Source organism: Micropterus salmoides, unplaced genomic scaffold (genome assembly GCF_014851395.1).
Source record: "Micropterus salmoides isolate LMB-PRFRI ecotype aquatic unplaced genomic scaffold, ASM1485139v1 Ms_hic_scaffold_16, whole genome shotgun sequence".
NCBI classification, from domain to species: domain Eukaryota; kingdom Metazoa; phylum Chordata; class Actinopteri; order Centrarchiformes; family Centrarchidae; genus Micropterus; species Micropterus salmoides.
In genome coordinates this window covers 23,138,200-23,426,557 of record NW_024040707.1, presented here as the reverse complement: position 1 = coordinate 23,426,557, position 288,358 = coordinate 23,138,200, and the positions used below count along the sequence as shown (strand labels likewise).

General features: G+C 39.5%; 7 protein-coding genes and 2 long non-coding RNA genes across 11 annotated transcripts in view; 5 read left to right on the top strand and 4 right to left on the bottom strand.

Annotated features, from left to right (window-relative positions):
• sema3bl (sema domain, immunoglobulin domain (Ig), short basic domain, secreted, (semaphorin) 3bl) overlaps window positions 1-64,111 on the bottom strand; it is a 71,903-nt gene extending 7,792 nt beyond the window's left edge. Inside the window, exons 1-14 of the mRNA XM_038723005.1 lie at window positions 63,707-64,111; window positions 45,810-45,970; window positions 33,053-33,115; window positions 22,045-22,164; window positions 14,341-14,431; window positions 12,124-12,240; window positions 11,793-11,935; window positions 9,921-10,035; window positions 7,576-7,645; window positions 6,763-6,907; window positions 1,485-1,716; window positions 1,177-1,268; window positions 1,004-1,045; window positions 158-383 (exon numbers count right to left, since the gene is read on the bottom strand). Of these exons, the coding sequence (XP_038578933.1) occupies window positions 158-383; window positions 1,004-1,045; window positions 1,177-1,268; window positions 1,485-1,716; window positions 6,763-6,907; window positions 7,576-7,645; window positions 9,921-10,035; window positions 11,793-11,935; window positions 12,124-12,240; window positions 14,341-14,431; window positions 22,045-22,164; window positions 33,053-33,115; window positions 45,810-45,970; window positions 63,707-63,812 (1,723 nt within the window). The 5' untranslated portion in view covers window positions 63,813-64,111. The remainder of the gene's footprint in view (window positions 1-157; window positions 384-1,003; window positions 1,046-1,176; window positions 1,269-1,484; window positions 1,717-6,762; window positions 6,908-7,575; window positions 7,646-9,920; window positions 10,036-11,792; window positions 11,936-12,123; window positions 12,241-14,340; window positions 14,432-22,044; window positions 22,165-33,052; window positions 33,116-45,809; window positions 45,971-63,706) is intronic.
• An 80,698-nt stretch (window positions 64,112-144,809) lies between these two features.
• On the top strand, window positions 144,810-147,124 carry LOC119906116. Its single transcript, XR_005444931.1, has 3 exons — window positions 144,810-144,946; window positions 145,197-145,225; window positions 145,389-147,124. It is a non-coding gene; the product is annotated as an uncharacterized LOC119906116 (long non-coding RNA).
• A 3,884-nt stretch (window positions 147,125-151,008) lies between these two features.
• Window positions 151,009-152,679, top strand: selenok (selenoprotein K). The gene is made up of 4 exons (XM_038723206.1): window positions 151,009-151,118; window positions 151,581-151,671; window positions 152,159-152,233; window positions 152,580-152,679. Exons 1-4 carry the CDS (start codon window positions 151,100-151,102, stop codon window positions 152,677-152,679), a joined length of 285 nt encoding a protein of 94 aa, XP_038579134.1. The 5' UTR covers window positions 151,009-151,099.
• Window positions 152,680-153,499: 820 nt separating this feature from the next.
• On the bottom strand, window positions 153,500-161,068 carry actr8 (actin related protein 8). Its single transcript, XM_038723205.1, has 13 exons — window positions 160,934-161,068; window positions 159,569-159,739; window positions 159,361-159,471; window positions 158,850-158,954; window positions 158,541-158,714; window positions 157,921-158,014; window positions 157,613-157,745; window positions 157,036-157,189; window positions 156,739-156,834; window positions 156,418-156,558; window positions 156,005-156,314; window positions 154,383-154,546; window positions 153,500-154,197 (listed from the first exon to the last, which is right to left on the bottom strand). Exons 1-13 carry the CDS (start codon window positions 161,066-161,068, stop codon window positions 154,054-154,056), a joined length of 1,932 nt encoding a protein of 643 aa, XP_038579133.1. The 3' UTR covers window positions 153,500-154,053.
• Window positions 161,069-163,411: 2,343 nt separating this feature from the next.
• Window positions 163,412-168,870, bottom strand: LOC119905705. 2 transcript variants are annotated; one of them, XM_038722980.1, is made up of 11 exons: window positions 168,748-168,870; window positions 168,557-168,637; window positions 168,440-168,464; window positions 167,793-167,906; window positions 166,793-166,902; window positions 166,522-166,660; window positions 166,128-166,166; window positions 166,001-166,036; window positions 165,790-165,885; window positions 164,980-165,254; window positions 163,412-164,621 (listed from the first exon to the last, which is right to left on the bottom strand). In XM_038722980.1, the coding sequence occupies exons 2-11, from the start codon at window positions 168,626-168,628 to the stop codon at window positions 164,190-164,192; spliced, it is 1,338 nt and encodes a 445-aa protein (XP_038578908.1). In that variant the 5' UTR covers window positions 168,629-168,637; window positions 168,748-168,870; the 3' UTR covers window positions 163,412-164,189. The 2 variants fall into 2 exon arrangements, with proteins under 2 accessions (XP_038578908.1, XP_038578909.1); XM_038722981.1 differs by lacking the exon at window positions 166,001-166,036.
• Window positions 168,871-169,243: 373 nt separating this feature from the next.
• On the top strand, window positions 169,244-180,961 carry chdh (choline dehydrogenase). Of its 2 annotated transcripts, none has more exons than XM_038722977.1 (10): window positions 169,244-169,330; window positions 170,394-170,838; window positions 171,331-171,561; window positions 172,824-172,990; window positions 173,149-173,300; window positions 173,917-174,046; window positions 174,259-174,393; window positions 175,616-175,758; window positions 177,047-177,149; window positions 177,249-180,961. In XM_038722977.1, the coding sequence occupies exons 2-10, from the start codon at window positions 170,423-170,425 to the stop codon at window positions 177,665-177,667; spliced, it is 1,896 nt and encodes a 631-aa protein (XP_038578905.1). In that variant the 5' UTR covers window positions 169,244-169,330; window positions 170,394-170,422; the 3' UTR covers window positions 177,668-180,961. The 2 variants fall into 2 exon arrangements, with proteins under 2 accessions (XP_038578905.1, XP_038578906.1); XM_038722978.1 differs by lacking the exon at window positions 169,244-169,330 and adding an exon at window positions 169,418-169,804.
• Window positions 180,639-283,706, bottom strand: cacna1db (calcium channel, voltage-dependent, L type, alpha 1D subunit, b). The gene is made up of 47 exons (XM_038722976.1): window positions 283,358-283,706; window positions 279,392-279,860; window positions 278,639-278,744; window positions 236,869-237,008; window positions 236,029-236,171; window positions 229,443-229,595; window positions 226,729-226,925; window positions 223,184-223,287; window positions 222,715-222,884; window positions 216,409-216,496; window positions 215,479-215,639; window positions 215,166-215,391; window positions 214,093-214,300; window positions 213,165-213,285; window positions 212,786-212,900; window positions 212,576-212,636; window positions 211,245-211,305; window positions 210,777-210,921; window positions 210,409-210,538; window positions 209,093-209,152; window positions 207,603-207,709; window positions 207,374-207,461; window positions 207,090-207,197; window positions 206,906-206,958; window positions 206,651-206,797; window positions 206,178-206,379; window positions 205,722-205,880; window positions 204,977-205,087; window positions 203,792-203,875; window positions 200,661-200,789; window positions 200,368-200,433; window positions 200,116-200,207; window positions 199,822-199,981; window positions 199,584-199,711; window positions 199,305-199,401; window positions 199,020-199,122; window positions 197,989-198,090; window positions 193,550-193,686; window positions 193,201-193,317; window positions 192,008-192,453; window positions 188,344-188,370; window positions 187,319-187,459; window positions 186,900-187,057; window positions 186,371-186,483; window positions 185,887-186,021; window positions 184,856-185,041; window positions 180,639-184,615 (listed from the first exon to the last, which is right to left on the bottom strand). Exons 1-47 carry the CDS (start codon window positions 283,389-283,391, stop codon window positions 184,310-184,312), a joined length of 6,594 nt encoding a protein of 2,197 aa, XP_038578904.1. The 5' UTR covers window positions 283,392-283,706; the 3' UTR covers window positions 180,639-184,309.
• LOC119905706 lies at window positions 274,913-277,461 on the top strand. The gene is made up of 2 exons (XR_005444869.1): window positions 274,913-275,391; window positions 277,264-277,461. It is a non-coding gene; the product is annotated as an uncharacterized LOC119905706 (long non-coding RNA).
• A 761-nt stretch (window positions 283,707-284,467) lies between the features above and the next one.
• dcp1a (decapping mRNA 1A) overlaps window positions 284,468-288,358 on the top strand; it is a gene marked incomplete at its 3' end in the record, with an annotated part of 4,613 nt that continues 722 nt past the window's right edge. The window contains 3 exon segments of the mRNA XM_038723813.1: window positions 284,468-284,643; window positions 284,996-285,036; window positions 285,518-285,645. Coding sequence (XP_038579741.1) covers window positions 284,512-284,643; window positions 284,996-285,036; window positions 285,518-285,645 — 301 coding nt within the window.

Sequence of the window (288,358 nt, the reverse complement as noted above, 5' to 3'; positions counted from 1 at the left end):
TTTTCTGGATTTTTGTTTTAGATTCCGTCACAGTTGAAGTGTACTTATGATAAAAATTACAGACCTCTACATGCTTTGTAAGCAGGAAAAACCTGCAAAATCAGCAGTGCATCAAATACTTGTTCTCCCCACTGTAGGTACCACTCGTATCACTTACCACTCAGATTCTGATCCACACACTGCAGCATAGGATTTGCATGCCTGATGTCCTGTCTGCGGAAGCGGCGTTTGCTGTTGGGCACGTATCGTGCGCACAGTGATCCATCCCATGCGCAGTAAGGGTCTCTGGCCAGGCAGCACTCAGCACAGGCTTTCCCATAAGTCTCACAGCGATGCAGCTTCACCTGCGCCACACCTGCTGGAGAGCCCACATACAGGGCTTGCTGTAGGAAGTGATGACAGGAGAAACAATTAAGCATGGTATGATGAAGATAATAGTTGGTTTAAGTTAGTAAATTATATGGTACAACAGTACTTTCAAATGTAGTCTATTTATCTAAATATAAATGTAAGTAAGTATTCAATAGTAAACTATATACACTTGTACAGAAAAATTTAGACTGAGTAGAGTCCAGTGGTCCAGCAAAAGCAGAAGTTGTTGTCTTCTATAGATGACCCTGGGTACTGCAATGGATTTTCTTACAACTCATGAGAGGCAATGTCGCTACTGCTACCTATTGGTGTAGCTAATAAACTGCTCTCACATTTACAGATCCCTGTTTACAGATCTCTGTGGTACAGAGTGGACAAAATTCCACAAATGCGTAAAAAGGAAGTTACAAATGTAACATGACCCACAAATTGACAGAAAGCAATCTGTAAATGTGCAAATACGGTTTTGTGTGTAGAAGTCACTCTGTATTTTATTTACACATCACAAATGTAAAAATACATATCTGTAGATAGTGAAATATTTGCGCATCATAGTACACATTTGTGGATTGTTTTCTGTGGGTTACAAATATTAAAGTCCAATAAAATAAAATACAGTGTATCAACTTACCCGTTTCACAGATATGTCCAGTGATGTAATTGGAGTTGGCACCTGCAATTAATAAAAAAATTGATCTCAGGAATTTCACAATGTGTTCACAATGCTAAAAAAAAAACGATTGAGGATAAACCAGAGAGAAACATAGAAAGAATTATTGACACTCATGATGGAGTAAAACTTACTTTAAAGACTTGTAGCTCTTCCAGTGTGACTTCTTCTGTTTCCAGGCTGTTTCCACTGTGCAGGGCAATGACCTTCAATACTGTACCAACATCTGACAGACAAGCAAACACAAACTGTAAGTGACAAGGGGACAGGACAATAACAGAATTTCTATATCCTATCCCAAATACTTCTTTGCTCCTACGATCCAATTTTTCCACAGGGCTCAATAAAATGTCATCCTGAAGACCACAAGCACAATTACCTTTTTACCATAAGCAAGTCTGGATTTAAAATCAAATTTGAAAATGTAGACAATCACACACACCTGTGCCGATGAACATGACGTCATACGGCCCGTCCTCTGCCTCCACCCGGTCCACCACTATTTGTTTCAGTTTGTAAGGAATGTTTGCCTTCACAAGTACGGGTTGGCGCAGGGCGGGATACACCGGCCGCCACATTAACGGGTGATTGCGGGCAAACTGCAGCACCGAATCAGGGAAGTCCTTTGTGCTGCCAAACTCTCTGCCTGGTTGGTTGGTGATTTTACTTGGGCACTGGAGAGACAGAGGCAAGGAACAAGAAAGAACAAAGATAAAACAATGATTGAAAACAATGAAGCCATTTTCCACCATGACTCTACATTCCCACCATTTTCCACTACTGGGGGTATGCTTTCCAAAATAATTGTGGCCTAATTATGGTTTTACAGTCTTCTCAAAGAACCTTCATTAGCAGTTTTATTGTGCCTGAAAACTTCAGATGAAAGGTCACAACCACCAGCACTGATAAAGTTAAATGCTTGCAAACAGCTCTATAGAAGCAGTTTGCTGTTAGTTAAAAATCTTCCCATCTGTGACTGTAGTAATGAGAAAATTAATGTGCTGGTACTTGGCTGAGATACTGTATAACTGAAATAATTAAGAGGGTTGAACACTGACCAAGTAAAGGCATTTACATTCAAGTTCAGATCAGAAATTCTTTCCAAAGAATCCAAATCCTTTGTCACGCAACTCTTTTACACTTTTACGCAACTATGGGTAAATAAATGTCTCTGCTGGTGGCATCATGAGATATGTCTTGTTTGTCGGTTCCTCCACTGAAAGCAGATTTACCCTCTTCAGAAAACTGCTGCTTCATTCATTGTTCTCGTTAACTCTGGGATCTTCTTCCTGTCACAATTAAAGGATGATTTAACCTTAAGTTTTCTCAAATCGTTAAATGACTACAGCAATGGAGAGAGAAGGCTGGACTTCACAAGAGTTGAATCTAGTCGTACTTATACAAAGGACACAATATACAATATAACCTGAGATCCTGCGGGGGGGGGGGGAATTGAGTCTCTTAAGAAGACAACTTGACAGAGCAGTTGGTATTTGTGTAAATCTCCTCGCCTGATATTTCTATTCCAGCATGTACTTCCATATGGTAGAAATATTTTTACTCGTGCTTATCACAACAGTAACTGAGCCACACAATAGCCCTGTAATGGGCTGGATTCAATTTCAGAGGGGAGATCTGAACTGTGTAGGAACGTCAGACTCCAAATGCACTATTGATGTACAATAGTACATTCCTCTCAGTGTGGTTTACTAAATGGAATTCATTGAAGATGATGTGGAATGTGTAAGAAAATCCATGTTCACTTTCCCAACCAAAAAAATGTAATTTGTTCACAGTATGATTATTTATAATAAGTAGCACATACAGTATGTTCATGTATAATTCAAAATGGGGTCCAAGCATGCCTTTCCAGTAATGTTTCCCAATCTGAAGGTAGGCTGTATTTATTACTATTACACAGAGAAACAAACCAACATAATGCCTTTCCTTTTGGAACTGAAGGGAGTATTTTTTTCACAATTTATTTACACACTTGTACAGGTCCCAATTCACATTCTCGATATGTCAGTCTGTTTTAAACTGTTCACTGAACTACTCCTCATCTGTTTGCAATGCACTTAAAACCTGAACTGGAGTAGCTCCAAAATATATTGTCAACTCAAACTTTGCTGCCGCACGTCGACTGCTTTTAATCTCCAGAGCCGAAGGAGAATTAATGAGAGAGGGGTGAGCATATTTGGCATCTATTCACATCCATTATTACTATGTATGTGAGTGTGTTTGCATGAATGTGTGTTAAGCACAATATGCATTGTGTAGGCTAACACAATGTTGTACCGCAAATGTATCCATTATAACAAACAGACCCAGCAGAGGAGAATGAAATTAGCTGAGGTTCAAATCCTGAGAAACGCCTTTCCTCATTTCCATTTCAGCCTCTCTGGTTGTAGTTTAACTCATTTGCAATCCAACAAGAAGATGCTGAAGATCCTCAAATATAGGTTATATGTCAAACACAAACACAAATAATCAGTTTTTGGTAACACTTTATGATATAGCCTGTGATTGACGGTGTAATTTCATTGTATTGCTTAAATATAGGTACAGTGAGTGAGTGAGGGCCATTTTAGAGTAAAGGAAAAATAACTTCTATGTAATTTTGTAAATACTGTGTACCAATGGGGAACTGCAATGTAACTTTCATGAAGCTGCAGAAAACAGACCATATGTCAAATCTGTGAGGAGGAGATCTGACACTTTTTCAGACCCTCGTCTTTTGTTGATGATGTCAAACTATCAATCCAGATATCCTTTATGATGACAAAAAGTCCACAGTCTTACCTGCATGTATTTTTTTATAAATACAGATGTAACAACCAACATCAACAAACTGGCATATAAGTTAGCAGAATCCTCTGTTTGAATTAAAAACACTACTCACATCTGTAATATCGTATCTCAAACCAAAGTAAGCGGGTGAAAATCCCTGAACAGATCTGGGTCTGAAAAGATGAGTTCACCGAATCAGGTGAATAAAGAACAGCTAAAGAATAATTAAATTCAATATCTCATCACTTTATTATAAAAGTTGGCACTTGAAAGTATGACACTTTGAATCCAGTCTAAACTGTCAGTGCAGGCAGAAAAATATGCAGATTTTCTCAGTGACAGCATGATTAAAGTATAGCATTGATTAAAACTGGCCAAGAGATTTTCATGTCAGAAATCAATCCATGAGAAACACCCAGGTACATTAAAGGCTGTATATCTCATCAAGGAAAAGCTCAAAATTTAAATATCAAACATGATGATATGATCGAAACAGAATGACAAGGTCCAGGTAGAGTTACAACTAAAGCTCTGGAAAATCTGCAATAAAGAGAAAATCCCATCCTCCCTCTGTTACAAGGTGAGGTCAGACACAAATCCAAAACAATCCAAGATAAATGTCTAGGGAGTATAAATCCACCTAATTTCTTTTAAATGAACATTGTATTTTCTATTACTGGGGAAGTTTTGGCAGGTGATTATGAGATATGATGGATATTAACCTGTATAAAGCTTAAATCTGTTACAATGAAAAATCCAGGAAAATAAAAAGGACACCCAGGTAGGATAGCAATTTGAATATATTAATGAAGATTTCAAGGGGAGAAAACTTGCCCCTATCTTCTCAATATCTCTCCTTCTCCTCTTGCCATCTCCGCCTCTCCATCAGCCTACAATGAGTCATCATCTTTTTCCCTGTTTCCTCTCTTCCTCTATTTCCTCCTTCCCTCTCTCTCTTATACTATGAGTTTCGGGGCCAAAACATTCCTGTTAATCAGAGAGTCAGCGGAGTGAAACCACAGAGGTGTCTGTTCTGTTTTCACGTTATTCATATTCCTTCTGCCTCCATACGCTCTCTTTCACTCTAGTAATGAGGTGGAATCTACACACGTGTGTTTGTGTGTATAATAAGTCTGAATTACAGTGATGTGGTTGGGGGAACATGACAGGGCTCCACTGAGAGTCAAGATGTTAACCAGAAGGCTCTGTACTGTATACAGTCACCACAGCTGCACTTCCAGATACGTATAGTAGTTTACTGATATGGAAACCTTCTATGCCTCACTTATAATGTTTTTGCCACCTTTGTATTTGCAATTTCATATTCAATTTTCTCTTTCTGTTTTAGTATACACAGTAGGCCTAAGCAACCTCTTCTCCCTCAGAACTACATTTGTACTAGGACTGCCCCCTAATAGTTGACTACACCGTTAGTCGGTGATAAGAGTCTTAGTCGACAAACTTTTCATTAGTTGGGTAGTCGCAGAAAAAAAAACCCCTAAAACCTCAAACTCCATTTGGGAGCTGCACCTTGTCAATGAAAGTATCAGCAGATTGTTGCAACATGGATCTTTCCTCTTCTAACACAAAAGTCACTGACTGGTGCGCACTGCTCTGCTGCTAACTCTAGCTGCCCTTAGCTAGTTAGCGGCCCTGTTAGCTGACTCTGCCCTGACTCAGCTCGGAGTACCAGGGGAGTCTTGGTGTTTATTTACATCACTAGCATAGGAGCTTTGGACCCAGAAGAGGAAGTGGTTTTCAGGCCCTGGGTGAGGGAACCAGCGGGGGAATGCTGCTGGGGAGCTGCACCATAATGAGCACCAAAACCGGAGCTGGGCGAGGGAGCAATGGAACGGGTCTCAGCAGACTCCCAGTAAACATGGACCAGGAGCAAACACACTAGTGGAGGCCTGTTTCATGGAATTACAGTATCGAGTTAATTTGTAAGTAACATTATTCATTCCAGTGTTTTGAACAACGAGACCTGTGTGATGTTATACTGTTAACAAAATGTTCATTCCCCTTGCTTGTTTTCTGACTCATTCATAATCATTACATTTATTCATTTAGCTGACGCTTTTATCCAAAGCGACTTACAATTGCCAAGTAGGTCAGATGTTGCACGCCTCTGGAGCAACTAGGGGTTACGTGTCTTGCTCAGGGACGCAGTGGTGGATGTGTCACAGTGGGGAATTGAACCCCTCTCTCACACCAAAGGTGTCTTACCACTGCTCCATCACCACCCCAGTGACCACTTGTCATTAACAGGCATCTTGCTTCGTGCCCCTTGTAAAATGTAAATTCTAGGCTCATTATCACGGTTTGTAGTTCTCTGTAATGTAGCACACTGTTAATACTGTTACATATAACAATCTTTCTTAGCCCTGGAACTCAAACCATTTTCTTATGCCCAAAATATATTATATATATATATAGATTATACTGAAATGACCATGCTAAGTTGCAGAACTAAATTATCTCAAGTACACTGCTGTAATGTAAAATGTAATGCTGGAATACCACATTGCACATTTAATGAAAACTGTTTTAGAGAGGTGTTGATTCAACTGTATGATAATTCTGGGGCTGCAGTTTGTGGTGCTGTTCAGTTATCCAACAAAACAGCATTGTATTGTATTTTAAATAGCATTTAACATTGAAATTACTGCATTAACCACTGTCTTAGTCAGTTAGAGATATAACTCCTCTAGCGTTTGATATGTTTTTCAACTTTGATATTTATTTCAAGTACAGAGCCCTTGGCCAAATCTGACACATTTACATGATGCAAATTAATATTTGTTGTCCCTGATGAATGACTGATGAATGAATATTGTGGTCTATCACATTATGGTAAAAGTACAGTTAAGGTTGGACATCTAAAATATTTGAGTTAGGGCTAGCGGTGATATGCTTGAACAATCACTCACCACGCCTGGTCTTGGATAAGGGACCCTGCCTTCGTAGGCCCCCCACTGGTAGTCAGGGCCCTCTTTATGAGCGAAGGGACCATTAAAGGCTTCTCTGATGTCAGCCATACGGTAAACACACACAGCAAAACCCTGGAACACATTACTGTGAAGGAGAAAGGGGAAATTTACAGTTGAACACAAGAATTATGACATTGTAAGAAATTGTTCAAAATTAAGGCAACTTGGATTTGTGATGGTTTTAAAGTAAACAGTATTATTAAATGAAAGGCAAGTGAGGTCATAAGGTTTTAACAACATCACTTTGAGTAACTTAATACCCAGCGAAAACCTTTTTTTAACTGGTTGAGTGTGTCTACAGGTGCACTCAACAGTAATGCCACCGTATATTGTCACCCTGGACAACGCAACCTCACGACCTCCTCACCTTGATGCATCGTGGCAGAAAGGTGAGGAGATAAACCACTGGATGTCAGCAAACACACTATTTTTAGCTGCCGTTATGTTGCACTTTAATTATGTGAGAGTGGAGAAGCCTCTAATGTGACATTTGACCAAATAGAACATTACAACTTTCCAAATCGCAAATATTGAATTACTTTAGGCTAGAAGCTCTAGCATTGAAGATGGCACATGTAAACCTTCAAGTTGTAGGAAGCCTTTTGACATACACTGCCTTTGAATCAAGGAAAATCACAAATGAATAATTAAATTATTAGAGGAACTGCAAGGTAGATAGGTTTAAGGTAGAGTAAGGTAGAGTAGTTTATGTATAGATACACTAAACACTTATGAAGTTTTATGGTTATTCACCTGATGGTGCTGAAGATCCCAAAGACATCTGGGTTCCTCTCATCCTTGGTCCTCAGCAGGAAAACATCCTCTGTTTTGTATAAAAAGACAAAGCCATTTGTTTGTTACTTACAATGCAGTATAATGTGTGAATGCGTGCTAACCTGTACTGATCAAAACCAAAGTCACATTGGCAAAACTCTTCACACAGTCAGTGAAACAGAAGTGCATGTAGACCAAACTGTGAATCATTTTTCATTGCTTTCACACAAAATGCATTCAATGACCACTTTCTCCAAAATCCATGAACTCTTTTCCCATTACAACATCAACACCTGCAAAACACTGTTTATCTGCAGCACATTTTTCAAATGCTAACACACTGTTCAAAACTGTTCAAAACACGTCCAAAACAAAATGTTTGCAAATTTCCTGCATATTTTGATATATATAGAAAATCTTTGCAGAACATTTACATACATTTTTAGAAAAATATGTGCAATGTTTTGAATGTGGTTTTACTGTAAAACTGCAAGCTGAGTGTAAAGCAGGAAATGTGCTTATATTTTAGCAGAATTGGTTCAAGGGGATGGTGCATCAATTACAGACTGTGGTCATTGGGTCTCACGTACCAGTGTTAACTATGTAAACAACTGAAAAAAGTGTATTGCAGCACTGAAATGTCAGGAACTTCTTTTTTTCACAAGTAAATTACTGAATGCATTTCTGATTCTTGTAACACATACTATAGTACAGTCAATAAAGTGAAAATATGTTACAGGTTTCTTCCATTTTTTTCTCAGTCGCATTGGTACATTTGCAAAACTATTTGTATTGGTAAACTATGGCTAAACTTTTGATGACAAAGATTGAAAATGCACAAGGCTGTACTTTTTCTGTATGGCATAGATCAATTTCAACAGTACAGAGTTACAGTAAATATTGTGTGGTGTCCGAACAATAATTCTGCGATGATGTGTTGAGAAGAAATCCGCTTGACACTCTTCTTGATCATAAAAGTTTATTACATCAAGGAGTTCAGCATCAATTACAAGCTCTGCAGCAGCTTGGAGAGTGACCCAGCCCGATGGCCACTCTGTCTCTCTGTACATCAAACATCGCTTATATAGGGTGTGTGTAGGTATATGTTAGATACCATAGAAGGGTTCAGTACTATTCTGAGGTAAAAAAACAAGGGTTAGAAGTCAAATTCTATAGATGGTTCCAGTCCCTACATGACCATCAATCACTGCTCTCCCCTTAGGTCACTGACCCTCTGTCCAGCTGCTACAGTGCTATTTTAAACTGTTATGCGTCAAATGCACATATATTATACACTACAATTGCAAGAGATTGGACAGGATTCACAGTTACACTTTACTGTATGCACTGTAATTTGTTGACATCATGTCACTGTGATGCAGAAAATGAAAAAACAAGACTATTTTACAGCACTGCATAGCACAACGGAAACAATTACAAAATAAGAGATGGAAACATGAAAACACCCCCTCAGGTTGATGTTCCTGTCTATTGGGCCACAGATTCTTATTCACAGCACAACAGATCAGAACTTCATCAGTTTACTGTAGGGTACGTTTACAAAACAAGTCTAATAGACATATGTAAGAAAATGCAGATTATGACGTGTTCAACCATTTTGCATGTAGTGACTTACAATGAACTTATGTCTAGATGTTTTGGGGGGTAAGACTTCTCAACAAAAAACCAGTATACTGTAATATATTGTGATTAACAGGACATACAGTAAGTATTTGATAATGTAGGAAACAGCAGACAAATACATAATAATTTGTATAAATGTGTCAAAGCATGTGCAATTTGCAATATCTCAAAAGACTGAGAAATTGCTTTTACATATGATGTGCACAAGCGACTAGATGATGTGGAGGTAGAACAAGTAGAATTTCAATTCTGATCTGAGAAATGTATCAAACTGACTGAAAACAATTGTATTCTATAATGAAATACTGATTTATATGAAAATATCAGTCACATTTCAAGGATAAAAGTTCAACAAATGTAAGTAATGCTTCCTGTTGTTAGTGTTTTGTAGGTCAGTGAGTTATGAGTGACAATGTATGCTTTCTGAGTGGGTATTGTTGCCAGTATTTTGGCTGAACAAGTTTATTTTGAGGCTTATATGAAGTGTTTTGGTGGTTTGAGTGACTTTTGGAGGTAAATTTAACTGTTTGGCCAGGATGCATGTGACTGTGTGAAGAGTTTTGAAAATGTGGCTTCAGTTTTGACCATTGCATCTTAGCAACTGAAAAAAACTGTAAATATGACAATTGTGTGCAGATAGTGTGTGTGCAAAAGCATCAAAATGTTTTTGTGTATCTCACCCAGTTGGTTGAAGTGTGTGTCAATGCCATGAGGTCCCGGCACAGAGCAGACCAGTCTGGCTTTGATGAAGGTGCTCCATTTGTTTACCAGCACTCTCTGGCCTCCTACATCATTCTGGCAAAAAAGACAGAAGTACAAGAAGATGAAGATGGACCCTACATTTGGGGGACTGTGTGTACAAAAATGGCTACATAATTTGGACACATAATTTGAATATTTTGTGAGCACAGTCCCTCGTCTTTTGCAAGAATAAATGTGTTGGGACTCATAACACAGATACCAAGGGAGTGTGTGCATGTGTGTGTGTGTCCTTCGCTGTCCCTTATTCATCAAATCTGAGGTAATCATGTTCTGTGTGTGTGTATGTGTGTGTGTGTGTGTGTGTGTGCGTTGAGGATCAGTGGTGATAATTGGCTTCTTGGCAAGAAGCACCACAGGGGAAGTGATGACAACAATTCAGAGTCGCCTGAGGGAGAAAAAGAGGGCTGAAGAGGAAATACTATAATACGTGTATGTAGAGAGAGAAAGAGACAGATGGAGAGAAAGAAGAGAAGCAGAGATGGAGACGAGGATGACAAAGAAAGTTATAATTTGAAGGTTTAGGTGGGATTATTGTCTGAGAAGTTCGTACAAACTTTTCCGGCACAGTCGACAGTCTCTAAGGAAATGCTGCAGCTGTGTATTGTGTGAGTATTGTGAGTGTAGGTATTTGTGTATTTCTGTATATTGTGTGAGAGTTTGAAAGTGAGAGTGTGCAGAGCAGATGGGGATCACAATCGGGCAATTTGACTGCTGTGTGTGTGTGTGTGTGTGTGTGTGTGTGTGTGTTTGGAAGGAGAAAGGATTCGTGTGATTCTGTATATCAAGATGCCTTCACAGTCCTTTGGGTAAATTTAAATATTTGTTTGCTGTAAAAGACATTTGTCTTTTCCATAAGAGGGTTTTTAAACCGTCAAAATAGGAGGATAAATCGAAACCATTACCTCCTGGCCTGGGAAGTTAATCCTGAAAGTGATCATGTAGAAAACAGCCCCTAAATCAAATTACTCTTTGTACCTCATTTTTTCTCTGTTTGGGTTCTCATATAACATTTTTTCCAGTGGGAGTGTGAATCTACACATCAGACTGAAAAGCCTGGCAGATACTCAAAATTTGAGACCCATAACGGATCCTCCAGAAATCAAGATAACCAAAAAACGACTCCCAGACTCTCCAAACTCCACAACCTCAAATAGCCCCTGCAGATGTCTCATTCCCTGGATACTTGTATGACCATATGCAAGTGAACTGACAACCCACCTGACCATCTGGCTTCACTTATCCTCACCTGCCAACAGATGATCTCTAAATCTTTCTGTGTGTTTCTGTATCTAACGTCTTTGGATGACCCTAAGTAAGTGGGATATCATTTCTAGACAGACAACTTGTGAGTTGTTGAGTTTTTCATTGTCATTGTTCAATGCTTTGAGCACAGCTAACAAAATTAACTTCTACTAGAATGGAGGGAGAGCACAAGACTTAGTCACATACATCTCAAACATCGGCAAGCAAAAGTTCTTAAAGGTTCAGTGTGTAAGAATTAGTGGCATCTAGCGGTGAGGCTGCGAAGTGCAACCAACTGTCCAGTCTTTCACTGCCCCCTGCACTTTCAAAGAGTGTAGGACAGCTACGGTGGCCCGATACTGAGAATATAGTTATGGATCTTATATTGCATTTCTGTCAATAGATCCACAGAAATATTACACACTGAACCTTTACATAACTGCTATGCGAGGTTGTTGAGTTGCCTCCTGTAACCCTATTTACAGTATCTTCATGTCCTGTATCACAAAATAAATGTCTACACATAAACAGTTTCTTAAGTATCTCACCGCACACACTCGTCCGACACGTGTGTGTATGGCCCCCTCCCTGTCCCCTGCCTCTGTGGCCTTCTCAGTGAAGAAGAAATACACTTTATCGTTGTCTCTGTCGCTGTTGTCTGGGATGAGGTGGGCAGCGATGAACTTAGGGTCTGCAGAGGAAGATGCAAGGCACGGAGAGATGTGGATGTAAGTATGAAAGAAAATTTTGCTTGTGATAGAATGTTATAATAATGATAAAACACTCCAAGGTGTCCTGATATGGAAAATAATATTGTTTACTTTACATTGTTTATTTTTCTATTGAATGCAAAAAGTTCTAAAAACAGTGACACATTACCATGGAGAAGCTTCTGGTCAGTCTCTGTCCTCATGGTGGAGCGACCTCCCATATTCCTGAAGATCACAGAGTCTCTACCCAGGAAATCTGCCGTCAGTCCTGTATACAACTCCCCACCTACAGAGAGGCAGGGACAGAGATGGTGGGTGAGGGAAAAAGTTTAAAAGGGAAGTAAGAATGGAAAATAATGGATAAGTACAACAGGAAAACCAGTGGATAGAGAGGATGAAAAAAGTGGAAGGGATTGGAGGAAAAGGTTGTACAGTAAGAATGTAAATTGACAGCAGTAATAAAGACAAAGACATTAGGGAAAATGCAAAAGGAAAAGGAAAAAGTTTGGTACATGACAAAAATAAGGAAATCATTGGTGACAGAAACAAATGAGCTTCAGGCAAATGAGGAAGGGAAGGGAATAGGAAATTGAACAATCCAATAAAGAACACACTGGGAAAGTAATCTTAAACCAAAACTCAAAAACACTTCATACATTACATCCTCCACTGAGACTAAGACCATAGTTGCGGACTCACTTTAAATTTCAACAACTCCAAAAATGGATTTTCCTGAAAATGAAATCTTTCCTGTGACACCTCCAGTACATGAACCTTGAAAAAAACCCGTTAACAGTCTGTCATAAGACAAGACAGCAACCTTAGTTTGCTTAGAAAATGAAGACTTATAAAAGACAGTTTTTTCAGAACAATCCACTATAGGTTTTGAAGATGCAACTGTTTTAAATTTTCCCCAGCATAGTGACCAATGCAGTAATAGCATCTGGTCACATGGGTGTAAAGTAATTATTCTTATCTTATTTGTCCATTGCAACACATCCTTTAACATAAAGACAGATGCAAACACACATACAGTCAAATCAAACTCATGTTAGCACACGCAAACATAAACAGACACAGACACATATAGATACAGTAATTGGTGATGACAGGACCTGTAGAGCTTTATGGATTTTGGGGGGCAATCCTGAAATTGAGGAGAGGATTAATATCTAAAAAACAGGACTTTCATCATATTTTACTGTTTCACTCTTGACATCCCTGTCTCTATTTCTTTATTTTATCATCATGTGCTGTACTATGTTGGTCAAACTATTTGTTTCTTACTTTAAAGATTATTTACAAGAGACAAATCAGAAAAACTGAATATGGTAGTTAGTCAGACTCTGAAGTTAATAAATTAATGGAACACATGTGAGGCTGTGTGTATATAAGTAGTTTAATACGTAACAGGAGCTTAAACTCACACTGTCTGGTTATCTTACACAACCCTGCTGACCGTGAGGAGCAATGTTGAAAGTGACATTTCAACTGTTGTAGGTGAACAACCCAAATTACTATCCTCTCCTAGCATGTACAATTCCAAATCTCTGTCACTCATTTTACAGTTACCTTCTGCAGGCCTACCTCAACAGTTTTGTGCGTATTGATCTGTGTCCACTGTATATCTCTGCTGAGGTCCAAACTAATGAGTATTTGGCTCTAATTTAACATTCTTCTGCCAAATATGATGTATTGTGGGATAAATTCTAATGCTGAAAGCACCCAGATGCACAGAGAGGAAGGTGGGATAGAGGGTTGCATATACACACATACACATACATACTTCCACGCTCAGTGGCTTCCAGGATTGTCTGTCACTGGTATAAATCAGTGTAATTTCACAAACTAGATACCTAATGACAGTCAGAGAGAAACGCCCAGAACTATTTAATCTAGTCAGCACAACTCGTGTGTGTGTGTGTGTGTGTGTGTGTGCAAGTGTATAGGTGTCAGAGGCAAAGAAGCTTTCCCTGATGGCTGTTCTTGGGGTTAATATCATTTTAAAACATAGCAGAGATCTGTGCAGAGAGGTGAAATGTGTAGAAACAGACAGATCTGTCTTCAGCATTTTAAATGTTAGATATGGCAGATAAAGAAAACCAAGCTACAAAATGTCCATTATCAATTTTACAAATTTGTCGCAGCAGGTCAACTTGTGAAACTGATATTCTGTTAGTATATTAAAGACTTTATACAATACACACTTTTTTGGATCGGATATCTTCAGTGGGTTATAGCGAGGGCATTTTTGTAACCATTCGGCTGGTTTTTCAATAAAACTTTAAAGACGTAAGCCACATTATGTGGTGAAACTGGTTACCTATAGCATTTTAGTCCATAAAAAACTTGAGAAATTGTTAAATACAGACAACATGGGACATACCACTGAAGGTGCTAGCGAAGGGGAGGCTGGGATCATGTGGAACCTTTCCTCGTCCGTTCTCCACATTCGTAGGGTCCATTGTGAACACATGCTAGGGGAGGAGAAGACACATGAACAGTTATTTATTCTCCAGAAACATCTGATATATGAACTTGCTTCATGGGCTTCTGATTATGGACTTTAAAATGAATAACTGTATTATAATCTCTTCGTCAATCCTTCCATCAGGAATTCTTTTTCACCTTCTACTTTAGAAACAAGGTTAGCCAATTGGAGCACATTCGATTTACTCACTTTTAAGTTCAATAGATATGGCCGCATAGTGGACCAACCCAGACCTTTAATAAGGGGTTAATTTCACAAACCAAAAGGGCATTCTTCTGCTTTTCTGTCCCATTGTGCACTCAAAGAAGTGGGACAAGAGCTAGTTTTCAGTTTAAGCCTATGTTTCAGATTTATTTGTCCTTCCACTGAACTCTGAGTCTGTCTGAGAACTAAGACAGTGTCTGAGAAACAAGGAAATGCAGGATCAGTGCAGTTGCCAGAGTTGAGACAAGTTTCCCACCCAGCTCCCACTGCAGATCAACCCTTACAGCTGAACTGTATATTGAGGACTCAACAGGGTAACAAAGAAAAAGAAAGCACACAACACTGTTATCAAATAAAAACTACACTTAAAATAAAACAGAAAATAGTTTTTTTTACAGTTCATATGGGAACAGGGTCCAAGAACATTAAGGTCATAAAACTCACTCAACCCTGACCAAGAAAATATATAAAGTCATAATCCATGACATCTACATTTTTTTGTCTATTTTTTCTAGGCTGTGCCCTTTGTACACGTGTTAACATGTAATGTAGACACACAAACAAATTAATATATAAAAATTAACATGTGAAAGGTTTCCACTCTGTCTCACTCTGATGTGGTAGACAGAACTAATACCCTAGTCATGAAAACTTTTTTCATTTGCTTGAGAATCAACAAGACTGTTTGGAAAAACAGAAGAACTGCGTTGTTAGCGTGATCAATCAAGGAGGGAAAAGAGGCAAATTTTATGGGTCTCCATTTTACATCAAACTGCATCAAAGTCTTTTTTCTGACTCCAACAGTGAAGGAAGCCATTAAAATAACTGAATAGTTCTTTCTTCGTCATTCACTGGTTAGTCAAGTTCACCTGACGAACACTGGCCACATCCTTGGATTGTGTGATTTGTCAGGTCAAAACAGGGTCACTGTGGACAGCAGGCCTTTTGTTTTTAGCCTTTCTACTCCCACTTCAACAGCATTAGTGTACCAGGCTGTCTCTGCCAGAGCAGCCTGGGTGTGATCAATGTGTGACCAAATGTAGTTGACTTTCCAGGATAAAAAGGGAATAGAAGGGGACTGGACCTACAGTTAAACCTCCTCTTTGATTCCTTATTACTGATTTAAGTGTCCTTACAATGAACTCTGTGTGCATGAGTCTCTGTTCCTCTAATAGACAATGGAGTATTGTTACTGGGAGGGGGAGTCTTCGACTGAACGGAGATCATAGGGGAGATGATGACATTGAAGTCGGAGGGATAAAAATACTGTACAAAACACAGTGGACAATACGCACGCACATGCAGTTTTGTACGTGCACCAACACATACTCACACGTGCAATAATACGTGCTGAGTGACAGACAGCCAATTGCTACTGTCAGAAACACGCCAAAAGATTATATATACACTGGCATATCCAACAAGTCTCAGGAAATAAGGAGAGACAGTTTATTTCTTATTTGATCCATATGTTGCGTTTAGAATGTTCATAAAGAGGTCTGAATGAGTTTTACAGGTGTCAAAGTGAACACGTACAGTTTACCAGCATGCACAGTGCTTAAACACATGCTCACACTTGATCACATTTGAGATGATGAGGGACATTTAAGGAATACTCTTCTTGTCTTGCTCCACAGTCTTCCCGTCCTGTGCATCAACATGATTTAGGAAGATCATTTTCACTTGAGTCCATGCACGGTATTTATTCACTCCTTTAAAGTTGTTCCACATGTACTTCTTCCGTTCCAAAAGTGGAAATCCAAGCAGAAGATGACAGCTTTTGTGCAGACACAATTATTTATATCATAAACTTACAATAAAAAATGTCTTTGTTAGCTTGAAAATACATAATTTTGTAGATGTTTTGTTTGTTTATTTTGTCGCCCAGTGAACCTTTTCCCTCCTTCCTTCCATTTATCTACTTGCTTTCATTCTCTATCTTGAATTTCTTCTCTTATTTCCATCTGTTTTCTGCTCTCCATCTTTATTTCTGCTGAGCACTTTTAGCTCCCTCGTTAGTCATCCTTATTCTTTCAGCACCTCTTTCCTCTCCTGTTACTGAATGTCACTGCATCTCTGTATTCCCTGTCTAGGTGTGTGTGTGCATGTGTGTGTGTGTGTGTGTGTGATCTGGGTGCACTGACACACTTTTCACTGCACACTTCTGCAGTTTTGGGGGTGTCTATATGTGTGCATGTTTGTGTCTGTGTTATCTCATTATGATCCGGAGGAATGGTGCAGCTGCCTTCACAGCTGATTAGACTGTCAGAGTCACTTTGGCCAAACTCTGCCAAGACAAATACACACAAGTGCTGCAATACAGGGAGAGAGAGAGAGATCCAGGCCACTCTGTACACAGCTGTGCCAAGCAAAATACATCAGGACCCCCACTACAAAACTAGTGAGACAAGTGACCACTGACACGCATACATTTCCGTTTACATTATCCATGATATAACCTTACACCTTTCCAGAATCAAAACCTAACGCTGGCAATCTTGACCCTAAATCAACTGCCTTAAAGTGAGTCTTAAAGTGAGACTGTACATTTTAAAAGACACAATAGCACACGTTTCCTCTTACAAGTGAAAAGTTGTAATTCATAGCAATAAAACGCACTAATGCAAAGATATAAATTGCAAAGTAAAAGGACTAGAAATGGAGCAAATATTACAGAAAATGAAGAAGCAGTAAAATAGCAGGCTTCATTAATCTCCAGTGAGGAGGGCTTTGATCCAGAAGCAACATACATGGGAAAAATAAAAGGGTGATTTATAAGCAATTAATTTTTTAGTAGGCTTTCAATCTTTTAAGTCCACTTTATCCAAGCTGATGCTGTTCTCTTGGCCCTGTGGAAGAGCTTTTTCCCCCCAGTGGATTTATGTAGTGTCCCGTGTGCAGCACTTACAGTGGTTGTCATGGAAGTGTGCCATCGTGGAGAGAGGAAGTGAGTTACTCAGCAAGTTACTTTCTAAGTGCCAAAAAGCAGAACTGTGAATAAAAAGTTAAAAGGCTTTCAGTGAAAACTTGAGCATCTGAACTGCATCAGTCTACAATATGGCTCTGCTGAGGAAGTCAGTCAGAAATTTGTGTGTTGTAATGTGTTTGATATGTCCGTTGTTGTTAGGTGCATATAAATGTCTGCTTTCCTATGTGTGTGTGTGTCTGTCTGTATCAATCTGTTTCTTTCTACACATTTGTTTCTGTATATTTACATTTGAATGTGCATGTCTTTCATCATGTTTGTGTGTGTTTCTGTCTGTGTTTCTGCATATTTATGTGTTCAAGTTTGTGTCATTTGTTTTATTTGACTGTGTGTGTGTGTGTGTGTGTGTGTGGTCGGGTCCGGTGTATGTCGTCACTGTAATATGGTGGTTTATTTTCACATCTATGACACTGCTCAGGCAGCTGTGTCACTCACCATGGGGACTTTATGTGGGTGAGAAAGAAGGAGTGAGGCAGAAACACAGATTCAAGAAACAGATTATTATTATTATTATTATTATTTATAATTTTTATGTTTTAGGATTCAAGATTCATACTCGAAGAAAGAAACAGTTTTTGCCAATAAAGAATAGAGACACATTTGTTCAATAAACCTAGAGGAAATTAAATCTTATTGCAAAACAACTTCAAAATAGTTGTGGTGGTTCTGAAATGTTGTCTGCTCTCGACGACCTCTCAGAAAAATACTACAAACTAACTACTACAATGTTTTCCATCATGATTTTACGTCATCTTTTATTTTTGGATGACAGAAGTTCTGCATAAAAATTGTCTGACAGACGACAACACAACACCGAGACAGAGAGGGAAAGGTGGCGTGAGAGAGACAGAAAGAGTATGTGTATTTCTGCCCCTATCTGAGATGAAACGCCTACAGGGTCAAAGGTCATCCCACCCAGAATCCAGTCCGAGGGCTCGCTGCCTCGGTTCCCTCAAGAGGCCAGACAAACAAATGGGTGTGTGTTCTCCACCAGTTAACGATTGGTTAAATAAATGGACAGGCTTCCCGTGGTGTCGTCCAGTCAGGCAGACACTCTGACTAGCTGACACAACCTGGGGGTCAATTCATATACACCTCGACATGAAAAAGCACATACTCACACTCCCTGGAATAAATAAAACAAATGCAGCAATGTTTGTGAAGAGAGCTGCACTACCTTCACCACCATCATCACAATCATCATCTCCTGGTCTAGTCAACAACAGAAGCTTTTACACACTTTACCTCTTGGCTAAACCGAATTATTTATGATGATCATGTGTTGCTTCAAACTGTGTATGTCATTCAAGTCTTACCCTGTTGTGCCTGCAGACATTTACGAGTGAAATGCACCGCAAACCTCAAGTTAAAGCATAAATTTCTACAAATCTCTCGAATATCTAAAACTCAGTGTTGTTCTTGGCTAGCTGAATCACTGCAACGCATTCAAACAGGTGTCTTACTTTAATAGCGTGACCGTTCTGTTCTTTATAGCCCAGTACCATCCTTCGGACCTATTTTTGTATCTCCAGTTATTGTTTTTCTTGTTCTCAACCATGCAGACCAGTGTATACAGGAAAACACTTAATTCCATAAGTAAAAAAAGGAAAATTCTGCATGCACCTTCTGTACTTTATATGCACACACAAGCCACACAATCCTCCACACACACACTCTTCCCACTAAAAGACTGGCACTCTTCCACCCTCCTGTCTCATTTCCCTTCCTTAGCTCTTTGCCAACATCCAGCTTTCTTCTCTCCTCATGCCCAGTTTGACTCCCTCCTGCTGGGCCAGGCATGGCGGCACACGGGGCAACTGGAGGACCGCCGTGAAACTACGAGTTTTTCTTAATAGCTCCATTCATTGATTCTTGTCTTCCAAATGGCCAACAGTGCGAGACTCTGCCGAGAGAGTCCAACAGAGCTAAGTGGCTGTGTAGAGAGCCAGCCATTGCGGTTGAAAAGATGTATAGAGGGCCCACGTTGCGGCTGAGTAGCCTTACAGAAACAGTCTTAGCAAAGCTGCCTGCTGAGGCTTAACCTTGAACCCCGGGGATCTGAGCACAGAGCAGGGCCAGTCTGAACAGTGTTTTTCTGAAAACAACTTGGCACCAACCATATTATATATTTGTTCCATTAGCTAGGGTTTCCTCCATAGGACTGCTTAAAGGCCATCCATTGATTCTGTATCATCTCATACGTACAATACTTCATTATGTATAATGATGCAGAAGAAATGTTTGTACCTGCTTCCGTCGAGGTTCCAAGCGAGCTGAGGGAAACTAAAATGTAACATGAAAACACGACAGACTGCTGATTGGTCAGAGAGAATCGTCACTATTCACTGCATCATCACTGCTGCACCAGACAGAGGCCAGCAACAGAAAGTTTTATATTTTACAGTTTTCATATGGAATTTCATCACTAAATCCACTTCTGAGAGGTTTTGAGTGACAGTTTTACGAGAAGTGATGGCGGAACAAAAATGTGCTTGAATATTTTCGGAGTTGGCACAGGCTGCTTTCCCCGCAGCCACTGTGCGGGAGGAGCGTGTGAGGCCGGCCAGCCGTCCGCTCACAGAGCCCTCTGCTCCCGCCGTCACACAGACCGCTGCAGCAACAACGGCAGAGGAAAACACAGCTGGAAGGTTTTCAAACCGCTTATCTGTCTTTACATTCTGAGGAATGTTGAAACGTTTAACTCAAAAAAGAGAAAGCTGTGTGGATCGCTGGTGTGTGTGTCGCAACTAACATTACGTCATGGCAGTTGTGTGTCGCTATGACGACAAGCTACATACTATCTCTGGGTACTATCTGCAATGGAAAACGGAGCAGGGCCGAGTAGAGTCGAGTCTATCGATTTGCACTATGGTAGCATTTTTCAGCAAGGCAGCATAGATCGTCAGAACACCAGCAACAGTTCTCAACAGACTCTGTTTGGGCCTGGAAATTCACAATCACAACCTGTAAGTATGCTTTATTGGTTGTGAATTATATTTAAAATAAACACAGCAATGTAACTTTACAGACTGTTCAAGTGCGGAGTTGTTGTAAACGTTGGCTAACATAAAGTTATAGCTATAATGCTAATGTTACACCTGATGTGAAAGCTACTGAGCAAACGTTCAAATAGTTTGGCCAATTTTTATGTAAAATTGAGTTGAAATATGGTGATTTTTGTAGTGGCTTATGGTAAGATGTGGAACAATGATGTTGTGGACTTGAGAGTAACTTATACCATCTGCTAGGTTACGGTTGCAGTCAGAAGTGGCTTAGATTTGGATCACACTACCTTGTTTCTTACGACCCGCCCTTCTCTGCTTCTGATTGGCTAGTAGTCCTTACCTGGGAACTGCGCATGTGCAATGTGCAACAACACAGGGTGAAAAGAGGAGCTGCAGCAATGTGCAGTATGAGAAAAATATGATGTTTTTTGAAAATTAAACCAGTAAACCTGTTCTGGTACAACCCCTAAAAAAGATTGTGAACCTGAAAATGAGCAAATACCACCTCTTTAATGCCACTTTACAAGGGTGGACTGTTCATCTCACTCTTGGTGGGGACAATAAAAACATCTCCCAGCGAGGGGGTGGAAGGGTGGGGGAAAATCTCATCACTACAAAGTCTGCAGCTTATCTTCAACCCCATCTTGTTTTTCTTCTGTATTGTCTGCCTGTTCTCCTCCTTCTGTGCTCAGATCAACAGAGACACAAAGCGTCCCTATAACCATAGTAACTCTCACTCCTGCCAGCGAGAGGGAGAGACGCTGTGCTGCTGCCAGAAGAGCCCCTGACAGAGATTACTCTGAGCAGAATGCAGGGCAATAAATCAGACTACAATATAATAGACTTTTGTATATTTGTCACTTGCCCCCTGATGGTCTGAATAACTCACTAAATTTGTTCCTAGTCGCATTTTAGAAATAAAGTCAATGAGGGTGCTGAAAAAGGTAAGCAGTGGCCCAAACCACTGTGACGCAGAGTAGGGGCGAGGACATTATCTTTCAAAACTTTGGACTCGAACGAGATCTGTTTGTGCACCAAATACATTGACTAGATACTGGTGGAAAACAGTGGGTATATTGTATTTTGTGGAAATTATTTCTAGGGACAATTCAGTAGTCACTGGATATTGGTAGGGACATGTCCCTAGCATCCCTACCAAATTCTATGCCTTGCAACTTCAGCAAGAACAGTCACTACAGTGTCTGCATCAACTTGCATTTGTTCACAAATTGTCCAGTGTTACTTCTCAAGTTCTTCTGTGAGTTTTATCGTTTCCAAAGGCAGTTCATGACTGATAATGTAGAGTCATAACACAGGAAAAGTTCATGCTAATGACAAAACTCAATATATAGTCTTTTTTTTACAATTTCAAAACATTTCCTTTAGGATTTCCCCCCAGCTTACCTCTCCTCTGTGCCCCACGTTGATGAAGGCGCACATGGGCTGGAAGGCACCGGTGCCACAGGCCAGGAGGTGGGTCCGGTTGTAGGGTTGCAGGAGGCGAACAAAGTTGGCACACTCCGTCTGAAAAACACATATTCATACGCATAGATCAAAAACGTGTATCTGGGTATAGTATAATCTATGTTGGATCAAATATTTTGCTATGTCCATTTGAACACAAAGTTTACTTAAAGATTGCCAGGCTTATGGACATGCTTATGGTGTCCCTGCACTATTTTGTGAAGAAGACGTTCTCAATTTGTGTACGGATTCAATTCAATTAGATCTATGGATTTTTGGAACTCAGTTATTATTTTACATCACTGTAAAGTTCTTTTGTTAAATTGTCATGGTACAACAGCATAATTCTGTCTCAGTACAGGATGTGACCATTTGCTCCTACACACACACACACACACACACACTGTAGTGTACACACATGCCATGGAAGGGCCCTTAATAAATCAAATCACACAGTGCAAAACTAACTGTCATCCAAATACAGATAAGTTGATTTTCAAGGTATTGAAGAGAACCAAAATAATTTCTTAACAAGGCTTATTGATCCCACATGTTCGCAATGAGGGCCAAGAAAATAGCTTTATTGGATGAAATGTGATAGCCTCCGTGTCGCAACTCGGGATCTCTGGTCTTTGGATTTCAGCCAAAGTGACATGCTGATGTTGTAGAACAAGTTTCATCACATTCAGGTCAGTGGAACTTTGTCAAGATATGTAAAACATCACAAATGCCTATGTGCTAAAATGACAATGTGATGATAATGTGAAATGTGAGTTTTGAGATGTAGGTGATATGAAGACACCAACAATAACTCTGAATTTAACTTTGAGGGTTTAAAAGAAAAAAAAGACAGAAATAAACTACTACTACTGCATTAGGCAACTAATGCTCCTAAAACTGGAGGCAGATCGAAACAAAGACTGGAAAAGAAATTCAAGCAGACTGTGTTAGAACGCCAGGCGCAGACATTCAAACACACACAAGAGTGAGAACAAAAGAAGCAGTGACTGAGGAAACAAGCACCAAGACGTTTTTGTTCTACACAGAGGTCCAGAGGAAGCAGAGGGCACGAATACTTCCTTCTTCCTGTCTGTAACAGCAGCTGATAAAACGGCTGTCAGCTGGGAAGGAAGAGATCAGGCGGGTGTCATTCTCTCAAGTTAAAAAGGTCGAACTCATGTCTGCACAGCGAGCATCTGGTGTCTCTGTCCAAAATGCACATGTGGAAGGCGTGTATTCGTGTCCAAATATCGAATGAGATGAGTTATCCTGATTTCGCGTGGTAGTCTTTTTGTGTTAATACAAGTGTGTGTGTTGTTTCTGAATGAGTCTAGTAAATCTGTCATGTTGTGTTTGTGTGTGGCTTCCCTTTCAAAGTCACAGTCAGACGCTCAAACATTGTTGATCATTTCCTCAAGTGCTTTGCTGCGCGGCAGAGCTGATGTAAACCATGTCACTGCAGTACAAGAAATTGTTTACATCATCATATTGCCCTTCCCCACTGGATCATGTGTCTACCCAAACACATTGTGACCAGCAGTAAACTAAATAGAAACACATTTGTTTTAAGAATGCCTTCAATAAATCAGAATTTCCTGTTAATTGTTCAAAGGACACAAAAAGGGATCATCTGGGTATCACATATATTTCTGTTGAGGACGAGGGGACATCATAAAGGAAATTCATGTCATGTCTTTTCCCTTATTTATCCCAAATTAGCCTTGAATAGCTTACCTCATGATAAACCAGTGTAACGTTTATATTTGTCTGCTGGAATCATCTGGTGAAGGGAAAAAAGTTGATTGGCTGGACGTTATATAATGACTCTATTCATTAAAGAAGATGTACATGGTTTAGGAGAGCCTACCAAGCGGACTGAAAATGAATAGAAATCTGTTTCTCCTATGGCTCTGCTCTACTACTCAGGGAGTCGTCTTAGAGTTCCGTGTGGCCCAAAGAGTGGAATGAAATGTTGAAAAGAGGAAATATGTCTCTGGTCTCCCAGCCCGGGATTTAGGGTTTTACACATACAGTATGTGTGGTCTTACTGAGATTAAGTGGCACTAAAGGGAGTGGTGTTAAACAGAAAATGAAGTGGGTTGATTACTAAATCAGGTTCCTCTCACTGGGAGATTTCAGGGAGCAGTCTTAACATCTTGCCAGGATTGAAAATAATAAGGATTTAATCACTGCATAAATAGCCAAGGTCATGGCTGTTTGGTAGAAACAAAAGCTCACAATTGTTCATTTATCAACCCTCGATTATCAAGGGGAGGTTGGCGGACCACATGTACTCTTTCCCAGCAATACCAAGCTGCCCATTCACACAGCTCAAATTTTGAAACTGCCCACAGAAACCACATTTTTGTGCACTGGGTTCAAAAAAAGTATGTATAGCATTTTAAACTTCAAATTATTACTTATTATTGCAAATTATTACTACATTTTCTTTGAGACATATGTACCATTAACATAAACAAACATTGACATTGCCAAGCGCTCTGACAGCCTCTCCTGGCCTTTATAATTTGCAATACTAATTCCCCATCGAGAATGGTGAGATGGAGGGCTCTGTGCTTCCAAACAAAGCTAAAGATTTCAAAGTTCAATAACAGCTAAAGGTGTGAAACAACAACGGTCAAACAACAGATTCTCCCAACATATATTTCAGTCAGTTGAAAGAGACAAACTGAAGAGGCAGAGACGGTGACTCCAAAGCAAGAGAGTGTTATCTCCATGACAGCAAGAAACTTTATCATGTTTATGGAAAAATCAGGTCTTTAATTTAGAGAAATATGAGCAACAGTAACACATGCTATAAATCATTTTATTCATGGTCTGATTTGTTTATGGTAAGTGTAACACAATTTGGCAATGATTGACATTAATGTTTGAATATGGCACACATAGATGCAGTCAAGAAATTTGTTCAGAGACCAGGAAAATGTTAATCATGCTTTTTCCTCTCCAAGTTTGTCCTGGCTGAACTTTCAACCTCTTTGGCACATTATCGAATACACAATGCAAATTTTTTTATGGAACTTAAAGGGGTTTCGTCAAGATAGTGCAGAAGAATTGCTGTGAGCCATTCACAGTCAAAGTTTGTAACTAGCCAAAAGGGACTGAAAGGAAAAGATTGCATTATTATTCTATAAAAACAATTATCTAACTAACTGGCAAAGTATTATCAACTCTTACATTTTGCTTGCTCTTACATGTTTTGGGAGAACATAGCTTGTTTCACTTACTACAGAGGAACAGAGGACGTTTTGGTCAGCAGTGAGCTGCTGCTAGAATTTTACTTGATAGGAATTTGCCAGCATTGTCCATGGTGCACTTTGGTAGAGCTAACATGGAGCTGACAGCAAACAGAGTCCCAGCAGCCAAACATGTTCTGTGATGGCTGACCCGGGCAGGGAGAGGCACGTTTGGACATTGAGAGCAGTTTCCAGTATAAACAGCCAATGTTCAGTGGATGGGAGTCTGAGAAGTCTCTAATACTAACAAGATATGAGGACCAACACATTCACATACACACACAAATATCCACATGTACAAGACTCCAGTGAAAAGGACCTCATACACAAATACAATCACAGACGCACACAAACATTATAAAAGCAATTCAAAGCCAAACAGCTGGATGAACTGGCCTCTCCCAGTCTTTGGTCTCAGCAGCTGTTTGATCCTCAAAGAAGCCAGTTTTCCAAGTACTATTGATTGATTTCCAGACAGCCTTGAAAACATTCAGTCATGGCAAGAAAAAGTGCATGAGATAATTTTTCCAAAATACCGTATTCTATCAACGTCTCCTACCATGTAACCAAATATTCGTAGAAATAGAAAGAGAATAGATCGAAAACCACAGTCACCTACTCAGCTTCCTCGTTTCTGCCTAAGTCACAGATCTGTAGCACACATGTATCACTAGTCAGTCCTGTATCACACAACAGTGTAAACAGTGTATACTTTCAGACTTAAGAGATTTAAAGAAATTTGGTTGAAACATAAATGTGATTTACTAATGCACAAGTCAATATGGAGAATGGGACTGCTTAAAGTAATTCTACTGATTCTGCTTCAGTCCATTCAAGGACTCAATTATTCAAGGAATTAAAACATTCTCATGCAGAAAGTGTAGGTTTTCAAATTGTTGTGCCACTGTGTTGTTTACTGATGCTGGAGAGATGTACTGATTAGACTTCTAGATGTGTGACCTGTAGACAACAAGTTTATATATCTAAATTACAAAACAGTTTTTCAGTCCTTTATTTCAAAATGTTTCCAAAAAGTATTGCAATTCCAAAAATCACTCAAAAGAGTGTTTTGTTTTTTTTAAAATCTCAGCCCTTTCCAGCTGAGTTGTGGATAAGGTATACGGAACTACAACTACTCTGTGAAGGATAGTGAACATTAACGTCATGGTTAAAATAAACCAACATTTACAGTTGGCAGGACAGAGGACACAAACCCCGACCTTCTGAAGACTTTGCTGCCGTATAACGGTAAGCTAAATCCTGACCATTTTTCTAGACTGTCTTACTTTCCTGCACACATACACAAAATGCCTGGATTCAAACAAAGTAAAACTGATCTCTGATAAAGCCAAACCATCTGGGAGGCCAGGTTACTGACACTATCAAGCTTGTCGTGAAATAACAAAGCCAGGAACTGAGCACATAAATACATTCTGAAATGTACAGAACTCTGACTTGCATACACAATGCCTCACTTGTTTTCTCAAAGGTGAATTATCCGCAGACTCAAAATGCCTCACTTGCTATCTCTGATCTCTGCTCTGCACTCTGAAAGTTTTGTCTGTGTTCAACATGCACAGCATTATGTGTCACAAATGCATCGTATTAGAGGTGGGTTAGGGTTAGGTAACCAGCTGATTAGATTATCAATCCCATTGTAAACAGAAGATGCAGATAGTTGAAGCAGACAAATATGTTAACAGCCACAGCAAGACACTGCATGCTTGGCTGAAGCCACTGAGTGCCTCCTCTCAGCCTATTATTTATTTGTCTGAGCTGTAATTAATGATGGTGAAGGTCATGAGGTTGTGACTCTGGGAGGAAACGCTATCAGTAAAAACATGTTTAGGCTGGTAGACACTTGCCAGTAGAACGCTGTGGAGACAGAGGCTTTCATTAAAGAGATTAAAAAGGATATCCCCCTTCTCTATTCATCTTTTTCACACTTTACTGTCAAGATGTGTGCATACTGAGAACTCTCATACAGCTACAGTGTTTAGAGAACAATTGTAGATGTTTCTGTTTTACCTCATGTGGGGGGAGGGGGGTCTTCTGCTTTCTAGATGCCACAGGATACAACTTTAAAACATAGAGAGACGTGAAGGAATGCAGGAAGATGTCTGTGTAGTTATATCTGTTAGTGACATAATTTCACACAAGCTCTTTATGACTCCTTTGGCAGAAGTAAGGTAGGGTTACACACATCTTGTCTTAATACCTCTATTATAACCACTACGGACAGTACAATAGCGTACACGCACCACTAGCGTTGCATGAGCCCTGTGAGCAAAGCGCAGAGGAAACGCCTAATAAAACTGATATAAGACACTGAAGACACACCTGCCACTTCAAACACAGAGAACATGTACTTATAGACACACACCTTCTAAAACTGTTCCAGATGGTGGTGGCTGTAAGACATCTTGCAATGAGATCTCAAGAGAACAAGAAGGCACAACATTCTCTCATATAACAGTGTCTTCATTTTGTGTGCGTGTGATGTTTGTGTGTAAACATGTAATTTGCTCCAGTTTATGTATTCTAAGCACCACTAGAGCAGTGAGTGTTTCTTTTCCAACTAGGACCAAATTTAACATCTCAATACATCAAAGAAAAGAGACCAAATCTCTTTCTTTCCTCCTTAATTAATTCCTTTTTTTCTTCAACATTTTCCACCTTTCTTTCTGTGATTTCTGTTCTAGATTTCCTATTTTCTATAACTTTATTGCCTTCTTTGTGTGTTGGTGCGCATTGTTTTGTCCTTTTTTTGATTTTAGATTCATTTGTTCATTGTCTTCTTAAACTGAACCTGTATTTTGAAACTTTGGCCAGTATGTTTACTGTCGCACGTCTTCTCTAGTCACTTCCTGTCAGTCCTGTCCTGGTTTCCCCAGGACTATCCCACGACCAGGTAAGAAAAACTCACCTTGCGTTCTCTCTCTTCACTCTCACCAGCTCACCGCTCAGATTTGGAACAAGGGTCTCCACTGCCGTGTAGTCTGCTCAGAGGAAACTTTGCGTGCCAAACTCTTTTTCTTATGGTAGCAACTCGAGAGCCTGACTAAGGTTCCTGCGACCAAGCTTGGCAGCTAACTTTTCAAGCAACAGGAACACCCAAGCCAGTTAGCGTCAAGCTACTAACTCTGTAAGGAAAACAAAGGATGGATTGATTTCCTTCGACCTGCACAGTTGAACACTGCATTGCAAAGACTGCTCTGGAACCACAATTCTTCGCTGCCTGGCTCATCAACAACCGATTCAATCGCCAGCTAACCCGTATCCTACACAGATCGCGTACATGTAACTTGAACTGGTCTTAACCATAGCCACACATGTGGAGAGGAAATTCAGAGCTCCCACTTCACATACTCTCATTCCTTCTGACTACACGTGTTTTCACGCCATGCATGCAGAACATACTACAGCTGCATAATTGGAAAAATTATTCATTTTGCGATTATTGTGGACAATATTGCGATATCGACTTAATGGAACAAATCGTATCATGACTCTACTTTCTTGAGTATTCAGTAAAAATGCAAAAAACACAGACATTTTGAAATGTGTATTTGTCAACATGAACCAAGTTCTTGTCTTATCTGTGATTGTTGCAATGTGGCACGTGGGACTTTTTGTACCATATGATACACCAGCAGCACCCACACAACCCACGCTACACTGTAAACAAGATTACTGAACAAAAACAAAATAGAACAAGGGGAGCATGTTGCTATCAGGAGGAGGCGGATGGAAGGACCACATATTGGCATCCTGGCTTTGGCTAAATCTACATCTGTCCACTGCAGATCATCATCCACAACCTGGAGGAGTAACTAGAAATGGTTTGTTTCTTCACAGTATTTGATGTGGTTGCTTCAGAATCTCCCTCTCCTCTTTTCTCTTGTAAACATGGCCATAATGAGATAAACACTGTCCTCCCTTTGTGTTTTTTGTGTCTCTCACATTCCCTTGTCCTCCTGCACGTAATAATTTATACTTTCCTTCCTATATCCTTCTAGTTTCCTTAATTCCTCCTCCCCCCTCTGTATTTTGGGCACTCATTAAGAGATACAGTTCTGCCTCCCTTCTCTATAACTACAATGCATTTCTGAAAGCATCCTCTTTCCCTGCTCCTCTCTGTGCTTGGCATTTCTTTTCATTAGGACAGATCATTCATTGATTATTAAACTGTCTTGACAGTGAGGTTGTGGACTGCATTAAGGTCATTAATAATATATAGATTACTGTACATGTCCAGAGTTGTGTGGGAGCAGAGACTACAGTACCAGTTAGGGTTAGGGTTAGGGGTGCTGTAGGGTAGAAATAAAGTGTCAGCAAAATACAACATGGGAGTAAACTGTAGTATGCTATTTACTGTACACCAGCCCAAATCAATTGGCGGCCAGTGGGTCACATCCGGCCCAGAAGCAACCTCCATGTGGCACAGCATAATCTGATGTATGACAACATCAGTAAACTAGTGGAAGTAGCTAATGGGAGAGCTATTTCGTTTCCATGCGGTGAACCGATAACAGCCAATCCGGGGCTCAACAATAAGGGCTGCATGACCTGCAACCTCCTCTGTGTCTCCACACACACAAACACGGAGCGAAGTCAGCCAGCAGATCAGCTGACGCTACCGAAGCTGAAGACAACTACGCTCATTAGGGTAAGTATGTGGTGCAATAAAACCTTTGTGAGTAAAAATGCAATACTTTATCAACACACCTGTTTAATAAGCATAAACATGTAGAACACAATATTTTGATCTGCTCAGTCTCTCATCCACCGCAGTTTTACACAAGCACAGCTCTGATTTATTTTTGTGGCATTTTAAATGTTGATCGCTATCGATAAAGAACTGTACCACTAAGTTGGAATTAATAAGAGTGTATCAAAAAAATCATCTCCGTGTCCTGGTTTTAAGATCTTGCCCGATAGAATCTTTAACTCAATAGTCCAGTTGTGCACTTTTTGTTTTACTGCTAGAGGCATAGTCTGCACTTCCCACCACAACATGTGCCATTTGGGGACTGCTGTTAAAAAAGGGGCCTTGTAGTGCCACAAGTTCATAAATATTTTGTATCCTGGGTCTCAAACCCATTAAAATGACTTAGAACTAGGAAAGGGTTCAAGCAGGAACTGGAAGATACACGAGAACCACTCTGAGCAGAGTAGAGACTGACATGGGTACTAACAGGTATAGGTCTTGAGGGCTAAGCACCATACAAAATCTTGGATCTTGCAGAAAACTGGCCTCTACTGTATGTGCTATTTAGGCTGGTGTTTGGGTCTCTGGAGAATGGAAACATGAGGACAACTAGAGGGCAGGTGATGTAGGACAGGAAATTTCAGAACAAACAATGAGTAGGGAGTAGGAAGAGAAAAAGAGTCTATGGGTGTGTTCGGACTGGATGCAAAGCCAATTTTACAAGCAGCAAGAGTGCACACATAGAATAGCAGGGTTGGGGAGTAACGGATTAAGTAACTGTATTCTGTAACAGTACAGAAAATAAAGACGTAATCAGATTACAGGTACCTTTTGTAAAAATGGGGATTACACATAGGGATTACTTTAAGAACAAAGTTTCCATTAAACAGAAAGCGGACTGCTATTTGCTATTTACGTGTTTCCTGTAAAAACACACAGTTAGTGAGGGATTTGTCGCAGATATTGACTACCAGTATAGTCAGTAGTTGAATGTGGTTACACCCCATCCCATTCATGCAGACTCTGTGTGGACCGTGCGGACTGATTCCAGCTCCCAGTGAATGAACACGGCACGGACCCGAGCGCAGACTCTGAGACTGACGGAGGCCAGTTTGACCACTGGGAATGCAGTACAAAGTTGGTGTTCTTACCGGTTTGGCTCAACTAATGAGGCTGTGTTCGGTCCAGTTTCGTTGCCTGCAGCAGACTTGCTACAGCAACAAGCAAAGCTATATGTCCAAACTCATAAATCACTGAGTTGAGGCAGAGCAGCAGGAACATCAGAGAGAAAACCATTAAATATTTTCCATCAAATATGATCCAGTTTCAGTAAAATGAATGAAGGTGTGCTTTTGTTCAGTAATCAGTGGGGCCCGTCTCAGAAACACTATTTTTCGCACCGTCATAAAAATTAAGAAAGCTTTTCACTGGACACTAAATGAATGCAGGCCCCCAGTGCAGGATGATTCATCAACATTTTAAAATTGTTTTCCAGGAAATCACACACTCTAAAATGCCTTCAATAATACCTACAAAACAACATTTTTGTCATTGATGGGCCAGATCCTGCAAGATGACTTATAGGCCTAGAGCAAGGCATCGTATAAAAACATTCAGGCATTACATCGATTTTGATTTCATGGGAATGGGATATTTTACAATTGTATGTTTCTCTAAAAATACACTGAGCAGACAACGCATTTTATCTTTATTTGCGTATTTGGTATTGAAGTAATCCAAAAGTAAGTAAAAGTAATCAGGTTACATTACTATTATTTATTTACATTACTGATTAAATTTTTTTTAAAGTAATTAGCAGTGCTGTAAAACGATAAACATTTAATCGCGATTAAACGCATGTTTTATCACATGATTAAAATTCTATTATTATAGATTATTATTATTATGATGATTATTATTATTATTACTATTATTATTATTATTATTATTATCATCATATATCTGTGGTGCAGTGGTTAACACTGTTGCCTCACAGCAAGAAGGTCGTGTGTTCAAACCCCAGTTGCCCCGGCCTTTCTGTGTGGAGTTTGCATGTGTCTCCAAAATTGTCCTTAGGTGTGGATGTGAGTGTGAGTGGTTGTCTGTCTATGTGTGGCCCTGTGATGGACTGGCGACCTGTCCAGGGTGTACCCCGCCTTTCGCCCGATGTAAGCTGGGATTGGCTCCAACCCCCCGCAGCTCTGTATGCAGGATAAGCAGTTGACGATGGGTGGATGGATCTTAACTGTTTTAAGTCTGTATTAACGATAACAATTCTTGCCAGTGTATCTTCATTGGAAATCAAATTAATGCAAAGAAAGTTAGTTTTTGAACTTGACTTTAAGATTTATTTGATTATTTCAAATCAAAAGATTTGCAATGAGACTGAGGTAAAATCAATGTAAATGAAATATAGTGTTCCTTAAGCTTGCTTTCGAAAATGTACAAAATGTACACACATTATTATAAAGTGCATAACAAATAAAATACTCCATTGCTACATTATTTTTTAATTCAGTTGAAACCAATGAGAAAGCACTTGCTTTATGTAGGAGTTTCAGTTTGACTGCTTTCTCAGTTTCATACAGGCTATGTATGCATGCAACAGTAACAGGTAACAGCACCAGTGACAGTGTAAAATAAGAATATTTGACACACGCAATTAACGCGATTAACACAATTAAAACACTTTATGATCAGTCCTTAATCTCATCGCGATTAACGCGTTAATGCTGACAGCCCTAGTAATTAGTAATTGTACATTTTTTAAGTAACCCTCCCAACCCTGTAGAATGGATATAAATTTCGATATAATGCAAATTAGTCAGGCATTATCAGTGTTTGCGTTCCTAGGTTCCTAGGATATGCACAAACTGGCACTGGGGGAATGCATACGCTATCTCGGCTGCAGTCTAAATGAAAGCGGTGTGATGCGAATTTGCAACAATCGATGTTAAGGGGTTAACTGTCTCTCGCTCACCTGTGGTTCCTTCCCTGTTTGAATGCAGTCCTCTCTGTTACCAGGTAATGGGGGCCAGTAGATCTACCAAAGAAGAAAAAAGAGAGATTGAGGAACTGAACAACAATAAAAAAAGAGCATGATGATTAATTACTTTGAAGTAATGCAAACAACCACCTTTGACTCTGTTAATCGAATCAAAACATACTAATAAGCCCCTGTGTCATTAAATTTGAATATCCTGCAAATGTAACTTTATAGCTGTTAGGGCCAAATTGAGCAGAACAGATCCTCTACATATGATGAAACAAAGACTTTGGAATGAAGAGCCAAGGAGTTTGGGAGTTAATGTTTGGCTTGTAAAGCTGAAACCATGATTGAGACATGACAGACACATTTATCACTCCAGTTCTCTAGAGATTCGTTTCAGTTCAAATTACGCAAATTACGCAAATTACAAAAAAATATATTTTCAAACTTACCTCTAGCGGTACCTATAAAATAAGTCTAGAAACAATGTCCAGGTTACTCTGGATAACCCACTGACTTTGTAGTTACCAATTTTCATTGGAACAACTATCTGCTTAATAAATACTCCCTATGAAATATATTCAATGCATTTTCCAGAGTAGAGGATCAATGTTTTTTGGGGGGAAAGTCAGATATCTCAAAGACGCATGCGTATCTCAAAACCTTTTAGTAATTTTTGCCACACACAATCTTGCACTACTGAGATTAGTGGTATGGAAATTTTCTGGAAGGCAATTTTAATTTAATCACCATGTTATTAAAAGTGATATAAATGTAAAAGACTCCAGATTCACTGCTCAATCATCTTCAATCTTCTGTTTTGTGTCTAGAACTTAAATTAGACATTTTGCTTTAAACAAGCAGGAACACTGTTCTCAGCAAAACCCCCACAGTATCTCAATAACAGCATCTAAAATTAAATATATATATATATATATATATATATAAACAATTCTTCAATTTACAACTCAAGTTCTCACAGTATCGATCCAAGATTGCCTAATAAGAGAAGTCCTCTCATTCTGAAAATTCAATAAGGAGAAGAGGTGAATCTCAGCTAAGCATAAAATAAAATTTGGAGCTGACACAATGGGACCAGTTTTCACACTGTTTTCAGCTAACAGAAAATGAAATCAAATTGCTACTGAAGAAGAAAGCTGAAATCTGTCTCAGTTTAGAGGCAATGACGTGTGTAATACTGTAGTTTCGTGCAGACTACCAGAGGGTTTCAGTGAGACAATAGGTCTTTGTCTGGTCCAGTAGGAAACAAGCCTTGTTTTCACAAACAGGGAGAATAGAAACCAGAAAGGAAAACAAACGGTCCTGACTTGCATTACTGTGTCTGATTATGTTCAGTGAGTACCTGTGAGTGTGTGTGTGTGTGTGTGTGTGTGTGTGTGTGTGTGTGTGTGTGTGTGTGTGTGTGTCAAGGGACCTCTGTGCAGGATTGGGGAGTAACAGATTACATGTAACGGCGTTACGTAATCATGATGCAAAATAAGTAACTGTCTTCCGTCCAGTACAGTAATCATGTTACAGTTTTGTAAAATTGGGGATTACTCATAGGGATTACTTTAAGCAGAAAGTTCCCATGAAACACAAAACGCAGTGCTATTTGCCTCCATATGTTTTTTATATATGTCTTATATGTGTTTCTGTAAAAACACAAAGCTAGGGAGGGACGTGTTGCTGACATTGATTGGCGTTTACAGTCGCCAGTAGCGCCGACTGTGTGTTTACACCCCCACCCCGTCATGCACACTCTATGCTGCCTGGTTCCAGCTCCCAGTGAGTGAACACAGCAGCTGGACCGGGAGCGAGCACAGCCTCCAAGACCGACAAAGGCCAGTTTGACCACTGGGAATACAGTAATGTTACCGAGGTGATTTTCTTGCTGGGTTTGGCTCTTGGCACCCCGGGGTGGGGAGTAAGCTAATTGAACCGCTAGCAGCATGGCTAATCGACCGAGGTAACCAGCCATAGGCTACAGTTAGTCGTTTAGCAAAAAGTAAAGCTATCCATCAAGAAGCTCTGTGTAAATCATCTCAGTGAGTTACTGGACTCCCTGTTGGTCTCTGAGGCTGTGTTCGGTCCTGTGTTCGGTCATGTCGTGTTCACTGGGAGGCTGCTGTGCAAGGTTTTGTTGACCGCTCGCCCGGCTCCAGTTCTTACACAAGCGCTGCACCCCGCCATCACTTCCTGCTGGGTCCCACCATAGACTTTATAGAAAAATGGCTGTAGTGTCTGTGACGTCACCCGTTAGTTTCTGAAGCAAGTATAACCAGCTGCAGCCTGCAGACCGTGATGGAAGTTGACGGAAGTTGAACTTCCAAATATGGTTTGTCCCAGAAGACACTGCGCACAAAACGTGATGACGTTCATCTCGGCTTACGTACATGATAGATCCTAATGCAAACCGTTCTATTCTTTAGAAGCCAACAACAGAACTTTAAATACACTTCTGAGAAGTTTTTAGGCAAGAAATCAACTGTGTAGATTTTGAAGATCAGCGGTTTTACGAAGATCAGCGGTTTTACAAAAATTGGCAGCGAATCGAAAATATGTGTTCAAACGTTTTCGGAGTTGAGAAGCTCCGCAAGTGCCGACCATAGTGCCGACGGGTGTTATATAGCTGCAGTAACGTTACCGGAGGCTGCAGATCAACACAATGGAGGTTAACGGATAGGGTTAACCGGTCGACATGCATACCCTGTGTGCCTAAAATTATTGATTATATGCACCAGGGTGGTTGGGGTAAGAGGAATATACTTCGGGGGGCTGTCAGGAATAGCTAGCTAGCTGCGGTTAGCTCCCCCAGGCCCAGTCACACAGACCACTGCAGCCAACACAGCAGACGTGTCCAGCAACAGCTGATAATGTTCGTACCGCTGTTATTCTGTCAATAAATTCTCAGTAATGTTCGAGACACATCTGGGTCGTGATGTAACATTACAGAATATTCTTGGTTTGTGAAACTTAAAATCACTTTGGAAGAAATAAAATATACAACAGTGGTATGAATTGAAACATTGCCTTATTATTATCATTAGTAATAATAATTTATAGTAGAATTATAGTATAAATATACTTTATTAATAGTATATAAATATAGTATAGTAAATATTAACACATAACGTACACTGATTACTACGCTGACACTTGACACCTCTTTTTTTAATGGCTTTTTTTCATTTAACAACTATGCGTGGACCGAGCGGTCAAGATAAACGTCATCACGTTTTGTGCGCTGTGGCTTCTGGGACAACCCATATATGGAAGTTCAACTTCCGTCACGTTTGTCTAGTTTTTATATGGTATGTCTGCGGGCTGCAGCTGGACCCTTCTCGCTGGACCCTTCTCTTCTGAAGAGCAGTTTTGAAGCCCAAATTGGGCGGAGCTGGCCGACGCCATCTTGGCAGCGCGTCGCCGCGTGTCACTCCAGGATAACCAAAAATGACATTACATGACATTATACTTCACAGGTGTTGTTTATCTCAGTCAGAGTCATGGTGAAGGCAAATTATATTTATTGACATGAATGTGTGTAGCCAACAAGAGGATGCCGTGAGTACCATCAGGTTACCCACCAGAGACACACCCCTATCCCATTCTCCCGAGACCCAAGCCAAATACGGCAACACTCTAGGGTCCAAACACATAAACAGTAACTGTGTGTGGTTTTAGTGGTTCCTTTTGTTGGTGGGGCTTCAGACTGTTGCAGATGCCGCATGTCGTGATATCATGGGTGTCCCTGGTGGAGTGCGTTCAAGTAGTCAGGGTGCAAAGCTGTGGGAATAACCGCCCCGCTGCCTTTCATGATGATGTGATCTTCCACAGTGAGTTCGTCACGGAAACTGAAGAATGGTCTCACTTCTGCCGGTACGCTGGATATACGTCGTGGCCAGCCATTTTGGATGAAGCGGGTGAGAGTCTGAAGGGCATCGTCCACAGCTGTGTGCTTGCGTCATTACCTCAAATTCGGGCTGTTCCTCTTTTTGAGGAGGGGCACTATGTCTTGGTGCACGTGAGAGGGTATCGGCTAGATAGAGTTGTTTCCCTTTTTTGTAGGTGAGAGTCAGGTTGAATTTTCTCAACATCATACGCTGCATCCGTGCTGGGACAGTGTGAAAATCCTTGTTGTGGATTGTGACCAACGGTTGGTGATCAGTCTCGATCACAACCGGCTTGCCGTAGATGTAGTCATAGAACTTGTAGCAGGCGAACACCACTGCGAGCAGTTCCTTCTCTATCTGCGCATATCTTATCTCTGTTTCAGTCAGTGTGCGTGATGCGTAAGCCAGGCAGGCTGCTCCAACGCCATGCTGGGATGCGTCGCAGGTGAGGGTCACTGGTTTTTCCACGTTGTAATATTAGAGCACAGGTGGGCTGGTGACGCATGTTTTGAGCTCATCAAAAGTCGCTTGGTGGTGCTGTGTCCAGCTCCAGACCACATCCCTGTGCAGAAGTCGGCGTAGTGGTGTTGATAGTTCATTCAAGATTGGGATGAATTTTCCTAAGTAGTTAGCCATTCCAAGGAAGTGTTGGAGAGCTGTTTTGTCCTCTGGTGGTGGCATTTCCCGTATTGCTGTGGTTTTTGCTGGGTCAGCTCAGAGTCCGTCCTCCGTAAACACATGTCCGACATAGCTCACCTCCTTGAGCCCAAACTTTTTTGGGTTGAGTCTTAGTTTTACATGTCTGGCTCGATCCAACACTTTCTTAAGATTTTTGTCGTGTTCCTCGACTCCCTTGCCGCCAATGATGATGTCATCCTCGATTATGGCACATGGGCATCACGCAAAGATTTGTTCCATGGCTCTTTGGAAGACCTCAGGGACTGTGTTGATGCCAAAGGGCATCCTCAGGAACTTGAATCTGCCAAAAGACGTAGTGAATGTTGTGCGGAGAGATGAGTCCAGTTTGATTTGCCAGAAAGAGCTTTGTGCATCGAGTACAGAGAATATGGTAGCGCCTGACATCTGTGCTGCCACCTCCTCTACTGTGCGCATGGGATGGTGGGGGCGCATTAACGCCTTGTTTGGGTTTTTTGGATCTATACATATGCGAACGTCGTCGGCCTCTTTTTTATATGTGGCCACCATGTTGGAGACCCATTCTGTGGCTTCATCTACAGGTTCAATGACTCCCAGAGCTTGCATTCTCTGGAGCTCTTGTTTCACCTTTTTTGAAGGAGCGCTCCCACTCTATAGCATCGGGTCCTGCCAGGTTAAGGAGTATGTAGGCTATTGTTTTGGCAGGTTTATCGCTGTGTGAAGTGGCTATGAATATTTCATATTCCCGTTCGAACTTACGCCAGTTCTCTGCCACATTTCCATCGAAGACGAGTGGGTCTGGACGTCTCAATCCATCCGCCATGTTGATGTTTTGCCTTCCTCGTGCAGGCCTGACACAACATTGACATAGATTTCTGCCGTTCCTACCGGTTCGGGAGAGTTGTTCCAGAAACGTGGTCGCGTCGAGGGAAATCCCACTCCTGACACCATATTGTTTATCTCACTCAGAGTCGTGGTGAAGGCCAATTACCTTTATTGACATGAATGTGTGTAGCCAACAAGAGGATGCCGTAAGTACCATCAGGTTACCCACCAGGGGCACACCCTGAGACACACCCCGTTCTCCTGAGACCCAAGCCAAATACGGCAACACTCTAGGTTCCAAACACATAAACAGTAAAGCTGTCTACAACAGGGTTGTGCTTGCTTTTTAATATATAAATGTGCTAATGTTATTTTGCAACACTAAAGTTAGATTTTGTTGAGACCAATGTTAACAGTTAACTATGAATCAGTTATTACTTACGTTAACATTTACATCTCAAACCAAATATTTGAAGCAAATCAATTAACCCTTTATCTGTCCACCAGTTTCACCAAAATCTGTGAATAAAGTTGTGTTTTGGACTGTTATCACTGGGGCCTGGCTCCAGAAACACTGTGCTCCAGCAGCTTCACAGAATGATTAGAAATCTTTTCATCGGACGCTAAATTAATACAAGTACAGAATGAGTCATCAACATTTTTAAATAGTTTTCCAAATGACAAACTCTTAAAAATGATCAAGAATACCTACAAAACACATTTTTTTTGTCGTTGATGGGACAGATACTGCTGTAGGGATGACATGCAATGCATATCAGAAAAACATTCAAACATGGATTTTAATTTCAAGGGAAAGGGATATTTTGTACATGTTTCTTTAAAAATACAGAGCAGAAAACGCATCATTGATACTCTCTTGTCTTCAATTGCCTATTGAAGCATTTCCCTGTCTGTAAAATAAATGCATATTGTTTAGAAATTCATTGTGTAAGATGACATATCAGAAATGATACCACCAGCAATAAAAGAACTGCCCATCCCTCCTTTGTTAACACGTGTGTGAACACATCCCAGCTCCACAAGGAGCTTCGGGCTCATTATGTCCAGTGCCATGGTGCTTGTTTCTATGAGTAACATGATGATAAACAGTGGGGAATAACTTAGGGACAGTGGTTTACTAGCCTCTCATCCTGCTGTTAAACATTGTCGCAGCTGCCTCTGAAGCCTGTGCTGCTCCACCCTGCACATGGCACTTTCAACAAGAAAGAGAATAAATCTATTTTCCAAAAACAATTCATTTAAGGGCATATGTATACAAAATCGAAGTATGTTTCTGGATTTAAGAATTTTATTAGTGAAAACGCTCCACCTTCACACTATCTGACTGGAGGGTCTGTCTGACACCCTGCTTTTGCCTAAAAGCTGGCTTGCAATTGTGGGAACCCACAAGAATCAATCATTTGTTTCATGCCTGAATGAAATTAATAAATATATTAGTCTAAAACTTGGCTTGAAATGGTCTAGATATCTGGGCCAGTTTTTTTGTATGATGCTGGACTGATATAAATGTGTGCCTGTTGAAAGGCCTGGCTCAAACACACTGTCTGACCTAAAGCAGCCTGACAGCATGCCTGACTGATAGTGATGTACTGTGAAATCAGGCCCTGCCTAAAACCTGGCTGACAAAGGCTTAAGTCTGTGTACTGCAATATTCCATTCATTGTCCAAGTTTTCTGTTCCGCTCACTTTAGGAACTATGGCCGACCTGCGCCGGCCCTCTGTGTTCCTTTCTATGTTTAACTGTTGCTCGACACCTTATTAATGTGACCTTTTCTCTTCAAAGTGCAATTTCATTTTTAATCCACCCTTAATTCATGTGTTATGTCTTTGATCTTTGAACTTGGATTTATATTAACTGCGAAAAAAATCTCTCCAGAGCTGGAAACAAGCGAGCCAAGCAGGATGGTGTGAGGCCAGCCTGTGCTTTAAACTTCAAGCTGGAATTGGTCATAACCTTTAACAACCCCTGTGAATAAACAAGTCCTTCAAAAACATCAGTAGCTCCAGACACAATACTTTAGAAGTCAGCCAAAGCCATGAAAAGATAAAAATCATCAAATGGTATCTTTGTTCATGTGCCAGCTGCTAAACAACCCAAACAGATCAAAACCCTCCACTACACTTCACACTTTTTAGTTCAGATTACAACAGCTGGAAACAGGGTTAACCCAGCTTGGCTTGTAGGTACATAACATTTATGTGGCTTGGCTTGTAGGTACATAACATTTATCAAATAAGTATTACGTTCATCATATTTTTCATATTTCACAATAAAAATACAATCCCCTTTCAATTCAATTTTTGTGTATATTATTTATTTGCACTGAACTTGTATCTCTGGTACATAAAAGCAGTAAAATAGCTGGGACACAAGCTAACGTGTTGATGTAAGCATACTTTTCCATTCTGATGAACTCAGTTGTAATTTATGCACAAAACCATCAGTCTTTTTGTCAATTCAGTGTTGCTGAGCCAAAGCAAAATTTGGCAGAAGCAGAGAGATGGAATCATGATGTGATGAGTTTATTTTTGACTGCATCAGAATGCAACAAAGCTGGAATTGCCTGATTAAAATATTGGACTGAAACACTGTCAGAACCTTTGAACTCTTAAATCATAAAACAAACTCAGAAAAGAAATGTCGTCCCTTTCAACACAACCTCTGATTTTATCAACACATCATTTTTTACATTGTATTCTTTTGAGGCCAAATGGATTAGTCTAGAATTAAGCTACACTAAGCACGCTGAGCCAAAAACCATCTCCAAAATCAACAAGGAAGCAGCAACACAAGATATGTTACTAGACAATAAGCAAAATAAATCAGTTATCTGAACATACTAAAACCTGACAGGTGTTAACCATAATCCCAGGCCAAACCCCCCCCACCCCCCAAAAAATAAGATCCAACATTTTATAAACAATAAACTAAGATGGTCTATCAAATACCATTCATACCTATATATGTATCAGCAAGGAGAAAGTAGAATATTTACTCTGTCCAAAGAAACATTTACACAAACTAAATCGGCCTTTGCTTTAGTTTTTCCAGTTGTTAATTTTAATTGTTCCACTTCCCAGATTTGATTCAGTAGGAACTGGATCCAATTTGGAAACACATTGGGTGCAGTGATTCAATGCCATCTGGCTAGTCTTCAACCGAAGCCTTGTGTTTAGAATTACACCATAGTGCCATTTCCAATTGTATTACACTGTTAGTCAGAGTTATAGCGGAACGGGTGGCAAACTAGGTCTTTATGCCAGATATATTGTTAGCTCTGGTGGGCAGAGTTTGAGCTGGAAAACTACAAGCTAGTGTGATAGATTTCACAGTGGTTTACAACTTCACTCTGGTTATGAAAATCTCAAATGTTTTTCACAGAGTGGAGGGCAGAAAAGTGTAAAGCATAGAAAAACTGCTGTTTGCTTGGCAATGATTTACTTTCTGATGTGAACGGAAAAATTCTGATCCCATAGCAGTATTAGTCAGACTTCACTCCTGTTCATTATGTTTTCAAAAATCTTTCATCATTTTTTTTAATACAGAATGATTAGGTGAGTTTGTGTTGCTACAGCTGCAGCAAACATTTGAGAGATGGCGAAATGAGCAAGGAGCAAGGATGCCATTCAACCCAACAGGTAACAGGGGGATACACCTAGCTCTCATCTGAGTTCAAACATCAAACATGCCTCCAAGCACCTTTAAAGCTCGTATTTAACATATTCTATCTATTGTTTCATTCTGTACACAAACAGAAATGTCATTACTAAAATAATTTGTATGTCGTGTGTTTTAGGTGTTGATAGGAATAGTTTTTACTTGGGAGAGAGACGGGCTTGATGTTTCATACTGCTTCCAGTCGTTCCACTAAGCTAAACTCACCAACTCCTGGCCCGAGTTCCGTACAAACATGAGATGGGTGTTGGTCTTCTAAATTCACACTGGGAAAGAAAGTGAATGAGCAAATTTCCCATGCTGAACTATTCCTTTAAAACATCTTTGAACTCATGTCAGAAAGATCTTTAGGCTCTAATTCTACGAAATGATGTGGACATCAGCTGTGGGTTTCATCATCAATGTCACATAAACGCTGGTTGTCACAGCAACATTTAACATCAACATGTTTTCTTGGATTGATCATTACCTTTGTGATGGCAAACACTCCTCCTCCGTTCAGCACTGGTTTACGTTTGCCATCTTGTAAAACTTTGTTTCATTGAACTGGCATCACTGATGTTGATTTCACAACGCTGGCTCTGATAGAAACACAGACATTAAGCCTCACGGCTTGCAGCAAACTAGAGTATCAACAAGCTGCGTTTGTGATCACCAGCCAAGACAGAGAGCAGTAGGAGGATGAGAGAAGTATTAAAAGGTGAGCGACATCTGGCTTTCTGTGATGACACAAACTGACTGGGTGAACAGGGAATTTATGTACACAGTCTTTTTGACGTTTGTATGAGCACAGATACACACATTCACATGTGTACACACACACTGCTGTTCTAAGCTAAAGTGCTGAGGCACAATGGGGTTTTCTGTTTTATAGTTATTTTTGTTCTGTGCTTAGTAGAAACCAGTTTAATGACACAAAGATTATACTGGGCACTCCACTGAACATGACTATATTGTATATGCTGCACATTTTCCCAGAACTTATTGTTGTAGAGATGCATGTACACATTGAGATGAAATTAAATCCTGTTTATTTTAAATCTGCTCATTTCCCTGGTGTTGATACCTTCCATAAAAACTCTCAGAAAACTCACAAGATATAACTGAAAGGTATACTCCCTAACTCCACAAATCACATCAAAACATGTGTCCATGTTTTGTCCATGTTTTGGTTTGCAGTTCTGTGTCTGCCTCTTGTGTCTTGCTTTACCTTACTTCCTGTTTGTGTATTCCTTGTGATTGCATAATGTGTTTTACCTGTGTGTAATCATCCTGCCAGCTTGTGTGTGTGTGTGTGTGTGTGTGTGTGTGTGTGTGTGTGTGTGTAGTCTGTGTGCTTCCCTGGTCTATCTTCATTTAGTGTCCAGTGTCCCTGCTTGTTACCCTTGTCTGCGTGTTTGCCTGCCGTGTGTTTTGCCTAGCCTCCACCATGCTAGCTGCCAGCCTGACTCCCAGTCTGCTAGCTCCCATGTCGCAAGCCACATCCTTCACTCTAGTCAATTAGATTGGGATGCATGAGCCTACACCCTGAAAATCCAGATTCTGTCCTGCCAGAAACCTGCCTTCTAGCCACTAGCCTTTGCTCCGGCCCACTTGCAGTCTGCCTGGATCCATGTCTGCTAGCAACCAGCAGTTACGGAGTCTGCTAGCATCCAGGCCACTAGCCACTAGCCATCGCCCCACCCTGCTAGTAATCTGCCTGCATCCATGCCTGCTAGCAACCAGCCAGCTAGGATCTGCCTGCCTGACTCCTGGCCTGCTCGCATCCGCCAGGCCGACAGCTTCCCCACTCACCTGCTAGTTTGCAACCCTGTCTATTTGCACCTCACCTGCTAGTCATCTGCCTTTATCCCTGTCTGCCTGCACGCCTGCCTGCCTTCTAGCCAACAGCCTGACGACCAGTTTGCTAGCTTGGGTCCAACCAGTTTACTGCCTGTTCCAGCCCCAGAGCCACCCTGAGGCCCTCCAGAAGAAGCGTGGCTATCGCCGTAGTTGTGCCTCTCTCTCTGCCCAGCTCCTCATCCACACTGCTGCCAAGAACCTCATCCTCACTGCTCCAGCACCAGCACATGGACTCCTCGGTAACCTATGCAAGGATCCTGTATGCGGATTTTAGATCTGCTTTTAACACCTTCATCCCGGCTCTGGACACAGACTTCCTATCTGACAGGAGGCAGCATGTGAAGCTCGGAAAACATGCCTCTGACTCCCAGACCATCAGCATCAGTTCCTGTTCAGGATGCGTTCTTTCCCCTCTGCTATACCAATAGCTGCCCCTTTAATCACCAGTCCATCAAGCTCCTGATGTTTGCGGATGACACCCCCCTCAGTGGGCTCATCTCTGGTGGGGATGATTCTCCTTACAGGGGAGAGACTGACCATTCGTTGACCTGGTGCAGCCAGAACAACCTGGAGCTCAATGCTATTAAGATTGTGGGGAACATCACCTCCTACTTAAAGCTGTGTGCTTCCTTGGTCCTTTGTCACATGTGACAATATGTGAGCTGTTGCACTGAATAACTATAATAAATAATATACAAAACTAAAATTAAATTCATTCATTCTAATATGAGATACATATAACATACATACCCGGTGTTCTTGACTTAAAGAAGATGCCAAAGCACTACATCGGTTACAAAAACTCAGAGATTCTTCTCAAAATGAGTGCACTTTATTGACTTTATTTAAACACTTAACTTTCTAAATCAAATATCCAATATTTGTAGATCTGAAATCATGATAGAAGCATGGTAGCATTCTTTCTGCTACTCTCTGTTAGTGTTTGATGACAGTGGATTTCCAGTAACAGATCTGACTTCTGGATCGTAATTCATCTGATGTCATGTCTTTTTGGAGAGCCAAAGAAATTGCAGCTCTCACAGCTTAATCACTGTGTTTGACAAGCCTTAATGACAAATTAATGTACACAAAAGTGTACAGGGTTACATAGATGGAAAAACAAGGTTTAATTTACAACAAGCTGCACTTTTACAGGTATTCCTGCACCGCTAAGGGAACAAGATTGTAGAAATGTCTTGGCAAAGAAAGCAAGCTATTAAATGTGTCTAGAATACAACAACTCTGTATATAGAACAAGAGGTGCAAACAAACCCAACAATAGTACTGCAGTAAATGTAAAATGAAATTTCAAATACATTTCACAATATTCTCCATGCAGTGCATGTTTACAGTAGTTCAGAATTGATTGGTCAGAAATCACATATTTAACCCTGGAAACAGGTTTGTGATCCATTCTTCTTTTATTTTGAAAACTGAACTTTGTTTAAACAAGCTTTAAGCTTTTAATATTTCCATCAATGTTTTCTGTTACCGCTTCAGTGATGCAGTTATATAAAATTAAATGGCTGTTTGGGTTTGAGTCTTTATCGTTGATTTATGACAGAAACTGCTTTAGCAGATGTTCTGCAAAGGGGGAATTCTGGAAAAACACAAAATCCTACGCCTATCCATTCAAGTCATATATTATCCTACAGATTGAAACCCCTTGCAAAGTAACTACAACATAAATCAAAATGGAATGATGAATAAAGACTGTACAGAAACTAACCTTTTACAAAACATCCATCATCAGAGCAGAGCAGAATTAAGCATGTTAAAACACTTAGATAATACACCTTAAACTCATATTATTTAGTGTCACGAAAAACCTCACCTCTTTGGATTCACTGCTGGCAGGTCCCAGCAGGAGAGAGTACAGCACGTCTTTCCCTCCCAGGAAGAGGCGGTCACGATACTCATCCAGGAAGACAGCGGTAACAGAGAGCTGGCCATGATGACCGCTGAAAACAGAAGACCTGTTGGTGGACAGCAGATCTACAGAGAGAGGAGAGAAAAGGATGAGCAATGGCTTTCAAAAGAAACACACAGGAGAGATGGTGGAAGAAAATGTGATATTAGTTAAGCAGAATGAAGTAGAGAGGAAAGTACCAGAGATAATGATGCAGGGAGGAAGGAAAGATCAATGCAACTTAATTACCATGAACAGATATCTGCGTATGAATGCAGAATCTGTAGGCAAGGGACAAGATTTTGGTATCGGAGTTCTGGTTTCCATTTGTAGACTGTATGTAATCCGAGTCATATTGACCAATCATGTTTGAGTGGGCTTTTGTTGCATACAGGTAAATGGTCCATGTGTAGAGCAAAAGAGGTGGAAAGCATCAGCCAAAAGGCAGTCTTGGAACCAATCAGCTATCATCTGACAACGATTTAACTTTTTATCTATCTCAGAACCACAGAGCTTTTTATTGGCTTTTTAAAACTGTATTTGCATTCAAGTCATTGTCAGACAATAGCGGCTGGGTTATGAGATTGCTAATCAGACTGTGAACAATGACCGGTGCACGAAAGAGGTGGTGTTGGCCAAGATATGCGTTATCCAGATATTCGCTGGCTACACTGAACGTTGCTCCCAGAGGCTATTGTTGTCAGACGACTGCCGATAGGTTCCGAGTTCGAATGAAACTGATGAAAAGTTTTATTTTCAGCAAAGCATAGTCCCAGCAGGAGAACATACAAATCAAAAAGAGAACATAGAACAAACGTAGAAATTGAATAACAAAGAAAAATAAACTGCACATGGCAAAAAAAAGAAAATGTATGAAAGGGAAAAAAACAACACATATCAATAAAAAGCCATATCATTAGTTAGAATTATCCTGATTTGCTGAGTGTTCACAAAGAGGGCTTATGCAATTTACAGTCCTTTGAAGTTAAGTGTTTTGTGAGAACATTTTTGCAACTCATAGCAAAAGAGCAGAGCGCTAATCAGCCTTGCATGTGGCAGCTGCACCTGCTGGTTGTCCCCCCTCCACACCCAACCACCTAATGCTGTTTCAGATTGGAAAGAATCAGATCAGATTCAGAATTGGCCAAGCAAAATTGAAGCCCTTTCCAGAAGTGGAATACTTAACATTGCTGGCTTCATCTCTCTGTTAAAGTGATGGCATTTTGCCATTCAGACAGACGTTCATGTTCCTTACGCTCGTAGTGCACAAGAGGTAGCAGGGAGCTAAGAGAGAGAGTGAGCGAGAGATGTTAGTAGCATTCTTTCTCTCAAACTGGTATGATATTGGTTAAAGCTGGGGTGGGCCCTCATTGCACATGAAAATGTAGTTTGGGAGAGTTGCTTTGGAGGGACGCCTGAAGGGAGGGGATGAGATTTTTTTGGTTGTACACTTTGAAAATCTAGCTGCCTGTTGCCAGTTCTCTGTGGTGCTTACCCCAGCTTTGAACTTACTATTTGACAAGTCAAAGTTTTCATATCAGACAAAGTGGTGTATATATATGAAACACAAAATAATTATGCATAATAATTTTAAATTTCTTAAATGCTTAAATTAATTAGTAGCTGGTGTTGTAACTGTGATAGAATGTAGCAAAAACAGACAACATTTCATACTACTCCAAGTCAATCCATCTGATCATGACAACTGTATTTCAATCCAGTGATGCTAAATAGGTCAAACTACTACTGTTAAGTTTCTGAATTGCATGACTTTATGAGAGCACACACGATACACACTCCCATTTAAGTAAATATGTATCAATGGGAGAGCAGGAGTCCATTTGTGCACACCAGCCTACCCCTGGCTTACTTCTCTGATATGGCAGCAGCATCAAAGTCAAAAGGCTGATGCAAGGACTCTGCAGGAGAGGTAGAGACCGGGTTGAATTCAAGTTCAGCTAGACGTAGGGCGTCCCACACACACACACACACACACGTATATACACATTTATATGCCAGTACAAGCTCGCTCCTTTTCAGCCTCTTAGCCTCCCACAGTTTCTTCCACTTTCTCACACAAACACTTCTTTTATCTTCCTCTACTACTTTTCCTTTTCTGTCCTGACTCTTCTTCTTCTTCTCTATCTCTTTCTCTCTCTATCTTTGGATAATGAGATGAGGAGAGAAATATGTGTGTGAGAATACATCTTAGGAATGCCAAACTTTCAGTGGAGGATCTTTTGGCTCAATCGGTTTTCTGTCTACCTCTCATCACTCGTCTGTCACACTCGTTATTCCTCCTCCAACACACGCTAACCTGCACACACATGCACACGGTGAGAAAGTAGGCTCAGTCTCTCACCACTTAGTAAGGGTATTGAGTGAGTGAAGCACAGGGGCCCCGTGTACCAGTGACACCTTGTCCATCACTGGAGCCTTGCATACACACAGATGGTGTGTTTTTATTAGGAATCTCAATTTCTTAAACTCATAAGCTTCCACACAGACACACATCTGCATACTGTCAAATATAAAATGTTGTTTATTAATTAATCCAAAACCCAGAGAGAGACAATTCAATATGATGGAGAACATAGAAAAGCAGATATGAAAAGTTAAAACCAGAGAATGTTTTGCAGTTTCACTTGATAAATTATTTCACTGATTAATCAATGATTAACTGTCGGTCAATTGACTAAATTTTCTCTGTACCAGTGGGTGTGTTACACACTTTGGGATGATACGGGGCTGAATAGATGCCTCCGGCGTTTTACTCTTTTTTCAGTCTTGCTTTGCCTGCAGGCACAAACACATACACACACATACAGATTTTTACAAACACAACTGTGTCTTATCTGACTTACCATGTTTTCCTTTTCATATTTACTCCCTAATATGGTCTTTACAGCTGCCAAATCAAAACCATGGTGAACCAGCAACTGTGCTGAAACACTCTCCTCCGCTGAGATCAACCAGCATTGAAACCTGTTAAATGTTGTTACAAAAAAAAAATCCTCTGAAGACAGTGATGAAGGTTTGGATATAAAACTTTAAAGCAGCTGGCAAGAGAATAACAAGGAGGCACACAAGCAAGAAGACATGAGTGATATACTGCCGGGAGGGAGGAAGAGAGATAGAGAAAGAAAGATTTAGCAGCAAGTCTGAAAATAATGAGGAGGGAAAGAAATAGGCAGAGAAAACCACATGACATACAGAGACAGAGTGTCGTGGTATATGATGGATTGATTGGACCTGACAACATAAGCAGAAGAAAAGTGAGACAGAGATACATTTTAGAACTGTTTTACATTAGATACTGTGTCATTGCATAATGTGCTTTTTCAGTCTAAAGGTTTTTTTCTATGTAATTTGATGTTTTCATTTCATTGTGACTTTTTTAACAGATGTTTTCGATGTTTTAACTCTTGTTTGATGAAAAGCCGATAAAGTCACAATAGTTCACCACCTAGCGCAGATTCAACATTAGCACTCATGCACTGAAACCAGTAGACATGTAGAGGCCAGACAGTTCAGCTGGATGGTCTAATATGGGTTTTCATGACCCAGTTTATCAGCAGAACATGTAGACAGCCTGACACATCGTCCGCTGATGACTGTCTGTCTCCACAGGTTCAACTTTTTCCATGTAGCTCTGAGCCCTGAGATGACCTTTGGCTGCGGAGAGTGAGTGATGACGAATGACAAGATATTGTTTGAGGGAAGAACATGTGGATATACATGTGTGTGCTAAGACATTTAACAGATAGAGTATGTATTAGGCGGAGGTCTAATTTTCACGGCACAACTTGCTGTTTTGACAGGAAAGACTGCGAAGATGGATACTGCCACGTTACTACAGCATAGTTATCAAGCCATGTGTAAAATATAAATACAATTTGAGAGTGCGCTAACACTATCTGACCCCCACCAACAAGGCTCAGTAGATCTGCCATATTTATCAAAATTATTAACAATTAAGTAAATAGAGATTTAAAGTAAAAAAAAATCTAATCAAACTCTAAAACTTTGCGGTGTCCCATGGTATAAGGTTTACGACACATTTCATGTAACGATGTATTCTGACCAGGGACCTTTGTTGCATGTCATACTCCTTCTCTATCCCTGCATTTCATGCCTGTATGTGGCTTATACATACTTTCTATTTGACGGCTCTGTGAAGTTGTACTTAGGCACAGCGGTGCTTTGAGCTAACTGCTAACGCCAGCATGCCAACATGAACCTTAGATTGCCAATAAACACAAATTACTGCTGAGGCTAACTGGAATGTCATCAGTTTTGCAAGTATTTAGTCATAAACAAAAATACTGGACATACTGTTGACCTGATGGTGGCGCTAGACAAAGTCAGAGGTTATCAAATTCATCCTGTCGGAGTGCTCACCAAAGACTAAGTTGATTCATCCGCTCAGGACCATGAATGTCTGGGAAAGACTGAAATCTCTCAACATCTATTTGATGGATTGCCATGACATTTTGTTCAAAGGAGCACCTCTTTCTTCCAGAACAGGAACAGTGTGGTGTTACTCTTCGCCCCAAAGTTACACCAAAGGGGTGCTTGGTGTAACTTTAGAGCACATACCTTTCCATAAAAAAAACTTTGGCACTCACAGCAAACAAAGCAAGAGCGCTTCCAACTGCAATTTAAGATGACGTTGTGTGTCTCTGAACGATGATTAGCTGCTTAACATGCACAATAACATTGTCACAAATCTTTCAGTATTTACTTAATCGTTGTTTGATCACTATGGACAATATTTTCAAAGATCCAGATACTGACATTTCACCCATAAATGGTAATTATCTGATTCCCTCAAGCTTTCTTGCACACTGTACCTTGTTTCATTTAGTCCTTCATGCTGTAAACACACACTCATTAAAACACCCAGGCCTGGAAGCAGATTCCTGTCTCTCTTCTTTCTTTCTACCTTTGTATCTTATAAATCATTCAGAAATATACACAAATCTCCCTCAAACAACAACACTGTAAGGACATAAATACCACAGTAGCACACACACTGACACACACACAAACAGAGGGGAAAGGTGAACTAACAGCTTCCATCTGTAGCTTGTTATCACTCTAGCAGCTCATCACCTCAATGTGGAAACCACACCGCTGTCTCACCTCTCACCAACCTCTCTCCTGCTGTCTATCCATCTTCACATCACTTCCATCTATCCGTTTAACCTCTCTCCACTCTCCATCGTGCTCTGTCTTGTCTGTCTATCCATCTTTAACTTCCTCTCTGGTGTTATTTTTCCTCTCTTGAAGTCACTTCTAAATATGTGTTCAATTTCCTCTCTCATGTCTGTCCATTTGTCTTCCTGGCTCTCTCTCTCCTTTGCTGCAAGGTATGTCTCTCTCTTGTCTCTCTTTTTATCCATCTTGTGTCTTAAGAACCTATAGAGCCACAAAATCCCTCACAGCATCCATAGGGAAACTTCAACATCTGTCTCCAATGCGTCTTATTTCCCTAAGGGCAGCCAGCCGACGCTGCATTGACAAACAGCATCCGTGCCAAACCAAAGCGACACACGAAAGAGCATCTGGTTTCACTGTACGTGTCAAACCTCAGCTATTGCATCATGCAGTCTGCCACTTCAAAGATGCGTATGTATGCAATAATCTATTCTGAGATTTGTTTGCATTGTAAGTGTTCAGCTTAGCCAGCTAGGCTGAGGCATGTCCCTGTGTCAGTCAAATCTGGGAGTCAAACGTGGACTGTGCAATCTACTTCACACTGCTGTTGAAAGACCATTTGCTTATTTGCATATTTTTGTTTTATCTGGGTGCTTACATGGTCCTTTCATCACCCAAGGACCAATGAAATGTAATCAAACTTCTGATTAGAGATAAAAAGGATCCGTGTGATGAAATGGAGGGCAGCATTACTGCATGAATGCGTTTGGTGATAAAAGGCAAATGTACAACAAGTGGTTAAAAGTAAGATTTGCACTGACAGGTCTGGAAACAAGAGTGAATGTGGGTTCAAGAGGAGAAACAGAAGAAATGCATTTACAATGAATAAGGCAGAGAATGAAAAAAACTCACTTCCAAATATCATGCTGCCATCTCTAATGTACAAATTGGGCACTGGCAGAGTGTAAGCTATGTTAAGCTGCAGACACACACATGCACGTATATGTATGTAGGCGCACACACACACACAGCATCAGTATTACTGTTGGCTCAGTGGGAGTGGAGGACACATCTGAAGCTTATTAGACCCCCTGTGCTACAAAATTCATGCCAGACACACACCATCATGCCCCTGGTTCAATCACACCTCTTCCCATCTCAGCTGACAAAAACTGTCAGTCTCTAAATATTGCTCTTTGACATTTTGTTTTCACGAGCTCTGACACACAAACACACACACTCGCAAACAAATACACACCCATTAGACTCATTACGCCACTGACAGGCTTCCCAGGGTATCATTAGATCTCAGCTGTATATTGTTGCAGTGTGTCAAGTATTTCTGGAATCTGCCGCATGTACAAAAAGTCATCTCATAGTGCTTCTCCTCCTCTCACTACTCCCTCTCCACCTCCTCCTCACCCTCCTCTCCCGGGTCTCATATTCCCACTCATCCTCTTCATTCTTTCTCCTCACATGCTTCTTTGTGAGATATGTATTAGGGCGGGACAAGTTACCTACATTATAGATCTCTCTGTGACCTAAATGTTACATGTTGTTTTTTTCATTTTTTTCATACATTCTGTACATACTAGAAAAGACTCGTGCAAAAGTTACTTTTGTTTATTTGCATTTATAGTTATCAATTGTCAATGTGACAATCTATCCTTATGAAGAATTTAGCTCATATCATTTATATCAGAATAGTAAGTGTGCAGAAAGTTAAAATACAGAGTGTGTTTTATATCTATGCCAGCAACGCTGCAATGTTGTCTGAGGTTGACATGTTCGGTTTTGAGTGAAATGGTTTGACAACTATGGGATCATTGCTGCATCATCCCCATGGGTTGATCCCCTGACCTTTTCTCTAGAACCATCGTCCATTCAAACATGTTACTTGTCAAATTGTTTATACAGCAGCAGCTGTACTTTATGATTACAGGTCAATAGCAAATGTTCCCATGCTAACACACTAATCTGACACGGTGAAGATGATAAACATTACCTACTAAACATCAGCATGTCAGCAATGTTGTTGTCAACATGTTAGAATCCACTAACATGGCTCTAGACTCTTTGTTTTCTTATACTTGAAATCCATGATCAGGACTGCAAACTTTTCTAAATGGAAACCTTTATTCTCTCTCTCTCAGGTGTAAAAGACAAAACAGCCCCAGATGAAGGAAAGCTCAACTGTAGAAGAACTATCACACATATTTTTTTATGAATTGATGAATTTTGTGTTTCTTTCTGATGTCTGGTACATTAGAGATACAGTATGTTGCAAGGGCATCTTATAGTTTTTCTTATCATATTTCTGTATTCAGGTTTCTGTTTGCAAATACGTCTTGAAACAAGCTCAGAGAACAGTGTTGATTTTAATAGTCATGTGTTGCATATCAATGCAGTTACACACAGGCATATATTACTACTGTATCTATTATTATAGAGTTGCAAAGTTTGTATTTAAAGTTTTTATTTCAAGTAAGTTTGCAGTCACTCACATCTTGTCACATTACATTTATTATGTATAAAGATATAAAACCTACAGATATCTGTGTATTCATTGTTTAAATACACAGGGATTTGTCCTGGCAGAGATGCAAAATGCCAGATATCTCATGACAGAGTAAATCCTGGGATTTCCTGGCAACCTGTTACTGCTCCTCACTGGAGATGTCAGTTTACCCGCACAGCTCACATTTTTAACAACCTCGGTCATGTGATAAAACCATGAGAAGTGAGACAAGTGCCAAAGAAGGAACACACACAAAAACTTTAGTGACCTTATAGTCTTATTTTGAGTTCTTAGCTTGTCTTTTCTCTCTTCTTTCTCACTCTTTCCATTCGCTCTTCCCTTTCTTCTCTCTCTCTCTCCCTCTCTCTCTCTCTCACACACACACACACACACACACATTCAAAGCTTCTTCTCTCTCCGCTGTCTCAGGATGCCTATCAGAGTTCCTGTTATCCGATCTTCCCTGCTGGGCCAATCAAAACACAGAGCAGGGTGTTACCTCATCACCTTCGATTCTCATCAACCCTCACCCTCCTCTGCCTCTCCTTCCTCCCTCATTTCATCATATATCTTCCTCCCCTCTCTCTCTCTCTCTCATTATCTTCCTCCCTCCCTGATGGCCCGTTGCTTTCTGTCTATCCATCTTTCTCTTTCGTCCACTTTCATCTTTTTTCCTTCCATCCACTCTTACTCTATAACTCACCCGTACCACACACCTCTCTCTCACTTTATCTCTCTCAGCCAAAATGATCCATGACAAACCACACTTCTCTTAACCCAAGCTTTCCTTCCTATTTTCTTCATCCCTGCCTCTTTCCATTCTTAATCTCAGCATTCCTCCCTTTGCCTCAGAAATATGTCATCCTCCCTCCTTGCTTCCTCCTCATCATGTTTCACTTCATCTGTCGTGCCCATACTATATACTATTTTTCATCCCTCCATCCATCATTCCTTCAATGCCTCATCCAAAGCATCCAACTCTATAAAACTGGGTTGGCTGTTATGTGTTTAAGCACAAATAGTACAGCCAACTCTCTGCTGGCCTCATGCCTTGTTAACTGAATGCAGCAAAGTGAACGCATGAACTAATTTCTGTTTAGTACATTTCAGTCCTTCTTTGAGGTAGTCAAGACTATTTTATTTTTAGTTTAAATTTTCATTTTGGGAAGTGTTTTTTTTTAGGGCAAATCAATTGTTAGCTAGGTTATTTTGTGAAATTATGTTGAACAAGTGTTAGTTTCAGTGATTGAAGTGGGGTGGTACGCGCCTGTACGCAGTACCGGCACCTCGACATTTAACTCTTTGTCGTACTGGGACTTCTCCCAAACGAAACTCTGTCGGCGGATAGAGAGAAGGGAGAGGAGAGTGCCTACTGGCACCTATTTTTGTCCACTTCAAGCACTGATTCATTTTAAACCGAGAATGACAATGATGAAGATTCTCTATGTATGCAGATTAGGAAAAAGGGCTAATATAAACAACTGCAGTGCCAAAAAAAATCTTCCATCTTCTCATTTTGTATGTTAGTGAGGAAAGAGGAGGGAGGCTATGACTGAATCATAGACTTAATGAAGCATGAATGTATAGCTGATGCTACAGTATGTTCTCTAGCTGATTAAGTGAATACGCTGAACAGAGCTTTCCCTGTGGTATCAGTTAACTGTGATGTTTGTGTTTGGCAGCTGTCCCTTTTACTCTGCTCTTTTTGTCAGCTGCTCCAGTGGAACTAATTAATTGCTGCAAGAGTGGGAGAGTTTGTATCAATGGCAGGGGGCGCAGCACCTCAGTGTGTGTGACATGTAATGTCTCCCATCCTGCATTAAAGAGGGTTCCCATCACCTCTGGCCTGTTTCTCTATCACTTTGCATTGATTCTGAGCCAAGTACAAAATGGTAGGACATTGAATTGACATGAGAAGACAAGAAGAACCCTCTTTGGACTGGTTTGTGTGAGTGCATGTGTGTGTGTGTGTGTGTGTGTGTGTGTGTAATTGTCCTAGTAGTTTTTTTCTTTCTGTTTTGCTTTCTTTGTGTGCTTGCTGCTCTCTGCAGGAAGATCCAGTAGAAGAAGAAGAGGAAGAAGAAGAAGAAAAGCTTACTAATCCTTTAATGCCTTCAGTGAATAAATACACAAGCAGAGCTGAGGATGTTTATCTATCTCATACAGAGAGAGAGAGGGATGTTCAAGCTGTAACAATAAGATTTTATATACAACACTGGCAAGGCATATGTCATTTCAACACCAAGACCCAGCATGCACTTGGCTGACAGCGATGTACAGGAGGAGGCCAAGTACAACATTAGTCCAAGTGAGCACAAAGTTTTCACAAGGTGCTGTTATGAGACTGTAATTTGTTGAAAGCATTAAAAACTTTGGGTGGACAGCCCTGGACGTTATATCAACTTTGATTTTAATACTCCATTTGAGAAATTCCAGATTGGTTCCGTCATATCATCCAAATGTTTGTGGGCAAGTTAGAGACAGTCAAGCAAACACAGACAAATATTTTTCAAACAAGGGGCTCTACTCACAATAGCAGTCAGCGAGCACTGCTTGCACACTCATGTGTCGCAAATGTGTTTTTTGTTCTGATGAGTGAAACATATCAAAATGAACAAAAATAAAATTGCAGTTAGCACGTTTGGTGAAAATTTGGTGAAACGGGCCCCAGTCTCACATTATTTTGGCTTTCATTTTGCAGGAACCGAAATGGCAACCTGCCCACCTGAAAGATCTATACCAAACATATTTGCTAAACAGTGTTCATGTCAGTGTCTAATTTTAAAGATCCCATAATCAAATAAAAATCCCACAAACAGGGGCTTTTATGTAGTACTTGGAGCTGAAATACAATGAAACAGAGTAGATATCAATACATCAGATCAGTACCAGAGAAGAGGGTGGGTCAGGCCTCTTGAGGACATCGGGGGGGTAGTTGCTCTGTGTGATCAGTCTTGAGGGTGTGGCAGAGTGTAGAAAGTTTAGATAAATAGTTTTTCAGGACTTGAACCCCCCTTGGTGAACTTCAACTGCTGTGATTTGTAACACTCCTGTCAAAACAATGGCCATCGCTGTGGATTCTGGGGTTGGTGTTGGCTGGCCTGAGGCACACACACACACACACACACGCGCACGCACACACACAAACATCTAGTCTTTAACTTGACCATGAACAAGAGTGAGTAGACATAAAGAGACACAGGACACTCCCGCTATGTGCCCAAGACACACACACACACACACACACACACCGACATTCACATCCCCCATAACTCCTGAGTGTAAGAGGAGTACTTAGTAATCTACATGACAGATGGTCAATGCCACATTGTTGGGACTTGAACCCTCAACCATTGCTTCTCAATGGGACCAGTGTCCTTCAGCCTTCAGGTTAGCCTCTCTTCTTTTATCCATCGATCTGTCATTCTTTCGTCTCCCTCATTTTTCTCTCAACGCATTCAACCTCCTGTCTTTTCCTGACCTTTTCATTTTCTTAGCCCCTCTCTGTCTCTTTTTCATCTATTTATCTCCCTCCACCACGGTTCCATGACCTCTTTTTATCTGCCCTATTCTGGTATTTCCATCTCCATCTGATGCTCGCTTTTTCCTCTCTTTCACCTACATTCACTCTTTTATGGATCCATCATTTGTTTTCTCTCCACATACACAGATATTTCATTCATTACTTCCCTCTCTTTACACTATGTCCTCTTCTCACTGTGTTCTTTGAAATTCATTGATGTTTCCTCCCTTTCATGGTAATTCTCCTTTTCCATTCATCTTTCAGCTCATTGACTCATGCCAGAATTAGGGGCACATGTTCAGGCAATCGAGCCATGTAGGGGCCTTCTTTGACCGTTGAGGGGTATCAATGCAGTATTTATCTTTACATGTTTTGCAGCAAAACTAAGGCATTTGAATCCAGCAGGGGTTTACCGGTCTATCTTTGGGCTTTAGGGGATGTGATTTATCTCCCGGGGGTAGCTAATAGGCGTTTTACCCAAAGGTAGTCAAGCTGTATACTTTGTATAATTGACTTTTTCAAAAAGTAAACAACTTTTATTAGGTCCTGACTCTATCCAGAGACACCCTGACTCACTAGTGACAGCTGAACATTGTAAGTGCTAGGGCTGGCCTTACATATTTCTCACTGTCAACAAATTGTGTCCTTGTTAGACTCAATACTTAACAACTTCCCAACTTTATGGCACTTTGTTAAAGACTAATTAATTTTCTCAAACAGCTGGGCACTGTAGTTTTTAGCAAACAATAATTTATAACATATAATTTACATTTCTTGGACATGTTTTTCATTTATTAAAAAATAGTTCAGGTGTAATGTATTCAAACTCTCCCTGAGGATTATAATAAGAAAACTGCGTTCACTAGCCTCAAAGAAACCTGTTTCTATTTTATATAATTGTAGATAAAACCACCTAAACTACCATCCTGTTCCAGGTACATTTCAAATCTGCTCTGCCAAGAAATGAGCTTCAACCTCACCTAACAGAAACCATCAGGGACAGATATTTTTACCCGCTCTTTATAACAGATTTCGCACTTAAAATGTTTTCTTATCTTTGACCTCTTCGTGGCTTTCTGATGTGTGAATTCTCTCTTTTGTGTTTCTTTTCCTCTGTCACTCACTCTGTCCTTTTTCTTTTCCCTCAAACATCCCAGGCACATTTTCTCTTCCCACCCCAGCTTCCTCTCCATCTGTGCTCTCTGATCTGGCCCTGTGTTAATCTCAATCGTTTTTTCCAGCTCCCCATCTCTCACACATTGCCAATTCTTCCTCTCACTCCCAGTCTCTAATTCCTCCATCTGTGTGTTGTCTATGATCTAGCTAGGCCACCATCACCACAGAGATGCACTAGTGACACTTTGAGACACGCAGATGTCTGTTTTTTAGTTCGCTTCAAACACTGGTTCAATGGTTCAGTACACACACACATAGAAGCATCGTGTCTCTTTTCTTTCACAGTCACACACATGCATATTTTGCACTTCATACACACCTACACAGACATCCACACGGTAAAGCCTTTATTACAGATTGAAAAACTGACAGATAAAAAAACGCCTACACTTACACCTACACCTCAGCACATACAGAAATCTATAGCCAACATACTCACTGTGGCTTTCTCTTTTCTCTCTCTCTCTCACCTCACACACATACACACACACACACACACACACACTTTTCATTCTATATGGTGTCAGAAACATGTAGTGTGTTTCCTCTGTCAGCAGGTCTACATACCAGACAGAAAACCTCTAAATATGGGTAATTTCATGGACACAATTTCATGAACACTTTTATGCAGCTTTGATCACAGTATGTAGGCTATTATTCATAAAAATATATTTTCTGGATACGGCCAGTCTTTTACAATAATGATATATCATCAAAAATACCAATGGTCATTCTAAGAATTGAATTAAGTTATTAAATTAAATAAATCATCTGGATTTCTTAGTCCTATCACTGAATTAACTAAAAAAACTAATAATAACCGTTAAGAGTTGGTCATCCCTCTTATACAATCCTTAGCAATTTAAAAAACTTTGTTTAATAATATTGTGTCGCTTTATGCTCTAGAAACTTGTGTTTCTAGATTTCATAAGATTAGATGAAATATTTCTCAATCTTAAAATAAACGTTACTACTTCAACAAGAAAGAGAAGCTGTTACTTAGTAACAACTGTCCTAAGGTGACTGTCCATTAAGAGGATGTTACCTCAGAGCTGAACAGTTGTGTAAAATTCTATTTATACCATAGGCAAAATTCTTGATTCTGACTGGCTGGAAGGTGTGGATTAACTTTTAGACAGGACACCCCTGATCCAGGTGTTTCTGTGGAGTTTGCATGTTCCTCCTCTGCCTGCATGGATTTTCTCCAGTGCTCTGGTTCCCGACTTCACAAAGATATAGGTTTATTGCCAGCTCTAAGTTGCCCTGTATGTGTGAATGTGAGTGGTTTTCCGTCTATATGTGTCAGCCCTGGGATCGCCTGGCGAGCTGTCCAGACCTATCCTGCCTGTTGCCTGATGTCAGCTGTACGCAGGATAAGCAGACGGATGGATTGTTATAGAACAATGGTTCCTAACCTCAGTGTTATCCCTTATATTCATGGGACGTAAACTTGTCGGGTATATTGCTTACATAATACACACTAAAGACTTCAAAGACATAAAAATTAAATTCCATTATAAGGGTGTTCCGGTGGATAGTTTAGGACACAAACTTGCATACAAAACTTCAGATCTGCATCTATGTAACATTAAGATGCCCTCCCATCTACACTTGAAACCTTAAAGATCTTGTCAAACTGTTTTAATTTCTTTAAAGGCATCTCTTTATAAATACAGTTGACTCCCTTGACTATATGTTAAGAATTTACATAAGCATTTGAAATTTAATATTTAATTTTCCAATATTTTTTTAGAGCTTAAGCGTATATACATCCTACTAAAAAACCATGTGTCCAACAAGCCAGTCGGCTTGGTTACCAAACCTAAACCTCTTTTGTTTGCTCGTTTTCCTCTCCTTTGCTGGATTTTAGATCAGTCCAGAGGCTTGGGAGCAATTCAACTGAACTCAGGAAAAGCAAGAGAGAGGAAGAAAAGAAAAGCGATTACATATATATATATATATATATGGAGAAACAAAGTAAAAGAGCTAAAAGATGAAAGGATGGGAGACGCCCTACATTCCAGCAGCTCTGGAACTGACTCCCGGTGACAGATTACCCCGCTCCGCCTAAGAACAACGAACACCCGTCTGTATGTATGCATCTGGGCAAAGCAGACTGAGAAAACAAACTCATTAATTCACACGCTGTAAGTGAAAACAAACAGAACCCTTCACTATGAGAACTAATGCAATCTGATGAAAATAGGACACTGGTGTGTGCATTGGTCCTTTCAAGTGGCCCCCCGCCTTTGGCGAGACAAAGTGAATATTGTATTAGACAGAGCGTGTGTGTCTCAAGTCAGTGTGTGTTGCACACAAACAGACAAAGGAAATTCAAATGAACAAATGAAGCAGGCAGAGGGAAGGGAGAAAAAGACAAATAAAAGACATACAGAGACAGAGATGCATGATGGGAGCTAGTATAGATGCTTGGCAGAAGGCTGGGAGTCCAGCCAACCACACGCACATCACATACCTCGATGCCTCAATGTCACCTCGTCATGAACACACACACACGTTCGCACTTTTGTTGTCAAGAGTTTGAATTGCAAATTAGGCTTTTAAACAATAATGAATTAGAATTTTCTCATAACATATTTGATAAACACTGTGTCATATGACAGTGAAAGAAAAAAAAGAAAAGAAAAGAAATTCCAAGAAAGGACTGGTTTGTGTTATTTGCAAGTTTAAAAAAAAGCTGAAGTTGGTGGAAATGTGTTTTTTTTTTATACACGTCAAGGTACAAATGACATTTGTTTCATTTGCCTAAGTGTACCCAATAATGCTTTTAGGAGTACTTTACATCAAAAGTCATTTAAATGCTCATGAAAGGATGGGTATATGTTAAATGTGTGTCTAAAAAAGACAAGGACAGACACTCAACAAAATTTAGCCCAGTTTTAGACGTATTTTTACCTACAAATCTCTACATCAGTGTTGACTGGCATGCCTGAAGCAAACATAACGAGAGGATACGAGAGGAGTACAAATACTTTAATCGCTCGGAGGTAAAAATAGCTTTCTTCCTGCTTTAACGTCTACCCACTAATTGATTGAAATGAGATAATGACAGCTTTTCCTGTCACTAAATTACCTCTTCATCCTCTTGGGAATACAAACACCCTCTGGGCTTTTCTGGGCTATAATGGGGTTGATAGAGGAAAAGACACACAAACAGAGGGGGGGAAAGGACAGAGGAGTGAGAAATTAAACAAAAGAGTGAGCAGACGATACATACAGAGAAGTAATGTGTAATGACTTAAAGAAAGAGTAGTGTCTTGGGGGAAATTATGTAAAGCACAGGGCAAACTGTGGGGTCAGAGTCGAGGTCATCTAGACAGGAAGCGAGAAACTGGTTGTTCACTAATGAAAATCTTATATGCAAGGTTTATTCCCACGCTCCTCATAATGCATAATGTTTTTGTAATGAAGAAGAAAACTGGTTTAATATGGTGCTGTTTATTGCTAGATCAAAGTGAAAATGGATCTGTGGAATACTTTGAAAAGAGAGCTCGAACATGAGTAAAAAGCAGTGACTCACAATCTTGGGCACTGCTTTTTCCACTACTAGTGTTTGCCCAGGGCATGTCTTTGTTTGTTAGAAAATTGCACCCATTCCTCAGTTGCGTTGCAGGATCCTCCTATCCTAAAACTGATTTCTTAAAGACCAAAAATATCGTTCTGTGATGTCAGTTAATGTGATGTTTATTTTCTTACATCCCACAACACAAAAGTATCACAGAAATGTTACAAGCTACTAACAATTTTCATGGCAAACTACTCATTATGGGGCCTAAAGGGCCTAAAGGGCCCCCTTAGGCCAAAATATAAACTTTGCACAAGAGGAAAGCTCACATTGTGTATACTGTTAAAAAAGGAAATGGTTCATTCTGTGGGGAACATGAATATGCTCATAAAATGTCATGGTGATTTCTCCATTCGATTTGGATATTTCATGTGCACATGTGGACATTTTGCCGTGGAAGTGTCTCTAGAGGAGAGATCAGGGGTCATCTAAAGCTTCAGGGTCCATGAATATGACTAGCAGTTTTTTAAGATATCATGTCAGACCAACAGATCTAATAACCCACAAACATTTCCATCCTAAGGCCCTGCTGCTAACATGGCAATAACAAATAAGTTGAGTATAAAGCAGTTGTATTTCTGTTGCTGCAATATGTATTCAGAAAGCTTTTGCAGTTGTTCTCTCTTACTTTATCAGTATGTCTCCCCCCCCTGAGCGGTAATTCCAGTCCAGCCAACAGGAAGACCAGTAAACTCACATGGTGACTTTTCTCCTGAAAACATGGAGTTGAACTGAGGAAATCCTGTGTGATATCTATCAGTGATGATGATTGCGGACCCACTCTGGCCTGAGTGAAATGAAACAATGAGCATGGTTTGGCAACAACACACACACACACACACACACACACACACACACACACACACACAGATATGCATACACTGGGTCCTTTAATGCCTTATTATCATTAAACCAGAGTGAGTCATGGCCAACAACAGAGCTTAGATTAGAGAGGAGGAGATAGGGCATGGTATGTTAAGGCCAACAATATACTATATATGGTAATGTTGGTGAGATTTTAAAGTATTTTAGTATTAGTATTAGTATTTTATTCAGCAGCACATACACACCAAGCCTGCAACCAATAAAGTCAGTTTAATCACACTTCTATTCAGGATGTAACAGCAGAAACTACTTTTTTGAGTGTTTAAAAGGTGAAAGGTCATTAGAAGGTTTGGATGGTCTGAACTTTGTGTGACAGACTAAATCCACCTCCATGAGGCAATTAAGCATTGCAATATGTATACATTTGTGAGTTAATGACATAATGCTAATAACCATACCGCGGTATAAAAGATAATTATATAACATTCTTCCTAGATATTTAGTTGCGGTTGCCACTCTTAATAAACTTTTATAATGAGACAATCTCACGCGCTGTCTCCCACCACAGAACGATGAACCTCAGCCAAATGTCCTCTGGCTGGACACCCCGCCTGCACTGCAGAGCGGTTTCAACTTGGAAACCAACAAATTAATGTATGTGTGCTTCCTAAAACATATAAACCCCCAAAACAGTAGCCAAAATATCGACCCGGATTTAACTCTTCCAGTTCGCACCACCGCAAAGAGAATAAGTGTTAGAGAGCTATGTGGAGATAAAAGTAGCCTACAAATAAATAAAAGTAAGTATTTAAGCATGAACAGGAGGATGTTCATTTGAAATAATCACAGAATAAATGGTATTATTACAAGTAAGGAAGACTCCGAATACTTCGCACGAGACGCTCAAGATCACCAATTAATGTCACCTGTAAGGCACGCGTGCACAGAAAAGGGTGATGGAGACAATTTAAAAAAAGATAGATAGATAGATAGATAGATAGATAGATAGATAGATAGATAGACCACTTAATTACCTTTGTATGACAGTCTCAGCCGTGGTACATTTAACTTGGTAGCGGAGACGCTGGCGGCAAGTAGCGCAATAAGAAACATTTTGAAGAAAGGTGTAAATCCCTTCATTCTGCAGAGGAGATGTCTTCCGGCTTTTAGCTGATAATTTCAAAATGTGCTGCCAACAATCAATCTGAATATTCCAGGAGAATTTACGGGGGGAAACTACTGGATCCCTCTTCTCACGACGTCAACATCTGCGTTTTCAGGTGGCTCCCTCAGTGCGTAAAAGGGTCTGACCGAGCAGCTGGGTGACCTCGCCGCAGAGTGAGTGCCGCTCCGCCCGGATTGATGAGGGGATTCACTGACTCCGCTCTAAAGGCTGACGCTCCTTCAGTTAGCTTCCAACAGCTGCCCAACAGAAGTCTGTTACACACCACGCCTTTAGAGCAGAGAGGGAGCGGGAGAGAGAGAGAGAGAGAGAGAGAGAGAGGGAGAGATGGAGAGAGCAGTGGTGCTCTTCCTTGGGCACACCAGACTCTGGAGGTTCAAAGTAAACTCAAGGCTGTAGAAAGTCCCTTACTCAAAAATAAATACTGTGTAAGATTTCTAGATGTGTCTAAATACTCAGTTCCCCTAAGTTACAAAAGAGCACAAGAGGAAGATTTGCCACCAGCTGACTTTCCCATCAAGTAGTTCTATGATTTATGTGCTATTAATGATTGAAACAGCACAGACAAAATAAACAAAAAGACCATGCATCCCAATCTCTACATTTCTCTCTGTTGTGAGCCCAGTGCATACTTGGCCTTTCTTAACCCCTTCAGTGCCAATGGGACGTGTTCAGTAGTTTAATTAAATTGAGGGGTACATTCTCATCACCCCCTCCTGTGGGCATCTATTCACAAGCAAGTCTAAATGCGAACATGGGGGTCATGGCAGGGTGAGGGAGAGCCATTCAAGTTGTCAGTGTTACTGCAACCCCAAGCCTTTTGGGAACACTTGTTTGTACCAGGAAAGAGGGCTTACATGTATGTTTCACGCAGACTGAGAGCAGAAAGTGGAGAAAGAGAGGAGTCCTAAAGTGTTAGGAGGAATGCTGAGTGCTCGAGATGACAGGGAGTCTCATAGCTGTGCTGAGGGCTTGTTTGTGCCAGGATAGGGGCGCCCACGTGCACTTCAAGTTCTGGTTTTATCGATAAACTCGTCATGTCGTGGCAGATCAGTGAAGCGACACAAAGAGTCAGTTGTGTAATACTGGTTTGATTCCAACGTGTTGTTGATTCCCCCTCTTAGCTTATGTCACATCATCACAAGGCCCACAGTTAGTGGATATGCTTGCATGACTATTTTGCAACAGGTTTTGTGAAATTGTTCTTTGGTACATATTTAGTATCTTGGAGACTCCTGACCTAGTAAATAAGAACAAGATATCAAATATTTTATTTATGGACATATAAAACTGCATATTTCGTCTGTATTTTAGATAAGGCACATGCCAACAAAACCTCAAATATGCAATTGGATATGTTTTCTATCAAGAAAAACGATATCTAATCATACCATGACTGAAATGTTTTTGTACACTGGTCTCTCCCAATTTTTATCAGCCTCCACTATATAGTACACAGTACCTACAAAATGCATCATTAATACATCACTGAGAAAATGATCCAAATACCTTTGACAAACGAGACCACAGCACTGACAACGGGTAGCCTCCAACTCATTCCAGTGGTATTGTGCTTCTTGAAATTAAGATCAAGTTTCAAGTAAACACTGATGCTTACTGATGAAATAAAGATGTTGCTACGTGTCCTTGTCTACAGGCACATGTTTTTTGGTATCTGTTAGAGGGTAAATGTGTTTGCAAGGATTTTTCCATCTGCCATTCTCTGTTTTCATTATGTGCCATTGCCAGAAACTCCGAAATATGATCTGTGTTTGCTCTTGTTTTGTGCCTCAAAGCACCATAACACAATACTTAAAAAGCTAGACTCAGTGCTACATGGTGTTGTGTGGAGGCCAGTAGAGGCTGCTAGTGATGTTGTGATTGTTTGTGGTATTTCTTGTGGTTTGTCAGCATTAATTGTATTAATGCAATGCTACACACAGTGTTTTAAATTATTAAAAGATAGATATTTATGAATCCAGATTGCTTTGAATAATTATTATAATGCTTGAACATGAAGTTTCAAACCATTTCAAACCAAATAACTGATTATCACCACAGCCCCAGGCTTAAATGAATGATATTGGATAACAAATGTGTTGCATTAAGTCTGTTTACATGTTTATTATACATGCATAAAGCAAACCAAATGTGGCTTTTTTGCTGAGTCTCGCATGAATCAAAAGTATGTTGTGACAGTAAAATCATAATTGGCTATTTATTTTAATTTGAACCATGGGATCATTTCCAAAAACTTTGCAACAACAAGAATGCACTGAAACTTACATGGGTAATTACAATTTATGCAAGTAATAACATTGTTTATGCTAATACATTCCAAAGACAAAGATAATTAAGTAATTTTTTAAAGCAAACAACAGCACCAAATCATTTAACAAATGAGTGAATAGCTGTTATTGAAGTTGTTCTGATCGTGTTTTTGTAGGAGTGAAGTGCTCTCAGCTCTCAGTGGCTCATGATTGGACAGCACTTGTCCAAATGCAGACTCTTTTTGAAGGACAAACAGACGTGGGAAAGCAGCAGAAGAGGCCACGGGCAGCGTGAGTGTTCACGAGCTGAATTCATTAATTTGTAAAAATGCCAGTCACCTTGCCATCCTTGCGAAGGAGTGTTCCCTCTATTATACTGGGAACTGGAAATGACCTGGGAGAAATGCCTCTTTAACCACATGATTGTAAGAGGAACATGAGGAGCTAGGCTGATTAAACAAAATAAATTTCCTTTGCTCTGTTTTACTCTTCATTTTTCTAACTAAATACCTCAATGTCATTACCAATCACAGACAACAGTCATATAGGTTTCAAATATGGTGCTTGCTCCTAAAAATCCCATGAAGGATCTCTTTGTGTCTCAGTCTTGCCATCCAAACTCATGAACAATGTAACTCACTCTGAAAGGAGCGCCATACTTCTCAGAATTCCCCCTTTCGGTCAATTGTCTGATTGAATTGTCCGGTTTGAGTGGAGGACCTTCTTTGCGGCTCACAAGATCCTCCCGAGGCTAAATTATGCTCTTCAAGCTGTCAGTGGAGATGAAACGTAAGAACACTTACCAGTATCTTGACATTGCGTCACTTTGACAAATCAGACTAGCTCCTTGAGCGGTGATTGGGAATGGCAGGGTAGAAGTTCATGAATTCACAATGTGGGAGGTAGGGCAGAAATAGCGGATGGAGAACAGTTTTGTGGCACAGCAAGGCAAGGAGACAGCTGGTGTGTTTGGGTATGTGCCTGAGGGTTCATAAATGTTTCATCTTTCTCGGCATTCAGAGTAGAAACCCAGATAATGGCATTGACACACAAGTGAATGAGGAAAGTCAGAATTAGGGACAGAGAGAATCCTATAATGAGACTGCAGTACAATAAAGGTTACATTGCTACCATCGCAATCAATGATAAGTATTAACAAGGTCATTTTCAGAAGCCATAAGTAGTCAGGGGGAGACAAAAACCGTTGTCCACACTGATTGGGTGGTTGTGGCTATTTACTGGTAGCTGTCTCCCCTGTGCTCCTCCAGGTGCTTCCCTCTCTGCAGCAGGTGGATGTATGCGGCTGTCTCCAGTCTCCAGTCAGTGTGGAGAGTATAAAGACAAGCTGATGCAGTGCCAGTGGGTAAAACATGCAACAACATGGAGCTGTGTTCACGTAGCTGTGTGTAGCATTGCAGAGCTGTGTGCTCATTCATGCTCTGTGCAGGGAGGGTAGTGGATAACGCTTTGTTGGTTTAAGTAGCCAGTCTTGTGGTCATAGCTTAGCAAATTAACCATGTGCTTTCACGTTTTCTGGTGTAGATTTTGAGTACCTGTGCGTATTTTTCTTTAATTGTGAATAAATATCCTCTTTTTGGTCGCACATAATCTGTTTTCCTGTTTCTTTTGACTTGGTTTCAATCTTAATTGTTACTCCCCTCTTACCTCTGGACTAACCTGTACCTGAGGTCATAACACACTGAATACCTAGTGTGTATTTAGCTAAAAGAAAATCCACAATGCAAATTAGTCATTTGTTCATCATTCATTCATCAATCATAGGTGACTGTGGAGAAAAGTTTTTGCACTTTTCAGTGGACCTTAGTATAACAGAGACTACGTTTACATGCACACATTACTCCGGTTTTTGTCCTTATTCCAAAAAAGAAAAAATTCCTCCAAAGTAGTTGGCTAATGGCTAATGGAAATTAATATTCCACAAATGTTCCCGTTCACATGCAGTTATGTATACGACTGAAGCTGCTCGAGCTATTTGGCTTCTTTGCATTGAAATAGGATTTTCCACTGGTGACAGACTTGTTCAACCGCACAAACACAGCACCAGTCTTTCATTCGCCCAACCACCTTCTTAAAAGGCCGGTGTTGATATCCAAGTCTTTCATAATGTTCCCAGCCAACGCAGGTGGTGGCTTCTGAAGGGTGGTGATGGCGCAATGAATAAGACACATAACTTTGGTGTGAAAGACCCAGGTTCGATTCCTACTGTGACACATCTACCAGTGTGTCCCTGAGCAAGACACTTAACACCTATTTGCTCCAGAGGCGTGCGACCTCTGACATGTATTGCAATTGTAAGTCGCTTTGGACAAAAGCATCAGCTCAATTAATAATGTAAAGTTTTAAAAGTAGATGTGTTTCTCCTTCCGACCTTGTAAACTGTTAGCTAGTTGGCTTCTTTAAAACACACACAGCTGATCTTAAAAATACAAGACTCCTAAACCCCGAATAATATCGGCGTATCCCTTATGTCCCTTCGGAATAAGGCCTCGGAATACTGTCACATTCTGAATAATAGTGGAAAATTAGTGTGGATGAAAAAGTAGTCAGTATCTGTTTCCTTGCAAAACTCTCAAACCAGAATTTAAAACAAGCATACATAACGTTTACTGAACAGCAGCCGCTGTGGCTAAAAGTGGTGGGCTATGAGAAATTGTCACTTTGAATTTCTTTACATTTGCCAGAAATAATCTCGAGCTAGTTGTGGTAATAGACCTTTTTCACAAAACATTTTGATTTGTAACAGGAGGAACAGCACAAGTGTTGCTAATAATTAAGTGCATCAGTAATAATAATTTCTTTGTTAAATGGGGAGGAGGCTTTACTACATGTCACAAACTCAATTCTGAAAAACATAAGAAAAACTTATAATACGTATAATATAAACGTGTAATTGTATAACCACGGCCTCACATTTCTGGACCTTCTTCAGGTTCCAGTCAAATGTTCTTAAAAAATCAGCTGACTTGGAACAAGTTGCATGAAAGCTTTTTATAAACGCACATACACAGAGCACTTTCCATCAATTGAAAAAAAAATTTAGAAAAATACTTTTGCAACAGCTGCTGCCTCTGTGAGCACGGGAATGCACTGACCCAGTTTCCACATAACCTTACATGTTTGGCCGCTTACACAGAGAGACAACTGTCTGTCTTTGACTGTGTGTTGTTTATTTTAAGTTTTTGTTTGTTTGTTTGTTTTGTCAGTGATATTATTTCCACTCTAATACCACATGCTTACCGTCAACAACTGGGCCAAGCACCTGTGATGATAATGATCATTACATTATTTTCTTGTGTTCTGCTTTATTATTTTCAGTTGTCCCAAATCATAGGCTTTCCTTGACAGAGCCAGCTAGCTGGGTGGACAACTATTTGGATGGGATGGAATAAGGAGGCAAACGAGCCAACAATGACTGAGAAGTGCACATATGTGTAAAGAAGGACCAACAACCTCCATCACTTTCCTCCATGGATTATTTGGCTTTTCAAAATCTTTATATGCTGTTACGGATGGGTCATAAAATTTAAGAAATCCCACCGCAAACACAGCTGTAATAATTCTCTCATCCATCTTCCAAGTTTGGGAAATGGACAAGAGGTCAAAACTTAATACCAGGAAGAACGGGAACTGTCTAAATGCACCATGTGCTGCAGTTATTCCCATCACCATAATTTCACAACAGTAAACTTAAACTCTTCAGCCACACTACTGCAGTGGGGCTATAGGGTGGCAATGTCAGATGGCCAGTTGATTGGTCCATTAATCTGGTCCAGAGTGAAATATCTTTATAAATACTGACTGGATTTCCATGAAAGTAAGTACAGACATGCATGGTCCACAGGGGATGAATCCTGAATACTTTGAGGATCCCCTGGATTTTTTTCTTGTGTTATCATTCAGTCAAAATCTTTGAGTTTGTTCAATGTTTGTATTGGTCTATGATTAAAACACCTGCAAAATAAAGACATTGTGTAATGGCATCCTATCCCCAGCTGTGCCTTTTGTTTAAAGCAAATTAGCAAAGGTTAGCATGCCAACACACTAAAGTAAGTTATAAATGTAAATGCTCCGTATTGTATAGCGTATTATATTAAATAACTTATGTATGTAAAGTAAACAATAAGTAATGAAAAAGGGACATACAAAGGAAAAAAGACAAGGAATGAGACTGAGGTAGTAATAGAAGATAGTAAAGTCAGAGAGGAAATGTAAAAAGAGGGGAAAACTACAAGGAGAGAAGGATTAAAGGTACACACACACACACACACAGATACACAGACATTTGGTTTTTAACACATGTGGCCTTTGCAGTAAATGGGTGACGGGGGGGCATTTTAATTTGGTTTCAGGCCCCCTTTAGGACCTTTACTACCAAGACTCAATTTAGACTGATTAGAGCCTGACCTTCGCAGTGAACTCACAGACACACACACTCACACACAGGACTCCTGCGTGTCCTGATTAAGCTGTGACCCTGCCACTGACCACTGGACACTAAACACTCCCAGACCAGGGTAAAGCACAGCTGACATACTGGAGAGACCTCATGGGGACTTCCATTATGCAGAAAAAAACTAAGCTCTGGAACTGCATGAGGAAGTCATTTAAAGCTCCTTGTTCTGCTCAAACTGGGCGTAATTTCACTACTGCAGGGAGGATCCACAAATTCCCCACTATAATGACATTTTGACCTTTGGTCCTCTGGCAAACAAAACCTAAAATGAAATGTTCTCTGAATTACTGTCATGACTGTCATCAGTAGTTTCATCTTCAGAACCATTTTTGTTATAACATAGTTAAATTTAAATTGAAATAATTACACACTATTGCTGTTATTCTAACTTTACTCTCTTTAATGTGTTTTTTCACTTGTTCTATGTTTTGCTCTGTTAGATCTAAAGCTACGTTCAGACTGCAGGCCAATGTGAGCCAAATCCGATTTTGTTGCCCAAATGTGACTCAGATCTGATCTTTCTGTAACAGTGTGAACAGGCCAAGTCACATGGAATCTGATCTTTTCCAGTTCGGAATTGGGCCACTTCCATATGTGGTCCAAATCCAATACAGATCGGATCTTTTTAAATGTGACCTCCGTCTGGATACTCAGGTCAGAATTGATGCGACTTTGACGTCACTCTAGTGCAGCTCCTGAGCCCACAAAAGCCATTATTAAACACGTGGCTCTCTTCCTCCTCTACCTAGCCATCATCTGTTCACAAATTGCCTTTCTTACACCTGAAATCCACGACCGTGAGTGGAGTCTAATATGGGCCACATTTAAACAGTAATGTGAACTGTCAAACAACTGTCAAAGAGCATTAAGGCCTGCAGTCTGAACATAGCCTATATCTATTAAACAATAAAATGAAACACAAATCATAAAAAGTATAAAATACTTTCATATACAATACTTTTTTTTTCTGGAAAAGCCAGTATGTTGTCATTTTCACACAGATGTCGCCACCAGAGAATTTCCCCATGTGTGCATTATGTGATTGCTGCAGTTCTGCTGTTGCTCAACATCTGAGATTATATTTTTGAAAAAATCCTCAGCAGCTGTAAATGAAATTATTTCTATAGCAAAGTCAATTTAAACTGCAATATATCACGCGATATTGTTGTTCTAAAATATTTTTTGTATATAAATTGACTATTGTAGCTTTATTCTGCTATGCTCTTCAATGTCTGCATATTGGCCAGTTATTGGCTATTTATTATTTTTCACAATTGTAAATATTCCTAATCATTCCATTCTCACTCCCAAGTAGTCACATATGGATGCTTGGGCAAGACCCCTTGGTGTCACTTTTTAACACACCAGGTACCTTTAGCATACAACATATATAATACTGACATATAATGCTTTCCCGTTTCCGGGTGAAACTGATCAACCAGCCTCTTTTTCACTTACAGTAAGTTAAGCTATGTAACTTACGTAACTAATAAGCCACTTATTTTGATTATTGCATGATCTTTTTCTAAACAGCATATGCTAAATTTGTGTTTGTGTTTTTGGCACTCCACAACGCAAAACTAAAAGAAATTATAGCTTCCTCTCCCTTTGTTCTCAGAGATAATTATCACTACAATTTATTATTTACTTCAGGTTTTCCCAGAATCCAACTGGTTTGTGTCTTGTAATGGGAGGAACAAAGTCAGGTTAAGAAACACATACAACATCTTTATTCTGCTGCCAAACACACACTTACAAAAAAACAGAAACACACAAAAATGTTTGTTGAGTTTCCTGCGCCTAATATATACCCAATTTATTTTATCTTAATTTTGAGTCCCACCATTAAACAGTCCCTTAAAGTGCAAACCAAGAAAAATATTCTCACTTTATATCCACGTCTCCATGAGGACACGTGGTTCTTGTAAGGATTCGAATCCAAGAACACACACACACACACACAGATAGCTTCATCCGAGGTTAATGAATCCCATTTGAGCAGCCTCTCCTGTCTTCACCCTCCTCTCCCTCATCTAAATCATCCACCTCTCTCTCTCCCCCGCAGTGAACTCAGCTGGTTTCCAGTCGAATGTATAAAAGCCTGTGAGGAGAAATCAGTGACTTCTTTATCAACAAAAAAGCCAAATAAATTGTTTAAATAGCTTATTGGGATAAGTTTTCCTGTACCTGGCATTCCTTACAGTATCATTCAAGTATTTAAAGCTCTGTTCCCAGAGTGCTTTGCGAGACAGTAACGGATGACAGAATTAATGCCAGAAAGTGATCAATGTAGTCCCTTATTAGAGAGAAAAATGTAGTATATAAATGTGGTATTTAACTTTGCAATGGCTTGAATTCTTGGATTAATACTCTTGCAGTGTGAAAAGTACCAGTGGCTGCAGGAATGGAGGAATATGTTACATATGTATAACAAGTCGTGGTGGAAATCAAAAAGTGCTGTACTTAAGTACAATTTTGAGGTACCTGTACTTGAGTAATTCCACGTTATGCTACTTCTTAGTAATACTGTACTTTCTACTTCACTACATCCAGTATATATAACTTTTAGTTACTAGGGACATTGCAGATTCAGAGTATAAATACAAAATGTAATCAAAAATGAAAATATTATGTATTTGCTAAAATGCATACCTGGCAAGTAATAAGTAGTTAGAATTAGTCCCACTTTAACCAGCTGCAAAATGCAAACACACGCAAACGCATAATAAATCCTTTTAATACTTTAAGTATATTTTGGTGCTAATACTTAGTATTACAGTGCATGTAGCATTTCAGTGCTCATGTGCATTGTGTCCTTTTCCCTGTATCCTTATAGGCTTAGTACACAGATACAATCACACACATAAAATTACTTTTATATGTAAGTTTACAAATTTGAGATTTTCATGGTTTAAAATTCATAAAACATAATGAGAATTGATCTTGTTTTCAGTTTGAGGTGTTCATCAACAGTTTAACAGTCTCTTATAATGGAGCAAAAGCTTTTAGGGCTACAGGGGATTTCTTACAACCGCATTGGTTTATTGCTCGTGCTAGTTATTCCTTTTTTTGAAATTCAGACTACAGCTGCTGCTGTTGCATAAAGTGTGAAATGCATTGCTTGCCGTATATTTGTTCTACCTCATACGCTCTCCTCTGACGGGTTCCAGTCTTTCCTGTTACTCATCACTGTTTATCATCTACTGAAGCAGAAAAGATCTAAACAATAATCATTAAATTAAAACAAACAGCCTGGTCGTGTGCATCCACTCTGTGAGGACAATGTGATGACTGTTGTGTGGTTCCTACAGCACGCCGAGGTCATGGCCTGCACAAAAGGTTATGATCCCTTAATGGGGTTGATCAGTATGATGGTGTCATTAACGCTTACACACATACACAGACATTGGCCATGGTCTATAACCCCTTGACCCATAGATCATGGTGCCAGATGTTTATTTGTTGATTCCTTAAAGACATCTATCATCACCGTCAGAGTGGAGGAGGAGAGTGGGTGTTTGTGTGTGTGAGAGTGTGACGGTAGCATTATGGGTGCTGAGTGATATGTTGTGTGTCAATATTTAGCTCTAATAAAATTTAAGAGATGACATGGGTGGTCGTGTGTGCATGCACTCTTGTATTTGAGTAATTTGAGTTTTAGACCTTGAGGACATTTCTGGAAACGTCAAGACTGTTGGAGGGTTAACATTTTTGATTAAAGTTAGAATTTAATCAAAAATGTTAAGGTTTGTGTAAGGGCACATAAGTGTGATGGTCAAGATTAGGGGTTAGATAATGCATTATGGCAATGGAGGTCCTCACAAGCATAGAAGTACAAATGTGTGTTTAGATATATACAGTAAGACTGATAGGTAAGAAATATATAGCAGTGTCACCTTTACTACTCCCCTGCAGACACACACACACACACGTCTACACACTCCCAAAAGCCTAAACACACACTCCTCACAAAATTTTACCACTCCCTAAAGATGAATGAAAAACACAAGCTAGACAAGCAACAAAAAATAAAGAAGCACAATGTCATGTGTGAAAACAGTCCTTTCGACCACTCATGTTATGTACTTTTGGTTTGTACTTGGCATTTTGTAATTACAAAGGATGTTTCTGCTGCTACTGTACCTACAGGTATATTTCATCAATTAGTCTCATCGACTTCAATAAGTGATTTCCTACATTTCCCAAAATAACTTTCAACAACCTCCAGCATTCAGCTGATGGTTTAAACTGTAGATTTCCTACATGATTGATTGCGATGAATGCAAAAGTCCTGAAATAGGCCTTCAGCTCTGAACTTGATACTTTGTAGGTTATAGACCTACAAATTCAGATTCAGACCAGTTTAGGCAGAAACATAGACTGTATAAAAGAAGTGACGTAATCATGAGACATCACCGATTGGTTTGTGGACTACTGTTTTAAAGCCTCAAGTTTGGCATTTTGGTCGTAGTCATTGATCTTTTGGAACCGGACGTGACAATATTTGGATGAGATGGTGGAGCTTCATATTAGCTTTGATATTATCGACAAAGAACAGGCTGAACACAAAATGTACTTACCAGAAAATGAAAAGCCATTGTTAATGCGTACCAGTTGCTAACCAAGGTTAGCAACTGGTACTGGTGTGGTATTAAGTGTATAATAAAAAAATTTATAAATTAAATTGATATGTGTGTAGTATTTGTTTATGGAATGGATTGTATACATTCTGGTACCTTTTTGGTAAAATATGTGTTCTGACCCAAACTGACATATGTCACATTTTCGAACATGCTTGTCATACATGCATTTTTTTTTAGCTTACTAGTGACACTGTTTTCATTGGCAGATCCAGTATTTAGTACAAAAAAGGTGGTTTCAAAACAACTCGTATTTTAGAGGTTTACTCAAAACTATTATTTGATCAAAACAATTTAGCACAGGAAACAGAGGTTTTACACACATAATTCAGCATGGTTTTGAAAAAATATAAAACATATCACGAATATTGGCCCCACTGACCAGTCTATAATGCAGTCTTGTCAATTGAGCTACTGTGCTGTAATTGCATGTGAGCATCATCATCATCTTCTAAGACCAGCTTAACCATCAAGCTACTGGTATACCAGCAAAAGTGTACTCAAGACCATACCAGTCTGACCAGCTAAAAGATGATGGTGACCAGCAATCCTGCCCAGTTAAAGTGTCCAAAACCCCTCTAAACCAACAAACCAGCCCAGCCCAAGGTATCAAGGCTGGTCAGGCTGGCAGACCAGCTTAGACCAACAAAGCTGGTCTAAGCTGGTTTTTTCAGCAGGGGCTTTCTTTGCAAAATACTGTAACTTAGTTGTATGGCTTGCCACATGACTTCCCCAGCTAACACGACCCATATTATAATTCTGTGTACCACCAGCATTATGTCAAAGTGTTGATTTTAGCCTGCAAGAAATTATGTAATGATACAAGGCAAATGTGGAATGGTTGACTAGCCTACAGTGATGCACGGGAGGGACACATAGCCAATTTAATTACTTGTGCGTTAATGTGATTTATCTGCTACCAACACTGGCTCTGTTATTAATGAGCTGTGATGTCACCTGCTAGCCTATTGGTGTATTTCCAAAACTAACAGCTAAAGTGGATTGACTAAAATAATATTTTTCTGGGTTGCATATATTCCATCTTTCAAAACCTAACTTGTGAACACTCACTCTAGACGCAACGCACCACCAGAGGTTGCTGGCCAACTAAATCAAACTCACTGAGTGTATTGACAAACGAAAACATTTAATTAAAAAAACCTTTCACTTTTGATTAAATGAAAATCGCAAGCCAAATTTTTAACATTTCTTTTCAAATATATTTTTTTGCCTGGAGATGGTAAACATCAGCCCTGCTCCTGCTGCAGTCCCACTCCAGGCTGTAAAGGTGGGCTGTTTAATGTCCCGTAACCCTTGCCATGATGGTTTTCAAACCTCTGAAAGAAGGAAAAACAATGTGCCACCTTAAAATTTATGAGACATCAAATTTCTTTCCATTAAATCTCAGTCAATCCATCATCATTAAGGCTTATCAAAATAATCACCAAGCCTGTAAAACAACTATACTAGTGTTTCAGCTGAGGCGCAAGGAAGAGGTGTATGTGTGAGAGAGCATGTGTGTGTGAGTTTCCATGTGTGTTACCCTCTTTTTCTTTCAGTGTGGCAAGGAATAAATGATTTATCTTCATAATTAACTTTTTCTGTGTGTGGGCTAGCTGTCTTTCAACCCATCATCTCCAGGTATTTCTATTTAAATAAAAATATGAGGACATTTTCTACACCTATTTTCATCATCACAGGCTTTAAAGGATAATTTCCGTATTTTTAAGCCTGGGCCCTCTTTCATAAATTTTCAACATATTCCTTTGGCCCAATTGTGCCTGCAAAATAACGTCCACATTAAATGCTTCTTTTTTGCGTTCCCCTTATCCATTTTGAATTAATAAATTCCTCTACATAATTAGATACATGCATATCCTCCTCAATCCAGAATTATAAAAGGAGTCACCCTTTTAAATAGCATATTAATGAGATAAAATCAGAACAGATAAAATGTTACACGTTGCATTAACCAAACCTTTACAAACTTGTTTGTTTCAGTTAGGGTGCCATCTCTAGTGTTCAAGAAGAGGTGCGCAGTCGTGAGATGTGTTTATTGAACAAAAATTATTGTAAAAAAAAACAAACAAACAAGAAACTTCAAGCCATTGTTGAAGATGAACAGATAAAAATATATCATGTCCCAAACAAATACAGCTGCTAACAGCATGTCATCAGAGCACTGCCATACCATCACAGAAATAAAGAAGGAATTGTTTGTTATGAAGTTAGAAGCAAAGCGGTCAAGTGGGCTATCTTTACATGACTTGACAGGTCTGGTGAATTTTATTAATACATTAGTAAATTCTAAATTCAATAAAATCTGTGAAAGACAAAAATTCTCTTAAATCACTTATATGTGCCATGAGAATGAATTTGTTTTGTAGGAGCGGTTCTTGCAGGACTATTGTGTTTAACAGCAGATTACAAGAAAGATCCACAAAGTAGAAAGTGGTCATACAGGACATCCCCGGGATGAAACACATTCAATACAAAGACAGATTTGGCTGAGATCATCACTACATTTTGTCAATGCTGTATTTTACAATTTATCAAACCTTAACTTTATATACACTATATAACTATGTTAATCCCTCTGAATTATCTCCTTTACTTTTCACCTCTTGATCTGATGTGAAGGATCTTTGTTCAGTGGTTGGCACAACATGAATTACAGGACAAAGTGGAATTTACATTAAATACATAATTACTGATGGTGATCTAATGAAGAAATATAATTCCATGTCTTCATGTTTCACTTTCCCACCCTACTCTGACTCTCCTCTTTTCTCAGTTTGTCAGTTCTTAAATAAAAGTCTCTATATGCTTCGCTAACACTCAGTCGAGCGCCCCCGCCTTTCCTCTCCTCTTAAAAGTCACCACCGGCTTTACCTATCGACAGACCAAGCCAGCAATGCTTCAGAGCGTGCCCAGTGAAGCCCGATTACAGCCCCCAATGGTTTTGCCTGGCAGATCACAGCTTCACTAAAAGGTAAAATTGAGAACAGTTTCCAACCTAGCTCATTGAGGATTGGCTCAGTCGTCATCTCTGCCTTTTCTTGCCAAAACACTTTTGCTGCATTTTATGACAGTCGAATCAGCTCCTCTGCTGCCAAAATCCCGCAACAGTCAAAGAAACAGCACCCCGATCAAAGGCATGTTAATGTTAATAATGTGTAAATGCTCATAGTGTGACATGTTTTTAACCTTCTCTGACAAGAAAATGTTTCTTGATACTAAAAAAATCTCTTCAAATCTCATGGAAAAGGCTTGCATTATTCTCCGCAGAAAACTGAATTTGACAGATTTCTGACCAAAAAGAAGAAATTTAATTTTAATCACAGTTGCTTATTCATGCACAGTACATTTAACAGTGACGTATGGGAGAGGCCAGGTTCATCAGAGGCCAAAGTGAACATTGATTTTACGGGCTTTTATTTGCTAAAATCACTGAATTGACCCTGACTGTTTGCTACAGGTGTCCATGTGGGACAGGCCTTTTTTCCTCTTGCACAAAACCGAAATAGGCTACTGTGAAACCGTTTATTTATTTCAAAGTGAATATTACCTGTATATAAATTATCCAATTAAGGAAGAACTTAAGGAGTGCTTCAAAGGTAACATGAGTCGGCACTTTGTTCCCCCTTTTCTTCTCTTGTACCATGCCGGTTACACTGGTTAATCTATAAGAATTAGACTTTGGGGCTCCTTGTTTCCGTTAAATTAACTGAACGATTGAACTGTGGAGAATCTAACCGATCTAACGATGTATAGCATGTCCATACTGACATATTGATCATATGTTTAAACATTGATATTTGTATTAACAATATAAGCAGCTTAGAAGCAGCTAAAGCGGGCAAGAGGTTTTATACATCCAAAGAACTCGTGTAAAAATCAGACCAGGTGTTTAATGAACCTGCTTTTATTTGTCAAAATGTGTTCCCACACCAGGCCAGTAAACGGGGTAGGCGGCTAATTGGGACTCGGCTATTAATTGAAGTTTAACTCTGTGTACATCTTATTGAGAAACATGTGTCTGCTCCTACCACAGCTGGCAGCTTCCTCATCTGATCTGGAACCAGACTCCCAGTGGGTGTTGTGTGGGTCATTTACATGCAGAGCTTAATTCTTCAGTTTGGAATTTGTCAATGTGAGCCATGTCAAAACTCAATCTTAACTTTTGCAAGTTAGCATACCACTTCCATCAATACAATGATCTTGTTTGTATACAACAATTATACCAATTAAAATCATCTCAATTATAACATCTGCTTTGAGATGTGCCCCATGCTGTATGAACAGTATAACTTTGTCTTACATGATGTTGCAATGAATCTCAGGTGAATTTTAATCAAATAATGTAAAAGAAGAGTTAGATATCTTTTTGACAGATATTTGTGATTTCACATCCCTTCGCCAAATTGGACTAAAGAACTGATGAAAAAAAATCACTTCTACTGTCCTCGTCAGAAGAGTCAAATATAGGTATGGTGAAGTTCATGTTAACAGCTTTTAGGGAAATACGGTCTATTTTTATTTTGATAAACTCTGTGTTATACCATTGTTTTGACACAAAAGCTGAAAAATGTTGGTTCAGTATGTTGGCTTTTAGATTCACATTCATTCATTCTTTAATGTTGCATGTTGCGTTTTTAACTTTTGGCTTTTTCCAGTAAGTTTTTATACTCAATTGACTCCCTTTTTTATGTCAGTCTTTCTGTAATTTGTTCTTTTGGGGGCACAACATTTATCTTCTTTATCTCCTGTTATCTTCTTTCAGTTTTTGAAAGCTGTATTTCTTTCTCTCTGTCACTGCCAGCTTCTCTATGACCCCATTCATCCCTCGCTTCCCTCTTTCCTTTCATCCCAAGCTCGCTGTCTCACTGATGTCTTCAGTATTTCCTTCCTTCCTCTGTCTGTCCCCATTTTCCTCCCCTTGTTCTTTAATCTCCCACTTTCCTTTTTTCTACTCTTATTAGTCTGTCTGAATGTATTCCTCTACCCCATATTACATCCACCAGCTCCGTCTGCCTGTCTGGATACACACACACACACACACACACACACACACGCAGTCGTGCAAAAACACACACATTTGTGAAAGCACTTCTGTCCATCATACACATAAAATTCATTTATGGTGCACATAAACCTGCACTTGTCCATCTCAAGGTGTTTATCACTGCTGCTACACCCACAGGAATTAATCAAGAGAGTGTATGTGATAAAAGTCTATTGTGTGTTTGCACATTAAGAAAACATGCAATGCAGTTAAAATATAGAAGAAACAAATGTGCATTGTCCAAGCTATAAAAAAACAGGCTACTGATTATAAAATGACCCAAAAACGTGCAAGCAAGTCAGTAACTTCTTGACACAGTTTGATTTTGTTTTCTGTTCTCTCCCTTTGAACATGACTAAAGAGTAGGGAAGACTAAATCATGCCTGCATGTGTTGCCTCAGCAGGGATGATGTTACATGAGAAAAGTTGATCTACAGGAGAAACAGATCTGAAAGTAACACAGAATGACTGAGAGCTGCACTGATTTATAGTATATTATATTTTAACATAAATAAAAACATTTCCACCATAACTTGGTGCAGAAACGTTCACCAGAATGCAGGAAATGAAGTGTTTAATTATCAAAATTTCCTGGGGGAGGTCCCCACAGACCCCCTACTCATATATCTCGCCATTGAGGATATCTTTAAAACACTGTTTAAGGACCTTTCTGTCTCATTCTCATGAACCTTACCGCCTATTGTGATGTCTCGCAAGTCTCTTCACACCCCTAATCTGAGCGCCTATGTCTCCACCACTTTTCAACACAAAGTGACGTTCATGCTAGTTCATAATTTTCAGGATTTTTTATAATGTTTACCTTAAAGTTCCTCCGTTTCTGTGAACATTTTTCTTTTCTTTCTCTCTGATCTTTCCCGCTGTCACTCCTCACCACCTGAACTAATCATTTGCTCCACATGGTACCAATCCATTTAAACATTCAGATACATTACGCCACTGTGCATGTTTGTGTGTGTGTGTGTTCTTTCAGACTCTGAAAGTGAGATGGTAAAAAAGAAATATACTCCCATTATGAGAACCTAAACCCTCAGTGATTTACAATACGTGTCCAGTTCAATTACCTTTTCCACATCCTCACTTCACTCTCTCTCGCTCTCTCTCTCTCTCTCTCTCTGACACACACAACACACACACAGAATCCTCAAACTTTACTGCACCTCTCACTACACCTGAGAGACTTAGTTCACAAGGTTTATAGCTCGAGGTAAAGAGGTGGCCAGAGGAATGGCTGAGCAGAGGAACAGAGAAAAAAAGGTGAATGGAGGTAAAAAACTGAAAATTGAGACAGAAGACAGCAGACATCTCTGGAGCAACAGAGAAAGGAAACCAGAGAGGAGGTGTGAAAATGGAAAAGGGGAGCGAGATGTTGGAAGAGGTAAGTAACTGAGTAAAATTAGGGGAAATGTTGAAAAAGAGATGAAGGCAAAGATAAAAACAAGTGTTTTTTCTTCTGCTTTTAAAGACACATAAATTTGGTTGAATATATAAATATAAACTTTAGGCCTTTAATCCCCGTAGAGCAGAACACTTCTGTTTCTGGGCAGAACTAATAACACAGCGGGCTGAATACTAAAAATAATTAAAAGAATTCTGACTTCTATCCTGTGCGTGCATGCGTGTGCCTTCTTTCCATGCTCGTTCTTCCAGTAACTTCAGACTTGCTGGGGACGTGCTCAGGGGCACTACAAAGGTTGGTTGTCGAGAAATAGCGTTTCCCGACCTACAGCTTTCTCCAGCTGCTTTAGACGTTTACATTTTAATATGTATCTCTGAGGACTCCAGCAGCTAAAGTCTAAGAGGAACAAAGTCTGTAGCAACGCAGTAAAGTGATGGAGAGTAGCAGATCTTTGATTCTTGATCAGAAAATGAATACATTGGTCAATAAATATTTCAAAATTAATTTCACTAATCCTACCTTTAAAAAGGTTTGAACACTTTTAAAGGGGATACAGCTTCTGTACCTGATGAGACAATCGTGGTTTTGTAATCATTCACTTTCAGTTTAATTTCTAGAGGGATTGATTCATTGATAAAATTAAGTCATTTCTGAAAGGTAACTTCCACAACTGCAATAGTATACTGAAATTAAAACTGTAGTCTATTACATCAGTCTTTACTGGAATATAAACTATGTGCACAAAAACCAGTTAGGACAAAAATCTGTACCCATCCTTTTGATAGCAGGCTCTGATACAGAGTGGCTTTTAAACCTTAATTTGTGGTGTTAAACCAAATAAATACAGATGAATGTGTTCTAATGGCTGCTTTCGAACAAAATAAGCTCCGCTGTTATATTTAATGTTTATCGTTTTACCCATTTAAACTTCTAAACAGTGTGTGATTTAATGAGCAGTTACCCACATAAACCCACATGTGTTTTTAATGCAGGTTTTGACTGTATAATATGGGTTTGTTTTTTCTGCAGTTCCGACACTTCTTCTGATCCTGCCACTTCTGATGAAGCACAGACCGCCCTTTTAATCCCTCTCAAACCCCCCACCTCATCTCTAAGTCTGGCCTCTGAGTATGGCAAACATAACTCACAGCCTGGACACTTAAAGTTCTCTTTCTGTGAATGAAGCCCATTTAATTCCTGTTAGAAGGTTATGTGATGAAGCAAATGTTGGACTGAATTATATCTGCATGCACTCACACAAACAAACACAACATATATGCAGACCCAAACCACTCTGTTTATATGCAGCTATTTTGTGTGATGCTGACATCTTCTTCTTGAACCTCGCTTAAGTATGTTTTTGTCATTATTACATTAGCACAGTACAGATTGCAGATAGCTGCATGGTTTGCAGAATTGTTAGCTGTGAAGTGTATGTACTTTGTAGTAAATGGGCTAAAATATGCAAAGGTTAAAGGACCCTTCCACTTAAATTTGAAGCTCTATGAGGTAATTCGGCGCAACAGTGGACAGAACGTCAGAATGAGCAACTGCAGTTTCTCGCACTTCAGATGGCATTCACAGTGGAATGAAAAATAAAGCATCACTTCCTTGCTGCAGTACAGTTTTGCTTGAGTGTCCTATGTGGTTCACTGTCAATCAGAAAAGGTCATACTGAAGGGTCTAAAACCTACAATAACTACTATAATAATTTTTCTTTGGTCATTTGAGGGCAACGGAAGCAGTTTATGAACACATAATTGACAGATCATCACCTTTAATATGTATAACTTGTTAGCAACCAGTTTCATAGTTACACATCCAGAACGAAGTAACCATTCATTTAGAGTTGTGTTTCTCGCCACCTGATGAAGGTAAGTCCCATATTTTACTCTTTACTCTTTACTCTTTACTCTTTACTTTTAGCTCTGTTTTTGGTCTCTACCAACTCTCAAGGAAATATCTGGCCGTTTAGCAGCTAAATGCTCTATTGTGTTTAACGGCTAGTCACTAACTGTGTCTGTCTGCAGTGGCACAATAGTGGTGAACCAAAATAGTAAATCTGTGGGCTGGACATCTAAACAATTAGCGCAAACTCACTTGAAAGCTTTGTGACACCAAGGAGAGCAGAAGAAATGGGTGAGACATGTCTGTAGGTCCATCACTACAAGTGACCCCTTTCATTTGACATATTGTAATTATAGAAATAATGATTTTAGCTGATTTAAATTTAACTAGATGCTTTGTTACATCATGCAACTACTATCTTGATTGAATTTAAATTCAGTCACTGATGTGGGGAAGTGATCATGTTGGAGGTTTGTTCTGTATGCATGAATGACTGGTTTAAAATGTAATCCTGGTGGTTTGTATGTATGTTGATAATGCTAAATAACTGCATTTCTCCTCATTGTCTAGGCATAGCAGGCTTCCACAGCTCAGCATCCTTGTGGGTCTTATTCGTCTAATTCTTAATCACAACTCTGGATCCATTGTTAATGTACTGAATGATTAAACAATATCTGTGGAGTAAGACCTCCACACTATAAGGCACTCAGTTGAAAACATGCTGCTTCACATTTAAGAAAGAGCAAGCAGCAGTGGTGACTGAAGATAAATTTTACACTACAGCTGTAAAACTGGCTCCAGGTCTGTTTTGTGATGCAGAACGAACAGTAACTCTGGACACTTAAAAACATCAGCAGTCACAGAGGTCTGGAGCCACTAATGAAACCTGTATGAGTTAATTTACATACACTATCTTCAAGTGCAGTAGAGTAATGGCAAGAACACGGTTGGGATTTTTTAAGAGGCAACATTTTGGCTTCTGTTCACGCACATGCACTCACACATATACTACATTTCAGCCCACACACCAGTTTTCATGAATGTGCACACACACACACTCAAACACAGGCAAACACACGCAAACCCCTCTTCAGCCCTCAGGCTAATTTCTTATTTCCACACGGCGCCTTGTCCTAATCCTTGGTTTAACTCTGCTGAAATGACTCCTGAAGCTAAACCATGCACACATAAACACAATCTTACACACACAAACACACACACACAAAGCCTGCAACCTTCCCACCAGCAGCCCTGAGGAAGCCCTGAAGGCCTGTTCGACCTCCGCTCACATGCAGATGTGTTCAGGATGTGTGAGGTCATTCTAGGTGCTTTGAAAGTTATTGATTAATAATCACTTACTTTTTTAACTGTGTGATGTTTAAATACATTTTTATATCATTTTGAAGAGACATATATCCACATAATTTTCATACAGCTGTTTTGTTTTATTGCACAGTGATATCAAACAACAGTAATTCAGCCATGTTTGTGAAGTTGCTGTACCAAACACCTGCAGCAAGACACATGAAAGTACACAATATATTGCATCAAGTTTAAACCCTTATATATTCTATATAAGACATCTCAGTCATCATGCATTGCGCACACGTCTGATGCCGTTTTGAAACATTTTTACCAATGAAAAAATAGCCTGCAATAGCCATCATGACTGAATCATTCACATCATTAATATAAATCCAGAGTGCTTGATTGGCAGGTTAACACTTTCCCCCCTTTTCCCTTTGACAGTAACTCTAAAGAAATGAGATGCATTTAGCAGCAGTAGGGTGAGCAGCTCCTCAGTGTGACATTGCCCACTCTGCATGTTCAACAGTGTGAGAGAGAGAAAAATTCATAATTTTTGGAACAAATTTGAATGCCTAAACGCCGTCTGTTGTGTCTGTTGCCAAGCACAGATGATTGATTGATGATGATGATTCTGAAATAGACAGAAACTCACACATACTGTAAACACACACCCCACACACATACATAGAGTTGGTATTTCACTTCCTGTGAAGTCTTAATCACAGCTCAATGGAGCAGTCAGGGTGAGAGAGAAAGCTTGGTGTGCACAGTGGTAGGTTTGACGAGAGCACACACACATAATTCCTACAATTAATTCCACAAACTCAGTCCAGTGGTGGGCCTTGCAGACTCCCTGGGGACTCGCAGATTAGCCTTGGCCAAAGCCACTAATCCCCTCACATACCTATACACACACACACACACACACACACACACACACACACACACACAAAGTGAACCAAGCCAACACATTACCTCTGCCATGTGCTGGCTGCATGCAGTTTCATTCAAACAAGTCACTGAAAGGTGCTCTTCTACACACACACACATATACAGAAGAAATGAGGGATGGAAAGAAAGGGGGGTGAGGGGGTTTGTCTCCAGAGGTTTCACTGAAACCACCCTGATCTACCTTTAACCTTTATGTTCCTTCTGCATGAACCCATGGGAGAAAAATGAGAGAACCTTTAAATGCTTTCTGAATTTTATTAGGGTCTTACGCATCGGCAAAATCAATTATCCATATTTCAATTTCCTCTCAAGGCTCTGCTCGAATGCATGAGAGAGAAAACTGTAAAATTTTTAGTCTGAAGTCACGTCCTGTTCGCAAGAGTAGAATGCATGCGGGAGTCGTTTGTTTGCAAGTGCACAGATATGTTGAAACAAATCCCAAGCCTTGGTTAACACCTGATTTGTCTGTGTTTTTCTGCTCATCCAAGACATAAATGCCTCCTAGTCAAACAGTGAGAAAGAATTTTGTTTTAAAAAATGTCCAGCAAAAGTTTGAAAAGCTTCATCCAACAAAATAGATGTCTTACAAAAGAGTCTGTGGAACATAAACTACAGAGTCAACGTTACTTCATTCAGGTAGGTGGTTAAACAACATATAATCACTCCCTGGCTACAACTTTACCACAAGTATCTGATGGTTTCACAGCGGCTAAAGTAACTGCGCCGTAACTAAGACGGGGTCACAAGCTCAAAGGTTAAAACCACACTGGCTCCTACTGGGAGATTTAGTTTCCTAAGGTGTGTGAGTGTGTGTTTGTGTGTCTTAGTGTGTGCGCGCATGTGAGTGCATGCCTTTTTTAGCCATTTCAACACAATGTAACAATCAATCTCCTGCTGACCACCAACTCAATATCCTGTGTAGTTCAATATGTTAGTTCAGAGATGTTTGCTTCTTTTCTTCTGCTTCTTTTTACTCATAAACTATTTGTCTTATTTGGCTACTTTCTTTCATTCATCTCTTATTACTGTCCCACGTTATTCTTTTTGTCCTTAGTTTTTTGAGAGTTGTTTCATTAAAATCATCCGGTCTCTCTCTATTCTGTTTCACTTGTATTGTGTTTGTTTCTTACTTGCTCTCTCTCTTCTCCTTCTGTCGCTTTCTTTTCTTTACAATAGGCTTTTCAATTCGCCTACTTATGCACTCAGTCTATCAGAGCCCTGCTCTCCGATCCCCAGATGTCTGATGGTGGACAAATCCAGCACCAAACTAAAAGCAGATTACACTTTCTTCTTAAAACGGGAAGATGAAGAGAGCGAGAACAAGACCCTGTCCACTTTTAAAGGATTATTGGTTTTAGCCCCTGAAGAATGAAAGGGATACTCTTCCAGTTTTAAAGGATTACCTCTGCCTTGAAAAATGGACAATGTCCAAGAAGAAAACACAATCTGTTTGGTGGGTTACGGTTTACTAACAAGAATTGGTGCATTTTGTATCACAGATTTGCAACCCACTTCTTTGGTGGTCTGTTGGTGGTCTGTCATAAAACCTGAGGCCAACACAATCACCCTCACCATGTAAATAGTTTCATGAACCTGACAAAGCACTCTTGACAAATTACAAGAACGGCTTGTTTTAAGTGAAAATATAGTTAAAATTCAACCATACTGATTTTTGTATGTAAATTAAAAATATAAACAAACAGCAAATCATATTATTGAGTAACTTTACTGTAAAAATATTTCACCACACATAAAGAACAACCCTTCACAGATTCTGTAGACCTTTCTGAACTGTTCATGTTTAGGATGTATTATTTTGGATACTTTAAACCTGTATTCTTCTTGAGAATGTAATTCTTCTTGAGACTTCTTGAGATTTTTCTTTGCAACAATAAAATGAAAAGGTCTAACACAATCTGCTGGTCATATCATTCACAGAAAGAATTTCTATGGCTTGGAGAACTGAACATTTTCAAAGTACAAAGTTACAAGAGATTACAAGCATACAGCAGGGAAACACAAAATTAAAAAATAAGAACTGTCTTGTGTAACGTTAATGCAAAATCCATACCTGTGTGATTTATCTTTTATTATAACATGGCCACTGAAGATTCTCAATTCTGATTGGCTGGAAGGTGTGAATGAATCTATAGTAAACAGACAGTATAATTGGACACCTATGATGTTGTGAGCTAAATATGAAGGTATATCTAGCAACCATTATCTGATTCCACCATAAAGATTGGAAACTGGGTAAAGAGCCAATGTGGCTCTGTCCAGATGTTATATATTTAACAAGTGCTTATCAGCACTGTTATGTAAAGCAATGACTTCCAGGAAGTCAAAGCCAAGCTATCTGTTTCCCTCTTTTTCTGGGTTAAGCTAAGCTAACTCTTTTCTGAATTTAGCTTAATATTTGCTGCACACACGTGATAAGCTAATGGATGGATGGATGGATCAAACCAGCATTTCATATACATTTTGTAGAATGTGTGAGCTTTCATTTTATTAGCCATACAGCACAACCTCAAAACCCTGAAGCAAGGACAGTACCACTGTAAAAGCAACATCACATACTGGAAAGAGCAATTGCCTCCCAACTTCATCAACACATGTCCCACTACGAAATCTATGAACCCCTTCAATCTGGCTTCAGCGCACACCGCAGCACTGAGACCACCCTCATTAAAACAACCTCCTAATGGCTGCTAATTCTGGCCATATCTGCATCCCCATTCTTCTAGATCTCTCAGCAGCCATTGACACAGTTTCCCATTATACCATCCTTTTCATCTGAATACATCAGCCTCACCTGTTCAGCACTCTCCTGGCTCTAGTCACCCTCTCTAATAGGAAACATCGCTCATCGCCTTTAGAGACTCTAGTTCCCTCCTGGCCCCAGTCAAACAAGGTGTGCCTCAAGGCTCTGTGCTTGGACTCCTCCTTTTCACAATTTACATGCTCCCCCCTTGGCAAGATAATCCGCCACCATGGTCTCAGTTTCCACTGTTATGCTGATGATACAAAGCTGTATCTTAGCATCACCCACTTAGCTTCCCCCTTGGTCACTAGTTTACTGCTTGAATGAAATAAAAACTTGTATAACATCTAACCTTCTCAAATTAAACAGTAGCAAAACAGAGCTAATGGTAGTGGCTCCCAAGCCAATACTCAAGAGGGTCAGAGATCTCCTCCTCAATGTAGATGGTTGCTCCATCTCCCCACCCCCAGAAGTCCGCGACTTTGGTGTCATTTTGGACTCCAGCCTCTCCGTTCCATGTCAAACTCATCACCAAGTCTGCCTTCTAGCACTTCAAGAACATCTCAAGACTTCGGCCTTAACTCTCTTTGTGGCAGAGTCACTCATACATGCCTTTATCACCTCCCACTTGGACTACTGCAAGGGTGTCCTGTATGGGGCACCCAACAAAGGCTTCAGTATGTACGGAAATCAGCTGCCAGGGTTCTCTGCTAAAAAAACACCTCTTTACCAAGGCATAACATCTTTAATATGACCTCCTTTGTTGTTTTGTTGTTGTTGTTTATTGTGTGGTTATGTGTAAAGTGTAAAGTGTCCTCATTAAAGGCGCTATAAAATTATTTGAAAAAACAAACACATACATATATAAGGAAAATAAAAACCAACAGGAAGGAGAGAAAAGCTGAGCAGAAAAAGTAAACAAGAAACAAGAGAAAAATTGTAAAAGCGTAGACAGAAGGTTTGGGATCCGACTGTGGCAGAAAAGGTGAAGGAAGAAGAATAATGGCAGAGGAGAAAAGAGGATGAGAAAGGAGAATATAAATTCAGCGGAAAGGCTCTTGCTATCTATAGAGGTAAATAATACGAATCTCATGAAATGGGGCCTCCAGAAAAGCGTCCTCCTCCCTTTCTCTTCATGCTTTTCTCTCATTTCACCCCTCCTCTTCTTCTCCTCTCCCTGTTGTATTCTTGCCCCTCTTAGCCGACTCCCTTTTCTTATCCAAAATCCTTCCTGCCTTTCTCTCAACCAGCGCCACACACGACTGAATTAATCTCTGCTTCATTTACATAAGAGAAAATACTTTTATTCTTCCTGGAGCACATCAGAGACGGCCATTAATTATTCTGCACTGTTTACTGACATGTCTACCGTTTGACTCCCCTGTCTGGAATTGCATGAATAAAAAGCTAATCTGTGCCACAAATTAGCTTTACTGAGTAATGTAAATGCTGTTTTCCCGCCTGTGTGACCTTTATATCTGTTGTTTCATATGCTAAATTTTCCTCAGGTTCACAGTAGTTTCAACTTCCACTGCGACCTGTGTCAAATTTACTATAGAACACCAATGAAATCAGGGTATGCACCATTTAAATAGAGTGAAAAAGGAGAGGAGGAAGAAGAAGGCGATGAAGAAGAGGAGGAAGAGAGGAAGAGAAAGAATAAGAAGAATTTAACTATTTGATTCGAAGCAGCATTGAATAGTTTTGATCACCAAGTGGCAGGAAATTAATTAATGAACAGGTATAGCTTAACAAGGTTTTATCCTTAAACCAACACCTGCTTAACACAAATCAAAAATTAATCAATCAGGACATTCTTGTGGACTTCTCTTTGTGGCTCTCTGTTAAATATAATTCCAGTAACCACTTGCCTTATAGCTTTATAGTTTTGGAGCTCTGGTTTCTTATATCAAGTGTTTAGTTAAAATAGTTGGCAGGTAGATTATTGTTTTCTCTTTTGCTGGGAGTTGCTGCCCAGTTTTAGTATTGCTTTGGTTTTGTCGGTTCAGACAACAAAACAATGAGATGAAAGCAGTTGCAAAGTAGGCTATGAAATCTCTGCATCTGTGAGGCTATTGTGAAAAGACACTGTCTCTTTCATCCTGTTGGACATTTGGTAAAGCTTTGAAGAAGAAGTTACTTGCTTGCTCTCACAAAGGTCTTGTATATTCCCCGGTACAATTCAGACTCAGAACTGGTGCACCCCTTTTCCTGATTTCCTTTGATGTACTTTGAATTCAGGTCATAAATAGGAACATTCGCCTAAAGGTAAATAGATAAAGCTGAGTTTAGTGAGTCTTTGTTCTTGTTCTTCAATTTGGAGAACCCAAACCAGCTCCCAATCCCCCTCTGTCCATCCCCCAAGCTTAATTTCCTTCTCTCCTCTCCCCACATATGTTGCCTGAACCCTCTCTCCTCTTCTTGGACCCCTACTTTCTCAACCTCCTCACCCCCTCACCTCCTTCTCTCCCAGATCCCTCTGTTATAAAATTCCTTTGCGCTGCTTAGGTGATGATGATCTCTTTCTCTCACTCCTTCCTGTTTGTATTCCCATCTCTGTGGTTGTGTGCAATTCTTCATGTGTGTGTGTGTCCATATGTGCTGATGAGATCATGTGATGATTTAAGCGTGTTTATACCATTGGATTGACTTCAGAGTCAAACCACAAGTTGACTCTTCATAAAATTCCTGTGAACACCCAGAGACCTATATATGTGTGCAAATATGTGTGTGTGTGTGTGTGTGTGTGTGTGTGTGTGTGTGTGAATTGTCCATAATGGATGTGTCTTCACTTTAGGGTCAGCAGGGCTAATCCCCACTTTTAGAGCAAGGATAATCAGACCAATCACTACAAGTGCAATCTTAAACAAACACACACAGACACACAATTTCATACACACATATATTGTTAAAGAATTTCTGCAATATTGGTGACTATTAACCTTATTTTCCACACTGGCCTGTTTTTATTTAAATTTGTATAATTTACACTCGTTTATTATTAATGTAAGTTACATTATAGATGCCAATTAACCCCTTTTTCGAATCTGATCATGATTTATAAAATTCAATCCAAACATGTGCATGACTCAATCCATGAAGGACATAGTTTGTAAATTCCTCACTCCAATATTTAAAACCGGAAAAATTGCATGTACGTTACAAGTTATAGCAAAAAATAGCAGTGACAAATACAATACTTTACCTGTAGTTATACTTAAATTTCCATGTAATTTTCCAGAAGTCCAGATACGGCTCTAGGAGAGCATTCTGAATTGTGAAAATAAAAAGCCTGGGGATCAACTTCAAAGTCTACAAAGATCAACAAGATGACTATGAAGACTATGTTTAGGGTTTAGGTAAGCTTAGGTCTTTTTGTAGTTGAGAAGCTGCAGAGTTGCAGTCTCTATTCATTCAACTTACACTGTAAATTTCCAGCTAAACTGAGGCAGTCTCTCTCTCTCTCGCCTGTCATTCACCGGTCTTGTGCAGAGTTTTGCTTGCATTCCCTGCTGCCGAGCCGACAACTCCATGCACGTCGCGGTTCCTCGCGGATCTAGTTCAAGTAGCTGGCTATAAATAAATATTCTTTGTGTGGTTCATCAATGGTGATAAATTATTATTATAAAGTCAGCACAACACCAGTGAAGCTGGGGCTCCGTCTCTTCAGCTAGCGTTCCCCCACTGCCACTGCACACATACACGCTACGCCTACACATGCACACTGACGACCCAAGGTTAGGGTTAAAATTTTGGATGTATTAAGGCACTCTAAAAATATTTATTGAAAGTTTTGTTCTTTTTACATGTTTATTTACAACATTAAACGTTGAAATGTGTATATGCATATATAAAAGATACATGTACATGGGACCCTCAAATTACCACAACCTGGTCCAGGACCTGGATGATGGTCGGTTCAAGGTTTATTTTAGGGTGAGTCGGCAGTCTGCTGTCAATTGTTTTAACGTCAACGCTATATTTCGGGCTTAGCCAGTTGTTTGTCTGACAGATGAAGTTTTTTCACAGCTATAAACAGATGTCTCTTCCTGCATAAACCTTGTGGTGTCTGATGGGACTGGAAATTAAGTCTCCAAGAAATGGATGTACGTCAATGTAATGTCCTCTGAAGTGATGGTAAAAAGACTGCATGTACGTGATTGCGTGTGCATGCATCTGTCCATCAGCAGCTTTGCCCATGAAGAGGATTCCTTACACGTCCAACAGTGTGACATCTAGCCCCCCCATCCCTCTACCATGTCACTACACATTACAAGCTACATATACACATGAACATGCATAATATATATATATATATATATATACATATATAAACACATATTATACTCATATGCAAAAACAAGCACACCTTTGCTGATTATATTCACAGACACTAAACATTTATTGTCATGTTAAAGACACATGCACAAATCCTTAGAGAGAGTCCCATCATAACCTGCAGGACACACACTCTTCATTCCCCTCTCTCTTTCTCATCACCTTCAGACTGAACCCAACATTGTTCAGTGTGTGTGTGTGTGTGTTTTAACCATGCTCTCCCCTGCTGAGTGACAAATCTCTCTGCCAAAGAAGCAATCCATCAAGCCTACACACACACACACACACACACATATACACACAAACACACAGTGTGTTATGAAGATTGAATATCACAGTAGTCTCAGATGATCCAAACCGATTCTTATCCTGAATTCTTGTACAAACCTGCAGTCGATACACAGATCACAGCAGGAATGCATGTTAAAAATTATCCAGACCAGAGCCATGTCTATGTGTTATTAACAGGGAGAGGTATACACACAGCAAAGCACAAAAGCTCTTGCAAATGCTAACACAAACCCATATTAGCTGGAACAGTGAGCTCTGATTTGGTACGCTCAGCAGGGAGTCTGCTGTCCCAGTAATGTTTCCCATGGTTGCACATTAAAGGAAACATCCAGCTAAAAACTCTACATCCACTAGGACAGGGACAAACTTTGAGCCCTACATTCTGCCTGGCACTAACAGAGAAAATTCTTAGAACATGCAATTTATGCCAAAACCCGACAGCTAAGTGTCACGTTTGGGGAATTTCACATATAAATGATTGACTTCTTTCAGTAAATCCAATATGCTGATTAATTGTGCATTTTTATGTTATGTGTCCCAGATACATGCTGTAAGAATAGGACCATTACATACTTTTATATACAGTGTACAGAAAACAGTCTCCTGATTTTACTGAGAGTGACTGAATGGAATCCTTGCTTATTTATGGTGCTTGTTCTTTCATTGGTTTATACTTCTGTAGAACTGAAAATTTAACTTTTTAAAGATTTTTAAAGCCGCCATTTTAAAATCAACACATCACCAATAAATCACAATATTGAAATGTTATTTATAAATTAGGCTTGAGTAAGGAGGTGGCAGCTTGCTGTGAGGCAGCAGCTTTTATAAGTTGTCTTTTCTTTTTGCTTCAGCTTCATTTAATTTGATGGGCTGCTTTTCTAGTGCTTTTTGTTCTGGGGTACTGGGGTTTTAGTGTTTTGGGGGTGGCAGGGATTGATGTTTGGGCTTGATCTGTGTGTTGTTGTTTTATTTCTTATTTGTGGTTGGAGGGTTGGGCTTATGGGCATTATATGGGGTGGTACTATTACATTATTGTGGTTTTTAAACTATTGTTTTTAAATGGCTCTGTAGTGTGAAACACTTTGTGTTACATGTATTTGTATGAAATAGATTGATTGATTGATTTCATTTAGGTTTGTTGAATTTCCTGGTGTCAATTTGGCCTGAGTTTCAGTAATATTTTTGTTAATAAATGCCACCTTTTTTGCACTTATTACACCTATGGAGCGGCTTCTTCAACATCTATTTTAAAGTTCTCCTGTGCCAAGGAACATCATATGCCCTCGGTTGGCAACACTGCAGTCAAATAGCAATTACAAGTTGTTAGGCCTTAGAAACCTAAATTATCAATATTTAAAGTAAAACTTGAACTTGTACCAACAAATCAAGCTAGCCTCAACAAAAGTGAGTGAATACTGAAAACCTTTAATCTTAATATGTGTAAAATGTGAATGCCCTTAGTTGGCATTTGCCTGACTCATTTGTAAAAAGTTTGTTATATCGCTAAACGTTTTCGGCGAATGTACTTTGTTTCTGGGAGCTCATCTCAACCCTGTAGGCTACTAGTCTACTGCTTAGCTAGCATACTTGCTAATGGCAAGCTAGGGTTTGATGTATGGACTTTGAAGCCTGCACAGTGCACCAGAGAGCCAACACATTGTGACCAGACAAGCACTGGTGCACCTCTGGTTTATGCGAGTGAAGACACCATTATAACTGTTTTACCCATTATTTGTGATTATTGCCAGCTTGTATGTTATATTCTTTTTGGTCCACAAGAGTGAAAGCTGAAAATTTCGGTTGGTGATGATTCATTAACAGAGGTAATAGCTGTTGAACTATAATAATATATACTACTACTATTATTAATTATTAGCTTGTATTAGTATTTCCCATGTACATAGCGTGCAAACAAGTGAATGGAAGTTTTCTTGAACTATGATGTCCCTTGTGATATTTCATCTGATTCTGTTGATGTACAGCAGCACTAAGAATAAATTACAACATGGTGGTTGCAGTATTACCAGTTCACTAGCTCCCTCATGTTCGTGTACATAAACAATTCAAATATGTGTAATTTCACCCACTGAAGACATAAACTATGAAGGAGGTGACCCTGACAGACTAAAGGGTGATTCTCCAAGGACCAATCTCCAGACTAAAAGTACAGCTGTAGTCAGAAGCCCCACTGAATGTTAAAGTTCAGACAAGCATTCCCTACAGAGTCGATCTCAAAGTATCAGCAGTGCAGGTTATACATCTTAATGACTTTACATTTTCCCGTTCGTCTCCTCTGGCTTGTGGCTTTGGAAGAGAGTTCTTCATGTTCACAGAGGCTGAACGCTCTGTCCCAAAGACCCAGGAATAACAAATTTCAAAGCTGGTATGTGCCTTTCTAAGTTTAACTGGTATTTGTCTTTAAGCTCCAACCAGTCTTTATATATACAACACTGTGGAAGAGCAGAAACCTCCTCGAGAGTTTATTTGTGTATGAGAGGAGCAGAATCTCCCAGCTCACTTTATAAGCCCAGTAGATTCAATTGAGGTTCTGATTTTTACACACAACCAGGCCATTCACTGTATTCTGTATGTTTTCTCTCTCTTTAGACATAAATTAAAATATCTGATGTGCTCCAGCACCTGGCAGGCACATACTTTACTGTACACCCCAGACACTCTCACTTAAAACCAATCCATCTACAGCACCCACTGCTGCACTAAGCCTGGAGGAATGTCGGACAGTGAATGGGAATGATTTGCAATGTATGTTTGAACATTTTCAACATTAATCATACCTTCAGAAATAAGGATAATCCTTACCTGGGTATGTTGGTCTGTCCTGTGGGGAAGGATTTGAAAAATGTTTTGTGGGCTTTTAGACCCGCATGCCGAATCTATGATTAGTTTAGCTAATTTATGTCTCAAGAGTCAGAGAACTCATGCTGGACAAGTGAACCTGCTGCTGCTCCGTATTTCTTTTGTTTCCAGGGGTTTTGTGCAAGTCAACCTTGATTTAAATCTCTGCATCTATCTTGAGCTTTTTTGCAAGGTATTATGGATTGTCTTTTATTACAAAAAGAAAGGTTATGTAGCCAGAATGTATAATAATTTACTGTACATGTCTTGATTTATATTCGGGTCTTGTTTACCCCTTCCTTCAAATACCTTGCTTGGCGGTGGATTTATTTTAAATTCATGAAAATTTACCCCTCTGTGCATTTATTTCATACTTCAAACATTTTTTATGGTAAAGATAAAATGATTTCCAACCCTGTTTGGTTACAACATTGTTGCTCGTGAAGTATTCAAGTTACTCTCTTTAAATATTATTCATTGTAGATTAATAATCTATAATGATCAACCTATAAATATTTGTGTAAAAATACACAATCAAAATGTTTGTCCTTACTGCAGCTTGTGGAATGCTGAAATAGAATATAGGAATTTACTTTTACACTGGGATGTAGGAGGCAAGGTTGAGGTTGCTGTCACAGTGACACTGCGCTATGTTCGTGCAGTTATTAATAAATAACTGATGTCCCAAAATTGTTTTGAAATTGACTTAATGCAGTGGCATCATTAGAAACACCTCTGACGATGTGATAGACATCACAACCTTGAAAATATTACAAAATGAAAGGATGTTTGAACTTTTACAATGCAGTAACATCCAGCTTTTAAAATGTTACGTCTGACATGAGCTGGTGTTGATTTTGGCTTTTTCTTGAACTTCACTGTCTGGCAAATGTTTGCTGGAATGAACTGAACCTGAACAAAATCTTTCTCTTACAGAATCTATAATTTCATTAAACCATCCATTAAAAAAATAGTGTGAAGCTCCAGCTTTCATGTCTGCTGAAGAGAGAGAAAGGGAGAAATGGTAGAAAAGATGAACAGAGACAAAGAGACAACAAAAGACAGATGAAGAGACTGAGACAGAGTAGCCTACTATTGATGGTATATTAAATCTGGGATTAATAGAAAAGTGGGTCCCCAAGGCAATGACCCTCAACACTGTTCTTCCATACTGCTTCACTCTGTCTGATTTATCACCCCAGAGAGAAAGAGTCAAAGTAAAAGGAACATAAGAGGAGGGCAAGACAAAAATGGAGGGAAAATGAAAAAAGAAAAGAAAAATCCACAAGGGAGGAGAGAAGGGATGAAGGCAGGAAAGCGTTCGGGGAACAGCAGCCGTTCCAGAAGTGATAAATGTTATTTTGACACGTGTGTATCCACAGGCCTGAAGGTCACAGTTTAACAGAAGGGACAAAGGTCAATTTAAAGTCTGGGTCAAGTCAAATATGATTCCCAAAGTGACAGGTTTGGGATTTTGATTTATGGTTCAGTGTAGCTGTATAGGTGGAGCACAGCATGCGAGCAATACCGTTTTTGTGTTACCTGACAGGTCACATTTAGCAAATGAGTAAGACCATGTGGATAGTGACATCCAGCAGAGGGAAAGTAGGGAGGGAATACAGAAAATTCATACACAGGAAACAAATAACGAAATCATTTTTAAATTATTAATTAGAAATCGTGAGTTGCTAGAAAGCATAAAATGCAGGAAATATACATAAACACAAACATATAAAACCAAGCAAAACAGGTTTATAATTGGTTACAGAGGGATGAGGTGGTAGACAGGAAGAGAGGTAGAACAAAATAAAGAATGGGAAGAGGAGTAAAAGAAAGGGAAGAGGATATAAATAGAGGGAACGAAGGTAACAGAATTACAAAAAGGAAAGGGAATTTTAAAAGTTATCTGTATTAATAAATTAAGCTTAGCATAAGTTCAATCAGGAAGAGACAGTGAATGAGTAGCATCTTATGCTACACACTACTCTTTCCTTCCCGCTTCTCCTACTTTCTTCGTAATCAGCTGACGATAGGTGTTTACTCTTTAAGTTAAACCAACCAGATGTTAACACAATCTCCATCAGCCAATCATATAGCTGCAGTCAAACTTTAAATCTGTTCTCAATGCAGCTGTCATTTGAGAGTGCACCCGGTTCTGAGCTCACCAGAAGCCCATTCCTTTTCACATCCATCCAGTTCTCAGCCATTCTCTTCATCCCATCACCACCAGTGCACCAGTGACTATACTCAATTCTATATCATATACTGCTCATGGCTTCACTACTGTCTTAAATAATATGATGACATCATGATGGAGCCTGATCGCTAAAGACTATCCACATTTCTCATCATTATAGCGCACATGTCAATAAAATTAGTTGTTCACTCTTGTCTGTCCTGATTGAAATGCGAACGTTGTGCTTTTGAAACACACACACCCACAAAATCTGGAAACAATTATTGTTTACCTGCAGGCTGCAGGCCAGGCGACCCTCATCGTACACGCTGTGTTTGGACACGGGTAATCAACACTACCCTGTGTGTGTGTGTGTGTGTGTGCGTGTGTGTGAGAGCGAGAGAAACAGAGAGGAAGGAGTCTCCACAATGCAGAGCAGTGTCCATGAAAAGACACTGTAATTGTTAAATCTGATGTAAGCTACCTGCAGAAAACAGAGACACACACAAAGTGGAAAGTGTTGATTGCACACATCACAAACACACACGTCCTGACCATAACCCTCCAATACATGTCAATGTTTATTTGAATAAGATGATATCATGTCCGTCCACAGGGGAAATGAGACAGATTACTGAGACTGAATCGACGCTATAAGAGTCTGACACTAATCCAACACGTCAAAACCACATAGATGCAGTGGATTTTTCTTTGTCTCCAACCAAATTTATTTTGGCCTGGTCTCTGATATTTTCTGGGTTCTTGACTTGCATAAAGGCCAAAGGCTAATATAAATAACAAAAAAACTGAATTAGATTCACAACATGCGTTGTCTCCATTCTGTTGAAAGATTATTGTTATATATCAGTTTTAATATCACTTTAACTTTACGCCCACTATTTTGGTTTTGCTTGTAACGCTGACTCAAGTTTGCCCTGTCTCTGTCTTGACTTGGCTTTGGAACTTAGTTTTGGTAAGAAACTGACAAATGACTTTGGCTCATCTTGAAAACAACAATTGGTGATTATAGTTCAAGATCACGCACACTGCCTGAGAGGGGTAAAGCTCTTGAAAAAATCTATAACATACTACATGTTACTTGTTGAAAAGATGACCACATGATGTGACTAACTGCTCTACGGTAAAAGCAGTTAGTTATATTACTTTCTGTTTTTCAGCACAGGTTTGTTAAAGCACTCGAAGGCCACCACTGCCACATGACTCACCTTCTGTACTCAGCACAATTTTTGAGGTTTTTGCCAGTAATCAACACCTAGCTTAGCCCCAATGAGCACATACAACCCCCCCAACAGTCTCATTCTTGCAGTGAAGTTGGTGGCCACCTTCCAACTCTTAACAAAACCCAGGTGACCCAGATAGTGGATAACTAGCTTAGAAGACAAGATGTAATTAAGGGTGTGCTCACACTGTGCAATCAGTACTGTGGCCAAGGACGATTAATCCCCAAACGCTTAACGCTGGGTTGGTTAAGCTGGTTAACCCTAACCCTAATAACTTTTTTAAGGTGGATCTCCACACTGAAAGCTTCATGTGGTGTGCAGCAGTGTTCATGAGAGAGATAGAGGTAGCGAGCGAGTGAGACAAGGTGCTGAGCTTTTTTTTTAAATCAAAAATCTATATGTGGCGGTCGGCGTTGGTACTGTGGCAGGCCGCCACAAATAATCAATGTATGGGAAACACCAGAGTGATGATGTAAACGTGCTCCGGCTTGGACTGGGCCTAGTGTGAGTACACCCTAAGACACCAGACAGCATATTCTTCCAGGCCCTGCACCAAGCCAACACATCCTAGACCAGAATTAGACTAAGAATGTTAATCAAACATCTTCAGAGCAGATGTTGCTGTCATCCTCTGAGCTTACAGGTATGAGGAGGTAATAAACTTCCTAAAGGATCAAGAGTCTCGTATTATTAATCCAGGCACCTTTTCAAGGCTATTGAGGCTTAAAAAGCCACATACAAATATATGACTCAATATTTATATCAGTTTCATCTAAATATGCTCACACAACGTAATTGGGGCTAAACCTGGTCCAAAGCTTTCACTGTACATTCGTGTTGTTTAGGAAAATCATGCAGCATGTCTTTCTTCACCACTTTTCTCCTCAGTGACAGAGACATAACTTTCCCATGAGCTCTTTCCAGGGTTCCCTGTCCTTGGCAAGACTGTACGCTGCAGGTCTCCCCAAGAGACATTGATGCGGGTCAGTTTGTCAGCAATAGGTCTTGGCCACATGTGAGAGATATCTGGATGAAATGAACTCAGTCACAACAAAAAGAATCAGACAAGCTAAGCACAACATTTATGCATAAATTTGACACTGCTGCACGCACACTGGGCTATATAATATCCTGGTTCCCCAAATACAAGGTCCATATGAGTCATAATTGTTTTTTGTTATCTTTATGTATACGTTAAATATCTCATTATAACACATTTGTCTTGTAAATGAACTATGGCTTCCTTCACCGTCACAGTATCTGATAATTCATAACTTCCTTGCTGTCCCTTACCCCTTGGCGGCCTATGTTTCACCTTTTTCAATTGAAATGGGCCCCACCCTCCAAAGGGGCCCAGAGTGAAATGCAAGAATTATTAATTTATTACAGTTTTTCTCTGCTTAAACACATTTCTCTAAATTATGCCTCTTTTTCTGAAAACTCTACAAATCCACAACTTCTCACCCAATTCCCCAAACGTCCTATTTTCAGGTCAAAATTAAGCTCTCCACTCAAAACCATTCAGTCTTGCTGAAAAACCAAAATTTGCCCTCAGACATGACACACAAGCCCTCGTTCTCGTTCTCTTCCTCCTCCGCCTCCTCCTCCTCCCTACTCTTCCTCCTTCTCCTCTCTGGTGTCCTCTACCTCTTCCTTTACATTTCTCTGGATCCATTGTTCCAAAACCCTTTTATCTATTGAAGCTTCTGATCGGTATGTTCACCATCAATTATTGACTGTTTGTGTTTCCATCTGGGTAGCTGTGTGCTAATAGAGCTCAACCTGTGCTGATTGAGTCAACAATATTGAACGTCAGTGCTTTCTCAATGACCACATGGTGTAAATGTGTGTGTTTTTGAAAAATGAATGAGTTATGGTTTTGACATTTTAGTTCAAAAGCATGGTTATAGTGTTTAAGCAATGGAGAATAATAATTCACACATCTTTAACATAAACTACTTATTTCACTCAATGTGTAGATGCACAGACACAGGGAGTAGGGTTGCTGCAACCCCCTCAGCAAGGTATTATAAAAAACCTCAATTGATAAACAAGTGCGATGCAGACCAGCAGCCTGGAGTCTCTATTAACAGTGGTAGACAGTTTATAACGCTCGCCTCCTCTATGAAGCAATGTATCCTCACTGCACTGCATTATTAGAAACTATTTTGAACTGGCGCTGTCTCTCCCTCTTCACCTCTTTGCAGTTGTCATACATTACTTGAATATCGCACACAATTTAGTACAACATCATTATATATTCCGACCTTCAGTGCCATTTGACCTGGCACTACATGGCAATCTGGAGTTGGTCCTTGGGCGCCGTATAGTGGCTGCCCACTGCTCCCTTCAGGGATGGGTTAAATGCAGAGGATGAATTTTGCTACATGTATGTGTATGTGACAAATGACGTACCTTTACCTTACCTTACCTTCTCTCAGCACCACCAGTTGTGACGGACTTCCAGTGTCCCTGTGTAGGGTAGACGAGGGTTAGTTGGCACCCTTTTAACTCTTTAACTGCTGTATTTCTCAGGCATAATTGATTTTTATGTTAGAATATTCTTGCACGCAGCATATGATTGAACGTACACAAATCTTTTCTAAAATTACGTGATTCGTCATGTTTGTCATTTGTGCACACAGGTATTTTCTGGTCCTTTAAAGGTCCTTACCATCCCTCTCATCTCTCACTGGGTTTTTCCTTGGTTAAAACATCCACCCAAAGCCTAAAAAATACATATTTTTTAAGGCTTTGTGTGGATTTGTCCCTTATTCTCAATTACTGATCAAATGTAATTTACCGTTGTCATGTAAAACCTCACTAACTAATTTAATCGTGGATTTTCTGCGACAGGACTGGTCATATATCCTTTAACACTACTTAACAGTCTTCTCCATCCCAACTGTCTGCACTCTGTCTCTCAGCAAGTGTGTGCGTATTGATGTGTGTGTGTGTGTGTGTGTGTGTGTGTGTGTGTTTGTGGAGAGAGAGACAGAGAGAGAAAGCAGGTTGGCGGTGCATCAGAAATAAAAGGTCACTGCTCTATGTTCTCTGCGTGTGCTTGACATGAAAGGGGAGCCAATACATGGAAACACATGTTGGTTCTGTGATAACCTCTGTTATAAATTTACCAAGAAAGGAGGCAAAACAAAAAAAGCAAGGAAGAGAAGGAGAGACAATGACTGAGATGACAGAAGCAGATGCAGCTATTAAACTAGGAATAAATCATAATTTAGATCTTTCCGGACATTAGATATGTGTGATGAGCCTTTAAAAATCCACAATTGAGTCACATAACCAACTGACAGGAGATACATGAGTAAATACAGACATATTAGATCAGAAGCCTTCAGCAGAATACAATGATTCTTCTTTGCCATCGTCCTCCTCCTCCTCTCGTTGTTGTCCCCTGCCTCTCCCTCCTACTCCCCTTGCTCTCTGTCCATCGTTGGCATCCATTGTTCAAAACAGGTAATCTGACCTTTGATCTGTATGGCTATACTAATGCAGCGATTGGTTAGTGATCAGTTAAACAGGTAAGTGTTTGCACATGTGAGTAGTTGGTGTGTGACCTGGTGAAGAATCTTAGGAAGAGAATTGTGTGTAGTGTTTTGAAAAAAGTGTTTTATGCAATTAACCGTTCGCTAAGCGACGCCCCGATTACACAGCTGGCCAATCAGAACACAGTATAGGACTCGCTCTAACTGAGGTCCAACACTTTCATGGCTGCGCTCCATTGACTCTAATGCTTTTTTTGGCTGTATTTTTCTAAGATATGGTCAAACGCTGTTCCTGGAGCACTTGTAATAGTTACAGTCGCTACCAGAGAGGTTGATGGGAGAAGTTCGATTTATTCTCTTCCCAAAACCTAAAATAATGTGGATTGTTTCTAATGTAATGTTAGTTAGCTAACGCTAGCTAACTTACTACTGAATGTAAAGTAATAAAGCCCTACTGTTCTGCTTTTTAATGAATGTAATAATGAATAGAGGCCTACCCAGCTTTACAGGAACAGTGTTGATCCTTAATATTGTTGTCTTTCGTCTCAATCAAAATCAATGTGGCAGCACCGACAGTTTCTACTGTTCATGTTATTTATGAGAATAAATTGCATCTTAAATGATGTTTTTTTTGCGCACCTTAGGGAAAATCAACGTGTGTTTAAGCAATGGAGAAGAACTGGGGTTGTCACAATTATAGATGTCTAAACATACATTTAAAAAACATGTACATACAAATATTACATTAACAAATATTGTAATATATTTAATGAAGCGTGTAATGCTCTTCCTCCCTCCCTCTCTCTGTCTCTCTTTCTTTATCCTTTCAAATCCTACCCCATCAGCTCTCATCTAATCACGGAAGTACCAAAGGGGAGTGACCTCATCACCCCAACGCCATGGTAACACCCCACAGCCGTGCACCCTGGGTCCCCGGGATCCTGGGAAGGTGCAGGAATGTGGAATGGGATTGGCCACACAGGCAAACACACAATATGTTACTTCTGTTGGCCAAAGTATTAAGTGACATAACACTTTGGACCCTAGAGCTACCCACACTCACACACACACACACATTATTACACAAACATGTGATACCTACAACGCAGCAGCTATCAGAGTCTAATACACTTTGTCTTGCCATGCTGCAGGGCAGACCTATGGAGTAGCGAAAGTGAAAGGTGTTGAAAGCCCATATTTTCATACTTTCACACAATGTCACAGTTGAAATATTTAAAACACTTGGGTTGCACTCAGTTCTACTGTGCCTGACGATGTAAACCAAGCGCACCTCACATAGTTGACCCTGCCAATGGATAAGGTTTAAGATACACACAAGAACAGATGGTAAAGTAACAAATCACTGTTCTGAATAAACATTCAGGTTAATATTTAGAGAGACTTTGAAGTTAAATATTTAGTTTAGATTCAAATAGGTGAAGGAAAGAGAAGACTTAAAGAGAACACGAGTAAAACAGTTCTACAGCTAACTTTGAGATTTCTGTGTGTGTCTGTTTCTGTGTGTAGACCTCTCTTTGTGGGGACCAAGTTTGAAGCTCTAAGGGTGAAGACATTCTGGAGAAGTGAAGACATGCTTGACAGTCCTTACTTCTCTAAAGGGCTTTTGGGGGGTTAAAACTTGGTATAAGGGTTAAGGTTAAGATTAGATTAAGGGTTTGAGATTAAGGCTATTTTACAAATTAATGCATCAGTAATGATTATCCAGTAATATAAAGAGGGCTTGGAGCCATATTTTACAGGAGAGCCAAAACAAATTTCGAACACACTTGAATTCAGCCGCTGTTGCCATGTACTGAACACAGTATTTGATCTTTTTCTGTTATCAAACTGAGCATCACTATAAAAACAATATTGCTGCAGTTTAAGTTCAAAAATATTTACAACACATTATAAAAATAGCAAAAAAATAAGATATGCCTTTTTGGCACAAACATTTTCCCAATGGACTAACGCAGAATATGGGCTTATGTTAGTAAACCCTATCTATTTTATTTAGTGCTGTCCCCGACTAAGGATTCACATAGTCAAATCAGAATCGTCAAGTCCTGCCTATAGTCGGCTGATACTCGAATCATGTGTGTTTTTGTGACAAGTCTGCACAACACCAGCGAAGCTGGGGCTCTGTCTCTTTAGCAAGTGTTCCTCCACTGCCACTACACATACACGCTACGCCTACACAAGTTTTATTCTTTTTATATATTTATTTACAGCATTAAAAGTTGAAATGTAAATTGTAATAGGCTGTAAAATAATTTTTTGCGAGAAAACTGGTAGTTCTATGTAAAATCAGACGTTGAGCACCCCCATATCACCAAAATGGCACAATCCTTGTTTCACTGAGAAGCTTCGACTGTGAGATTGACAGTCGAATCAGGCTCCACCCATCGCAGCATCAAATCTTCAACTATTCGGGGTCAGCCCTAATTTTATTCAAAAGTATTAATTCCTCACCTAGGCTTTTATAATTCTGGGCTAGAAGGAGTGTATCAAATGAAATGATTTTTCCTTTGAATGTTTTTTAAAAACTCTATAAAGACATAAACTAATCATTATCATTATAACTGCATGTATATCAGCTTTTTTTAAATACAGTTTTGGAGGACCCCTTGATGTGTCCTGGGATTCTTGTTTTCTTACTGATTTGACGCATTCAAAGAGTTATGAATAACACTGTGGGACGCTCTTCCAGTGTCAGCAAGTCTTGCTTTTTCTGTGCACTGATTCCCGAAGGACTTGTGTACATATGCTGTAGTGTTTTGACATAGTGGTTGCCTTTGGCCGCTCGTGCCATCTGCATCTTTCTAAACAAGCTTTCAGAGCCCATACTTGAAGTAAACTGTCTGAGGTCCTCTTTTACAAACCACTTTATCTTATGCCAGAGACAAATGTCTCGGTCTTCATCTTTCACTCTTTCTTTGATTGTCTGACTTGACAATGACTTATAGTCAAGGAAGTCCTTGAGTCCAGCTCATGATTATTTTATGGCTTACTCTTACCAGTAACCATCTGGGTTGTAGCCAGACCTTTTTTTCAAGCTGTCTCTACAGCAGCATGGACATTGTCAAATTCCATCTGACTATGACCAGGCTCCATGTATTTATGGTCAATCACAGAGAGGGGGGCAAGGTTTTGACAGCATGAAGGCACATTGATCAGTAAGCTGCGTTCCTGTTCTGTCATCACGTGTCTGAATACAGAACTGCATGATTTACATCCGAAAGTGCAGAGAGATACTTTCGGATGATCCACGACCACTTTCCCCCTCATGCCACATGTAGCATTCTGTGTCTTTAGTACATTCTTGAGGTCAAAAGCAGCAGCCTTGTAAAAAGACTACTCTTGAGACTTCTTTTGGTCGTTTTCTTTATGCTCTCTGACAAGCAATTTTCATGTTGGTGGGCAACATCCTTTGTTTTTATTCATTTCCCCATCTTCCAGTTGATACCACTCACAGTTTTTGCAGGCATCTTTTTTGGCCTATGGAATGTAAGGTTAAACTCAGTGTCAAACACAATTCTGCTTTGTTTTTGGTTTGATTTTCCATTATTTGTTTCATTTATCCACATACACCTCACACATTTTTACATTCAAGTTCCCCTCTAAATTTCTTTCTTGCATCTTTTTTGCAATAGTGGAATTCAGTTGCTGGAATGACTTGATGACCCCTGAATTTTGTTCTTATTTCCTCAAAGATTATGTTTGTTGGCTTATGATGTCTGAAATTGCTCTCAGAAGAAACAGACCTAAACTTCTTAGTCTTTTTGCTTTAGCTTTTTTTTCTTCAGTTCTCATTATGTGTTCATATTTTCATTCCTCTTTGCATATCAATGTCACTGAGTTTTTCCACATTGTTGGCAGCATCCTCGATCAGCACAGGTTATAGCACAAGGATTATATGTTCCTCAATCTCACCCTCCTTTTGGTCTCACTCCATTGCTTCCTGGCAGTATTCTCAAATTTTCTTGAGCGCTCTATCTCTCTCTCTCATATTCTGGATTATCTTTCTCTTTTTCTTGCGCACCTTCTCCCTCGTCTCCTGGCTTCTCTTTCTCTGGGGCCTCAGGCACGTTTCCCTCCTAAATAAACAATGTATAAGTAAATTTAAAAACGTGCTTATGTTTTACTTTACCATAATATGCAGTGTATGTTCTATTGGGCATAACATGTAGGCTATGCATAACAGGGTAAGCATTATAGCATTCATAGGCTAGCTTTAGCTATCTTCACAGCTCATTCTGGCCAGTGAGACTCAGATCATGTCGGGTGAAAACAGTCAACTTCAGAAAGGCTGGAGTCACGTTAGCTCACTGGCTAACAGCGAACACTTGCTAACGTTACCCGGTGCAAAGTTGTACCACTTTTACATAACTTCACCAGCTACCACGACCCACTTTACTATCCTATCCAGTATTATGTCAAAGTCTTGATTTAGCCTGCAAGAAAGAATGTAATGGTACAAAGTAAATGTGGAGCAATTTGTTTATACTAGCCTACAGTGATGTCAGTCAGGGCAGTCAACTACCGTTACATTAGCTCGGACCAGCTGCTGTTTGCTTCGTAAAATTTAACTAAGCTAAACTATTTATTGTTGTTTTACCGATACTCAGGCCTACAACTTCTCCACCATCTTAGTCGCTTACATGTAACTTACATGACCCACATAAAATAGAATAGTGCGACATAACTGCACAAGACAACAACACAGAGGAAGACCCATCCACTACAGTAGGTTAGTTATTGTTTAACTGTTAGCACAGTTCTAATGTTGGTACTTGTTTTGGCAGGAAATCATGATTGCATTTTATTTTATTTTTTTTAAATGATTGTATTTTCATTGTCAAATCAGCCAAATATTATTAAATACTAATCCATTAGCTGGCAGAGTGATCGGACGTATTAAAAATAACACCAGCAAAAACCATTTAGCAAATTGTGTAAGGTGTAAGGTTTCTTCATCATGTCAGGAGGAAATGTTTTTCAATTCTAAAGCAGTGACATTCACACACACACAGACACACAAGTCCCTTGTCTCCATTCAGCAAACCCTCAAAGACACTCATTCATTCATTCATTCAACTCAAGGCTTGCACAGGCAGCTCTCGAATCAAAACAAATTTTCAGAAATAGAGGCTGAGCATGACAGAGCGTGAGGCACTCTGACTGTGTTGTCAATTAGCCACAGCAGATCAATGGTAGGGTGTGAAAGAAGCCCAGACATTTAAGATCTTGAATGAATCAAAGAGGTCTGTTCTATGATGTGGACCCAGAACTAAATGTTTAATTGTGAGTTTTTCAGCCTCTTCAAAGATTTGGTCAAGAATTAGGTTTATAGAAGCACTGAGACACCTTGTGCAAAGTGGCCTTCAGTGTGCTGGTTGCTACATTGTCCTGGATTTTTCCTTTCAGTACTTATTTTCCTTCTCTTTGCTCCTGCTCTTGCTACAACTTTCATTCCAGCTTGTTCTTCACGGGTGTGTTCATTGTCGCTTATACATTGAGATGCTCACACACATGCATACATTAAATAATGTTCAGGATATTTGACATTTTATTTCTCAATGTTTGGTTTGGAGACTGAAGGCTGTGGGACGGCTAAAATAAAATTTAAATAAGAAAAGTTTTGAAAGCGTCCCGTAGATGAAAGTGAACTGGATGAAAAAGTATAGTAAACCTACAGAATAAATACACATGTAAAGGGCCAGTCTTTTCTGTTATTCCACAATGTGATTGATTTTAATGGGAATAATTTCTACCATCATAGTCAGGCTTAGTCTATAACTGTATCTGTCAGTCTAAATGTGTCTGTTTCAACATCACACCATTTTACTGTAAACTGCCAATGTGTGTGTGTGTTTCTCCATTGACTAGACTTTCTATGTAACACAGTACAACAAAACCCACAGCACTAGGCTACATACTATGAATTGTCCCAGCCTGAATGAAAATCTGACCTTTATTGTTTTTAACAAGGATTTTGTTCTTGCAGAAATTGTTCTTAAGTTTGTGTCAATCCTAATATAATTATGTGCTTCATTTGTTTCCCTTTTAATACTTTAATAGATTGAAGGCTGTGTTTACTTAAGTAGTCTTTTTCACTCTCCATGTGCCTCCTGCCTTTTACTTTTTAGGCCAAATTTTATATTTTTAAGGCTGCTAGTTTATTCAACCTGCTACATTTTAGAGTGGATTGCTCAGGAAGACAGTTCAGAAATCGTACTCTTTTTGTTTCACAGGGGAAAGTGCATGTGTGTGGTTATTTATATGCATTTAGTGGGTCAACATCCATACTTTACAAGCACTATGATCCACTGTTTTCACATCAATGGCACAGCGAAATACCACCTGAAACCAGGCCGGTTTATTTTTGGCCATGACATAATGGCCAAGAAAGCTCTCTGATACTCACTCTGTACATTATTAATCTAATGTAAATATGAATGCTAGTGAGAGGGGCCCTAAGAAATTGAGACTTAGGATAGTTTTGTTTTGTGAGGACATTTTGCAAAGGTCCTCACTTTTCAAAAGACTGTTTGAGGATTAAAGTAATAATCTTTAATATTTCTGTTAAATCATCTATCACCGTATGAGGTATCACGATGGTTAGTGAGCCTATGGCCCACTAATGAAAGTCCTTGCATTTGCAGTATTACAAACTGGGTGTCAATGGCAGCATACCCAGTAAAAATGCTGTATTAAGTTACTGGTAATGCAAACTAAACATTTCCTACTGCTGCAGCTTCACATTAAAAGAAATCAATGGCAAAACACAACACAAACAAAAATTGACTTTTATGAAGTAATCACTTCAGGAAATGCAATGTGTTTGTCAGTGAGATTGGCAATGCATTGTTCACCAAAAATGCATCTATAACACAAGACAATGCTCATTTCGGCATTTTTTGTAAAAATATATAAAAATAACTTTTTTCTGGAAATGTCGGAGACCACAGATACGTGTAATGGATTTTCAATGTGCAGAACTTTTTGAAGCAGAAAACCTTCTGAAACACAGGCACTATTGAAGTCATTTAAAAGGTGCTGTTTCAATCATTCATGTCTACATGTGTGTTTACTCAGTAGGGATGATATTGAAAGAGAAAATACAGAGTGCCTGAGAGCCTTACTGCATTATATTCCTTTATATTTTAATATTTTTAATCACCTACCACCTAAATTGTGTGTTTCTCTTTAAATAAATAAAGACATTTCCACCATAAATTGAAGCAGAAAAATTTACCAGAATGCAGTGTTTATTATTAGTAGTTATAATAATACTGATAATAATATATTTATTCATACAGCCTCTTATATTTAATAAAGACTGAAATGTTAGGTGACAAAGACAAGGTGATGATTCAATTAGACACATGGCATAACAAGTTAGCAACAACAAATAAGACAGTTGATATAGTTGTTGTAAGATTTGTTTGGATTAGATATGTAAGTTTATTCATAGATAACCCCTTGAGATGAAACATCTCGTTTTCGAGGGGGTCCAACACAAAACATAAAAATGGTTCTACAAACAAGAAACACGAACACAAGTGATTTCCAACATAGACAGCTGTAGCTGTGTGACAATTCTTTTCCTCATCTGGAAATTTAAGTAGTTAATGGAGCGATAAAGTATACTAAGGTTGCAACTGATTTTGTTCGTAATAGATTCCATATGTTGTTTTTTAAAAAGTGCTGAATTTATCCAGAGTCCCAGGTATTTGAATGAAGTCACATGCTCATTTAAAAAATATTCACATTTGAGGTATCTCTAAGACTCATTTTGTCGCAAACGACATATTACATGATTTCTTCTTAATCAGTAATAGGTAACTGAATAAACCACTTCTGAACAGAGGCAAACTGAAATTGTAGAGATCTTTCAATTGTAGATTTGTTGACATTAGACGTGTAAATTACAGTATCATCAGCATATAAATGTACTGTACAGATCTAACTTTGGGTAGGCAGGGCTGTTATGGGTTGTGCTTTTGTTTGTCAGGGGGAAGGGTGGTTGCAATTATTAGGTGAATGTGATGACTGGGGCACAGTTAGCTCAGGTGGTAGAGCGCTCCCCATACAAGACTGAGTACTAATCACAGCGCCCAAGTTTGAGTCCAGCCCATTGCTGCATGTCATTCCCTTTCTCTCACTCCCTTGTTTCCTGTCTTATCTGAAATAAAAGCAAAAAGACCAAAAAAGATCTTTAAAAGATTTTGAATTTGAGCTAAGCCCCCAATTTTTCAAGATCTTAACAACGTCCCTGCTGTTAGGCTTACCACCAGTTACCACAGGCTTACCATAGATGTCGCCAAATCAACCAGGACTGAAATCATAAGAATTATAACAAAAGTTATCTTTGGGTTTGGGTTAGGTTTAGGCTAAGGGTTGGTGTAGGGTGTGCAGTTGTGATGGTTAATGATGTGGGTTAGGGGCTAAGGAGCTTGTGAGTGCATGGAGGGTGCAGTCTTAGTGAGTCCTAGCGTCACTGACCTTAAACTGAAGACCTATCCATTACAGGCACACACAGTCACACACACACACACACACATCTGTATGTTTCCATCCTTGTTCAAAATTAGATGGAGTGCATGTGTATATACGTGTGTATGTATGTGCGTGTCAGGCATTTTAAGAATCTGTGTGTGTGTTTCAGAATAAAGTCATAGGGTGAAGAAGGTAAATAACTGAGAAGACTCCCCATAGAAATGCAGGAATTTCGAACCTCTTCAATCTCACTCTGTCATGCAGCGCCACTCGTGAGGTCCACATACACACAATGCATAAATACGAAATGACAGACACGCACATGACCCTGCAGACCGGTGCTGTGTTTTGTGTGTGTGTGTGGGGGGGAGAGGCAGAGATTCTGTGTGTGTGTGTATGTGTGATTTCATTGCCTTTAAACTGTGTACACATGGTCAGCACCTGTTCACTGCTCCCCTCTATGTCTTTTTATTACCCATGCAGCTCATTGAACCCTCATTACCCTTCCACCCTGACTCAACCCTTCCAGCTCCTCCTTCTCTCCTCATAAATCTGTTTACTGTCCGCAATCGTCTGTCTACCAACCATAACACAGTATTTCCGTATTGCACTTCCATAAAGTTGACTCACAAGAGACAAATAAAAAGAAGAATGGTCAAAATCAATGCAGAAGTGTCTGGGATCTATTTGCTTTTAGCTCTTAGTATTGCATGGTAAACACCCACATCTTTCAGACTCCACATCTCAAGTTTGCAAAAGCATTTTCCCTCAAAAAAAATCATACTGTCCAAACACAAGCAGAAAAAAAGACATAATGCAACAGTTTTCACAGGCTGGGTAATACTAATTAACCAACTCTGATGTATAAAATTTCTCTTTGATTAATGAATGTTACACGTATTTTCCAGTACCACCCACATCTCTTTGTAGCCAGTGCATGTTTTCTGGTACCAAACCTCATTCATGGGACAGCAGTGTTTAAATGAACATGCATGATCATGAAAGGAAAACTGTAAATGTTAAAGCAAGAGACATATAACATGTCAAACAAACAGAATACAGAAATAGATTATTATACTTGTAGTTTACTTTGACTTTGTTTAGTAAATTATTTAAATGAAAACTTATTTATAAATGTATGAAATAATTATAAGTAAATACTATTAAGGTCTACAGTAGTAGTCTCTAGACTCTTTGAATACCATATAGGATGCTATAGGATTGCAGGATTTCTGCAGGATGACTAAACACAGAGAAAATAGACGTCACTGGAGCATTACTGTACGTTACTATATATATGAACTTATAACTGTGGATGGAACATTTTGTCATACAGTTGTTGTGTTTTGATGAGCCACTTCTAAATTACTGCTTTTGACTGTCACTGTGGTGTCATAAAATGTCACATTGACAGAGGCAATATGGTTAATGAAAAAAGTAGGTCATAAAGTTGGCACGTCAGTTTGTGAAATGATCATTTTTAGATTTTCAGTAAACTCACCACAACTTTCATGTTTTTGTATTAACTTTGGTGATCCCAACTTAATCCATCGCCAGGTCAAAATTCTAAGTTGTTCGATACTTTGGTTTTTGACCAAATACCTGCAAAACCATCAGCATCACCTTGACATACTGTTTTGTTTAGTGCTAATGTTAGCATTCTGACACACTACACTAAGACTGTGAAGATGGTAAAGCAAATTATCATTTCCATTGTGCAAATTGTTTCCATTCTAGCTCAAAGCACCACTGTGCTTAAGCACAGCGTTACAGAGCTACTAGCATAACTGTAGATTCTAAGTCTTGTTTTACCATTACTGATTAAGAGGGAGTTTTCACATTTTAAAACCTCAGCAGCTCAAATAAAGCATTTCAGGTCAGATGTCTTAGTAGCATTGAAAGTCTAACATCAAAACTGGAAATCATCTTGTCACAAGTCTCTAAACAGAAGGACACTGTTGTGCTTGTTCAGAAGGATAGTTTACACTGAAGGACATTTTTCTAACCAGGAACTGCTACTGTTCTATATCTGTCTCCATGTCTAAACCTATTATTGTGGCCATGTACATAAAGTTAAACGTTTGATTCGTCTCATGGAAAAAGGGGTTCAAGGTTAGGCCAAACAAAAGTAGAGCAGAAATTATCCAATTTCAATGCTACATTAAGTAAATGAGTGTCATTTTTAAATGTGAGAGCAGTGGCAAAATATGTAAACTTCAAACTTTTGGCAAAATATGTGATAGTATATGGTTACTGAGAATTTGTTCTGTTTATTTTCACAAACACAACCTGCCCACTCAGACAGAGGTAACCTCTGACTGGCTACAAAGAATCACACATTTGTGAGCAATTTGATATAGTGGATACATCTCAAAGAAATTTCATGAAAAACACCATGTGGGAAATCACATGTTGCTATAATCCCCTTAATCTATTTTCACTCTGTGCTTTTCTGTCCCTTTCTCTCTCACTCCCTCTGTCTTTATTCTTTTTCCATTTCTGTGACTTCCTTCTCTGCCCCTCTGCTTTTATTTTCTTTATTCTTTTGTCAAGCGCTCCTTCCTGTGGCTAAAGTTCGGTTAATGAGATGGTTGGGGGCCACAGCCTGTAACACAAAGAAATATAAAACACACATATGCATGAATGTGGCTCCCTGCTGACAGACAGATGGGATGCTAAAACACAATCACATACACACATTCAAAGGCCAAAATCTTCTGGTGGACAAGCTCATCTCAACAGGGTGCAACAAAAACACCAAGATCTTATGCTAATACATTTTCTGAAAGAAATCCCCAAAATGTGTGCCTGGTTAAAAGAGAGAGAGTTTGCACATGCTTGTGTAAATAAGAAATACATTGTCAGTCATTGTTTTACTGATACATTCAATATCAAGGTTTTGCAAGTTACCAGATACATCAACCAACAACGTTATTTCATTATATTGATGCAATTCTGGCAGAACTGTTGATAAATGAGAGAAAGCTGCAGTGCCATACAGTGACTTCTGTTCAGACTTGTGTGTTGTGTATTGTTGTTGTTTTACACTACTACTACTCCACTATTTAGCCATAGCCCTTCAATTCCTCAAGTGTGTTCAGCCCCGGGGTTTAGTCTAACCTTAAAACCAACTTGGGAAAAGGTTTAGATTTATTATATCGAATTCATTTTTATACAAGCATAAATGAACAGATGACATTTTTCTGTCCATCCCACTGTATATTTATTTATAATAAGCAATAAAGACTATATCTTTGAAAATTCTTGTCAATTATGTTGCTGATTGCAGGTAATCAATTATAAAAAAGAAAGAAGAAATAGATTCAGGCTCAGAAAGAGAGACAGTTCAGGCTCAGCCTCATTCAAAGCTGTCAATATATCATGTTATATGACTGGACTATAGCGATGCAGAAATAATAACCATCATCTTTACACCCTTTTCATTTATCAGTTAATAATCGATAACATTTAAAAGAAAAATGTAATCAGTCACAATCTGTTTAAAGTAACATTATGTAAGATTTGGTGTTTTTTGGGATTTGGTGAGTTTAACGTCACCACTGTTGTAAATAAGAACAGCTGTACACGTGCATTTGTTATGATTACATTATTTGAAAAATGAGCAATTTGACAACTTTGCTAACACAGCCAAACATCAAGCAAGTGCGACAACACAAGAAAAGTAATATTACTTACTAGTACCCAACAGAAAGAATACCAGCTCTGCGTCTGAGCCTGTTGCTTGGTCACTGTCTTTTTCTCTTCTTATCTTCCTCCGTCAACTTCCTCTTCGGTCTCTTTGCCTCTACCATTAGCTAACATTATATCCACAGCAGCCAGTCAGAGCCGGCCCTATGCCTTCGGGGGCCCTAATCAAAATTTAGTTGGAGGTCCCTCTGACTGTCAGGCATTGTAACTATATATGACACAGAAACATCTCTTGTTTTTAAATAAGACCCGATGAATCTTTCTTATGTTCTTAAACCTGCCACATTTGTTTAGCACAAAAACTTTTGTTAAATTTTCCCAAAAATTTCTTAAACCTACTTGGCAATAAACCTATTTGGCTGATTCTGATGAAAAACAATAACTCTATATTATTATATCTACTATGTTTGAAGTCAAACAGGAAACATATGACACCACCAGTGCTCCGGAGCAGTGCAAGAGCCAGTAGACACTGAACTGAAATTTCTAATAACAGGCAAACAAGAGTTTAAGAGATAAAAACTACAAAACAGTTGATAGCATCATTTTTCTCAACCAGCTTCTTTATGAGTGATCTAAACATGTAATGATGGATGACACTGGGTGTTCCTTGAGGTGAATAATTGTTTATCTATTGTTGATGTAGGCCAAAACTTACCAGCACTGTCAGCTTCTTGGATGATACCAATGATGGAGGTAGAGGTGGAGGCTGATAGGCTGCTATGAAATAATATAAATAAATAAATAAATTGACTGAATTGAAATTACTTGTGTTATTAGCTTAGATTAGATGTCTTTTCAACACTGGCAGCTTTGGAGGAGGCTCCATGATGTTGCTCAATAATCAGTCCTTAAATACAGCTACTACACACTCCCTACCTGACAGATTTTATTTATAATCAAAGAACAGGGCATCTCTATAGGTTTAACTAAAACACATAACTTACCAGCAGTGTCAGCTTCTTGGGTGACATGGCCGTGTTCAAACCTGGCCTACCTGGTTTTGTTCTGTTAAATTTATTGTTAAACAGCTCAGCTCCATAGATAATGTCAGATAGATAAACGATAAGCTAATGGCTTAAATTGAAGAAGACCCATGTCACAATATTAACTTAATCAACTGACTTTAGTAATACAGTGGTAATGTATAATACTAATACGATACCAATTTTTGCAGTTTGTAAAAGTTGTAATGCTAATCGCAATTAGCATTTTAGCAAGCTATAGCGTTAGCATTGTTGATACTAGCGCAGCTTACTAAGCCTTCAGTTCAGATTATCTAAAAATAGAGGCATTCTTCGAGGCTCTTCTGTTGTCTTTTTACATGTCCAGACAAACTTGATCTTCTCTTGTCAGACATTAAGCCTGACTGACCCAGCCAGGGTCAGGATCAGGTCAAAGCTGATTTTTCATAGTATTAACTTAAATAAATTAAATAACCACTAAATGAAATAAGCATTATGCTTACTATGGTGCGTAATATATAGAGCTCTCTTTATTTTGTTTTTTATTTTACATCTCTTTTTTCTGTGATTTAATTCCACCACTAGCAAGCAGTGACTGTAGGGGGCCCTCTGCTGGCCACGTGGCCCTATGCCACCACAACGGTCGCTTAGTGGCTGGGCTGGCTCTGCTTACAGTAATGCTACCTATGTGCGAGTGAGTTTTCTGGTAAGTTTGCAAACCACGACTCAAGATTTATAGCTAGTGGCCAAACCTCTGTCTGTTAAACCAATGTTGCTAAAATTGGCAACATAAAGCAAGCGCAACAAGACATGGCAAGCCAGCTAATATAGATATTGCGTACTAGTCCAACAGCAACAAGGCCAGCTCAGCATCTGTCCTGCATCCTTTCAGCTCTTTTAGCTCACGCCAATGAGTAAAAGCCAGTTTGATATTTACTCTTGTCAGGTCTCTGGTTTGGTCACTCTTTCTTTTTCTTTCCTTGCTCCCAGGTGCCACAAAGTCAATATACCATCAAAACGATTTTGATGTTATTTTAAAATAAAATAATGTTCCTTTAAATTTACTTGTTAAAATTGTAGTTAAGGCCTCTGCAGAACAAATTAACTGGACAGTTTCACAGCCAAGATGCTGACAGCACTTGGATTCTCAGAGAGTTGAACCCCAAGTTGTGCTGTGAAATATGGTGTTGTGTGATATTTAACTGCTCATGTCTTGACTCTGAGGTGGGTTTTAAAGGTTTTAAAGGATTAAGAGTGATGAATGACCACGGATTTCGGAGGGGAAAATTCAACCTTAGACAGCATTGTTTAAACAGTCCAGATTGATCAACATGAGATGCAGCCTACTCTCACCAGAGAGAAGGAGAAGGATAAATAGGTCATCTGTATTTATTGATGTGTATATACAGGTTTCTTGAAATCCTACAGAAAAACAATCCACACATGCAAGGGTTGGTTATTGGATTTTCATAACTTTTGCTTGCATACAAACATGCTGTATATCTTACATTTTATAAATCATATAAAAAGGGTTATCCATACACTGTTCAGTCAGAAACTAATGTGTTAATGTTGTGTTTCAAAGAATTAAACTTCAACTGGCAAGATGTAAGTAGTTATTGTGTACATTTTCATTTCTATAAAGTAGGCAGCAAAATAAATGAAAAATGGGCACCTAAAAAAACTCTGTATGAAAAGATTACACATACTCCGTTGCCAGTTGATTAGCTACACTTTTGTTGAAAATATTTTAAAGATGTTTTGATTCAACTTTATGGTAATTTTGGATGCTGCAGGTTGTCATGATTTGTAGTGTATTATACTGACAGCTGTCAAAAATATTTCTAATTTTGTCCACTACATTAATATCAAAATGAATGTGTAACAAAATGACCCCTCTTTGTTAATGCGGTACAGTTTAACAGCACCACAAACTACATCATCTGAATGTGTGTGTGTGTGTATGTTTGTATTGTCACAGCCCAGGCTCAGTGAGCTAGACAAAGAGGGATACCACCCGAGATTTAACTTAACCTAGGCTTTGTTCAGACTGCAGGCAAATCATTATCGTTATTTGCAAGTGATCAAACGGATTGTGTCCAGAAAGAACCGACCTATCTGCATGGGTTGCTGTGGCAACGACGCAGGCGTCAATAACTATGGAGGCTCCAATGCAGAAGCATAATAAATATCCATCATCCTGACCTCTGAACAATTGTGCTGTCAAGTCACAAACTCCTCTGTCGCACCAGACAAACTCAGGAGGAGTTCATCACCATTGTTTGACAGCATGCAGCATGGATTACGCTCATCCCATCAATGTCTTATAATATCAGGGCCCAGTTGTTCAAAAATTTTAATCTGGATCAGAATGATCGGGATTTGGAAATCCTATGTTTTCCTATCCAGGATCACTTAACCCCTCTTACTTTTGTGCCGTTTTTTCAAAGCAAAATTAGATTGGATCACCCTGATCCAGATAGTGCTCTATATATCACAACGTAGGCAGTCAATGATATAAAGACCAACAGGTAGAACAGACAGCGTGGAGTCACTTACTGCGATACTGCAAGTGGTCACTAGGCAAAATTGGAAGCAAGGCTATGCAGCAGCGCCATTTCCAGGTTTTATTACATATCCATGGCATAGTCGCTTGGATATCACTATGGATTTGATGTGTGTTGCGTTGCAAGTGACACAAAAGACACCTTGAAATTCAATTTGAGAAGCTGTAGAAATCCTACAGTGTAACTACCTCGTGCTGTAATCCGTGTAATATTCAATTTCAATAACATCTGAATATAGAAGGTGTATATAGTGTACACATAACATTTTATTCTTTTTATTTAAATTATATTCTGTTACCCTTCACACATTTTCCTCTCATTTGGGGTTAGATTTCAGTGGCAGCAGGGTATTCCAGACACCCTTCTCCCCAGCACCAATCCGCCTATCGATCTGATCCTCCATTTTGCCATCAATCATGAACAAGATCCCAAGATACTTAAACTTCTTCACTTGGGGCAGCAACTTACTCCCTTCCCGGAGAGAGCAATGGCTCATAGCAATGGCCCCGGTACCACATACTCCTGGAATAACCCCCACAGGATTCCCCAGGGGACATGGTTGTAAGCCTTCTCCAAGTCCAAGAGAATTTTATTTTGCAACAATTGTAATTGCATTTTAACTCTGCTCACATCACTCACTCTCTTTATCTCTCTTTGTCTGTCATGCCTATTTACCTTTTCTCTTATGCCATTCATGTCTGTTTGTGTTTTTACTCATACTTGTTAATAATCCCTGTCTCTTTTATTACCAGTTAGCAACCCCCAGCAGTGACAGATGACCTGACAGCCATCGAAGTGATTGGCCTGCTGTTATCTTCTCCTAGGTGACTACTGGTATGGTGTGTGCTGTCAGACTGATGAAGATTATATGAAAATTCAGGAACAAAGAAGGCCTTAACTGTGAGATTAGATAATCAGATGGCACATTAATCTGACATTCCACAGAAACTCATAGACTTTGCGTGAAAAAATCAACCTGACCTGTATAAATAAGCACTGCTGGGCAGCTGAGCGTAAAATGTCACATGTAAAGGTTTTTCAGCATTTTTGGTTACAAAAACTTTTAGAATACCTTTCCATCTGGTGTTAACATGCATTCTGGGTGACTGAGCGACTGTGTGCAAGCAATGTTGAATTACTGTTGGACATATCATCTTCCCCTGAGAGAAATGTCTGTGAAATGACTTTTGCTTTTTATTTTAATATGTTTTTCTATTATCAGCAATCACAAAAATACATACATACAATCCTAAGATATAACCAGCCATCACTGATAATTGATTGTGTCTGATGTGACAGTTTGTGCATTCCTGATTTTCCATCAGAACCTCCTGCTTTTTTATTATCCTGATCACAGCTCTGGAACAGCATACGTTGAAGACTCAGCCTGTGTCTGCTGACAGTCATTCTGGTGAAGTGCACAGTGATTAGTGGATCTTCTGCCCACTGCAGTCAGATACTCTGTGGGGTGGAGTGGCTCTGAATGGACACTTGTGGACACCAGTCTGGATTTACTCATGTCCAGGACATTATTCAGCTGGTCGGTGTGCTAGCAGTGCTCCTCTGATGTGATTTTTCCTTTTGTGTGAGTGTGTGTGGGTGTGTGTGTGTGTGTGTGTGTGTGTGTGTAGGGGAGGGGGGTGCAGGTGTGACTGAAAGAAGTTTGAGTGTCTAAACGTTTCCAGTGGAAGAATTTAACCTCTGAACTCCAAAGGAAAGTGCTTTCCATTCATCAGTGAGAAACTGGACACACACTCATACACATATACAGTCATGAGGAAACACACTAATAAGAACATATGGGAATACTACGCACACATACACTTAGTTATAAGCTGCCATGATGATTCATGAGAACATAGTGCATGATCATTTCCCTAAAGGCCGGACTCTAAACTTTGACCCTTCCAGTGGCAAAAAGCAGTTGAGTTCTCCCTCCGAGAGGTCACATTCATACAGTTGTCTGTCCTCTTCTTCTTTCCCCTCAGTTTGTCCCATCCATTGCTCCTCATCTTCTACTCACCTTTCCTATTTGCCTTCTCCAAATTTCTTCATGACTTTCTTTCAAGCCACTACACCTACTGAGAGACAGGACACAGAGAGAGTTGATAAGAATTATGAGCTCCTGGAATGTTTTTCGGTTTATCATCCAGATAATTCATCTTATAAAGTTAACATGTAATTTCCTGCATCTGTGTATTTATTATGTTGACTTACTAGATGGATGAATGTAACATAAACGCATGTAATGACATTTATGACAGAACAACTTTTCTCTCTCCTTCCCTCTTTCCCAGTGGTGGACTGTAAACTAAGTAAATTTACTCAAGTGGTCCAAATACATTCAGTTTTGAATTACTTAATTAATTTTCATGCCATATTATACCCCACAACATATCAGATGGAAATATTGAAATATATACTTTTTACTACACTGCACTACACATTATTTACAGATCAATTAATATAATCCATATTATGAAAAAATTCCTACCGTAAAACTTCCATACAAAGCCAAGTCCCAAATAGCCGCTGTTGATTTTTGAGGGCAGGTCTTGTAAAGCAGTATTTGTACATTGTAGTATGCCTTACTTCCACTTGAGTACAAGGTACTTTTCCATGTCTATGCTTCTCTCCAACTTCAACTCAGAATCTTATATAATGTAAATTGTTATTTGGATGAATTCACAAAACAAATCGCATGTAACAGGAAGCACTAAAAACTTGAGCAGTCAAAACAAAAACGCTATTACTAGCTAGTTTAGCTAGCTAAGCTAATTACTTGTTTTTTTGAGCGTTTGACAAGATTTACAGCAAAAACACCAACCCTGTCTCCTTACAAAATAAATTTATATACGAATAATTTACTTTGCCAAATACCTTATGTTCCCATACTGATGCTGCACATAGTACGTAGGGAGAAATTTGAGTTGGGGAGATAGGGGGGCAGTACTTTAACACCAGAGACTGGGGGTTCACGTCCTGCACCCATGTGTTGTTGGATTTAGGCTACTAAAACACCTGGTTATGGTAGGGAAATATGGTGGTTTTGGTAAATATCAAACAAGCCAAAAATTGAGACCACAATCTTTCCCAAATGTAAACAAACCCATAAAAATCATCATCCAGGAGCTGTTACTGAAAGGAAAATAAAAGAAACAGACTGAACATGACTGATGCATTCAGTATGATCACTGACTCTGACTAACTGCCACTTTAAACACTTGACCAGTATATCCATAAAGAGCATTTCCTCCTTCTTTTCTGCTTGTCAATTTGTTTCTAACTGTCCTTTCTTCTTACAATCTTTTCCTAATTTGTAATTAAGTAATTTGTGCACCGTTTCCTTCAGGCTATCATTATCCACCCTTATATATACACACACAGATATGTCCCAATCCCTCCTGGCAATTTCCTTTCTTTTCCCTTATCAGTTGGAGCCAAATATTAAGTCTAGATACATAGATCGTCAGCCAAGCACCGTCTCAAATTTAATCTCCAATAACCATTAACAGCTGAAACCCGTTTAGCTGCAGTAATTGGGGAGGGCAGAAAGGGAAACAGAATGGGTGAAAGAAAAAAAGAAAGAAAGCTCAACAGCCAGCTACCATTCATTCATGCTCCTCTTACTTCCATTAGTTTTTCCTGGTTGCTCATTTTTCTGTCCTAATTCCTCCTCCCCATTCTCTCTGTCTTTTTATTCTTATCCTAAACCCCATCCATATGTCTCCAGAAGGCCTTTAAGACCATTAATGAAATGTAGGCTAGATAAATAATCTCATCTGTCTATAATTACATGCAGTCCTCCCAAAGAAAGCCCAAAAAATATACAAACTTTCACCAACATGATTAGGTTACAGGTAGACGTGCCAGCGGTAACATGTCCACACTCTCATACACTCAATATACACTCTTTCTATTACTTTCTCAGACGTTTGCCTCGCTGCCAACACTCTATTGACACTCAGATGATGAAAGGAAATGTCATCTGTCTGTGATGAAAAACTATTTCCACTTTTTTCCAACAAAGTAGGCTAGTGCATTTCAACACGTCATACACTACCAATTTTACTTGTATTTGCCTGTAAATCCATAAAATTAGATTATATATAGCAGACCACATATTGAAGACTTTTGCATTTGATTTTGCGACTTGAAAATAAAAGTTTTTTTTAATTGCTAACCAGCATTGGTCAAAACTAAAGTCACATTGTCAGAACTCTTCACACAGTCAGCAAAACAGAAGTGCATGTGACCCAAACTGAATCATTTTTCATTGCTTTCACACAAAATGCATTCAATGACCACTTTCTCCAAAATCCATAAACTCTTTTGTTATTACTACTTCCCCATCTGCAAAACTCTATACATTTGCAGCACATTTCTTTGTCCAAAACTGTTGAAATCACATTCAAAACAGAATGGTTGCAAATATCCTGCTTTTTTGCAGTAACCAGACTGAAGTATATAGAAAATCTTAGCAGAACATTTACATACATTCTATGTTTACGTATATGTGCATAGAGAAATGTGTGTAATGTTTTGAATTTGGTTTTCTTGTAAAACTGAGTGTAAAGCAGGAAATGTGCTTATATTTTAGCAGAATTGGTTCAAGGGGTTGGTGCATCAATTACAGTTTGTGGTCATTGTATCTCAGGTACCAGTTTTACTGTGTAAACAACAGAGAAAAAGTGTATTGCAGTGTTATGGTGCTTTGAGTGACTTTTTGAGGTAAGATTAACTGTTTGGCCAGGATGCATGTTGGTAATGCAAATTGTGTGAAGAGATTTGAAAAAGTGGCTTAAGTTTTGACCATTGCATCTTAGAAATTGAAAAAAGCCTGTTAACTGTATGATAACAGATGTGTAAGTGAATGAATGAATTTATGAGATGGGGGAGTTGAAAACATACGGTGTTTGCTCTGCAGAGTATGTGAACTTGTTTCCATATATTTCATCATGTAAAGTGATGACTGTTGACTGACTGAAAGCTCTTTGTATTGTGAGAGGGCCCGCCCCCTTTAGGCTAAGTGAGGGTGTGAAAAATTACTGACCCCGCTATTTAACACTAATGGACTCATCCATTACAGTCTTGCGAAAACACAATCTAAGTGGAAGAACGGAAGAACATTAACAGCAGGGATCTACACGTGTGTATGTGTGTGTGAGTGTGAGTGTGTGTGATGTTTGTGTGACCAGCAGTTGATTGTCAAAAAGATGGATGAGTGTATGTTAAGTGTGTGTGTGTGTGTGTGTGTGTGTGTGTGTGTGTGTGTGTTTTAAGGTGATGTCTTTTGCAAAGAGATAAATGTGACCACAGTTCTTCTGTTGTTTTCCCTGTTAGTAAGTGTAGGGGGTCCTGCAAAGTTGCGATGTGCGGAGCGATACTAAAGTATTGATATTTCTGATACCAATGTTTCCTGGTCTAGGATCGATACTCATAAAAGGATCGATATCTAAACTCAGTCATTTGGAGTGAGTGTGTGTTTTATCATAAGTATCTTACTGTCACCAGGATGGTCTAATTATACTCGGTTGATAGGAACTACTTTTCCTTCCGCCGCTGTGACGGAGCTTCTTTGAAGTGAGCCGCTGCAGCCCTTTACATTTCCCACGATTGAATACTGACTCTGGCTGACTGTAGAAACAGTTACGTCTGGCTGTATTTTAGCTGTGAAGGTAATAATGAGACTGTGTGTGATGTGTGTGCAAAAACAGTGAAATACTTGTTAGGAAGCGGCAGTTCTGAGCAGGATATTTTCATTATAATTAAAGAATATGACAGTAGTTTGATGTCTTGTCATTATGCAGCTATTATTTTGAATTGGTAAGGTTACAGTCTACTCCTAATTTCTCTCATAAACACAGAAACGGAGGGGGGAGGTCATATTAAACTAGAAATAAAATATGTAAAAACTATCGGTATCGGCAATACCAGCCTGGGTACTACTTGGTATTGGATTGTATAGGAATTAAGTGGTATCACACATCACTACTGCAAAGACACCAACAATTCACACACAAATGCACACTTTTACATTTGCTCAGTAGCTGTGCAACAGTGAAGCAAATCATAGTGCTGCAGATAAAAATGTGAATTGTGCAGAAAACCTGTAAAAATATTTAATAAAGTATTGAAATCTCTCAACCATACGCTGAAATGATTAACGATGAATGATGATTACCCCAATGATGATGACCATCCCTCTGGGAGTTATTTAGGCTCATGTACTGCCAGTTTTCAGCTTGACCCGCCATGATCAGTGTGACGGGCTGATCGGTCTTACATATCCAATCCTGTACCGGTCAGATATACACGAATGCTGCGCCGAATGATGGTTCACATCATGCGCACAGCAGCATAGATAGTAACCAACATTAGTCACAGCCACACACACACACACACTCTAAAACATGCCGTCTGCATGGAAGTTCTTCACTGTGAAAGAATATAATAATGGCAGTCAAAATATATTTGACAACCCATTAAGTAATTATTTTGCAGAGAAAGATGTCATCTGGCATTAAATTCGAAGATGAGGACACCTTTGATATTTTACAAGCCGGACCGGGTAAAGCAACAGTGAATACACTAGCGCCGATGTCATTTGGTACGACGTTGTTTCAATAGGCTAGTTGTGTTTTTTGGGCAACTGAATGAACAGCCCATGCTTATGCTGGTGCTACTGGGGAGAACACAGAAATAAAGAAAGAAATGAAGTTAATTTGTTAACTGAGGTTCGGGAGCGGGGCCATGCCTCAACCACACCTCCAATCACCTGTCAAGGCTACGTATACCCGCTTTGCTCAGCCTGCCCTGCTTGTTTCAGATTGCCCAAACCACCCTCCCTTTACCTTCCCATCCAGTCATCCCTACACACATCCACTCATCCTCTATTCCCTTCATCCTTCCTGCTCCCCTCATCCCTTCTTCCCATCATTCCCTCATCCCTTCCTAGTCAATCAGGTGCACAGCTCTCTAATGTCTCATCTAGGTACCTTCTGGGGGTCTTGAAAAAAGCTTGGGTGAAAACACTTCGGAGACGGAACCCCCACACTGAGTCTCCTCTGCCCGGTCTTCCGTACACCCTCCCAGTCCAGCCTATCAGACAACATCCTTCTTCCACCATCAACCTTGCATAATGCATAATCCATGCATTCCACATGTGCATGTACCTCTAAATCACACAATTTTTTGGCGTGGTCCTTGCTAGTAAATTTTCCATTAAAGAAAAGTTACAAAAATGTTTGTGTATGCTGCCAATTATGCCGTCGGTGCAGATCTACTAAAGCATCATAGTCTGAAGTGTTGGGAGCAAGCCAAGTGTGGTAGCACCAGGGTGCGATTTGCGGTGGGGTTTGTGCTAGCGCCAAGTTCATCAGGCTAACATGGAAAATAAACAGTAAAGCAACATAAAAATTAAACTTACAGGTTCCAAGTTTAAAGTCGATGTCGATACATATGTGCACTTTTCACAGTTTGGAAGCACATCCTGGTTTGTAACGTTACTGGTCCTCTTTGAGAAAGCAGAAGTAAAATGTACTGTCTTGTTAACCTGCCCAGCTAAGATAGCAAGACTCTTGCTGTGTCTCAATTTGCGCACTTCCATACTTGCACTTACTATTTTGAGGGCATAAGTGTGTTCACACTGAGAAGTATGGCAAACTGCAGTGCACTGTGAGTACCCGGATGGTGCACTCATAACGGCTAAAAAGTTGAGTGTGGAACGGTGGAAACTTCTCACGCTCAACGACTGCCATTTTAGCTACATAGCAGAAGGGGCAGGACCAACAACACGGGACAAGTTGGAAGCAGCAGAGAGAGAGGCCAACAATAGAATGTCTTTTACAAGTTTCGTCCACTATTTCATCACTAAATCTGCTTCTGGGAAGTTTTGAGGCGAGAAATCAAAATGTGTAGATGTCGGATATTGACAGTTTTACAAAAAGTGATGGCGGGTTAAAAATGTGCTTGAACGTTTTCGGAGTTGACAAGCTCTGCAGGTGGCGGTGTAGGTACCAGATGTGCTCGGGTGGTCAGATCTGCTCGGGGGCCTGCAATAACGCCCCATAACGTGATGACGTGGCAGATTTTGATTGGCTGTACGTCTGAGTGCTTACCCCAGAGCCCAGAGCTGTTAAATAATCTGTTTTAAGTTTAATAATCTTATTTAACGGCTCTGGGAGAACTTATACAATGAAATACAGCTCAACTTATTAAACGGGACTTAACACTGCCTGGCAATAGCTGTGTATTAATGTTACAACTCTAATGTTAGCTGCCGATCAAGTTAAGCAAACGGTAGCTAACTTAAGCTACTCAGACAAACTACATAGTCCCCCGCTTATAAATGTAGGTTAAATGTAGGTCTTTATTAAATATTTTGTCTTTTATTTCACATTTGGCAATATGGCGATAATGTACACACACACGTTAGCTTTAGTGGATTGGCACCTGACATTAGCGTTGTAACATTAATTCACTGAAAACTAGTATCCATAAACACTACAACATGCAGCCAATCACCATCTGCCACGTCATCATACAAACGTACAGCCAATCAAGTTATGTCGCGTAACCAGCAGGCGCAGGCCCCCGAGCAGGAGGCCGGCCAGCAGCCCTCTGCTTCCGCGGTCATACAGACCACTGCAGCCAACGCAGCAGAGACTCCAGCAACAATGCCAGAGGAAACTACAGCTGTGAGATAGTTTAAATGTTTGTACTGCTGTTATTCTGTCATTACATTTGAGTAGTTTAAATTAAATGAAGAGACATCTGGCTTGTGATGTACAGAAAATTCATGGCTTGTGAAACTTAAAAAATATAAATAAACAACAGAAATAGTATGAAAAGGGGACTGTTGTTACTTTATTTTTTATTATTATTGCTGTTTGCTGTATTTTGGGGCTCTGCAGGCTGCCTCTGTGCTGGGGGGAATGCACAATTATGCAATAGTCATTTCTAAGCAAGGATTCTACAACAGAAATAGAAAATACAAAACTAAAACCTAAAACCATGGCACATCCAGGGATATTATAAGAACTAAAGCTGTTTAAAAATGTCAGTTATGGGGTGTCCACAGTGGATTTGTTTCTTCAAATTTTTAATCAGTTTAGTCAAAAGATTAAAAAAAAGTGATTGAAATAGAGAAAAAAATCCACATAGCACATTCCATCAGTCAACATGCACTGAGTGTTTCCCTGTATAGCTTTACAGACATTAGTCGACATTAAAAGGTTTAGTGTGTAAGATAAATAGTGATTGAAAAAAAGGATTGCTGTTTATGTTACCTTAGAATAAGCCCTTTATATCTACAGAGAGCGGGAGTCCTCTTCCACCTCTTAACATTCCTGTAAAATTCATGCAAAACGTCTATTCAAGGCATATCCAAAGTAAATTAAATGTACTCCTTGAACCATTTGGAGTATATGCACTTTTGGGTTTTGGGCTTCTCTGAAAGATAACACTCTGGAGTGTCTAACCCAAAAGTCAGAATGATTGTAACTGCTACTGGAATTGATTAATATAAGTTTAAACACACTAAAACTAATAGATTTTTCATTTCTGCTTGAAAATGCTTGCTAACAAATGCATGCAGACAACTATAGCTGGAACCTATTAGCTGGAAAACAATGTAGGACCACAGGATAAAGCCTTACCTATTCCAAGTTTAGATTTCACACCAATACCATGAAAAATGACTATTTTTCTAAGTGTATGTCAGCCTCTTGCCACTTAGTGGCAAGAGGCTGCTGCTGCATCACTCCGTAGCTCGATGCAGATGTGTTTTTTGCTGGTAGATCATGAACTTCCTACTTAAAGCTGGATATCGTTATTTTCAGAATTATTTTGGCTACACTAAGTGCCAGTCATTGGCGCAATTGCTTGCAATTGGCTCGGCCCACCCACGAAATAATAGGGGCTGGCCTTTCCTTTAAGCGCGGGCTCTCAATTCAGTTCAATTTAAATTAGCTTTATTGGCATGAATGTGTAACAACAATATTGCCAAAGCATCATACAAACTACATAAGAACAATCAACGCCATACATTTCATTCAACAAGTAATTAAAGCGTAAAGTACAGAGTACGAGTACGCTCTCATTGGCTGTTGAAGGCTCTGAAAGGGACATGTGAGCTCCGATTGGGTCGGATTTGGTGTCACTCGAAAGGTTAGAGCTCAGCGGCTAATTTGAATACAAGCTATCGTAGTTGTTTACATTCAAATCGGTGTTATTACGGTTATAATGACATCTGCTGGCAAATATGAAACAATGAGGCAGCAGTCCACAGGAATTTATTGATGGAATAATGTGTTTTGGATTAAATATTTTTACTGGATTGGATCGTCTGGACCTTTGACAACGTAACAAGACCATTTTTGTTGGAATACAATAGACCGGTGGATTACTATGAGGCTTCATAGGTGAGTCGTGCCAATTGTGCTTGGCACTGATTGTACCAGCTGTGGCGATTGCATCTTGAAATGGTTTGCATTGGTCGAATCACGAGGATTGTAGCTTTTAAACAGTGTATCATATTAGTATGTATTAGTATTAGTAAGTAAACATTGTTTGCTATCTGCAGTTTCTGCTAGATGCCACTACATTCTATACACAGATCCTTTGAACTGACTACTTCATGCTGGTTGGAATCCATTACATCTTCATGTATCCCTTTCTGGGTGTGTCTGAAGAGAATAGTAGAAGTTACAGTAATAATCCAGCTGCAGGCCGCAATTTCATCTGGCTACATTTGCTTTAGTGTCAGCTGAATGATATAACAAGTGCATATAAATACACATTTTAATATGGAAAAATACGCTTAATACTCCCTAGATCTCTCTTGCTCTTCATGTAACTCTGTGGGATCACTGTTATGTTTGACTTACTGTTGTATATGAACTTTGACTCCTCAGCATGGGTCAGCCCTCAGAAGTACAGCATTGTTTTGTCTGAACATTTGACCTTTGACCTTCGGTCTGGGTCATGGCCATCAGGGGCAGCAGCAGAGGAACACCAGTGTCGTTACAAGCTGCTTCATTTGAAATAATTGCCAGCCAGACACTCTTGTCTCTTTAGAAATCATTCTACAGTCTCTGCTGCTCTCTGGTGGTCCTATAGTGGAAACAACTAACTTAAAGAAACAAGACAAGAAAAACAGAGTCAGTGTACACTCACCTAAAGGATTATTAGGAACACCTGTTCAATTTCTCATTAATGCAATTATCTTATCAACCAATCACATGGCAGTTGCTTCAATGCATTTAGGGGTGTGGTCCTGGTCAAGACAATCTCCTGAACTCCAAACTGAGTATCGGAATGGGAAAGAAAGGTGATTTTAAGCAATTTTGAGCGTTGCATGGTTGTTGGTGCCAGACGGGCCGGTCTGAGTATTTCACTGCTCAGTTACTGGGATTTTCACGCACGACCATTTCCAGGGTTTGCAAAGAATGGTGTGAAAAGGGAAAAACCTCCAGTATGCGTCAGTCCTGTGGGCGAAAATGCCTTGTTGATGCTAGAGGTCAGAGGAGAATGGGCCGACTGATTCAAGCTGATAGAAGAGCAACTTTGACTGAAATAACCGCTCGTTACAACCGAGGTATGCAGCAAAGCATTTGTGAAGCCACAACACGCACAACCTTGAGGCGAATGGGCTACAACAGCAGAAGACCCCACCGGGTACCACTCATCTCCACTACAAATAGGAAAAAGAGGCTACAATTTGCAAGAACTCACCAAAATTGGACAGTTGAAGACTGGAAAAATGCTGCCTGGTCTGATGAGTCTCGAATTCTGTTGAGACATTCAGATGGTAGAGTCAGAATTTGGCGTAAACAGAATGAGAACATGGATCCATCGTGCCTTGTTACCACTGTGCAGGCTGGTGGTGGTGGTGTAATGGTGTGGGGGATGTTTAGGCCCCTTAGTGCCAATTGGGCATCGTTTAAATGCCACGGCCTACCTGAGCATTGTTTCTGACCATGTCCATCCCTTTATGGCCACCATGTACCCATCCTCTGATGGCTACTTCCTGCAGGATAATGCACCATGTCACAAAGCTCGAATCATTTCAAATTGGTTTTTTGAACATGACAATGAGTTCACTGTACTAAAATGGCCCCCACAGTCACCAGATCTCAACCCAATAGATCATCTTTGGGATGTGGTGGAACGGGAGCTTCGTGCCCTGGATGTGCATCCCACAAATCTCCATCAACTGCAAGATGCTATCCATCAATATGGGCCAACATTTCTAAAGAATGCTTTCAGCACCTTGTTGAATCAATGCCACGTAGAATTAAGGCAGTTCTGAAGGCGAAACACAGTATTATCTTTTATATTTTAGTTTATAGTTACTGTACATATTCGAGTTTAAAATGTGTCTATCATTCCAACCATAAAAATACAACTGACTGAAATAGACAAAACATAAAAACAAGTGTGTGGGTGTTTCAAACCTCTAGTGCAAGTGTAAAGATCTGAATTGAAAATAAAGTTGGTCATGATTTAACATCTACAAATCATATGATCAGCTTATGAAATATGGTGTAACATTAAAGATTAAACTACCTATCAGTACAGTAAATCAGTTGGCCTGAGTTCATCTTTAGCAAGCTAAAGCATTAAAGTGCAGCTAATATGATAATAGCACTAATACTATATAATATATAATGATAGTACTAATACTATATAATATATATATATATATATATATATATATATATATATATATATATATATAGCATAAGAAGTACTTTTAGATGATAATACTTCTTAATACTTCTTTCACCACTGGACCTTTGATGTGGCTTTATTTCATTTCGGTGCACACATCGCTATGGTACTATTCACACAACGTGTGGTGATATTTTACCACTCTTAGTACAAAAAACCTACAACCTTAGTGGAAGTAGCTTAGTGCTCTACATAACAAACAGAGCCACGAATGGCCACTGCAATGATTACAGTATGTATAATGCAATACTGTAAAATACACTCCATTATCATCCATAGTTACATTGCTAATTTCAGGTGATGGTAAATTCAACTGGCAATATACTGTAAAAGGGGGTGTGAACACTAGCAATTCCTTTCAACACTGAGCAGAATAGACAGCAAGGCAGAGGAATCGATCAGAAAACTAGTGGACAGGCTCAGAGAGGTGGGCAGGGCCCCCGTGAGAGAGGACAGGCTCAGAGTAACATTTGATTAGATAAACTTATATGTTGCAATAGAGTAAAATACAGTAAGTTTGTTTCTTGCATTCATGATTGTAGAAGATGTCTTCATTGATCACAACTTGATTACATATAGGATAGATATTATGCAAATGATAGATTCTGTAAATGTTGGATAATGTAAGTGTCTAGCCTAATGTAAAAATTGTGTAATCTTTCTTTTACAGTATACCATGGCATACTACTTTCAGCACTTCTAAGGTGATTTGAAATATGTATCGTGCATTTTGTTGGATTCGCTGATAGTAAAAATGACTAAAGATATCATTATGTTGTGTTTTGGTGATTAAACTATATATTCTAATGACATTTTACGAGAAACTTCTATTTTGAACTAATGGTTGTGTGGTTTGAATGAAAGACTGACTGTGTTACAAGTGTGATGAGTTTGAGACAACAGTTATGAAATGTTACCACATACTTGCGATAATAGTGCCGAAGCCATCCATCCATCGTCAACCGCTAATCCTGCGTACAGGGTCGCGGGGAGTGTTTACCATAGGTGTTTACACCTTTACTCAAGCAATGGAGGTTTTCAGCCTCCTCAACAATCCTAGATACTATTTTAAACGAGAAAACCCCGCCATTGCACTTAATTAAAAAAAAAAAAAAACAGACCCATACACCCACCCTAGACAAAGGGAGAAACCTTACCAATGCACAAATAATTCCCAACCCCCCCAACCCCTCTATAAAGAATAAATCCAGACTAGCACAGATACAATACACACCCACAGACCCTCACAACCCACAGTGGGAAAGAGGGCGGGAAACCCTTTCCCCACAACACATACAACAGTCAACAAAACCACATCACAACCCAAACGAGGAGAAACCCCCCCCCCTACTGCACACACAAAAGAAACATCCCCCACACACCCACAATAAAAAACAAAATAAAAAATTAATAAAAAAAACACACCAACACTAGTTCACACAAAGAAAACCACCCCTACAAGTATCCAAAAGAGGTCCCACGCTCTCACCCTCCTACCTTAAAAAAAGGGCATAGTTCCAGGACCTGTAGAGCCACAGTCAGCAAAATGTTCACTGCCCATGCACAGGGTGACCTGGCCTCCCTGGGCAGGCCAAGAGCAGCGTCCATAACAAGTCCTGCTCAGTGGATAGTGGAGAAACAAGCGTTCTAGTGTCCCGTCCTCTGCTGCTGATTACATACACCCGTGCAAACCTGACGGTAGAAGTTCAGCTGATTGCGGATCTTTAACTCTGTGGCGAAGATCGCGGGCATTGCAAAGTGGAGATCAACCAGGCGCCAGACGTCTCCCACGTCCCTCCTGAAGAACAGCTGTCCCCTCACTACCTACCTACCTACTACCTACCTTTTTGGGGCGGGGTTTAGCGAAGGGTCAATCTCACTCAACAAAATAAATATTTTAATATAAATATTGAAATAGATAGATTGAAATAGAAATGCTAATTCACTCGTGATTCAAATTAATTAAATCAAACATTTATTGATGATTTATTGAACATTTGTTATATTGTTAATTGAGGAAAATTATATTGCGATAATCATTATTGATTTATTGCCCAGTCCTATGTAAAGACGATGAATTATCACATTAAATCATCATGCTGGAGTACCACACACAAGTATGGACAGCTGACAGCTGTCCAAAAAACGACCATTGACACCTTGCACAAGAAGGGCAAGACACAAAAGGACATTGCTAAAGAAGCTGGCTGTTCACAGAGCTCTGTGTCCAAGTACTTTAATAGAGGCGAAGGGAAGGAAAAGATGTGGTACAAAAAAGTGTACAAGCAATAGGGATAACTGCACCCTGGAGAGGATTGTGAAACAAAACCCATTCAAAAATGTGGGGGAGATTCACAAAGAGTGGACTGCAGCTGGAGTCAGTGCTTCAAGAACCACCTAGCACAGACGTATGCAAGACATGGGTTTCAGCTGTCGCATTCCTTGTGTCAAGCCACTCTTGAACAAGACACAGTGTTAGAAGCGTCTCGCCTGGGCTAAAGACAAAAAGGACTGGACTGCTGCTGAGTGGTCCAAAGTTATGTTCTCTGATGAAAGTAAATTTTGCATTTCCTTTGGAAATCAAGGTCCCAGAGGGAGGATGAGAGGAGAGGCACAGAATCCAAGTTGCTTGAAGTCCAGTGTAAAGTTTCCACAGTCAGTGATGGTTTGGGGTGAAGTTTTAGAGCACTTCATGCTTCCTGCTGCTGACCAACTTTATGGAGATGCAGATTTAATTTTCCAACAGGACTTGGCACCTGCACACAGTGCCAAAGCTACCAGTACCTGGTTTAAGGACCATGGTATCCCTGTTCTTAATTGGCCAGCAAACTCGCCTGACCTTAACCCTATAGAAAATCTATGGGGTATTGTGAAGAGGAAGATGCGATACGCCAGACCCAACAATGCAGAAGAGCTGAAGGCCACTATCAGAGCAACCTGGGCTCTTATAACACCTGAGCAGTGCCACAGACTGATCGACTCCATGCCACGCCGCATTGCTGCAGTAATTCAGGCAAAAGGAGCCCCAACTAAGTATTGAGTGCTGTACATGCTCATACTTTTCATGTTCATATTTTTCAGTTGGCCAACATTTCTAAAAATCCTTTTTTTGTATTGGCCTTAAGTAATATTCAAATTTTCGGAGATATTGACTTTGGGATTTTCATTAGTTGTCAGTTTTAATCATCACAATTAAATGAAATAAACATTTGAAATATCAGTCTGTGTGTAATGAATGAATATTTGAAGTTTCTCTTTTGAATGGAATTACTGAAATAAATCAACTTTTTGATGATATTCTAATTATATGACCAGCACCTGTAGTAATAACAGAGTGGGCAATGCCTCCGAGCCAACAGGAAGTGCCCCGTGCTTTGAAGTAATTTTTGCTTAGGGGTGCTGCAGAGTAGAAATGCGTGCATACAAAAGTTGCGCAATTACAGCAATGTATTGCTTTTTGCTGTAATGCAGTTATATTAACACATTACTAAAAATAAATCGGTAATATTTTACCCTTTACAATCTCAGTAAGGCACGTTACAACTCATTTTAGTTAAGTGAACACTTAGAAACATTTTGGCACCAGAAAAACAAATCCATGAGTAAAAGAGTAGCACTATTTCTGGTTGCGGGAATCTGATGGTCGAGATTGAAGGCAGAGTGCAAACTAGAGGGAGCTCAGCTCCTCTTAACAAGATGGTAGCTCCCCTGATTGATCACGCATAGCCTAAATAGATTTCTATAGGCTGTGTGTTTGTGATTTAACTAATTACTTTCATAATTGGAGAGGCTGCTGTCAGTTCACCCTGACCGACCCTGAACAATCCTGTTGGATTGTTGGGTAATTCAAATACTCAATGACGTTATGCAGCTGTACCTCGTGCGTAAATGCGCACAGCTTCTTTCTTAATGGGAAGACGATTCATACTATTTCTAGCGTTTGGGCGTGTAATTGCAGAATGATGAGACAACGATGCACAAGTATAAATGCATGGGTATGTGTGCAGCCTATGGCGTAGCTACGCACATAGACCCTTTGCAGGAGCATAAATCAAGCTTAACGCAACATCAAACTGGGTTGCCAGAGTGGAAATTTAGGGATGGGTTGCTGGTAGGAGAAATAGTCTTCCAATAGACTGAATATTGCCGTAAAACTTCAATTCACAAATTTGCCTTTCTAGTCTTTTTGACCACTCAAAGTGCTTTTACACTACATCTGCATTCACCAGTCACACACATTCATGCACGGAACGGAAACTAACATTCACACTCACTCATACACTGGCGGAATAGCCGCCAGGGGCAATTCGGGGTTCAGTATCTTGCCCTAGGACACGTCGACACACAACCAGGGGGAGCCAGGGATTGAACCGCCGACCTTCCGATTAACGGCCAACCCGCTCTACCTCGTGAGCCACAGCCGCCCTAAAGGTTTAAACATTTATATTGGAATGCACAATCTAAACAGCTTGGAAGCATCTCAAGTTGGCGACGCAGTGTGCATCAAAATGATTGAGACCTGCTTTTATTTGTCAAAATGTGCAGCCACATTAGGCCAGTAAAAGAGACAGGCATCTAATTAGGACTAGGCTTTTAATTGAAGTTATTACAATTACAGTATTACAGTTGGTATCTCTTTAAAATGACGGGAAGCAAAGATGTCTCATTTCATGAAATGCCTGTTGCTTCCACTCCTCCGCTTGCATCTCAGGAGAGGACGCTATAGAAATCAACTAGGTACAAACTTTTTTAAAACACAATTTTATAAAAGCTTGGAGAGTTTTGCTACATTTTTCAGACTTTATGAGTTTGTGAGTTTTAACATAGCCTACTCTTTAAATTCATATGCAAATCCAATGAAATTGGCGGTTGACTAATGAATATGGACCGTACCCTGTAAGATCAATACATTTAGAATTAACTCAGTATGACATTTATCATGTTCAAAATCCGAATATTACTACACTCACATAATATAGTCCAAAAAGTAATTGAATGTACACAGAGGTAAAATAGATGCTGTAACTGAGAAATGAGAAAGGCCCACAGACTCCACTGAGGTGAGCAACAATTAGAGCTGATCAGCAACAGCTGTGTCACCAGCGCGATGGGCCTTTTTAAACCCCACATGTGGCACAGGTGGTGTCTTCACTTGGAGACTGGAACAATGGGAGCTCTTTGGGCCTTGCTTGTTTGCATGCTGACTGTGTGGTTTACCAAAGGTTTTTTATATTTTTCCTCTTTAAAGCATAGGCTGTGTTTAAAAATTGGTAGTGTTGTAGCCTACAGCAAATGTAAAAATAATGAAAAAAAAAATTACTCTTTCAGAAAAATCTTGTGGCAATGAGTGTAAACTATGCCTTCCCATTAGTCTTGAAAATTCCTGAAGTGTCATTCAGCTGTAACAAAGTGGTGGTGTACTAGTGAATAACAGCGAGTCTGCTGTCCTATAGGCTTTAGTTTGCCAGTTTGAGGCACAACAGAAATTCAAGATGATGAGTTGCAGAGAGGTAAGAACACTTGTGGTGGTTAAACTGAATTTTTAATGTCTCCTGTACAATTTTTTTTTTTTTTTTTTTTTTGTGTGGTAACAAGATGCTGATGGAGGCGAGTAGTTTCTGTTTTGTACTTGTAGGGTCTAATAAACCTGCTACTGGGGTTTCACAGTACAAACTACATTGACTCACAACAAAGTCTACAACAAATGATCAGCATAGGCCTACTTCATCATTCAAAATCATGCAAACTGTTAAGTATATTGGCGATGTACTATTAGCATCATGGATGCAGCAAGATCTAAATGGGCTACTTCTGTCAGGTTTCAATAAAACGGGACTCGCCAGCACCCCGGAGGCCTGTGCGACCCTCAACAAAACCACCATGACACTGGGCGAAGAGACGGGCAAGGATCCCCTTGCCCTGCTGGCGACGCTGGAACCCCTGGTTACTGGCAGCACTGCAATGAGGACCCCGGCGGCTAGTAAGGGCAACTGATGTTTCACATGGTTACACTAAGAGGCAATTAAAGTTTGGGACTTGATGGGACCATATGCAAGAGTTCTTTTTGATCTGTTTCTGCATGCTTTTTAAAGCATGGGTTGTGTCTATAAAAAAAATAAAATCTTGTGGCTATGAGCGTAAGCTATGCCTTCCCATTAGCTTTGAAAATTCTTGAAATGTCATTTAGCTGTAACAAAGTTGTGTGTTTGTGAATAACATGCTGTCTTATAGGCTCTGGTTTGCCAGTTGGAGGCACAATGGAAAGTCAGGATGATGAGTTGCAGAGAGGTAAGAACACTTGTGGTGGTTAAACTTAATTTTTATACATACAGATACATACAGTAAGAACTTAATACGCTGCTTGTGTTGTCAGATTATAACCCAACAGGCCTGACCCGACCAGCATCTCCGGCCACGACCTGACCTTGATTGTGTCACGTGGTCACTTTAGTAGGCAATTAAAGTTTGGGATTTGGGGGACCATATGCAAGATTTCTTTGAGTCGGTCTTTCTACATGTACCTTCCCTGTTGTCTCTGCTTTAAATAAAACTTGACTTGAGATTTTTCAGAAAAGGGCTCCTGTAAACTGACTGACATTACTTGGTTTCTTGCAAATCTGTGAAGGCCTCTTGTGTCAAAACTTGAATGTGTTGTCGGAGGAGCACTCAGAGTTCACACAATTGCATCAATTCAACTCGGTAGCTGCTGCCAGGATGGCCTAATCTCTTCAGTAGACTGACTTGATTGTCTATGTAAATTTTGACATGCATTTGACAGTCCGTATTGGACTTGCAAGGCTGTAGACCCTTGTATGCAAAATCAAAGACATGGCTGTCAAATCGGTGATTGGCTATGTTGAGTAAAAATGGCCAAGCCTCCGTTGCAAGTATAAAATGGCATCAGTACCACTTCTGATCAAAAACAGATTCCAGTAAAACAGGCTTTAAGTAATTTTACTTGAGAAATGTAGGCCTACAGTTCCACCACATGGAAGCATAGCTAAGTGACTGTGTTCACAAATGTTGACTATTAGAAGCGTAAACTGCCCTGACTTCTGTTTTTTGAAGAGTAGGCCCTAGTTGTGGTTCCAGAAGCTTTGCACTCTATGTTGTTTTTGAGCATTCTTCATAATGTGAACATTTATGAACCCAAATTTGTATTAAAAACTTCTCCTGAATCCAGAAGGAAATGTAGCAGGTGAACTTGTGTAATAAACATTTGCCTCGATCTAGCCGAGGTGACACGGGAAAGATCAACTCAGTCAGCATCTAGTAGAAAGTATCACTGAACACAAGCTGGCCTAGGAGGCAGCACAATGCTGGAAGCAAAGCATCTCCCTTAAGAGGAATGCTGTGCGCATTTACATAGGAGGCACAGCAGTTAAACAGTCAAGAGATTGTTAATGTATGTTTTAGGCTAGCCTAAGAAACCCTTTCTTTAAGTCACTTTGGAATTTCATTTCTGGAGCTAAATGGAGGTTGTTTTCCTAAATATGTTAATGAGTGCTGCAGTGTTTTATGCAGGCACCTGCACACAGACATCAAAAGTATAATATAGTAAAATGTGCAGATTAGATTGTTTTAGTTCATTTAGAAGAAATCTACAGATGCAAACCAAGGAAGGGTAGTAGGCTTGAAACAAACACCATCTAAATGTGTATTTTGAAAACTTTCTTTCCAAGAGAGTAATAGAAAATCTGAAAATTAACCACTATATAAAAGTGTCCTGCCTTAAGTAGTAACTGTATGTTTATGATTATATAGGCTCCTCATCTAATCCAATAAGACCAAAAGAATTAAAAGGATTTATTGCCTTGTGAATAATAAACATATTAGTGAAACTATGTCCCTCTTCTTGGTGCAGTCACTTATTCTAAATATATACTAGTAGCATAGAAAACATGCACATTGTGATATAGTTTACTTTGCTGTTGCCTGCTCTTGTGACAAACCATAGTGAATACTAAAGAAACCATGGTCTCTCTGTGAACTGATTAAACAATTGTGTGAGTGTAAGGGAATTAAAATAAATTGGTAAGGAAGTCAGAGTTGTGTTAATATATTTAACATTTTGTCAAAAAAAACCTCATAAATAAAATAAGAAGTTCCGGGGTTTTTCACTTGAGCCCCTGCCCACCAAAATGTCTGAGCAATGTCTAGCAGAATTATATGTATAGGAATGAGCAGCACAGTTTCTGACACTAGGGAGCGCCTGTGATTGAGCAGGAATTTGTAGCTGTAGCTAGAAGATGTAGGCCGCAGAGAGACTTGAAGACAGATTAAGAGGTTTTGTAAGCTACTTTATTCTGTGAAGTAACCTATAGAACTAAAAACCGCTATACATTTTCCAGGAGTCTGCCTGTACCTCTGGTTGCACCATCAGGATTTAATGTTAACTACTGTCCTGCGTTCTTACGCATCCAAAAGGTCTCACACACAGTCCGAGTTCATACAGTGAAACGGTTTGGAGTAAAGCAGCTGTCCTCCTGATAAATTCTGAGCTCCACCAGACCGTCTAAACATGTAGGATGTTTCAGAAGCTTAAAGGTTCAGTGTTTAAGTGGCATCTAGCGGTGAGGGTTGCGAATTCCACCCTGCGGCTCATGGTGCACTATGGTCCCATTTTCTGACTTCACTGTGTTTATGTGCTCTTAAGTTGGAATGTGGAATCAACAGGGACGCTACCACAAAGATGTGTTGGATTAGCATCACAGCATGTAAACAACACGCAGACTTAATTCTACATGGATAGCAAACTAACCGTTATAACCATATTACAAATAACATGCTGGGGACATGTCCCCACTACTTTTCAAATGGCTGATTTTGTCCCTTTTTAAAAGCATCATTTGTTAAAAATTTTCTGATAAATAGCTTGCAATGATAAATGTTAACTAACAAATGAAAATACGTGCAATGCAATTTAAATATAGAAGAAAGAAATGTGCATTGTCCAAAAATTGCATTGCATTATATTCCATTTTCTATTTATATTTTGAATTGTCACCAGCCTCCTGTATTGTTTCCCTTTATATAAATAAAGGCATTTCCATAAATTGGTGCAGAAAAAAGTTTCCAGAATGCAAAGTAAATATATTTACTATAACAACTTGAAAAATGAAACTAATAATTACCAACGTAGAGTGTGTTAGTGAAATCAGTGGTGTAAATGTGGATGAGTGACTAGTGTGAAGTTTGGGTGTTGAGGAGTGGTAACAAAACAACTCCTGCCTGCTGCTGCTGGCAGGAGTGGGACCAGATCAGAGAGAGAGAGAGCAAAATGGCTGAAGTATTTATCCTCCCACAGCCTCTAGACCAGGTGCTCCCAATATGGCTGATACCTTCAGGGACAAATGGAAAACAGTAAACTGCCCATCACCACACAATTAAACACCCAACTAGGCAGGGCTGTCACAGTGGGTAGAGAGAATAATGCCAGGGAGTTGTAAGGAGGCTATAAGGAGGCGTATGGTGAATGAGAGGTTAACGTACTTCCTGGAGGAAATAGAAATGGTGGCTTCATATCAAAGCAGTCTCAGGAAGGGAAGGAGTACTATAGATCCGATGCTGGGGCTGGAAGATAAAATAAGGAAAGCCCAAGTAAATAAAGAGACGATGGTTGCAGATTTGGAAGCGGCATATGATATGTTATGCAAGGAAGGATTGCTAATTAAACTGAACTTAATGGGTGTTGGAGCGAAAATGTTTAATTGGATTATGGACTTTTTAGGAAAGAACTATTCAGGTGAATATAGGAGCAGAATTATCTAGCCAATATGTTGTAGAGGAATAAATCCAACTTTATTTTCCAGAATGATAAATAATGTATTTGTAAACATTCCAATGGATATGGGGAGATCATTGTTTGCAGATGATGGGGCATTGTGGAAGAGAGGGAGAAATGTGGAATATATAGTTGTAGTAGAAAATGCAAGATGTAATTAAGTCAAAAAGTGGGGAATAAAATGGACATTTAAGTTTTCAGTGGAAAGTCTTGAATTGACTTTTTTCACAAGAAAGAAAGTTTCCTTCTTCACAAGAAAGAAAGTCAGGGAAGGGTTTTTTGGGAATGTATTTTGATATGAAATTAACATGGAGAGAACATATTAGATATGTAGTAGATAAGTGTCAAAAAGTTATAAATGTCATGAAGTGGTAGTATACGGTTCAGTAATCTGTATTAGCAGACCAATATGTTATACAAGCTCGGGCTTTAAGAGTGTGTTTAGGAGCGGTTAGAACCTCCCCTGTATGGGCTCTCCAAGTAGAAGCAGTTGAAATGCCATTGTGGTTGAGGCGGAAGCAGCTGGGGGCTAATTACTAGATCACTCTAAGAGGGCATGGAGATAGCTATCCAGCAAAAAGGGTGCTGCAGACATGCTGGGAGAAGGAGACGACACAAAAAACAAGTTTTGGGTGGACAAGAGATCAAATGGCAAGGGATACAGGGGTATATGATAAAGAGTTTGGCGCCATATTGATGACATTGGAATGGATAGAACAAATTAGTTATAAGGAAATATTAATATGTAGTGACTCTGTTTTCAGCTCTTATAAGCATGAAGACAGGTACAGCCAGAAGTCACCTGGACCTGCTGTATGAAGTCCCAGGTGAAAAAGAAATATACTTAAGTTGTACTTTTTCTTGATGCACTTATCACATTTTAATTGTACTATACTAAGTGTATATTAAGTGTGTTATTTTGGAACAACTTAAAGTATGTTAAGTGTTCTTTTAGAAATACTTAAACTCAACTTTAAAATAATTGCAATATATTTTAATATACTTAGCTGTGTTAAAATGGAAAAACATTAAATATATTTATTTAATTAAATATATATTTAATTTAGCTTAAAATACCCTTTTATGCTAACAGTTTAAATATGTTTTGAACATTATTATTAGCATTTCAGCTTATTAGTAGTTTCTTACTAGTATACTCCATCAATATACTACAAAGCTGCTTTATGAAACCATTCAGTAAGACAATAATTCATTATTAATGCATTAAAAATACCTCGCTAAATGCCCTTATAGCATAATAAATATCAGTAAAAAATGTATTTTAAAACACACACACATACAGGCAACAAGAAAACTTTAATCTTCTGTACATTACAAAAATAAATTCCTGTACAGCAGACCAAAACGCATTCAAATAAAATAAAATGAAATGACCATTAACAAGTTGCAAACTATTGGTAATGGGCATTCATTATTTACAAAAAGTGACCTGCTCCTGGGTCACAATGCAAGTCAACAGAACAGGCTCGTCATTAATACTTTGAACCTTCCCCTTATTGTCAGGAACACTCCATCCATCCATCCATCGTCAACCGCTTATCCTGCATACAAGGTCCGGGGGGGCTGGAGCCAATCCCAGCTGACATCGGGCGCAAGGCGGGGTACACCCTGGACAGGTCGCCAGTCCATCACAGGGCCAAATATAGACGAACAACTACTCACGCTCACACCTAAGGACAATTTAGGGTCGCCAATTAACCTAGACTGCATGTCTTTGGACGGTGGGAGGAAGCTGGAGTACCCGGAGAGAACATACAAACTCCACACAGAAAGGCCGGGGCAACCGGGGTTTGAACCCACGACCTTCTTGCTGTGAGGCGATAGTGCTAACCACCACACCGCCCCTCAGGAACACTCATCATTTAATAATATAAATTTAATTAAAATGGACACAGACTTGTTTCTACCGAAATCATGAACCACTAAACTCATGTTTACAGTATTTAATCCATTAATGGCTTTGATACTGACCTGACAGCATTGATTGCCTGTTTCATTTTGTACCTTCAACAAAATGATACTGTAACCAATATAACGTTAGGCAGTGCTGGCAGAGGAGAGGCATAATTTATTGACCAAACATGAAAATACCTTAATTCATACTTTATTTATTTTGGCATATGACAATTGGTGATCGAATGAGAACATATTTCGATACAGTATAAGAAACATACAATAATGCAATAAGATATATAAATTGCCATAAGAAGAGGCAGTTGCTAAGTTATTTGCCTGACTGACAGTTGATATTTTTTGCCAACTTCAGAGAAGACAGTCAACAGTATGAGTGAGTTTGAGAGAGGCCAAACATTCTGTGCCCAATTTGCAGGTCCGTCTGTCAGAAAAACTGTCCAGTTGTGTGATGTATAAACTGACTGTCCTCAAGGTCATGAGTGTTTCTAACAAACACAGACATACTGCATCAGCAAAGAAGAACAGAAGGCACAAGCCACAGACGATAAGGAAAAGACCGACAAAAGCTGGATGAAGAGAGCAAAAAGACCTGAATCCCAGACCAAAGACAAGTAGTATTACATGTACACTGGGTAATGTTTGCATAAAGCCACAGGATACCTTCATTCAAACCACAGTTTTGTTTGCTTTAGAATATTTTATTAAGTTTAAATAATTTTTGGGAAGGCTTCGGAATGGGCAGGGAATATGAGCCTATTCTGTCAGCTAAGATGAAAGAAGAGTTTTCACCTGCTATCATTAAGCAGTGTTTTACACTGACATTCGCCTGATGGTTGCAATCCACTAAGGTACATGTACCGGTATTTGTTTATGGATTTCTAAATGATGAGACTTTTTGTTTAGTTGGGAAAGAATAAAGACAAAACCCCTGAAAAGAGATAGAAAGAACTTAGAGAAGTAAAGGTGTTGAAGTGGACCTGTTCATTCAAATAAACAAAAATGTGCTGAATTTATGGAGCGTTATTAACTATACATCTATACTCTGCAATGGTTTCAATAAGGGAAAATACATTTATGGTCTCCTGACAGACTCTGTCTTCCATCCTTTTACTGTGTTGGATTGTTCTTCTATGGTTGGATCACTGTTCTGACTACCAGTTGGTAGTCACATCCACTTTGACCCCCCTGAGAAATACACTCTTTTTGTCATAAGATCTTGACCTTGACTTTGTGTCCTGACCATCACAAGCAGCAGCAGATGAAGAACAAATTGGCTACAAATCAAATTGTGGTTGCAAATCAGTTTATTTATAATTCATGAGTTACCCGTTGGAGATTAATTGATCATTTATAATTTGTTCCAGCCCAAATTCGGTTACCTCAGAATAGTAATTTTTAAATTTCTTGCAATTTCTTGCCAAGTAAATGTAATGTAGAATTTATATCGTCTAACCTTCCCCTGTACCATCAAAATGCTTATTGCAGCTTGTGCTACGGGCAGCATTGAAAATATAATATTGCACTGCTGTTAACTGCTCGATCATTTTCGTTTCATGCAAAGTACGCTTTTAATGTAAAAGCGTGTTTAGTTACAGAATGCTTTGCAGGGTGCTTTTATTCTGAAATGCTCCGATCGGATGTACGAGTTCTCTCCGGTGGTGTTTACAGCTGTGGGTGAAACGCGAAAACAGCTCTGGGCTAACCTTACCGTATGCAATTGTAGATTAAGTACAGCACGCCATAATCGGTGCACACGGTAATGTGTTTGCTTTGTCCTTAAATTCTATTAAAATGGAAACAATATGTTGTGAATATGTATTTTGTTGATGGAAGCTAATGTAGTAGCTTGCCTCCTGGCTAGCCTCATTAACGTTACGATCGAGTTGATTGAACACCTTTGACTGTCCACAGAAAACTAACTAAAGCTAATGAACGTCTTTAAATGTGCGTTAGCTGCTGCTGGGTTTTTGATCTGTACTGTAAAGTCTCCCGTGTATTTCTTGCAGCTCCTGCACCGGTAATCACCTGCATCTAGGTAACGTCAGCTCCCACAGGGTGGTTGTGTGAGCCGTGTTTTATTTATTTTTTTGATTATTCAGATTAATACAGAACAGCTACCTTAGCATACACATTTGCCTTGCTTGTTTTAAAATGAAGTTAAAAAAAAATTGTTATCTCTTTTTTTCATCCGTTTATAGACCAACGATCACACAGTGCACCTCAACAGCTTCGCAGCAGTGGCTCTTTCCCTTCCCTGGATCTCCATTCACCAGTGTACAGAATAATGCAAACACCATTTGAAAGAGGACTTTGGGACACCTAAGTCATTTGGGATTGCAGGCACCAAAAGAGACAGTGTTCAAGGCAATATGAGTGACTTAACAGAGTTTGAAAGATGCCAAATAGTTGCTGCGCGACTATCAGGTGCATCTGTCACAAAAACGGCACAGCTGTTTAATGTAGCCAGAGGAACAGTCTCCAGGGTCATGACGGTATACGTGAAACATGGACGGACAGCATCAGCAAAGAAAAACAGCGGGCGCAAGTCAAAGCTCACCGAAAAGGACAGACAGACACTTCTCAGGATAGTTGATGAACACCCTGAGTTTACAGCCTTAAAAATAACCACAGAATTGAATGGACACCTATCTCATGCCGTCTCAGTAAAAACTATTCGGCGCGAGCTTCACAAAGCCGGTATTTTTAGGGGAGCAGCCACTCGGAAAGCAGAGACCAAGGCTGACGCACACAAGCTAGATGGAAAGAACACTAAACCTGAACCTGGCAAAGAGTGTGACACACAAAAGCCTGTTGAAGAGAGCACAAGACCTGAGATGAAAACAAATGGCACACAAAAACCTACCGAAGACAAAACAATATCTGGACCCCAGGCCAATGTCGAAGAATACAACACAGAAACATCGGAAGAGAGGATACAACCTAAACCTAAAGTCAGTGTAGAAGAGTACAGCACACACAAGCCTGGTGAAGAGAGCACAGGACCTGGATCCCAGACAAGTGAAAAGGACTAACGTCGTCTGATGTGTTGTATTTCAGCCTTCCAACATCCACATTGCTCATATTAAGGGAAAACAACAGAATGTCACTAACTGCCCATGGATCTGTAATAATGTTTCAGTTTTTAGATTTTATTATTTATTTTGCATGAATGCATCGTGGTGCAATATTCAGGCTTTTCCCAAGATTCTTCATTTTTCCTGATTTACAAGCAAACAAAACGTCAATGTAGACTGTTGAGAATTGGCCTAAAAAATTTCCATACTGGGGATGTTTATTATATTGTTCAAAAAAATAAAAACTCTATACGGATAATGACTGGTTTGTTCCTAACATGTAGACCAATGCCATGCAGAGATAATATCTGCTGTTTCCATCGTATCTGATAGTGTTGTACTGTAAAGCCTTTTTGATAAGGTGTGAAACCAAGCAGCAACTTCAATCCTGTAAAATATAGTTCCTCTACTGTCTCAAAAAGTCATACTTTATTGAAGTCACTGTCAAACTCCCCAGTTTTATTTGTTAAATATGAAGTTATTTTTTTTATTCCACAAGATGTTCGGTTCTCAGGAGTTGATGTGTGTGTCTTCTGACATGTCTTGGTTGTGATTTTGGTGTTTAGACAGGTTTTTCAGGCTATCCTGCTTAACTGCAGTGGTTGCTTTTTGCTCATCCCATCTCAGCTTCACTTTGGCTCTACCTAAACTTAAAAGCCAAACTTTCAATATGTCCCTCAAGCAACCTATGGGATGGTGCAGATAAAACACTTTCTTCTACTTTTATAAAATGTTAAATTATACAAGAAAGTGACACGTTCGGGACATTAACCAGTATTATTTAATTTTTGTTGCAAATGTATGGAGTGATCATTGATGACCCCACCATAAGGTATTAAATCTGAATCATCACATCCCTACCATGCTACCTTTTGCTTTTGTATACTAAATTTGTAGCATCTGCTTGTGCATAGCTGATGGCAGGAATGGGAGTGGGACACAAAGCGTAATGTTTGTACTGCATATTAAAACAATACATAGAAAAGTAGAAAAGTCTGTATTTTTTTTAAGGTAAAAAATATATACTCTGCGCTGGTACTGTCTAAAAAGGGTTGAGAGTGATAACCCTGGCAGGTGGGGAGTCCAAGTAAAGCTGCAGTGATGATTTTCTTTGTTTGCACAACTTGCAGTTATAAGCAAGGACATGAAGCCACAATGGCAAACACATGATAAATGAGTGGTTAGTGTTGCCAAGCACAATGTACTTGATCTTGGGTCTTTGCAAGAAGCATCTCTCTTTCAAAGCCTGAATACTAAAAAGACCGGCTTAGTCTTGTTTGAGACTTTGGGAGTCAGGGAATTACTCCAGAATGTATATGAACATTCAATAAATCATTTAAACATGATTTCAACTAATTGCAGTCCTGCGGCAGGTTCAACGCAAACAACCTTTCACCTGTTTAAAAATCCCACACGAGTCTTTGTAGCTCCAGAAGTGATGGTTTTCAAGCCACATAGGTCTATTAACTTTATCAAAATGCAACATAATAGATGTTCTGTAAATTGGTATGCCATGTACTGTGTGGGGGTCATTGGTGTGGTTGTAGTCCTAAAGATGGTTCTTATACTTTATCCATCCCATTTATATCAATGAGGGTAGAACATATATTAGAAACACCTCTCAGTATAACATACTACAATTCAACAGCAGTGTATGTGGAAACCTGCTTGGTAATAAATTGATTCTGGATTTCATAACAGATTAAACATTTATGGCGACTACAAGGTGGTTGAGGCCAAATGGCTGTGACTCAGCACCACCTACTGGTTGATTAACAACTTCAATCAAGCACCATAGCAATGGTCTGCAGGAAGTCTGCACCCCTGGAGAATGATGTCTCTGTCGAACAGAATCTCACCTTGCTCAGCAGAGGTATCATGTAAAGATAAGACTGTCCTTGTGATTCATTAAGTAACTATACTAACAAGCATGGCACCCAGGTCAGCAACACAAACCAGCAAGAAAATCTGAAATGACTGTAATGGAACTATTTTGACCTGTTCCTTTATTTTCTTCCTTTGTCATCTTTCAAACAGCATATGTAGCTGAACCAGTCTAGCCCCTGCCCACTTCTCTGTCTCTGTAAAAGGTCAGCAAGGAGGGCTGGAAGCAGCCTATGTTTGGAAAATCAACCTATAAGGCAACACCTGGGCAACAAGAAACATCTGTCAGTCACATGTTCCAATAGTTTTGCTCACTTGAAAAATGGGTGGGTTCAAACAAAGGGTGGTATGTCCTGAGTTGTTTAACACATCTAGATGCTGAAATTCTGAACTCTTGTCTCATACTCATCTTTTGATCTTAAACCCAAATGTCTTCAGAGAACAACAAAAACAAAGGAATTTGCCTTACCGTTCCAATATTTTTGGAGGGGACTATATGTATAGCTATGGCATTAAGTGGGTCTGTGTTTGAGCGAAAATGATGTCCTGCTATTATTTGGGTATGGGTCTGACTTGCTGGCAGTTTTGCTCTAGAATAGTTGGTGATCACTGACTACAAAAGTTGTTGTGTGGTATGGGGCACCCAATAACTCATCATCTACAGACTGCAGACATTAGTTAAATATGAAAGAATATTGAAAGCTTTGTAAGATTTTACTTTACTTTACTACAGAAGCACAAGCCTGTGCTGTACTGGGTTTCCTTTATGACCTGGAAAAAAGTTGACCCCCCCCCCTATGATTGTCATTGTATAATTTGCACACTGATTAGATGTAATCCAGGCCCAAGGCACTCAGACTCAGAAAACAGCTGAGGGTCAACTACTGGATAAATTTGAGAGGTCATGGATATCTTAGGTAAGTTGACAGGCAGATGGAAAGCAGATATCAAATCATGTGTCAGTCTTCACGACGAGTTTTAGGCAGTCCTGCGGGCACTTGAGTGGGTGGAGAAAGTTAAACCAGGGAAGTATCCTCAGATTCTACTTCAGCTCTAATGGCACTGAAAAGTGGGACCAGATTTAAAAGTAGAAATTCTGACTGGGTTCAATCAAGAATCTAAGCTGGGAGAACACTGATGCAGTACAGGAGAACAAGTCATCACTGAAACCTGTGTCAAATGCAAAAATTGGCAGGTGGAGCAATGTGGAAATAACTATGCTGAGACAAGATCACTGAAGTGAAAGATGGAATGACAGTGGTTGGTAAACACCCAGATGGAAAATGCATCAGTGCCTCATTCAAGCAGAGCTGTCAGAAATTACAGATCAATTATTGAAATCAGTCAATGAAACTCTACTAATGACCTGTGGAGGTCAGTAATACGCATTTGCAGCGCCTAGCCCGCCGCAAATTCATCATCATCCCAAGAAGAAGAAGAAGAAGCGTATGACCCAACAACGGACCCGGAAGTGCATCCCCAATCGTAAACACAGCAGTGAGCAGTGTTTCTGAAAATGCAGGTGGAAATGGGAGAAATGCCGTTAAGAATCAGGCGAGTAAAGTTAATGTTGGCATACTGGGTTAATCTCCAGGGGCAATGTGACTCTCATCCTGCCAAGAGTCTCTTAATAGATTGCTGGGAACACAATGAGACAAATTTCACAAGTTTTGGGTGGATTGGTGATGCAAAGGCAGAAGTCATAGGATTACGACAATTAGACTACAGCCCTACAGTGTCACAGTCTTCCATTCCTCCCTGGTTATTCCCAACACCAATTGTAGATCTAAACATACAGCAGGAGTTGAAGGATATGTCAAAGAAACTTCCAGCATGCAGTATAGTACAGAATTACTTTGATTTACATTTTTCAGACTCCATGTTTATATTCACAGATGGCTCCAAAGATCCTGATACAGGGCGTGCAGGTGCAGCAGTCTTTTTCCCAGCAAGTGAGTCATATATCAAGAAAAGAATATCAGATCATGTCTCAGTGTATACCACAGAGTTGACTGCAATATTACTGGCCCTGCAGTGGATAGAAGAGAGGGAAACAAATAATACTGTCATTGCATCTGATAGCTTGTCTGCTCTAATGAGTATTAAATCTGGCAAATCATCATTTAGATCCAAAATCCTCAATGACATATTCCTTATATTGTACAGGATGGAGCTAAAGGGCTTATCCACATGCTTCCTTTGGGTTCCTGCTCATGTTGGTGTGGAGGGAAATGAGCAGGTGGATATTCTGGCCAAAGGAACACTCAAAATCAAACATGTAGACCTAAAAACCCCTTTAACTAAAGATGAAGCTAAGACATTTATCAGGACCTATGCACAGTCAGTTTGGCAGGAGCACTGGGACAACAGTGAAACTGGAAGGCACCTATATAATGTACAGAGACAGGTTGGTGCCGGAAGGATGGTGGGCTGGAAACGTAGGGAAGAAAATATAATCACTCGTCTGAGAATAGGACATACAGGTCTCAACCTTTCATTATATAAAATAGGTAAGCACCCAACTGGGAAATGTATATATTGTAACCAACTAGAAACGGTTGAACATGTTCTCCTTCAGTGTAGGAGATACACTATCAATAGGGAACGCCTCTTTCAGTCATTACGGAAGGCAAAACATCATGATATCTCATTGGCGGGTCTCTTGGGGAAAACAGCAGGCCAGATATATTGTCATATAATTAAGTTTCTTAAAGAAACTGAGTTAGGAAAAAGAATTTAATTTATGTTTATTTTTGTTTGGGTTTTTTTTTTTGTTGTTGTTGTTTTTTTTTTTTTTTTTTTGGTTTTGGTTTTGTTTATTTCATTTATTTCCTGCCTAATCTCTCGTTCCACACTCCAGTCCAGCTTGTGGCGGTAATGCACCGTTAAACTGGTTTGCCAACCGCCATTAAACCCTAAAGAAGAAGAAGAAGAAGAAGTGTTTCTGAAAGATGGTGTACGTGTCCAACGGTGAGTGGTTTGTGTCTTCCACCGTTTTCTCATTTTCAGAACGAATATGTAGCTTTCTTGTAGATGTAGTTTTATCTGTCCAACATTGGTAGTTAAAACGCATCAACTTAACAGGAATGTGTAAAAACATAGGAGCTATAACGTAGCTAACCAGCTTGTTAGCAAGTTTCGCCTGGCTGGATCTGCGTAGCGGTCGGAAAAGAGCTGCTGAATTAATCAAGCGAGTCTTCTGTAGAGACGGTTTCCTGCATTGCTCAGGATTGAACTGCAGTATTAATTTCCTTACTTTATTGAGTGTGCTAACTTATGTTCATGCTCATCAAGAGCTTTAAGATGTTTTGGGGAAACGGGGTCTGCTGTGTTGTTACTCGCTGTGTTAGTCTGTGTACTAAATGTGAAGGAGCTCCAGTCTTCCATGTCCTGGTCCCTGCTGTCTCATCCGTCTCTCTCTGTGTCTCCCAGGTCAGGTCCTGGACAGCAGGAGCCAGTCACCATGGCGACTGTCCTTACTGATTGATCTGTTCTGGGGGGCGGTTGAGTTTATCGGCCTGTTGTAAGTCGATCAGTCACACACATCATGTTATTTTTCTGATTACAAAAGGTGCTGTAAGTCAGCTGTCTTCCCTGATTGATGAGAGGAGCCACATGATGTTGGATTTCTTGTCTTCAACAGTGCTAACCTGTGGCTAGTAAAAGTACAAGTGGAAAGTGGTGGAACAGTGAGAGAGTTTCCAGTCATGCTGGAGGCTCTGGGAGGTTGATCTTACAAACACCAGTGCTTTGAGCTAAACGTTAATGTCAGCATCCTAACATGCTCACAATGACAGTGCTAATATGCTGATGTTTAGCAGGTATAACGTACTGTTTAGCATGCTACCATCTTTATGTAAGGCACTTGCATGCTAAGCTAATGATTTGGGCGCTGACACAAATGGGATTTGTTGTGCAGGTATTTTGTCAAACCATTGAGAAAACTAGGCACGTTTTTGCATCCCTACATACCACTGCTGTCCAACCTGATCTTCTTTGTCCTTTACCAGTTTTAAGACAATGATTAACCCTGACATGGCAAAGGATGGAAACTCTGCTTCGTCACGCTTCACTGATGGCAGAGGGTAGGTCCCTTGCGCACAGTCATCTTTCTACTGTCACACACACTGGGGACTAAATGTCATGTGTAAACTACCTGAGGGTTTTATTTGAAAGGGGGGATCCTGTAAAACTAAATAGTTTAGTCAGTTTTTGGTCCCACACATGAGAACCACTGGTTACTAGCAGACTTTAAAATGGTTCATAATCCAAGGAAAGTCCTGACCTGAGAGCTGCGGAGTTTAAATATTATCTTAAGTGCAGGAGTGTTTCTCATTTATGTTGGCCATCCCTTGCACTCCAGTTTCAAATATCTTATCAAATATGTTGGCAAGTTTCATTTTAAATCGTCTATCTCACTTGCTTTTGCAGTCCTCCAGGTCCCCCTGGTGGCAGAAGACGGATGGGAAGAATATCCCACGGTGCTGGACCCAACGCTCCACCAATGGGTGGAGGAGGATGAGGAAGGTGAGGAATATTAATGTCAGGATAAATCCCTCATTAATATGTCGTAACTTCTATCCTGGAGCCTGTATCACAAAGGGAGATTAGGGGTTAAATCTAAGAACTTTTTTTAATTGCCCAAAAACTATTTGGACATGATGTGAGGTCAGCAATAATCCTCCAATGTATAACCCCCACCTCTTTCTAGGTAAACGCCTACACATCCAGTGTAGGCGTGGGGCGTGGCACAGTGTCCGTTTGCTGAGAACCTAAAGGAACATGGTGACGCCACGGTGCCATGATGCCCCTCTTCATCGGCTGCCGCTGCCACAAGCAGTTTCTTGACGCCTTTCTGGGAATACCTACACATAGGGGCCAGAATGGCTGATACAGCAGCTCTCTGCATCACTTCCTCCTTTTCCTGCTTCTGCCCTTCCCTTCCACACCAGTCTCCTAGAGATGTGTGTCACTGACATCTCTGTTATGATCATCCCTCCAGGGAATGAAATTAGTTTTTGTTTGTATCTTTTGGTCTGAATAAAAAATTGTGCTGTTAAAATGTGTTACTACTACTCACTACTTGTCTTGTTCCATTCCTGTCAGACTTTGCAATGATACAACTTGCCTCTATTTAGAGCTGGCCAATACTGACAAAAATGATGTGGCATACTTTTAACTCAATATTGATAATGTAAAAATATTCAATCTAAGAGGTGGATGATTTTGTTTCATAATAAAAATAAAATAATAATGTGAATAATCATACTGGGGGCAACCTTGTGTTTAAATGCAATATGTTTAGAATTTAAAGAAAGATGGATTTTGTATATTCCAATAAAATACAACCATTGTGTTAGTAGAAGTGTGACTGGTTTATTTACAGTGATCCAGACTTTCATAAACATTGGAGAATAGCAGCATTATTTACAGAATATTAACAAGTAAACCCCCTTTGTCTATTAAAAGGTTACAGAATCTCATGATACAAGAAACAAGACTTCATTGTGGATTGTTTGGTGACAATTTTCAATATGGTGTTAGCAATGCAATAAGTATCAAAGTAATACTTTCAGTATACTTCCCCACACATAGATGGTACCCTTATTTTTCTTTCCATAACATTGCTTTATCTATTGTATGAATATGATCGTGACTGAGAGATGTATCATTTGCATCTGCTAAATCTTTCTGCTTGTTTAATTTTGGAGCAAAACTTTACTTTTCTTAATTTTTCCCAACTACAGTGCGGACAGGCAGCTGACCTACACAATATTGTGCTTGACATGTCCTGTGTAGACACAGGTGGAGCACTGAAGCTGCTGCTGTTCTGCTCACATGCTCATGATACACCTCCTGTGTAGACACCACGGTGTTCGTTTCAAGTGAAATCAGTTTGGCTCCTTCACCAAACAAAGGCAGCTCTCTCGCGAAGCATTCGGACGCCGAAGCGCTGCCACTCCCTCTGGTGGATCCACATCTCCTGAGTGGTGTCCAGACATGCCAGGACTGCCCCCCCCTTCCACGATATCAACCGAGGGTCCATGTCCTAGATTACATGCACATCAATATACAGTGCATTAGAGGAGTGCTGTGTATATGCAGTATGTGCCTCCCCCAACCTTTGACATACATAGAAATATTAAAAAATGAATGCCAGTGAACGCCATGCTACTACCTGCATTGCAGATCTGTATCCTATTCTATGACTATATACAACATCTCCTAGGTTACCTTTGGCCGTGTGATAACTTCCACGTTGTCTACCAGCCGTCTGAATGATGGCGGCATCTTGTTGATGATGCGGTGAAGGAGAAACTCCTGGGCACCATGAAACATGAGGCCTCCTCCCACTACCAGGATGGAGCTGTACATCTTGCGTTTGGTTTCATCTGATCCTGTCAACAAAAAAAAAACGAAGGGAGCTAAAACCGGACATCCTGAGCACCATAACACATCTGTCCTCCTCCACATCCTTTTGTTTTTACTTCCTTGCAAATAAAATGAAATGATACCATATAAAAGATTTTACATAGTACTTTTCATTTACATAATTCCTCACTATTACAATGGCCCTGACAGCTCAGTGCACTGCTACTTCAGAAAACATGTAAACAATTGGGACATTCTGCTTCATCATAACATTGGGCCTTCAGCTTTGACCCCCTTGCTCATACTTAGGCTGTGCAGAGAATAGTGGGTCAGAACAGCCAGAAAAGCTTGTGGCTTGCATCCGATGAAGTAGGACATCCTAGTATTTTGGCATACAGCATTTGACATCCTGTGTATTTGGACATACTAAATATTTTTTTCTGGCATATTATATTCATATATATATATATATATTTAATAAATAGTATGGTAGTCTGGGAATTGCAAGTTGCAAGTCCCAGTTATGTTCATCACTTTTTAGTTTCCCTTTGAAATGGATTTTGTTTGTTTTCTATGCTTCTTGCGGTGCTTTTATGTGGTTGTGTTTTCTCTATTTGCAGCATTTTTTTTAAAGTCTTTTCTCTTAAGTTTCAGTGCATTGAACTTTCAGGACCACCGTACCATTTTGTGACCCAATATCTGACAATTCCTTTGAATACTTCATTTGTTATTGCGCTTTTTTAAAGCGGTCATATTATGCTTTATGGCTTTTACCTTCTCTTTTATTGAGTTATATACTTTTTTGTGCATGTAACAGGTTTGCAAAGTGAAAAAGCCCAAAGTCCAGCCCAAAGGGAGTTCCCATCTCCCACAGAAAACCCTGCTCTGAACTGCCTGAAAACAGCTTGTTTGTAGTCCAGCCATTTTCCTTTCATCCCTGTGACATCACAGCAAGATGCGTGTCATAATGCTCGCCAAGCGGCTAGTCAGACTCGCCTTCAAAAACACAGGTGGAAAAACAGTGAGCTGCAGCACACCTCTCCTCTCCCTTCCAGGCACTAGCTACCCTCCAGGCAGTCAGTGGATATAAAGTTGTTACTGTGATGTAGAGACAGAGCTCAGTTAAAACTTTATGGATGAAAGATACTTTTGTTACAGAATAATAACTCTCTGAAACGCTTGCTCCAGTAATGGCGTTAAACTGGTAAGGGGATATTCTGCTGAACCAAAGCTGTGTTTACCGGCTTCTCACGACCCGCCCTTCTCTGCTTCTGAATGGCTAGTGGTCCTTAACTAGAAACTCAACTCCCAACAAAGATCTTGTAGAGGTGAGATGCATCACTCCATAGTGAAACGAAATGTTAAACTGGTACAACCCCTAAATAAGATTTTGAACCTGAAAATGAGCATAATATGACCTCTTTAAAGCACTTAGTTAACTGTATGTCCCCCCTGCTTCCTATCTCTACTTGGTCCTTTCTTACCACAGCAGTCGATGCTATGCAGGATGGCCTTATCCAGGCCCAGTGCTTTGCTCTCAAACTGGCTCATGATAGCAGTCTTCCTGGAGAGGTGAGCAGACAGGGGTTCTTCCACCTCTCCTGCCCCCATCATGCACTCCCCCTGGGCAGGCCCAAATTCTATCTCCCCCTTCGTCCCTCCTCCACTTCCTCCACTCCCACAGCCCCTGGGCAGGTCAGAGAGCTCCCCGATCCCTCCCTGACCGCTCATCTCACCATCCAAACCTCCACCTGTTCTGGAGATAGCCTTCCGGTTCTCAGCAGATTTGGAGGACTGATCAAGAAAAGGGGAGACTAATCAAAAAAATGACAAGAACCACGGTGCTTCTATCTGAAGAGTGTGCATGTGTGCATTTCTCTTTGTGAGTGTGTGCTACCTGGTCCTGTTTGCTCTGTGTGGCCAGCAGGTAGTGTTCATCATGAGGATCCTCTGAGTCGCCTTGGGAACGGTACTGAAGTGACGTCATCTTCTGACCTACGATGCCAAAAGTCGTCGGGTAGAAAAGACCCATGGGTGCCTAACATATGCATACACACATATGAGCCAGAAAACGCAAGGGGGAAAGATACAAATAGAATAATAGCGGAGAGTAATTCCAGTACACAAGCTGGAGAAAGAATAATGCAAAAGGTATTTCAGCATTATTCTTTCAGCACCAATCTTAAAATAGTTTTCCATCACTATTTGAACTCAGTACCTGCAATTTCTCATCCCCTAGTCGAACCTGGTAGAGAAGAGCTGGGGCTTCTGGGAAACGTGTCTGGAATTCATGATCTTGTAGCCCTGATATGTCCTGTTAAGAATAAGTGGAGTATAGACATTTTGGCATTAATCTGAACAACTGCAGATTTCCCTGTCCGTTCTTGTGAACAAATATGGTGATCTAAACAGAAATAAAGGAGCTGATCAACTGATTAAACTGATCAACGTACAAGTTACAGTTCCCCCATAGCCCCTCTTAACACAAAGACACCACCCCCAGTCCAACACACACCTGGTCTAGATGGCAGAAGGTCTCTTTCAGATGCTGCAGGAGCTGACAGTCCAGTCTGCTGGACAGCTGACAGTCTCTATAGGGAAAGGCTGCCCTCTGCAGGAGCCAGAAGAAAGTGCGGGTCACGTCTGAGCCACCATATGCTAAACACAGCCTGTAAAGTCCAACAAACAGAACACACAATGTAATATTACTAGGGAGTCCCTGAAAGGTCACATGGGAATTTGTTTATTTTCATATCTCTCTCTCTCTCTTTCTGTAGTATCTGCAGGGTGTTTCCCTAAACTGTTAATTACGACTGGACTGGAACAACACACTAATTCTTCCTATGGATGGGGATTGCAAATATATTGAAAGGGAATAAGGCTGAACAGTTAATCAAAATATTATCAAAATCGCAATATGTCACACTAAATACAAGACGTTAACAGGACTTCACCAGAAAGTCTATCTCCTGTATGTCATTGTTCTGGGTTTCATGTGTGAAATCGATACATTATATCTGCAATTATAACCTGGGTGAATATTAATTTTTTTCATAGACATAATTAAGCATGAAAGTGGTTTTCAAACACACCTGGAGTTCCGGTGGGACACGCCATCCTCTACACAGCAAAGACTGGTCTTCTGATCTCCTACATCCACGACACAAGCACTGCTCATGCCACTGCCAAATGTAGCACACACGGACTCCTGGTGCACAATGATTGCTACAGACACACACACACACACACACACACACACACAGGTTAGGTAAGGTTATCGCAAGAAAGACTGGATGTGTTCCTTAGCCTACCGTTAACAGGCTATGGAAGAATATAACAGTGTATATCTCTTGTGTTTTTGTTGTGTGCAGTAACACATATATGTTTATGTGTGTAATACCTGAGAAGCCCATATTAAGCAGTAGCATGTTGACTACTTCTTTGATGTGCTGCCTGTTGTAGATGTCGGGGACCAATAGGATGCATCTGTAATACTGGCAACCAGTCACAAAAGCAAAGCATTAAGGTGAGAAGGAAAGAACTTCCACTCTCAGCGTAGTTTGATCTAGTTTATAAGGTTTACTGAGTACCACTTACTCCTGTACTGTTTTGTTCTTATTCAACTCTCTTTAATGAACTCTTCAGTGTGTTTTTAAGGACTCTTAAAATGTAGAGCTGCCAGAGTGCTGCTGATTCATCTTTGCCCATTAAATTACTTTAAATGCTCCTTCCAATAGATTAGGTAGAATAGGTTTTTTTGCATGCATTAATCTTGTACTTTTTTAAATTAACACTGTAACATTCCTTATTTTCGTGCCTTTTAATTGATCGCATTGAATAAACTTTAAACCTACAGTGCTAAATAATGCAATTTAATAATGCTATTATTATAAGTCTTTCTTCATCAGTCTTCTTTCAGTGATTTTTCACATTTATTATTTTCTAGTCTCAACATGTTGTTCAAATTTCCCCCATAGTGGGAAGTGACAGTTACAAGACATGTGAAGAGGTTGGTCCTACCTTTAAGTCTTTGAGGGGGATATCCAGTTGCTTTTGGATGATATGACTCCAGATCGTCTCGAGGTCAGCCAGGACGGCAGTCAGTGAGCCTCCGGGACCGGCGTGCAGATTGAGTTGCCCTCTGACTATAGGCCAGTGGATGTTGTAACAGTCAGATGGATTCACATGAAGAGCCTGCATGATGGAAGGGTGGGAGGGGGAAGAGAGCGACAAAGCAAGATAAAGAAAAAATGGAGAAAACACTAAAAGGAGTAAAAAGATGCAAACAGTTCTCTTATTTTATAGGAGTTATCGGACAAATGCACTGACCTCCTCTCCCACCAGATGTGGAGGATGGAGGGCCGTGTTGGTCCACTTCACCCGGGAACTGCTGTCTAGTACTGCCGGACGGATCTGACAGTTATAAGCTCTGGCCTTATAACACACACACACACACACACACACACACACACACACATTATTCTATACATTTCCACACATGAAAGCATCCAGAAGTAGACACGAGTAAATCACTAGAAGCATTCATTGCACTTTAAATCAACCAATCAGCCCTTTATTCACTCTAGCAGCTTTCATACAAGCCATGCAGCCCAAAGTGTTTTAGTAATTTTTGTCATATTAAGTCACTTAAAGCAAATCAACAGTTGTGAAAATTTTAGGCAACCCCTACCTCCTGTAAAGTTTTAATGTGCAATGACTGGTTACAAAGTCATTTTCTCACATTTCTCATATTTCGCACATTGCTGCTGTCTGTGAAAACTGCAGTATTACATATGCAACAGTCCTCTCTCTTCTTGTTTCTCGATTTCATAAGACAAACCTGTTCAGCGGACACGGGTGTCCTCCGCACTCCGTTTGACATTTTCTTGGACCAGATGGCTTGGTCGACCATTTTAAGCCCATTCTGCCTCTGCTCGTTACTCTCTGGTTTCTGAAGGATCAAAAGAAGCAATGAGGGCAACTTAATTTGAGTACAGTGGTGACACAGAAGACTATATTGTGGGTGTATATGGTCATGAGTGACATACATTTAGACCGTCTCTCAACAGCCAGGCGTCTTCATATCTTGGCTGTCCACTCTGCTTGTGTCTGCGTGCTATCACATGTGGGATTGTCAGCGGTAGAGTGTCTGTTGCTCGGCCAATGCGGAGTGTCCTTGAACCAGGGTGGATGACAACTACAAAATTGCTTTGTATTTGCTGTAAAAGAGGGATATTTGAAATGATCAGGATTACCACAACCATTTCATGTACAATGAGGAATACACCACACCACTCAAAAGTATGTGGACACCTGAGCATTACACCTATACGTGCTTACTTACATCTCATAACAAAACCATGGCCATTGGGGCTGAATGATTTTGAAAAAAATGTCTAATTGCAATTATTATGACTGATATTGCAATTACGTGATATGATATTGGAGGGAATCATTTTTACATAATTATTCTCATTTTCATTGAAAAAAACTTTTTTACAAGGATCTGTACAAAACACAGATGTTTCTTAAGTCTGTAGAATACGATTTATTTATTTTAAAATGGTATCTAGACAAAATTTGCCTTTAACAAATACTCCTACTATTTGAAAATTAAAGTAGGCCATATTGCGATTTTGATAAGATTTCAATGAACTGTTCAGCCCTAATGTGGATTAATATTTTGCAACAGAAGCCTACACTCTCAGCAACCCTGGACACGGGGCAAGCGATGAGTGAGTGAGCAGACTCCACTCTTCTGGAAAGGCTTTCCACAAGTTTTCAGGGATGTGTGTTGACGTTGAGGTAGGGCTAGACAATGCGGTCAAAAATGTTATCACGATAACAACTTTCATATCATTCAAAATCAAATCAAATCATTATTTAGTTCAAGTTTAAAGGCTGATTTTTGCTCTTGAGTAAAATTAAGCACAGTCCTGTTTCCTTAACAAAAGTGCTAATTCGTTTCTGAATCAAATTAATTAAATCAAACATTTATTGAGCATTTGTTATATTGTTATTGAGGAAAATTATATTGTGATAATTATCATTTTTGTTTTATTGCCCAGCCCTGCCTGAAGGGAGTCTGTGCAGGCCAGTTTACTTCTTCCACACCGAGCTCAGAAAACACAACAGTGTGTGGACATGTGTGCCTTCTACCTAATCTATCTCCACAAGAGTTTATCAAGTGCGGGAGAGAGTTTTAAAGTTGGCAACATTTAAGCTTTTAAAAAAGGTATTTCTAATGTGTCCCCCTTCCACTTGGATATTAATGCCATGCTCCTGCCAGCCCAACTGGTCTGGTTGATGCCTGAAAGCTAAATATGCTGAATACAGAGCTTCAGATAAGGATGTTTGGTACATTACAGAAATATGAGCATTATATAATTGAAAGTCTCGGCTTTCCTTCTCACCTCCTGAAGAGGCTCTGGGATGGCCGGAGGGGCGATGGGTCTCTTTACCCCGCGTTGTTGCTCCTTCTCTTTCTCCTTGTCTCGTTCTTTTTCTTTCTCCTTCCCGTTGTCCTGCTCTTTTTCAGCCTGGGTCATGTTCACTGTTGGATTCAGTCGAGTAAATAGTCAGAAATAATGAGTCTCGATCTTCTAGTGCTTGTGAGGCGCAACCACACACAAGGACTCCGAATGAAAAGTTGTTGCAGCGGCAGAATGTACTTCCGTGTTAGGTCACGTGATACAAAATGGCGATTTCTATTTGTCCAAAAAAAAAGGGTGGGGGGGGTGTCTTGGCACTGCTTCTCCTCTGTGATTCATAGGCGGTGCATGACAAATAATGACAAATGCATGGATCATTTAAGACATAGTGGGCCCTTGGGCACAAATGGGGTAAAACAAAATAGATCCACAGTGACACTCCCTTTCAGTTCAGTTAAATTTTATTTATATATAGTGCCAATTCAATTCAATTCAATTTGTCATTTTCATCAATTCATTCATCAATTTGTCAATATCAGATTTGTCAATATCAGATTGCTCTGGACGTTTATCTCGACCGCTCGGTCCACGCATAGTTGTTAAATGAAAAAAAGTTGTAATCATGTGTTAATATTTACTATACTATATTTATATACTATTAATAAAGTATATTTATACTATAATTCTACTATAAATTATTATTACTATAAATAGCCTAATGATAATAATAAGGCAATGTTTCAATTCATACCACTGTTGTATATTTTATTTCTTCCAAAGTGATTTTAAGTTTCACAAACCAAGAATATTCTGTAATGTTACATCACGACCCAGATGTGTCTCGATTCTGGTTAAAACTTAACATTACTGAGAATTTATTGACGGAATAACAGCGGTACGAACATTATCAGCTGTTGCTGGACATGTCTGCTGTGTTGGCTGCAGTGGTCTGTGTGACTGGGCCTGGGGGAGCGAACCGCAGCTAGCTAGCTATTCCTGACAGCCGAAGTATATTCCTCTTACCCCAACCAGGGTGTGTGCCTAAAGTTATTGATTATATGCATGTCGACCGGTTAACCCTATCCGTTAACCTCCATTGTGTCGCTGTGCAGCCTCCGGTAACGTTACTGCAGCTATATAACACCCGTCGGCACTTGCGGAGCTTCTCAACTCCGAAAACGTTTAAACACATTTTCGATTCGCTGCCAATTTTCGTAAAACTGCCGATCTCCGAAATCTACACAGTTGATTTCTCGCCTAAAAACTTCTCAGAAGTGTATTTAAAGTTCTGTTGTTGGCTTCTAAAGAATAAAACGGTTTGCATTAGGATCTATCATGTACGTAAGCCGAGATGAACGTCATCACGTTTTATGCGCAGTGTGTTCTGGAACAAACTATATTTGGAAGTTCAACTTCCGTCACGGTCTGCAGGCTGCAGCTGGTTATAGTTGCATCAAGGGAGCGTTTTCCTGGGAATGTGACGTCACGTGAGAAGCAGCATGAAGGTTTTGGCTCCCATTCTACTTTTGGAGACTCTAGGAACCACAAGTAACCCTGCATTTTGGGAGCATATATCGTTCTAGTGGCGTTCAAGCTATAAGACTGAGAAATTCTAAATCAAATTCATCTGCAGCTTTCCATGCAATATAGTTTAATTCTGTTTACCATTTTACAATTGTTGTATGCTGCCTGTGTAGCAGAAGGGAGGTGCACACTGCATTTCATTTTATAACCTGGTTGTAATATGATGAAAAATCTACCATGTTTTTTTTAAGGCAGAGCTACTTCCTATCAGAAAGATTTAAACTGCTTTGCTAATTTTCATGTAAGTTTACGGTAGCATAGGTGTGCATAGTGCTGCTGTATTTTTGACTGGAAAAGGACAAATAAAAATATAATGATTTCACTCAACTCAGATAGCTAGTAGCCTATTAAAGCGTGTGTGTGTGTGTGTGTGTGTGTGTGTGTGTGTGCTAAAATGTAGCATATCAGAACAAGAGAACAGTCAGAAAGTCAGCAAACTGACTCAGTAATGGAAGTTAGACCACAATATCTAAAGTTTACTAACATTAGCCATTAACCACCTGTAGGAGGGAAACCTTTGTGTGTATTGAGATGAAGTCTTTGGGATATCCCCAACTTTAACCAAACCCCTGGTCTACTGGGCCCCATGGCCTATCCCCAGTAGGATAGTTCATGAATCCATTCCCTGACAAATGCTTCATGCCAAATGAAATAAATGTGTCGACACCGCGTATCAAATTATACCCTTCTCATCATTTGAACTGTGTATTTATACACTGTAACTGTATAGTGCTGTATATGCTGCTGCTGCTTATGGCTTTGGCAGAGAGCCCGGTATCATCAACTGACTTCTTCACTGGACTAAACAGTTCTCCATGTTCTCTGTGAATTTTAATGTTATAATAATAATAATATTAATAATAATAATAATAATAATATGGGTTGTTTTTTTTTATTGACATTTCTCATTGTATTGAAAACTTCTTACACAAGTTGAAGGGCAACATACAACCATACATTTTTATGTCTACCCTAGCATACACTGGTAGAGAAGCAGAGTACCCCAGAAAGCTGCCCAGTCTATCACAGGGCTGACATAAAGAGACAGACAAAAACACACTTCCATCTACAAACAACTCAGTGCTTCCGGTCCTAACTGTACTGTGGGGGGAAACTGGAGAACACATAAAAAAGACCCATCTGACCACCATTTAGTGGAATCAAGAAATCATACAAACTATAAAGTGCTGACAATAAAACAAATTGGTTAGTGATTTTCCACAGGATGGTGAAAATTCCATAAATATAAAAATAAAACATATACAAAAATCCTAAGGGAGTGGAATACATAATGTAACAGACCATGCAGCATGCTTTAGTTTTAGTTGGTAGAGAATTTTAAAATCAGTTCTGCTACAAACCACCTCTTTCTCTTTAATTGATAATTTAAGGATTGCAAATGAAATAAACACAACAAATAAATATAATAGGCTACAGTAAGCAGTGATGCAAACCACAGAAGATATACTGATAGACACATATTTACCCTCCGGTGTTCTTGCAAATGTTTTGGTAACAAAAGTAACCCTAGGGTCTATTTCGTCTGTAAAAAATAAAATAAATAAATGCCTTTTAGAAAACAATAAGCAATGAAAGGGCCAGATATTAACTAATCTTCTTTATCCATCAAAGTGAACATTTTCATTACAGATGTTCAAAGATTGATGACCACAGATTTCAGTGGTTCCACACCTCTGAAAATGCTTGCCTGATGTCTGCCTAGCATTTCTACAGCTTCCCTTAACTTCACTGAACTCTTTTCACTGTGGGCAATCCCTGGTCCGAAGATCATATCTGATATCTTTTTGTTGCCCTGCTTCTGGGTATGAAGACGCCTGCACAGTTTGTTAAAGTCCTTCATCAAACAAAAAGTCTTGCAGGCCCTCAGTTCATGCGCCAGGTTACAGTCCCTCTTGTCCTGCTGCTTGTCCAGCTGCACCACCCAGAACTTAGCCAAGCTGCTTGCACTCTTTGCATGACTCGCCACCATGTTGAGAATTAGGGGGTAAAGGTCACGAGCTGCTGCTGGGATGGACGGCTCTGGGGAGATGTGGTTGGGAGGAGAGTGGCTGGGCTGTGAGGAGTGCTGAGGGAAGATTACAGAATCAGGTTTAGTTTAGATCAGTAATGTGAGTTAGATTCAGTTACTTAATGTGAATACTGATTTCTTCTGATAGCTGGAAGTAAGTGTGAATCTGACCCTTTCTCTTACCAAATTAAAGGTCACTCACTATGACCAGTTTAATGTATTTTAGCCTTAATTCACTATAACGCACAACTACAGAATGTCAAGGATTGTCCATACACATGTGGTTAATGTGGTCCTTGACATAAGCAGCAGGAGTCCAGTTGACTAGGTGACATCATATTACCAATAAAACAATACAAATTATCTTCACTTGAATTATTCTTAGTCAAACAGCAAGTAAATTTGCAGTCTCTACCTGTGTGCAGACGATGAGCACTCGGTCTGCAGCCTTGACTTGTTCCGCCAGCCAGCGCATTGGCCCCAACTCCGCGATCTTCCCCTGCTGCCACATGTCGACAGCCACCTTGCAGCCACCATGCCACTGCAGGAACTCTGCCAGGGCCGCCACGGCCTGCTGGAAGGCTGAATTCTCAGCAGGATACACTATGAGTACAGGGACAGGAACCGCGGGAGACATAGGCAACCTTTTGAAACCCAATGATGTGACAATGTTGGCTCCACAGCTTTTATCTGGGCAGTAAGAAATTATTGGAAAGAAGATGTTAGCAACAGGCAACAGTGTCAAATATTTTAAATATAGATTTATGAAATTATATGGAAAGCTTGTAGCGAGCCCAAGCTTTATACGTTTTAGCACTTCTTTCCTCCATCTAGGTGGTGAAGCAGGTCTCTATTGCAAGATACCAAGACGTTTAGCCAGTAGAGCAGTTAAAGCTAAGCTCCTTTGCAAATGTTACAGAAAGATCACTGTAAATAATTTGGGAAGCAAGCTTTAAATATTTTGGTCCAATGGCAAAGTGACCGAGGGCATACCCAAAGTATGTGTACAAGATTGATGATTGAGCCCATGCACACAGGGGAGCATTCCTGTTAATTTGGCTTGGGTATAATCCATTTTAAATCAAATTTAGCAATGAGGTAAACAATGGGTGCACACAGAAGAGGAGTGCATTAAGGTGAGCATCTATGAACCATTTATCATCTGCAATTTTGGTTCCTATGTTCTTTTCCTACTAAATGTGTGTTTAAAAAGTGTTGTATTTACAGATTAGGTAGCAGGAACCCAGGATCATCAAACCAGCCAGTCCTCCAAAAATGGCCACCACTATGCTGGTGTGGTTGACAGTTTCGTCTTCCAAGTCTGCACAGACAACCGAATACACAAAAAACACATTCCTTACTTTACTTTATGTAATTATATTGAGATATTAACTGTATTCAAAGTAGTGGCACTTTAAGTAATTGTGGAGTCTTACTTGAAGTCCTACTCTTGAAAGGGACTTTAAAAAGTGCTGTTCAGGATAGATTAATAACCATATTTGTCATAAAGTTTTATACCTTATACATAAACACACACATGTTCAAGCAAATGCACAAGCTCACCTCCAGTAACTGCAGAAGTTGTTGAAGGATTAACAGTTGCTAATAAAACAAAGAAAAAGTTTCAACATTTTAATGCTTTTCACATCCAGCTGCCTGTAGCGAAACAACAAAGCTGTCTTAATTGAGATTACAAAACACATTTATATCACTTACATATAATGTACCCATTTCATGTTTTGATAAAAACCCTTAAACATGCAGTATTTCATTTTTATGTGCTGTTAAAATGTTATGGAGATACTTTATTAACTAAATATGTTTAACTCATAGTGATGATGATTAATGCCTCACAGTGTGGATAGCAAACTAACACAAATACTAAACATTTTTTCTGCATTTTTGATACTTTGTTGCTGAGTATCAAAAAAGTAGAGAAATTTAAAAATGTACTTACTGTGTTTTGGGAGAGGTATGTCAATATCGACGCTCTTGTAAGAGAGGCCGCTCCCCGGAATAGGCAAAGGGAGATTGGAAGCTTGGGCCAAGATACAGCCATAACTGGACTTATTCACTACTAAATAGTGAAACCATATCTAGATTCGAAAAGATGACAATAATAGCATTAAATTTAATCTTTTCAACCTCACATGTCTTTCAAACTCAAGCGGCATGGACAGTCACTGATTAAACATTATCAATTTGGGTCAAGATTCCATTGATTATACCTGCTTTAACCCGGTGAGGTTTGTCTCAGCCAAAGGTGGGTTGTATTTACAGTGGTAGACTGATTCCCCTGAAATTCTGATCCGAGTGCCTGTCAGATATTTAATACTAGCTGCAGAGAGACAAAAATATGAGAGTTCAAAATATAAGCCCTGACGAATAAACTGGCAATTTTCTTGTTTGCAAATGTTGTTGTTAACTGCTATTACAGTTCTTTATCAGGATTAACTTTTTATTTCAATTAATTTGTTTGCTAATATTGTTGTTAGCGCTCACACACACACACAAAATGTATTTCCATCTCTGGGATCATCTTTATGAACGTCTACTCTGTTGCTGTGGGACTGAACTGGGAACCTCCCAAATCTTACCCACTTCCATTTTTTACCATCTAATCATCCTTTCCTTTTCTTCTCTCCTTCCTTTTTATCCTGTTTACTCTTCCACACAACTATATATCCCACAACATGTGTTTACATACATAAACATATGTGATTTCCCAGACTCAACATTTAAAATACAGGAACCAATTTTTATTTATAACCATTAACAAATCCAGTTACCATAAGAGATGAGCTTTAATACAGAAGTGAAAAATCCCATCTACATAATGAAATAATACATTTACAACTTTGTTTATTTTATTATTTCATATTTCAAGTGTGTACCAGCTAAACATTTAAATATAAATGTTTTTACCTTCTGTCTAGTGCAGTATCATGTCAACCAGACTAAAGTCCTGTTTGTCAGGCAACTAAAGAGAGCCTGGGAAAACACCTCTATAATGGATAAACAAAGGTCTAACAACTGTTGTTGTTGTTTTAACAGACAATCAGTAAGTCACATTCTTGTTTTTAAACTATATATATAATTATTAATTCTCAAGATGCAATGTCAGAGATAATATGTCCTAAGTGTGTAGTCAACTATTTTGATAAAACTGTCTTAAAGTCAACAATATCAAGTAGTTTCCATGTGGAAATACAAAGTGTTGTCTCCTACCATCAATGTTGATTGCCCAGCTTATGTTCAGCATATAGTCTCCTTCCACTGTCACTTGGACCATTGTCAAGTTTGCCAGAACAGATGGAGTCTGATTTCCAACAGGAGGGAAATCTGTAACGGGAGACAACATAGGTGCTCATTGTCCACACAATGATGACAGTGTTGTATATTATTATTCTCTGAGATTTATCACTGTTCACGATTAATTCAGCTGTTGGCGTGCACTGTACTTTCTGTCTGTTGAGACACCAGAGATTTCTCAATGGACAAAACATTATAGTCATATTCACAAGAATCTGGAACTCTGGCATTGTAAAATGTGCTGAAATCCTTATAAATTGTACGTTTTTTAAATAAACTTCTGTTGTTTACCCCTGGCCTGCATATAAAATATAAAACTGCATATTCATTAGTTTTTATTTGGAGGTAATGGGGTTTCCACTTTTAGAAATTTTAGTTTTTTACTGTAATCTAAGTTCCATGTAAAGATGTTTCAAGCAAAAGAGAAAGCTGAAGCTTAAAAAAATAAAAGTACAGTACAAAATAATGTCACTAGCTAAAAACACATTGGCCTTTGTGTAGTGGCTTTAGCTTTTAAACTAATGCTTTCATTAGAGGTCAGGTTATGAATAATCACTACATACCATGGAATTCATGACACTCCATTTTCTGCAAAGAAATTTCAGAAACAGATTAAATTAAAGTAGTTTTAATTGTAACTGAAACAATGAATGGCTCACTTGCTAAAGTGGATAACTTACAGTTTCATTTGAGGTCGCCTGAGCCGCTACATGGGACAAAAACATCAGTGTGACTACCCACATAATGAACATCCGGCTGGTCTAAAAAGTAAAAAAAAACAATTATTAAAAATAAGAAATAAAAAAAACACAAAAACAATGACACATATATACACTTTTACAATCCACAGCATCTTAAGAAAAAGACTTACCTGTGGGCTTAATATCCTGCCTGCGTCGCACTTGTTGAGTGAACTTCTTCACAGACACACTGGTTCCGTTCACTTTTAAATACAGTCCAGTAAGCCCCGCCCACAGCAGTATGGGCGTACTGATCACGGCTCTGTGAAGCGGCTCTTTACTTTCCGAGAGCTGGCTCTTCAAACGGCTCTTCATTCAGGAGCCTGCCTCTTGGGCTTGTCAATGTTACATAATTAACATTGCAAGAAATAAATATGCAGGCTTCTCTGGAATACAATGTCTTATCTCATAGTGATGGTTAAATAGTGGGATATCTCAACAATAACTAGCAAAACTGGTTTTTCTATGCTTATTTTCTGTCCTTAATGTTCCTCCTTATGTTCATGTGTACTGTAAACACCAATTTATACCAAGGCAAATTCCTCATGTGTGAAAATGTACCTGGCAATAAAGCTGATTCTGAATCTGATTCTGATTCCGGGAGGGGGAGTGTGGGGGAGGGGACTCCCTTTGTTCACTTAAAGGAGCCGACTCATACAGCCGACTCGTCCGCGGCGACACATCGCTACTTTACAGTACAGAGAACAGTGACAGGTAAGTTCCGCTATTTTCTGCTGCTAAATGCAACCGCTCAGTGTCCTTCTTTCAGTTATGTTTGCATTAACTACTCCGGCACCCTCTCGCTCTAACTTACACGTAACTTAGTTTGCAAAGTTACATTGTGCACACACGCACTGTAAAGTTTCCTCTTCCTGCTGGACACTGCAGACGACATAAACAGCGATCAAGACCAACACGGTCACTCTAACGATGTTTGAAATAACGTTACAATTCAAACACCCTTTAAAGCGTTTGAAATATTTGAAATGTGTTTTAATCAAACACAAATGCATCTACAGGCCTATTACTGACCCAAGACCTTTGCACAGATAAGCTAAGTTGTGGTTGCGAAATCGGCATTTCATCATAAAACATAAACCTCAGACTGGCCTAAGGGGCCTGAATGGTGGTTACAGCAGGAGCCGAACCTGACAAGAAAACCACTGGTATACCCTGTTGTTCAATTGGGTGTGTTTCCCTCCTCGTCTTTTTGTGTTCTGAGACATTTGTATACACAGGAAGCTGAAAGCAAAAAAGATATGTGAAGTTGAATTTCATATATGTTAATATGTATCATATGTAACATTTGTGATGCCCAAAATTACGCAGAAATCATTTTACACATTTGTAAATCTTGTTTTTTATTTGAAGATCATGTACAGTTGTTATTTCTCCAAACCTATCAGGCTAAATCACAAAGTGAGACTGCAGCACAGAGGAGCTGAGTGGTTGAGACACACAATGGATTTGCCCAAAATAAGTTTAAGCATTTGGTACTTCATCAGAAGTTCAGAGAGAAACATAAACTTTGCTCCTCAACAGCAGTGAGTGAACCCTGACAATTAACAGGGGCTCCAGTTCAGGCATTTCTAGTTGTTCACTTAACTGCTGGTTATTAAAAGTATGAGTGGAGAATATAACAAAGGATAGGGTGTGGCTTAAGTAATAACTAATAAAATGCAAAAGGTCTAATCCATAATTGGCATACTTAGCAGGGCAGTGCACTAGTAGTTACTAGTTTCAGTTCCAGCTTAATGTGTGTTGTTGTGATTTACAGTGAATGAAGAAAACCCTCCAGGAACCAGGATGTTGTCTTTGGCCACATTAGGCCAAGCTGGAGCCAGACGAGTTCTGACCACTAATCGAGGGAGATTTATGAGTGATGGCAATTACAGGCTTACCTGTTTGCCAGAGTTTGTCTCCAGGACCAGAAACATGGGCCAGTCGTTATCCTGCTCCTGTTCCTTAAAGCATTACAGATGCTTTAGTGCAACATCTGCTTCATCATCACCTACAGCCAATCGGAAAACACCGTCCTACAGTTATGTCATTGTTGGAGCGGGGTCAGCGGGCTGCGTTCTTGCCAACCGCCTCAGCGAGGATGCCCATGAGTCTGTGCTGCTGCTGGAGGCTGGACCTAAGGACAGGTTGCTAGGCAGCATACGACTGTCATGGAAGATCCACATGCCTGCTGCGCTGACCTACAACCTCTGTGATGACAAGTACAGTAGTTTAATCATTGCAGTGCAGATATATAAAACTGTTTTGCTTGCTAGTGTATGTCATCCATTACTACGCACTACACTATTTCTGTGTGTGTGTGTGCAAACATAAATTACTTTAATACAAATGTAGAAAACGTGTAACATATTGACTTGATGTGACTTTTTACCAACACGCCAATCCTCCAAAACTGCACTATACAATGCTAACTATCATACAGTTTACTCAAGTAACAGTTTATGTAAATATGATTACTGAGTTTAGAAATAAACAAAAAGGCAAATGTATGATTTATTGTTATTTTAGACTATTAAAGCCACAAATTAAGTGGATATACTGATGTTTTTAACAAATGACTCATCCATGTCATCCCAGTGGTGCAACTTATTAGTCCAGGATATCAGAGTGATATCAGACTCAGTTTAATAACATTATTATACAGACAGATCAGTTCCATTTTGATGGCATGCTGTATTTCCTTTTCTTGTCAGGTATAACTGGTACTACCACACTTTACCTCAGACTCACATGGACAACCGGGTGATGTACTGGCCGAGGGGCCGTGTCTGGGGCGGCTCCTCTTCCCTCAACGCCATGGTGTACATCCGCGGACACGCTGAAGACTACAACCGCTGGCAGAGAGAGGGGGCCGAGGGCTGGGATTATGAACACTGTTTGCCTTACTTCAAGAAGGCTCAGCATCATGAGCTGGGAGAAAACAGGTACCTAACAAAAAAAATCTGGATTTTTCATCTTGGAGTACCTTCTGTCCAATGCTTGTAAATGTGCAGTGACACAGTGAAGATCTAATGCAGAACCTGGCGCGTGCGTCACCAATATCGTGTCAGCACAAGAAATTGGGAAGTCAGGAAACATGCAAATGAAAAAGGGAGATGGCAGCTCACATATTAAAATGCTCGGAAATGCAGTGACACAGCGAAGATCTTATCATGCTGAAACTGGCCACATCACAGGTTAATTGCAGTGTGTCACCACTCTAATTTCAGCACAAGAAAATGGGAACGTAGGAAACATGCAAATAAGGAAGGTAGATCAAAAGGATAATAAATACTTCTGTGAATCACCGGTCGGAAGTGATATAGTTATAGTGAATTCTGTACAATACAATATTCTGACTGTGTTCTGTACCATCTGTACCATGTACTATCTGTCTATATTGTTTTTGTTTATAGTGTGTTCTCTGTATTGTAGCCTGTGTGTGATTTTATTATTGTATTATTATTGTATAAGTAAGGGCACCGTGAGCAATGCACAATCCTGAGTCAAATTCCTCGTAGGTGTACACGTACCTGGCAAATAAAGCTGATTCTGATACCATGTACTGTAATAGAACCTTATCATGCCATGCCTCCATGGGAAGCTTATCCTGCAGCGTTAAATTAATGTAATGCTTCTACTGTCAGTTTCTTTGTGTTTACACTTAGCAGCAAGACAAACATATAATGTCAATGTCAAGCTCGATTGTTTTCAGGATTCAGGAATTGTTTAGGCACAAACTGCTTCACATTAGACAAGATCTTAGTCACCAATGAAAAGGCCTTTTTGCCTGAATCAACTAGCATTATACAGCTACAGTAGCTTACATGCAGGTTCAGGTTAAGTCAGTCCCAGTGAGCACATTGTCACATTCTTATATTTTTATGTTTAAAATGTTCATATGTAAACAGCTCTGGAAATGGTTTTGATCTGATAGATTTTAAAAATATAAAGATTGTTTCACTAAATATATGCAGGTAGAAGGATCTCAGCACATTTATGTTTTTCGTTCATGTCCTGAATTATCTGATAACTACATTTACAAAACTGTCTATTTAAAGGTAGCACTGCTGATAATAAAACTATTAATATCTTTACAATATTGATCATTGAATGTGATTTCCACAAATAGATATGTTGCATTTTAAAATGGTACTGTTGTCATCTTTGTGACACATTCAATTTGTGTTTCTCGTGTAAACTGTAGGTACCGGGGAGGGAGTGGACCTCTTCATGTGTCTAGAGGGAAGACCAACCATCCCCTTCACAGGGCTTTTATTGAGGCGGGACAGCAGGCAGGATACCCCTTCACTGATGACATGAACGGATACCAACAGGAGGGCCTGGGCTGGATGGACATGACCATTTATGAAGGTTCAAGGAAGTACTATAACTATATGAAATGTAAATAATTAACAAATAATCACTGAGAACACTTGTAATTTCAATGCACCATTTCTACTATTCTATTTCTATCTTTTATGAACCAACCCTTTAATATTGTCTAAATCTCACTGCCCAAATCTGTCCAGGAAAAAGGTGGAGCACAGCCAGTGCCTACCTGAGACCCGTCCTGGGTCGACCCAACCTGAAGGCCGAGGTGCGCTGTCTGACCACCAAGATTCTGTTTGATGGCAACCGCGCCGTGGGAGTGGAATACACACAGAGTGGACAAAAGAAAAGGGTAAGACCGATAGAATTTTAAAAGATATTAAAGAAAGTCTTGAGTAAGACAAACATTCCTCACCAAACCTTTTTATTTATTATTTCACTTACTCATGTCTTATTGAATGTAGATTCCATTTTAGCCATGCTCGTTGCGTAGCCCTGGCCGGCTGGTCCAACATTTTGGTTCAGACTGATATATCTCAACAACTATTGGATGGATTGGCCTTTCATTGTGTACAGACATTAATGGTCCCCATTGGGTGAATGTCCTGGGTGAATGTGTTGATATTTTTGGGTTTTGGTGAATTATCTTGACAATTTTGAATGGATTGCCATAAAATTTGGTAGAGATTTTGATGTTGCTCAGAGGATGAATACTAACGACTTTGGTAATCCACTTACTTTTCATCTACCACCGCTAGCAGGTCAGACTGTTCACTCAGAAAATCAGTCAAGTTATTTGAGCTGATCATTTTTTCTGTCCTGTAATTGCCATTGTGAGCATGTTAGCATACTCACGTTGCCATTAATCTCAAAGCATTGCTGTGCCTAACCACAGAGCTGCTACTCTGGCTGTAGACTCTTAATCTTGTTCAGTGATTCACTCATCAGTTTTTCTGGTCTCTCTTCAGGTGTTTGCAGATAAAGAGGTGATATTGAGCGGAGGATCCATCAACTCCCCTCAGCTTCTCATGCTGTCTGGTGTGGGAAACGCAGATGACCTGAAACAACTCGACATCCCTGTGGTTCAGCACTTACCAGGTACATTTTGCGCACTAGGAGATGTGTTTTACCCATGTAAGCATTTAAAAAATGAAATGGAATTTTTTTAGACTAAGCACATGAACACATTAAACACATCAAACACTGATAGAGTCATACAATTTCCCCTCCGTGTCATGCTTACAAACAGACCAGCTCTGGAGTGCATTGTATTATAATGACTGGCGTTCATGCCTCTCTTTGTCTTTCAGGTGTTGGCAGTAACCTGCAGGATCATTTGGAGCTGTACGTCCAGCAGCAGTGCACTCAGCCCATCACCCTTTTCAAGGCTCAGAAACCTTTCCAAATGGTCAAGATAGGCCTGGAGTGGCTCACTCGGTTTACTGGTAACCGAAGGCACCTATGCATGCATTGGACACACACATTCTTCCAAATGTTCTACAAAAATAGTGAATTTATGTGGAAATATATCTCTGAACAGATCATCTGCCTTTCAGTAAGTCTCACTGAATCTTACAAATACAGGAAATACCTGGTATGGACAGGTAGGGGTTAATGTAAATGGCCAAACTCTGTATCTTGTTTGAAGAAAACTTATTCCTCATTAACATGCAACTATTCACAGCATGGTTTTCCGCAGTCTAATCAGATGATTAGACATTTTTTGAATGTCAAATATAACTCAGCTGTTTTACTCCCTAAATCAATAACCAGCCAGATGCAAGGAATTAGTCAACCCCAGGGTGTGCACTACTGGATAGTACACCTCGGACTGCAAACAAGGCCAATTATGACTATTTATGAGGTTTATGTTATGATTCATAGTTGATCCATCGAAGTTTTATATTTTTAAAACTTTCTTTGAGCCTATAAAAGTCTCTGTTTTGTACTAACTAGTCAATAATCATAGCCTTTCATGCATGAGAGTGAACATTTTCAAAGTTTACTGTAGCATGCCATGATTTCCTAAATGTCCCGCCTCATGCAGGCTGTGATTGGTACATTCAAGAAAAAAGAAAGGGTTGTTTCAACAAAAGTAACCTGAAACAGCTAAAGAGCCAGCCAAGTGGGCTGGTGCAAAATCAAAGTGGGCTGACGATGCATCTCTCCCGTTCTTGATTTTGTATAAATGGCTGCTCAAGTGGCCCACAGAGCAACCGGCCCATCAGTTTTTCTCCCAGTGCTCCTCATGGCCAGTCCGGCTGTGCTCTGCCCTGTTTGTCACTCTGCCTGAGGAGAAAAGCTGTACTCGCACTGTAGTTTATTTGGTTGTCATGACCTGTCCTCTCACTGTTCCAGTTGCTCATCCTCCAAGTGGAGAGAGCGTAGACAGCTGTTAGTATGAGTTCAGGTCCGCAGAGTCGTGAATTGCGAATTCACAAAATTCTGGGGCAGCTGTAGCAATAATTCTGGTATGGTAAGCCGCCGCTGCAAAATATATAGTATATAATATATACAAATAAAACATACACTCATCAAACACACCAAGTCAACCAAAGACAGGGATATCACAATGCAACAATACAACACCAAAGTGTCTGGCATCTGGTCTTCAGTGTGGTAACACAGTGTTCCACTTTCTCATTTACCATGACGATCACTCCCTAGGTTACGGAGCAACAGCCCATATGGAGAGTGGAGGGTTCATACGCAGTCGACCACACGTCACACATCCAGACATCCAGTTTCACTTCCTGCCCTCACAGGTTATCGACCACGGACGAGTTGCCTCCAAGCTAGAAGCGTATCAGGTGTGTGTGGCTCTTGTACTGTCAGAAAGAGCGGCTGTTTTTTTGTGCAGGTGGAACATGATGGGAGTTTAATCTGAAAGTGTCATTTATACACAGCTGGTTTGAGTTTAACTTGACATGGTGTGTGAGTGTGGCAGCTTTCACAATGTATGATTATGGTTTTGTTTTATTCCACAGGGAAAGGACAAGTGATTTATATACAAACACATCTGAATATGCTGAAACTACCCCACTATTAATCATTATGGATAAGCTAACAACACAGCTGTGGTTTTCCATGGAAGTGTACTTCCAGCTAACAGAAGCTGCCTAGAAATTTCCTGAGAATTGACCTAGTGATGTTATTTATAGCGTTGTTAAGCGAAGTGTACCAACCAGGAATAAATAAAGAATCCCATTTGCGCCATACATCTTTTATGTTGGAATTGTCCACAGGGAAATGTCAGCAAAATTCATGGTTATCAGGTTATTTGTGTTTGATTCACGAGTTAATGTGTGCAGGTTCCATGAATACCAAGTCCTATAATATTGGAAATGGGCCCTATTCTTTTTTATAAATTCTGGGGACTAAACGACTCATGGGTACAAAACGTTTTGGAATTGTTCCAGTAGATCGCCTGCAATGGCTGTCTATCTTAAAACAATACTCGCATGCAATACTAGCCCCAGTGTGTGCCACATTTATTACTATTACATTCAAGTCACAGAGCTAAGCATCAGTTTTTCTACCTGGTGATTTTTGAAAAACCCAGAAGGTCTTTTAATTAAAGTCACTGGTGCTTTTTGGTATTCTCAAATACTCTTCTTTAATGTTGCATTGTATTATTTAATTTTATGTTTATGTGTCATTCCCGGCTACCTGTTTAGGAAATATAGTGGCAACTTGAGAAATTAGTTGTTTTTTTTAATGCAGCAGACAGTTTTTTTTTTTCATCCAGGTGGTTATAGTCTTTGAGGATTCTGGAAATATCTTATTAAGTTTTGTTAAACAACCTTCTGGGTCTTTAAAAGATCACTGGGCATTTATTCGTCAGAAAAAAGGACTGGAATGTAATGGTAACACATGTGAGGCATAAACTGAAGCAACTGGCCATGCATACGATGAAAACTTTACAGGTCGCTGTAATCATTCTTCCTCTCCTCTCCATTCTGGCTGTGCAGCCATACCTTCTTAGTGTGACTACACTGTAATTTATATGTTATGAAGACCAGGAATTCTAACAGAACAGCAAATATGGCATGCAACAACGAATATAAAACATACCTCTGAAACAAGTTTGTGTTGTAGGTTCATGTTGGACCAATGAGAAGCACAAGTATCGGCTGGATAAAGCTGAAGAGCGCCAACCCTTCCGAGCACCCAGTTGTGCAGCCAAACTATCTCTCCACTGGTAAGATTCTGTCACTGTAGTAAGTACCAAATCCATCAAAGGTTCAAAGAACTTCACTCTTTCTGATTTTAGATTATCATCTTCTCTGTCTTCTCTCAGATATTGATGTGTGGGAGTTCAGGGAGTGTGTCAAACTCTCCAGAGAGATATTTGCCCAGAAGGCTTTCAATCCTTTCCGTGGTCCCGAAGTCCTGCCCGGTCCTCAGGTCCAATCTGATGCCGACATTGACGCTTTTGTCCGCCGGAAAGCTGATAGTGCCTACCACCCGTCCTGCACCTGCAAGATGGGCTCGCCAAATGACCCGATGGCGGTCGTTGACCCCAACACGCGTGTCCTGGGTCTGGAGCGGCTGCGTGTGGTTGACGCCTCCATCATGCCCAGCATCGTCAGCGGCAACCTCAACGGGCCAACCATCATGATGGCAGAGAAGGCTGCTGACATCATCAGAGGTCGCCCTCCTCTTGTCGACCCAGGGGTTCCCGTGTACCGACCGCCAACACTCGACACGCAGAGATGAACAGCGTTAATGAGAGGAATAACGGCAGACACCATTTAGGACCCGATTAAAGGGTACGTGTTGGTCAGGAAGCGTTCACAGCATAATCAGTCATTACGCACCAACAGCTGATCATTTTGCCCTTGGTCTGATATTGTAAATTTAAAAATTTGAGCGTGTTGTGTTGTTAACTCAACTGATTTGCACACAATATATTATATCAGTGTTAGATGTGTAGAAAGCGCAACCTAAATTCAAGGCCATATTTTTGCTGCTTTACCTCCTAAGCCACAACCTCCCATATATAAAAGAATGGTTTCCTCCGCTCTGCAGTTAGTGAGATTTCAATGACTAAAACCAACCTTTTGTTCAGGTTAACTGGGTTGTCTCCTCACACTGTAGCAGAGTGTGTGTGTGTGTGTGTGTGTGTGTGTGTGTGTGCCTCCTTCTCATTAACACTAACAATGCTTCTATAACATTTCAACCACACTCTATTATCCTGAGATTATCGACTCTGAGGTTCAAGTGAAATTCCACAGAGCATAATGCTTTTTAAAAGGAAGATTTGACACCCGTCACCACCACAATTTTGCAATTGCTTTTGCCCCTATTCATTTTGACTAGAAAATTTTTTTTAACACCACCACAGCCCGTCCTAGATTGTGTTTCTTCATCAGATATTCAGCAGCCAAAGTTATGAGTGATCATTGCTCTTGTTGTCTGACTGATGATAAGCAAACTGGGTGTCATGCAGTTTGTTTTGTCTGTTAAGATCAGTTGTCACCCAGGTTACGTTCTTCTTCCTTCCTGAAAAGTTGCAGATTAAACAGTTTGACAAAATATTGGTTTGGTATGTTGCACGCATTTTAAATCAGCGAGGAAAAATAAAAAAGAGCATGTTCAATTCCACTTGTAGTAAATAGAAAAGAATCATTTAGCCTCTTCTCATAAAACACAGTTTGTTGGAGCCAGATCTCCAGGCTGACATAAATACGCTTGTAAATTCCAGATGCCGTCATCTCAAGTTGATACACTAGGATTATTTTAACGTTTTTGAAAGAACTGCTTTGGGTCCAGAATTGAATTTTATTTGCTCTGATCAAGATTAAAACTAATAGGTCCTGGTCTTGGAAAATACTCTTCACTGGCAGTTTAGTAGAAATCTGGAAGGGGTTTGCCCAAAAATCTGGTAGTATGAATTCGAATTTGGTTCCGTACCCGGGTTAAAACCAGTCACTTTAACTGTGGTAGGATCTGTCTGCAGTGAGACTGCAATCTTCACTCCCACAGGAAGAAAATTAATGTGCTATGTGGTGAAACCATTATTTGTTGCATTGTTGTCAAGACAACAGTAGGGATAAAATCCCCCACAGATATGAGCAGAGAAACATGTACAAGCCTGTTCTCCCTAGGAAAGGTACCCTTACTGCTGCTGTTCTATCAAGTATCAGTTCACAGCTTTCAGTTTCCAAATCAAATCTGGGTATTATAGACTAGGGCTGCAACTAATAACTATTTTCGTAGTCGACTAATCTGTTAATTATTTATTTGATTACTCGACTAGTCACAATTATTTTTGTCACCCCCTAACCCTAATTAAACCATTTAACTAACTAATTAAATATCTTTCAAGTGAATTACTGATCTCTAACACACGGCCTAACTAGCTAATGTTACCATTAAGTGAACAAGGTTTACTATTCAGAATGAACACCAGTGTCAGCGCCAGGGGGAAAATAGGGAGGAAGACAAGATGATACTCCTGTAATTCACTGATAACTAAACTGAAAAAGGGCGTTCTCTTAACCAGCATCATCCACACGACCTCAAAACCAAGAATGCAAAGAATTATGGAGAGGCTGCTCAAAGGCCTGTCCAGGGTGTACCTACCTGAAGTCAGCAGACACCATTTAGGACCCGAGTAAAGGGTACATGTTGGTCAGGAAGCGTTCACAGCATAATGAGGAGACTTTTTTGTAGGCTACATCACCAGCCAGATGTTCCTTGATTTACTTTAAAATGTTAAACCAATACTCAGATTGTAACGACAGCGGTACAAAATAATATTTCTTGTCTCAAGTTCTTGTCTCAAAACCTCTCAAAAGTGTATTTAGTGATTAAATAACATACAAAACTTGTAAAAACAAAAACCTGATCTATTTCTCCATTGCTTCCCGCTTCTCGCATGAATGCTTCTTTTTCGTCAGTAGTCTTACAGTCAAGCAGTCATGGCAGACAGTGGAAGCTGCCCCCAGCACTTCCTGTAGTGCAATGCAGTTAGAAATGAACAACCAGAAATGTTCTTAATAAGAAGATTGCTGTCTCGCCCTTAAACGGCATGTTTGTAATGACGCGTCGACAATTAAATTTCACATCGACGAATTTTTATAATCAACATCGTCGATTACGGTGACTAATCGTTGTAGCTCTAATATAGACCTTGTGTTAAACTACTCTTTATATAAAATATACTCTAAAAACTAAACTACACTAAAACTAACACATTTTCAGTGTATATCATATTTCTCTAAATGTATTGTGGATATTTACAGAGAAGCTTTTGAAGATGACTGTGATAACTCATCAGAGGCTGTTGGTGCCTGTAAGATCCTTACGTTCTGATATCAATGTGAATTACTGTATATACAGTATGTGACTGATGATGTGATTTGGTCTGGCTAGGACTGATGTGTGGTGTTTAGATTTTAGAATTAGCTTCACTGTAAATCTTTCTCAAATCCATATATGAAGTGTTGATTTAGATTAAATTCACATTGAGCTCTAATGGAAACAGCTAGGTGTTAGAATGAACTATAATTTGCACTATGCTATTAAGTATGATAATTATTGTTTACATTGCATTGTTGTACAATATTACTTTAAAGTTTAAATCATGATACGTGCATAGCAAAGGGAAAATTGTTGTGAAAATCTTTACAACATAAACTGTGTGTGTGTTTTTTTCTTGATTGTAAACAAACACTTCAAACTGTCCAGTCCATGTCCGTGTGACTTTATTCAGTGAACCATACAAAATTCCTCAGCAGGTTCATTTCAGGCAATAATTCAAATGTACAAAACAGGGTTCTTGTTTGGTACAAAATCTATAAGGTACTAGTACTGATGCTACAAAGTAGATAGAGCTATATTTTTAAATTTCTAAACAACAAATGGATAGAAAGCAGAAATTTTCAAGTTAATCACTTACTTTTTACAAACACTGTACAGATTGTATATGTTGTTGTCATTCCATAGACATCTGTAAAGCAGTGGAACAGTACAAAAATAAAATAAAGCTGTCAGTTGCACAACAAAGCTTTGTGTTGTTTTTTGTCACTCTGTTTCCTCTGATAAAAGTTTTGATGTATTTGGGTAGTTGTAGTGTGAAAAAAAGATTACTATTACTTTTTCTGACATGTTGTGAGCCACAGGGACTCATGGTAAATCTGGACTGTACAATGTCGTGCAGTATTGGTCAGTCAGTTTAGATTGTTTTAAAACAGTGATGTTTGTGAAACCAATCAATGATAGCACTAATTGACTGATTCATTTTTTAATTAAAAATTGGTTTTGATCCTGTAATTAGTATAATCCTGTAATCACCTGATTTTCTGACTTTTCTGTCTTTGGAGTTTTCGGAGGTGCGAGTCTCTGATAACCATTAACCAATCATAACCAGTGACTGAATCATGGCCAATCAGATCACTGTAGAAAATGATTAACACAAAAAGCTTTTACATTATTACTACTTCAAAGAACTTTTTTTCCCTTTTGTGCAAATGCAGGCTTTGCCACAGTTTCCCTGACACGTTAACCAACACCTGGATAGTTACAGAGGTAATAAGAATTGTTCAAAATCTTAATTAAACACGGATTTTCATGCAATTAGAAAATGCATAAGTCATATTTATCAGCTGTTTTGGCCATTAAAACCTGTAAATATGTGAATCTTCTGGAGAGAAGAAGGATTGAGTGAATTTACAGTACATATTCCAGATATTAGCTTATATCCCAATGTAGGTTAAATTAATCTGTATATCAGTATCATCTGTATGCAAGAACACAACAGCAGCAAACTGTCCTTTCAACGTATGTCACCAGAAATGGTGACACTACAAAAACTTCAAAATGGAAAGACATGGTTGTATCTGGAATAATATTTGAATATTGACGTGCGTGTAAATGCACTTAATGATCCCTTGTTTTGGTTTTGAATCTGAAGGAGCCCTTTGACTGCACAGAACAAACAAGTTGCCCTGGCAACAGTGTTTAGACTGAGGAAAAAAAAGGAAAAACAAGAGTGCCCTGCCACGATACTAGAGTTGGTTTGTAAAAGTTGACCTGAAGACGTTGTTACAATTGGCATTGGTAGACAAACACAGGTCAGTAGTGGAGCAAATGTGAAGAGCAGCAGGTGAGAAATGTTGCCTCTCTTCAGTGTTTTTATCTACGAGCAGGTAGTGAAGTTCTCCCTTCACACACAGCCGCTGTTCTGCACATCTTGTGCACTCAAACTGGTGTTGGAACAAAAATAAATCGTACACCAAAAAGGCAACAGCTAACATAAATCATTTCATTCATAGAACACATTATATACACCCAACAATACACTGAATTTATATATTGTCAGGAAAAAAAAAAATAGTTTCCTTTTCTGTTGTGGCGTAAATATACACTATGTAGATAGTGACAAACAGCAAATATATGTCAGACCTTTGTGTTTAAGATCTCCTTTTGTCATCTGCCTCACCATTAAACAAGCGCTCAGATGCCTGTGAGAAACTCCACTTAATTATAGCAGATGCAACCCATCAAATGTGAGGTGCAATTGACAGAACTTAAGTTGCCTAAAGCAAAACTTTCCAGCTGTTGACGCAGTAAAAGACTGCGCTAAACATGACTCGAGACTAACATCAGACAGACGATAATGTCATGATGACTTCAGCTATGAGGCAGGAATCTCTGCATCATGTTTCCTTTTCAGGATTGGTCACAGATGGGTAAAACATATTAGTAGTTGAAGTGTCATGCAGCAGTTTCACATATCAGACTGGTAAGACTGTGTGACACACCATCATTTTGTATGTGCCATACAGAAATATTACTATACATGTAAGTCTTCTTACATTGTCAAAGCATGAACGTTCAGGCAGTTTTATTTTCATAAATTCTTGTTCAAATACTCTAAAGCAGGTCTGAGTAAAGTCAATCATTGCATATTCTGAGTTTTTAACAATGAAATGGTCTCACAGTTTTCAAGGGGCTTTGATAAAAGTTAAAGATCACTATAGAAACAAGTCTGGGACATTATCATCCTAAATTTTCCTTTACTTTCAGCGTATTTAAAGTAATCAAGTAAAATTTCTGTCAGTGTCTCTTTAGTTGGTGTAAAGGGGGAAGGGCTTATGGTAAGTTCTTTTGTGTGTCATATCAGCAAGCACAAGAAACAGAGAGATATGCCTGAGGACAAAGTATTTTTTTTCGTTGATATGTCGTTTCCTTTTCAAGTCAAGTACTGAGACACGTACACAAGTAGCGTTTAACCCTGAAACCATCTACTGTGAACCCCAAGCAGCTCCTGGAGTCATACCTGCTGGCTGTGATGGCTTTGGTCAGCCTGATCATCAGTCTGCACTGAGATTAGCTGAAATACATTAACAAAAAATATATAATATATATGTTTGTAGCACATTTTATGTATTATTTGAGTTGTGGAGGCCAGACTGTAATGTAGATAACCAGTGGCAGATGACCACTAAAGGTTAAAATCACACATATATACATGAAATGAAACGCAGCTGAATACAGGGAGTCTTGGAATCATTGGATAGCCAAAGACATTTTGAAGCAGGACAAATGCAGCTTTGCAAAGCCAGCGTCACTCTTTGAGACATCAATGTGACGCCCTCCAACACTCCACCAGATTGCAGCACTCACTGACTGACACATTTCATTCAGTGCAGTCTGTAAGTGTCAGAGACATGTTTTCTGTTGGATTGCCTCTTCATATTGAGTGAGCAGTGTAGGACTCAAGGTCACACTATGTTAGGACAGTGCAGAAGAACACTGACACAATCCCAACATTGATCACCCACTATGCTGCAAACACCCACAAATTAAAGCCATTGCTGTTTTATTTTAATTTCATTTTATGTGCTGCAGTAAAGTGCCAAAACAATAAAAAAATTTATGAATAACCAAGCGCTTACATACTGCACATCTAACGTAACTGTTATCACATCACCATTACCGTATGTCAAACTGTCCGGCTTTCAGCTGCTGTTGGACAAACTAACATATGAGCTTTGGGCCGGCTTGGTGAAGCTGCCAGGTTATTCTGCTGTATGAAATTACTGTTAATAATAAAGTAAATGGAAAACAACCTCCAGGGAGTATCCCGAATTCCTGCTAAATGGCAGGTGATTCTCTCTGGTTTCAATATTTGCTGAATGTATCTCAGGTCTTTCATGAATCCATCCATTTCTCTAACCTCTCCTACGTTTCCACTCCACAGAAAGAGAAAACAAGGCACTTTGTTCTCTTATCCATCCGTGTTTTATATTTTCTGCAGCAGGATTCCCTTGAACAGAGACATCACTTCACTGTGGAATAGGAGTCGAAATTCAATTGAAAAAAACCTAAATAATCCAGTGTGAGCCGCTGCTATAGCGACGTGATGCATATCATCTCATCTGTTAGGTCCTCCTCGCATTTCACAGCCACGTACGGCTCCTCATCACTGTAGTCACGGATAATGTTGTCTCTAAGAAGTGCGGTGGCATGTGGGTCCGAGCTGACTTTCCCCGTTCCCACAGTGTTGCTGTTATCCATACTCCCATTCAGGAGGTTACTAGCAGCGCTGTCCATCTCATCGATGGTCATCTCGCAGGCGTCTGCAATTTCATGTTTGGTCACTGACACAAACTTGGGGTCCCTGGCGTATTTCCCCAGACCCTCGGAGATCAACACCTAAGAACAATTGAAATTATTGAAAACTGATTTATTTCTCTGTCATTTCTGTAGAGCTAAAATGATTTGTATTCAAATAAGGTGACGGAACACTGAGTTTCAGCTTGACAAATGCTTGTTCTCTGGTTTGATATTATTATGAAGTTAATACTTCGGGGGGTTTGGCTGCATACCAAAACAAAGTCTGGAGAGTCAATGGATAATAAAAAAAACTCAACAGAGGCAGCGTTTGTTACTCACAGCCTCCACCAGACTGTTGGCGCTGCCTCTCTTCTGCAGGAAGTGTGAGCAGCTCTCTGCAGGCAAATGCAGACGTGACGGAGAGTGACTGCGGCTGGGAGGACCTTCCTGGCCGTCTGTATACCACGAACTCCTCTTCACTGCTGTGGGGATGCTGCCGACGCTGCAGGAACTGCGCCAATCCACCTGAGTACACACAGGCGTACATTTTTAAACTACATATTTTACCATAAGACAAAATTCACTTCTGTCAGTGTAAAGGTTACTCATTTGAAATGAATCTTTTTGGTTTTTCAAACCTGTGAAGCTCAATAACAATGTTTCTAGAGTATGTTCAAACTAGTTTAGATTAGATGAACTTGTCTCCCAGGAGAAATCTTTCTTGGGTCCATAGAGCACATTGCGGCTTCGCAGACAAGACATACATACATACACAGATAAAACCACATGTCAGCCCAGACAGTAGGTGCTGATGTACCAGTAAAGCAATTACAGCACTAAATACAAGAGAAGAGAAGAGACAACAGTAGACAATACATGTATAAAAATACATGTTAAAAATAAGTTAGATAATATATATGCATACATAATGAATACATACAGCTGTCAATAATAAGTAAGCTAAACAAATCAAAAACACTGCACCCATCCAAGATCAACTGGAGTAACAATATAATAATATAAAATCAAACTGTGCATCATCGTAACAGACCTAATAAAACCTGCCCCATGCCTTCACCGAGGGATTTGCTTATTGAGAAAAGACATGGAGGTGTGGACAAAAGAGAGTTTAAAACAAATACCTTTGCATCTGATAGCTCTAAATCGTTTTCCTGATGGCAACAACTCATAATCAGAAAATAGTGCATGTGAAGGCACATCTAAGATTTTGTTAGCCTGTCTAAAGCACACTCAAACATAGACTGGAGTGACTACTGTAGATCCTTCATGCCCATCACTTTCATGGCGTTTTTTGTAATGTTCATGAGACTTGATATAGACTGTGGTTTATTTTAAAATGTGATCCAGACCTGTATGAGTGGTGTGTAGCAGGGCGAGCAGTCGCGTCTGATGGGTGATGCGGGAGGTGTGGCCCAGGAGCGTAGTGACCGTGCAGGAGACAGGTGGTGAATTCTGCTGGCATCGAGACCGGCCACAGCCATTACCTGAGGTTGGAGTTCACAGGTCAGTCAGTCAGGTCACCATGAATATACACTTGTGAGTGTAAGTGTATGGGGGTAGATGGGCTTGTTTTGCTATATTAGTGGGGTCCAAAAACCAGGATTTCACTACACTTGTGGGGTCCGACAGCTTTGTGGGGACCAAAACACTGGACTGCAAAAGTTTGAAGTGCTGTTTGAGGGTTATGGTGTGGTTTTAGGTTTAGGGTTAGAATTAGGTAAAAGTTAAGGTTAGGGTGAGGCATGTGGTTGTGATGGTCAGTGTAAGCTGCTAAGGAATGCATTATGTGAATGAGATGTTCTCACAGGGATAGAGGAACAAACATGAGTGTACCTGTTGCTGCACCAGGTGTAGTGGAAGAGCTGTGCAGGATGGAGAGGGAGGAGCCTCATCCTGACTATTTCTTCTGCGAAGACACTCAAAACTGAATGTTGGTCTGTTGGAGGCTGAGAGAACAGACAAACCAAAAATTAAAACTCTTTTTACTCAACAACTCTGGTTACCTACAGACAGTGCTATGATAAAAAAGAATAAAGTTAGGCAAAACACAAGAATAGCTCATTGTGTGCACCAACATAAGTATAATATAGTCATAACATACTAATCAAATTAGTACTTGCACAGCGCAATTACAATAAACTGAATCTGACTGACAGTAACACAGCTTTGTTAGTAGTTCAAAATTGAGTGAATCAGCCCAGTTTATCTATATGTGTATCAGGAAAGAGCTCCATCAAACATCCAACTTTAGAAATAATTTCATCTAAATAACATAAAGCTGTCGTACAATAACTCTGAAAGGGAATCTCAAAAGTCTCAAAAGATCTACAACTAATTAAACTACATGGTTCTGCTGTGGCACCTTGAGGTGAAGGTAAAAACCATCTCCTGGGTGACCTTCTGCCATCTTGGCAGATCGGCTGTTGTTCATCGTTATAGTAACCATCAGGCTGGTGGTCGCCCCTGGAAACCTCAAGGTCAAGGTCTCCCTCTGCATCATGGTGGTCCTTGTTGGATAACCTGTAAAACAACAAATACAAAATTTACAAGTTTTTTAAAGAGAGTGATCCAGCCCAGTGAATTATTTTCAGTGATCAGTGTAAGTCTTATATCATGAACACAGATATTTGGAGGGGAAAAAGCTGGAAACAGGTAGCAAATCAGTACATTGCTATTATGCTGGTGAGTGCCCATTCATGATACTGTAGCTATATCTGTTCTGTAGGTTTGCTGTCTGTCTTCCATCGGATCAAGTTAAGCTGTCAATTGCTATCACAGTACCTGTCCCTTGTCAGCATGATGTCATCATCATGAAACTCCTCCCCGCTGTAGTACTCTCCTGAGCCTCGTTCATCATCACTGTCCCCGCCCCCCCGTTCCTCGCGGCGAATGGTTGGGTAGAGTCCACCACTGCTTTCTGACCTGGCATCAAAATGTCAAAGATGCAGTGAGCTGAATATTGATAAGTGCAAATATGACAATTACACATTCTCGTTGCTCGTTGCTGTTTGTTGGAGGTTTTATGCAGCACACAGATTAAAGCAGAAGGAAATTATTTTAAAGATCTTTTTGTCAATTTTGCTAAAACTGTCCCTATTTCCTGACAGGAGTACATGAGACAGATAATCTGTGAAAAAAATCAGGTTCCTCTGGCTCCTCCTACTGCTCCAGCTAATCCACCTCGACCGAGTCATAGCAACCAATCAGCCAGGAGCAGGCTCAAACACAGTGTCAATCACTGCCTGTGCACACGCTGCACAGCCCACTCCCTGCGCATACTCTCACTCTGTAACGGTCAGTTTCTTCAGCGCGGCTTCAGAAGATTCACAAACCCAATGGATTAGAAACAACCAGTAATGAAAGAACTGCCCTCCTTTGCCAACAACAACACAAATGCCTCAACACGCTCCACACTGAGCTTCAGGCTTATTATGTTGGATGCCAAGGAGCTCGTATTGATGAGTGGCAAAGAGGCACAATCGCAAACAATGGGGAACTTCTGCTGTCATAGAAACTTGTGGGTTTGGTGGGAGGGGCTTAGCGGAGTGATACAAGCAGCAGAGAGAGACGCGGAAGGTTGTGGATGTTCAGTTGTTGCCGACTGCACCTTTATTGCCCTGAAACACCAATTTTACTGAAAAATCATGAGACTTCAGAATTGCATTTCCCCACAGTGCTCATTCACTATCACACTTAAACTCTTTTTGTATTCAAGTAAAAAGCTTTCACAGCATGTTTTATGCCTGCCACCAAAAACAGCATATTGTGAAATGAAGCTCTGTTAAGTGGTAACATCATGCACATACCTAATGTAGGCCTCATAGTAGCGTGTCCTGCGCCGAGGAAAGGAAGGGGTCAGTCAAACAGACAGGATTACAGGAGAGCAGAAAAGAAAGGAGAAAAGAGGTTCCATGCAATGACAAAAGACAGGAGGACACAAATTAAAACGTTTACAAAAGTAGATTTTTGTGCATTTGAGGAAGGCAGTGTTAGTATGTGAATCTTGTTAAGAAATGGTTTCATTCATCAGCTATGTACAAGTTATTAAGTCTATCCCTGCCTGACAGCACAACACTTACCAAATGACAATGGGAACACTGGTTCACTCCTTTCTGCGGAACTATGGGACTCAATATTGAAGCATTCAACATCTATGTCCAATTGTGTGAGATATAAAATCATCCAAATGAAGGTCATACACAGGGCTCATATTACACCATATAAGTAAAGTGAAAAAAATGGACCTAAACGCTTCCGAACTGTGCTGGTACAGCTGTGGTAGGATTGGTACATTTATGTATTTACTGTGGTCCTGTCCAATGGTAGAAAGATTCTGGACAGAGGTGATGTTTTACAGTTAAAGAATGTTCATCTTCCCCAAGTCCTGTTGTATGCATATTGGAAAAGAGAGTGGAAAATATAAATGTAAGAATTATGCAAAGTGTTGTCGCGCTAGACTTTCTATTTTGTAAGGGGATAATTCTTATGAACTGGAAAACCAGTAAATCGGACTGGTATAATAAACTGGCTGAAGGATTTTTTGGACATATTATCGATGGAGAGTGCAGCCACATCACTTAAGGACTAGGATATGGGGCTAGGTGCCTCATGGACTCTCATTAGAGAATATATGAACCATAACAGAATAATACACTAATTTGGCTGTATCCAGGTTTGTGTATGAATGTGACATAGGGCTGAGTAATATCGATGTTAGTGAGACGAATGCGAGTAGGACCTGAGCGAGTCAAGGTAGAACCAATGATATTGAATGGGGTGAAGATGTTAAGAATGACTGGGAAACTGCCTTGGTATCATCATCCCCAATATCAATCTGTACCATCCCTCCCCCCGCCCTTCTCACCCCTTGGCTTAGACCTCCCTTGGGAACACTGGGCAACTGGTTTGATCTGTGCACCCAGGGGCAAACAAGGCCTTCTTTCCTTCTCCTTGTAATGTCTTGTGTTTCATTGTGATGTATGTTTTTATGGTACTGTTTTGGTTTCTGTTTTGTCTTGTCCAAATGGTTTACAGGCAATGTTGCCCCTGAAACAATTTCTTCTGTAGAAAGTACACTCACCTAAAGGATTATTAGGAACACCATACTAATACTGTGTTTGACCCCCTTTCGCCTTCAGAACTGCCTTAATTCTACGTGGCATTGATTCAACAAGGTGCTGAAAGCATTCTTTAGAAATGTTGGCCCATATTGATAGGATAGCATCTTGCAGTTGATGGAGATTTGTGGGATGCACATCCAGGGCACGAAGCTCCCGTTCCACCACATCCCAAAGATGCTCTATTGGGTTGAGATCTGGTGACTGTGGGGGCCATTTTAGTACAGTGAACTCATTGTCATGTTCAAGAAACCAATTTGAAATGATTCGGGCTTTGTGACATGGTGCATTATCCTGCTGGAAGTAGCCATCAGAGGATGGGTACATGGTGGCCATAAAGGGATGGACATGGTCAGAAACAATGCTCAGGTAGGCCGTGGCATTTAAACGATGCCCAATTGGCACTAAGGGGCCTAAAGTGTGCCAAGAAAACATCCCCCACACCATTACACCACCACCACCAGCCTGCACAGTGGTAACAAGGCATGATGGATCCATGTTCTCATTCTGTTTACGCCAAATTCTGACTCTACCATCTGAATGTCTCAACAGAAATCGAGACTCATCAGACCAGGCAACATTTTTCCAGTCTTCAACTGTCCAATTTTGGTGAGCTCTTGCAAATTGTAGCCTCTTTTTCCTATTTGTAGTGGAGATGAGTGGTACCCGGTGGGGTCTTCTGCTGTTGTAGCCCATCCGCCTCAAGGTTGTGCGTGTTGTGGCTTCACAAATGCTTTGCTGCATACCTCGGTTGTAACGAGTGGTTATTTCAGTCAAAGTTGCTCTTCTATCAGCTTGAATCAGTCGGCCCATTCTCCTCTGACCTCTAGCATCAACAAGGCATTTTCGCCCACAGGACTGCCGCATACTGGAGGTTTTTCCCTTTTCACACCATTCTTTGTAAACCCTAGAAATGGTTGTGCGTGAAAATCCCAGTAACTGAGCAGATTGTGAAATACTCAGACCGGCACCAACAACCATGCCACGCTCAAAATTGCTTAAATCACCTTTTTTTCCCATTCTGACATTCAGTTTGGAGTTCAGGAGATTGTCTTGACCAGGACCACACCCCTAAATGCATTGAAGCAACTGCCATGTGATTGGTTGATTAGATAATTGCATTAATGAGAAATTGAACAGGTGTTCCTAATAATCCTTTTGGTGAGTGTATGTAGTTCCAATGAAAACAGTGGACTGTGAGGTCTGTGAATTGTCCACTGGGACATTGCTTCTAGAAAGGGAGGTTGCTTCTAAAAAAGGAATTATTTCATGTTGCAAGCACAGTGAACCAAATTCCATTCACGTGTTGTGTCAAACTGATGACAGATTTCAGAGCTCATTTTCTAAAAATCTCAGCACGTAAAAAAATATCTATATGACTCAACATGACTCGGTATCAATATTTATGTCAGGAGTGACTGTAGTTGAGGGCTATTAGGTGATATTTTAAAACCAAAGCTATTTGTTTTCGTCATGCAAGTTGAAGCATTACTTTCGGCAATCTGATAAGTAAAAACGTTCCTTGGGAAAGAAAGCAACAATGGTGCTCTTTTGCAATCAGTTGTATGCAGAGATTAATCTATCGGAACATGTGTTGGGGATGAACAAGATAAAACTCTGGAGTAGTGTCAGCATGGGGTGCTATTCACCTAATAATAATTAATAATCACCAATAATAATTAGTTGCAAACTGTATCTATTGTGGTATGGAAATGAATGCAAGATTAAATATAAAAAGGCTACATTACAGTGTTGTGCAACTTAAAATTTTTCATTGACTCATTAGTGTTTAACAATTAGCCTGAAATTTGGAGAAGAGAATTTAGCAAACTGGCCACACAATAAGATCATATCATCACGATATGAATCCAATAAAAGTCAATATACAATAATATTATCAACCAGCCTTAGTAGGCAGTATATCATTTAAATGGCTGTCAAACTGCTTAATGCTTATCAAACATGTTTTGTTTCTTTCTCAATGAAAATTTGATTCAATTTTCAATCATTTGTGAAAATGTGAGCATCAAAAATATTATTATACATTTGTAACTATCATCTAAGATGCTCCTGAGGCTGACACTGTTACTGACCTAGTTGAGTTGTATTGTGGGTAAGGAATACATGACATAAAAAAGACAATATCTCCGATTCTGCTACATCAGTTTTTTTTCGTCTGTCCATTGTGAGTCCAACAATGTGACACGAGTGCAAGCTAAATCAGTGAAGTACTCTTTTAACAGAAAGGACTCACCTCTTCTCCAGCACCATTCCGGTTACTTACATATTACGTGCAATAGGAAACTGCTTCTGTGTATTACATTTTAATCACTTTTATGTCTCTGCCACTGACCTTGTGGAGTGTGACTTCCAAAGCTTGTCATGTACTCCTTTGCTGCAAGTGGACACTGATGATCCATTTTTGGCGGAGGATGGACGGTCTCGCCTTAACAAACACTTCTGCTGCCTCCCATTGGTCATGGAGAGAAGTAAGGGCACGTTGGCATTGTTGAGGTTGGCATTGGAGGGTATTGGCGATTGATGGCAAGTGGAAATACAGTAAGGATAATTATATGGATGAGGGGTGTGATGATGATGATTATACTGGATGTGTGAAGAGTTCATATCTGTCTCCTCCTCTTCGCTGGCTCTCCTGCCTGTTTGGATGGGTTCAACTGAGGCACTGCAGGAGAAGGGCAGGATCTGTAACGGCCGTTGGGTGACAGTGGTCAGGTGGGAGTAGCCTTGCTGGTCCGCACTGACATGGTTGACATGGTTCCCAAAAAGACCGCCATTACGCTGCAGAGAGACATCAGAAACAAATGAGGACTGAGGCAAAACAGTAATAAACACAGTTAGCTGTTTAAAGTACAACTCGTACAGATTCTGGCCCAAACAAAAAAATTACAACCTGCATCAGTACACGACCTTTTAAACAACTGCCTGATAAATGACATTTTGATTTATTCAAAGCAGTAGCTCCCAATCATTTTTGTCTCACATAGCCCCACTTCTCTATCAGATGAGCTCAAAAACCCTTTAATCGACACTCATGTCATGCTTTCAAATGTGTTCGTTTAAACAGATTTAGTAATTATTTAACATTATTAAATATATAAAAGTGGATTTTGTTACAATTATTTTTTATATGGGGTCCTAGAATTGTGGTTGTTTTCGTTTCTTCTTTTGCAGTAGGTTTGGTCAAATTTGCATTCCTACTGCTGCCATTTAAATTTGATGGAGAAGGTCGACAACAATATTCAACAATATTTCTAAAACTTTTAGTTTTCTATTTCAATTTCTCACAAAAATTTTTTTTTTACTAAATCTTAATTGCAAAAGGTGATAGTCAGGTGTTACAGCTGTCACAGGTTGGTGAAATGTCCCTTTAATAACAAAAAAAACAACTAAAGAAAAACAAAACAAATGAAACAAAGTTTTTTGTGGAAAACCATTTCGGACACAAATTATTATATTCAAAGCAGTAAAGCAGTATTTTTTACGTCTTAAAAAAGATATCTGAAGAGGATCTTCAACAATGTTTACCCTGTAGATTTCCTCTTCTTCCTCTGCATTTGCATCTACTAGCCCTTCCTGTTGCAGGTCACATGATATGGCTCGACGGATCTCTGGTCCAATGTCATGCAGCGTGCGCAAGCCAGCCTGCAAAAATAGTTAATGTTAATGTTGACGAACATTTCAGTTTTCTCAGGTGCAAACATGTCTCTGCCCTAATCTAGATGTGAGTCTATGATTAAACCAATATTTCAGCAACACAGAATTGGTTCTGAAGTTTAGTAACATACAATCAATGATTTGTGCATTGCACTGGTGGAGTGAATCTATGGGATTGTGTTCCCATGAACACAAGCATGTAACATTGTACTTTACTCACCTGTAGAGCCATGGTGGTGTTCAGCCTCTCCCATGAGCGCCTACCCACAAGACCTTGCTCTTTGCGCCTCTTGAACTTCCTGAAGTAGTCCTGTATCAGGAAGGTGGCATAGAACTTCCCCACTGTTACCTCGTCATCTGAGTGAACAGACCAGACACACCAAAGCCTCCCAGATCAACACCAAAATATCTCAACACTGAAATTCTGTAACACATCTTGGCAGAAAAGTCAAATTGCACTAAAAGTATCAAAACCGAAGTCCATTAACAGTAAAGCATCACAATGATGCAGCACCACTGCTACAGACAGTTGCATGCAAATACAATATCTTTACAATGAAACAAAATATTTCTGTCACAAAAAGAAAAGAATACCAAGACCTATTCCTGAAACGCCATAAATCCTCACTACTTGAACATTATCAAAATTTATATTATTCAGTCCAGGAACCATTTAATATCACAACAGGCCATCAAACATACCACTGCGGCATAAAGAAACTTCTCAGGAGCACCAAAGAAAATCTATGACTTATCTGGACATATCTGAACACTATATGTTATCACCCACTGCACTGTATCACAGATCAGGTCCTGAATTATGCTCATGTCTTCAAACAGAGAAAAGCACTGTTAAATTCCATTTCAATTCAAACTTTTTTAAAAAAAAGTCACCAAAGGTGTAGCTAAATGGGATGCTTAGCACTATTTAAATATCAGAACTGAATGCATGTGAAATGGGTTCAGGTGTTGCAATGACATAGCTGAATGTCATTTCAAAAGCATGTGAGAATCACACACACACACACACACACACACTCAACTGTGTGCAGCAGACTTTAACCTGATAACAGATAACATCTGCACCTGCAGCTCCCATCTTGCTTCATCTCTGAAAACAACATGTATGTGGTTATGTGACACACAAAGAACACACATTTGCTCATGCAAGCAAGTGAATATGAATGCTCTTGACCTTATACCCCTTAATGTACCAAAATCAGACTATAATTGGTGATAAGTTTATATTACAGTAATTTATGACCAGGGAAACAGAGATATAGTTATTATTTATTCAAACCAGTCTAACTAGTTTCTACCAAACATACCAGACTGCAGAATTTACTACATTTAACATCCACCAGAGAGGTCAGAGACAGACAAGCAGAGGTGTTCTATATCTTATATCCCAGAAAAACAACATGATCTGTAGCGAGAGAAGCACATGCAAGAAGGCAGCGAAGTAAAGAGTTTAGAGAAGCAGCAAAGGTCACGACTACAGTTCCCCTTTCAAATGTCAACACACAAACTAGACTACCTTTAGCCAGAGGAAGCTGAGAGTGCGCACACTATCTTCCATGCAGGGAGGCTAATCAAGCTTGGAATCGATTCACTCAGATAAGTGGGTGCAGAATCAGACAGGGGAAAAAAGTAGGCTGAATCATAGAGTGTAGGAAATGTGGGTTTCTTTTTTCCTCTCCACCTTTCCTTCACCGATTTTAGCAACTGAATAAAGGTCACAAATGTAAGGTGGAATGGAAGAATCACTCCATCCAACAGAATAAAAAGGCCAATGGGCCTGATCTGTTGATGATCCATCTTAAAGCAGCCAACACATTTCTCTACATTACCCGACACAGCCAGAAAGTAATTATGAGAGGCTTTGTTCAGAAAGAAAACCTGTGAGCATATATATTTATATATATATATATATATATATATATTATGGGCAGATTATTTATCAGATATATCAGATTTTCATAACATGCCTTAGTTTGTTTTTTCATGTTTTATGTTTTGAAGAAAGTACTTCCATTTCAATTGAGTTGACGCAAGCAATAGTCCAAAGAAGCAGTAACACTTCAGGACTGAATAAGTTGGTAAGATTTCATTTTTCTTCATAATGCATCAATGGGCAGATCAATGTACAGTAAATTTTGTGCCTATGGGGGACGGCAGATTCTCTTTCTGGACAGAGCCTGGTGAACAGAGGAATCAGTAGTTTCATGCCACCAGACTAAAACAGAACTGCCCCAGAGAGCTCAGGACGGCAGAAAGAGAAAAGAAGTAGGCCAGCGACTGACTGAGCACTCTACTGTAAACAGAGGAAGCTGTGGAAGGCTTAGCAGAAAAGAGGGGTTAGCAAACTAATGCACACAAAGACATGCAGTTGAATTAAGTCTGACATTCTAAAACACAGCAGCAGAATGAAGCGTTGTAAGCATAGAAGGACAATGGGTGAAAAAACAACACAACTAGACGAAGCTGCTAGACGCTGAGGGTACATTCATACCTATTTGGGAATTAGGTAAAACAATGTCATTCAAAAATGCAGGTGTGCTTATCCTCAGTCCTGTCATAATAATTAGAATTTGTGTAAGGTGAAAACATAATCAACAGTAACTACAAAAGACTACCTGCAGTTTTACGGGTATAAAGAGGAAGACGTGGAGGTTGACATATGACGATGATATTTGTAAAGATTTGCATGACTGAACTATAAATAAACTGAGTGCCCAGCACACTCTGAATGAGTGTGCTGGGCACATGCTTGGCTGATGTTGCAGGAGCATGTCACATTTGTTTTGATGTGAGAACCTTTAACCAAAGCTGTAGAATAAACAAGCTGCTTAGCCTGGGTGTAATGTATTCTCTTCTGCAACTGCTCTTAACAGTCTGCATTAATGTCAAAGCAACCATGAATAACATATTATATACAATATTTATATAATTTAGAAATATGGCACAAAATATTGGCTTAATTCAGCTTGGCTTTCATTTCAATACACAATCTTCTTGGCCATTGGTAACTGATTCATGCACAAGTTACAACTGAGATATGTGCACAACTACATGGTATGTAGCCCAACAAAACCAGCTGGAAATTCACATACAGTTAAAAAAGAAATCTACATCAAAGTTGTTACACCTAACAGCCAGTGGGTTTGTAACTGTATGACAATTCTAAGGATCTTGATATGAATATGTACCAAGGCCTGGCCTATATCAGCAGCAAAACACAAAATGTATACTACTTACAGAGAGATCAGCATTTCATTTCAAATATTTACACAGCTTTTTTGTGTGTTTTTATCTGAGATACCTATGTACTCAATGTGATAAAGAGGTAGAGATAGAGGAGGACAGAATACAGAGCCACACACAATGAGATTAATGATTAAAAAAAGCTGTTGGACCGTGACAGAGACGGCAGTGAAACCGTGACAAAGTCGCAGCGATAAGGAGAGTTTCTACGAACTGAAGTGAAAGTACTGTAAATGGCAGTGAGGGTTTGTTCTGTTAATATCTTGTTTTGATGGATGTGGTCAGCAAGTCAGCTATATGGCTTCAGAAAAGCAAAAACAGGATGCTGAATGCCTCTGATTAATTAACCCTCAACATACAGTATGTATCTTAAAGTATTACACCTGCCAAAATCTTGCCTTTGTGTATTTAACATTACCACTGTGTAGCCTTGAAAGGTGGCTTTACAAACAGGACAGCAGGTAAAGCACAGGAGTAAATGATCACATGAATGATGGCTGAACTCCATTTAGCTGCTTCAGTTTCAAGGTCCTGACAGACAGACTGTGATTCTTACTGCTGAATCATCATAGCTACAGCATGTTTGTTATATTATTATCATAGGCTATGTAGCCATTTTGCTACAATTATGCTTCACACAACAGCTGTGTCTGCAACCTGACCTTTCTTTATTCCGTGAGAGGGAAGACTTTAAAAAGTTGCGTGGTGCTGCAGGGAGCCCCCAGCTGCAGTAGTGTATGGATCATGCGTTATATATAATATAAACGATTATTACAAACAAAATGTTTATTTTTTTAATTATTTCTCATGCAGATGACCATCTAACTGATATTTGTATGTTTATTGTATGAATATAAAGTAATAAAATGGACAGCTTAGCTAGTTAATGAATTTTACTGACAGGGTATCCAGTGGTAACAGAGTTGGAAAACAAATATATTCATCAAATATTCAGATTTTTTTTCAATATGTTGTCACGTAGGACGAAACCCAAAACGAACACAGTAAGTGGAATACTTGATTTGAGCTTTTTGATCCTTATCAGTGGATGATTCCTGTAACCATGATCACTATTAACAGTTTCCAAGATAAGTGTGTAAATGTTACTGACTTCCTTTTTAAATTCAAATGAAGGGAATTTGCAAATCTGCACCAACAGATGTAAATGAATGGTCCATTAAGACTATTTGTGTCTGGTGGCAGCTGTGGTCCACATATGAGGTTGCCCTTATAAAATCTTGGAAAAATACAAATGAGAAGCAGCGGGTATTCAGATCAATTGAGTGTGGTACCATGGAAGAGTGAGGTTACTGTTCGTGTAAGGCTACTGTGATGGTGAAAAGCAAATGATGATCACTATTACTGCACGTGTGCCTGTGTGTAATGGCTACTGACCACCTGCAGGGGGCACCACTTGGTCCAGCAGCTTCATGCTGGTTCTCTTCCAGATCTTCTTGATCACAACTCTAAGCTCCTCATTGGCTTGCTCCAGGTTACCTTGGAAATGGCAGAAAAGATGGGACGTGTAACTGTAAAGTTACTTTTTTTAAATGTACACAGTAACTGCTGAACATATTAGTTACATTATACAATGTGTTCCTTCGGGGGCAATTGTGCCTGTCAAAATTAGATTCACAAAGTGCAGCCGGTTTGCAACTGCTGGCTGAATATTTAAAATCTTTTTGTACCTACTAGTCATTTTGACCTCAAAATATTTCAAAATATGATCCAGGTTTAAAATACCAAAATAAAAAAATGGCATCAGGAAACTGAGCATTAAAGTAAATGGTCTGAATCAATCATGCTGTTGTGACAGTCTAAATTGTACATTTGATGCTGAGTTAGATGTTGTATATCAAATGTTAAGAGCCCTGTTGGCCAGGAGGATGCTGAAGAGAGACTATTTACTGAACATCTTTAACTCCCTCTTGTGGCAAAATGTTAATTTAGCATATGGGCTTTCCTAACGACAAGGAGTCCAACGGACTGACACCGCTGTAAATGAGAAAATATGACAATAAAAGTCAAAGTAGCATGACCTGACATTAATTAAAAACTGCAAATGCTGCACAAGGCTCCTATAGAAAATCATTCAGGAGACCCTAATGTTTGCTCGTTGCAGATTTCTGGAAGAAGCATTTAAGTAAATTAAAATACTTTTTTTTATAATAACTGACCAAATAACATAAGCTGAGCATTTCTGTCGTGGTTTCTCTAGGCTTTAATCTGAAGTAGGTTTGATGCCTGGAAGCATCTAGTACACACAACAGGGAACTCTGGCCAAGTTACACACTTGTGCTCCATCTTCTTACCTTGTAGTTTTAAAATGAAATGTGTTTCATACTGTAAGTCCCTCTGTTTTTTTTACTGTGGAGAATGGTAAAGCACAGCTCCAAACAGATTAACCAAATAGCAACAATCCTCACCCTCAGTCTTAATCTTGAGAGCAGTGCGGACCAGAGCGAACAAGGTGGCATTAAACATTACAGTTCCGTCACTGTTAAGGGGCATGTTCATCGCCACCAGACGCTGCAACAGAATTCAAAGTACAAATTAACAAGGATACATCAAATGTGATATTAGAACTGTGTACTGTAAGTCAAAGATGTAGAGCTTTTATGCATTTTTATCACTCATAACATTCATAACAACAGTGGTCATGCATTTGACTATTCTTGTATAGATGTGAGTGTTGAGTTGTGGAAACACACCTTACAGGCCACTCTGTGAGGGCAGAGCTTGCCAAAGCCCAGTGGAGGCTGGATCCTCCTCAGCAGAGTCACCACATCAAGGTGCTTTATCCTGCCCCTGACAACAAGATACATTCAGTTAAAGGGCATTATATCAATTAGCACAGTCTTCACTACAACCACATATGGATAATCAGTTAGTGCACTTGAGTGTGTGTACTGACACAAATATTTCTTAGCAGTAGTATACAGTATACATTTTGGTGATAGTTCTCTCTAAAATGGGTCCTGAGTACTCACTTGGCTTCAGGGTCGTATTCGGACCAGATCCTTTTAAACTCATCCAGGTGATGCGGCCCAAGAATGGACCAGTCACGGGTCAGATAATCAAAATTATCCATGATGACTGCTACAAAGAGGTTGATGATCTGAAACCAGGACATTTTTTGTTGTATTACAATGTATAAAGGAATGTGCATGTTCAAATCTGTGCTCAAACATTACTGACACTGAACACAGAGAAATGTCTGAAGATTACCAGGAAAGCACAGAGCATGTAGAAGCTGATGAAGTAGATAATGGCGAAGCCGCTGCCGCAGGTTCTCTCCTCTCCGGGGTTGTAGTCCGACTCTGAATCACACAGTTTCCCTGGCAGACAGGCCAGCATAATCTCCTGCCAGGCCTCACCTGTGGCACACCTAACATCAAAATACAAAAATTTAACATAGGAGCAGAGAGAGGGAATGTATTCATCCATAGATGATGACTAAATCATATATACTATATCATGACAATAATGGCTTGTAACCAACAATTTAAGCTACACAAACACCTGAAGAGCATCAGAACAGCTTGAGGAAAGGTTTGAAAGTTGTTGTTGCGGTTGATTTGTGTTCCATCCACCATTGCTATTTTCCCAAACACCTAAAAGCAGACAAACAAATGTCACACAAAGAATAAGCCTGCCAGCTCCCAAATTCTGGACGAGACAAAATTAAAATGATGATTGTGAAATTCTGTGTTACACGATGAAAATCACGATGTCACTGAAGGCAACACTGGTTTTGATTTTCAAGAATATTACCTGCATTCCAATTACAGCATAGATGAAGAACAGCATGGCTATTAGGAGTGCAACATAGGGAAGAGCCTGGCCGGGGGGGAAAATTGAAGAGACACTGTTACTTAACACTGGACCACTCTGAGCTCTCTAACCTGACCCACTTTTTTAACACTCATTGTTACTACCCAGCAACCAGTTTCAGAGGGTTAGACCTCCCACCTTAAAACCAACAAGAGTAACCTCCTCATTGGCTTGTAATATTGCAGATTAAAAAAAGGATGCTTTTTTGGCTATGTTATATGTTTCAGTCTCACCTGGAAGGACTTGATGAAGGTCCATAGCAGAGTCCTGATGCCCTCCCCCCTGCTCAGCAGTTTGACCAATCGCATCACTCTGAACAGGCGGAAGAAGGTGATTGAGATGCGAGCACTGTCCTCAGTGTTCTGAAGCGGAGGACATGGAGAGTGATTAGGGGGATGAAAAAACAGAAGGCGTAACATTTGTTTAATGAACTGTATGAATTAAATTGTTCTTTTGTATTTTCCTTGAAACTTTGGCAATACTGTTCTATTGACATTCATACCAATAAAGTAAACTGAAATTGAAATTGAAAATTGATAACGCTCTGTACCACTTGTTCATTCATGCAGCCAGTCATACATGCAGTCTTTCAATCATCATGTAAGGATTATATTAGCTAAAAATCATTACAAAGAAATCTTCCCATTTGTGATCTTTCTGGATCTTTGCAATGATAACAGTCGATGTGCATGCAGAGTGACCATGTGTTAAACACCATGCCGTGAACAGACCTGGAGGACTTACACATACAGTACATTTAACTCTGGACGACCGGCAAAAACAGACAGAATCCACAGTCCAAAGACAAGCAAACCAAAAGACAAAATATAATTGATGTGTTACAACTGATACAAACATCAAGATAATTTTTTACCGCCGTGTTACAGTACAATCACACAACACCTCTGACAAGAAATGTAAACTCAAAACAGTGCACTGACTATACAGTGTTGGTAATCTGACTGCAAACACATGGGTAAGCTGAAATGAGACAAATCACCATACGGTGTTATCTGTTCCTCTGTGTCATGCCATGCACCCAGGACAGAATGACATCTCAACAAAAAAAGGTCAGCTGATACCATGATACTGGAGCCAAAATGCAACAAACCAGGTGGATTCAAAACAAGACTTTTATAAACATTGAGTGTGAGTAAGTGAGACTAGACGCTCTAACTGAAAGTGTGTCAGTGTTTTCATCAGCAAGTGAGCGACAGAGTGATAACAAAAGATCTTGATGCGTTGACTTTGCATGATCACAGTAGGGTGAGGGGCTACAACAATAAAGGAGGGGCTTCTTCTTACCCCTGGGTCCACTATCACCTTGACGACAGGAATGGCTGCCGACTTGAAACCAAAAGTCTAAGGTTAATCCAAGTTACACAAACCACCTGTACAGCACCAAACCGTTCATGAGTCAGTGCTGCTGCAAACATCACATATCATTACCAATACCTTCAACTTACTCAGGATGTAATTACAAAAACGCTCAGAAGCAGCTTCACTTAAAAAACAGCAACACAGCATTGCAATTTATATCACATGCATGAACATCATTGTAAAGTCCTTCATGCAAAAGCTTTACCACATATTCTCAGCAGTAACACCAGACATGCATTCAATGCTGAAGGAAAATTAGTTCTTTATCACAATACTAAAAAGTTTAACTGTTAACACTGATGATTAGGAAAAAGAACTGATACACCTTCTTCTTCTTCTTCTTCTTCTAAATGCTTATTAGCATTACTATTGTCTACATTTTCCCAAATATATTTTACATTTCACCTAATGATTTTGCAGATCATGCTGGATATAATTACATATTTAAAATACTTATTTATTTGCCATTGTTTTTAAAATTATATGACCTTTCAGTATCAACCCGGATTTAAATTAACTGGCGTCCTGGCTAACACTGACATCCTTAAATCAAAATTATATTTATATAACTAAAAAAGTTTGCAAGGTTTGTGGTCCTCCAGGGGAAAAGGTCCCCTTGAAAGACCTGTCCATCACTGTCCTGGTGACAGCTCGGACAGCGAGGAACCTGGAAGTGACCCTGAGGGACACAGTGTTATTGTTGACATACAGCAGCAGTAACCTGCACTTTGACAATGTTTAGAGGAGCTAGTGGTTCCTCCCTGGTGCTTGCATCCAGGTGTTTGTCATCTCCCACCTGAACTACTGCAACTCCGTCTTTGCTGGAGCCCCTGTGTCTACCAACAGACCTCATATATTCTCTCCCCTATATTCAACCTGATATTTTACCTTCCCCACACCCTAGAATGAGATCTCCACTGAAGTCAGGACAGTGAAGTCACTGCCCCATGGTACGCCGCAGACCACATCTCAGCAGTCCTTGCTAGCAGCACTTACTTCACACCGTTTCTATAACCAAAAAAAAAACTTATCTCTAAGCACATGCTGTGTAGCGCTTAATATGCTTAAGTTATTTGTTTAAAAGGGATAAACCCACATTTTTGGATGATAGCTTGCCTTTCTCTTACATGCTTTGAATGCACTTATTATATGTCTTATAGCATCCGCCAAAATAATGTAATGTAATGTAGCAGAGCATAACTAAGACATTCAAAACAATGAAATATGGATTTGACTGACTTTACTTTAACTAGAGTACCATATTTACTTAGATGGTTTATCTAGCTTGAGGAAGTGGTTTTTCATAATCTATAAAAAGTAATGCGAGTACGTGTTTTCTTGGTAGGGACAGGAAAAGCGAGATGATTGCTGTTAACATAAAAAATTTGACACAATAAATAAACTGGTATTGTTTAAGTTGCAGAACCATACAGCACATATTCAGCAAGTGCTGACATGCTCTTAGAGAATATTTACCAGTTGCTCTAACTCATACAGGTAAGATTCAGGTAACATCAATGTGTGTTCTTTACTCAAACATTCATTCAAAACAAGAGACTGAGAGGGAAAACAGACATCTTCATATGGACAAGCCTGGAGTAAGCACGTAGTCAGTGTTAACAGCAGCTGCAAACCAGGACACAGAGTGGCCTTGAAGTAGCAGTACAGCAGATTCAAGTCAAAGTTACATGCAAAACAGTTGATGACAAAATGATCACACAGGGCTGCACAATTTAAAATGTGTGACGAAACAGCAGTATGGTGAAGTACTATAGTGCTGCAGAGATGCCCGGCCTACAAATCTGGTTCTCCAGATCCAAGAAATCATCTTTGTTTTGTACAGACCCCAATAACCCAAGAACATTCATTTATGCATGACAAAGAAAATTGTAATCTTGAATGCAACCCTGATGCAATAGCAAGGCCCTCTGGCTGGGAGTGTCACAGTAAGACAGGCACGTATGTGTGATAAATGACTACTTACATTGATCTCAGTGATGGCAATGTCAACCACGCTACCCACAACAATTAAGGCATCAAACGTGTTCCATGCATCAGCAAAATAGTTCTGCAAGCACAAGCAACAAAGACACAAAAAAAGAAAGAGAAGGACAACAGAGCAAAGAAAAGGTAAAAAAAAAAAAGAAGAGAATTATGAGAGATAGAAAGAGGAGAACATCAAAAAGTTATGATTTGATATAAGAGAGTGAGGTTGAAACTCGAATCAGTCCTGCCACTGAGTCTGTGAGAGTACTAACTTCTTTCATTTACAGAAACATTCATTTGAAAATGTTCATATACTATATAATAAATTAACCATCCGTCATTAATCTTCTGTTTCAAAAGTATTTGTTGTACTCTCACTCGCAGCGGCAGGTTAAAAGAAATGGCCACCACAGACTTAAAACTTAACACTTTAACAAGATCTAATCAGCATGGAGCAGTGGCTTGATGTAATGTATATGTTGGCATTTAACACTGTTTATTTGTAGATGCAGGTAGCTGAGGGAAATGTTTCCAGCCCATCAGCATGTATCTGGTCTATGGTGCTCATCAAACATTAACATTAACATCCACAACAGATTCAACACACTTGCTTAATGAGCAGAAACTGGCTCAAGCCAACCTAAAAACACGACACAACATTAGGACAGGAAGGAAGGAAATGAGGAGAGATGTGAAGGAAGGGAAAAAAAGGAGAGTTGCTGCAGCAGTGGGAGAGCAGGAAGAGGGAATGACAGAGTTGTCCATACTGACGTCTCTCTACCTGGCTGAGTATGATGTCGACTACACTGCCAATCACCACCAGAGCATCAAAGACGTTCCAGGCGTCCCCGACATAGCCCTGAATATGGCAGCATATACAGCCAGCAGGACAGGAGGAGGGGGTTGGGGGTGCAGGAAAGTATAAGAGGTAGATAAGGAATAAATGGAAGAGGAGTCACAGCCAGTGGGCAAACAGGGGAGGTAAGAGGGACAGGAAGAGTGTATGAGGGCTGGGTAAAAAGGAAAAGGGGAATGCTTACAGATAAAAACTAAAAAACATGAACCTTTATAGGGATCAAATGTAAAGGGAGATAACTCTAATCCTGCAACATCTGCAATTATCTGCTAGCAAAATCTTATGGAGGAGAGGAGAGGAGAGGAGGGGAGAGGAGACGAGACTTACTCTGGGTTTGAAGGCGATGAGCTTGAGGATCATCTCCACAGTGAAAACCCCAGTGAAGACCATGTTGAGGATGTCCATGGCATAGTTGAACAGATGAGACTGACCATGATGCTGAAAAGAGGCAGGCAGACACACTTATCAGAAATATAAAACAAACCTTTATGAATAATACATGTACTGTACTTTAAGTGTATCTGTATTCAGTGGTTGCCATAAACTGTAGAGGGTGACACGGGAGTGGATATAAATCGACAAAATACAAAAATAATCCTGTCCTGTCCTAAATCTGGAAGAATTACTCCCATCCCATCCCCAATAAAAAAAAATCAGAAAATAGTGTTTATTCATTTTAGAAATTATTATTTATACATAAAAAATGAACCTATGATACCCGTCCCACCCACTTCAATTGACTTTTTTTCCTGTCCCGTGATGATTAGTGAAATTGACTCTCATCCCACAGGAATCCCCAAAAATGTCTAATACACTGTATACTAAGTAGAGAGTGAATCCTCTTAATCTCCCTGTTTGCTTTTTGCAGTATATAAAGCATATAAAGGCAGTAACGCAGGCTGCAATAAATTATATCAAGCAAAATTATGTATACTACGCAGAGATTATATCTTTCAAGTACAAATACATCATACTAGTGATTAGATAACTGCATGCAGCACTGAAAAACTTGTTATAAGTAGATTCACTGGCTAGTCATTTTTACCTAGAGGACTGAATGGAGAGCACTTACCTGAATAGCCAGACACAGGGTGTTGAGGATGATTAGGACAAACATGACGTACTCAAAGCCAGTAGAGTTGACCACATACCAGAACTTGTACTGGTAGGGGTTTTTGGGGATGTAGCGCCGCAGAGGACGAGCTTTAAGAGCATATTCCACACACTGACGCTGTGGTGATGGTGAGGGTAGAATAGAGAAACAAACAGACACACTTATGAACAGGTGTAACATGCCTTCTTCTGTAAAAGATGCAGACGCTCCCTGCACCAGTCAGTAATAAGACACAATATATGTTACATCAGATTTGAGCACAAATGGAAGATAAACAAATGTCCATTTGTAGCACCCATAACCTTCTGTGGAGCACGTACTTAATAATTTGATAAGAACAGACTTTTTCCTACTAAATTTAACAACACACAGCAACATCATCCACAAACACACAATCTCTATAGGGGCCCTTACCTGGTTCTTGTCCAGCTCACAGTTCTTGTATTCCTTCTCTCCCTGCTCCTGAAAGGTGACGATAACAAAACCGACAAAGATGTTCATCATGAAGAAGGCGATGATGATGATGTAGATGATGAAGAAGATGGAGATCTCGATGCGGTAGTTGTAGATGGGACCCATGTTCTCTCTGTTAGAGTCAATGGCCTTGTACAATAGACTGCAGGGAAACGCAAAACACAGAGAACGTCAAGCTAATGACCAGTCATAATTCATACATGTATCAGCTCTAAATCGGTTTAACAAGCTTTGTTTGTTTAAAGATACTACGTAGCATACTTTAAGCCTAAGGTGTACATTTATGCATTCATTATAATAAAATGACAGAGATAATAGACTCGGAAAGGACTGGTTCTTTACTTTACAGAAATATGATATGATAAATGGATAGTCAAATCTGAATTCTCCCTCAAATGCAAAGCAGTACTTACGTGGGCCATCCTTCAAAGGTGGAGACAGTAAAAAGAGCCATCATGGCCATGAGGACGTTGTCAAAGTTGAAGTCACTGTTGTACCAGATCCTCTCTTTCACCATGGGCAGCGCTGTGTCCCCGTTGTTGTAGAGAATGTAGGTACCTCTGTGATTTAAATATGAAGCATTAACAACATATACGCACAAGCACCTACACATAGACTCATTCAGGCCAAGGTGCAAAGCTGGAAACTATGAAGGAGGAGAAACTCACTTGCACTCCTCTGGGCTGGACTTTGCGTCATCAGTGCAGCGATAAAATTTCCCCTTTGTGAAAAAAACAACAGAGAAAGTCAGCTGATCGTTTAAAACCTAATTCTTATTTTAGACTGGAAGGGCCTGTTCATTTGGTTGTGACCCCATCACCCACTATCTCTCTTTGCATCTTTTCACTGTACCTTGAAGAGCTGCACTCCGATACAAGCGAACATGAACTGCAGCAGCGTGGTGACGATCATGATGTTGCCGATGGTCCTGATGGCCACAAACACACACTGGACCACGTGCTGCAAAGGACACACCATTATATGCTGTTAGTAGGAATACACAGTACTCTACCATAAGCAAAGGGACATGCGTGCACAAATATACTTGGGAACACATTCTCATGGAAAACTAGACACACGCACATACAGATACACACAGCAATATGTTTTTGACTGTTGTATATTGTTATTCTGACCTTTAGTCCCTTGGCTCTGTTGATGGCCCTGAGCGGACGGAGGACCCTCAAAACACGGAGAATCTTCACCACTGAGATTGCAGAGGACCTGTGGAAGACAGCAAAACACACAAAGACATGTTGTCACAGAGGCATTCCTTTAAGCTCTGATACTTAGCAGAGCAGAGAGCAACGCTTATATATCACGGCAAAAATACAACCCAGTGCTCATTGATCAAATGATACATACTGAATGCCAAAGGAGACCAGAGACACACCAACGACCAGCAGGTCTAAAAGATTGAAGTAGTTTCTGCAGAATGCCCCTTTATGTAGGAATGCTCCAAACGCTGTCATCTGGACAGAGGAGAGACATCAGTCAGGACTAAAGAAGACAGATCTGCCACAAAACACTTACATGGGGACAGCTTCAAGTCAGGCTGAAACTGGATATAAATGACTGGTTTTACTATTTAAATTATCTGTTACTAAAAACAATTCACAGTATCAATTTTCAAAAGAACATTTTGTGTGTACCAAAAAAATTTTTTTTTCCTCCTTTTACATTCACATTGATTTTGAATTTTAAACATGAGCATTCATGACAAGAATGCAAACGTGATATTCTTTGCAGTTTCCCAGTTGATGGTCCTGCATTGAAATTAGGCTGTTATGTTAATTATGTTACATAATAATGTAACCTAGTGCAAGCACACACATAAGCAGATCAGTAGTTCTAATATTTTATATGTAGCCATAGCTTCAAGATATGTTTCTAATATGTTTGGGTCAATATTTAAAAAAAAAAAAAAAACTGATATGGTAAGCCTGGATTCAAACTCACAAAATGGAACGTTAAAAACACTTGAAAAATACTGTGGTCAGAGACGCATACGCACCACACACACACACACACACACACACACACACAAACAAATAAACAGATCATAAACAATGCAAAATGTTCAGACAAGACATGGGGAATATAATTCAAAAGCCACTAAATTCATTTCCGGTGCAGATTAAGCCAGGGAATGTACTATAAACCCTTTCCATGAAAAAGGTCCTTTAATCTTCTCCTGATCAAATTTTAGGCTTCAGCCGCACTACATGAGATTAACCTGGTGCAGGCATGCAGCGAGCAGTTTTGAAAGCAAAAACAATAAAACTGTTCCTGATGTCTGTGGATTTTTTCAAGCACATTCTTTGTAAGTGCATTAGCCTAAACAGACATGAAGACATTAAGGAAGCGGGCACATCTGTGTGTACAGTATGCAAATAGTCAGTGGGATATCAAGCTTGAGTTCAAGTTCATCTCTCCACAGTCCAGAAAATTTCAAATTTAACAATTATCATTCTAATTAACAATCAAGAAATGTTCATTGTTCAAAATATGGGACTATTGCTGGTACTGACAAAGATTCAAGCATAAGCATATAGTGTTTTAATATTCAGAAAGTAAAAGAAAAACCAAAGAAGTAACTGCAATTTTTGGTAACAGCCAAACAAAAAGTTGTACTCTGGAGAGCCACTGGTCCATAAACTGGTCGAGGATGAAAAGGGGAAGTGGGCCGTGATGGAAAAGTGACTGACAGACAAAATAAATCTGACAAAAATGCATGATCTCCATGTTGACAAGCAGGCGGCCATTTCTACCAAAAATGAGGGGAAGGAGGACATGTGCAGCAAGCTTAAGTGGTAGGGTGTTGCAGAGGCAGTCCAACAGTTTTTATAGTTTACCTTAATAAGGATCTCAAATGTAAACATACTAGTGAAGACATAGTCTGCATAGCCTAGGATCTGAGGAGGCAATCAGAGTGACATAAGCGCGCAGGGTTACTAAAGCTCTACTCAGCACAGCACAACACAGCACAAAGGTCATTTACCTTCAACAGGATCTCAACAGTAAAGATTGCGGTGAAAGCATAGTCAAAATAACCAAGTATCTGCAAAAGGCAATGCACAAGTTCAAGTCATCAAGTCATTCCAGGATAACAGCACAGTAAAATACAGTATATAGATGGAGTAAGAGACAGACAGATGAAAAATAAATACTTATATATTGCACCAGAAAAGAGTATCATATCCATGTACTGAGATATTTACAAATTAAATTTTTAAGTTTGTTCACAACAGCGACAGGTCTTCTCTGAGCAAAGAATGTAAGGAATTAAAACCTGAAAGTGAAATAAAATTCTCCAAAATCTCAGTGAGCATGAATTTAATCCAGAAGAAGCTAAATTCGCCAGTTACATCTTCTGACTACACAAAGTGCCACAATTGTATTGTCAGTCATTTGTCTTTATATTGCATCATTCCTAAGTAATACATTTGAAGTTACAATTGCTGCGAACATGTGAACTTGCCAAGTGCATCTTGTTTTGGTTTGCAGGTATATGAGTACATATCTTGAAAAACACTAATAAGTTACAGTATGAGGTCCTAAAACATGAAATTCACTGTGGAAAAGCGGAAACAGGATTTAATAGATATTTGATAGAAACAGGGAAGTTTATCATGCAGTATTGTTTGGCAGTTTATATATTGGTAAATAGGTGATTAAAGTGTGCAAACTGTTTTGCACTGGCTTTTAAGAAAAAATCTAATCAAAATACCTCCTGGTTTCACATATTGGTTAATATACCTTTCAATAAACATAACTTCCCAGCATGCAAATTGCTGCCTGTGTAGTTTGTGTTTATATGTAGCTAGGACTGGTGGTAAAATTTCATGTTATTTGATTGACATTTGCTAAATCCTGCTTTCCATAGGACTTTTTCACAGGACAGCAGACATTTGGACTTGTCAGGTGTTACTAACACTTTTAACAATGGCTCAGTAAGTCATGACAGTGTGAGAGATTGCACAGGACCATAAAACAGAAGCAGCTAGATGGAACTCAGCGATCATTTATTTATTATTTACACCTGTGCTTTTCCTATTGTGACATGTCAAAATGATTAAGGCTCATTGTCAGCTACAGTGAAAAAAAAATAAACCCTTCAAATGGGATTTAGGACAGTTAAAGACTACGGTCCCAGTGGTTGTTTACGTACAATATTGCGAGCAGAGAAGTTGCGTATTGGGTCCTCAGCAGCCAGAGAGACGGAGCTGAGCATGATGAAAACCAGGATAAGGTTGGTGAAAATCTGATGGTTGATCAGCTTATGGCAGAATACACGAAACCTACACCATTAAGTAAAAACACAGAAGGAGAAATAGAAGACAGAAAAGCAAATTGAGTGTACAGAAAGAGACACAGAGGTAGAGGAAGTACAGTGAGTCTAACAGCAGGCCTGCTTTTGTGACACATCTTTAATTTTAGCTTTTTGCCTCTGCTATACTGATTTTAGCATTGTTGTTTCTTTCTGTAACACTGAATAGGTCAATATCAAAGTCACCAAACTGCATGTCCGAGACTCACGGGTTAGTGCTGCTGAAGATGAAGAAGGCACTGCCCCTTGGGATGGGGGGTGTCTTCTCTTTGATGCTGAGTTCAGACAGCCTCTGAGGGCGTGGCCCTGGCAGGACTTCTGGGAGGTCATCGTTATTGTTGTCATCGTCGCACACTAGAAAACAGAACTGGAGTTATAATGATAATAATATATGTAATAACAGCATAATCAACATTTGCTGTCTTGAGAACTTTATTTTATGGTCAATAAAGTTGTTCTCAGTACTCTAGGTAGCGTTGGAGTACTCTTTACAATAGCCTTCTTTCTCCTTACATCTTGCCAGCAAGTAAAACTAGAATTTGGGCCACAGTCCTAGCTTAACTGGACCGTAGTTGGTGGGGGGGGGGGGTTCGTTATTCAAACTTCTAGTCAGTCACAAAACCATGAAATGGGATTATTTGTGGTCATCCTCCTCAAACAAGACAAGTCACTTTTACCTGGAGAGTCAACAGTAGGATACAACTCCTTGTCTTCCTCCAGCAAGACCGCTGCTGGCACCTACACACAGTGATCAGGTTTAGCATTATAAAAATGTACAATTACTGAAATGATAACAATAGAAATAATGCACTTTAAGATAGGTGGTCGCTATTTTTTTTTTACATTGTGTTAATACAGTTTTTTTCGATTGCTAAAGGACAGTGAGCACAACTGGAGCTACATGTGCAAAACTCTAACTACAGTCTGCACAGCAGCAGGTCATGTGGACCAAACTCTAGTTCGTTTTGCACTGTGGATTTACAGCACTTTGTTCAAATGCTAACACACTGCTGTCAAAACTGTGAACCACACATTCAAAACATAATAGATTTCAGCCTTGTGCCTTTCAAACACTGCTGATTGCAATTTCAGCTGAAAGGATAAGCAAGTGTCTTGTTTTGGACTTGTAAGTGAACACACACACTTATAGACCATGCCGTGAACCATGGTCTCTCATTGAGAGAGGCAGGGTTGAGGGTGCAACCCAATCTGCAAAGATCCACAGTGGCATCTGTAATGCGAATTTTCCATCATACAAACAGGTGAGAGTGACATCCTTACAGTAAATGAAAACATTATAATTTATTTTGTATTGCAATTATAGAATATTTACACAGATATATATTACAATAATTTTGACTGTAAAATATATTTTTACAACAGGACCCAAAGGCTGCCTCCAACAGGAGGAAAAGGAAAAATATTTTCAGATGCGCGGGAAAATGCTATTGTTGACATGGTTGTTGTCAACAATGCAATAAAACTGCGGGACATTCAAGATAGAGTGCTGACTGATAATGATATATTTGAAAATGTTAATTCTGTCAGCACAACAACTATTGCTCGAGTCCTACAGAAACACCAAGTTACAATGAAACAGTTATACAATGTACTGTTCGAGAGAAACAGTGAACGGGTAAAAGAGCAAAGATACCAATATGTCCAGGTAAGATGTCTGAGGTTACATACACAGCTATAAAAAATATTTACAGTAAAAAAAACACTAGCATTACAGTAAAACTGTGCACTTACTGTTTTTCAGAGAGTAATGGAGGTGGAAACACTGGAAACACCACATTCATTTGTATTTATCGATGAAACTGGATTTAACCTTACAAAAACACGGCGAAGAGGACGGAACGTTTAGCTCAGGTGACTGTTGGTAGTGCAGACTGTAGTTAGAGTTTTGCCAATGTAGCTCCAGTTGTGCTCACTGTCGTTTAGCAATCGAAAAAAACTGTTATACAATTAGGGCGATTTATGAAGAGAACTCCTCTCTGTATTTTACCGTGGCCTCGCCATCCTTCCCTTCGTTTATTTCAACTCTCTTCTTATCTGTGCTTGCATTCCTGTTAGACACAGATAAAACAGGGAGGAACTAACAATGCAGAAGGCAATTTCTTTTCTGCCAATAGAAAGTGCATGTGACAAATGTGATGAATAACTACAAAAACAATTGAACAGAAAACGTGAAATATTGAGGTGTCCTAAGCTGTACTTGGCACTATTCTTCCTCTTCTTGGCCTCTTCTTCCTCCTTCTGTGCTGTGTTGAGGCTCTCCGCATCTGCCAGGTTGTCAACAGCAATGGCCAAGAAGACGTTTAGCAGGATGTCTGGTCATGTGACTTAAAGAATTAACCCTGACCAACATGAACCCCCCCTCAGACTCTACAATATGGAACAATCAACTGGCTCAATATTAAAACACAACTTTTTCACATGCAAGGGTGAAAATGTGGATTTATCTTTGTGTGTGTTTCATGTGTGACAACTGTGTGAGCATGAGTGTGTGTGTGTGTGTGTGTGTGTGTGTGTGTGTGTGTGTGTGTGTGTGTGTGTGTGTGTGTGTGTCTGTGTGTGTGTTGCCAGTAGGATACAGTTTCCACAGATGAAGAGGATGATGAAGTAAATGCAGACCACCATTCCAGAGGAGGCCGGACCGCCGTACGCCATGATGCCATCATACATCACCGTATTCCAGTCTTCTCCTGTCAAGATCTGGCAAACACAATATACAGTATAAACCATTTCAATCATTTATTCTATGACTGATCTGAAGATGTCTGCCATGAGGCAACAATTTCCAAAGTTAGATAAGTAGAATTAAGACTGAAAAGGTGTAAGATTAGTGCGATCTTATGAAGGGCTTCACCAAACTACTTTTTTATTTTATATTATCTTTGTACTAATTAACAGTTTCCATTTGTTGAGCTGTTGTTTTGACGCTTCTTTGTGACTGGCCCAGCTGTTTCAGAGCTATGAGACCAGTCGTATTAATCACTCCACCCACCAATTTATATTCCACTCCACTGAATCCTTTTGCACTTTTTGCTGCTGCACCTACATGAACCAAAAACACAGGTGTGCTTGGAGATGCCCACACAGTCCAGGCACCGAACACCAACCATTTTGCTTTAGCCTTTGCACCTGCACAATTTAAATACGTCCCAGTCTATTTCTTGGTCTGATGCCGAGCTGTCTGGCTTTACACCTCATAGCCTACAACATGTGGTTGAAAATTTCTTTTGATATTGTTGCGATACATATCCATATCCCTTTAAAAATATTTGGATTTGGTTTGGTTTGGAAGACATATTTGTAAAAGTTTATGATAAAGATTTTTAAATTCACTAGATAACATTTAAATGCCAAAAAAATGATCCATTTGCCCAAGCAGGGAACACTGTAGCAATGATTGTATTGCTGGCTAAATTATTTAAAGCCTTGTTTGTCCTGGTATTGCAGGACATGTGAGTGAATGTTAAAATTCTTGCAAACTGCATCCAAATGAAACCAAACACTCACCTGGAACACAGTGAGCAGGGCCTGGGGGAAGTTATCAAACGTGCTCCTTTTGGTCACAGTCTCGTCAAAGTTGAACTTTCCCCCAAAAAGCTGCATGCCAAGCAAGGAGAAAATGATGATGAAGAGGAAGAGCAGCAACAACAAGGAGGCGATGGATTTCATGGAGTTGAGCAGAGAGGCCACCAGGTTACTGAGAGAGGCCCAATGACTAGAGAGAGAAAAAATATAAAAGAAGTTAACAGATGAACAGACACACACAAAATGCCAATCACACACACACACACACACACACCTGTGAAGGTAATGAGGGGCAAATATAGAAATGATTATATTGGTTGGACAAGGCATGAAGACCATATTCAGCACTGACATACATTTCTAATCTCCAGCGTCAGGTGTTATTTTTATTAGAATGTGCCAGCAGAGAGGCAAAAAAAAGCCCTAAAGCTCTGTGTGCCCCTCAGTTGGGGTGACAGCAGCCACTTGGTGATAGACTAATATCACAGTCTATCTACACGTGTCCTTTTTTTGGTACATTTCTTTTTCACATCCAGTAAGGAAACAGGTGAAAACACCTAGCAACTCACATTATAAATTCTTCTACAAAGTAAATGGGTGGATAATAGGACACTCATCATGCCAGTCAGAGACTGGTTTTCTGTCTAACCTAATAATTCCTTGTTTTCTCTTACATATAAAATATAATATAAAATAATTTGTAATTTTTTAATGTGATTACATCAGATCACAACAGCATCCTAACCCCGCCTGGTGTAAGCTGTCTGGCTGCCTACGTAATGTTCATGATCTCAAGAAGATAACATGTGTTTAATCTTCTTTTGATAGAAAAAGGGTAACCTTTACAAATTTTGGACGAGTTTTGCTACTGTTATGACCTGCTTAATGCAAAAGTCTGAATAATAGTGCAAGTTGAAACACCAATGCTCAATCAAACACCCTATAAAAACACAATTTGCCCTATTTTATTTAAAAGAATCAAAGAAAGAATATGCCCTGAAGCATTTAAGCCATCTCTATTGCCTCCAGACAACACATAGCTTTCTGATGCTCACCGTGTAACCTTGAAGATCCTCAGGAGACGTACGCAGCGGAAAACAGAGATGCCCAGCGGAGACATGATGGCCAGTTCCACCAGGATGGTCTCTATGATGCCTCCACACACCACGAAACAGTCAAAGCGGTTAAACAGGGACACAAAGTAGGCCTGCAGCCCCAAACTGTACATCTTCACTAACATCTCCAAGGTGAACATTGCCAGGAGAACTTTGTTGGCTACATCTGGAGAGGAAAGGAGATAATTGAACAAAGTCAAGAAAACATACATTTTATACAAACCAACAGAACAGAATATAGCAAAATAGATACCTTGTACTTCAGTCAGCCAGTCTGGCTGGTTGTAGTGCTCAGAGGCAATGGTGAGAGTGTTGAGGAACACCAAGATGATGACCAGCCAGTAAAACGTTACAGATTTCACGGCTGCACGACACTTCCTGCGACAGAAACGGTTCCACCGTCGCCACTGACGACTGACAAAAAGTACCACTTTAGGATCAATGGATGTATACAGCCATATTCAGAACACTTTAGTTCCTAATACTTAATAAGCTACAATTAAAACTAATATTTATTTAAGAGTTAGTGGAGATTTGTACTGAATTTAACACATTTTGCAATGAACTCTTCTGACTCTGGACTCTGGACAGGTATATGTATTTGCGTTTTATTTTTCACGTATAACGTTAGTTATATAGTAGTGAAATAAAGCACACAATAACTTTAAGTAAAACTGGACAAAAACTAATTATAAAGACAACTGGAAGGATTTTAGGTGAGTAAACAGGGAAAAAAACACAATGATGAAACTGTAGCGAGATCAGGATAAAGATCGATTGGTCAGAAATAAAACATAACATGACAGACCTTGGATCACCCGCAAAAAATACATGAAAACATTGGGGATCTGAGCAATTCAAATACGAGGTAAGAATGAGCCATGCAAGATGAGTTGAATCAAATAAATGAATGAGGAAGGCATCTACCATGCAGTGTCATACAGTACCAAGGTACTAACCTGCACTTTGACTTAGTAATTTTTTGACTGGGGAGAATAAAAGATGAGGCAACTTTAAATATAGGGCAACAACATGTGCAATTGTGCACACTGTGCAGTGTTTGACTCGCATTGTTAATGTGTGAAACAGCCTCTACAGTCTATTGACTGTCCTTTATCTAGTCAATAATAAGAGGTCAACCTCTTTTTATTAGCTTATCATAACAATAACATGTTACACTCACCACAGAGGTCCACAGCAGGGTGATTTGTCCTCCACTCCATTGTGATTCTCTGTGTTCACAGACTCGGTCTCACTAGTGGGCATGCTCGCTGTTGTATCACACACACATACACAAAAAAAAGTCATGTAAGACGACAAGGTGCCAATTTAACAAAGAGATTCAGGACATAAAAATTGTGTCCTGATGGAAACAAGTTTAATCACTAAATTTCACATTATTATAGATTTTCTTATTGACACCCATGCATTTTTGGTTTGGCTTGGTTCCAGAGCGATGAAATATGTTTTTTTTAATACAGGCAGAAAAAATATTTCAAATATCAGAAACAATTCTCTAATCTACTGTATGGAGAATCACACATTATGCTGAAACTATTACAAGACTTCTGCAAAATGAACAAATCCAGTTTTTGGAAGCCTTCAATAAACTCGTATTTTAGTTGATTGTAAGGAATAGATCTCCAATTTTATTTTTTCTGCTAGTTGATGTGCTATCTGAAATGTTATCTTTCTTTCATGTGTCACATGGCTTATAGACCAAGCCAAACCACTGGAAAACAAAAAACAAAGAAATGCAGGTGTAAATAGAAAATGCTGTAGGGTGACTCCTTCTCCAAGTTTGACACTGACGTGAAAAGAAAAATCTGGAAAGTTTTTCCTTTATTACAGAATATTTTGTTCTCAAAGAAAGAGACTGGCGGTATCCAATTTGGGATTGACCCTGGATCTTGGAGTTGCACCGTGTGAAACCAACAGTCCTGTTTTGTGAACACTGCAAAATGATGAAGGTTTCTGCATAGATCAAGTCACAGTGAGAACATGCCGCCAGACCAGAGTCACATTGGACTTTGTAAATAATTCTTGTCATTTTTTAAAGCCATTTATCAATTGGAAGCACCATCACAATACAAATAGTGTTACTCCAATTAAAGAGTTTACTCATTGTTGTGCTGAATGTTTTTCAGTACTGATGCATTGTCTAGTTGAAATATTTGAAACTATTTGGTCCAGGTCTGTATGCCGTAACAAGTATTAGTTACATAGTCACAGAGTTACAGTATATTGGAAATCATACATACTGTACATGCATAAAATATTGTCTTTATAAGGGACAAATGACAGGAATTCAAAATGATTATGGTTGCATGAGGGATCTGAACACCAGTACTTTGACATTTCTAATACGCAGTCATGAGATCAACTGAAAACACTGATGTATTTCTATACATTACAAGGTGTGTCAGGATGTAACATTTAAACTGGTACTAAAATAAACATGCGCTAACTAACCTTTGCTGGCAAAAAAAGTTTTTTAAAAATGAAATAATTTTTTTAAAGATGTTGAAAAAAAGCATGTCAAGCATGTCTTGTGAAAGGGAAGTGTGCTGGAAACATCTAAATTCACACAAATGTGCACGATTTATTTAAGATTTTGTCACATTGAAATGTATTATTCATTTGAAGTTTTAGATTTTTAAGTTTTAGATACTAAGCGTACCATTTATGTATTGCAACACCAGTGTGCACTGAGATTTAAAAACCTGTTAAAAAGGTGCTTTTGTGTTGTTAAAATGCTAAAAATTAAATCATGTGCAATATGAATGGCAATCTCTGTTGTATGAGTGCTTTATTCATATTAGTGTTATTGTTCCTTAAATTGAAAGCCACATAAACTTAGTTGCTTCCTGAGAAGATGTTGCTGCTCGGTAAACATCCCCCTGCATTGTGACATTTGGCAGTAGAGGATTTCCCCTGGTTAGTCTTTCATCTGTTCTACAAAGTGTTGATTCATTTCACTAGCAACTGGGCTTTGTTTGCTGGTAGGTAACAATGTGATGCAAAGGAGTTCAGAGATAATGGATGATAAGGTGCATGTGTCATAAATGAAATGAATTGCCTTATGATAAGGATGGTGAGGATCAAATATTATTTAATGAAACAAAGGGCATGCAAACACAAAAGCATAAGCAAAGCACATGCAAGCAGAGGCAACCTCCGGGATAAAGATGAAGTGTTCTACTGAACACGCGCAAAAAGAAAACACACACACTCGCACACACACAAACACATTTACCATGTGTCTCTGTGGACTGAGTGAACCAGCCAAACTTTCCTTTCTTCTTCTCAGTGAGGTCAGCCAGCGTGACCCCTTGGTGTTATCAACATGCAGTTCACACAGCCAGACAGCAGAAGAAGCAGTGAGTCAGGACACAGCAGAACAAGAGAGAGAGGAATGTACAGCAGAGACAGCTGCAATACAAACTACAGTACAGACACAGCTACCATGTCCAGAAAAGCTACGAAACGAGTGTGCAGGACATCCAGTAATATCCTCTTATCAGCAGACTGACCGCAGAATCTGAACCTGGACTATGCTGTCAGCCAGACTGATATGTATATCGCTGATATATACTTTACATCGCAAACTATTGGTAGCCCATAAATAACAAAAAATCGAAGTACAGAAATGCCAATATGTTTGTGGTAGTTTTGAAACAATGTTTTTTTCATTACATTGTCCACCAGACAGCACTGACTGTAAATGTCCTACTAGATTCATGCAATCTTGGTCGTAATTTTTCAACTACAAAAAAGTCAGTCCTCAACGATATTAGCTTCAGAAATCCAGTTTTGTCGTGCTTGATTTTAGGTCTATGATTTCTGGACAGAGTAATTATTTATACATTATTAGACTGGAAAGGACTAACAATAAACAAGGCTTCAGTAAGAAAACAGAAGACAGAAGGCAGAGAAAAGAAAAACTGTTGACAGGAGACAGAGGGAAAAAACTAATGTTAGCAGCAATCTACAGATACAGTTTTTACAAGGCACACAGACACTGCAGGAATCAAGGAGAGAACGTTAGTGTGGTTTCTTGGGTGTCTAGTCTACAACAACAGCAGAGGTAAAAGCAGGGCAGTTACTGGAGGATATAAAAAACGTACAAGTGCATATGCACTGAGCACACTGAATGGTTTTAAGGCACTGTAGGAGTATTAAGAAGAGAGCCAAAGGCCGCAAGCAATGGCACCGCAGTCCAAAACAACAGATTATTCACACACTTTACTGTAACCAACGCTCACTACACACATTCTTTAAAAGGAGCAGATGGGTTTCTAGTGATTTACCCGCATTTCATGTCCTTGCACATTCAAATGGGTTATGGTCAGGACACTATGTGGGTCATTAATCACACAACCAGGCTCCAGCCCATGTGAAAAAATATCATATTATAGATTCTGTCCCACAAATCTAGTTCATTAGGTAATTAAATTAAATTATTGGAATTTTGTATGTAAGTAAGACTTTAAAAAAGTACTCCACCGACTTAGTATTACACTCCTATAATTGTTGGACACACAATACACAAAAAAATTACAATCAATGCAGCAGAAAGAGATGCATTCTTCAACCTTGTCAAAAAGTGGAAAGTTTAGTTGAAGATTTGGGTGTGTTATGCTAGTAGCAGCTAATATAGCCTTGCTAGTCTCAAGCAGAGATGAGGAGAGGGCTGCAGAGGTCTGGTAAACTCACTTCTTTCTAACGCCGCACCTCTTGATTTGTTTATCTTTAAACTTGTACTGTTAAGCTCCAACTGATGCTGACACAAGTGGCACCACAGTGCAATAGCTACATGGAGCTTACTGTATTTCCTGGTGTTCACTGAGTAGCAGATGTGTGAGTTTAAAATGTGAAGTGGTGATGGAAAAGTCCATTTACCAGTACTGTGAAAGCAGAGGCCAGAATGTGGGGAACAGAATTCAGAGGGTATTTAGATAATAGATAATAGATAAGATAAGTTTCCTGTGTTTTTAAATACTATAGTAAATTATGTCATGGCTAGAGTCAATGTGCAATGTGATACATTTGATTAGATCACATTAGTTGAAACATTATAGAAAGGAACTGAGTTGTTTCAGCAGTGTGGAAATAAATATAGCACAATAACAATGGCCGTAATATGAATGACGTAATGACAAATAATTTCTGTGACCCTACCACTACAGCTAATCAAGTCAGACATTTCTCAAGCATTAGAGCTTCAATGATTGTCAGACATGTTAATGACCAATAATTAATTGACCATTAGTTATTTATAAAATGCAAAATGCTTGTTCTTTCCTCATGAAGTCACTGTTTAAATATATATGAACTAGTTTTGTAGGATAACCCAAGTAAAGCAGGTTTTTGAAAATCACAAAAAAGTTTAAATTAAAAAGTGATAAGTGCAATAATAATATAAATAATTCAAACTAGTGGTGTGCTCCCACTCCATCTGCTTGTATTCAATAAATAGCCAAGCACATTTCAAAAGACTGAACAAAGCTTACAGCAGCAAATGTTTGTACCATGTAGAGACATAAAATGGGAGACTGAAGACTGCGGCAGTGAGCAGAGCAAAGCAGCGCATCTGTATACTTGATCTCATGAGAGGGAGACCCCCTACAGCAGCAGCACAAGCTACAACAAAACCACAGGATATTTTCCAACCATGCCATAACATGACCCGCATCTCCTACATTTTACCAAGAATTTTTCTAATCATTTAAATTATTCTCTATACTAATTTGTATATTCAAAACAAAACACTAATTCAGCGAGAACAACAGAGGACGGTATGTGAAATACCCTAAAATCAAGATATGAACAGATTTTTAAACTTGTGCAGACAAAAGAAGTCCTTCCTTGTACATCTCACTTCACTGACAGTGTACACACAAGATTATTGTTAATTAAATATTTTGTGATAAATGATATGTATATGTATGATAGCAGAAAAGACAGTTACTTTAATCTAATTAGCAATTTCAACAGCTTCAAAGCCACACATGAAAACAAACTGAAAGAAAACAATTATAAAAATGGTTCTTCTGATTATCAATTGTATCTGTATCAGTATGCATGTGTGTGGGTGGGTATCAACAACAAAAGAGGATATGTAAAAACATTAACATCCAGAAATATCAAGTTATGTAAAGAAAATGTAACACCTATCATGTTGAAATTTGTCATGAAATTGTTTGGAAAGTTAACGTGCAGTGTTGATTGATGAAATTTTGAATGGTACCAATTATCATCCAAAACTGATAAGAATGTTTGTTTTTTTCACAACCATGACCGAGTGGTTAGAAAAGCTGGTACATGACAAAAAGAGACACACGCACACAACCAAACATCCACATTTATCCCTGTGTTATTGTAAAGACCAGCACACACAAGGCCACGCCAGAGAAAGCTCCAAAAATCATAACACCGTCACAGTTTCCACTCGCTTCCTTCACAGCACTGTTGCTTGTTTTAAAATCCTGTAGCACTAGTCCAAGAAAAAACATAACAGAGGGGCAGTATTACTGGCTGGTGTTTTTCTCTTTTACGTGTTCAAAATAAAGGGGATAACAACTTATGTCTGCATCGATCAATTAAATTTTATAACAGATAATCATGAGCATCTACATGCATAATACATTGATGTTATTTGTATGCGTAATATTTAAATCTATATATCCAGTATGATACTGCAGCCCAATGTGGTTCACATACAAGTAAGAAGCAAATAAGAATTGTAAGAACATATCTTCAGAGAACGAGAGGAATAATAACTCTTCAGGTGCTTCACTTAATACCAATCATTTTGCCAGAGTCAGTATTGATTTTTCAAATGGTGAATGTCTCGTTTTGGTAGAGGATGAAACGGTTTTCTTGAATGATTCACTCAGATTCATTCAGAAATAGCCTGTTGTACCAAACTGGACAAGATGATGCCTGGAAAAAGATATATTTTATCGAATGTTGAATGTATCTTTGTAAAGTCACATTTGCGTCGTCTAAAGTTGGCAGCATGTGATCCTGTCCCCTTTGTACTAGATCTGAAATTTTATCATCGTTGACTGCCAGCATGTCTATGTCAGCATGTTTCTAACTGTGACCTGTCAGTAGGTCAGTGGAGCAGTTACATTTGGTCACTCTTCACACGAGTTGGTCAACATCTAATTGTGGGGGAAAGTGTTATGATTACATGTTAACGCCTTATTTAACAGTCACATGTGGAAGTTTGTCCCAGATCCATTTCCTTAATGATACATTAAAGGCAAAACATCAGCAAGCCTGTTAGTGGAATGGCAGACAGATTAGTAATTGTTTGCCCTCCTCATCTGCCTCTTGTCACTATCAATGGGTGAAAAAGTTGTGCAAAATGATTTAAAGGCAGAAGAATGCAATGCTTGTTCACTCACAGTTCTGTCTGCATTCGTCATTTTCCCTTCAACAAGTATATAGGGACAAATTTAATTTAACCCAGGAAACTCACGGTTACGCTTGCTCTCCTCGTCTCCCTCCTCCTCATTCTCGGGGTCAATGTCCTCGGCCTGGGTGATCCAGTCCAGGTAGCCCTTCAGGTCTTCCTCTAACTGCTGCTTCTCACGTAGCTTCTGAAAATCTCCCCGAGCTTTGGCCTTTTCTCGCTCTTTGGAAAACTCTCTGGACAGGGCAGACCATAACGACAGTCAAATCTGATTGGGGTTTTATTTGCCTGACAAGCGCTAAACAATAAATTTATCAATTTTCTAAACCTGCTTATCCTGTTAAGGGTCACAAAACTGTCAATGATATGAATTAACTCATGTTTGAAAAATGTAAACTTATTGAACCGTTTATGATTTCTGAAAATATTCTTTGTGTTGGAGTCGCACATCAAAACAAGTCTTAAGCTACAGAAAATGAAAAAATAACAACATATTGGCAAAATACAGCAAAAGGCAAACAGACTCAAAACCTACCCACTCAACACACCCAAAACCAAGTTGAGGACAAAGAAGGATCCAAAGATCACAAGACTGACAAAGTAGACCCACGGCAGCTCAAAGCCCATTGCATCATTCATCTAAATAGAAACCCAAACAGAGAAAGAGAAGGAAGGAAGGAAAATTAAATATATTCACATTAGACCTTTTTTATTCATATGCCATGTTTAATAATTACGCACATATTCTCTTCATTTTAAAATGAAGAAGTGTTACATATGCATACGCTTCTTTACTGTTTCATAAAAAACTGTCTTAGTGAATTGAACTGTTTTACTATAGTTAATCTAAAGATACTCAGAAAACCTGATCTGAAAATTACAGAACAGGAAAAGAAAAGAGGAGGAGAAGAAGGTCTCATACTATTACTTAAGAAGACATTTACAAAGATCAGTGTAAATGAGTATCTAGTATAATTCTAACAAATATAGGGTTTGACAGCTGGCTTTGTGTTGCAGCTCTTCAAGTATTAATGACTGGCTAATGGGCTGGACTGATTGTGGTTGCCTGTTTTCTTTCACAGCTTCTGCCAGTAAAAACACGAATACTCTAAAATAATAATAATTTATATTCCACACATATGCTAAACTGTGTTTAGCGGTTCTGAAATAATCTGAGATAATTAAAATTAACTTCCAGGCACAGCCTTAAAAATTCTATTTTTGAAAGTAATTACATGTACTGTCATTAGTATAATTGTGTAGGTTTTCATTTACCTATCTTTCTAGCTAGTACTCTAGTACTCTAGTACTGGATTTTAAATAAAATGTAATCGCCTGGAGGCCCTTCAAATCCATAATATCCTTCAGAGGAAAAGAGAGCTTGACTCTAAGCTGGAAACAGGAGCAGGAACTACGGCCACTAGAGGGCACCATGTGAGAGACAACTGGGTTTGTAATGAGAAGAGGAGGTATTAGAAGATGAGAAATCTATTAGTAACTGTGGTTGTGGCAAATGACCACCCTACAGAGCTGAAGAGCTTTTAAATTGAGCTGTTTGGCAAAGAGACACTAACAATTTGTCCATTTATAATCACACTGCTGGGTTTTTACACAGCTCAAATAATCTCTACACACTTGACTCTTCTCTTTTGTCCACCCTGTGCACATGCATGCAATTTTACATAAACACGTATCTTCCCTCTAAAATAAACTCAGAGCAGGTGACATTGCAGAGAAGACACAGTCCCTGCCTGCATGCACAAAACGAGCCACCCTGTGCACATACATGCAATTTTACATAAACACGTATCTTCCCTCTAAAATAAACTCAGAGCAGGTGACATGGCAGAGAAGACACAGTCCCTGCCTGCGTGCACAAAACAAGCCAACTGAAAAGCCACCCACCCTGCAGCAATACTTAATTGATTTCTGTAGGAAAAAGTCAGAGGTCAGATTTAATCTATCTGCCTGTCTATCCATCCATCTGTCCTTCTTTTAGGTTTGTTGAGTCTCTTTCCTTCACCATTTTAACAGCAGTATTAGCAAGGGATTGCCATGGTAACACATACATCCATACGAGAGGTAAAGAGCGCGTGAGAGAGAGAGAAAGGCATGAAGACAACAGAGAAAAAGAAGGAAGGTGAGAGGTTCATTATTTCATAGATGAGGGTCTCCATCAATAAAAGGGTGTGGGTGGGCTGTGATGAAAACGAATCCTGAGTTGTGCTTCAATGCTGAGTGTTTTGGCTAATTAAAAGCTGTTGGTGATTTTTGCTAATGAGAAGCTGAGGGTTTTGAAGTGAGTCTGTTTTCTGTTTTGTTTTTTGTTTAAAGATACTTATTGTTAACACCTAAACGAAGGGTGATGGTTCGAGGCTCAGGCCACAGCTCTCGATGACAGCTCTCTTTGTAATAAAAAAAATCCTGTACCTTGAATTCGTAAGCCTGACAGTAATAGGGCTCTATCCAGAGCTAAAAACGCTAGAGTGAGACTGGCGAGAAACCTCAACACCAAAGATATGTGACAGGCTGTCAAAAACATCACTGGCGACAAAAGCAGGAGCGCCCACATCATGAGTGAGGCCACATTATCAGATCAGCTAAATGCATTTTATGCCCGCTTTGATCTCCTCAACAAAGAGTCACCTGTAAAGCCCACTCCACCTCCAGAGGACTGGCTATTGTCAGTATCCACAGCAGATCCTGCTGAAAGTTAATGTGAGTAACCAAATCAGCTAGTTGATGTTATTACTGACATTTCTAACATATTATTTTCACAGGAGAGGGTTCCAACCTGCTACAAGACAGCCACCAAGCAGTGTCGTTGAGAAAAACACAAACATAAAGAACAACATCCCAGCCAGCCTGGATCCTCACCATAGAACCAACAGATCCTCAGAGGATACCATCTCCACTGCCCTCCACTCAGCCCTCACACACCTTGAGAAAAACAACACCTACATCAGAATGCTGTTTGTGGATTTCAGCTCAGCATTCAACACAATCTCCCCCATGAAAGTGATCAGCAAACACAGCACTCTGGGTTTAAATACAACACTCTGTAACTGGATATTGGACTTCCTCTCAAACAGATTCCAGACAGTTCGGACATGGAGAGAACTCTAATGTGAAGTTTGCGGACGACAGCGCCATAATCGTCTGGATTACAAATAACGATGAAACTTTATATCGGGAGGAAATCAACAATCTGGCTGAATGGTGCACAGAGAACAACCTAATGCTTAACGTCAGCAAAACCAGCCAGGCATCAGTGATCTCGGTGAGGTGTCTGCACAGAGCCCAAAGGATACTAAAAAACAGTACCCACGCAAGCCAGAGCCATTTCACCCTGCTGCAGCTTCTGTCCCCAGGTTGTGAAATTCATCCTCTACACCATGCAAAATAGTTTTATTTTATTATTACTATTTATTTATCCCCCCATCTTCTGTATATCATTTTTTTAGTGTGTGGCATAAGGACAACTTCAACTTAATCTCGTTTTACATCCCTGTGTTGTAAATGATACAATGATACATTTACAACACATTTGTCCATTGAGATTTTATATATTAAGAGCCTCAAACATTCTAATTATCTTTATCTTTATTATCTACATCTTCATTGTGATCGCGTCCTGTATGAAACATTTTTTGGATGTCATCTTATTAATTTTGTCCATGTTTTCAATGTGAATATAATAGTACAATGTCTTCCGTAAAGCACTTTTTTGAATTACCTTGTTGTTGAAAGGTGCTGAACAAATAAACTTGCCAAAACAAGATTTATATGAATTTGGAATACTACCATCCTTTAAATGATTATTTCTAAGATAAAATATAATGGGTTTAATATAATCTTAAAAAAGGAAACCTTTAAATTTCCTTTCTAGCAAAGGCAATTCTATATGGAGCAGTCATGACAAATATGCTTTTAAAATTCCCACAATGACTTGAATCATTTCACAATTTCGTCAGATTCACCGTAGATTCAAACATGCTGGAAGTGGCACAATATTTCTGCCAAAAATCTACAATCTCAAACGTGAGCCACAGGGATTAATAAATCAGAGTGGAAGTTTACCCAGTAGAGAACGTCGGTCCAGCCCTCCATGGTGATACACTGGAATACAGTGAGCATGGCAAATAAAAAATTGTCGAAGTTGGTGATGCCATTGTTGGGGCCTTGCCAGCCCTCTCTGCAAACTGTACCATTGAGCAGGCAATGACGGCCATGCCCCGATACTGCACACGGCGTGGCCTCTTCTTCCGCGAGGGCACCTGGGGGCACAGATGACAGGTGAATCTACTAATCTTCAGTAAATAAACCACTGACACTATCTTCACAGCTTAAAAAACTTCACAAGTTAAATATAATTTTAAATTTAATTTTATGTAAGATGACTTGATCATATTATAGAGCGTTGTGTAGTCAACATGGAAACACTACTATGACATAAAAACAACAGCACACTACTTTATATGCACATACAAGCCTTTCAAATTTCTAAGCATTTGTTTTAGAATCTTTCTTATAGTATCTCTGTACATACAAGAAAATGACATGGTGTAGCCATTAATGGACATCTGACCCCCCACACTGTCTTCAGAGACTCTGGCTCTGAACCTTTGGCTGTCTGAGGCTCAGCGTACTTCTGCTGCACTGATGCCTCTGCTTTGTGACGCCTTTCTCTGTTTTCAAAGCTCATCTCAAAACCCTTTTGCTACTTACAGTACATGTTACAGCACCGCCATTTTAACTCGTACTGTTTGATCATCTCCTTTTACTGATTATTGACTGACTATTACACTCTTTTATTTTAAAAGACTGTGTATTTCATGTCAGAATTTTGCTTTTCTTTTCTCTTAATCCTTTCATCCTGTGTCCTGTATCTGTGTCCTGTGTCCTTGATTTCTGTGGAAAGTTTTTCTGAAATTATGATCATTATCATTATTATTATATAACTACTCTATAGGAAGATCATCATACACATGTCAACTGTAGACTTGCTCGGTCATCATGCAAGCATTATGTAACCTTTGCAGAAAATGATGATATACAGATACACCTGACAGATTGTAGCAGACAAGGGGAGAAGAAAGGAAAAGTACAGAGTAGCGCTTTTAAACCTGACTGGAAGGAAGGTGGGAGGTGGGGAGATAAATTAGACACATCTGTGACCTACGGGAAGGGGAAGCTAACTGAAGCAGCATGGAGGAGAACAGAGGCGTGAGAGTGACAAAAAGAGGCGATAACTAGCATGTAATTCACTTTCAAGGTATCTCTAAAATGATGGAGGAATATATATAAAAGTAACTGGAGCAGCAGTTGTTGCCAGAACTGGCTGGATTTCCTGAACTTTCCTGAGCAACCAGGTACTCCTGGAAAGTGTGCTCTTCCTCTTTAACCTGCTTCGATGCATCTTCTTGTCCTGTAAGTCCTGCAAAGTTAAGTCTTCTTTCCTGTAACTCTCCAGGCTCCTCTGATTGTCCTGCCTCAGCTTAAGGTATATATTCCCGCACCTCCTACCTTTCTTCTACCGCACCTACCATTAACTGAACTGCCTCATCTTGAGTTGAATGGAAATAACACAACAATGTTTCCCCTCAAACTTACACACAAACTTTCACACACTTTATTTAATGTATGCAATTAAGGGTAATTGATGTGTTTGGTTTCTGTTTATTTAATTTGGATTTTTATGTTTGAGTGATAACCATATGCATTGATATTTTTTATTTGCTTAATTTGATGATTTTTATTTGGTTTCAATACAACCAGCTTTATTTGAAGAAACTGAATTAATGCTTTGCGCTTTCTTTTTACTGGTTGTATGTATGTTTGTAGAGATGATAGCAAGCTATGCAGGCTATCTGGTATCCAAATTTGTTTACACTGATCATTTTCAAGTGACAAATTAGAATTAAGACTTAGCTGCTATCTGGTGCCCAACCTTCTTTTTGGATAATTAATAACCCTCTGCTACAAAATGAGCCTACAACATGTTCAACTTTCCAAAACACACACACACACACAAATTCACACATTTACCCTTGTTTTGCTGCCCACCCACCCCACCAAACCAGCACACACAAAAAACCCACAAGCTAAGTGTCTTTCTCATGGCCAACAGAACAGACATGAGTGAGGAGGGGGGAGGATTAAAGTGAGCTTCCATCTCACTCTGTCAAGTCTACAATGCTTCTCCTGGCGTCCACAAGCAAACAGATCAAAGCGAGAAAGAGAGGCAAACGGGAATATTAGGCGAAAGGTGTGTGAGAGAGAAACGAGTGACGCAGCAGTCCCTGTGACTTAAGCTTCTGTGCTCCTGACTGTCAGCCATTTTAGAAATATGACTGTGGTTTTATGCATGTGTGTATGTATATATATACATACAGTACTCGAGGTTTATGACTGACAACCATCCATCAGCGTCTCCTGACTTCTTTCATTTTGCCACGTTGGAAGCAATGCTAGAGTAAAGGTCAAGCCTGTTTACATAACAGCCACACATTAGTCATTTAATCACTGGATTTAATCTGCCATCTGTTGTTCTGTCCTGTTTTCAGTTGTTTGCCACCATTCACATACAAGCTATGTGTCCATTCATTCTCATGGATTAAATCCTATCTCTCTTACAATGAGATGTATAGGCCTAGTCATACTATAGATTTAATGTGGGACTACTGTGGGAATTCAAGAAGGGTTTAAAAAGTACAAATTACCTTTAGAATAAACTGCATGAAATCTTAGGCAAGTATCATGGCAAACAGTGGGGGGGGGGAATGAAACCATACCTGTTTGTATCACATAGCACGTGGCATGCATTTTGCCAATAAAGAGCTCCAGGCCGATGATGGCGTAGATGATAATGACGAAAAGGACCAGCAAAGCGATGTGAAGCAGAGGAACCATGGCTTTAATAATGGAGTTTAAAACCACCTGTAAACCTGCAAACACACACAGAAGTCCAGGTCAGTGGAGACACACACACACAAAGATATACATGTTATACACCCTGGATGTCCCAAATATAAGTTGCCACCCATATGAGGAAAAGCAACAGGATATTTGTGCCTTCTGAATTAATGAACACACCTTAAATGAAACTCAGTGTAAGTTCAACCAGGAAGACATCTTTATGTTTCACTCATTCACAACCGTCTCTCTTTCATACTCTCACTCCCTTAAGTTTAAATCTGTTCCCTCCTCTGCTGCCAGCTGTCCTTCAGTACAAATAGCTGCGGCCCTCCTTTACCACATTCGCTTCCTGCTCACCCCAGTTCAAGCTCAGCAGAAGTCCTCCTCATCATTCAGATCCTCAACATTCTCTTCGTCCCTTCATCACCACCACCACCACAAGTGTCTAGACATCAGGAGGGATTTCTATGCCTCTGCAGCTTCACCACCCCCATTAAATATCACTTCATCACAACAGGTTCTAATCGCCAAATTACTTTTCACATTCTCATATCATATCACACATTACATCAAAAAACTTTCAAACTAAAATACCACAATGGTTTACTAAATTACCTTGGGTTTTTTCGTTATTCAGTCAACAGCCTTGCAAGAATGTCTCCACTTTAACTTCAGAAAATTTGAGTCATTTCGATATAAAAATGAGGGCTGCAGCGAACAGTTATTTTCATTACAGATTAATCTTCCAATTATTTTTTCAATTAAATATTTTAGTCAATAAAATGTCAAATGCTTATTACAATTTCCTAAAGCCCATGGCGATGTCACTAAATAGCTTATTTTGTCTGACATTTTTTGCTTTAAAAATTACGCATTATTAGTCAATTATCAAAATAGTTGCAGATTTCTATTTTCTGACTAATCAATTAATCGTTTCAGCTCTAATAAAAGTAGCAGAACAGCCAGAGTTGAGTAGATGGTTATTTAGCTGCCGGCTGGCACTTGCTATACTATCAGTTGTCATAATTATCTATAGCTCTCAAAGCCTCATGATACCACCGAACAGGCATGGAAGCCAACGAATCTGCTTCTGTGGCATCAGCACACGAGCTGAAATACCACAGCTTAATTAAACTGCATACCATCCAACAAAGACAAATGTTAAACTCGTATAGAAGTCAAAATGTCGTTTCAGCTCAGTTCAACTCCATCTTTCTCACCGGTGAACGACACGTTGCTATGGCAACTCCTAGAATGCAGACACTAGGCAACTTCATAGAAGGTCAAATGTGTGCTGAAAACCGAAGCAGAGAAAGAAGCAGTATTTCCTGGGTGAATAGAACAGTACGGACTAAGCTGGTGCTTCCTTTGAAGGATAAGTAATATTTACAAATATAGATTTATTTAATATTTAGAATTTTAATCACTGCTTCTCACCTCTATTTTGGTAACAAATTTACTGTGGATGTTACAACATGTGTGACAAACAGACAGAACATTGAACTACAATCACGTTTCTTCAAATCAGACATTTCACCTGGAGTAGCAGAAAAATCACAGGTGTAACACAAATAACATTAATGATTAATGATAACAGTAATGTTGTAAGAGTTCCCAGCATGGGTAACAACAGGACTCACAACTGGTAACATTACCCCTTGATGAAATGCAGCCATTATTCATGTTTTTAGACAACACCTGTTGTTTTCCTATTCTCTCTTCTTTCTTCACACAGTCTATGGTTATGACACGTTAAAATATCTACCATGAACAGGACTTTTAGCAAAGGAAGACACTTTTAACTGTCAAGAATATCTCAAGTGTTGAGACTGTCCATTCGACTGCGGAAACCTATGCAACATGAGAACAAAGCGCAAAGCCTTTGTGAACAGCGTCTTTATTTTTAAACAGTCAACAAAGTACCAAAAGAAAACATATGATTCTCTTGCATGGCATCACTAACTCTTGTGTCTGTGACCAGTTGATGGAGCTCTAAAACATAACAACAATATAAATCATGAAGGGACGAATGCATACTGGAAGGGGAGGGATATTGAGATACTGTAGAAAGCTCAATACAAATATAATACAATGAGACATGTTTTGTGTCTTGCTGTGTGCTTTGTGGAAAGGATGAGATATGTTTTTCTTAACTGGAAAAATAACTTTCTTTTAATAATCACTTTTAATTTTGGAAACCCCACAGGTTGCATTCAGCAACCAGAGTGTGAGCCAAAATAATTCCAGTACATATGTTTTGCCTTTCTTGTCTGTCTGGAATTTGTGGAATAAAGCATTACAGACGAGGCAATGGTGACCATGCTGTGCGAGATTCCAGGTGTTGTATGTAAAAGGAATTCCAAGGTAGGTTAAAGGGCAATTGAATATTTGATAATAATAATAATTGAAGATGTTTAGCCTCTCATCCAAGAGGCTTCTTCAGTTCTGACTGACTAGCCATTTAACCTCTGTGGTGTAGTTATCAAGATGATGGATACCGCTTGGTTCGTTAGTGCTCCTGGCTGTTGACGTTGGACAGCATTGTAAATGCAGTGTAAGTGGTGTTTCAGCCCTCCTCCTGCACCCTCAGCTCTTTTAGCTCACGCCAACGAGTAAAAGCCAGTCCCATATTTACTCTCGTCAGGTCTCTTGCTTATCACACTCTCTTTTTCTCTTCCGTCTTCTTCTGTCTCTTCTCATCCTGTGCCATGAAATCCATACTGAGAAATACCGAGCTAGTTTCTTCCAAAGAACTTAAATTGTACATTATATACTTTTTGCTACTTTTTAAAGCTTGCTTGCTGAAGAGTGTTGTCGAAGTGTTGTGGTGCTGTAAAGCATTACGCTGCTCTTGCTATAGAAATCCAGCCCAGGATTAAGTATTACATAGTGCCACAGAAAGCTTCCACAGCCTGGAGCGGCAATGATAGTGACATCATTCACCAGAATTACAAGTCAGTGTACGATCAAAATGATTTTGAAGCTGTTGTTTTAAGACAATAATACTACATAACGTTGCTTTAAAGGGGTATTATGTAGTTTCCAGCGGCCCCTAGTGGTGCGGTTTTAAAATTGCTACCAGGCGTGTGCTCACTTGAACTCATGAGCGAGCATAATCCGAAACACAACCGCTTTGATACAGAAATCCTGCAATAAACGCAGGAACACCAGCATGCAGGCTGTGGCTTTTCACACAGACATGTTCGGGCTCTGTTACTTCAACGTTCCCATCTCAGAGGCAGATCAACACCGGCTCCATAACGTTACTTCATTCAGTGAAGCCAGCCGCATATCGGCACAATCCTCCCGGAAAAAAGGCAGAGTGAGAACGGCTATAGACAGGCAGACAGCTTCACGCAACATGCTGGAAACTCAGATAAACCCCTACTGCAACGTTACAGTAATAGTTTTATCAGCTGCAGGTTGAACTAATCCATGCTCGGTACAGTACATTTACTGCATTTAGCCGACGTGCTACAGTGTTAGCTCACCTGCTGCTTTCAGTAACTATCTTTACTATCTGTGGATCTTTCACCGGAGGCTCAGCAATGTGAGCACAGCGAAATGTATTGAATGAAAACGAAATGGGTAGTGAGCTGGACTGAATATTATAACGAGATTGTGTCACACTTTATAATAATAAGACCGCAGTAAGTAACTTTACTGTAGTGTCAGTGGATGGCTCTTCCTCTGAGTTGTATAGTATGTGGGTCACATTAGTTACAGCGACTAAGAGGTGGAGAAGCTGTGTACCTGAGTATCGGTAAAACCATAATAAACCTAAACTGACCGTTACGAAGCGGCAGGTCCGAGCTAATGTAGCGTTAGCTGGCTGCTCTTGGCTGCATCAATATAGGCTAACGTTAGTAAACAAATTGCTCCACATTTGCTCCACATTTGCTTTTTACTGTTGCACCCTTTCTTGCAGGCTAACAGAATAGTAACATGGGTCGCGTTATTTGGTAAAATAATGTGGAAAGTGATATAACTTTGCACCGGATAACATCAGCAACTGCTCGGCGTTAGCCGGCGAGCTAACGTGACTTTCTCTGTATTTCTCCAGCTTTACTAATGCTCACTTTGTTCTTACTCGACATCATCTGAACCTGTTTGGTCTGATGAGCTTTAGCACATAAACCTTTATTGTTGTTTTGTACCCTTACGTGGAGCCTGTGTTTTGCTGTGAGCCGGTTGTTTTATGGTGTTAGTAAACTGCTTATCGTTAGCTGCCGTGTTGTCGCTGGATTACGAGAGAGACTCGGGAGCGCTCACAGGGTTGAATCCAACCCAGAGTCCTCACATTAAAAGCAGAATAGTGGCTGATGCAAGCAACGGAGAAAACAGATATGTGCGTCATTTCTAAGTGAGTTTTGAGCCCATTGACAATAAGGCAATGATAATTTGATTAATTTAATTGAAAAACTTACATACAGTCCCTTTAAAAGACGGTGCTGGACGCACAGAACTACTTGACAAACTCCAACATTCTCTGTCAATAGCACACACTGAGGAATTTAAATCAACTGCATTTACTACCCACATAAAAAGGTGCCGAATTTTGTCTTTAACATACTTTAGAATAGCTTTTAGCTCATCACTAGCTCAGTAAGGTTAGTTGTGCGTTGGCTTAATTACTAACTTGAATTATTTGCTAAAAAGATCAGTTTTGTACAGTAGGCTAAACGAGTGTGGTGCAAATAAAGTTCAAAATCACTAGTAGAAGACAAAGTGGGAGAGCAGTAAGTTACAGTTACCTCCTTGGTTAACATTATGCTTACAACAGTTAAGCTAGCTGGTTAGCAGCAGTCATGGATGACTCGCATTGATGAAAGTTTTGCTCACCATTTGGGCAGACAGCACAGTACAGGCTAAACTAAAGTAGGCTAAACAACCATGATCACAGGTGCACAACCTCAGAAGGGCTACTTCAACACACCACTGATGTAGTTCTGACTGGGAGGAATTAAGTGTATGTGTCTTAGAGAGACGGATGTATTCATACCTTTTCAACATCTGGCTATGCGTCAAAGAATTTGAGCAATCAGATTTCAATCCGTCTTGAATGCTTCTTGGATGCATTTACACTTTGCTTCTTTGAGTAAGGTTACTCCCATCATCCATCCTGAGCGGACAATTGGACTAAGTGTACAGTGAATTGGGTAATCCCAGAACCATTTGAAATCCACAGATGATTGTGTTCATTGTTTTACTTAAACTGAACTTTTGTTATGAAACGTAAGCGATTATGTTAACATTCATACCTCTCCACCAATCACTTCCTGTAACCTGATTGCCCTGGAATATGCCCTGACCGTGTGAAACAAAACTCCAACTCCCCTTATTCTTCATCCGCTTCACACTCTTACTGGGTGAACCTTTCTTAACTAATGGCTCTCTGAACTCTGTGTAGTGTGCTCAGAGTAGACACATCAAACTCTTTTTCTTCTGGCAGCGACTCGAAAGCCTGCCCGAGATTCCTGTAAACAAGCATTGTTAGTGCCAGTAGCTATGACACAGCCTGCCAGCTAACTTTAGAAGCAACAGGAGAAACAAAGCAAGTTATGGTCGAGCTGCTAACTCTGTAAGGAGAAAAAAGGAGCGACACCCCGCACCATCAAAATAATGCACAGCAAAGACTGCACCATTCAACATAGGAACCATAACTCTTCAAAGCCTGTCTCATCCACAGCTAAAGCAGCACCAAAGCAACCCCTCTCCCTTCATGGACTAGTAATAACTTTTGTCAATGTACATGCATTGATTTCGTTTTTCACAGAGGTTTATTGTTGTGATGTCTTTTCATAGTTAGGTTATTAACTACTATGTCTTGCATGCAAACTAACTTTCTTCTTTTCTAACCTGGCACCATTATAGGTAGGTAAGCAGGTACATCTGTTTGTCACAATATAAAAATGGTAAACAGAAATAAACTTTAATCAACTATATTATCTTAGACAAATCACACAAGCATATACTTCAAATTGGCCTTAAAAATAACCATACACATGGAAAGGAAACTCTTAACTTCTCACTTCACATTCTTTCTTTTGTGTCTGACCTAACACGTGTCTTCATGCTTGTGCACACAGAGGCATGCGAACATATGGAGGCAGAACAAAGAAACATACATATTCTTTCTGCCACAACCCAAAATGCGCACACTCTCACACATGCCTCATCTCACATACACACGTGCACACACACTCCCTTTGTTTTTTTAGTTAAGTACATTTAGTTAGATTACCTATTGTATGTTTTGCTTTTATTTTCTTGTAAATAAATGCAATTGAATATACATGATGGTATATTTATTTAAACCTGATTAAAGGTCTAAATAGACAGTAATTGAAAACATTTGTATGGCTGTGCATGGTTTTAAAGTTAAAAAAATTTGGACAAATGACTCAACTTAGACTTGCTTATAACTGCTTAACACCTAAAAACAGCTCTATTTTAACTCACTGGGAACTCCTGAGACAAGGCGAAGGGGTCGTAGCACGCGAAAGGCTCGAAGGGCCTTGACGTCAAACCCCCCAGGTTTGCCTCCAGACTGGCCGCCAGAGTCAGCGTCTTTGGTTATCATCTCCAGGACCACACTGAACAACCTGGAAAGGAGAGAGGGTTGGTGCAAAAGAGAGAGAAGAAGTAAAAGGAGAGGGAGGCAGAGGTTTGAGACAAGGAGAAACAGCAGTACAGAGATGTCATGAAAAAGAGAGAAAAAAGATTTTAAAGAAAGTGAGACAGAAAGCAAAGAAGAAAGCCATCTGTCCTCTTTGTACTTGTCTCTGTGCACACGCACCTGTGTGTGCAAGTGTGCGCTTATATACAACCTTTATGTGTGTGTCCTTTATGTCTATGCATATTTACCTTTAGTTTTTCACACCCCATCACAGTTTACACTGAGGTTCTACTGGGGCCAGGTGGTCTACTGATAAACCATCACTCTCACTCACTCTGTGTGTGTGTGTGTGTGTGTGTGTGTGTGTGTGTGTGTGTGTGTGTGTGTGTGTGTGTGTGTGTGTGGGTGGGTGTGTGTGTGTTTGTACTTGCATTTGTGTATCTAAGTGTGCATGTGCAGAAACATCACTGTCATCTTGCCACTGGACATGATGAGAATGATAAGCTGGTGATCTATAGCAATATGTCAAGTTAAGACCCTTGTGCAATGCAAATATGTCTGTGTGTGAAAGTACATGAGGGACAGACTGAGAGATAGTGTGTATGGTTTAAACTTAAGTGTATGTATTTATGCCTTTGACTGTATGTGTTTGCACATCTATATTATGTACTCTTTGAACTCACCCCACAATGACGATGACGAAGTCCAGCATGTTCCAGCCATTTCTGACATAAGAGTTTTGGTGCATGACCAGACCATAGGCAATAATTTTTAGAAATGTCTCTATAGTGAAAATGATCAGGAAGGCATATTCTACTGTTTCCTGTATAGATAGAAAATAAGAAAGGAAGGAAGAACAGAGGGAAGGGAGAAATAAAAGAAAAGGAAAAAAGAAGAAAAGTTTATTCATCCAAGTCTAATTAAACTTTACCGAAGAAATTTACTGTGGGTTGAATTATGTGCATGGTGGTTGCCAGAATAAAAGGCAGTGAGGCAAACAGGTAAGAAAACATTTTCTCTGGCTACCACAACAGTTGGCATGGCAACTGGTTTCTGTGTTGTTAAAGCAAGTAAAGTATCTTTGACTTCACTTTGATTAGAACCACAGCCTCATCATGACTCCTGCTGACTTACCATGAAATCAGGTCTCCAACAAAGTGTCAAAAATCATCTAAGAATGCATTCCTGGTAAAATGGCACAATCACAGTGACCTTTACCACAATACCCACAGTTTCAATCTTTCAATCCTGGTGCAAAAAACCCTGCATGCTGAGGTTTGATTTGCACATCATATCTAGAAGACATGTTGACTGAAACACTGGGGAAAAAATAGTGGCCAGTAAAAAGTGACTGCAGCAGGAAAACAGTAGTCTACCATGTCTTTTAGTGAATCCCTCCTGGGTGCTGGGTGACAAATGAGAGCAAAAGCATATAATTGTTTTTCTTACAAAAACAACAAAGATGGCTGCTGGTGGGGGGGTAAAAAAAATCACACATTCAAATTGAATTTTCTACATTGACTGACCGACCAAATTGTCAGCTCAGTGATACTAATGTTATAATAAGGAATTATGTTCTAACATGTACTGTTCAGAGAGTTGACTGGTATTTGAGGTATATATTTGTAGTGTGCACAACCGGTGTTAAATACGTTCGTATGTATCTTTGTATGTGTGTAATAAAGCTCAGTGATGTAGCCAGAATAGCAGCAGCAATGCATGGCTAAATTAATTTACTAATGACATAGGCAGGAGAGGGAGCAAAAGGGAAGAGAGATAAATGATGAATTTATCAGATCGGAAATCTACATGCAGGGAAGGAAGTGAATCTCATGAGTGGGTTGAGTAAATGTCTGGCTTACTTGGACGTGAGTAAGAGCCCTAATAAGACATTTGGTTGGTCCAGATTTCTGAGACTTGAGATTGAACAACAATATCTATATGCAGCCATTTTATTTTTTAATGAAAAAATCACAAATCACTTATGAATAAGCTATTTTGGGCTACAAATCTTTTATTGGCGTTCATTCCACCATGTGTTTTTCCCTGCAGACTAATTTTTTAAAAAGTGGTTTTCTGGAGACATGGAGAAATTTTCTGGTTCAGTCCTGAGGGTAAAAAATATCTACATATATGCAACTGAACATAATTATGTTGTTATATACATGACATATTGTGCATGTCTTCCAGTTTAAGTTATGATCTGTGTAAAGTCTGAGAGTATCAATTCTCACTGATGCTGACAAAACACATTCATTTTAAAATGTGTTTTTGATATAAAACCATAGATGATTCTCAAGTTTCATGGACATTTACAGAAAAAAATCTATTCAAACTTCATACAAGAACTTCAAACAATCGCAGCTTTCATATTGTAGCAGCATTATGAGACATGTAACACTGGCCTTTTATGGAGGGACGTGGGCGGAGAAGACCTGTATGAAATTATAGCCCTTGTGCCTTGGACCACATTTTGATGCATTCCGGTGACTCTCATAAACACAGCACAGGAAGTGATGCATTTCACATTGTGATGGTCACAGTGGAGTGAACAGACAAAGGAACTCATGAGAACAAAATCCAAGGTAAAAGATGTCACAGCATTTACTGGCACCATTTGACTGACAGATGAGCAAAGCAATGACAACTTAAGTAACAAAGATGTTATAAATAAAAATACATTTCGGGGGGGGGAAAGTCGTCCCAAAGATGAAAACTCTTCAATCATACTGTATGTCCTGCTGTATCATCAGCATGTTTCCATGGCAACGATGTGACTGGGAATGGAAAAATGTCCCTGAATTTTTGCACACATCTATTTATTGTGCTTACATATTATTTCACTTTCTCACCTCCCACCTTTCTTTCTCTCTCAGACACACCTTTCACTCTCCTATGTACCTCCCTTACGCTTCTTTTCTTTCTGTCTCTCCCACACACAAACTCTCAAATTCAAATTCAAATTAGCTTTATTGGCATGAATGTATAGCAATAATATTGCCAAAGCTACTTATCTCTCTCTCCCTCTCTCTCACTCTCTCTCTCTCTCACAAACACACAAATTGCACACATGCACAAAGGCTCATACACACACATTCATGCACCCTGAAAGACACTGAGGACAACAATAATACACACACCAACAAGCGAGCAAAGAGACCTGCAGTATTACACACGCTTCTGAAAGACAGCAGGCCGACCAAACAGACAATTTCACACAGGGATTGTAGACAGTCCTGGCAATGGCGACTAAGCCACAGCCACACTAAGGAACTCTACTTGGCTGCTCCTCTACTTAAGGAGAAGCCATTATATAAACAGCTACCACCAGTTTGTTTTTTCAAGTTTTAGCTCCAGAACTGCATGGATATTATCATTGCATGCACTCTAATTTAATGTCTTCTTTTTTTCAAGTAGCCACTTGCATTGATTAAGTTTGAGAAAGTATAAAAATGTGTGCTCTCTTTAAACTTTGTTGTGTAATTCATCGTAATGCATACATGCATACATTTTTAACCATTCAAGCGGCATGGCTCTAGAGATGGCAATGTCAATCCACAACTTTGGTCCACTGTAACTAACTATTATAGGATGGCTCCTAACTGGCTTTGGTGATCCGCTGACTTTACATCTAGCAGCCCAATGAGGTTATAATTTGTGGGTTTTAAGGAAATGTCGCAACAACTATTGGATAAATTGGCATGAAATATGGCACACACATTCATGTCTATCTCAGAATGATCAATAATTACAGTAGCAGGAAAAATCATGTGAATCCTTTGGAATTACCTGCATAAATTGGTCATAAAATGTGATCAGATCTTCATACTTTTTCCAGTGTGTTAATAAAATCATATAGTTGTTTGTGTGGTATTAGTTTACACAGTTTGTCTATTGTTGTGACTTAGATGAAGATCCGATCACATCTTATGACCTATTTATGCTGAAATCCAGGTAATTCCAAACATTAACAAAATTTAAATTTTTCCAGTTCAAACTGATTAAAATGCAATAACACCAATTATAACTTAATTACATGCATTACACGATTCAAGCCCGCATCTGTCATTTGATTCTCCTACCGTACACACCATGCTTTGCAAGATATTCAGCAGTACTGATTTGTAATTAATGGGCCAGAAGACAAAACATCCAAAATCACTACTGTGGTCCTTTTATACTGCAGAATAGCCCAGATGCTTCAGATGAGCAACTCAGTCATGTAAATATTGACTTTTCTACAATGGTCATGTCTTTGTCTGGCTTCTAGCTGTTCACTGGTGTAAGTTGAGTGGTGTGCCATTACAGTAGCTGGGTGATGACCTGTTAAGGTCAACAAGTGCCATGACTCAGAGCTGTTTCACACTGATAAGAGCCTCAAACACACACCTGCCTCCATCCAATTTAACATTCTTGCTCCATCCTCCTGTTTACATAGGTCTGCAATGTCCACTCCTCTGCTTAGTGAACAGCTGACAAAGTGTTTGTGCGTATGTGTGTGTATCTGTCTGTTAAATTCAACTGCATTCAGGTTGTGACCCAGGAGTAAGGCTGATAATCAGTAGGGCTGTGTCTGAAGAATGGAGATTACTGCAGGACAATGGAGACAACAAATGATCTTACAAATTGAATAAATACACACGCACACAAAATATATATATATATATATATATATATATGTATATAAAACAATGCACATGGAAGAATAAGCAACATTGACACCTAAGAAAAATGTCCGATGTTTAAAAATAAAGAGAAAAAATTTATACATTTCTAAAATTCATTCATTTACATACTTTCATCATTACCTTGACACAAAGTGTTGGCCTGTCTATAAAATGTACTTGTCCGACTAGTATAGTTTTATCAAGTGATGCTTATTCTCTGTGTTTCAATAAATACTTTGTGATGAAGCTCTATATAAATTCAAGAGTTCCATTATACACACATTTACAAACAGTAATTTCTTTCCTAAATGCCCGAGTCCACTGTATTCCAGGATTTTGTCTGCCTACACAAATGCAGGATAACTCTTATTATTCAGAGGGAAGTTGCATGTGTGCAATGCTGTTAATGAAAGCACAACACTTCCTGCAGCTTCTTCCCATTAAAAGCGCTCCAGTGGAAGAACTGGATTGTGGATTTACTTCAGTTTTAACTAATACATTAAAACTCTAGTCTTAGCGGGTAAATAAAAACCAATACATAAACTAATTTTACTGATTTAGAAAGAACAGCTCAACTATTTTAAACTCTTTTCGAGTGCACTTTTCAAAATAACAAATATTGTTTCACCCTGGGACTCTAGACAGTTTCAGTCCTGCCATTTCTCTGATTCAGCAAACTAAATGAGGACCCATGAGAAACGCTTATTTTTTAAGCCCATAGTTTAGGAAACTAAAGAATAATATGAAGAGACGTGCTCTGCATGTAATCTCCTCTCCTTCCAGCAGGAACCAGGAGTGGATTTAATATTTATAGGCAGAAAAGTAATACAGTAGTCTTTGCACTCTGCCCTATTACATACCTCATGATAGCTAAAATGCATGATGTTACATAAAAAATATTAAATCACAGGGTTTCTGGATAGTAAGTGAGCGTAAGAGTGTGTGAGAGTAACACATGGCTCAGGCCTTACCCTGATTCTACAGAATGCGATGGAATTAGAGTGGGGTTGAGAGAGAGACGACAAGTGGCACCTGAACCGACAACCTTTTGTTCTGAACTGGGCAGTATTCTGGCAAATGCAATGCCCATGCTGTGCTGAAGAGCAAGAGAGCTGTTGAGTTTGTTTTTGTTTTGTTTAATTTAAACTGCTTCACAAAAGGATCCATGAAACAGTTAAAGTTATTAGGTCCAGCTGTTCTTGTTTCCCGTGTCCAAGCCCAGTGAGAAACACTTCACTAGTGCAATGTGGTAATCTCCTTCTGTGATTGTAGTACAGCTGTAATAGGAATGACGTTGCCATGCCAATCAGGCTTGTTTCATGTGTGGGCAGAATAGTTGAGATACTTAAGACAACGGCGTCTAGTGCAGCATACCTGCTCAGATAAATCGGAGTTTTCAAACATTTAACCTAAATATTTTGAAAAAAATACATTATACATCTTTTGTAGCCAGCAAATACCTTCAAATCTCAGCAACACACGTAAAAGGTGAGTGAGCATTTATGTATGTTTAAGAACTTCACATTTTGTCAGAAGTTCACCTTGATAGAGACATCTTTCATGTTTTTTTACAGATTCTGCCACTCCATCCTGCCCTACAGTTTCCTTTCCCCACCCTGTCCCCTCACCTGAGCTTCCTCATCCATCTCCACACCTGGAGTCCATTCCCCTCATCAGTCATTCATATATTGGCACATATCAACTTACGCGTCTCCAGATTAGTCTAGTCTAGTGTGTCATGGCTAGCTTTTCAGCAATTCCCTGCCTGTCTGATTCTGGATATTTATATTCAGTTATTTCTGAGTCGTTACACATTTTGTTTGAAATTTAAAAGTATAGCTCCAGGACATTTTATTGTATGTATTTAGGGTCTCAATAGCTAATTTAAATTCTTCTTACGTGTGTGTTAAAAAAAATCATTGCGCCTTTAAAATATTCAGCCTTAAATGTATAATTTGTAAGTTATGGCAAGATTTTTTGTTTAAAAAATTCAAAACATGAACTAACTATCAACAGAATGTGAAGAAGTTCTGACATTATGTCAAATTAATCAAGTTTCTCTCATTCACCAAACAAATTGCCTTGTTAACTCATTGCAAAACAAACTTCTTTCACACTCCACAAAAACAACATACAACTCACCAAAACCATAGTGGTTAATCTTTCCACCATCACCAACTCTGGTTTGGTTGAAATAAACCCTCGATTAACCGAGTTAGATGTGAAAATATTCTGGCACTACATGCTGGCTCTCTGATGCCTGACCTCCCTCTCGCTCTTCTCCTGCTTAATGCCTCTCCTGTCCCAACTGAACTTCTTCTTGGTCCAGTCCAGCCATGATCACTGGAAGGCAGCTGAGCCCAGTTCCGTACAAATATGTTTGGGGGGGTGTTTACCTTGATTAATATTGTCCAACCACAGTTCCCTCAATAAAGTCCCTTCAGGGAACTATGGAAAAATCCATGAACACTACATCCCTGTTTTTCAATTACCACTGGCTACATATAAGGTGAAGGTAGGAGGACTACCGTAAGTATTGTCCTCCTTTCCCTTAAACGTCACCTTCCATGCACAGCTAACCACAGCAGTACACAGGACCAGGCACACAAAGCAGAGACAAAACAAAGCAGCTTAATTGATTGAAGGAGCAGCAGTGCCTCCTGTAAGCTCCCAAATCCTCTGTTTTGGGAGCTGGACAACAAATTTTGGTTGCTGAAGCCAAGATAGCTTACAGACCCTGTAGAAAGGATGAACAAATGTCCTAAATGATGTTTTCACATCCACAGAGACTGTGGGGCATTATTTTCAGTCAGGAGTCATTGCAGTACTGTCGGCACAGCTTGGGATAAAACCATTCTGATAGACTTGTACTGTGAATATGAAGACAATTAGGGTTCTGACACATGCTAGTCAGTCTTAGCCTCTCTATCTACCACTTGAGATTGAGCTGTACAATAGATGATTGACTGGTTTTTCCTACACTCAGACATCAACATGAACCTTTCCTACACTTTTTCAGTTCCTACACTTTGTCGGGACAAATGCTCAACTTACTAGTCTTATGTTACTTTTTCAAACGAATCCCTCATTGAATAACAGAATTATTCAATGAGGGATTGAGATGAAATAAAAACTAATGTAATCAAGTTTTTATTTCATCTCAAAATGCACAATAAAGACTCTTTGCCATATGTAAAGTCAGGACTCTCTCAGTCAAACCTCTACTGTAATAAAATCATTAACTCAAGCCCTTGGTAACAAAATAAATACTTGGTACAGACTAGATCATGTTCCTGTGTAAGTGTCCTTCACCAAACTTCTGACTGCTCAGTGCTGTAATAAATTGCATTCTAAATGGTTAAAAATCCGATGTTAGAAAAAAAGTTCTTGATCATGCAATCAACTTGTCACATTAACCAGTGATTGGTCCTTAATGAAGGGTTTTTTTATGTAATGATTTAACAAAAGATTAATTGAGTTGGCAAGGTTCTTTATTTGTCTCATACATGCAGCAAGATTCATCCCCTGTATTTAACCCATCACTAAGGGAGCCGGAAATTATGTTATCCATTATGTTGTGGGTTTGAAGTCTGAAATAAAGATTGGCAGTTTATCATCCATCAGCTCACAGATAACCTTTTTGTGAACCCAGGTAAACTCAGAAATCAATGAAACTTTCTGGCTATTAACATAGACAAGAGTTTGGGCTAAAAGGTGTCAGTCCTCTCCAGGCTTGTTTTGTATTGCAAAGCTATTGTTTAAAATACTAGATCATTGTCCTCCAACACAACACAGCAAACTGCTACCTGCTACTGCTATGTTTTGACATTTTTCATTCCCATAAAATGAACATGATAAACTTTACAACTTTCCCATAAAATGAACATGATAAACTTTACAAAGGTAGAATTGTTTTTGCAGGGTAAGTGAATCCGATTGTATGATGTAGCAGTTGTTTGCATGGTGACTGTATAGTACAATCTGCATCAGGCTGTAAAATGGTAAGAATGTATTACAGTGTTCTCTAATAGGAGAAACTGGTAGCAGCCGTGGTGAGTTGGCTGTACTCTGCAAGTGCCACATTATGTTGTGTGAATCTTTGCAGTTATACTAACAAGTAAATTCTTTTGCACTTCCCCACCACGCATGACCACTTAATTAATTATCTGATTTTGTTTGTTTCATTTTGGATTAATTTTTCTAATCTCTTCCATACATACTACAGTAATGTTTTGTAGAGTAATGTGGCTTTTAGAAAACATAGTTTAGTATTTTTGCATTGAGATGTAAGCTCTAATGTGTTCATTAGTGAACTTTGGGGGTGCCAGGACGCAGAATTTGTTACTTTTGGAAAAAGCCAGGAAAGGTGTTTCTCCCTGCTCCTACTCTTTGTGCTCTGCGTAAGAAAGTATTCCAAAAATGCTGAACTGATGAAGTATTCCTTTAAAAGAGAACGTTCATTGTTATCTATGATACTACAACAGAGTGAGTGAAACGTGACAGACTTTTAAAACAGTGATTCTTCTCCTTAGATCTTCTTCCTCTATTATGTCTCTCAAAAATAAAAAACCCTATAAGACACAATAATGTGCTTCTCAATGGCCTCATAGATCATCTTACAAAATGACAACACTAAATTAAAAATATATATATTTTAAGCAACCAGAGCAGCTTCCTCCTGAGGTGAACTATTACAAATTTCTTTGTTTGTGTCGTGATGATGCGTAGCTGATGAGTCCATATGAACTATTCAACATGATTTCCTGGATTTAACAATGACCACAAATTGCAATTTGATATGCATCATGTATCATATGATAAATCCAGGAGACTTACTCTGCCCTACAGCACATTTTCCTGTATTATGTGCACTCTAATTATTTGTTATTTGAGCCATTACACATTTTGAGTTTGCTCAAAAGTAACAATCAGCACTTAATACAGTAGTCCACCAGCTGGGCTTACACTTGCTTTGATCCACATGTATTTAGTCCCCTTGTATCCAAAGACTGGTTATGACTAACACAATTGCTTGAACCAAAATCAACTTCACTGTGACTTAAAAAGTTAGTTGTAATGAGTGCTTATGTGGCTAAAAAGTGGTTTAGATGCTCGATTTTGTTTCATCCATTGATTATAAATGAAGATTGTGTGTACTTATTATTATTTTGTTTGTCAGTTCTCAGTTGCTTGGCTGTTTGCCTGAAGGAGGAGAATAGGTTACTCTCTGCCACCCTTACTTTTCCATCCCTTCTTGCCATTTATATTTGTTTATGTTTGGCATGCTGAGAGTCAGTTGTTGTTTAACAAACTGAAAGAAAGGATGTGAGACAGATTTGTGTTCACTAAAATAGTGCAAGAAAAAAGACAATTACATTTTTGATATTCATTCTGACAATGTTAAGAAGTGTGATCTTTAACTTCTATCTTTGTGAGGATTATTTTGAGTTTTTAAGTGACCTTGAGAATGACGACCTTTTTGGAAAGTTGGGTCCTCAATCCTTCAAAGGGCTGTTTGGTTAAGACTTGGGGAAATGTTAGAATTAGGCTTAAGTTTATGGTCAGTGTTGAGGTCAGGTGTGCAGTTGTGATGGTTAAGGTTAGAGCTTGAGAGTGAGTTATGTCAATGAGGATCCCCACAAGTATGGAAGTAGAAACATTTGTAAGTGTTAGTGTCTTGAACAGGACCATGAGTCACACGGGCTGAGCCACACATTCACTGAAGCTGAGGACAGCCGTCGTGCATTAAAATCAGCAGACACACAAATACAAGTCGACAGATAAACACGCATGAATACACAGAAATGAGAAAACAAATGCATGAAATGACTGATTTTTAACAGAGATCTCTTTGCCTTCTTTTGACTTGATTCTATATTCCTTCTTTGTGCAGCTCAGCAGCAGTAGTGATCACATAAAAATCACTATATATGGTTTAAAAATATCAGTATCTATCAATATAATACATTCAACATTAAAATTAATAATTACGTTAAACAGTGCTGCAAGAAGACTAAACACAGGAAATGATTTCATTAGTCAACATTTAAAGAATAGGTAAGTTGGTCCAATCAACTTCTGTACACATTCTACAAGTAAAAACACAAACAAATTATGAATTTTATCACATTGAAAGTTAGGTGTTGCTGTGTAGAATACGTTCTCCCAGCAAAATAGCTCACCAAACCTAAATGAAAAAGATTGCACAAATGTTTATGAGTGCGGTTTTAAGGACATTTAAAGAACTTAACATAACTAAATGATATTTGACAATTTATATCAACATATTTAAGTATGTATGTATCTTTATATTACAGCTTTATGAAATTTTTAAGGAGAAGGTAGAATTTTCTGTCTAAGCCCTGATGAAAATCTTTAAAGGTACACTGTGTACGAATGGAGACTCTACCCCTGTCAAACTCATACTCCAAAAAAATAGGGGGCAGCACATCACATATCATGTCATCAGTGCTTCTAACTGCTGTTAGCTAGTTAGCTCAGTTAGCTGTGCAGCTGATTTAGTGGACCTATTAGCTGAGTCTGGAATGAGCACCAGAACCTGAGCCAATCCCAGTGATTCAGACCAGGACTGAATCCTCTGAGACCAAAGAAAGCCAAGTTTATTGTGTTTATTTATTAGACTAAAAAAAGACTGGTGCAGTACACCTGTCAAACGGTACAGTCTCTTTCACATAGGAAGCGATTTGCGCTGCGCTTGCCACTGGGTTCAATGCAAAAGTTCAACTATTTAGAACTTTGAGTGCAAGCTCGCCAAGCGGTGCACTGGGCTTTGCTCGATGCAGCAACAAACCACCCTGCAAGCCATTGAAAATAATGGGTTTCATAGCGCAGTGGTGCGGTAGTTGCAGTCTGTCTGAAAGGCCTATAAGGCAGAAGGACAAAAGCTTGCCTGATCTAGATTTTCATTACGCTAATAGAGAACAGAAAAATTACAATCAAAATACGTAAAAGATAAAATACTAAAAATACTACTAGACTAGTATTACAATAAAGACATAATATAATAATAATAGTAATCATATTATTATTATAATAATAATATTAATAATCAACAGGTACGATTAAATTAATTATTAATGATCAAAACAGAAAGATGTATGAGGCTTGCAGTTGCTGAATAGACATTCTATATTCTAATAGACACCCGGGCACAACGGACCCCTTTAAGGGGGGGGGTGCAGAATACGAGAGCGAAGAAGATGAGCTGGGACGTGTGGGTATTTATGGCAATGCTGGCGAGGACGTGGTTGATGTGTGTTCCCACTCCTGAAACTATGCTAATTAGCTCCACCAAATAAAGCCATCCAGATACCTTAGGCAGGAAATACTCTGGCAGGACTGAGATATCCAGAAAGAGTGAGAATGAGTGATCTGAGATGACAGGTCCAGAGTGGTAAACTGTTTTTTGTTAATTTTTCTGTTCTGTCTGGTAGTTCATGCACACCTTGAGTTGAGGAATGTTTATAACGCATTGATTTTCAGGTGACTGCAGTCCACTTTATTTATTCTTATTCTTTTATGCAATTCTATGATTGGGAAGGTTAACCTGGGACCACTGTTTTTAATTCAACATTCAGTACCCAACCTATGTAGCCTTTTGGTATTTTATCATCTTGTATCTATATCTTGCTGCAAAAACCGATTGCCCTTTTGGGACAAATAAACGTTTAAAGTCCCCCTTGTTCCAACTCTGTATATACGTGTGTGTGTGTGTGTGTGTGTGTGTGTGTGTGTGTGTGTGTGTGTGTGTGTGTGTATGCTTAAATTGATCAGAGACGAGGGCTGGCCCGCCACCACCATCATGCCTGACCTGCCAAATAGATCAGCTGGGAGCATCACACACACACACACACACGCACGCACACAGCAGATGCAGGTTCACTCTATGCCACTACTCTAAGTGACGATAACACAAGCTGACATAACACTCAATGCCATGTGGTTCAGACCAGTGTGTGTTTGTCTGTGTGCGTGAGTTTGGGTGTTCAGGCTAATCTCAGAGGTAATGTCCAAGAGGAGCGATGATGTCAGACTGAGTCACGTGACATAAACAGGAAGTCGCTTTTTTATAGCACTTTTTTTTATAAATAAAACTTAATTTGTATTTATTCATGTTGTTCTGCAAACAAGTTGTCTTAGACTGCACAAAAAATTATCTCATAAACTAGATTGTGAAGTGTGAATAAATATAAGTTATTAGAGATGTGGTTAAATTTCGCTTGCTTGCAGTTTAGAATGTTATACATATAGTATATACTATATGTACATTTACGGTTACTTCATATACTTATACTATATGTATGACCTAGACTATTTCTGTGGATATTGTCATGGATGATGGAGGAAATTGGCATAAGTATCAAACACTTTTGTGCCTAAATGCTGTCTGTTTATGTCAGAGGGATGGGGTTAGAGAAAAGGGTAAATGTTTTAGTTGTTTTTGGTGTCTGTTTTTGTGTCACTGTACTTGGTTTTTATGTGCACAGCCTTGGTTCATCATGTAAGGGGGCAGAGGGCTGAGGTGGAGAGGGCTGGAGGAGGGCAACAAGGGATTTTGGTTGTAAGAGAAACTTCTGTACCACATTTGGAGTTGTTGGCCCTATGTCATTCTGTGATTGTGCTGGTACTTCCTTCCCTACATAAACACTGTGACCCATCCACCATTGTGTCCCTGAGCAAGACACTTTACCCCTAGTTGCTCCAGAGGCGTGCGACCTCTGACATATATAGCAATTGTAAGTCGGTTTGGATAAAAGCGTCTGCTAAATGACTAAATGTAAATGTAAATGTAAACAATAAACATTTCAGCACAAACAAAATCCTGCAACACCTTGAATTATCTATGACATACGGTAGACAAGAAGAAGAACATATGGTATGGCTGATATTCTGCTTGAGGTCTCAACATTGTGAGAAAGTTCTTGCAATGAACTAGGGCTGACCCTGAATAGTCAAAGATTCGATGCTTCGATGGGCGGAGCCTGAATCGACTGTCAATCTCACAGTCGAATCTTCGCAGTGAAACAAGGATCATGCCATTTTTGTGATATGGGGGTGCTCAACGTCTGTTTTTACATAGAACTACCAGTTTTCTCCCAATAAGTTAATATACAGCCTATTATAATATACATTTCAACATTTAATACTGTAAATAAACATGTAAAAATAAAAAAACTTTCCATAAATGTTTTTAAAGTGCGTGAATAAATCCAAAATTGTAATCCCAATCCTGGGTCGTCAGTGCGCATGTGTAGGCGTAGCATGTGTGTGCGCAGTGGCAGAAGAGGAACACTTGCTGAAGAGACGGAGCCCCAGCTTCACCAGTGTTGTGCCGATTTGTCCGCACCTCACGAGACTTTCGGATAATTTATCACCGTTTATGAACCACACAAAGAATATTATATAGTTTTTAAATAGCGACGTGCGTGCAGTTGTCAGTTGCAGTTGTGTGCATGCACACAAAACTGGTGAATGGCAGGCGAGAGAGAGAGAGAGAGAAAAGGGTCAACAATAAGCCTCAGCTTAGCAGGAAATTTACAGTGTAAGTTGAATGAATAGAGACTGCCGCTCTGCAGCTTCTCAAGATTAAAACGGAGCCCACCGGCTCGCAATCGGCGCGCACAAAAACACACGTGAATCGAGTATTAGTCGACTATAAGCAGGACGATTCTGATTTGACTATGTAAATCCTTAGTCGGGGACAGCCCTACAATGAACCAATACAGGATTCTACTTTTTGTAAAATGTAACTACTGGTAAATAGTAGTCATTTTGTTCATTTAATTTGATAAAATAGATGATGGGATACAGATGCACTGCATTTAAGCAGTTAAACCAATACAAACCTGAACCCTAATATTTTGCAGGAGAGTGAGCATCATTCTTTAAACAGTATATTGCAACTTATATTTGGCTAGGCTTCAATTTAAGCCTCAATACCTGTTGATATGATGACTCTAACCAGGGACGTGCACAGGAATTTTGAAGGGCAGTTGCTCTGACCTGAAAAAAGGCACTAAACACAGTATCCAAAATGTATTAACAATATAAATGTCACCAAAATACATATGAGAAAAAGAGTTCCTTATATTATTGTTTATTGTTTTTTTAATCATTATTATTATTATTTTTTCCTTTTTTTTTATTTATTTGAAAATAAATAATCTAGATTGAATTGACAGATGGGGAAAACTCGCTTCTAATAAAATATTAAATAAAAAAACGCTTAGATTTCGGAAAAAAAATACAATCCTTTTTAACCTTTTGGCTTCCCGTACATTCAGTTGCGCTTCTAGCTCGTATTCACTTCTGTTGGTACGTATCACGTGGTAACTGGGCAAAACTACGCATGATTTGTTGTAGTATGATTGCATAAAGGAAGGAAACAGGAATTCCGGTAGGGAACAGAATCGACTGACGTGCAGGCAGCGCTGCAGCAGTGCAGCCACTTAAACAGAGTTTGCTCTTCCCCTACTGACTTTCACTTTCGGTGCCCGAATGGAAGTGAATGAGGCTTTGCGATCGCGATTATTTTTTTATTTTATTTTTTTTTCTCGGAAGGGCGAGTCGGAAGGGCAACTTGAGTCAGGAAAGGCAAACGGGCAGTTGCCCGGGCAACCAGAGCAACCCCCCTGTGCACGTCCCTGACTCTAACTCTGAGAAGCACAGAGCCTCAGCTCTGCCTCTTTCTGCCAAAACATTCTGTGGCAAGCATCACCTCTGTTAACCAGCTTTCTCGGAGAAACCCTGCAAATGTTTGCATGTGCATGCTCGTTCTAGAGTGTGTCAGTGTGATTCTGTCAGTGTGCTAGTGTGTGTGAGGCCATGATCAAGTGAATGGGTGCATGTAGGTGAATCAGCCAGGCGGCCAGAAGCAAGCTAATCAGCTCCTATTAGCCTGTGTTCCCATTGGTCTTAACAAGATTAATGACTGCCAGAGAGGCTGAGGATGTGCTGCTCATTGCTACAACATAACCACCAGTCTCACCACCATTAGCGCTCTTCTTATTCTTACTTAAGACTAATGGAGTGTTTTTCTTAAATCTACATTTATCCTCTAATGGTAAAGTCCTTTTATGCCCATATAAATTCATAATACATTCAAAGCTTCTTTAAAATTTCAATTTGAAAAAGTAAGGTAGGATTATCATCACACACATACACACACCCGCAAAAAGTGCAACCTGTAAACAGAGCAATTAGGTCTTCTTTGCTCACCTGTCCATCTCTCTCTTTCTCTCTGCATGTTATATTTTTGAGAAAAACTGTGTTTACATTAAACATAGTACATTAATTATTTTTTTAGGAGATTTCACAATTTCATCAAATTCACTGTCAAAAAACCCACAAAATCTAAATGATCCCAAACAATGGACAACATAGGTCACATGAAATCCTGGGGGAAAAAACTTCATGGCTTCATATAAGATTTACACCTGGTCTAATACACAAGCTGGTTGACACTTTCGGGACTAAATGTACAGAATGCAAGAAGGACGGAAAAGTCTCCAATGCTGTAAGCTGCACAAAAAGTTGTCTTCATGCAGCCTACTGTCAATTTGCCACTTTTTCCATGTTATACTCTGTTGAATTCTTAAAGAAAATGAAGGAATCAAGCATGGAAGAACAGAAAACTGTCAATAATCCTACTTTGTCGGGAGCACACAGTAGGGCAGAAGTAGAGAAACACGGGGATGTGATTGATATTGTCAGCTTCCCACCTCTCTTCTACAGCATGTCTGCTTCCCTCACGTCTCTCCCTTTCGGCGTCCCTATTCCTCTGTCTGCTTCTCTCTTTCTCCCTGTCTGTTTTTTTCCCATTTCTCTTTATATCTCCACATCTCTCTCATCCCCGAGGATGGGGCTGTCTGTCTTGTGATGCCACATTTAATGTGAATGACATAAGATATATACACAGAGAACGCTGTAATTGCCGCTTCCTTATTAAACTGATACATCTTCCCTCAGACTCATTTAATCTGCGTGATTGTGTTTGAGACATTATATTGTAGTTTTTTTTATAGTGTATCTTTTTGATGAATATGATATATTATCAACATATTACTGACCAAAGACTCGAAATAACCTTTGAGCTTCTATAACAAAGGTTGCATAAATGTCTTTGAAAAACTTCAAGAAAAAACATTTTTTTTAGACGATGCCTGGTGCAGCTTGGAATTATCAGTTTCTGTCTCATTTCAGCACACTAAATTGAGTAAATTAACCTTAACATGTTCTCTAATGCAAAAAGGCACCAACACAGCAGCAGTATATGGAGGACCGAAACTACCCAATTCAAAAATAAATCAAAAATAACTCAATAAATAAGTTAATATGCCATTAAATGCTCTAAAAATTTTAAAATAAATGTAAGCATTAATTTATGTATAAATGTGACATAAATTGATATTTTTGTTTAAATTTGATTCTGAATTTATTTACATTTCTATTAATCCCCATTTACTTTCTCATTTGATTTTTATTGGTATGCATTTATTAATCTTTGTATTATTTTTTTCCGTATTTATTTCCCCAAACTTTAATCTAATGCAAATTCTGGCATTCAACCTAAATAGGACTCCCCCTTTTTGCTCAAATGCTAAATATAGTACAAATCAAACACTCACCTGAGAGAAAGCTACACTTATCAGCAATATCTCCGTGGACAAAAAAAGTAATTTTACCTTTCAGAACACAGGAGTTGCTGGTCTACCGCTGCCTTGATCATTGGTTTGTGTTATTGTAAAACACCAAAGTCACACAATAACGCAAACTAACCAATCGAGACAGCTGCTGACATGAGAGGTAAAATTACTGTTTTTGTCAAGAGGGTGTGGCTTTGAACAGAGTAAAATAGCGGCCATTTCTGATTAAACAAGGATCTTACTGTTTAAAAAAGGTTTACCTCTATAGGGATTTACATTTACATTTCCTCTTTTGGCTTTTATCCAAAGCAACTTGGAAAGAACATACAATGTTTGTGAGGAACAACACAAAGCATGAGTAAAGTAAGAGATCTAAAAGTGACAATAGATACTAGTAAGAGCAGCAATAAATACTAGTAAGGGCTATTAGCGCGTGCGGCGTCAATGGGGTACCTAGAGGAAGTAAGAGTTAACAAAAAGTGCAATCAATACAAGAGAATTGTAAGGGCATAGAAACAGAAGAGCAGAGGAAGTGCATGTTCGAGGTTAGGGGTTTGAGGTGTTACAAGGGAAAGTGTTCTCGGAAGAGATGAGTTTTCAAGAGCTTCTTGAAGTTAGAGAGGGACGCCCCTGCTCTGATGGCGTGTGGTAGTTCCACTATTGTGGTGTCACAGATGAGAACAGCCGGAGTGAGATTGCTTTGTGTGTAGGGATGGCAGAGCCAGACGGCGTTCGTTGGAAGAGCATGATGTTGTCAGACACTTAATAATAACAACCTCAGTGGCAAAAACAAGCATGTTAGTGGATGTACTTTGTACGGGTGGTCAGTATGGCCCTACAATAATATCACAATATTTCAAGTTATTTCTGCAATAATGATATTCTTTTGAATATAACAAAATACTGTAAAATATTTTTGGTTCATTGTACTGAACCAGGTGCTTTTGCTTGAGGTGGTGAAATAGGTTTGTTGGATTGTCCTCTTTTGTGTGCCCTGTTTCGCTGCCCAGTGCAGTGCGCTTATTCAGAACTGGACCAATTAGAAAAAAAAGGTTGTCCCCATTAGTCACATAGACCCTTTAACCCATGGTTGATTTCACAAATTATCTGGTAACGCAAGCCCCATTTCCATTTCAAGGTGCAAGGTTTGTGACCTCAGCACACGTACATTCTCCATGAAGTGGTCAAATAACATTCCCTACGCAAACCTTAGTGGAGAAGTCATAACATTATTTTTGACCAGTTACTGAGTAGCTGGTTATATCTTCAAAGGTATGTCTCATGGATATACTCTCTGCCTGGAAGGATGAAACATCAATGTTTAAACCCAACTAGGGCTGACCCCAAATAGTCAAAGATTCAATGCTTCGATGGGCGGAGCCTGATTCGACTGTCAATCTCACAGTCGAAGCTTCGCAGCGAAATAAGGATCATACCATTTTGGCGATATGAGGGAGCTAAACATCTGGTTTTACATAGAATTACCAGTTTTCTCCCAAAAAGTTAATATACAGCCTATTACAATATACAGGTGCTGGTCATATAATTAGAATATCATCGAAAAGTTGATTTATTTCAGTAATTCCATTCAAAAAGTGAAACTTGTATAATTTATACATTCATTCCACACAGACTGATATATTTCAAGTGTTCATTCCTTTTAATTTTGATGATTATAACTGACAACCAATGAAACCCCCAAAATCAGTATCTCAGAAAATTAGAATATTGTGAAAAGGTTCAATATTGAAGACACCTGGTGCCACACTCTAATCAGCTAATTAACTCAAAACTCTCAGTCTAGTTCTGTAGGCTACACAATCATGGGGAAGACTGCTGACTTGACAGCTGTCCAAAAGACTACCATTGACACCTTGCACAAGGAGGGCAAGACACAAAAGGTCATTGCTAAAGAGGCTGGTTGTTCACAGAGCTCTGTGTCCAAGCACATTAATAGAGAGGCGAAGGGAAGGAAAAGATGTGGTAGAAAAAAGTGTACAAGCAATAGGGATAACTGCACCCTGGAGAGGATTGTGAAACAAAACCCATTCAAAAATGTGGGGGAGATTCACAAAGAGTGGACTGCAGCTGGAGTCAGTGCTTCAAGAACCACCTAGCACAGACGTATGCAAGACATGGGTTTCAGCTGTCGCATTCCTTGTGTCAAGCCACTCTTGAACAAGACACAGTGTTAGAAGCGTCTCGCCTGGGCTAAAGACAAAAAGGACTGGACTGCTGCTGAGTGGTCCAAAGTTCTGTTCTCTGATGAAAGTAAATTTTGCATTTCCTTTGGAAATCAAGGTCCCAGAATCTGGAGGAAGAGAGGAGAGGCACAGAATCCACGTTGCTTGAAGTCCAGTGTAGAGTTTCCACAGTCAGTGATGGTTTGGGGTGAAGTTTTAGAGCACTTCATGCTTCCTGCTGCTGACCAACTTTATGGAGATGCAGATTTCATTTTCCAACAGGACTTGGCACCTGCACACAGTGCCAAAGCTACCAGTACCTGGTTTAAGGACCATGGTATCCCTGTTCTTAATTGGCCAGCAAACTCGCCTGACCTTAACCCTATAGAAAATCTACGGAGTATTGTGAAGAGGAAGATGCGATACGCCAGACCCAACAATGCAGAAGAGCTGAAGGCCACTATCAGAGCAACCTGGGCTCTCATAACACCTGAGCAGTGCCACAGACTGATCGACTCCATGCCACGCCGCATTGCTGCAGTAATTCAGGCAAAAGGAGCCCCAACTAAGTATTGAGTGCTGTACATGCTCATACTTTTTCATTAGTTGTCAGTTTTAATCATCACAATTAAATGAAATAAACATTTGAAATATATCAGTCTGTGTGTAATGAATGAATATAATATCCAAGTTTCACTTTTTGAATGGAATTACTGAAATAAAGCAACTTTTTGATGATATTCTAATTATATGAACAGCACCTGTACATGTCAACGTTTAATGTTGACAACTTCCAATAAATGTTTTTAAAGTGCATGAATAAATACAACATTGGCTTCGGCTCGCAATCGCCGCGCACAAAAACACACATGACATGATTCGACTATCAGTCAACTATAGGCAGGACTTGACGATTCTGATTAGACTATGTAAATCCTTAGTCAGGGACAGCCCTAAACCCAACATCTCTACAGACTGCACTGCTGCGCTCTGCTCTTCTTCTTTGCTAGAATGTTCACAGTGCAGGCCGGGGACATATTGGATTTAGACAGTAGTTTCACCCCGGATAATTTTATCTCTCCAGACAGACAAAAGACATCTGTGGGATCATGAAAATACCTTCAAAAATCCAACCCCTTGCTGGATAATAATTTAAATGTATCCGTTAAGGTTCGCATTGGTAACCCTATGTAACACTGATTAAGAGTTAAACTGTTGACGTTGAAACAAGTCTATAACTAACCATTTTAGTTTCTTCTAATCATCAGACTGAAAAGGGAAAATACATACATACGTGCTGTAACGATTATGGGTTCATTTGAAAGTGAATAAAAAAATAAACACCACAATCACAAACCTATTTGTATTTCAATCCATGTTCATGTTTATTTTTATCCCTTGCGCCTCTTCTAGCTCTAAGGCAGCATCAGTCCAGTCCGTTTATTGATGGTGCAGCAGCTGAGTGCGGCCTCTCTGCCTTCCTGTTCTCTCTACTGGTTTTCCAAATAACAACACATACTAGCTAGTGTCTATTTTTAGTTGTGGATATTCCATAATCCCGATGTCAAAACAGCCAGCATGGCCACAAACACAGTCAAAACAGCCAGCATTGGCACTGGCTGACCACCAAAAGCTACTCACTAATCCAGAGTTGGTATTAACATCAACGACGCAGCCGCATCAGAGATTCGCCTCGCTATACAAGGTAAACAGTCGTGTGTTAGTATGGTTCTACATTTTACTTCCGTAAGTATGTGACAATAAACGGAACGCACACACACACACACACACATTACTGCTGCTGATCAAAGCAGCATTTATTCAATTAGCAGGTTGAGTGCGATTAAACATGTTAATAACAGATAAACAGCAAGTAGAGGATGAAAGGAAGAGGTAAGAAAGTAAATTCATCCCTTATCTCCTCCTTGTTCTCCTCACACTCTTCTCCACCCCTCTTATCCACACTCTGCCCTCTCTTGACCGCTCTCCTGTCCACTCTTTTCTCAATTTCCTCTCTTTCTCCTCTCAGTCTCCTGTTCAGAGCCTTCTCCTCAGATGCTCCACGAGTCTCCATGGCCACAGTTGTCACGGTAGCAAGCTGTGCTGTATGTAAAATTAAGTGAAGGAGCAACACAATGAATATAAACACGCAGCTAGTTTAAATACATGCACAGTACATGCATGGCAATATAGGCTGGAGGATGCACACATTAGTATCCAAACTCATAATTTCACTAAATAGTACACAAAGATATTGAATGTATCTTATCCACACATCATGAGTGAACTGAGTAAAAAAACATGCAATTACACATATTTAAAGCCCAATTTAACAATACACATACTTTAACAAAGCAGAGCCAGCGCGAATACGGTAATACAAATTTTGGCTAGGATACCTGCACCATGGCATAAGCAAGTTGATGAAAACATAAGTGTTTTTTCCTGTAAAACGAAAGTAACTTATGTTGATGATGGAAGCTGAAGGTTTGCCCAATCTGAAAACAAATCACTGCCGTTGTGGTTCAATCAACAGAGGCGCTCCATATTAATCAACTTAAAAATGGTCTTCAAGTTAGGAGAGCTCCAGAGATCTCTTAAGTTAGTAGTAAGAAAAGATCCTAAACGACTTCATTACACAAATATATGTGAGCAAAAACCATGTGAGACATGTTTTAGAGTGATTGTAAAAATGACCACTGTACATGATGAATGTTTGATGAATCATTATGTAGCCGATTATTTATTTTTCTTTATTATTAAAAGCCTCTCAGTCTTTTACTGATCAATAGCTCTCAATGTGAAGTGGCAGCAGGTGGTGCTTGGTTTGTGTTAACAATACGGTTCTTAACCTTGATAGCACAGCAAGGGAGCACCAATCATAGAGTAGTGAGTAGAAGGATCCAGATCTTATACAAGGGCCACAATGCTACAAAAAGCTAAACATAGAGAGACATTAGCCAGCTGACATTTATCTAGACATAGAGATCGACTGATGGAAGAAGGTGGTCATACTGTCCTAAGGTCACGGGTTGGCCTAATAATATAATGGTTCTGCAATATTTTAGAGCTAGGTTGAGGTTGAGTGAAAATATGGAGAATAAGGTCATGGTGATTGAAAAAAGTCCTATAGCACAGCAGTTTACAAATTAGAATTTAAAAAGTAATTAAAAGTTAGAGTAATTTTGAAACATGCGCTAAAGAAACTGTAGTCTCAATGTAGGCACTGTGACAATCTTATCCAGGCTAGCCTTGCTTTGATGGATGAGTAAAATAGTTTCAAAGTTGTGTAACAGTCAGAGTGTTCAGTGAAACCGGGCAATAAAAGATTTTGGCCAAGCAAACATACTGTGTGTTTAAATGCTAGCTCTTGACTTGCACAACCAGGCATCGTGCTGTACACGAGAAAGCTACTGTACGCTTCAAAGAGATTTAAGTTCTCATTTATCCCACAAGCCATTAACCTGCTTAGCTTTAACAGATAATCTCCTGGTCATATTTCCTGGTCAATTTATATGTCATCATTTGAAACACAGAGCACCTACAAAACTGTGACAAAATGTTTGCTGGTGCAAAATAAATCACGTTAATTTTGCACAATAAAATTAACGAATCCACATTTTAGAGTTTTTGAATGATAAAAGAAATTATTATACAGCATTTGAAAACATATGTATTAATTCTTTTATGTGTGATGTTTTATGTGTTCTTCTTACTTTATTCAATTGTTGCGATTTCACAGCTGCAGTAAATGTCCTTGTACCTAAATATACTGTATATTCTAAGACAGATGCAGTGAGAATCAATTGGTTTTTCCTTGTTCACATCAAACACAACACCTGACCACCATCAAAGGTGGGTAACGTGGAATGTGGTATACTAGAAACCTGCGCTTCACAATGCGTAGAAACTTAATATTATTTGCTTTTGCTTCTCGTCTTATCATTGAAATGAGTTTAATGAGCTTCTACTCAGCAGACAGTGATTTGGGTCAAGTCCAGCAGAACACTGTGTTTTAAGTCCCTTGGTCTGGTGTACAAGGCTTAACACTGTATTCATTAAGTGTGCTCTGCTCTGTGGCTAATGTCTGGACAAAGTGTGTGTGTGTGTGTGTGTGTGTGTGTGTGTGACTGCGTGAGACAGCGAGTAAGAGAGAGTGTGCTTAAGTGTTTGTGACCCACATTGCCTGCAGTGGCTGTGGTCCCTGGGCCTTTGGGTGCTAAGCAGTCGGCCCAAAAGGCCTCCTGACATCTGGGCATCTTAGACTTGCCCACACAAGTTTTGCTCTGTGTGTTTATGTGTGTGTGTGTGTGTGTGTGTGTGTGTGTGTGTGTGTGTGTGTGTCATACTGTTTATTAAAAGTAATATTAGACTAAATGTAATCATTTAACCAAAAAAGGACAGACAACGTAGTATCTTGCCTTCCAGCAAGTGTTACAGGAAAAGAAAAGCATTTTCTGATGTTGTGGTCTCACACGCTGAAACAAATAGTCTTCTTCAACGAGAGATTGTGTTCTTTTGAATTTAACAGACAGTATATTTGTGAGCGTGTTTGCTGTAGTTATACAGAGAGTCTATATTTAACACATGATAATGATGAAGAGGAGTGACAGCTCAGAGAAGGAAGGAAATGACTCACAATAATAGGACTGCACTCTAATAAAGCTGTATGATCACAGATGTCCTTAGGCTCCTTTAACAGTGTGTGTGTGTGTGTGTGTGTGTGTGTGTGTGTGTGTGTGTGAGTGAGAGAGAGAGAGAGAGAGAGAGAGAGAGAGAGATACAGTGGTTCTACACTAACTTAAAGCTACTTACAAAATTACAAAACAAAATGTGCAAAGTTACACTTGTGGTCAAAGATCACATTCAATTTTTTCTTTTAGATCAGAATTTCTTAATTTTTAAAAATGTTACTGAATATTGTGTTAACAACACACAAGATTCCTACATTGTGTGGTGGACCAGTAAACAACACTGTCTATCAGCATGGCAATCCACCCAGGATTAACACGTACACACACACGTCCTAAAGCGTGAAACTACTGCTGACATTTCATAAGACACACACACAAAGACCTGACACGAGGAAAGTGAGTGAGCTTTAACAGAGTGTAAACCAACAGGGTAAATTCATCTTTAAGAACATTCATTATGGTCTTCACACTATCCCACCCACTCTCCATCCCTTTATCTCTCCATCCATACATTCATCCTACCATCCATCCCTTAATGCTGCAGGTTTCTGCCAATCTGGCAAATCAAGAGGTGAGCTTTGGGATGTTGATCAAATGCTCAAAAATCTCCAGATTTACTGAATATAATCAAATAACATTAACAAAGTAATAACGAAAAACTGTGTTCTGTGTTTATACATATAGAGTCCCATCTTTATTTGATTCAACTCCCTCCTAAATTTATTTTATGCTTTTAATTAGCTAATTTTAGGACTTGGGGTTAAAAATAGGTTTAGGGTTGGGTGTTTCTGTCGAAGGCCATTGTGTGGGCAGTGTGATCACTTTTTATCTGTTCACAGTGTAGAAAACACAGCCTGTTGTTCCATTCTCTTGACTTTACGGGTACAAGCAGAGGAACACCAAGTGCCATTCAGTGGAAATCTGAATGTAAAACAGTGTGAAGGCTTGAATAAAACATTTATTACCACTATGTTCCCTCAGTCTGACTTGCCTGGTTGGGGTACATCTATTTGTGTATGAATGTATGTGTATATGTAATGTATATGTATATTATTATATACGTCATAATATTATTGTGTATATTGTATGTATTATTCAGAATTACCTATATAGTTATACTATCTATAGTTCACACATTATGGCTGCTGGAGTTTCACAACTGGACTTCATGGCACCAATATTTGCACTTATATAGTCTTAAGTATTATACTGTATATATTCTATATAACTTTTTTATTGTCACCTCTCTAATTTCTCCTCTTTTAGTTTATTTAATTCAATCTAAACTTGACTGTGTGATTAAACCCTGACCCTAACAGAATCAAAGCATACAGACAGCGCAGACAGCAGCCTATTGGGTAATTTTCTATACTGACACTGAGCTGGCCCAATCACATCTCTTACTGGCCCCCACCCTCTCCCCCTTTGGCCTCTGTTTCTTGCGTTGTGGGCCAAAAAAGAAAAGAAATCTTTAGACGGAGGCCTAATAACCGATATGTTTGCTACCGGGGCTACAGCAGCTTTAACATCAGCTGCACAACCCGAAAAAGTGCAGGCACAGGCACTTGAAGGTGTAAAGAAGAGCCGTGGCCACAGCCAGGCAGAGGAGGAGGCGTGTGTTAGTGGAGCAAAGGGCCAGAGTCGCTGTGACGGCCGAGGGACAGAGAGAGCTGGAGGAGAGCGAAGGTGAAGCAGTAAGCATGGAGTAGCTCAACCTGTAGGGACCTGTTTGAACCTGTTTGAAATGGCTGATGTGTCCACATCACTTTTCAAAAGCATTTGTTAAAAATGTTCTAAAAAAAAAAGAACTTGTACGAGGAAATGTTAATTAACAATTGAAAATGCAAAAAGGTTTATTTGCACAATAAGAAAATCTAAAAAACTAAAAACAATAATAAGCTACTGTTTACTGCTTCATATTCTATTATATTTTTATATTCTGGATTGTCACCTGCCATCTGAATTTCGTGTTTTCCTCTATATAAATATTCTAGAGACATTTCCACCATAAACTGGTGCAGAAAATGTCTCCAGAATGCAGGAAATTGAATGTTTAATGCTCATCTTGTGCAATGTCACGTCTCGTGGTGTTTCGTCACACCCCTAATCTGAGCCCTTAAATGTCTCCACCACCTTGCAATACAAAGTGATGCCCTTGTGTGTGCCATGCCGTAGTGACATTGATGATGATTACATCAATTAAGGTCAATGATTATTACATAATCATAGCGCCATCATAATAGTGAGACTGTCACCTACTGATGGTGATCACTCACTGTCATACAGCTCTGCTTAAGCTATTAGACATTGTTTTTGTAGCTAGCATAGTTTCCTAATGCAGTCTTAAAGTCGGTTAACTGTCCTAATGGCTGAGGTGAGGTTATTTTGTCAGCATTGCGTTGGCTAATCCCACGCTGCTGTTTGTAGGCTACTTGTACTTGAGCATGACTTGTGTGCTCCATGATCACCAGAGACTCAGTAAATGAGTGTGAATGAGTACACTGATCCACTCAGCTGGTTTGGGGGAATATAACAGTAGGTGCAAATGTTATTTGAAACCATGGTGTATTGGTGAGGGTTGTCCGACCGATTTTGGTGCCTGGGCCAAAAATGTCAGGGCCGATTTTTTGTCCCAGTTCAGCCCTGTTGTCCGCACCAGCTGACCCAGACCAGAATGGACTTGGTCCAGCATGGTCTAATCAGTTGTCAGTCATTACCATAATTGGCCAAATGATCTGAATGTGTATCCACTCCTAAACAATTGACACTTGGCCGAATGGAATCCTAAACTTTGAATAATACAATAAAACACTGACCACTAAATTAAAACACATGCTGGGGATTTATTTTTATATCTTTATAACAGGAGTAGGGAGCAATGTAATCATTTTATGAGTTTTGTGATTCACAGGTGTGATACTACTGCCTTGACCGTTTCCTAGAACAGTCTTTTAATAAAATCCATCTCAGTATCCAAACATGTACCAGACACTCACACCAACACACACACCATCCCTGCTTTTCTGTGCCTGGCTGTTTAAGAGAGGGCTTCACACTCTCATAAAGATAGCTACATCCTTCCTTTACATCCTTCCTTACATACACATAAAGTATATACATTCAAGACTGAAGACACAAGGTATTACATAAAGAGATAGAAGTGCAGAATGTATGTGAGGATGTGTATTTAGTGTGTTTGACTGTGTATGTTTGAATCGAAATGCTGCCCTAAAGGCTGACAACCTGCTAGGTCAACGAGTTACACGCTGCCCAAATCTGATCACCAATCCAATCAATTGATTTCTCTCTCTCTCTCTCTCTCTCTCTCTCTCTCTCTCGCTCTAGTTTTAAATGCTTTAAAATGACAGCTGATGCACAATATGACTGAAATCATAATAAAATGCTTTTCAACATACAGAATATTGCATTAAAGAAAACATAAGCAGAAGCACATAAAATAATTAAACCGTCGTTCAATACAATGTGTTCCACTGTCAACACAATCTTGTAAAATGAGTTATGATGATATAATCTTGATACAATTTCACCGAAAGTTCATAATATTAAATTATTGCCAGGCCCTCGCTACAAAACACAGCCTCTGAATTTTGAGGCATGGTCTGTCTGTATCTCCCCCTCTCTCTGTCTTTCGCACAACAACAACGCACATACAAACAAACACATGCAAAGAAAAAGATATACAAACATACACTCTCACGTTCTTGATGGAGCAGTGTGCTGCTTAGTGTAACTCTCATTTCCTTCCTTTTCCTCTGTAAACCTTTAATCCCTGACTGAGAGAAAAATTATGCAATCTGATTTTCTGTTCTCAGAATCACACACACATGTGTATGCACAGAGCCGAACACACGTGCAAAAAAAAAAAAACACACATCATAAATGATTGCAACACATGCAGATGCAAGTTATAGATATATACACAAACAAGCATACTGTGAAGTGTGAATAGATGCACATAAACACACGCAGCACGGTTTGGGCAGATGCACCTTCCTCGATGAAATGTTTTTATGCACTATCGTCACAAATATACAGTCTGTGCTGACTGTCTGACTGATAAACAACATACACACATACACACACACACACACACACACACAACTGAATGAACTCACTCCTGTACAATATCTGTGAAGGTTCTCAGTCGTCCAGGTCATAGTTATGCAAAGAAGGTTAAAGTCAAGTCCTGTACGTCTGTTTGGAATCAACCTGCCCACCTTACAGCATTCAGGTCTTGTGATTGTTGTCACACAACCAACTCAAACACAGTGGAGAGAAATGTACAGACAAAAGAATCGCTTTATACCCTGGGGGAGCACTGGGCCCTGTTTCAGATAGCGGGTTCAGTTAAAACTGTGTTAGTTAACCCTGAGTTGAGCGTTTTCAGTTCCTGGGTCAGTTACCGTAGTAACAGACTCTGAGAACATAACCTGCTCGCTGGCAGGTTTTCCTCAACAAACCCTGAGTTTATTTGTCTAGGCTACTCCCTCATACAGAGCCAGACACGCTGTTTCATTTCCTCATTGATTCAGTCTTTTTCAAATAGTGATGTGTCGGTTGCAAGCGAGTCGGCTCTGTGAGCTCTTTTAAGTGTCCGATGGGAGCTGGCTTCCATCTAAGAGATGACCTTTGCAACAAGTAAGAATGTTACTTAGGCAGTGACCAGCACAAGAGCTAGGCTACTAAATGAAGAGCTATTTGGGAGCCGAAATAGCCTACTCTCAGGAAAGACCGGCTCCCTTTGTAGAACCATAATTCCGATCACTAGTATGCAAGCACATTAGTAAAAGGAGGTTTACTGCATTTCACAATAAAAATCCTGCTTGGATATTCTTTTGGTACTCACTATCACGTTTCTTTGATCAGTGGTTTCTGCACTCTGCACTCACATTCAAATATTACACAGCATAAAGTGTTCAGTGTTTGCCTCAGAGTTATGCCACATTCAGACCAACCGCGAATTTTCGCCTTACGACGCTTTCCTCGTGTGAGTTCAGTGTTAGCTTCAGAGTTCAGGGTTAGCCTCAGAGTTTTAGCCTAAGAATTCAGTGTTAGCCTCAGAATTCAGGGTTAGCCTCAGAGTTCAGAGTTGGCCTCAGAGTTCAGGGTTAGCCTCAGAGTTCAGGGTTAGCCCTGCTCCTTTTATACATTTGTTTTGTCCAAACCACTTTCAAGATGCTCACACTATAAACATAAGCTAATAGTTGAAAATTATATTTTTATAATTTAGAAAATAGCTATTGCACTAATGAAACACAGTAGGCTCATTAGGTGCTGTGTTTAAGAACAGTTTTAAGGTACTGGCACTTTTCTTGGGCAAATACTCTTCTTCAAATTGCACTACATTAGAGCATTTCAGTTGTCAAAAGCACATGTCGAAACATTTTTCCTGGAGAATTAATCAAATCAAGGATAAATGATACACAGGAGTTTTGTCCGAAACAAAAGGCCCTCTGCCTTACAGTCATCCATGTTTGATATGTTGTAAGTGACCTCGAAACATCTGTAAATTTATTGAGACAAAACTGTAGCTGAAATTTGGCTAAACCTGGAAGAATAGCCATTGAGATTTACTTTATGCAGGCGGGTTTATGAGAAGCAGTTTTCATTTGAAGTGAATTACATTATGGTGAGGTCTGGATGTTTTCTGCTGTGTGTTCTGACTTGATGTCATGACTAAGCTCAGGCACAGCAAAACCCTTGCTGCAGAGTCTGCCTATGGTTGTAATCAGAAAATGATGTGGCTTACCATGCTTTCAACTGCAATATCCAACCCTGCATTAGCCAAAAGATTATTTACCCTTTGAACTCTGACTCATGCTGTTCATGTGATGGCTCACCCACATGCAGTTAAAATGGACTCCAAAATGAGGACAGAATGCATACTCAACCAGTCAGGTTAACTGTCAGCATGATATGAGGATATTGTGTAGAATTGAGTGTAGAATATAAACTGCTTATAATATATAAGTATATTACAGTAAAAACAAAACATTGTTAACTATCCGCCGACTATTATTTATTCAAACTGCACATGCACTGCAGCACTTACAATATTTCTCACACCCTTTACCTTCGTTTCATGCCAAGGTTCTATATACAGCAGGTGCTCAAATAGAGCAAGGCAATGAGTCAATATCCATATATTTCCATATGAGCAAAAGTATCATATTGTTCATTGTGATTCAAAGATCTAACTATTTGACTCTTGATCTAACTTAAATTTTCCACCATTTGTGTTATTGGGCATGTGAATGGGGAAAAGGGAGAGCAGCGCAGGCTGTGTGTCCAGAGTAGCATGAGAAAATGCCAACAAACAAATCCGCCAGCACTAACGTGACCGCCACGTTCATTGTCGCAAGCAGAAGCACAATTCCAAACTGAAGTTGTTGATCATTTGTTGCCCCTACAAGCCATTTAAGAGGAGTGAGGAGTCGGCAGTCAATGGCAGTCAGTAAAATAAGCAACAACGAGAGAATCCCTGCAACCACGAGAGGTCATAAATATGCACCAAAGATATTAGGCTGATGGGTCCAGCAGTATGTGAGATTAGCTGGGGAGAGATAGGCGCACACATGCACAGCGACTGTATACACTTACATTGTCTACACCATAATAATACAGAGATAACCACAGAATCAATGTGTCCTTTATGTCTAATACAACCCACAGTAGGATACAAGCACATCAAGTCCCGTACAGTGACATAAATCAAACCAGAAGTCCTTCCACTGCACTGACAAAAGTCACCTATACTATTTTGACATTTCTAACTTGAATACCAGGGGCAGGGCGAGTTTGGTATAAGCATGTACTGTATGTCATTTTGTTTTTTCAGTTGGGTCATAAATGATTAAGCAATGACACGCCTAATGGCCCAGAAAGGTGACACACATAACAACATGACCATGTGTATAATTCAGCCTGTATACCAAATTTGTCATTAATTGACGAGATTGTTCCTGCAGTGGTATAGTCGGACTGAATGCAGTTTCACTGACAGTGGAAGCACGAATGGTTGGAGGGATCATCGTCAGATGCCTCCTTCTTACAGATAAAGGTAGCATATGTGAATGTGTATGTTATTCAGTCTAAAAGCACATATCTGAAATTTCGATTGATGGCGGCTTTGGAAGAAAAACAACCTCCACAGGACAGATGTGACAGTGCTTTGTAGTGACTTGATCCAACTCAGCATTCATTTTAAGACTTAAAAACCCCGTAACAAGCAGCGGCCCGCAGGTGAGTCAGACATTACAAACTCATGAGTAGCCAGAGTTATGCGAGTTAAGTTTGCCATTGTGGGAGCAGACAGTAACAGCACAGCCCAGTAAGACAGGTGTGGTTTCAGTAATCTGCAGGTGAAAAGTCATTGAGCCAGCAATTACAACCTGCTAAATGTTGATGAAAAATTATTTTTTTAAGAATACTAATACTGTCATTTTTTACAGCAATGCTATCAAGTTCTATAGGATGCCCTCCTCATTAGTAGTTAAAAATGAAAAAATACATCATAGCATTATTGCTTACATGCAAGATATACTCAAAATTTAAATAAAATTCTTAAAGACCAACATGGTCATGATCATATTGTCCCGGTCAGTTTTCACTGAGCATGTCTGCTTTAAGGTACATACATGCTGTTCACACAGACACACATTCACACACACCCTGCCTCTAACCCTACACTCATACATACAGATTCATATAAGACTCTTATGGGATTAAGAGCTGATCAGCAGTGTATGTTAGTCAGCTAGCGGTCACAGGGGCCATCATAAGTCTGCTAAATCACTAACCTTAGACAATTTATTTCAGAAGCAATTTTTGTTATATTTGCTGAAATTCTCTTTACACCCAAGCAGTAATCAATAAATCAAATGTTCTAACACAAAAAAAGGAAAAGGCGCAGGACTGTAAAAAGCACGTTGTTCATTTCATTCCACAAAATGTTTTTGGGGAGTGGCTTAGGAGTGAGGCCCGAAGTGGTGAAGGGGTGGACTTTTATCAGATGGATACTTTCAAAATCTAGCTGTCTCTTGCTAATTTCTCCAAAGTTTCCCACTGTAGCTTTAAGGGGATATTAATCTTTCTCCACTCTGCACAGAAAGAGAAGGTAGAGGGGAGAGAGGAGAGAGGAGAGAAAAGGAGGTGGGGTGGGTTTAATAGAGAAAAGAAGAACCGACAGAGGAAAGGAAAACAAGAATGAAAAGCGTAGAAAGAGACTGAGGTAGTTCAGTAGACAGAAACACAGAAGTAGTAATCTGAGAGTAATGGAGAGAGAAGAATAGAAGAAGAGAAGAGAGAGCAGGACACATGAGTGTGAGCAAAATAAAAGGTCAAAAATAAGAAACGTTTCACACTGCAGGTCTTCATAATCAGTTTTAAATTGCTATTTGCAAATTACGTTTGGAATGGATTCTGATATCAATACCAGCATATAATTTACGTGCAATGTCAACAAGCTGACAGCAATGTCAGAAACATGTGCAGAATAACAAAATACATTGCTTTAATTCTTGAACTTGTACTACCGTTTGTTTGAACACATTTCAGTCACGGTCGGTGCTTGAATTTCTATCAAAAGCTAAACAAGTTCTATGTTTATATTTCTTTTCATTGTTGATGATAGGGACCATAGTTGAATTTGTATATTTTATTTAAAAAGTGTGAGTTGCATTTATGTGACTCAAACTCTAACTCAAACTCAAATTTATTTATATAGCACATTTAAAAACAACACTAGTTGACCAGAGTGCTTTTCCAAATTCAGGATACACAAACAAATATACACGACAAAGACAGTAGAAAAGGTCAAAAATGTCAAAAATAACTCGATTTGAAGGCCAATGAATAGAGGTGGGATATCAGCAAGGACTTGAAAATGTCAGCAGTCCGAGCAGTAAATATTCCAGAGATTAGGAGCAGCCACTGAAAAGGCTCAGTCACCTTTATTTTTTTACCTAGATCTGGGGAGGACTGTGAACATGTCAAGTTTCTTATAAATAAGAAAGTGCCAGCAAATTTAAAATCTTAAAACAGCCCTAAAGCTGACAGTAAGCCAGTGGAGCGAGGCTAAAACTGGGGTAATGTGCTCACGCTTTTTAGTTCCAGTTAGCAGTCGAGCTGCTGCTTTCTGGCAGTCTCTCATCGAGACGTTATAAATGCATGGATTACTCTTTCAAAATCTTTGTGTGGCAGGTAGGGCTTGACTTGCCAATAGTCTCAGCTGGAAGAAACTGGCTTTTACAACAAAACTAATGTTTATCAAATTTAAAACCACCCAGATTCTTGGTAAATGGACAACTATTCATAGTTTTCACATGACGTCACACTCCAATGAAAACGCTCCCTTGGAGGGCAAAAAGACGTTAATTAATTGCTGTTGCCTGCCAAACAATATGCAAATGACACACTGTTACTTTGAGTTTGTTAGTTTTTGCGTTGCCAAAATGCTGGATGGACATTGTTATTTTGGATTTACTAATTGAGGAGATGAGCCTGAGCTGTGTTAGGTGAGGGATTCCCCAGAAGGTAAAAGTAAACATCACCGCAGTCGAGCGGCGGCAGGGACCTGGGAGTTTTTAACGGTAGAAATGCTGCAATGGATGCTGTAACGTTTTGTGGATCGGAAATGCCCAACACTTGCAGTTTGTGTTCATATCTTTCTTTTTCTTAAGTAGAAAGGTGATCCAAATAAAATTTCACTGCTTTTGCAGTGACGGGGGAGTCGCAGTTGGTCTGTTGTTTTGCCCTCCAGGTCATGGCGCATGTCACGTGACTGAAAACTATTAATACGACCTAAAGTACCAATAGCATCTACACAAGCACCTAAATCCCCAGGGCGACCAAACACAACAACCTCAGTCTTACTTTCATTAAGACAGAGACAATTCTGATCCAACCATATTTTAAGATCTCTCAGGCAGTTAAGCATGGACTGAATTGTGTCTTTGACATTGAATTTTACAGGCAAATAGATTTTATATGCAAAGCAATGAACGGAAATACTGTGTTTCTTGAAGATGGACAGAGGTCAATCCAAATGCACTAAAACAGCAGAAATATTTAAAAAACTAAAAGGGGCAAAAACTGGATGATTACCTCTTTACAGTACACAGTGCTGACTATGTTTTGGGTGTATAGGAACATCATATTTGGAATGGAAATCCATTATAATAATGTATTCACCATATTGACAAATTCTGATTTGAGCATTGCTAAATATGTAACAGAGCACCTAGCTGCTCTTTGTTTGAGATTAATGTTTTTTGGGGCATAATCCCTGACAGATAAATGTAATAGACAGATAGATAGATAGATCACATGACAGTGTTCATTAAAATCTCTGTCAATCAACCCTTCCACTTGTAAGCTCCTGCCCTACATCCCATCTATCTTGGTCTTTCCCACTCACTCTCTCTTCGCAACCTTCACTCATTTACATGACAACTAATCCACTGGCCAGCTTAATCCCTCAGCCTCCTCATACACACACACGCACCCACGACTTGTATACATGCACACTTTCTCTCCAACGCACACTCACGCACATACCCAAATACACGTCCCACAAACTCACTCCCACCAGAATCTACAACTTATTTAATAATCTGGATAAACACTGAAGTGCAGAGGTATTGTTATTAGGGGTCCAAGCCCGAGTGGGCTGGGAAGGTTCCCAGTACCAGTGGAGCTGGGCACACAGGAAACGTATGAGAGAGAAGGGATGACCTGCAGCAAAGGGCCTGTCTATAATAAGAGAAGACCCTCATCTAGCAAGGGAGCTTTTAGATTTTCAACAAAATGTAAGATCAATGCTCCACAGCATTTTGAAAGCATTTCGTGGAAGAATGTCGTCTCATGCATAGGCCTCATGCCCTAAATGAACTCTGTCACACATTCAATGGTTGCCATTAAATTTGCACCTGCCAAAGAGTGCATTTATGGACTGCACAAAATGTTACACAAATTCTGTGCTGTGCAAGCGTCTTCTTCTTAAACTGCCAGGTAAAACCACACTATATTAACAACAACAAACACAATGAAAGGAGGACCGTCAAATGAAAGTGTGTGCAACCCTTGTCTCAGGCTATCTATGGTATATCCACTTAATATAAGAAGAAAGAGTAAGTAGGGCTACAACAACACATTTTGAATGCGCCACTGATGAAAACCTGATAAAAAAAACATCAATTAATGACAAATTGAAGGTGATTAGACATCTCATCTCTGAAAGCAGAAAAGAGCAGTGTGACGTGACTCTTACATTCTCGCAGAAATGCAAAAAGCTACACAAACACATTCAAACTTTCTCTTTCATAGACACCACACATCCTGTACATTGTGCAGTGAGTGATGAGCATAGACTTGGACAGCATGAATAATCCCCATCTGTTCAGGGAACATGTTACGTTTCTCTGTGCCTGTCTCTCACTCGCTCATTCCACACGCACTCACACTCCCAAACATACACACACACACACACACACACACAATCTCCTATGAAGCTAAGAAGGTCCCTTGCCAGCCTCAGATAAAAAAGCAAATGTTCGCACTGCATGACAAAGTCCTCTGAGGACATTGCTACCAGAGATGGGGACTCAAGTCCGACTTAAGTCGCAAACACAGTGACTTGAGACTCGACTTGAGACTCGTCCTCAAAAGACTTCAGACTTGACTCGGACTCGAGGTGCAGGACTTGTAAACAATGTTTATTTTTAGGAAACGTCTGATGAGCTTACTGTTAAAGGTATGTTCACAATGATGAATGCAAAGATGCGAATTACAGCGAAAGAGGCATTTATTGCGAAATTCGCTGGTTCGCGCAAGTTCAAATTTTTCAACTTGGGGAGAAATTTGCTTGACACGATGTTGTGAAAGCCTATCAGCAGTGAGAGTGTCCAAACGTCACCGGCGGCTTCGGAATATTGTTTCGAGAAGACCAGGCGAGCGGTGTAATGACAATCTGCTGGCCAACAGAGAGCTGCTGAAGAACGGGGAAGTGTACGGGGAGCAGTGCTGCAGCTTTCAGACAAATAAACACCTGTCGTCTGTCTGGATTATGCTCTGACAACTTCGCCGTTTACCCGCGGGAGGAGCTCAGAGTTAACTGCTTTTATTAAATTAGCTTTTTACTTTAGTTTTTGGAATTACAACTTGATTTATCTTCACTCGCACTTCTCGGCAGCTAGCTTCCATTCCGGTTCCACTGTTGTTGATAGCTCGGATGGCACCAGGGTTCTGCTGGACTACTACTTCATATTTATATAAAAAACGGACAAAACTGGACATTACTGGGAGAAAAGAAAGCGAGGAGGTTGAACTACCTGGTGAGTTCAGAAAACATGTGTCTTTAACTTTATTCCAGCTATCGTTGTACTTTACTGTGAACAGGTTAGCATAGCCCTGATCAATCCGAACTCCATTCAGAAAACGAAAAAAGTTGTTGACAGACCTGACAAATCATGAATTTTATGTCTAACAAAATGGCATCGTATTGTAGTTATTTCGGCATCAGTTTGATCCGTTTATTGTAATTAAATCACAGCAAAGGGTTTACTTTGGGTTCATATAGCTGTAGTATCGCTTAAAACGCACTGTGTGTGAACACCCAGGTTAAAAAGAAGTGCTCTTAAAGGCACTGAAAATATACTACAAAATTCACATAGTATGCTTATAGTACATTCATACTCCTAACATGCTTACTACAAGTATATTAAAGATATATTCTCCTGAGCTTTAACATACTTCTCAAAAGTATACTTTGAATAAATTGGTAATAAATATATACTTAATTAAACTTTTAATAAATATGCTTAAATAAAAGTATATTTTTCACAACATTTTAGTCTATTTATTAAAAATATATTTATTTAACTCTTAGTAAATACTGTTTAGGTGTACTTCGTGGAAGTACATTGTTAAACACTTTTAGTGGGTTAAAAATATATTTATGCCAAACATGCTTCATTGTGTAGGCTACTGCAAAATATTGTAATTATTTATGTAATTGCCACATGTTTCAGTCTGATTTCCAGAAGTATTATTTTTAAAACTTTTTCTTTTAACATTAAAATGTATTTTTCAAAAGCACATTATTATTTTTTATTTCTTTAAATTTTTTTAATCAGGTAAATAGCCTGTTGAGATCAGAGACCTCTTTCATAAAGGTAACCTGGCCCAGAAGGAAGTAGCACATGTTGTTAACTTAACAAACAAACAACAACATTTAGTAATAAGCATACTTTAAATCATAATGTAGTTATACTTGTTTCTGTGTGTAAACAGTAAACACATGTGTACACAGGGGAAAAGTGTGCCCATTCAACCTGACCAATCAGAATCAAGGTTTTCAAATCAACGACCCAATCACACAGCGTGAAAGTCCGCTTCATGAAAGTTAACGTGTTTACTGTCGTTGAGAGGGAAGCTAGTTTTGGCCAGAAATCATTTTGTTTCTCAGGTTTCATTTGCTTTACTTTACCGACTCGGACTTGGCGAACTTATTATGTCTGTGGTGTCCACAGACATAATAAGAGAAGAACACTGAAGAGAAGAATATCCGGTCAGCTCCCTGCAGAAGTTAAATGTGAAAAGAGCTAAAGAGGCGTGGCTGGCAGGGACAAGCAGGAGAGGACAGACGCAGATACTGCCGGCAAAAATCTTTCTTGGTAAGTTTATTATTGTTAGCAAGACAACACAATTGTGTAAGTTAAGGAAAGTTGAGCTCACTCTGGGTTTGAAAATATTTTCCTTGGTGGATAGCTCTGGTGTGCATTAGCTAATGCTAGCACGTGGATTAATATATTTGTTAGCTAACGTTAGTTAGCATGTGAATAGCTTCATAGTGTAGACAGCAACTTTCGTCTGCCTTAAACAGTGTTGGGAGTAACGCATTACAAAAGAAACGCAATTAACGTTACAGTAATTAATTAACAGCAGTTTTTAATGTTTAATGTTTTTGTCTACTGCAATGCCTGACCACATGATATAATAGCATGCGATGTTTTATAAACTGCTCAACTTTATGTCCATTTGTGTGGTCATAGATTAACTTTTAAAAGTTGAACCTACCCTTTGCCAACTTTAACCAACTAAATGCCAAACCCAGAATTTCCTGTCTTAGCTCAAGAAAAGTAAATAAAGAATAATAATAAAGATTTGCTATAAGAATAGAATTACAGTGTTGTTATGCAAATGAAGAACTAAACTAGGTGGAAGTACTGGCCTAACTGAATATTTATTATATCTCATTTGCAACTGCATTTCTTTTCTTTTAGAGCTTCCTGGGATCGTTGCTTCACTCAGATGGCTTAGAGGCCACAAAAACCTCAAAGAACCAGCTGGCTCCTGCACACCATCACTGTTTTTGCCTTGTCAACAGGGCTAAATAAACAAATATTCTTGTGAAAATATAATTATATTTAAAATATTGTTATACATTAAGTAATTGGCTACTTTTGTACTTCGCTGTGTTAATGTGAAATGACATGTAGACAGCACAGTTGTTAAGCAAGTCTGAATGTTTGTGTTATTTCTTGTACCTGTTCAATGACAGTTTATCCAGCTCCTCGGCTGAATGTGCAGTAGTGTTTATGTAATGTTTTTGATCATGTTGTAATGGAAGAACTGGGCATTAACTGGGAGGGGTCCCTTGTGGAAAACCAATTCACCTGAACCTAAACAGTTAGCATTATCAGAACAGTTAGACATGATATCAGATGAAAATCTGATAGTGGTTGTTAGTTAATTAGAGGTAATATTGCTTTGATATAGACAAAATATTTCCTTTTCCCTTCCACAGATGCTGTGTGATAAAGCAGTTTCCAAATCTCATAGTGTCAATGCAACGAGTCCTACTCAAAGATAAGCGACCCTCCACTCCAAGGATAAGGATTGTGACCTGTTTCAGTTTCAGTTTGGTTCCACCATTTGTACTGCATGCTTGTGACGGAGTACCTTCACTACAGCTGAGTAAGCGCTTGGGCTGCCATACAAATTAGATTTTTATTATTATGCTAAAAGACCATTTTGCAAGGTATTTTTAATGCATTAATAATGCATTATTTTCATACTGAATGGTTTCATAAAGCAGCTTCCCAAGATATTAATAGTGGCTCTTGGAGTACAATAGTAATAAATTACAAATATACGGAAATGCTAATAAAAATGTTAAGGGAACATTTTACAACAATTTAAAATATTTAAACTATTCTTCAAGTATAGCATAAAGGGGTATTTTAAGTTAAATTTAAAAAAGTATATTTAAATTACAATAAAGGTACTTAAAATAGGTCCATTTTAACACAACTAAGTATATTAAAATATATTGCAATTATCTTAAAGTTGACTTTAAGTATTTCTAAAATGAGACTTAACATACTTTAAGTTGCATAGTTGTTCAAGTTGTCCAAAATAACACACTGAATATACACTTAGTATAGTACAATTAAAATATGATAAGTGCTTCTTAAGTATATTTTTTTTTCAGTTGGGCACTAATGTCCAGCGGTCAAACTTGCGTAAGTAAAGCGAGGCGAATATTAAATTTGCTTTCAGTGTGAACACACCTTAACACGTAGTATTAGCACAGCCACACGTGAGAGAGGACAACAAACACCAGCAGCTGCTGAGTCATTCGTCATAAACCTTGGCTTTAAAACTTCATACAACAAGACCCAAACACAAAATAACAAGCGCCAAATGCAAAGTAGGTTAGTAAACATGTTTAGCTCAGCATTGGCTATCTAACGTTAGCTTGCTTCATGCTTTAGCTACGACCTACCGGACGGAGGCTAACTCTGACTGTTGGGAGTTATTATTAATGTTGGCTGCAAACAGGTTACAGGTTTATTGTTGATCAACATTACAGTTTAATCTAGTTATAACGTCACACTGGGTTTGAGAGTCAGCGGATTGTGTTGACTTACAGTAGTTAATAAGCTGATATTAATTGCATTGCACATTACATGGTTGTGCTCTGTAAGTAAAAAAAAAAACAGGTAACAGTTACAGAATGGCTTATAGCTAAGCAGCCTGTATTGAACGCAGCAGGTGAAACAATATTCATTATAACTACGAGAGACTTGAGACTTGACTTAGACTCTTGCTCAAAGACTTGTAAGCTACTATCAACAAAATTATCCTGCTCTTTTAGCAATATAATCTGAGGTGAAATGCATTTCATTGAAGTGAACTGAACAAACACAAAACTTGACAAGAGCAGAAGCTTTCCTTCCTAATTCTGGGTTGCCATTGCTTTTATATACTGTAGTCACATGGCCAATTATCTGTCATCAGTTCATGCAGACAATATTTGTTCTGTCTAGTTCTGTTCTGACTACAAACACAAAGGAAAGCTCTAGTAAGACATCAAACCCAACTTTTATGGTTAAAGTTACTACTTTGTGTCGCTCAGACAAGGGGAAAAACCTGAATTGGACATATTGTGAATTTATGTAGTTATTAGAACTGAGGTTCAGGAACAAGACCACACCTCTCTCACTAATCCAACCACACCCGTGCTTCACTCATTTCATTCTCCTGTGCCTCTCCAATCCAATCACTAGCACATACGTATATAAGCCGGTCTAACCCCTTCTTCTGCCGTTCCTCAGTTCTCACATCCCTCCCCCCCAAACCCTCTTTCTCTCCTCTTTCAATGGTGGCCCAGTGGACAGCACTGTGGCCTCACAGCAAGAAGGTCCTGGGTCCAGACCTCGGTCAGCCCAGGCCTTTCTGTGTGGAGTGTGCACATTGTGTTTGTGTGGTGTTTCCTCCCACCATCAAAGACATACATGCTAACCAAAGTAATTGTTGTTTAATTGTTTTTTTTTTCTACCACAGGAACTACAGGGGGATCATAAGCAAGACGCTTATAGAGATGTGTCCCCACCCTGAGTCTCGACCCCAGGGTTCCTAGCCGCTCCGGCTACACGACCCAGATCAACCCATTTCATCACTACCTTCTTGACCCCTTGATTCCTTTCCCTCCATGCATTCATCCCCGATCCTTCTCTCTAATCAAATAAACTACATACCTTATTGGCGTGGTCTTAGTTAGTGAACTGACAGCTCTTGGCCACCATTGCTGACAGTTACACTGAAATAAAATCCAATGCTATCTGGCATAGGCTGTTAGCTCAAATATCAGCATCAGTCCTAACTGCAGTTTGTGTTCACTTCATTTTGTTCTGCTTTTCAAGCACTGGGAACCACTAGCTGTTGGACATCGTCATCTTGCTGCTTTGCTATAGATTTCAACAAGAATATCAATTGAGGGTAATATGTAATCATAGTTGGCTTCATACTTTGTATTGTATTGAATGGTAATATTTATCATTTTGTTTATAGTTTGATAATAATTACGTAGAAGAAACTGGTTTTCATCTCTGCCTCTCTGTCTTTTCACCTCAGTGATGCTCTCGCACCATGGGGAGGTGCTGTGACATACAGAGGGATGACCCGCTGGGTATGTGTGTAGATGTGTGTGCACCAGGGTTTGTGTGTGTCAACAAAACAATGAAACCCGACACATCAATCCAAATATTGCCGGGAAAGCACTCTGACGCAACCCACACGTCAAGCCAATCACACTCATGCAAAGGTGTTGTGTCTAGTCTTTGTGTGTAATCCGGCTGATGACAAATAGTGGCACGAGAAGCCAGAAGAACAGTGCAAAACAATCTGCATGGCTTGTTGCCACCAGGGTTAAGTTTGAAAATATGTTCATTGATAATGTTGCAGAACTGACTCTGTTCAAGTGAGATTTTCCAGATTTTAATGCAGAGAAAAAAATAAAACTTTAAATTACTACATTTTTTTATTCAAGCAAATTCAGGTGCAACATCAAGCATGTTCTGAATGTTCTCCCTGCTTCTAAGTGTGTGTTGTTTCACACAAGTAAACAACTAAGAATGCAGCTTTTTTTTAAATAACTTTTTTGCAGGTCACCCTATTTCCACTGCTTTTTACCTGTATGTATTTTCTATTCAAAACCCAAGTTGCCAAGATTGAATACTCCGCCAGATAAGTGCACTTCTGCCTATTCCAGAACTTTATCACAATGTGTTCTTTGACAGTCCCATGCAGCTTAATACATTTTGTGGTTACAGAAAATACACTTTTTTGGCCAATGGGTTATTTCTGACCCCTTAGCAAACCCTTACAACAACAGGGACACACACATGGCAGTACACTGTAATAAGGGATGGCCACTCACCAGTTCTTGGTTGGTAGAGTTGGAGTCGTCTCCAGGAAAGGGGATGTAGATGGCTAAGGCCACACAGTTGGCAAAAATAGACAGCAGTATAAAGATATCAAATGGTCTGAAAGAGACAAAGACTGTTAAGGGAAAAACGCTAATAGTATCAGAGGTTTAGAAGTTAGAGAATCCTTGGGAATAGAAGTTTTGTATATATTTAAACCTTCTATGAAGGTATCGTATATTAAATTGATAACAGGCGTGCTTATTAACATTATGTGTATTGTGTCATTTTTGGTGAATCAGAATCAGACTCCAATCAGAAACCCGCAACAGCCAATGAGAGTGAGCTCTCCAGAAAGTGTCATCAATAAATATAAAATGTATTATGTCTGAAGTCACTTTGATCACACAAGTTTCTGTGAGATTCCAAGTCTCGGGAATTGCTACTCTGAAATTGTTTAGTATAAACACCAAGTGTGTGGTCGTGCATCTTAACTGAATCCTGAATTCCTGTAGTGTGCAACAGGCATTAGCTTTCGAACAAAGCTACCTCTTACGTATTTAAAGTAGGCAATTTCTATTGTAACAGTAAAGTTATGGTCCATTATTTCAAGTTATACATTCATTCCTTACCCACACACACACAACCAGCCATGCACTATTCTATGAAGCAATTTATCCATTCAAATAAACATAATCCATTCAGACACCCAAGCATCTGGAATCCATCCATTCAAGAAAAACCTCTATCTCTGGGCTAAAGGATACTTCCACTCCACCAGGCTGATGCAGGCCCTGCGGATCGGGTTGTTGAGGGTGAGGCAGAACAGAGCTCTGGGCGGTCTGCTGTTAGTAGATCCTCCCTGCTTTTTGCTTTTGGCGTACTGCTGCCTCTTCCTCTGCGCCAGTGAGCCCACAGGAGCTGGTGCAGTGGTGCAAACTGAGGGCTGTGAACTCATGTCGGGCTTTGCACCATCGCCCTGTGCTTGACGAGCAGCGTTAATGGCAGCATGCCAAGCAAAGACAGGGTTGACACCTGAACCAGTGCCACCAAGGCCCTGAATGCCACTGTTGGCCCCGTGGAGGCCACAGGAGGAGCCGACAGGTTTGCCAGTGCTGGGTGGGGCCTGCAGGGGCTCTGGTGCATGGAGTTGGTGTAGACGGGTGTGGCTTTCTGACCAGAGCGCTGAGGCGTCAGTGGAGGGAGTGGACCTTCTGTTGTTGGCATACTGTGCCCCTGGAGGGGGAGGTTGGGGGAGACGTAAGAGAAAATGGTTATAACATTTTGAGGCTGAGTGTGAGTCTAAACAAAAACACCCACAAACATCATGTTCCCCATGCAACAGTTGATGTTGTGTTATTGCATTTCAGAAAGCCAAATGTGAGCATTTTGCACATAGCAATTCTACTCATAGAAGCTTTAATATTAACAACTCAAAATAGGTGTCATTTACCACAGAGTTAATGTCATATACTGCTGAAATTGTTTTAGAATAGGAGAGAGAAATGCTTTCCAGAAGAGGTCAAATATAAAGTGCAATAAGAAATTATAATGTTGCATAAGAATGCCAGCATGGAGAGCAAAATCAACAATGTTTTACTAAGCATTTATACAGCCATATCATAACTAATAACCAATGGGAGAGGGGGAAAGGCACATACAAATGTAACTTAAACAAACATTTTTGTTATCAACTTGTTTTCTTTTGTAAATTGTGACCAAGATGGTGTTCTGAGTGGGCCATTTTACAGTTAAAAAATACATTTGTCAGTGCTTTCAGTATTATTTTTCTGTTTTTATAAACCTTACATATATCTTTGACATATATATACAGCAATTTCTTGTTACTTATTGGAGAGGGTATATATTGAAACTGATATATCTGCAATAATAATAAGCTAATACTGGCCGATAATATTGGCATGGACACCTTTCATCAGTGCCTGACAACTTTATACAGTTTTTAAAACTTCATGTTGGTGGCTCCAACCTACTATTATTACATGAGCAAAAACACTCATGTTTAACGACAGCTGGTGCTTTTGACAACAAAGGTGAAAGAAAGGCAAACAAGCACAAATTTGTGAGTCTGAGTTTCTTAATACAGAGTGCTCACTTGGCCTTGAGTTAAGAAGTATGTGTATTTGAAATTAAAATGACATGTTTTCATTTTCTGTAAGCAGAGAAGTGCCAGAATTTCATTTGGGAAAACTGTAAAATACAGAGTTTCAATTAGGCACCTGGAGATTCATTTCACATTAAAGGCCACCCATTACAACTTTAATACTCGCAGAAAATGAAGGCCCACCCGCACAAAAGAAGATCAAAACTGAATGAAGAAGAAGAAGAAAAGGGCTGGTTTGAAGGGAGTGTGGAAGAGACAGAGAGAGAGCGGGACAGCCTGCAGAGAGAGTCATTAAAATCAATGCGAACCAGAGTGCAAAAGACAGTGCCCTTGACACAGTCACTTTGGTTTACTGCAATTCTACAGCAGAATCACATCAGGGACTACTGTCCCTGTCACAGCCAACCAACAGCTTTTTATGCCATCCACCTAAAACAGCTCTCACACTGAGATGTTCAAATCAAAACACTGATCATTAATCATAATGATGAGTGAAGCCCATAATGAACAATGTGGAGAAAGGGTGAATAAATGGACAATCAACCAAAGAAAAGCAGAGATTTAAAAACTATTGCTAACAGAAAGTCCACATGATATTCCTTGTCAGAGTCATCTGATCTTTAATCTCTGATCTGTTAATTCAAGTGATTTGCTTAATTGTACTGTATTTTATTTGTCCAAGTCCAAGCTTATGTTAAAGTTAAGACAACTCTGAGCATGCATTTTAAAGATAAAATACTGAGCAAGGTAATGTAGGCCTATCAAAATTAGGCTATTATCAGGGAAAATGTCTCAACATAGCAGTCTCACTTGAATTTACCCTGAAGTCAGTCTGATGGAAAGACATGCATAGAAACTACATTTCAACACAAATTCACAATTTCTAATCTATATGATTGGGCTCATACTTCTGCAGACCCTCCTCATTCCACGACATAAGATCACCACAGGTGCAAAATAACGAGCGCACGCCTGTTTAATGATGATCGCATCAGTAAATAACATGACCTGACATTTCTGGGATGTAATGGGAATTATCCCAGCAGTTCTGTTGGACGTCGCACATCTGTCATACAGTGCAGGATAACAACTGTTGACTCTCTGCTGCTGTTCTCAACTTCTTTTCCACCTGTGGTGGCTTTTTAAAACAGCACTTCTAACCCCCAGAAACTATTTGGTTTTTTTTAATAACGGGGTTTGCTTGAAAAGTTCATTTAGCGTCTCTCCGTTCATTCTGGGGAGCGCACAAATCCAAAACATCCTCCACAAACTGTCACGTGGTTTCAAAAAACGACCACTTGACCGTAATAGGTTTAGTCCAAACATAGTCAACCATTTTTTGGAGAACTAGCCGCAACTCGTTTCCCAATGGATTTGATGACTGTTGTCATTACAATCATGCAGCTTACAATGTTAATACTCAAATCTGTGGACTAAATAAGTATCAAAAAATAGAAAAAGACACGACTCAGAGCATATAATCACACAGAGTGACCGGACATCTAGAGAATAAACCAAATGAGCGCTCTCGCCCCCTCTCGCAGCGCTCCAACTCTCCTCCTGCGCTCCACGCACGGTTTTTTACCTTCAGACTGTTCATCTGCTTCTTGCATCCTCGAATCCACATTGAAAAGATGCGTTTTAAATCCAACTCATCGTTGGAAAAAACATCCCGAGGTGTCGACGCGCGAGCCAGAAAGGAGCCTTTAACCTGAATTATGAAATGTTTTCCGAGCGCAAACCCTGAGAGGAGCGCCAAACATTTTTGCCACATCCGGGTGCCTGCCTGCAGATTCACTGTGGATCCGAGAGGACGCGCTGACAGCAGCAGTCAATCCACTGCTGTCAATTATTCTAACTGTGGCTGGGTATAGACAGTTAGGCCTACAAGTCAGAGCAATCACGGGCTACCCGGAATCACATTCAAACTGCATATGCACCTGTTGCCGCCCATTAAACGTAACAAGCACGTTATAAAAAATCTCAACTCTAAAGTGAAGTCTGGCAGGATTACCAGATGTTTTCAGATGGACAAAGCTAATGATTTATGCTTTTAAAACCGTAAAACAACAGTCACGAATAAATTGGGTGGCATGTGAATGGAGACAAGAAATCCGTCTAGCATAGGCTATAGGCTAAAACTGGGGAGTTGACAACAAACAACTACTAGAGTCAACAAGAAGTCAGTCTGTTGCTAATTTACTTGAAAACATTGTAACAACGTCTGGAGCCTATAAATTAGGCAGCAGGTGACACAGTGAAGCAAATACACATAAATATGTGTGTATCTGTGTCTGTAAACTACCAAAGCATGGCATTTGAACGTGTAGCCTTGTAGTATGTTGTTGGCCATTTATGGCTTGTATGTAGTAGGCTATTGAATCTGTCTAATCTATGTTTCTGTAAATGTTTTAGGGGATTGCTTTAAATGCGTCAGATGACCCACTCCAATGCAAGAGTCCATTTAGATGGAAAACTAGTTAAGAGTTACTCTGACTTTCCCCTGTCAGTGTAGCCTAATTTCTGGATAGGAGGATAAACGCCATGCCCTCATCCTATCCATCCGGTAAAGCTAAGTAGTTACTGTATTCCAGGTCCTTGGACTTACCCCTCAGGGGTCTTCCCCTTATAATGAACGGCATTCTGTCACCTGGCTCTTCGCTGGGGCCTCATAGCGCCGTTTTCTACCCTCACTCCGCGGCGATTCGAGAGGAAATGTGTTGTCGGAGCTGTGCTGGAAGGTTACCAGTGATTGGATTACCTGTGCCTGTATGGAGGATAACAGTTTCACGGTAGAGCCTAATCCTCCGATTAAAATCCCTGCTCCAATGTTCCCTAAACAGAGGCAGGCATCTGCAGCTCAACTGGACCAAATAAGCGATCAGAGAATTGTGCGTTTTTCTTTCTGAGTGTAATGATGGTTTTAAAGTAGGTTATTCTATCCAAATCTAAATAAATAAATAGCTACACAGAGGAATTTAAATTGTGCTTACATTGATATTTTTGCCAGTACCAGTGTGTTATTTTGGTTAGGCTGCAGACAACTAAAAAGTAAGAATTAGGCTAACTACAGAAACGTTGTCACACATGTCAGCATGCTAACACCTCTTCACTTGTGATGCACCAAGATTCTCAGGTTAAAGCCCACATGTCAGACTGGACCCAAAAATAAGTATTGCAGCGCAGCCCTGTGGTAGCTTATTTATGTAACATGAAGGTAGGGTAGCCTACAGTTAATAAGTTAATAGTTTTCTGCAGATACATGGTCTTTAATCATTAGAAAGATTACATCCGTCCTTGGTTCACTTCATTAGTGCAAAAGTCAAATGTATTTAATGATCACAAAAAGCCTATCTCCGGTGGGTGCCATAGTCTATACATTTGTTCACTTGATTAATACGACTTTTTTTTCCCCTAAGTATTAATACAAAATGTAGGCCTAATAATTTGCGTAGTTTTAATTGGTTTAATTTAATATAAAAGGCACACAGACACAGCAGTAAGCAAATTATTTGGCCAAATAGCATAATTATCAGTTGTTTTTGCCAGGTTTGCACCTTAAAACAAATTTTATTATCATGAATGCGTGGATTCATTAAATTAATTTATTAAAACATTCCGTTTTTAACAATTTGGGAATAACCTCATTTACGTATCAGATTAATGTCGGAAACTTTTTTGAGAGCCGTGATTTTCGGGGACAGCGGAAGTTATAAGTGTCCGCAGAAATCCGTCCGTGCGGGAGCAACAATCACATCCAAAATGGAGACCGTAAATTCCGGACATATGATGAGCTTAGCAGCTCTACAGAGACAAGACCCGTACATTAATAAACTGCTCGATGTTACCGGCCAGGTGGCTCTCTACAACTTCAACTCCAAAGCGAACGAATGGGTAAGTGTGTGAAACACATGCAACAGTAACGTGAATCTAAAGTATGCTAGCTAAATAGTCACGTAGCATGCTAATGCTAGCTCTTCGCTAAACACGCAGAAACACTAAGACATTTATATTAATATATAACTTATGTCAAACTGTAACATATCTATATATGTTTATTCAGGCATGCTGTTTTTATACCCGTGGCATTGTGTCAGTGTTTTGAAAGTTAGCGTTATATCTTACCTGAGCTAACATAAGTTGTGTAATAACGCTAACAGTCCGCTTTCGTTGCTAATATTATTATTCAGCACGTTTTTGTTTAGCGGTTGTTGCTTTTTACACATAACGTCACTTCTAATTTCAGGAGAAGACCGAAATCGAGGGCACCTTGTTTGTTTATGCTAGGTAAGCACATACAATCTTTAATAATTTCATATGACGACCGTGAAGGTTGTTTGTGCGACTTGTTTAGTGTTACTTATGTTTGCGCTGCCATCTGACGTATTCTGTGCACGTGTGTAGGCCGCAGTCTTTGTAAACAAACATTAACTGCGGGGGGGAAATAATTAAAATGTGGTCATTGATCAATCGTTTACCTTGTTTATTACAGTTACTACATACTACGTTATGGCTTTCAACTATGAGGATTTGTTACATTTGTTTTTTTTTGGCTTTGGCTCTTTATTATATTTAAAAGTAATGCAAGTCAAAAATGTTTTTCTATTGTTTCGTCATGGAAAAAATCGAGCAAAAGTCAAAGTAAGATTTTAAAGATTTTGGTAAATACAGTGCATAAGTGCAATATAGTGCCTAAGAAAGTGGAGGTTATGTTTTGTACTGCTAGAGCATTTTTTTTTGCAGTGTTTGTTGTTATTGTTCATCTAAGGTCTGCCTCACCTCGTCATGGCTTCACCATTATGAACCGACTGAGCACAGAGAACCTGGTGGAGCCGATCAACAAAGACCTGGAGTTCCAGCTGCAGGATCCCTTCCTGCTCTATAGGAACGGAAACTGTGAGTCTGTTTGTAGAATGGAAGCTCTAAACCGGACGGCTGTGGCTCAGGTGGTAGAGCGGGTTGGCCATTAATCGGAAAGTTGGCAGTTCAATCCCGGCTCCCCCAGGTTGCATGTCGAAGTGTCCAAGACACTGAACCCCAAATTGCCTCTGGCGGCTGTTCCGCCAGTGTACAAATGTGTGTGAATGATAGTTTCTGTTTTAGCACTTAGGCTTAGTGTATAAATGTGTGTGAATGTAGTGTAAAAGCGCTTTGAGTGGTAAAGTGTACGGAGGATTTACATTTAAGCAGGAGATGTAACACACAGACATGCTTATGTGTCTGTGTGGACTGAAATTAGATGTCATTTGAGATTATTATACGGTGTCTGGGATCCAATATTTTGAGTACTTCGATATTTCTTGACAAGTTAAAGGCAGCAAGCCATCCAGGGCCTAGTATCCAACAAAGAAGGGTAGTTGCAGGTGAGGCCCAGCCCCATACCAAGATGAATTAAAAAAATGTGTGTGATGAAAAATATGAGATATCGTCCTAGAGAAAATGTTTATGGAACTGTTGTCATCACACCATTACATATGCTATGCAAAATAGTAAAATAGTAAAAATCCTCTGTCAATGGGGATATTATGCATTGTTTCTTAGGTTTCTGCTCAACTACAATGAAACACTGTTGTATCTCAGAAGATGTGCATTCTGTGCAGACAGCCGTGTAGGTGTTTTTAACATTCATTATCACACACACACACACACACACACACACACACACACACATACACAAATAAATGGATCAGAACATAACAGTACCTCTGTAAATGCCGGACAAACACCTCACCAATGTTCTCTGGAACATCTCTTTTCCCTTTTGCTTGAAGTCATTTTGGCATCTTGGAGTCACATTTAGCAAGAGAACATCTTCGGAAGCACTTTTTTCACTCATGACCTCAGGCAAGCGTACCAGAGGGCAACAGTTTCAGCTTGTTTTGGTCACAGTTGATATCCTTTTGCATTGGGGAAAGCTAAACCTAAAAAGGAAAAAAAGACCTATGGGTTTGATTATGAATCTGACTGATATATATTTTATTAAATGAGTTGTGCTTTTGCTGATGGCTTTATCCAGTGAGGTGCTGCAGTCAAACCTTTCTAGCTGTAAGAATTTGAAAAGAAAGAAGTGATGAAATCCCTCAGATCTTCAGAAAGTAACTGACAGTGCTGCCACCGAGGTAATCTATTAGAAGTCTGAACAGGAGTTTCATCAAGGCTATGAATAAGGAGTTTGACTGTTTTCCCATTTGTTTGCTTATAAGAAAAAATAACATAGCCAGGGTCAACGTCAAAGTAGACTGCTCCCCTTTTGGACTTTGTTTGCCTATCAGCCTGGCTGGTATGGAAGACATGATGTTATTTCTTGTTAGTTTTAAGACCAGAGCCGCTTCTCTGGTAACTTCACTTAAGCCCAAGTGGTCGCGTTAGCATTTTAATTCCTCAGAGTGGCTTGAGTTGCAGACAGATAAAGTAAAACACTGGTTGTTAATATTCCTCAGGTTTTGTTGGAGACGCTCTGAAAGACGGAGTAAATGTTCTCTGATGGTGTCCCCTCCTTGATTTTATTCCGTTGGTTGGTTTTGACTGCTTGTGTAGTTCTCTCTCTCAGGTTGTATTAGTCCATTTGTGCTCTTCAGTTGTGAAACGTACTGTCTGAGGTTCCTTTGGTAGTTCTCAGACGTTCATTCGTCAGCATGTAGTGTCTATGTTTGTCGTTGCGTTTGCCCTCCTGTGAGGTGTGGTTGTTGTGTTTTCGATTCCACCTTTCTGATCTGGAGAAAGAGGGAGATATCTTAAAGATGGTTCTAAGACTCCTCCCACTGCTGTGAAATAGGAAGAGCAAAGAAGGAATGATGAAGGCTGATCAGGAGCAAGATAGAAGTTTGGCTGAAGAGTCCCAACACAGGGAAGATGTGATGTTGATCATTTATGGTTATTTTATGTCTCGCTCCAAGCCTGTGAGACTGGTGGTGAGTACTAGTGAGTGAGTTCACCAGTAGATCCAGAAGTGTAATCAAACTTTGAGAATGCCATTTAGAGAGACCAGTGGATACTCGCACCTGTTTACACCTCTTCATATTCCCCTTGGTAGCAGCAGATGCTGCAGGGAGGCAAACACTCAGGTTGCTAGGTTACCTCAACCTCTTGAGGGACTTTGAATGTGCCAGTGTTTCATCACAAACACAAATGACACACAAGCAATGGAAAATTAACTAGCGAATGTTTCAGCAAAAACTGCTGACATAGTTTTTATTTTACCATTTTGTCTTCAAATGGTGAAAAATGTCACACATCAGCCCAAGATGATGTCCTCAAATGTCTTGTTTTGTCCACAAAGATATTCAGTTTACTGTCATAGCAGAGTAAACAAACCAGAAAATATTAACATTTTAAGAAGCTGGAATCAGAGAATTTTAACACTATTTTCTTAAAATATTGCTCAAACCGATTTATCAGTTATCACAATAGTTGGCGATTAATTAAACTGTTGACAACTAATCATTTAATCATTGCAGCTCTACTCTTTTGTCAAGCAAAAAATGTCCCACTTTAACGTAGCTAATGACAATTATCACCATTAACTGTTTAACAGCCTCCTGATTATCGACAGTATTTTGAAAACTTTCTCTGTTCAATTTCTTCTGGGGCAGACTGACAGAGTACAAAA

Coding starts and splice junctions, on each gene's coding strand:
- actr8 (XM_038723205.1), bottom strand. CDS start 161,068: ATGACCCAGGCTGAAAAAGAGCAGGACAACGGGAAGGAGAAAGAAAAA. Junction 158,955..159,360: donor CACCCGTGTCCGCTGAACAG/GTTTGTCTTATG, acceptor GTGTGTTATAAG/GCCAGAGCTTATAACTGTCA. Junction 158,715..158,849: donor CACATCTGGTGGGAGAGGAG/GTCAGTGCATTT, acceptor TCCATCATGCAG/GCTCTTCATGTGAATCCATC.
- LOC119905705 (XM_038722980.1), bottom strand. CDS start 168,628: ATGTTCATTATGTGGGTAGTCACACTGATGTTTTTGTCCCATGTAGCG. Junction 167,907..168,439: donor GGAGTGTCATGAATTCCATG/GTATGTAGTGAT, acceptor CTCCCGTTACAG/ATTTCCCTCCTGTTGGAAAT. Junction 164,622..164,979: donor TGCTCATCGTCTGCACACAG/GTAGAGACTGCA, acceptor ATCTTCCCTCAG/CACTCCTCACAGCCCAGCCA.
- chdh (XM_038722977.1), top strand. CDS start 170,423: ATGTTGTCTTTGGCCACATTAGGCCAAGCTGGAGCCAGACGAGTTCTG. Junction 174,047..174,258: donor TGTGGTTCAGCACTTACCAG/GTACATTTTGCG, acceptor TTTGTCTTTCAG/GTGTTGGCAGTAACCTGCAG. Junction 174,394..175,615: donor GTGGCTCACTCGGTTTACTG/GTAACCGAAGGC, acceptor ATCACTCCCTAG/GTTACGGAGCAACAGCCCAT.
- cacna1db (XM_038722976.1), bottom strand. CDS start 283,391: ATGCCGTTCATTATAAGGGGAAGACCCCTGAGGG. Junction 236,172..236,868: donor TTCGTCATCGTCATTGTGGG/GTGAGTTCAAAG, acceptor TCTCCTTTCCAG/GTTGTTCAGTGTGGTCCTGG. Junction 213,286..214,092: donor CCCTGCTCACTGTGTTCCAG/GTGAGTGTTTGG, acceptor TGTGTTTGCCAG/ATCTTGACAGGAGAAGACTG.